The following is a 288,358-nucleotide window of genomic DNA, read 5'->3' on the forward strand; positions in this document are numbered from 1 at the left end:
AGGACTATACCAGTCTTGGTATAAACAGTCCGAGAAAATGCCTTAGTGAGTATAAGGAACGATGAAATTTAAAAATTCCCCTCTCAGGCTTCCCTGGTGGTGCAGTGGTTGAGAGTCTGCCTGCCAATGCAGGGGACACGGGTTTGTGCCCCGGTCTGGGAAGATCCCACGTGCCACAGAGCGGCTGGGCCCGTGAGCCATGGCCGCTGAGCCTGTGCGTCCGGAGCCTGTGCTCCGCAACGGGAGAGGCCACAACAGAGAGAGGCCCGAGTACTGCAAAAAAAAAAAAAAAAACAAAAAAATTCCCTCTCATCTTGGGGTCTCCGACTCCCCTCCCTCCCACATACCTCCTCACTGATGTTCTCAGAGTGTCATAGTATATGTATGTTTCCTTGTAAAATATATGATTTATTTTTAAAATTTAGGTTGCACTCATTTAAAAGTTTAACTGAGGTATGTAAATTAAAGATATTCGGCTGTCTTGACATCCCCAATGGCAAGCCTATATGGTGCCCCTAACATAAAGAATAGTGTGCAATAGAGCTGCTTTTTCCTTTGTTCACTCAGCCATGTGTTTTTTCACTCAGTGCCCGCTGCCACTGAGTGACAGAGATAGTGTCAGCCCAGGAGCCAGACGGCTGGGCTTAAATCTTGGCTCTGCCACTTACTAGCTGAGTGTTAGTGGACAAGCCATGTAACTTCTGCTCTGGCTTCTCCATCTAAAGAAACTGGGGGAAATAAAAGCAACCTTATATACTTTAATACATATATCATAGACTCCAAGCCATTCTGATGCTAGTGCTTTATTGTTTTTATCAAAAGGCATCCCTGGGGAGTTTTCACACAACTTTAACAGAATAGGACGCTATGGGGCCTTCTCTGGACAGCCACCTGCCCCTGCCCTGCCAGCCTCTCATGTCCTCTGCCTGCCTTGTTTGCAAAAAAACCCCAAAAAACAAAAAACAAAACTCTAGCCTCTTAGGCCTTCCCCAAGTTCCAAAGAATAAATTTAATCAGAGATATGAGAAAATGCAGAAACAAAGGAAAATAGTCAAGCAAGACAAAATAATAATAGTTTAGCCATTAAACAATGGCTCCTCTTCAAGGGCTATACATAACATTCTGAGCCATATCCTTTGAGCTGTTTTGAAGGTACTGAATCCCCTAGCAGGTAGAAGAAGTTAACTGTACGCCACCCACAAGCATGTAGACCTCAGACCGGTTGGAACCAGAAGGACTAGCTGAGCAGAGATTTATGGCTCAGATAATGTTCCAACCACAAGCGAGACATGGCGGCTACTTGAAATTGCACGATGGAGACAATCATCTCTGAAAATAGAAGACTGTCCCCTACCCAGCCCATAGTCCGTTCTTCTTTTCCCTATAAAATATCCAAGCAAACTTAGGGAGTGGGGAGTTGGTTCTTTGGGACATGTCTACCTTTTCCCCATGATTGTCAGCTTCCTCAATAAAGCTGTCGTTTCTTTCACCCACCACCTGTCTCTCAGTATTGTATTCTTGAGCGATGAGCAGCTGAACCTGAGTTCCCTGTTGCGGAGCACAGGCTCCGGACACGCAGGCTCAGCGGCCATGGCTCATGGGCCCAGCCGCTCCGCGGCATGTGGGATCTTCCCGGACCGGGGCACGAACCTGTGTCCCCTGCATTGGCAGGTGGAGTCTCAACCACTGCGCCACCAGGGAAGCTCTGAACCTGAGTTTGATAACAGAACTATAGTGCTGTACCACCAGGCTGGGATTCACTCAATAATTGTATGATGCTTTCTGATCTTAGAACTATTACATTGTGGGGGAAAAATGATAAGTCTATTAGAAGTGATGAAGTAGGTAATTACTGTAAGCATTAAATGAGCCAATATGCCGAGTGAATAAATCAGTATCTTTGCATATAAAAAGAACTCAGTATGGTTAAATTTTTTCCATGTAGTTGAGTGTGTATGTGTTTTGGGGGTATATGTGAGCAACAGGTTTAGTTCAATAGAGTCTATGAGGCCATATTTTCTCCAAACACAAGAGTCAACTTCAATTTATAAGTTCATAGGGGGACTGGGAAGATAGGGCATTGATTCAGTTTGACTTACTCTGAAGGCCGTAGAGATCCTAGTGCAGTAATATGAACTAAGTAAGTACAGAAGGTGAAAAAACCCTGGGACAAAGGAAGAAGTTTCTTTCAGCCTGTGGTTGTTGATGCCTTTATTTATACTAATGATCAAAAGGGATTTAAACAGGAAGGTAAAAAATAATCTCATGAAACAAGAATAACATTATTAAAATACAGTCTCAAGTAACCCTCCAAATACAGAAGCCATTTAAAATTAAAATAAACTAAATTAGAAAATATTTTCATACAAACCAGTCATATTTCTCTTCTGACTTGGATGTTACCACAGTAAATGTTTTTACCACACACAATCAAAAACCCTATTAGAAAAAAGCAGCAAACTCTAAAATTGTACTATGCAAACTGTATTTCCCACAAAGTAGAAACTGAAAAAATAAACTGTCACTGATATATGTGTATTAACATACAAGATAAAGGTACCATTGTAAAACTTGAAGCTTCTTACTCAAAGTACATTAGTTACAGAAAAAGATCAAAAAACAAATTACTGTAGCATCTGAATGGTATCCATGCAGTAATTAAGTTCATCATGCATTTCTGAACAAATAAATACTTTTAAGAATTATCCTTGAGGTCAACATGTTGAAACTTTAAAAATTGAATAAATGAATCCAATATATTAAATATATATATAGATTTAGAGTAATAGAATACCTCAAAAATAACAGCCCACCATCATGTTTCTGATTCATAAAAGCATTTCTAGTCAAGAGACCCACTCCACCCCAGCCCATTCTCCATCTATGAGTAGGCACTTAAAATAATCAGTATCACAATCCTTACATGGACATATATTTTGTTAAAACAAAAGAATAAATATATTCTCACACTTTCAAGTTGCACCTATATTCAGCACAACTATTTGTTATAAGAGAAATTAAGGGAATCTGAATTACTTTAAATCTATAGATAATCTCCCACAAACTTATTTTAGCTGCTAATTTCCACCCACTGAACTCTTAATTAGACTGGCTAACAAACAGAGAAAAATGGTGATATATGAACTTTCATTACCAACCTTATAGAAATGCTCACAATCAATCAAAAAGTAGTATCTATAGTAAGACTGAATTTGCTGCCTCAAGAAAAAGAGTTTTGTTGCTTTCCTCCTCCAAATGCCTTCTTTTAAAAAAAATATTTATTTATTTTTGGCTGCATCGGGTCTTAGCTGCGACAGGTGGGATCTTTCATTGTGGCGTGCAGGCTTCTCTCTAGTTGTGGCACTGGGCTCCAGAGTGCATGGGCTCTGTAGTTGTGGCGCGAGGGCTTAGTTGCCCCGAGGCATGTGGGCTCTTAGTTCCCCGACCAGGGATCGAACCCGTGTCCCCCGTATTGGAAGGCTGATTCTTAACCACTGGACCACCAGGGAAGTCCCCCAAATGCCTTCTTAAAGGGGGTTAATCAACTGATATTTTCCAAGAAGAAGGGTTTTTGTTTGTTGTTGAACACACGGTAGTAATACACCTGTCAGGTATTTTATATTTGTATCGTCTCACTAGCATCTCTTATGAGTTAAAAAAAGTGACAGTTCAGGGTAGTATGGCTTTCTTTAGGTCTTCCAGTTTTTCCTTTGAATACGAAAATGATACATTTTCCCCTCCCAATGAGGAAAAAATATGTAAACGAACAACTGTAAAGCTGCAAGGTAAAAATGAGAGTGGAAAGAGACCTATTTTTTTAATGCCTTTACTGTTTTCATACCATAAGGGTCAATCAGTTCACATGCCATTGGTCTGGAGATACCATGAAAAGCAGCGTGAACTCTTAGTGGGAGGGTCACCTCATATGCCCAGTTCACTGAGGTCACCTCTGAAAATACATGATTGGAGGTTACTGGTTGCAGAGATGGTGAATTATAAAAACCAAATCAAGACCAAATTGTAAAAACCATTATCAAGACTGATGTTTTGACCCATCCTCTTTTATAGTGCCTGTTTGGAAATGGCAGTAAAACAAATTTAAATTTGTATGTTGGTTGCAAGGATATAAAAGGCAAAATTATTCAAAAATCCTTAACAATAAAGAGATGGACCAAGCTATATCAGGCAAATGCTAAAACAAAACCAATAGAAAAAGAAAGACAGGTATGGCTACATGAAGGACAGACAAAATGGAATTTAGGGCCAAAAGCACCAGAAGTTGTCAAGCAAGATGTTTCCCACTGATAAAAGCTAAAAACCAAACTAGAGGATAGAACAGTTTTAAGCACACATCAATATAGCCTGACATACAGAAATCCAAAATGCTACAGAAACTGATAAGTCAAAAGTAAGTAAAATACTAAATACTTGAAGAATAAAAGAAACAGGTTTAGAAAAATGTGTACCCTGTAATCAAGTGAATAAATATTCTATATGAATAAATCAAAAAGCTAGCTATTTGAACAGAAAAATAGACACTTTAAACTACTCTGTTGAAGGAAAAAGGAAAAAAAAGTAAAAGACAGAAAAAAAGGATACATAACCTCAGATATGAAACAGATTTTTAAAATCCTATATGGAACTTTCTATCAATAAATTTTTAGAATGTTAGATAGACACTTTTTCAGGAAGATGTAAATTGTGAAAATTGGTCAGAAAGAAGCATATGTCTAATACACCAGTTTTTACTGGGAAAAGCCTATCCCCACAATGGTAAAACTGTAGAATTCTAACAAATTTTTATGAATAGATAATCCCAGTTTATATAAATCATCTCAGAGCACAGAAAAAATGGCAGTCTTCCTAATTCTTTATTGAGGCCAGAATAAATCTAGGATGAATATTGAGCAAGAATAGTGGAAAAACATAAAAGTACAAAAAATTACATGTAATTTAAAAGTCCTAAGTAAAATGGCAGCAAATCAAATACGTCAGTCTGTTAAAAGAATAACATTATGACCAAGTAGGGTTTATTTCAAAAAAGTTTGATTCAATATTAGAAAACCTAATGGCATATTTCACTATATTAATGGATTAATATTTTAGTATCTCTGTGGATGAAGGAAATGCATTTTATAAAATTCAACATGTACACATAAAATCTCCAAGTAAGCTAGCTATACCATGAAATATACCTATACCTATAGTAAATGTTATACATAATGATGAAATATACAAAACTGTCCTATAGATAGAAACAATAAAAGCTATGATTGACATTACTATTAACTCTACAGGAAATAAACTTAGTATTGATTTTGGAATAAGGAAAAAACCTCATTGTATGCAATAATGATTATCAGAAAAATCCAAGAGAATCACTGAAAAGCTATTAGAAATAACATAAGAGTAAAATGACAGAAACAAGAAAAATAAATAAAAGTGGATAAATTTCCAATACAGCAGTAAAAGAATCATTTGAAAAAAATGCTGCAAAAGTAGATTGCACTAATGAAGCAAAAATAATAAAACAGTGTAATAAAATGATATGTTTAATAAAACTCTATATATAATTGGAAAAGCGAGAGAGATTGTAGTATTGGATGGGAGAATAGATGAAGCTATTAACTCTTCACAGCTCTATAAAATTTCCAAGAAAATTTGTTATGGAACTTGACAAAAAGTTTCTAAAATTAATGTACAAAAGAAAGATTAAGAATATAGAAAATTTTGATTAGAAGAAAGAACTGTGTGGACTGGCTTGTCAAATGATATTCTAGTATAAAGATCTAGTAATGTGCAGGGATTAAGTAAATGATCAGAATAAATGGTCTAGAAATAATCATACATTTCTATGGGAATTGTGTATATGATAAAGGTGGGTTATAATTGGGTTAACAAATGGTGTTTGGAAAACAGACCATGTTATCTAGAAAGTTATTTATTTATTTATGGCTGCATTGGGTCTTCATTAATGCACTCAGGCTTTCTCTAGTTGCGATGAGCAGGGGCTACTCTTGGTTGTGGTGCGCGGGCTTCTCTTGTTGCGGAGTCCGGGCTCTAGAGCGCAGGCTCAGTAGTTGTGGCGCATGGGCTTAGTTGCTCTGCAGCGTGTGGGATCTTCCCGGACCAGGGCTCGAACCCATGTCCCCTGCATTGGCAGGTGGATTCTTAACCACTATGCCACCAGGGAAGCCCCTAGAGAGGATTTTAAAAGTTAGATTTCTACCTCATACAAAATAATTATCAGGTAAATTAAAGAGATAAATAAGTGCAAAACCATAAAAAACAGAAAACAACATAGGATAATAATTTTATAATTTGGAAGTGAGAAGACCCTCTCAAAAATCTACGGTTGAAAATACTGACAGAGTAAACCACATAAATCAAGTGTTTGTCAGTAAAACACCATAGACAAATTTACAAGACTAGCAAAAGACCGGGAAAAAAATGCAGGTAACAAGTTCTTACTAATCAATTGGAAAAAGCCAAGTAATTCAATAGGGAAATAAAAATAGGCAATTCAGAGAAACACAAATGGCTAATAAATGTAAGAAAAAAATCACCAACCCATCTCATTAGTAATCAGGAAAGTCATAATTAGCATGAGTTTATCTTATGTTGTGTATCATATTGGCAAAATTTTAAACACGTGTAATGTCCCAGATTGTTGAAGATGAGGATCTGTATTTTATATACAGTGTTGTCGGGAGTGTCAATTGGTATAGTGTTTATTAGGGCAATTTGGTCATGTCTCATTAAAATTTTAAATGCAGACATTTTTGTCATGGAAAATAACCCACTTCACAGAGCTTCTAGCACTTTGTATGCAAGTTTTTTATTGGCAATGTTGCAGAAGTGATCTAAATCACTAGAAATGACCTAGAAAAACATGTTTCTTGATGGGGTCCATAAACCACGTTCATAAATATAGTCTTCAAGGTTTTATTACATTACACGGTTACAGTCATTTTACAGAGTATTTTGAAACTAGTACTGTGGCCTGACTCAAAGGCTACCTTCCAAAGAAAAAAGAAAAAGGCCTTGGCTAGATTGTCTTACATTTTGTGGTTACTATTTTGAGCAGCATAAAATCCTTTTGCCAAAGAAGGAAGTTGCTGGCTTTTAGAAAGCCTCATCATCTTTTAGCTAAAAGGCACTTTGAAGTAACATTAAAACACTTATAATTTTAGCCATATTTAATTAACTACTGTTCACATTCTTTAATCTAGCAATTTCACCTCCAAGCATCTAACATGCAAAGAGACAGGCAGAAGGATGTTAACTGATTGCAGCATTGTTTGTAGTAGTGAAAAAGTTGGAAACACCCAATTACTTAGAACAGGGGTCCCCAACCCTTGGGCCGAGGAGTGGTACTGGTCCATGGCCTGTTAGGAACCGGGCCACACAGCAGGAGGTGAGCGGCGGGTGAGCAAGTGAATCTTCCTCTGTATTTACAGCTGATTCCCATCGCTCGCATTACCACGTGAGTTCCACCGGCATTAGATTCTCATAGGAGCGCGAACCCTAGTGTGAACTGCGCATGCGAGGAATCTAGGCTGTGCGCTCCTTATGAGAATCTAATGCCTGATGATCTGAGGTGGAGCTGACGCAGTGATGCTAGGGCTGGGGAGCGGCTGCAAATACAGATTATCATTAGCAGAGAGGTTTGACTGCACAGAGACCTTAATAAGTCAATTGCTTGCAGGCTCATCAAAAGCCTATCAGTGAGTGGCAAGTGAAAACCAGCTCAGGGCTCCCACTGATTCTGCATTATGGTGAGTTGTATAATGATTTCATTATATATTACAATGTAATAATAATAGAAATAAAGTGCACAATTAATGTAATGTGCTTGAATCATCCCCAAACCATCCTCCACCCCATTCGTGGAAAAACGGTCTCCCATGAAACTGGTCCCTGGTGCCAAAAAGGTTGGGGACCGCTGACTTGGGAAAATGTTTAACTCTATGTGCAATATTAAGGTATACTATATGTAGCAATTAAAAAGAATGAAGTAGATATGTACACTAATACGGAAAAATTTCCAAGATTCATTCCTAGTGAAAAAGACAAATTACAGAAAATACATAATGTACAATCCCACTTTCATGAAAACAAAACAAAATAAAATCTTTATGGAAATGTATGTGTAAAAATGCTTTTTTGGAAAAGAATAGAAATTACATATTAAATAGCTAAACAGATGTTCCTCCTGTATCAGGGCAGGGGGCTTCTACTTTGTTTCCTGTTTTTTTTTTTAATTTGAAAAAGTATTTTCACAAAGGAAATATAATCATGAATTACTCCTGCAAAAAAAGCGAACTTTTGAAAAATACTATTTACATTTACTGATTGTGTATATACAAAATGCTTATTAGTGCTTAAAATTTATATATATATATATATGTGTGTGTGTGTATACATATATATATATATACACAAGCATACCTCAGAGATATTCAGGGTTCAGTTATAGACCACTACAATAAAGTGAATATTGCTATAGAGTCACACAAATTTTTCTGGTTTCCTGGTGCATATAAAAGTTACGTTTATACCATACTGTAGTCTACTAAGTAGGCATCAGCATTATGTCTAAAAACATGCACTTACCTTAATTAAAAAATACTTCATTGGTAAAAAAAAATGCTAACCATCATCTGAGGCTTCAGTGAGCAATAATCTTTTTTGTTGGTGGAGGGTTTATAATATTGCAAGAATTACCAAAATGTGACACAGAAACAAGCAGTTACACAAATGCTGTTGTAAAAATGGCATGATAGATGTGCTCCACGCAGGGTTGCCACAAACCTTCATTTTGTAAAAAAATGCAGTTCTGTGAAGAGCAATAAAGCAAAGGGCAATAGAACAATGTATGCCTGTGTTAAGAGATAGTCTGTGACTGAACATCAACCATAAGAAAGTAATTGGGGGACTTCCCTTGTGGCACAGTGGTTAAGAATCCACCTGCCAATGAAGGCGACACGAGTTTGATCCCTGGTCTGGGAAGATGCCACGTGCCGTGGAGCAACTAAGCCTGTGCGCCACAACTACTGAAGCCCGCACGCCTAGAGCCCGTGCTCTGCAACAAGAGAAGCCTCTGCAATGACAAGCCCGCTTACTGCAACGAAGAGTAGTCCCCGCTCACTGCAACTAGAGAAAGTCCGAGAGCATTAAGGAAGATCCAACACAGCCAAAAATAAATAAAATTTAAAAAAAGAAAGTAATTATATTTGTTTACCTGAGTGCTGCGAAGTTTAAATGTTGCAACATTTGAATTTAAGAAGATAGTTCAGTTTTCATTTGGATGTACATCAGCACAGAGGCACAGTCTAAACTCCATTTAAAAAAAGAGACTATTCCAATTAGCAAATTTAGTAAGTTTCATTATGAAAATTCCCAGAGGTAAAGTCTGGCATTTAATGATTAGAAAAGTAACGAGAAAATATTGCTTACAGGGTGAACCAATAGAAAAGTAAATTTCACTAATATAAAGTTATCTTTAAGTTAAGCAAAAAACCACATGGAGTTAATTAGAGGAGGTATATTGTGTAAGTTTTTTTCAAAGTGTACAACATAAGCATATGTAGTGAGATAACGATCATGAGGGATACAGGAAAATAGAGTGAGAATTTTTTCAAGTCTCTTAAAATCCATTTATGAGTCACAGTATGACACTGAACAGCTTTACAAAACTGAGGAAGGTGGTTTCGCCTTTCTGTCCTCTGTGACTACATCAGGCTACTACTGTACTATATGTTTGAAATTTGTTAAGAGAGTAGATCTAAGTGTTCTCACCACACATACACAAAAAGGGTAACTATGTGAGGTGATATTCATTAAATAACATGATTGTGGAAATCATTTCACAATGTATATGCATATCAAGTCATCACATTGTACACTTCAAATATACAAAATTTTGTCAGTTATACCTCTTTAATAAAGCTGGGGGAAAAAAAAGGTCCAGTCAGTGAACAGAAGTCAAACCAAAGTGTATTTCACTAGATACATCAAACAATGGCTTCAACAGATTGCCTGGGAATTCCTGGCATCCACTGCAGTTTCCAGGGCCAGCTCTATCCCTTTTTAGTGAGCTTTTCTTTAAATCGGTGGTCTAGTGGGAAAGGCCCGTTGGAGTCAGTTGTAACCGCAAGCACGAGCAGAAGGGCATGAAGGATGTTAAGAATGACACAACGTTCACTGAACTTAAGGATGCGATTTGTATACCACCTTCAGTGTGGTCTATTCTTGTGTCACTCGATGTTTTTCTTCTACGATGAGAAGATCCACAGTGGTTCTCTGCTGCCCACTGGACACGGCTGCCACGCTAATAAGGGTTTCAGTGGTGAACAGTGCAAGAACTAATACACGCTTTTGTACTACGGTTCTCAACGCAACTCCAGGACCTGGAGCTTTGCAACATTCAAAGCAGCTCAAGTAGAAAAGAAAAAGTTCAAACCAGTCACCAGATCCAAAATTAGCATTTTATTCAGAACGCTGGGGTCAGAGGTGTATCATTTATATTCTGGTACACAATACAGAGGCAAAGCTGTTGTCAGAAGTCTCTCCAGTTTAAAAGCTTTTTTTTTCATTTTTTTTAAAAAAAACACACACTTTAGTAGTGCCACCAGTGTCAGGCCACCCCTTTCATTTCTTATGTTTCCTTTTTTTTTTTTTTTGGTACAAATTATGTAAAACATTTGTGCTAAGAACTTTTCTCCCTCCCCAAACAAAAATGGAAATAAAAAATAAAAAAAATTAAAAAATTAAAAATTGAGTATTCTAACTACAGCTCAACAACTGAATCAAATGTCACTGTTTTGTAAATACTTTATCCATAACGAAAGATATAAACATGCAAAAAACCTGAATCCAGTCCAAATAATACATACACGTGTTCTGAAGTTTCTGCACTTCTCCATAGACTATGCCAATAAAACATTATGTACACATACCATTTTTACAGTGAAGTGGAAAAAATACAGTAAATAAAAAAGTGTACATGGATTAAGACCAAAATGTGTCTAACATTCTAGTTTATGAAAAAATTCAATTTTGCTACAAATTGGTGATATGAAAACTCCCTTTATTTGCAACCAGCTGCATAAGTTTTAAGATTTTAGTGGAAAAAAAAAAACAAACTAAAGTCTAAATCTAGAAGTAATGTACATTTTCCAATCTCATGGTCTCATCCCCCAAGATAATAAAATTGCTCCATGAGTGGTTTTGTCTCTTTAATTCCGTATTTTTAATAAAAGCAAATGCATTGTAACAAAAGCGTGTCGAAGCGTATCATGGTTTAACTTACTGCTCCCACCACAAAATATTTTGTCTTTTACTTATCGTTTCAGAAATCAGTACCATTAAAGCCTTAAACATAAAACTAATTCCAATCTGAAAAAGGTACAAAAAGGCACATAAAATCCCAGTGCTTCTGTACTGTAAAATTCAAGTGTAACTGAGCTCAGTGTCTTTCCAAACAGTATTGGATCACTGATATTCCCTCTGAGCCCAAACTGGTTTACAGCCTCTGCCAAAGCCTCCAGCAAGCACTGTGCTAGTAGACTACAAAGTTCAAGCCTAGCTTCTGAATGCTTTTTGGGAATATCAGTTGAAATTGTTTGTACTTGTCCAAAAGCGAAGTTCACCCTGAAGTTCAGTCATCACCTCCACCGTACATGTCGGCGAGTTTCTTGAAGCGGGGCCCCCAGTCGTTCAGGTAGTCATAGTCCTGGTCGCCTCCACTACTGGAGGAGTTAAGGGAGCTCAAGGACCCGGCTGTGGAACCACTGCCTTCATAGTCAAACACTAAGAGGGAGTCATATGGCGGAGCTGTGGGATCGTTGTCAGCAGCTTTAAGGCCCTGCAGTTTGGAAGACAAGAAAAGGATGAAGAGAGGGTTACAATTAGCAAATCCACAAGCAGACGTTAGTGGTCCCGTGGCATCAAACACTTGTTTTTAAGTTTCCACCTGCAGACCACCGCATGTGCAACCCAGAGAGACTGGGGTTATCACCATGTTCGAAAGTTAGACAAAAACTGTTGTCTTTCCTCTGCAAAGAAAGAACCCTAAGGAGTCTAGCTCAGTGAGGCTGAAACATACCATGGGACAGGGTTCATTGGAGAATGCGTTTGACAGGTGACAGAAATGAATGGCCAACTTCCTGAAGCTGTGAGGGGAAGATCTTAAATGAAGTCTGGTAATGCATTCCTGTAACAGTCCATCGGTCAAGACCAGTTTTGAATAATTACTGGAAGAGTAAGTTACATGAAATAATACAGAAGGCTATGAAATCATGTGGTATGTGGACCCTAATCTATGTAGGGTCAGTCAGAGGATTCTGACAACAAACTGGCTTAAAAGGAATTATAGGCAAGGCAAAAAGAGAGGGACATAGAAATGAGTGCCATATGATCCTTGCCCTCTGTAAGCTTACAGTCTAGCGTAACAGACATTATTGTAGGGTGAAATAAATGATAAATAAGTACCAAAACTATGAAGTCTAGACAAAAATCATCAGAATGCTGAAAACAAACTTCGACCGGCAATGAGAGCTACGCGTCCAAGGAGGAAGTGGCATTCTATCTGACATAAATTTGGAAGGATGTCAAAGGAAGAAGAAGACAGGCCAGATGTGATTACAATACAAGGAAAGTTATTCACTAAATCATTTATGTTCTCAACAGAACATAAAATGTGAACTTAATTGATAAATTGTGATCAGGTATTATTTTTTAAGAATGGAGTGACTTCTAGCTCCCACAGGCTTTATAAACATCATGATCCAATATCAATACATAGTATAAACATTGGGGAAGAGGATCCTGCCAATGTAAAATAATAGTATATACATGGCTCTTAAAAAGAACTAGAAAAATAAGAATCGATGAAATGCTTATCAATACATTTAACTCCTGCAAAAAGATGCTTTCTTTATACATAACTCATGTATCTGAAGCTATTGTAATTCATAATTATGCTCTACAAAACTTTAAAGATTTAATGCCACATACTATTTTTTTATACTAAAAATACTAAGTATTTTTTTCTCTAATTTTTTCCCACTTCCATTCTAGTAAGTCCAAGATATACCAATGTTAGTCTCCAAACAATCATTCTCTTTTCCCACAACTCTTAGATGTAGACATAGAAAATGGACTTGAGGACACAGGGTGGGAGGGGGAAGCTGGGACGAAGTGAGAGTAGCATCAACATATATACACTACCGAATGTAAAATAGATAGCTAGTGGGAAGCAGCTGCATAGCACAGGGAGATCAGCTCGGTGCTTTGCGATGACCGAGAGGGGTGGGATAGGGAGGGTGGGAGGGAGGCTCATGAGGGAGGGAATATAGGGACATATGTATGCATATGGCTGATTCACTTTGGTGTACAACAGAAACTAACACAGTATTGTGAAGCAATTATACTCCAGTAAAGATCTATTAAAAAAAAAATGCTGGTGGGCTTATGGTGGCTTCACTCAACCAACACGTGATGAACTGTCCATCTTTAGATCAGTCCTTCCAATCCACATGTGTTTTATGAGTACATATATGTTTTTTTAATCAGTAGAAAGGAGGAGGAAGAGGGAAAAGAGCATGAAAATTAAGGTCGGAGTCAGCACACGTAGTGGTTAAGAGCTCAGACTCTGGGGCGACGTTTTGGCTCCGCACAGCACTAGCTGTGGGACCTGGGCTAAGTTCTACCAGCTTCATTTCCTCATCTGCAACTGTAATCACAGTAATACGATCATTACGGAGACCAAATAAAATAAAGGGACCCAAGGGCTCACCACAGTGTCTGGCACTTGTTAGAGCTCAAGGAATATTAGTGAATTTTTTTTTTTTAACTTTTAAGGTTAGAGAAAAAAATTCTTGCTTTGGAATTTGAAAAAAAAGAAAAATAGATGTGAAGACATAGCATTTTACAAACAAAATGGCAGCTGCTTGACTTCAATCAAAAACCAGAAAGAAAAGTACACCCTACTGCTTCCCCATCCCAAAGTCTGTCCCACCAGCAATCCTAACCTTTAATTAAACACCATTGTTCCTCTTCTCAGGTAGACTATTTACAACCCAGACATGCCTGTGTAAAGTAAAATAAAACAAGTTTTCCTTGAACTACTTCAGTATATAAAACACAAATAATTTTAGATAGGAGTTTCTTGATCATATTTACAGAATAAGCTACAGGGCAATTCTGTTAAGATGGAGAACTGCAAACTCCCAATTTCTCAAAATCCCTAATTCCTTTTTGTGGTGGATTGTGTTACTGTCCTCAGTGATTCACCATCCTCTCCCTGTGGGTGGATCACACGCCCGCAGCACCACAAGTGCCACTCCGGAGCCAGCTGACTTCCCTAACCCACTGTCAGGCTTGGCTACCCGACTGGTGTTGGCCAATGAATGGAAGCAGCTGCGTGGAGGAGACTCAAAGAGTCTAACATGCTTCCACCAGTCCCCTCGCCTTTCCCCCTCTGCCAGGAGAAGAGCCTGCCCCAGAGGAAAGTTTTCCTTCTGCTTGGATCCTGAAATACAGAAGATATGTGAATCATGGCATCAGCACCAAACTGGAAATACGGAAAGGTGAAGACTAAGATGAACTTGAAAGGGTCAATGGCAGGGCATCATGTGTGCCTGGATTCCCTGGAGATGAAAGCCATGGCCTGTGTTTCCTGTGACTTAAAATAAATGCTAGAAGCTCCCTCGTCTTCACCGGTGTGTTAAAGGGCCCAAGACTCTTCATCAAATGTCTACGCCACCTAATTAATTTCCTTAAAACCATTAAAACACTGGTGATAATCCAGTTCCATACTCACCACCGAGGTTCTCAAAAATATTTCTTAAAAAATTTTTTTATCTCCTGCCCTGACTTTCTGGTCATTCTGATAGTTGTTGAATCTATGTTTTACTTCTTTTTTAAAAAGGGGTTAAGGCTATAAAACCCCTGAGAGGTCACTGTGCTAGCCAGAACATCAAACACTGCCTCAGGTTTTCATGATTACAAAAGAGCAAAAACCCAGTGAATTTTTCAAGAATTCTTAGGCAAGAGACATCATTCTAGGCTGAAGGTTAAGAACTTTAAGTCCCCTCCACTTGGAGAGCACTGATTTTTATCCGAGAATAAAATATGACTGTTCCGGCTGAGGCATTATATAAATTCCGGGTACTATTTTGGTAATTCTAAAAAGATCATAGTCAAGTCCTGAGAAACTGATGGTGACAGGCCAGCAACCAGGGTGAACGTACCGATAAATTTGGGAGTGGGAGGCGGGACACAGGAGCTCTGGTCCTCCCTTATGGGATTCCTTTATTTGCACGTGTGGACACCACTTCACATGATGTGTGACACACTGTTGCCAAATTTACAGACTAACTGCATGTGTTTCTCTCTCCCTACCTGGGTTTGACTGAATCTAGAAGAGGATGTGCTTGTTTCACCTTTCCTGGAGAGGCAGAGCTTGAACTCCGGATAAATCTGAACTAGTTTCCATAGTGAACTGCCTCTGTCAAATCAAAGAGCTGTGGCTCTGGCTGAATTCTTGCTGAGCTTATATTTATAGACTTCTGATCCCATGCTTTAGGGATGGAGACATGCTTTTATAGGGACTATAAAAAACCCACATTCTTGGGTGAGAAACACATGAAGGATGTAAGAGGAAAGAGGTCCTATCGATCCCTTACATTCAGTCCTCTATTGTCTCAAATCCACTGCCTTAGTTCAGGCCATCATTATATACTGCCTGGACCACAGCAAAGGCCTGACTGGTCTCTCTGTCCCCAGGACTATTCCTGCTTTTTTTTTGGGGGGGGGGCAGTGTGCAGCTTGTGGGATCTTAGTTCCCAGACTAGGGATAGAACCCAGGCCCTTGGTAGTGAAAGCACAGAGCCTTAATCACTGGACTGCCAGGGAATTCCCTATTCCTGCTTCTTACTTACAAACTACTATTGGTTCCTTTCTCAGAAGTTATTTGATTATTTGATGTCACATCCTCCCCACCCCAAGTAAAACTTTCTGATTGCTACTCCCTACAGCAGTGTTTCCAAAATAAGGGAGGAGTCCCCCTAGGTGTATGCAAGGTGATTTTTAATTGGTGCACAGGCACTTTAAAACAATTATTTTTATTAAAAAAGAAGTTACAATTGATTAAAAGTTTAATAAGTACATCATAGACGAAGTTTGCAGACATGGAAAAAACTAGGTGTTACTCAAATGCCTGATGCCTGATGTTAGGGTAGGCTATAGGATGAAGTCAAAACCCTCTGAGGAGCATTCAGTGAACCTAATCTGTTCACCCACCTTTTCTGTTGCAACTCTTCTCAATTCCAGCAACCATAACCGAATTATTCAATAAATTATTCACCAAAATCTCCAAAAACCTAAAAAAGTCATGTTCTTAGTGTACCTCCATGTTATTTATGCATTCATTTCCTGCTAGCTGAAATGGGATTCCTTTTGTTTAAAATGTCTCATCTCATTTTTTCATTTAATTTCCATCCATCCATCCATCCATCCATCCACTGTTTAAAGCCCATTAAAAAGGTCACTTCTGGGCTTCCCTGGTGGCACAGTGGTTGAGAGTCCACCTGCCGATGCAGGGGACACGGGTTCGTGCCCCGGTCTGGGAAGATCCCACGTGCCGCGGAGTGGCTGGGCCCGTGAGCCATGGCCGCTGAGCCTGCGCATCCGGAGCCTGTGCTCCGCAACGCGAGAGGCCACAACAGTGAGAGGCCCGCGTACCAAAAAAAAAAAATCACTTCTGCTGCCTGGAATTTTTCCCCTAACCATGACCGAGAGTAATTCCTGTGGTCTCTCTGGTCCTCTTTACTTTTATTGCCATGTTTTGGTTACACTAGATTGTGACATCCCTTTCTGCTGAGGTGGTGTTGTATTCAGTTCATATCTGCTATCCAAAACACTGCTTGACATCCAGTAAGTATTCTAGATGGTAGCTTTGTACTGTTGTCCTGGGCTTAATTTTTTCTCCTCAGCACCTCGTTCATGTTTATATCTATACCTTTCAGAAGAAGCTAGGATTTAGGTTTAAAATATCTGTGGACATAAAAGTATACCATGATCACATGACAGTGGAATTCTGTGACTTATCAACGCCAACATTACTATGTCTCCTTCTGGGAAATTCATTTTACTGAAAGCATTCTTTTTTTTTTTGGAAAGGAGAGGTTTCTGTTTTATTTACAGTTACAGGGCAGTAGAAAGTTTTTACTCCTGAATAGTAACTTGTAATGATAATATAATACTAATAATAATTAAGACATTTCATTACGCAACAGTCACTATACCAAGCACTTTACGTCGATTTTATTATTCATTTCTCACTGCAATCTTAATAGAAGGGTCTATTATCATCCCCATTTTATGAATAAGAAAACTAGAAATCCAAGTGGTTACATCCAAGGACCTTGACCTTGTACAAGGTAACAGAGCTGTTAAATGAGGCACCTGGATTTGAACTAAAACACCTAACTCTTGTAGGAGGGGACAAAGATATTTTTTAAAGAATATGTTAAATTTAATTAATAGGAGAAAAAAGGCAAAAATTTTCAACTTCAGGAGTTTTAAACAAAGTATTCCAGGAGCACCTTCCATACGTTTTTTAATAATATTAATCAAAAGTCGGTCCTTTAATAGAAATATGTCCTTGGTTTTTAGATTCCTGAGATAAAGACATATACAGAGTTAGTATCATTATCGGAGGTATGCTAATATCTACTGTCAGGCTGAGATTAAATGACATTGTTTCAACTTTTCGCCATCTGATGGTCTTGTTTAAAAACCTCAAAACAGAATGAAATTCTGTGTTTAAAATTCAAAAATGTGTGATTTGTTTTACCCTACCTACCATCTGGAAATGTTATCATTTTTGAGATTTATTATTTAAATAAACAAACTAGAAAAATTTCTCATGCGTTTACCTATTCCTTACACCTATAAACACACTCCACTTATAATCACCATATATTCTTCTTCCTTTGGAACATTCGGTACTATGCTAAACCAAATAAAACCTGGAGATAAAGAAATCTGTTTGTATTTTAAATGTATTTATAACATGTGCTTGAGGTCTTTCTAGGTGACTTCAACCACTTTTAAAACTTTACCTGTATTTATTTTTATCTGTCCAAGTATAGAAAGATACTGTACAAGTCTTTTTTTTTTTTTTTTTTTTTTTTTTTTTGTGGTATGTGGGCCTCTCACTGTTGTGGCCTCTCCCATTGTGGAGCACAGGCTCCGGACGCGCAGGCTCAGTGGCCATGGCTCACGGGCCTAGCTGCTCCATGGCATGTGGGATCTTCCCGGACCAGGGCACGAACCCGTGTCCCCTGCATCAGCAGGCGGACTCTCAACCACTGCGCCACCAGGGAAGCCCTGTACAAGTCTTAATGCATGTCTTAGGTGGAAGAATCTACACAGTGAGTCTGAATGTAATCTCTGATTTAGGCCTTTGAACAGTTTGATCTCTTTGGACTTTTCCACAGACCTGACCATCACATCCCTCGACCCTCTTTTCAGTTGTTTTCTGACACCTTAAACACCTTAGACTTTCTTTTTCCTGTGTCCAAAAGTAGGGCATTTCTAGGTATAGATTTTGGGTTCCCCTTTCTACTCTATATTCCTCTGCCTTACAATCACATTCAATTTCAAGGATTCAGTAGCCATTTGGGGAATCATTTCCAAATGTGATCCTTTTGTCCATTTGTGTACTCACCAAACCAGTGTGCCCCACAATGATTCCCCAGGGATACACCTCTTCCCCTGGACCACAGGAGGGCCCTGAGGGGAGGTAGAAGGGATGCTTGGGATAGGAGTCATGGAGGGATGCGAGTTCTAGGTACATTGGGATGTTGCAGGATGGCGCCCACCCATACTCTGTGTCCCTGACCCTTCTTGGTCTGGTAAAGACTTAACTAATATCTAGAAAAAGGGCAAAGGACACTCCAGGCAGGAAAAACACTGTGGGAACTGGTGCTGGCATGGAATCACAAGCCGGGAAGAAATTACAAGTAGAGATCTCTGTTGCTGGCCTGTAGGATGCAGGTAGGGGAGGGGCCTGAGATGAAGCCGGACCACCTAATAAGAACCAGATCTAATGGGTGTCCTGTGCCTGGCAAAGTAAGAGTTCAGATACTGGAATGTTTGCCTGGTACAGCGATCATGCTAGCAGCAGCGCAGGGAACTCACACAGAGAATCTATGTCTAATGTCTTATCTACATATCACTGGCACAGGATGTACACACCATAGATATTCGGTAGTTATCTGGTAAATGAATAATCCTTAACCAAACTCAAGATGATTTCCAAATGAGCCATTTCTAACAAATGCAGACAATTTTCAAATTATGCATGGGTTGTATTCTGGAAGTTAATCTGCAAGTCAGTTGTTCAGAACAAACTTCATATATGTATTCACGCATGCTTGCTACGACCTCCAGCCACTTTATAGACTGTGTACCTGGGCGCTGTTTTAGGAAAAGGCGATTCCAAATGGAAATTCCTACTGTGTACCTTTTCCTACTGTGGCATTAGAAGGGTTGGGTAACTGAACCATACTAACTAGATACTCTCCTCTCTCTACTGAAGAAAATCCAGTCATGTTAAAAAAAAAAAAAAATGAGTGAACACACCGGACACAAACACAAGGTACACACAAAACACACAACTTGGAACAGCCAATATCCTCATTTCCTGAATGTAATCAGCACCAGTGAGAGTGAAAGCCTCCAGACATGGGCCCCAGTGAATCCCAGCCAAATGCAGATGGGTGGTGCTCATGGCTGCATGCCCTACACACCTGCCACAGTCCTTGGATTCCTTGAAACAACAGAATCTAAGAGTTACACAACATAGTAGATGCTTAGGTTACACAAAGAAGAACGGGAAATAGCCCCCATTTCAGAGAGAATGGACGCACTCATAAGGAAGAAATAAATACTAACAGTGACACCCCATGGTGAGGGCTACTACCCAGGGAGAGTCTTGTAACCTTCCCAGAGGTATCAAAGGTGCTTCACAGAGAAGGGGTGCTTGAGTTGAATCTGAAGGCTAAATGAGTGTCTCACTGAAGGTCAAGAAGGAAGGGCTTTGCAAAAGTTATAGTTAAATCTGTGATGCTTTTGAGGAACTACAAATAGTTCAGGGGGCTGCAGCACAGAAAGGGAATGTGGAGGGAAGAGAGGGCAGGAATCAGATTACAAACAGCCTTAGAAATGACCCTTAGTGCTCGAATTTTATCACGAGAAAAGCAGAGTGTCCTGGATGGGATGGAAGCCCACAGAACAGTGACACTTCAGGGACTGGCAGAAACATTCAGGTAAGTATTTGCTGAATTACACCAAAGCCAGAATGCTTACTTGAAAAAAGTCCAGTGCCTACACCTACAGTCAAAGGTTCACTATATCTTGAAACCTGACAACCACAGGAATAAAATAAACAATTTCTTGTAATGATGAAAGCTAAATTAGAAGTAAAATCATCAGGCACTCTTACATATTCAAAAATATCTAGTTATATATATATATAAACATATTTTATATAATATATATATTTATTTTATATAATATATATATTATATTTATATCATATATATTCCTGCTAATTCCCCTAACCAGGCCTATATGTATATAAGTAATCTGGAAAAGTCGGGGCATATTTTTGTACATAAAGGAGTTACCAGCATCCTGTTTTTGCCTTCTATCAGCTTTTAAATCGTGTCTACTACAAATTAACCTATTACCAATTTAACAGAAGTGAACAGATAAGTTCAAAAAGTAGCATGTACTTTAGGAATAGATAGTAATGAATATTGTAAAGACAGATAAGCTAATTTTGTTTCAAAACTTTTCCTACAAACTAGAAGAGCATCTAAAAATCTAAGGTAGATTGATTATGTAGATGTAATATACAACTATTTCAAGGAAGCCCAGGAAATGAGTCTTATCTGCACGGGACTGAAGGCAATATATACAACAGATGCTTTCCACTTTGTAAGGCACTGAGACCAATTCTAATCTTGGAGATTCTGAGTGGGAGGATCTGGCCAGAGAACACGGGCCCTGACATATATATGCGATCAATATCAATATGTACCATTCTCTTATACTAACAATAAAAATTCAAAAGAAGAATTGCAGTAAAACTGTAGACATGATCAAAAGAAGCTGTATAAATCATCTGACTTCAAAACTTAAGGATTAAGTGTAGCAGAACTCTTGGTCAGTAATGAAATAAGAGAATGCTGTAATAATTTTGACAGTGGAAATCATATCTGTTATATTCAACAGAGAATTAGCCGCCTCTTACAGAAGCTCTTAAAACTCCTCAACTAGACAAGTATTTAAATCACTTACATAATATTTAATTTAGCTGCTCTTCCTGCTAATCTCATTTGATGGATCTCTTGTTGTTGGGTAGGCACTGAATTCTCACCATTTGTGGCATTCAAAGGGTACAGTGTGAGGAAAATAAAAGTGAACTCTTATTACATGTATCAGTGCTAATAAGTGAAATTAGAATTCACTATAATTCGTTAGCCTATTTATTACTTGTAATCTAGGGAAAAAATCCTTTGGAGAGAGTGTGACTAATACTGATAATATATACGGATGTCATTTACAAATGCAGAATATTAGTTGATCCGTCTCTTTTGGGCTGACCAAAGCCATCTCATCTGTTCTGTTCCTGAAGCCACATTTCCTTTTGCATAAAGATAAAGTTAGGAAAAAGAATTGTGTTTTAATGAACTACATAGCTGTATTCCCAGCAAGCTGTGGTCTCCACAGTACTAACTGTTAGCATAAAATAAACACCCTTCTAAAAAAAGTGAGTCTCTCTTTGCACCTCATTAATAAAGTCACCGATGTCCCCAGGGTGCGGGGCTGCAGATCGAACTGGGTACTGGGGCTCAGCGTGGATGGGTCTCTCATCCAACCGTCGGATTCCGACCGGCTTGATGGCATCCGGCTCCACGGTATCAGGCTGCTGGAGCTGGCTCAAATCATAGTCCTGCAAGAGACAAAACCAACACCCCATGGGAGATGGGCATTAAGATGGAAAGTTACAACCTCTGTTTTTAAACTCATACCCAGAATGCATAGAAATGAATGAAATTTAACATAATGGAAAAGTTGCCACTAGGAGCTTTTCATGTTATGATTAAATATTTCTTTCACGCAGCTCTTTCTTCTGTGTTTTTCATTTCGACAGTCTGTGCGCCATCTGCTTTCCTATGTTCCTCATCAGTTTCCAATGGGAAACAGCAGTGAGATGAGGTCCCACTACAAAGTGACTAAAAAACCGACTAGAAAATATAGTCGTACCATAGAAGTAAAAGTACTAGCTTAATGTTGATGGGGTTCAGGACAGGCTACCCCAAACTATGGCATCGTGGCGTATTAAATATCTGAAGCTCAAGCACTCTTTTTAAAAATGGCAGAAACAGGAATGTCACTGACTCTTCCCACCTCACCCTTCTTCCCTGAAACAGGTCATAACGTTCCCATGTGAAAAGCCCCCTCCTGAACCAGGAGGAGGAAAGTCCTCTTCATCATCAGAGACTAGGATTTGGGACCTAGAACTCTGCACAAACAAACCTTTCTTTAATGATAAAAGAATTACATGTTTATGATATAAAACTCAGAAAATAAAAAAAATTATAAAGAAAGCAATCTCATCTGTAATTCTGCAATGCAGCAGTCATATTTGGGTGTATTTTATTACTATAATGAAATGTTATTTTTAAAAAAAATTTTTTATTGGAGTATAGTTGATTTATAATGTTGTGTTAGTTTCCAAGTGAATCAGTTATACATATACCTATATCCACTCTTTTCTAGATTCTTTTCCCATATAGGCCATTACAGAGTATTGAGTAGAGTTCCTTGTTCTATACAGTAGGTCCTTATTAGCTATCTATTTTATTATATACAGTAGTGTGTATATGTCAATCCCAATCTCCCAATTTATCCCTCCCCCCCTTACCCCTGATAGCCATAAGTTTGTTTTCTACATCTGTAACTCTATTTCTGTTTTGTAGATAAGTTCATTTGTACCCTTATTTTATTTTATTTTATTTTATTTTATTTTATTTTATTTTATTTATTTATTTTTTTTTTTGCTGTACGCGGGCCTCTCACTGCTGTGGCCTCTCCCGTTGCGGAGCACAGGCTCCGGACACACAGGCTCCGCGGCCATGGCTCGCGGGCCCAGCCGCTCCGCGGCATGTGGGATCTTCCGGGATCGGGGCACGAACCCGTGTCCCCTGCATCGGCAGGCGGACTCTCAACCACTGCGCCACCAGGGAAGCCCTGTACCCTTTTTTTAGATTCCACATATAAATGATATCATATGATATTTGTCTTTCTCTGTCTGACTTACTTCACTCAATATGGTAATCTCTAGGTCCATCCATATTGCTGCAAATGGCATTATTTCTTTTTTTCTTTCTTTTTTTTTTATGGCAAACCTTCTTAAACTAACCCTTAACTTCCTAGTTACTTCACCATTTACTACTCTTAGCCCAAACCCTTTGTCTTGTCAATTCTTTACAAATTTACTGTTTCTTTGTCTAAAGGGTATAAACTCTTCATGCTCTGGTCACTTCTTCAGGTCTTCATTCTGTCTCTCTTTTTTTTTTTTTTTTTTTGCAGTACGCGGGCCTCTCACTGTTGTGGCCTCTCCAGTTGCGGAGCACAGGCTCCGGACGCGCAGGCTCAGTGGCCATGGCTCACGGGCCCAGCTGCTCCGCGGCATGTGGGATCTTCCCGGACCGGGGCATGAACCTGCGTCCCCTGAATCGGCAGGCAGACTCTCAACCACTGCGCCACCAGGGAAGCCCAGGTCTTCGTTCTCTTGTGAAGGCCCCCATGTACAGGTAAAAGTTCCATCAAATGTGTGTGCTCTTCTCTTGTTAATCTGTCTTTGTTGGTTTAATTTTCAGACCCAGCCAGGGACCTGAGGGTCGAGAAAACTTTTTCCTCCCCTACAATGTTATATTGCTTTCATACTAAAAAAAATTGTTGCAAGCGTATTTTCCTTTACTTAGAGGAAGGTATTAGTTCATCAAGGTTTCAAAACCACTTCACTCCTCCCTCCCTTCAGTGGTCTAGAGCAGGGGTCCCCAACCCCCAGGGCACAGACCAGGCCGCACAATAGGAGGTGGGTGGCAGGTGAGAGAGTGAAGCTTCATCTGTATTTACAGCCACTCCCCATCGCTCGCATTACCACCTGAGCTCCGCCTCCTGTCAGCGTTATGGTGAGTTGTATAATCATTTCATTATATATTACAATGTAATAATAATAGAAATAAAGTGCACAATGAATATAATGCACTTGAATCATCCCCAAACCATCACCCCACCCCACCCCACCCCGGTCCGTGGAAAAATTGTCTTCCACAAAACCGGTCCCTGGTGCCAAAAAGGTTGGGGACCGCTGGTCTAGAGTCTGCAAACTATTGTTGGTGGGTCCAGTCTGATCTGTGGCCTGTTTTTCTTGAAGAATAGCTTTTACATTTTTAAAGGATTATTTAAAACAACGGTAACAATGAAGAAGGCAAAGAATATTCTACAGAGACTATATGTGGCCCCAAAGCCTTGCTATCTAGCCCTTTAAAGAAAAAGTTTTCCAACCTCTGGCCCAGAGGTAAGAAGCCAGGGAGTGTGGATTCTCTTCTGGTGCAGTCCTGTGGGAATGTCTTGGAAATACAGCCTGTCCACTTTGAGGGGCAGAGAAGAACTTGAGAAAAAGGATGCTCTGGGCATTGGTTGGACCTTCAGAACTATTTTCAGCTTTAGCATCAGCCAGCTGGACAGGAAAGTCCAAAGACACTAACTATAATGTGGAAATGCATCAACATTTTAGGTTTGGGCAAATACTTGATAGTTTTCAAACCTCTAAATTCTGGTGATATAAAACGTCACATCCCCAGCTTAACTGAAATTCTCTAATTCACTGTTGATATTTACAGAAAGTACAGATTTTCTGGTACCCTTTTTAGTTCAGGCTTCATCTCTGTCTGCAACCAGCTCAAAACTGTTTACAGTTATCTCTGTAGTGGTTTTGATTCATTCGACGCTTGAATATTTACCATGTTCTGAAAATGCTCGAGATCCTTTACATATGTTTCCTCACTTAATGGTCTGAACAACACTGTGTGACGTTAAGTTTTATTATCCTCATTTAAGAATTGAGGAAACTGAGTCTCAAATCACCCAAGTCATCTGTCGATGGCTCCAGATCTACTGAGACACAGAGACAGGCTCTGACTTCAAATGGATTAGACTCTAAAGCCTAGCTCCTGGCACAGGCCATCTGGGAGGGCGAGTCAAGTCCCAGCTACAAGGTTGGATGGATGAGGGAAAAGGGGCAGGAATGTGAAGAATGATTAAAACAACAAAGGAGTCACTGACATTCAACCCACTATGTACCAGGAGCTATACCAGCCTCCTGTAAGTGTCTTCTCACTGATATTTTCTCCTTTCTTCTTTCTGAAGAATGCTTTATTACCATAATTTTAGATGAAGAAACAGACTCGGAAAGGTTGAGTAACTTGTCCAAGGTCACACAGCTGGTATTCGATTGACATGAGAATCAAAACCAGGTGTGTCTGACTTCCAACTGTCAATCTAAAACTGAGCTCTGTTCATTGAGACGCCTTAGTTGTTCTGACAACCCTCCCCTAAACAACTCTTAACCAAGGGCTTCAACTAAGCTAACGAGCGAAGGCACTCAGGAAAAGCTCCTCCTCTGAGGGATGGACAAGGTGATACGGGAGGGGAGGCAGGCACACAGAGTAGGACAGGCCAGAGTGGGATGTACGGCTGGTACATCGCCAAGTATAAAACGCTCAGAGAGGGAAAGAGCGTGTTAGGTTCCAACCTTGAATGACACGTGGGTTTGGGAGAAAGGACCGTTCTGGGGAATCAACAGCGTGAGCAAGGGCATGGGGATGCTGTGTCCTTTCGTGAGGGCAGAGTATTTCAAAGCACCCATACAAAACTTGAGTGAAAACACCTTGATCTTGCACACATGGGCTCCATTTAAAATTTTATAGGACGTGTGAGTTATTTATAGACTATCTTAAAGCAGAGGCACATAATGGTATGACAGACGGGAAAGCCTTTGAAATGTTAAAATGTTATACAAAATAAAGAAGGGGGATTCATTTAGAGAATTCTGAATGCTTGCACACGAAGAAGCATCGTTTTCCAGGCGATGTTTAATTACGTAACTACCAAGCTTAATAGAGGGGCTTAACCATGAGTCAGCGTGTCTTCTGACAACGATGGAAGCTTTTTGTAGAAAGGGGAAAACAGACTAAGTACAGGGATGATGACAGTTAATAAATATTTTTACACTGAGGGTGAAAAATGGTCTATCAGAGGTCTCAATTACATGAAATTAAGTAATTGAATCTTATGCTTGAGGACTGTCTTTAACCTGGTGACACATTCCTTGACCGGCCTCAGTATATCACAACAACTCCATATAAGAATACAGAGTGATTTCTTTGGCGTAACTGGAGCCATGAGAGGCAGTGGGATGTTTCTTACGTGGAAAGGACTTGTCCACCCTGATTTCTTATACAGCTCCCACTCTATCCAAAGGTTACAAGCAGAAATGCATTACGTTTGGTTGACAGTGTTGAAAAAATTTTCTAATAAGTTGTCAACACACAGACCTTGGGATATTTTACCTGAAAATAGGAAGATGTGGTGTAAAACCAGGCTTAACTTCTGACACAGCAATCTGTTACAGCTGAGAGCATCTATCTCCTTTGGACAAGGACGGTCTGTCCACCTGGCCTGCTTCACTTATTAGTGTATACATGTATCAGCATATTCATTTACAGATTCTTACCTTTCTTTCGATAGCCCTTTCCTACTATCTTAAGAACCAGAGCAGGAAATCTAAAGATGTCTGTGGTCAATATGTCAGGCCCATAGAAAGTGCTCACTAAAAATGTGTTGAAGAAAATTCTCAGGGATGATATTATGCCAGATGTGCACAAGAGCAAGAAATGTGCTTTTGGATCACATGACACACCATGGCAGTAATTCACAATGGGGAGGAAGGGAAAAAGACCCCGGGTCCCATTGCTGAGACTCTTTGCCATGGTGAGTACCTTCCCCTCCATGATGCAAACGTGTCATGTTCCTCAGATACACTGACATCTAAAAAAGAGGCACAAAACCACTGATTTACAGGAAACTAGAATTTGGGTTAAAGCACGTGGCTTAACTTTTCTCTGTGATGGTTTCCCTTGTCTATTGCAAATACGGGATATGAAAATCTGATGGTGGTATGAAGTGGGCAGAAGTGTCTTCAGATCACAGAGACGGGTTTTCCTGTCCACATCCATCTGTGCTCTATGGCAGAGTCCTGACCCGAGGATCCAGTTTTAAGCCTTTTGATAAGGGGTCATTCTATGTGAAATTATACATCCTAAATTATATATCTTTATAATCCCATGATGCTTTACTTAAACACACAAATTACAGCATGTAGGATAAGAATTCTAAAGAGAATTACAGAGACTGAAAACATTCTCAGGGTCACTGGGTTCATGGCCTTACTTCTGAAGATTAGAAAGAACCCCAGAAGAAATCTTATTTGGTTCCTAAAACTCTCTAGAGAAAAAGTGGATCTAAAAATTCTCTTACGATTGTCAACCTTACTTTGTCAACATTAACTTCCCAGAGAAATCCAGTTTTCAAACGAAGGCCATGGAAAAATCTTATTTTAACTAACGTTTGGAATATGTGTTATTTGGCAATGATCATGAGAAGCAGGAACAGAATTAGGGTTTTTAAATATTAACATTGCAAGTAACTGAAAACACTTCTTTTTGGGTCTATGATTTAAAATGTCTTAAAGGTGACACAATTTTGGGAGAGTTAGTAAGAGTTAGTCAGCAGCTTTAACTCTGGTTCTGCCTTTTCTTATTAAATCCCCCGACTTGCAATGATTTATAATTGGTTCAGAAAATGATACCACGAATCGACCTGAAGGCATTTGGTTACGTTTAAATAAAATAAAATGCTGCTTCAGTATAAAGTGAAATTCTAGATTCCCAGGCAAAAATTTCCGAAAGCTCTGTGGCTGGCAGAATCTACAGAATTGTGCAATTATGCCTGTTTTTTATTTATTTTTATTTATTTATTTTTGCGGTACGAGGGCCTCTCACTGTTGAGGTCTCTCCCGTTGAGGAGCACAGGCTCCGGACGCGCAGGCTCAGCGGCCATGGCTCACGGGCCCAGCCGCTCCGCGGCATGTGGGATCTTCCCAGACCGGGGCACGAACCTGTGTCCCCTGCATCGGCAGGCAGACTCTCAACCACTGTGCCACCAGGGAAGCCCTAATTACGTCTGTTTTAGAGAGCGATGAAAATATTCATTTACCGTATCATGAGTATCTAAAGAGAGCTTACTGGGTGCCTGATGCCATTTTTAGCTCTGAGAGTGTGAAAGAAGGAAACCAACCTTTACCTGGTGCCCATAATCTGTCAGCAGTTACCTTAGGTGCCTCCTTATGTGATATCTCAGACGCTCCAAGCAAAATCCTGCCAAGAGAGTGTTGTTCTATCCCACTGATTCCCGTAACTCGGAGAGGTTAATGATTTGCCCAAGATCATGGACTCAGTTAAACAGTGTGGAAAGAGCAAACAGAGACCACCAGGCAAGCAAAATAACAACTAAAAAAAGCTGCATCTTCATATATAGAGATCAGACCTGTGGTTGTCAAGGGCGGGGCGGGGTGAGGGAGGGAAGGACTGGGAGTTTGGGATTAGCAGATGCAAACTATTACATATAAGACGGAAAAACAACAAGGTCCCACTATATAGCACAGGGAACTACATTCAATATCCTGTGATAAACCATCATGGAAAAGAATATGGAAAACAATATATATTTGTATACCTGAGTCACTTTGCTGTACAGGAGAAATTAAACACAACATTGTAAATCAACTATACTTAAAAAAAAAAAAAGGCTGTACCTTGTTGCCTGGGCCAGTGAAGAAAGGGACAGAATTTGCTGAAGGGGGGAAAATGAGGGGCTTTAGGAGCCAGAAGGGAAGTTCAAGGTGGTTATGCTAACTAGGCACTGGAATCCAGGACTCCGGTCTGTGCACAGCTGGTTAAAGCCTCACTGCCTTTTAGTCAGAAGGGAGTCTTAACTTGGGTCCAACAACAGTCTGTCACGTGAGGGAGGGGGAGGGCTCTCAAAGTTCCTGGTCCTTTCTCAGCCTCCACCAGTGAGAACCAGGGATGGAACACAAGAGCAAGTTTGGCTGGTTGGTGCAAGTGGAAAATGTTCCTTTTATAGTAGCAAAGGCAAGTAACTTTCAAATTCCCATATAGATAAGGTAAATATTTTTAATGTTTCAAGACTGAGTGAGAGAAATAAAAATACTAACATGAAAGTAAGTGGACAAAATTCTCAAGGGGAAAAAAAAAGCTACCCGATACTTTTTTCTTTTTCTTGCCTGTGGCACAGGTAAGAAACCCTTCAGTCAGACACAAAAAGGAATGGAAGATGGAAAAGGAGAACATTATTACCTCACCCTATATAGCTCCTGGCGTTAAAATAATTGAATAAAATAGCGACGAGGTGTCAACACATTACTACACAGCTGCTGACGGGTAAGTTGAATACACTTGCAAGCTTTATGTAAATTACATTACAACCGGATTTTCTTCCCCAGTGAGGTATAGTTATGATGGTAACTATTTACACAGGGGAACTGATGTGGAAAACGAGGTTGATTCTAGGGATTACAAAAGCCCCCAAAACAAAAGATTTGCTAACAGCTTTTCTGGTTTAAATCATAAGCCTAATAGAAATAAAATAACTTGGAGACTTAATATATAGATGAAGGTCCCCCATTCTCTGTTTTCATCCATGTTTTCATCTCACTGGAGAGCCGCTTTACCACTCCCCACAGTGGGAGGGAGGTGAGTCTCCATTAAACACATTCACTGCTTCTGCTTCCGTGGTTTACCGTTCATGCTGCCCTGTCACAGCTTCTTTTAAAATTCTGTTTTCGAGAATGAGCACATTCTTTGGTGCAAAATTGTGGTTCTGCTTCAGAAACTGGCACTGTTGAAATTTTATCACAACTTATTTCCCATTGTAAAATTATGGCACGTTCTTTTGGAAACAAATGCAGCAAATACAATGCAATTCAATTTGATTCAACAAAGACTTTCTGAAGAGTCTCTTGGGCCACAGACTCGGTTACTGACCTCATAGAGCTTTTAGTCTAGTGTCTTTTAAAAGGACACATTTAGGGCTTCCCTGGTGGCACAGTGGTTGAGAGTCTGCCTGCTGATGTAGGGGACATGGGTTCGTTCCCCGGTCCGGGAGGATCCCACATGCCGTGGAGCGGCTAGGCCCGTGAGTCATGGCTGCTGAGCCTGCATGTCCGGAGCCTGTGCTCCACAATGGGAGAGGCCACAACAGTGAGAGGCCCATGTACCGCAAAAAAAAAAAAAAAAAAAAAAAAAAAGGGCACATTTAAAGCTAATATAAATTTAACATAATAGATAAAACTATTAAAAAATATGGAAAATGAAGGTGTAAGGAGCTGTGAAAGAGGTGCTGCTGAAAGAAATAAGGATATGGATACACAAAGCATTTCTAGCAGAGTAACAGGGGCTTCAGAAAATGCTGCTCCTCTCAAAATGTGAGATTTATTTTTTATCCTAATGTTTGTAATTTCCCATTCTTTCTATGTAATTCAATTACAGCCCTATAAACATGGACATGTTTTCTTAACCCTTTCAAGCACCGTCTTGGGAGACAAAAAGTATAGCTTTCCGAATGCATCTTCAGTAATACATTCTCACCCCAAGCCCCAACTTCTCCTTATGTAAAACAAAAATGTCACCACTCTGAAAAGGTCAAAGTCATTCTATCTTAGCGTGACCTATTTATCTATCTTGGAGGAAATCTAAAGATAGGTAATATAAAGTAATGGCAGTATTTGGTTGGGAATATGGTGACGGCATCAAAATCCTTCACTCATTTATGTCACGTTGTTTTGGAATTTCCTAAAGAGATATAGTCTTTGTTTTAAGATAAATCTACAAATGAAATCAATACAGAAAAGGGAGTATAGTGTTGTGATTTTAAAAAATGGATTCTGAAATCAGAGCATCTGGATTCAAATCCTGGCTCTACCCTATCTATCTGGGTGACCTTGGGCAGATTACATAAATTTCCTGTGCTAACCTTCAGAGTATTCAACCTTGGGACAAAAGAGTGAATGAAGACTTCATTAATGGAAAAAAGTCTATAGCAGGGATCAACTTTTCCTGTAAGACCTAATAGTAAATATTTCAGGCTTTTTGGGCCATCGAGTCTCCGTCAAAATACCTCAACTCTGCTGCTGCTGTGTAATAGTAGCTATAGGCAGTACGTAAGCTGTGGACATGGCGCAAGGCCACACAAAATGGAATTTTTATAAAGTTCCAATACAACTGTATGAAAATAGGCAACTGGTAGATTTGGCCAACTGGCAGAAGTCTGGCATATACCACTTAGTATCTTAGCTTTTTTTTTACATCCTGGTAACACATACTTGGCATACAAATCTTTATCTCTGTATTGCTGGGTAACTTTCCATTCCTCTAAAACTAAATGTAATAAACTTAAAATCAGTCAGGAAGAATAAACATTAAGATGAATTACATAAAATATTGTGTTAATTTACGTGAAGTGATCAGGATAGTAAATTAAAAAGTCACGTGCAAATCAACTGCACATTAAAAATATTGAATGCCCAGTAGGTAATGGGTACCAACCAGTTCAGACCATATGTTGTCTGTAGCCTACCAGTGAGTCACCTGGCCATGAGGGTTTTTGAAAACAGCATGAAAAAAGGGATGACAGTGTGCTAACCCAAATTCCTGGTGAAATTTTCCTCTTGTGAAATCAGTGTCACTCTTTCAATAGCTAATATATACTGGAGTTTGCAGGTGGGTATAAATGCATGAATAACTTGGGAACATATTTAAAACAGTGTGCTTTGGCCAACAATGAAAATGTTGAAAGTGGTCTCCACAGCTATGTCCAGAGTCAGCCATCTGTTAGCTTGTTTATAAAGCAGAATGATTTTGTAAAGCAGTTATTTCGAAGAATCAAATATACCAGTTTCATTCTCTGCTTGAGTCAGAGGGTCAGGCTTGGTTGCCCACACTGGGGCTGGTTCCTGAGATTGGTGAGTAATCTTTAGAGACCGTCTTGGCTCAAGCAGAGATCCCTGGTCTCAGGGAAGTGGCTGGTTTGGTCTCCAGGTGCTTTCTTGTACCTGTGCCTCATCCTTCTGTCTAGGTATCCAGCGTGGACTTTAGATTTTAGTACCTGTTGCCCAGATTGTATCTCAGGTCTTTTAAATAACTTGGCTCCTCAAATTGCTTTTCCAGATTCTACATTTGTCACTGTCAAAATGTGCTCAATTTTGCAAGCCATGCTTAATGAATTAATTGGGTCTTACCCTTTGCCTGTTCTAAAGCCAGATTACCAGTGGTCATCTAATAAGCTGAGGGTAAGTGCCCAGCCTCACTGTTTCTACCAAGTAACACCTGCCTGCCATAGACAAGCAAGAGTAAATAAAACGTCTTTCATGGGACCTCCATCCCGGCGCATAAGAGCTGGGCCTCTCAAGTCACATGGACCTGGGTTTGAAAACTGGACTAATGGCAATATCTACTGCATAGGGTTGTTGGGATTATAAAAGATTATAAAAGACACGTGAACTGAGAGCAGAGCCCAGTGCCTGACATAGGATAAGTATGTAATGAAACACTGGCATTTATGAATCTGATCATCATTTCCTGAAGCCATCATAGATTTCAAAAAATGAAAGTGAAGTTATCAGGCGGTAATGGTTCAATTAACCCTGTAGAAAGACTTGCAAACTAAGAGATTCTGGAAGAGGGCCCAGTGCACAAACATTCTATGAGTGCCTGCGAGGTGTCAATTGTCCTAGATACTGTAATAAAAAAATGAATGTGACAAGTCCCTGCTCTCAGGGCCTCTAAGGTCAGGACCAGGGCTGCACACAAGATCTCAAAATAGAGGCAGACACGGGATATGCTGCGGGAGCACGCAGCAGAGACACTCGATTCAGCCTGCGACCCTGAGAGATGTATTGAGATGGAATCTTGGGGGCTGAATAGAGTTAGGTAGGGCAAGACTGTGGACTAAGCCATAAAAGTGTGAAATAGCGTGGGCTTCCCTGGTGGCGCAGTGGTTGAGAGTCTGCCTGCCAGTGCAGGGGACGCGGGTTCGAGCCCTGGTCTGGGAGGATCCCACATGCCGCGGAGCAACTGGGCCCGTGAGCCACAATTGCTGAGCCTGCACATCTGGAGCCTGTGCTCCGCAACAACAGAGGCCGCGATGGTGAGAGGCTTGCGCACCATGATGAGGAGTGGCCCCCGCTTGCCACAACTAGAGAAAGCCCTCGCACAGAAACGAAGACCCAACACAGTCATAAATAAATAAATACATTTTTAAAAAAAAGTGTGAAATAGCGTGAGACAGGTTAGATGTATAGGAAGTTCAATTCTACTGCAGTTTAAAATGCAAGGGGGAGGATCAATGAGAGGTAAAACTGAGTCATCAACCCACAGAGTCCCCCTTCCTCAAAGCCAAACCCTGAGTCACAGGAACTGTGGGTTCTTTCCCCATCTCAGGCACTTCAACTCTGTTAAATGTGCTTTCTGTGTCACGGAGATGCTGGGGATCTGATCTACTGAAATACTGAGACTAATTTCTAGAGATCACATGAGACATAATTTCATTGGAAAAAAAAAAAAAAGCCAGTTGACACTCGTACAGCAATCACGTCTGGATCTTTTGGGTTTTGGAATCCCTGCCCACTAAAAAGAGCTCCTGGCATGACTCCCTTTATCCTTAAATATGTGATTCCTTTCACGTGCAAGTGCTGGGCCTCCATCAAGACTTTAGTATCCCCGGGGCGCAGGGGCAGTGCTCCCCAGGTGGGGGACAGCTGTTCTCCCTGGATTTGGGTGAGCCTGACACACAGTGTCCCATTTTCCTGCTGGACCTCCTGTGTCTCCTCTGTGTCCAGGGACCCACTTCTTTCTGACACATCTGGATGGGTCAGATCGATGCTCTTTTTTTTTTTTTTTTTTTTTTTTTTTTGCGGTGCGCGGGCCTCTCACTGTTGTGGCCTCTCCCGTTGCGGAGCACAGGCTCCGGACGTGCAGGCCCAGCGGCCATGGCTCACGGGCCCAGCCGCTCCGTGGCATGTGGGATCATCCCGGACCGGGGCACGAACCTGCGTCCCCTGCATCGGCAGGCGGACTCTCAACCACTGCGCCACCAGGGAAGCCCCAGATCGATGCTCTTGATCTAGCTGTGGGTAGTTACTGTGAGAATGCATGTTCTCACAGAACCTCAGGAAGATTCTCTAAACTCAGGTACCTAACTAGGGTGGCTAGAGTCTTCCAGCTGGTCACCAAACCCATTTATTCTTCTCAAGGCAGGAGTGGAAGTGATGTGTCTCATTTCCAGGCCTGGCCCAGGAAAATCTCCCACAAATCATCCTTCCTGCCCTTCTGTCACCCAGTGACACATGTATGTATGGCTAGGATGACCTTGGAAGCCACATGTGGAAGATGGGGGAGTCACTGGCGCTCTTAGTGACTGCGTGGAATGGCACAAACTTTCTCTCCCCATTCCAAACTCCCATGACTCGAAACCCAATTACGGCCAAGTAAGCAAGAAATAAACTTCAATGAGGCTTAGGTCACTGAAATCTTAGAGCTTGTTATAGCAGCTAGCCTATTTTAACTAAGAGATCTGCCTAAATATATTTGTGGCTAATTCCCTTTCTTTCTTTCTCTTTTTAAAAAACCAGTACTACAGGAAACTATCCTATGGTTTCAGAGCACTGTAGTTCCTCCTTCCCATAGGAATTTGTTTTTGTTCATCCAAAGCATAATAATTATTATATAATTGAACCAGAGTCTGCAAAAAAGGGTATCTACAAAGGATAGGCTGAAAACATAAATCCATAAAGCTGGCCTGGTATGGAAAAAAGGAAACCAACAATTACTGGAACACACTTGCTGCTTCAAGAAGTCTCTGTTTAGTTTCCAACAATCACTGCCATGTCAGAATGCAGGCCATCTTTCCATTTCTTGAGAGGACAGGAGACTTTCAACTGATCCAGAATCCAGCTTTCTGACATGGCCCCAAACCATCAGGGCTGGTAGCAGGTACCTACTCAGAGAGCTCAGAACCATCTCTAGTGCAAAAGAAACTAGCCCAGAGAATGTCTCTTAAGACTTCAGAAACCAAATTTGGGCATTCCCAGAGTCCCCATCGGCCTGGAATGTGAAGCCTGCTGAGCCCAAGAGGTGCTGGGCCTTGGGGCAAGAGACTGAGAGCAAACAGCTTATTAGCCAATTGTGAGGCTATGCTCAACAGCAGCAGTAGGTATGGGAATTCAGAGTGGTACCCAGTGGATAACAAGGGCTGAGAATCCAAGAGTGACCCAGAGAAAACCAATGTGGCGTCTTCACGCAGCTCTTCACACTTTCGGTCAGGATCAGCTCTGACCAGCGTCAGCGTTAATCTCAAATGAGTTGACTCTGCTTGTGCAGGTGCCAAGCCTGCTCCCTTACTGCTACCCTTGTTCCCCTGAACCACCAGCTGTGGTCCTAAGGCTCCCAGCGTCCACTGACTGTCACTGGAGAAACTTCAGAACATGCATAGCAGCACCTTCTTTCATAGACCCAGAGCCCCCAAACAGCCCAAGGCCTCGGGAACAGAAAATCTTCCCAAGTTAAAATTTAAGAGCAGAGAAAACTACTCTAGATCGTGGAGCCTACTTCAAGGAGGGGACGGCCTTCTTCTGATAAATTCAGATGACATTCTGAAAGTTTTCACTGCCAGGCTGAGCTTGAGCTTTGCCAAGGAAGGTACCATCTTCTTTGGGCTCAGGCCTACTGGGATTTAATCCCCATCTTCACTACTTTCTAACAGTGGGGACCTTCTTTGCTGGACTGGGGGAGGGTCAAATGAAATTATGGATATAAAGCACTTAGTACAGGTATTCAGTACAGTGCCTAATACATAGGTTACCACACACACCCCACCCCCCAACAATAGCTTCTGCTGTTATTATGGAGAATGAAGCTGTATAACGTCAAGAGATTTAGGCAGAGGTTGTTTAAAGACAGCACTAGTGAGTATTATAAACATAATATACATTCAGTATATGTCTGTTTAATGTAAGAGTAATCGTAATTAAATCTAAGCTTTAAAGAGCAGGAAGCTAACAGTTTCTGTTTCCCATCCTGGGGCTAAAAGGGGACGGTTCCAGGAGAAGTGAACTACCAGGTGGTTACACTGTACATTCACCCGTATTTTATTAGTGATGCTAATATGGAAGGAACCAGATACAAAGATCCTGAAAAGGGATACAGTGTCTGCAACCAGCTCCACTGACCAAAAGGGCACTGAAGGACATCTACTAATGAGGATAATTAAACATGACTTGATAACCACCCCAAAGACCCCCTGATCACGGCAGCGAAGCAGATAAAGAAGGGACCTCACCCTCTGAAAAGAGACTGGGCATTATACTGAGTCTGTCCAACTGCCAACAGCACTGTGAGGAAATAATGGTTGTGTTCAGAACACATCTAATGCCAGTTTCAAAGACGGGCCCAACCTAGTCACGTGACAATGGAAACCAGAGCAGAATATCCACACGCACCGAGAAAAGTCTACTGTACACAAGACAAGAGAAAAGATATGGAGGTGTTTTTTTTGGTTTGTTTGTTTTGTTTTTCTTTTCTTAGGCTCTATATTTTTAGCTATTTTGTTAAAGAAACTAGCAACCTGTGTTTTGGCACAGAACTTAAACAGAGATGCTAATCAACAGCAGGGAAGATAAAGGCTCCCTTGTAAAGGACTGTTTTGCTTTGTTTTCTTTCTAATCAGTGAGCTCCTGAAGGATACTTCCTCTGGGCAGGAAGAATAAGAATTCTGGCTAAGCCAGCTTTAGGCTAGGCATCATAGCCTCCTGGCGACAGCTGCTGCAGACCTGCCTTTGCCTGTAGCCACAAGCCTCCACCGAGATCTACCCATCTTTGAAAGCTGATGATTCTGAAAGACTGTCTGGCGGAGACGTCCAGCAGACCACAGCCTGATCATGACAAGCTGTCTGCTTCCTATGGCACAGTCTCCAACCACATCTGGAGGTAACACCCATGCTCTGTAAAATACCAGCTACGTGTAATAAAAATCGACCAAAACTTGTCTAGAATGTAACATGGCACCAATTCCATTTCCGAGGCTCACTCTTGTAAAAACATAATGTCTTCTAAAAAAAAAAAACAATAAAAAATATGAGCAAAGTCTGTTGCCAAAAAGGCTTAATGCATGCTTCAAAGAAATAGAATTTCTAACAGGGAGCCACATGTGAATTATGGACAGTAGTATACAGTGTACTTCACAAAACTGAACTTCTCAGGAACCGGCTATGATTTTAAGATTAAAAAAGCAATGGTATCTTGTTTAGAACATGGAGAAGCATTTGGCATAAATTCACTTAGAAAGTAAGAGTATTAAAGTGTTCTTTTTCTTAAGGAAAAAAAAGTAAATGATAAAATCCATCCAAAACTTAAAAATAGAAATCTTGATGAATTCTATTGGAGAAAATATCCTAACAGATAGGGAGATATATTAGAAAGCTCTAGTAATGAAAACAGCATGGTATTGGCCTAAGAATAGACAAATAGGACAACTAGTACAGCACAGAGCACCTGGAAGCCATGCCACAGGTCCACGCGTATATAACCACCTGCTTTATGACAAACGAACCCCTTCAATGCAGTGGAGATGGGTTATCTTTTTAGTAAACAGTGCTGGATAGCCAGCTAGGAAGAAAACAAAAAAGACCCCTGATCTATATCTTTTTTTTTATTGGAGTATAATTGCTTTATAATGCTGTGTTAGTTTCTGCTGTACAATGAAGTGAATCAGCTATATGTATATCTATACCCCCTCCCTCTTGGACCTCCCTCCACCCCCATCCTACCCAACTAGGTCATCACAGAGCACCGAGCTGAGCTCCCTGTGCTATACAGCAGGTTCCCACTAGCTAGCTATTTCACACATGGTAGTGTATTTATGTCAAACCTAATCTCCCAGTTTGTCCCACCCCCCCTTCCCCCTCTGTGTCCATACGTCCGTTCTCTACGTCTGCTTCTCTATTCCTGCCCTGCAAATAGGTTCATCTGTACCATTTTTCTAGATTCCACAAATATGCGTTAATATACGATACTTGTTTTTCTCTTTCTGGCTTACTTATACTACATGAATAATCCATTACAGATGGATCACAGACTTAATATAATAGGTAAAACCATAAAGCTTCAAGAAGGCAAGATTTTTTTGGGGGGCATTCATTAACTCAGGGAGACAAAGTTTTCTTAAATAGGTATAAATGTACTAACCATAATGGAAAAAACTGATAAATTAGACTTCATTAAAATTAAAAACTTCTTTTCATCATAAGGTACCACTAAGAGAATAAAAAAGCAAGCTACAGAATAGAAGGTATTTATAATACATTTATCCGACAAAGAACTGATATCCATAGTATATAAGGCCCTCCTACAAATCAATAAGAAAAAGACAATCAACCCAATAGAAAAGTAAACAAATAATCTGAACAGACACTTCACAGAGAAGATATCAAAATGGCAAGTAAGTCAGTAGGAACATCCCAATTAAATCATAATGAGGCATATACTACCAGAGTGGCTAAAATTTTGAAAGACTGAAAAAACCCAAGGGCTAGTGAGAATGTAGGGCAATTTGAAGTCTCATATGCCGCTGTGGCCGGGGGAGTGTGAACTGGTACAATCACTTCGGAAAACTGGCAGGAGTGTACTGAGGGCTGCGCATATATGCATATTCTAGGACCTAAAAATTCAATCCCTGAGCATATACCAGCAGAAATGCGCCAAAACACAGGCATAAGAACATTCATAGCAGTTTTATTCATAATAACTCAGCTGGATCAACTCAAATGCCAAGTGTAGTAGGATGGATAAATAAAATGTGGTCAATTCTCACAACACAACAGTATTTGGCAATGACAAGAAATGAACTACTTCTAAATGTAGCATGGATGAATCTTCCAGATAAAATATTGAGTAAAGGAAGGCAGGCAGGAAAAGTACCTACTGTATGACATCCATTTTTATAATAAAATCCAAAACCAGGTAATGCCCATCTATGGTGATAGAAATAAAAAATACTAGTTACTTTTGACGCAGGGCATACTGCCTGACAGGGGAGTACACAGTAAGTTTCTGGGGGTAATGGAAACATGCTTTGTTGACATGAGCGATGATTATACTCTTAAACAGGGAGGAAGCCTTCTGCTTCTGGTTGGGATAGAGAAAAGCATGAGATTATCATTTACACTCTAATGCTAAGAACAAGCCAGCTATGTTACTAAATCACAGATTTCTGAGAACATAAGATAGCTAAAAACATAATGAGATCTAATGAATGAAAATAAAGAAACCAGCAAGCCCTTTCTAGGAGAAAGAAGACCCATAACTGTTCTTATCCCCGGAGGAAGAGTGAGAAGAGTCATTCAATGGTAAAAGGACAGATTACCCTGACTCTGAAGGAAACTTTAGAGGCCATGAGTGGATATAGGCTTGATGGAGTCACATCCTTGGGGAGCCTGTACCTACCACCAGCTCCTTCCCATAGGCCTTTACCTAGTGCACAAAGTGGGGGTCCACCAAAGGGTGGGTGCAGGGCCACAGATCTGTCATACTAAGGAGGGAGTTTGGATTTGATAATTTCCAAAGAGCAGATGGGGTGTGCATCCAGAGACCGGACACTCATGAGGAGGCTGCCGCAGGTCAGTGATGTTTCTGACCTAAGTGAAGGCAGTGTCCTGGATGATGGTGAAAGTGAATGGATTTCATGAACCACTTTAGAGGCAGAGGAGACAGAACCTTCGGTGTAGGCTTCCTATACTGCATATTTTATTCCGCTATTATGAGGTAAAAGAGTGAATAAAAAACCCATCATCTAATTTTGTCACAATTTTCTATAATGAGAACTGCAAATGGGAATTGTAACAGGATCAGAGAATGGGTGGAAGCTCTTGATCTAGACTAAACTGCCATCAAAGAACCAAGAGGCAACAGAAAGACGCCACAGGAAGACCAGCACTATTTCAATAAAGAAATGAGCCACTGAGGTCAATCCAGAGCAAGTTCCAGAAGAGTCTTTGGACTATCAAGAAAGTGGGTAGGAAGCGACACATTCGTGCCCAAGAGTTGATCTGGGAGCAGAGAAAATTTCCTGGGTCAGGTAAAGAAGAGGTTGAAGATTGATGATAACAATTTTAATAAATCTTGCAATAGGTAAGTTTTACCATTTGATCTCAAGCATCAATCTAAGTGGACACAGTCAGTAATGGAAGTAAGTCTTTCCTAAAATAACTACAACAATAAAATTTCATTAAATAATTTCTTAAAGGAATTGGAAGCGGGGAGAAAAAGCCAGATCAGTTGACATCAAGTACCCTGGTCCAGACCCTCGGATGCTGTGAAATATCTTGGTTCTTGATTCTACACAGCATCTGGTCATGACTGGTATCCTTCTAGTTGTTACTATTTTTACCGAAGCTTCACTGAGTTGGGTTTAGGTTTATGCCTAGAAAATTATGCATAATGACATGAAAAATAAAATGCTGAAAGAAGAAGATTTATGAGATAATGTGATCAGTATAACGTTTGCTCTTCTTGAACATAGCTCAGGAAAGTGAAAGGACAGATTAATGAGGGATTAAGCCAAACATAAATTTTAATATCCAAAGACATTATTTATAAGCAAGAAACCCTGGGGTATATTTATAGAGCCACTTTAATTAGTCAGTATTCAAAACAGCTTTACACATGAGTCAAGTTTTCAACAGATTTAAAATACACATCTCTTCTAAATGAGAGAATTGAGGTATTGTAAACCAAGCATGGAATCAGGAATCGGAAGATGCGGGCTTGAGTTCTGACTCTGCCAGTTACAGACTTGGAGAGCAAATCACAAAACCTGTTCAAATGGAAAATGGAAAACTCTGATGGACTGCCACAAAGATGAAACACAACAATGGGTGTGAATGTGCTTTGTAAAACAAAGAGCGATATATTATTTCCTCAAAGGAGTAAAGAAGAGAAAGAGAACATATGTTCAGAAATTTGCTTGAATTAATTTTTCAAGTTAACAGTCCTATCACTAATGTCTACGTATATACTCTGCAGACAGAGTATTTTGAATTTACTGATAATGATCCAAGACCCAAGGATTCTGGGTTCTTTACCTGACTACTACCCCCAACATTTGCATTAGTATATGGAAGGGAGAGCTATCCAATGTATCTAAGAAATACCTCTCACAGTGATTGCTCATGGATTATACTCATACCTTCCAGATAATTTCTAAAGGAACTATATATTGATAACTATATAGTTAGTTTAGGCTGTATCATCAGACAGAGCTGGATTCAAATCCTACCTCTATCACTTCCTAGTTGTGTGAATTTATAGACTCCAACAATCCCTAGGATCTGTTTGCTAACACAAAAGTGGAGGTAGTCACAATACAGTACACAACTTTCAAAGATTTAAGAGGTAACAGCATTTAATGTGCTTAGCAGAATGCCTGGTACGTAGTACAGACCTTGAAAGTGTTAGTTATAATGATATCTAAAATGTTGCTTCCCAGCAGATAAAATCCTTCATTTTCCACCTACTGGTCATTCCCATCCTTGAACAGGGATGCAGTTCCTTATGTACACACAGAAGCTCATGTTATTCTATAACCAGTCAGGAGCTCAACATTTATTAAGCAACTACTATAAGCCAGGCACCATGACAGACATCACGGGTACAGAGGTGAACTAGATATTGTCTCTATCTGCAAATATTTCTCAAGAATGTAAGACTCTTGGGAATTCCCTAGAGGTCCAGTGGTTAGGACTCTGCACTCTCCCTGCCAGGGCCCGGGTTCAGTCCTTGGTTGGGGAACTAAGATCCCACAAGCCGTATGCGGAGTGGCCAAAAAGAAACAAAAGTAAGACTCTTAAGGGCAAATCTTTGTTGGCTCTGCCCACCTCTGTTTTCCCAGTGATTAAAATAGTGCCTGGATTATTGAATGTGCTTGGTAAATGTTTATGAAATGAATAGCCTGTGCTTTTTCTGCCATACTGATAAAAATCCAAATTCCAACATAGAAACTACTTTTACTTTTATTTTGGATATGCAATGAAGAAAAACTGTAAAGAAAAACATTTTTATCAGTACGGATATAATTCGTATTGGGTGTAAATCCTGGGGTCCTTGAATCAATGTTAATGATCTTCTCACAAAATAAATACAATGACATTTGGCACTTTGGAAAAAAAAATCAATAAGCAGCACAGGTTGGAAAGAATTCACCAAGTGTTTGATAACGTGATAAAGGAAAAGAAACTTGATCCCATTCTTTTACTCTATGTATTAATATTTTCCCCATCACTTTAAGTTTAAGATGATAGAATTTCACTGAGAGATTTAAAGATTTAAAACATGGCTCACCTGGTCTTCTTCTCCTCCACCTTCTTCATCATATTTTAAAATATTATCTCTTACATCGTCTTCTGGATCAATTAAAAGTTGCTTGGCCTGGCGTTCCTTATCCCGACGTTTCATCCATACCACAAACATCAGAACGAGGACTAGGCGGAAAGAGAGTAAAGACATACAGTATTGTAATTTTAAAAACTTGACCTGTCTAATCACAGTCTTCAACATTAAAAATTTATACTTATATGGCTGGAAAACTTGTAATGCATCTTCTACTCTGTTACCTATTTCTGGCCTCACATGACCAGAGACAAGACAAAGCAGAGGCCCCGAGCGTTAGGTTTAGAGTGAGGACCTGGGTTCTGCAAACTGGTGCCCTGTGAACTCACTGAGTGGACGTCTGTCCTCAGTTTTACCATCTACAAATGGGGACAAAAACTATTTCTGTCTTTTACTTTGTCTTGCCAGAGGATAGGATACGCTTAATATAATGGCTTGTAAATTTTAGAACAGCAAACAACAGTAAGTGAAATAGTCACTCATTATTTAATTGCTGTTTCATTCCAGTTGATCCGTCATCATTCTACTCCCCAAATCAGAGAGAAGGGCACTTGTCAAGGACAGGATGTGCTTGCCAAGATGCCTTTGGTAGTACACTAGACCTGGATCAGCGACTTGATCTTGAGGATTTTTGACTCCCAAGGGCCTGGGTCTTACTACTGCACTATTGTGCTTTTCCCTTTCCTATTCAACTGCATGTTTCAGGTAAGAAGGCCAGGGGATTAGTTTGAGCACTGAAATAACATTAGGCGTTCATGCTTTACATTTCTGTGCCAGGATTAGAATCATAAATTTTCCAGTGCGTTGATGTTAAAATCAGCATTGATTCATTTTCCTTCAAAATGGCTTGAGTCACTTCTTCATGCCACAATCCATCCATCAGCTCTAAGTCTTTCTTGATAAGGTTGGTGTATATGCCCCATGTTAGTTGAAACTGAAACATATCCTTAAGTGTACATCTAGTGCACATTCCTTCTAAAATCTGGGGCTATCAGTTTACATCCTGAAGCAAAAGATTTAATGACTCTATTTGAGCACATTTTTATTATTGGCCATAAAAGTAAATATCCTCCTTTTAAAGCCAGATACATGATCTCATTTGCCATTGTTCCAGGGCTAAATCTAGCAAGTAGATTATTAGTATAGCATGTAGGTTTCAAATTATAGTCAAAGTAGTCTCCACATAGGAAGTAAAAAATGCTTAGCCTTCTACAGTAATTGCTTAGAAAAAAAAGGGACAGGATTCTAAATTACTAGAACACTTGCAAATGGAGAAAACATAAAAGAAATGGCCAACATTTTCAAGAAAGTGATTGGTGCATAGCATGATCGCATAGTAAACTAAGTCCTGCTGCTATTCAACAATACAACACAGGGTCCAGGCAATTTATTCTTTTAACCTGCATGCTTACAAGTGGTTCCTAAAGTAATTTCCAGTGGTTAATTCCTTGCATTCCACTGAACCAAAGACTGCAAAGTATTTTAAAAAGAAGCAATTCCTTAATCTAGACTTGCTGTAAAGACAGAGTTTACTGAGCTGTGCAATCATTTCTATTATCCAATGTGCTGTATGAAGTACTATCTCTCACTATTTTATGCAGCCCGTCGAAAACAAATACCTTGATCCTTGCATGACTGGAGCAGGTTGCTGACTGCACTTTATATGAAGGAAAGCAAAGGAAAGCAATATACTTATTTTCCTAAATCACCAACTACGTGCCATGAATTCAGACTCGAATCCTAAGAGAAGGGCTCCAACTGAGCACTGTCTAATATTTTTCTATGAAAAGAGTTTGCTACAGCTCCCCAGGCGATCAGCATCAGAAAACTGCAACAGGGCACGAAAGAGGTGGGCTGGCTGGGTTTGCTGCAAACATGTAAGTGCTTGCAAGGATGCTCAGGGCTTCTCTCATTCTGAAGTGGGCGTGGCTGCAAGAAAATGCTCAGAGGTGGAAGAGAGTTGTTAGATTACGATGAAAGGCGACAATAAAAAGTTACTTTGCTAAACATCCTAGAAGCAACAAGAATTACACCTAAGAGATGAGGAAAGTACTCACTGAGCAGGATGATGATGCAAAGCAGGATTGCAATGATGGCGCCCGTGCCCAGCCCTGCTCCCACAATTCTATCCACATCTGTGCAGTCCCCGTTGGAGTCACACTGGCAAACCTTCACGCGAAGGATGGAAATATTTGACTTGGGAGGATTACCCGAATCTGTGATTATGATTGGAACTTCATATATCCCGGCTTCAAGAAATTTTATCTTTAAATTGAGCTGAGCAAAATCACCTATACAAAAAAGGGAAAAATACAGTCTGATAGTTCATACATTATACGATTCAAAAACACATGGCATTTTCCAGAACATATTACTCCTGAATGGTACATATAAAGCAGTTTTCAACTATCCTGCACTGTAAAGTTTTTTGGTTTTGTTTTTTGTGGGTTTTTTTTTTGTCTTTAAGGGCTCCTAATATCTTATTTAATCTTTAAGTAGCTTTTAAAATACATTTAAGGGGAAGATAATAAAGAACTTAAAATTAACTTTTCATGCCAGGTCAAAGCCTCTCAACTGCACATATATTCAAATAATGAACCTGTTCTCACCATTAAGCCGAGTGATGGTCCAATTTCTCTTAATAGTCACTGGAGACAAAGGAAGATCAAAAGCAAATGGTCCAGCGTTTGGATCAATGTCATAGTCAAGTGCTGTGATGTTAATTGAATTGGGGTCCGGAGTTTCGCAAGTCTCTGCTTCTTGAGGTAGCACTTGAGGGGCATTGTCATTAATATCAAGTAAATAGATCTGCAGTGTTCCCGTTCCACTCATAGGAGGGATTCCTTAAAAGGGAGAAAAAAACCACAAACCGATGCTGAACAATTCTTTCCCTTGAGACTCACTTACGGTGAAACTAAGTTTCCAGCCTGCTTGCCCCTATCACTGCGTAACCTTGGAAGAATGTAGTTGCCACAGCATCTCTCGGCAGACTGTTTTTGGTACAAGGCCACTTCATGCCTCTTTTTCAGGATGACCCTGTGCTGCCCACGCTGGGGCTGCGGGCGCTGAGGGGGCGGTAACAAGGCGCATGCGCACGCCCCTGGCGGGGCCAAGGGTGATCCGGCGCCCTCGCCGTCCTTACTCTGGGCCCTGTGCACATCGCGCTCCTATAGGCACCGGGGGATGTAAGAGAAGCAGAACCCTGGGCTCATGGTCTCCTGGGCCCTACTCTTTGAGGGCGAACCAAGCCGTGTGCACAAAAGTACCCGAGAATGCTTTTCAAGCTCAGACACTGCTCTGAAATATCGAAACAGTCTACAGAGAAGTGATATGGACCCACAGACCTCATCCTGGGGAGGAGCCCATGGAGAAGAGACATGGTATTTACTGATCAACCAACTACCTCCTTGAGAAAGTATTAGGTTGCTCCCTATACGTTATTTCATTGTCAACCTACGAAGTAGGTTTAAACAGGCACCGAAGTTTCTGTAAACTGGTCACGGTCGTACCCTCTTAGAAGTGGTAGGGTTGCTAGTAAAGACTGGTCTGCCTGACCCCAAATCCATTCTCATTCCACTATAAAATGCGGTCTCTGTACTTATCACTTGTGAAAATTTAGACTGGTGATTTGGACTCCGCTGTGTTATAAATATTTAGAAATAAATTTATAACAAATATATAAAATGTAATGAAAACATTATTATATAAACATAATATTAAATATATAAGACAATTACATTTAATTATATAATTTATCTATATTATATAAATCTAATATAATAGAAATATAGGAATTTTCTAAATAAGGCTGAATATTGAAACCCAGAGGTTTAAGTGACCTGCCCAAGGTCATGAAACTAGGAAGGTGCACACATACACTCCTCAGGAGGGGACGACGAGAAATCTCCACGGACCTCTCTAAGGAGTACGGGTGGCTCTGAGAGCAGGGAGTTTAAGGTGGAGCGGTAGGATGGCTGTTCACCAGATTCTAATAGCACCAGAACCACTATGATTCTTTGTAGTTTGAGTTAGTTTCACATTTATTATCACATTTAATATTATTTGACTGCCGTAACAACTTCATAGAATAGCAAGCAGCAAAAACAACAATCAATAATGAAACAAAGGCACAGAGATTATAACAGCTTGTCCAATTATTAAGGAGCAGAACTGGGGCTCTAAATCCAGTCTTGTGATTTGAAGTCAAGTGCATTTGCAAAGCATCACAGCTACACAGATTTAACTGCTCTCTTCTCTCTTGTATCAAACACCCTTTCAAGTAGAAAACAATCCACCTTGGTGAATGAAAAAATCTGGTTGTAACTCACAACCAACATATATACATATAATTTTATAGCTCTTTAAATCTCAACATAATGGTGCAAGATATATTACTTTAAGTTTCACTGTGGAGAAAGCTACCACTTACATACGGCGAGACAATATACAACAGACACGAATGCTGTGCTTTGATGTGAAATGGCAGAAGGGGTTCCTGCCAAGTTTCAATTCTAAATATTTGAACAGTAGGTCTCATATTAGAAAGGATAAGAAATATTGCTTTCGCCCTGTCACCTTGTAGATTTCTGACAGATAATGATCTCATTGAATCTTATTATATAGGATTTGGAAAGGTTCTTTGAAACTGTTCTTATCAAAAATGTTGATATGCGACGTTTTTCAAACTGCGTATCTCGGCCACCAAATAGAAAAGCCTACTATTTTTATTAGATGCTAACATTCATAGTCCAACATTAAAATGATTTTAAAAGATGGTCATGATTCAGTTTTAAAACTATTAACACATATAGAAATGTTTTTTTGAGTGTTTAGTTTGTGCCAGGCACTGTTTTAAAACCTTTACATGGACAAGCCTTGTTATCTTCCCCTGTACACTATGAGCTATACACTGCTACCATGATCCCTATTTAACAGAAGAAGGAAATGGACAGATTTAAAACCTTGTTGCCAGTCCTGCAGTTAGAAAATGATAGAACTGGAGTCTGGACCCTGGGGGTCAGGTGGAACTTCAAAGCTTCCCTCTTAAAGCATGTCATATTGAGAGCTGAAACAAGTCTGACTCCAGTTTAACGTGAGTCATTTTCATCTTACATATCTAAAAAAAAGTGCTCTATTAATATCAGCCATTTAGAATCCAGCAGAGACCCAGAAATAAAAAAGATGCTAAACTATATGTTTATGTTTTTCAAAACCAACACACTAAAGCTCAAGTACTCAATTATTTCAATTTAGGCATGAAATTTAGAGTTTCCTAGCCTATGGCAGACTAGAGGTAGAGAATTAGCAAGAGGAAGAATGCTAGATACAGACAAACTGATGTCAACAAACACATTGACTAGAAGAAATATAAAAAGACCATCTCAAAAACCACTGTGTCTGGGCCACTGAGGCATCAAGGTGCAGCAGGGCAGAAAAACCACAAAGGCTTGTGATCACAATACTAGGCGACCACGGAGGGTATAAGGACATTGGGAACATTCATTACAGAAGACAGGGAATGTATCACAGAAAGCCCAGTGGAAATGGAAAATAGAAATTGGGGCCTTAGAAGAATGAAGGTCAGTTTTCTAGACAATTGGGTTTTGTAGAAAACTTCATTTCCTGATGATGCATTTGTGATAAGGCTCTATGCTCTTAACAACATCCAGGATAATACAGTGACTATATTTAATTACGTACCATTGTCAGAAGCAAGGAAAGTAGCGTTATATATATTATTTTTCACATTGGGAGATTCTCTGTCCAAAACAGCAATTGTAGTTATCTGCCCATTCACAGGATCAATTTTTAGCCAGTTGGCAGGATCAGATAATTTTGTGTATCTACAAAATGAAAGCACAATACATTTAATATTTTTGACATGACACTTAAAAAATAAAGCCTATTTTTCAGGTTTAGTCCCAGATGAAACCAGTGCGTTAACTTGCATTTTTGTAGATGATGGTTGGACATGCAGCCGTAACGCGGGAAAGAATTTCTGTGGCAGTGGTTTGGGGAGGTACATGAAGGTTGCGTGCTGCGTGGGCAGGCGCGCAGGAAACACTGCATAGGTGTTCCAGGGGAAAGACCAGGAGCCCAGTCTCCCTACTGCAGGTTGGGGTTAAGGGGGATTTGACAGATCTGATTTTAAGCTGTTATCTAGTTCATAGGATAGCAACGGTGCAGAAAAAAATAGCTCAAATATATCTTCTAAGTGAGCAGGAGCCCTAATGTATAGGGCTTAAGAGAAATTTTAATAGAAGTTGAATTTTCTATCACAGAACACTCCTAAAACGTTTACCATCTTATCATGGTGGAGATGTGGTCACAGTGGGGAGGACCCCTCCCCCCCACCAAATTCCCATTCCTCGTAGGATCTCCCCGCCTGGGCCAAGCCTCAGAATTACACCCTTCAAGGCAAGTCCCATGGTCTGAGCAGATTTATCTGTATCAGCTTAACCTCCTTTTTTATTTGGCGTGGGGATAAGCTTTTCAAGCTTGGGAAACCAATAGACAAATTGGAAAACATATCCTATTTTTTTTTTTTTTTTTTTTTTTTTGTGGTATGCGGGCCTCTCACTGCCGTGGCCTCTCCCGTTGCGGAGCACAGGCTCCGGACGCGCAGGCCCAGCGGCCATGGCTCACGGGCCCAGCCGCTCCGCGGCATATGGGATCCTCCCAGATCGGGGCACGAACCCGTATCCCCTGCATCGGCAGGCGGACTCTCAACCACTGCGCCACCAGGGAGGCCCTATCCTATGTTTTGAAAGGTAAAAATTTGCAGGAGTCCAGTATACCTATTCACTAGCTATTTCTCTATCTTGATTCCAATGATAGAATGATATCAAAGAAGATATGCAGTTATTTATCTGTTAGCAAGAGTTCTAAAAGAAGTTAAATAAAATATCAGGGGCCTCCCTGGTGGCGCAAGTGGTTGGGAGTCCGCCTGCCGATGCAGGGGATACGGGTTCGTGCCCCGGTCTGGGAGGATCCCATGTGCCGCGGAGCGGCTGGGCCCGTGGGCCGTGGCCGCTGAGCCTGCGCGTCCGGAGCCTGCGCGTCCGGAGCCTGTGCTCCGCAACGGGGGAGGCCACAACAGTGAGAGGCCCGCATACCGCAAAAAAAAAATTAAAAAAATAAAAAATAAAATATCAGCTAATTTTAAAAATTACCATCACCAGTGATGGATAATAGTCATGTGGAGTATGCTCTGCCAACCATCTACTCCCTCATTAGGAAGGATAAGTTAGACTTTGCGGAGGCTGAAAATCTTTACAGATATGTTTTGTAAGTCCTATAACCACTGTACAGGTGAGGGATGAAAATAATTAGCTCTTATATCTTGGTGTTGGCATGAGTTTTCTTTTCTTCCTGATGTGTGGGGAAGAGATAAATGTTATAAGCTTCTGAGACTCCCCTATTTACTCACAGGAGAAACTTTATGTGATGGTTGGCATAAAAGCACAGGCTAAATTATTACTAAAGATTAAAAAGAAAGGAAAGAAGACAGAAGAAAAGAGGCTGAAAACTTATTTCTTTAAATAATACATGAGTAGAACCATCTTATATTTCCGATATAATATACTCATGGATCCACTGAAGAAACTTCATCAAATAATTAAAAATAATCTTGTAGGCTTCCGTGGTGGCGCAGTGGTTGAGAGTCCGCCTGCCGATCAGGGGACACGGGTTAGTACCCCAATCCAGGAAGATCCCACATGCCTTGGAGCGGCTGGGCCCGTGAGCCATGGCCGCTGAGCCTGCACGTCCGGAGCCTGTGCTCCGCAACGGGAGAGGCCACAACAGTGAGAGGCCCGCATACCGCAAAAAAAAAAAAAAAAAAAAAAAAATCTTGTAATAAGGAGTTTGGGTACTAATGAAAATTTCTCACTCAAATGGTGAATAGATTTTGTGCACAGCATAGAACAGAATGTAAATTACAAAATTGCATTTGATACCTAATATTTTGCTGCATATATCGATCTGGGTCCTGAGCAGTGAACGTTGTTAACATGGTACCGGCGTGAAGACCTTCTTCTTGGCGAATGATCTTAGGATTTGGGGCAAAATAAGGGTTTTCATTCACATCAATAACTGTGACAGACACAGTTGCAGTTGACTGAGGTGGGTGCTGAATACCCTTGGCTAATGGCACTTGATTTTCTGCAGCGACAGTAAGGACATACATCCTATTTGTTTCAAAGTCGATTGGCTGGAAAAATAAACAAAATTTTTTTAAAGGAGAAACCATATTTTTGCAGGAAATAAGAATATTTGCATTCTGCAGTTTGTCCTTCTAGCAACTCCATTTCTAAAACATCAATTTTTCATTCACTACAACATAGGTTCCTCTCAAATTTCTGCAAAATATGCATTAGCATGGCCATTGACTGAAACATTTATCGCAATTTAACCTACTTATATAAGATATTTATATATCTTGGGCATTTCAAAGATTTATGTTCACGAAATAATGCTTATTACTATTGCATGCTGTATTTATTTAGCTACATCTAACAACTTAGTTATTCTTAAGAACAGCACTGTTGACCAAAAATAAAAAATACTAAATAATCTGGAATCAAGTGAGAACATGATGGTGTAGATTGTACTCTCAAACATTGGTACAAAGACCACTCCTCATCCAGGAAAGCTTTTACCAGGCTGTGATGAAGTGGACAAAACAAAAACTAGAAAATGTGATTTTTTTCCTCTTAAAGCTAAACTTACTCTATTTAAAAGTATCATTCATAATTTGAAGTATACATTTTAGAGTACACATACATATACACCTTAAATAAACAGTAGTGTTTGTAGGTAGAAGGACTTTTATTTTTTCCTTTGTTAGCAAACTAAAAACTTCATTTTTTCTGGCTGTTTTCCAGAATAATTTTGGGGATTTTACTGGTCTGTACAAATCCCAAATCTAAGAATGCCACTCTAGATAAAGGCAATGAGCAAATAACCTTAATGTAAATATTAACTTCCAGAGTTCCACTGAATCCCATTGTCAATAGAAAAGTTACCAGGAGTTAAGGGACCAGACTGGACTTTCCCTCTTAATTTCCCTGATCATCTTCTAGCTGAGGTGCAGATAAGCATTACTGTGCATAACAGTATGAAAAAAAGAGCTTGGAGAGCTCTCATGCCATCCTGGAGGGTCTAAGAAGGACCAAGGGCAGCAGCTATGAGAAAGCCACAATATTAGCACAGACCACACCGGTTTCTTCACCTAGACCACCTCCTCAACTCTTCAGAGTTTCTTCTTCTCACTCTACAATCCCCAGTTCAACTTCCCTTTCTGAATTATTTTCAACAAGACGGCAAAGAAGCCAGGAAAGAAGACAATTCTTTTGAGTAAGTGCATTAGCTCCATGAAACATACCTGACAACACTTACTTATGCCAAGACCTTTAATGGGTATTAAGCTTATTTATCCCACAGAACAACATTGAGACTTAGGTACCAGGTATCTCCTCACTGTCTGTGTAAGAACCTGAGGCTTAAAAAACCTGCCATGTTGTCTCCACTACAAAGGGCAGAGCTGGGGCTCGAACACAGAGGGGTGGTGCTGTCACTCACTATGCTGTGTTCAGAGAATTTCCCACTCCCACCTCAAGGGGGAGATTACCATTCTACTCATGCACATATAACATTCTTGGCAACGGAGCCCTTGGTACACCTTTCCCTATAAGACCAACATTCAGGTTCCCTTACGAATCAAGAATGTTGGGATGCGAGGCAAAGAAGCAACTCTCTTCCCTGGGTGGCTAAAAAGAGATGATTGCTTCAAAGAGCTCTTCCATCCGTTAGTACCATCTATTTGTTCCCCTTGAAGTTAACATCCCTTTTACTTCCGGTGCTCAGCTTTGTTTTATTTTTTTTTGACAATTAAGGATCAGAAGAACCAATTTCTTAAAGTCTTGAAAATAGCACTTAAAAACAACAATGTAGGGACTTCCCTGGTGGCACAGTGGTTGACCTCCGCCTGCCAGTGCAGGGGATGCAGGCTCGAGCCCTGGTCCGGGAAGATCCCACATGCCGCAGAGCAACTAAGCCCGTGCGCCACAACTACTGAGCCTGTGCTCTAGAGCCTGTGAGCCACAACTGCTGGGGCCAGTGCGCCTGGGGCCTGTACTCCACGATGGGGGAGGCCACCGTGATGAGAAGCCCGCGCTCCATGGCAACTGGAGAAAGCCTACGTGCAGCAACAAAGACCCAACGCAGCCAAAATTAAACTAAAAATTTAAAAACTTAAAAAAAACACCAAAACGAAATGCAAGCTAATACTTTAAAAAAACAAAAAAACAGCAATGTAAATTCAAAACCTTTTAAGAGCGTAGGCCCTCTCCTTGCCTACATTCACCCTGTATTACGTCTGTGATATTTTCTGGTTTGTTCCCTGAGCCAATACTCTAATAGCAACCTGCAGACATAAGAATAGTACGTGTGGGGCATCCTTCTTAACAGCTATCAATCGGCCATCAAAAATCCATGATGTGACATATCACGAACACATCCATGGCACTGACAGCACTGTTGAGGGCTGTCCTGTCTTCACTGTTAAAACTCCCCGATGACTGAAAAACAACCATATTCCAGGGATAAAGTGAGACTATCTATGTTGGCCTCGGTATAAGTGAAAAATAACAAACGTGACTCCTACAAATACATTAACCCAGATTCAGAGATGTCCAAAAGAAAAAAGTCCTGAGATTCAATAACAGACTAAGGGGTAGGTGGCATATATGGGTTGCTGCAGAGTGGCCATCAGAGAGACCATCGCACTTACTTTTACTACGGTGACTAAGCCATCGTTACTGTTGGGGTCGGTTTGAATGGCAAAGCGCCCGGCGGGGTCCCCGCCGCTGATTCTGTAGATAGCGTTCCAGGCTGGCGTGTGGGGCTGATCCTTGTCCGTCACAGTTAGATTAGCAACTGTGATATCTACCCTGTTTTCAGGGACTTCGCCATAGAACTATAAGAAAAGACAAAGCTCAGTCAGAGAAGCGACAGGCACTGCTGAAGGACAGTGTGTCTTGATGACCACACTGCCCTGATTTTACCACCCCATTAAATCTTTATTATCCACACTAAACGAGGAGATTGGTCATGCAGGTAATCACAGCATTTATGTTTGACTTTAAAAATACTATAACTTTTTTCAGCCCTCAAATGTTTCTTTTTAAATTATGTTACAGTTTCATTAATATTAAAATTAGTGTCCTTCTGTGAGTATCTGGGTGATTAATGGTGGGGGGCAGTGGGCAGGAGGAAAGGACTTGTCTGAAGGAAATCATTTTACTCAAGAGATCACAATGATATGCTGACAAAGTAGCATCTATCAGTCACGTGGTTCGTGCACCTGAAGATATTTATAAATATTTTGTTATAACAGCATAAAGTCTTTTTAGGGCATTTCTTCCAGGCAGCATGTTTTAACAATTTTATCAGTGGACTTGGAGAGAACGAAAAAACAAATTACTTCGGTGCCTTATTTAAAACCCTGGTGTAAGTGACAGGAAACTTAGGAGTCAGTAGCCATTCTACCACGAGAAGAATGAAGCAAGTTCTAGCTCTGTTTAACGCATTTATTATTCATGACAAAACTTCTCAGTAATGGACCACAGGCCTAGACTTCTGTGAGTGACAGTCTGTACTTACTGTCATGGCAGTAAACTCTGGAGGATTGTCATTGACATCTGTCACCGTGATGACAGCCGTGGCTGTGTTGGAAAGGCCATATGTGGGATTGCCTTCCATGTCTGTAGCTTGAATTATTAATGTATACTGTTGCACCTTCTAAAAAGACATAAAGATAACAACTTAAATGAAACGAATTCCTCAAGAAGACGTAACAGTTGTTCTGTAAATGGCTTTGATTACACACGGAAAGCACAGCATTTTTCACTCTGATTAACAGGACTCAAAATTTCCCAAGTGGAGTTTACTTTAACTTGTGAAGCACAGGTCTGGTCCTTGTCTAGAGAGATTTAACTATATGTTTTCGCCTCTACTGGTGGAAAGGAAAGCATGGCAGATGTGTGAAATTCACTGCGAAGCTGAAACTTCCATCTGGTCTCAACCTTTCTTTTTCTTCTGAACTTCACAGCATTGTCATCAAGCATTCAAGTCATGTGGTTTGTATTTACTTTCTCATACGTTAATTTCTACTCGGTTTAGGATACTGAAAACAATAAAGAAACTTGAGAGAGAAGAAAGCATATATAATTCATAAAGTATATATGCTTTCCTTTTATGTATCCTTACAGATGTTCTTTCTATTATAACAAGGTTGATACAGTAATTTTCTCCTAATTTCCATTAGTGTATATCATTTACAACTAAAGAGGAGAGAGACGTTGTTAAATGAAGTCAAAACCAGAATAAAGGGTTTATGTCTATATCCTTCATTTTGTAACACAGTAGATATTTAACAGTTGCATACTCAGTGGACTGCTATTTGGGCATAACACTCATTGGGTCCACAGACCTATAATGAATACGGATACATTTCATATAGATGGTTAATATCAAATAGGAATCAGTGCTTTCAAATTCCAGACTGAAGTTTTTAAAGGGGAGCCATATGCAGCTGTAATGTATCTAAGAGAAAAATCTTGAGATTGTCTGAAATGTCTACAGCACTAGTTGATGAAGTTCTGTATTAGGAAAACCTAAACAAAACAAATACCTGAAATCATTAGAAATCTCTGTGGAAATTGGCACAGATAAAAAATATAGATCATTGAAAAATGTTAAAACATCCTGAACAACAAAACTCACTTCTTCATACAAAGATAAACAATCACTGCAAAGAGTAGTTTTCTCTAATTCTAAATATAGCCAACATTATGAATGGCCACTCTTGAGGGATTTCTGGAGCTTAGAGAGAACAGACACAAATTGTAGCTTTTGCTTTAGTTGTTAGTGGGAAAGGCAAGGCAAAGAAAGGGGTAGGAGGGAAAGTCAAACCTCACACATTCAATTTTTAGTGTCTGTCCACCAAGATGCCAATCTCTAGCAGTTATTTCAGTTCCTTTTCCTTTGTCTTCAAAAAAAAAAAAACACCCAATTTTTTGATTGGAAAAAAAAAAGAAACAAAGGAATAGTGTTGGTTGAGCCATTTTAATTTTTCTTAACCTATAACCCCTCACCATAATGCTTACATAGGCTAAAATATTTCTCAATGATTTCCATTCCCAATCAAGAGTGTCATTTCAGCTTAATGCTCTCACAGTTAACAAGAGAATTTTGTAGGGCATTCAATTCAGCCTCCCAGCTGAAAATCATGAAAAATAAAAATTTGTTATGACTTTGAAATGCCATTTTTGTTGGCTGCTATTTGCAGAAACAGATGAACATTCTCGAAAAAGAAAAAAATGGAATTTTTTACAGAAGATAAAAAATGTACATAGGTATTATCTGGAGATATGGTTCTTTGTTAATGTCTACTTTACAGTGATCTTTAGAATTATATAAGCATAATATGTACAATTTTCCACTGAGCTGAAAGATTGGGATCAGTAGCTAATACTTGAAATTTCCTGTTGCTTCAAGCTAGTCTTCAGATATCTAAGTTACAAAAGAACATTGTTATTTCTAAAATGCAGTGTTTCCTCGAGTAAAGAAAAATACCAACTTGGTAAATAATATAATCTCCAATTTTAAGTGCCTGATTGGTACAATGCTTTTACATTTAGTAAGGAAGTCATCACGGTCTATGTTTTAGACAACCAAACTATTTAGAGCTTCCTGCCTAATTTAGTCACTTGGCATCTGGTTCTGAATGACATTTAGATTTCATAAGAATTTGACTCCCACCCTCATAGTTTCGCATCTGATCAAGGGGACTTTGCTTAAAAACATTTCCTTGCTTTCTGTTCTAGAAATGACAGAGTCTCAACCCCTCTGCTTGCTGTCAGTCCTTCCATGTCTGTGACTCACCTTTCCCACCAAAGCTCTCACCTTCCATTCACTGACCCCACACCTTGAGCTGTTTGTGTTTACCTTCAAATGCCTATCGCATCCCTGCGCCACTGCATTTGGCATTTTCCTCTGCCTGAATCAGTGGTTCTTAACTGGAGCGATTTGGCCCTACATCTCCCCCAGGGGATATTTGTCAATAACCTGAGACATTTCTGGTTGTCACAACTGGGTAGTGCTACTGACGTCTAATGGGTAGAGACCACAGATGCTACTAAACACCTACGATGCACAGGACAGGCTCCCACAACAGAGGCTTATCCTGTCCAAAATGTCAACAGAGCCGAGGTTGAGAAACCCTGGCCCAGAATACCCTTCCCCCTTTATCTGAGCCTAGCAAACGCGAAGCTTAAAGTCACCTCAGAGATGACTTCTGAAAGTCCTTGAGGAAGAGCTGTTTACCTACTCAGGACACACCTCTATCACTGTTTCTAGTTTCTGAGACTGTTATCAGTCCATCTTTCTGTCCTCCCTGGCTACATACACGCATACCCACACCCCTCCCCAGGGTCATTGCTTTGCAGATGTTTATGTCCCTGGCATACAGCGTAATGCCTGACACAGCATAAGCAAGGGACAAATGCTTTTGAATCTGTAGCTGGTGGATGAATGTACAGGAAACCTTGGGCCTTGCATTATAGTATAAAAATCATTTCAGGTTTGGGAAAAACCAGCTCCTTATTTACATGGCTAGCTATCATTTATTCATTAAAACATACATACTGGGAGCATAAACTAGCTCACTGTTTCCCAAACCGCTAAACTGATTCATATACCATCTTCCCAATTCTGCTATATCCTCATATTTCTACACCATGAGTCACTTACTATTTATCCTGACGTGAACTCCCTTTTAAAAAACAATTTATTGTAAAAGTACTGTAAATGGAAAACTAGCATCACTTGCCATAAACATAACTGTAAAACTAAACACAATACAATGCTTATGCTCTGGCAGTCTCTACTTGATGGAGTAGCATCTAAAAGACTTGTGGTCTCTGGTTTTCCCTAGAGGCTTCCCTACGTGTATCAGTTAAAATCATTATACTTGTGTGCCACACTTTTGAAACTAGAGCACTGAACTGGAGTGCTCTAAGTGAACGAAGAGGTGAGAACATTCAGTCATCCATTTGGCACACATTTAATGAATGTCTACTAGATGCCAGGCAGTGTAGTGTTTACCTGGACAAAATAATGAACAAAACCAGAGATGGTTGTGCTGCCATTAAGTGGAAGAGACAAATATGAATGGGTCACAGGGCCAAATGTGCAATGCAACCATAGTGAGAGGAGGAAGAAGTGATGGGAGGAAGCTTTCATAGGGTGCCTGCAACCAGTCCTCCAAGCCTGGAGGGAGGAGTGAATGCAAGACGCATTTTGGGGGTAGACGGAGAGGAACTTGACGGCCAAATCAATCAGTGGATGGAAGGCAGGGCACAGGAAAGGGAGGTATAGACCATGATCTTGGGAAACTGGGGAGGTGGCACACTGATCACATGAAATAGAAAATTCCTCAGGAAGCACAGATTTAGGGAGATGATAGGTTTGCTCTTGAAAAGATGCACTGAGCTCAAGGATGGACAAGTAAGTAATAATGTCTGAGAACTTGGGAGGGAGGTGCAGGTTTGTGACCCTGTTCAAATTCTTAAATGCAAAGCCCCAGTTCCCTCATCTGTGAAATGGGGCTGACAGTGCTCTCTACCTTATAAGTTTGTAGGCTAAAAAAAATTTTTTGAATGGTTACTGTATACCGGGGCATTGTTCTAAGGGCCTTGATAATAAAAAAATAACATTTATTGCGAAGGAGCACTAACCATGAGCCACACTATACACTGTGTCTCATTTAGTCCTCAAAATAAACCTATAAGGCAGGTGGACTGTTTTCATCCCCATTTTACAGAGGAGGAAACCAAGGCTTAGGGAGCCAGGGAAGCTTGCCCATTGACACTGAGTCATAAGCAGTTGAGAAAAGATTTGAACCCAGGTCTCTCTGAGTCCAGAGTCTGTACCATTAATTGTTGCGCCATATGAGTGCCCTCCAAGCAAGTGGGAATATATGCACGGCCTGAGTGAATCCTGAGTGGGGGAAGGAGGCGGAAAGCCAGATTCCAAGGACACCAGGAAACGGTAGGAGTGAGAGGTGAGTATGGGCTGTGCTTCTTAGGAGTCTGGTGTTGACAAGAAGAAAATTGAATAACTTGAACTTTTCTTCCACGTTCCCGTTCAAGGTGAAAAGAAGAGGAGCACGTGGACCTCAATGAATATCGGGAGCTAGCAGGCAGATATGATGTCCATGTAACACGGTCTCCGTGTATCTGGAGGAGCACATGCCACTGTGTGTGCCCTGGGGAGGGGCTGAGGACCGGCTCTTGGAGAGTGAGGATTAGCCTGCTCTATAGAGAGATGGGACAGAAATCTTCAGGCAGGGGAAACAAAAGACAGAGAAGAATAGAAAAGTTCAGATCTGTATAAGGACGGACATGTGGCTGTATGGGCGGAGGGCATCACTGGCTCCTTAGCAGGACGTAAGGAATTCTAGGAGCTTGGACTAAAGAAGGCTTTGGGACCAGTGTCCTAGAGGGTCTGGAGCACCATGTTAAAGAGCTCTGACTTCATGCTATGGGTTGTGGATTATGAAGGAACCAGTGGGGTCTGTAGGAGGGAACCTGCAGAGGAGGGAAGATCAAGACCACAGAAAACAGGAGAACATTCCTTCAGGAGAGAACACAGAATTCAGGGCACGAGTAAACGTATTATTTGGTGTGGAAAATAGGAAGCATAATTCTTTCTTCATCGTGAGAAAAACTATGATGAGGAGTCAAAGTGATGGTGATCATCCACTGGATGCTGGGAATGGATTTATGATGGCAGCAGGGAAAATGAGAGTTAATATGTATTGGATGCCTGGAGGGGTGGGATGGGGAGGGTGGGAGGGAGGGAGATGCATGAGGGAAGGGATGTGGGAACAGATGTATATGTATGACTGATTCACTTTGTTATAAAGCAGAAACTAATAAAAAAAATAAATAAATAAAAAAAAATAAAGTTCTAACTTCTCTTACGTTCAAAAAAAAAAATATGTATTGGACACTGTCCTGAACGCTTTCTGCCTTGTGTTACGTCATCCTTACAACCGTCCCATGGAGTAGATGTAATATTATCACCCCCATTTACAGATGGGGGAGCTGAGGTTTCAGGTTAACACACTGAAGGTCCAATAGCCCATCACAGGCAAAGCCATAATTATTCAAACCTAGTGAAGCAGAGGGTAACTCATCAGTAGTCCTGACCGAAAAGGGCAGGAGATGGACATATAAAAGCTGGAGAAAAGAAAATGCCAGGAATGGGTACCACCAAATCAGGCAACAAGAAGTCAGGTGGATAAACAACAAGGTCCTACTGTATAGTACAGGGAACTATATTCAATATCCTGTAATCAAGCATAACGGAAAAGAACATGAAAAAGAATATTTTATAAAACTGATAAAAAGGATATATGTAAAACTGAATCACTTTGCAGTACAGCAGAAATTAACATAACATTGTAAATCAACTATACTTCAATAAAATAAAATTTTTTTTAATGTATTTAGAAAACCAAAAAAAAAGAAATCAGGTGGAGGTTAAAAAATTGAAGGCTGGCAAGTATGGTGGGTACAGCTTTAGGCCTGGAAAACCCCAAGAATTGGAATTTTTTTAAACCTGGAGATGAAAGGTAAATAAAAAGCTGAATCTCAGTAAGCATTTCAGTGATTAGGAATCACTTAAAAGTATCATCCATCTTGGGAGGATGACAAGGGAAATGACTCAACATAAAGAAAATTGTGAATTCTAATAGAAATAAAAGCATCTCCAGCCTGCACGGAGGCCCGGAGAAGTCAGAATAAGGTACCCCTGGCCTTAGGCAGAATTACCATAAACCGTCCAAGATAGATACATTTTCCCCATGTTAAATGACTTTTAGGAAAGGAAGGTTTTCTATAATTTCCCTAGTAACTCGTTGTTGTGTTTAATAATTTCACTGTCAAGGAGCAATCTCTCATACTGTATCTAACCCGTGATTCACCAGTTTTGAATTCACGTCCACATTCATTTCATCGGGTCGTGGATAGCTGCTTCCATTCACTGCAAGACATACTTACCCAAAGTACAGCCTGACTTCTGACTTTCACCCTCTAAACTAAATACAGTCTCTTTGATTTTTAAATACAGTTGGTTTGCTTTGGCAAAACTATCTTTCATTCTCTATGCCTCTTGCTTTTCATAAAACAGTGAGGATAAATGTGATAGGAATATTACCGTATGAAAACAAGACGAAGTCCCATTTCTGTATCTCACAATGAGAGTGTGAAATGAAAGAGAAATATTAGCTTTGGGAGATGAGCTATACCTACTTAGTATGTGAGCAGCCTGGCACTCAAGAGACAATATTTAAAAATATACCATATTCTTGTATAAAATATAGCATTCATGCTGAATTTACTGACATTTAAGAATAGTATTTCATACAGTAATGGAAGAGATGTAAAGACATACATGTTCCAAATATCACTGAACTAAAGGTACTACTGCAAAAACTAAATTTCAACAATCTCTGGTGCAAAACATTCCTAGAGGAAGAATTGTTGACACGTGGGAATTAATAAGCACAATGTAATAGCCATACATCTAACTCCTAAGTAAGGTCTCAGCTCAGTTGTGAATTAAGTAATCTTGATTGGCTCATATTACTTTATTAAAGTGTTGCTAGCACTATCTTGCATATATAATGAATTGCAATAGTAATGTTTTATTCAACCCAATTCAAGTGGATGCTACTTACTAAGGCAAAGAAAGCGTCATAAAAACCAACTCCTAAAATCCTTGTCAATAATATTTATTATGGTAGGTCTAATGGTTGGTTCCTTTTGACACACATAATATGAGATCTTATCACTATAAAAGCTGGCTCAGCCAGAAATCTACAAGCATGGATCTCTATGAGTTGGCACCTGGATAATTCACTCACACAGTGATTACCGATGGTCGCTAATGACCTTGAGAATCTCTAAGGGAATGGTCAGAACAGAATAGAGAAAGGGTGTAAAAAATTTGTAAGGGCTAGAGTCTTCAGGAAAGGATATAAGCAGGGCTTGAATGGCAGCATGAAGAATTAGAAGGTTCAAGATCAAGAAAAATGGGCAAGACATTCCTGGCAGAAGGAATCACGTGACCAAAACACAGCAGGGTGCCGGAGCATGGTGGGCTCAGGTCTGTCACAGCGAGATGACCCATCTGGAATGACTGAAATACCTATTCCCTCTCAGCCTGTGATACTACATAATAGTTCAATACTGTCAAGATTTTATGCCTTTGCAACAAAATATTAGGCCAGAAATGTGTTTCTCTGCATTTATAACTTTAAAGGCTTGTCAGCAGGATGAATGCCATTCTTGGTGTTCAAACCTGTTAAATAAGTTAATCTTAGAGTTAAAGGGAAGGAGATCATCTCTTCCGCACGAAATCAGGAGGCCACAAAAAAAAACACATCATACATGTTATTTGTAGCCTCTTAGAAATACGAATGTTAAAAATTATCCTAAATTTATGTATACTTTATTTGGGCATGATTTTTCACTTAATTCCTCACCAAAACCTTTGAATATGAGGGAAAACAGAAAATGCCCCAAGAACTGTAAAAATTAGATGCCAAAGGGTTATTGGCATAACTTAGTCAATGATCACATTAAATATTACATGGACCAGCAATGATTTATCCAGTATACCTAGATCATGTGACCAACTTGAAGTTCTGTAGAAAGGAGTACAACAGATTTCTCCGTGACCGTGAGCATTGTGAAAAATCTTGTGGAGATGTTAGTACCTGGAGACAAACTGTATGTGACCCTGTGCACTTTTAAGATTACAAACAAATTCAAATACAGATGTCAATTGGCTTACCTCTCTGTCTAATCCAGCTGCCACTGTGATAATGTCCCCAGTCTCATTGTTGATTGTAAACATGTTGGGCGAAGGGCTGCTTGGTGCCTGGGACAGGATTCTGTACCTCAACATCCCATTGAGGGCATTTGGATCATCAGCATCAATCGCAGTGACCGTCATCACATATGTTCCTAGACATAGCAGACATGGAAAATGAATGGTCACACTTCATGTCAGGGTCTCCCAAACGGAAGGTATACTTACCTTCTCCATCAATCTTCATTCCACTTTTTCAAAGCAACATGTAATCATTTAGACTTGATTAAAAACACTACTGATAAGAACAGTACTCAATTCAAAAAATACTGAACATGGCTGAGATGCTTGAAAGGAAAATTATTTTTTTTTAATTTACATGTATAAAGACTCAATGTTTCCATATACTTAGAAGACAAATTCACTGTATGATTCAAAGAAAGAATCCCTTTAGACCTTCACTGATATAAAATGCAAATAATAAGTAACATAGATGTCATCTGAAACTTCTTTTATGGCCACCAATGCCTTCCCTCTGCCGTATTTTTTCCGTTATGCAGTAACATCTAAAATGACATGCTGGGCATGATTCTCCCCAATGCCTAAGTCACTTTCTGAAAGTAAGCCAGCTGCGTAAGGACACACACTCCATTTACTGAGGTCGTGAGGAATCATTCCATGCATGACTGTTTTGGAACATTGAATAGGGAGTTTTGCATTGTGGTTCATTATTTCCTAGGAGATTAAAAGAACATTGTAACAAACTCAGGGACTTCAATTTACTAGATATTGTGGAAAGGAAGTCTACAAAGCACCAGGATCAAATAAATTCCAACTAGCTAGACAAACTGCACAATTGAGAAGTAGAGAGAAAAGTAGTTACTATTAAAGATGGTTTGTTCTTTGTGATCTTTATAAGAACTGGATTATAAAATGTTTCATTTCCAGCCTACCATCTTTGTAAGTACCCTATGGTCAGTTCTTGTTTAGAGCCTTTACCATTGCTGTTCCCTCTACAGGGTACATTTTTTCACCCCAGAATTAGCTAAGGCTTGTTCACATAATTCAAATCTCTTTTCAGGGGCTTCCCTGGTGGCACAGTGGTTGAGAGTCTGCCTGCCGATGCAGGGGACACGGGCTCGAGCCCCGGTCCGGGAAGACCCCACATGCCGCAGAGTGGCTGGGCCCGTGAGCCATGGCCGCCGAGCCTGCGCGTCCGGAGCCTGTGCTCTGCAGTGGGAGAGGCCACAGCAGTGAGAGGCCCGCATACAGCAAAAAAAAAAAAAAAAAAAAAAATCTCTTTTCAGAGCTTGTCCCTCTAAACAAGACACCCTATTTGATTATGTGCCAACTTTGATTGTTTTTTCCCAAAATTTTACTGCACATTTACTTGCTTGTTTGCCTTTTACATTTCTCCTCTACTAGATTTTAAGCTCCAACAGGGCACGACTAACTTGTCACTGTTGTATCCACAGTGCCAGAACACTGCCTGGCACACAGCATGTGCTCTATAAACATTTGTTGAATGAATGAATTGTTAAAACTTCAAAAAATATGTTTTGGAATCTTGAACCAAATACTGCTTACAATATTGCATCTTAGTCTAACTCAAGATTCATGGCATTATCAAACCTTGCCTAGAAGGATGTTTTCAAACTTACGGAACACTGCAGGAAATCGACTCATGAAATGTTTTTATGTCTCCTGATCACTGAGAGTCATTTACTTATGGGAGGGATTTATGGCAATTCATGGTCAGATGCGTAATAAATATATCTGTAATGGTTTATTTTTGACAATTTTTATGAAACAACACTTTGATAAAATTAGAAATAATAAAGGAAAAAAAGAGAATGAATGATTTTAAAAGACCAAAACCCTTCCCCAGGCAAAAAAGCACAACGTTTATTTATCCTTAGAATATATGTAAAAGCCTTGTGTTTTAGTAAGGATATGTTTAACATGCTTTGATTTTTTTTTTCCTGTATTTTAAAATACTGACGAATGCGACTCTGAAATGTGACTCAGAGCCACAGATGGTTGAACTTCCGGCACAGCCCCTGTCTTCCCACCCAGCTGCCTGCACACCCCACTCTTCTGAGGATACAGACAAGTGTATTTGGACCAGGAAAAGTGCCAGTTTAAGGCATAGTTGGCTATATCTATAAATTGGCTTATGCAAATCCGGTATAGATGACGAAGGAAACGCATAGCGTAAGTTTAAATGTTGAGGCTTTCTTACATACAAAATATTAAACTATAATTAATTAAGTCTCTCTATATACCCAAACATCTCAGGAAAGCTGGCAAAATGTTTCCTTTTACCATCTCTATCCCAACTGATTTTCTTGTCCACAAGTTTTCCAAACTCAAGAGACCTTTCTGGCCTTGGTATTCCACTGTGACTGAAGTTTACAGGGTTTTCAGTACAAGGATCTAAAATCTTGGTCAAATATCACTTCACAATGGCGAGAGGCTTTCTGGCAACTGCTCTTTCTAGGCTAGGTCACTTTCCATGACACTAGTTTAAATGCAAGGGCTGCAGAAGACATTAGGGTCACCCTAAAAGTAAGTATCTTGTGTAGCTAGAGAACAGCAATCTCAGCTGTCACCAAGCCCCCCCTCTCTGCTTTTGGTTTTGCCCCACTGCCTGGTCCTAGGAACGCCACGTGTTTTAAGACACTCCAGTTGTTTTAGGTGCTGCTACGACTAATAAGATAAAATCTACACTTTACAAACAGAAAGCCCCTGGTCTTCCAGTGCTCACTTACTAGCTCCATGGCCTTTATCAACCATAGCAGAATCAAAGGACTGTATAGATTTTACAGTCTAGAGTCAGATACTGTAGCATATATTTTTTCAAAGGTGGAAAAAGTTATTGTGGGCAGTAGAGGTGTATTTTTCTGTTTTCTCTCTTCAATCTGTTTTTCCCTAAGTTACCTTCCTTTTTGCCTAAAAGCAGCATGAAAGAAAGAAAATGGCACAAAAGGCTCACGTGATTTCTCCTTATCCTGCTTATATATGTGTTGGATTACATTGCATTTCCTCAAGCAATCTCCAAATTATGATCTTTGAACTTACCAGGCTTTGATCCCTCAGGAACCGTCCCATTCCAAACCTGGTGTAAGAACTCAGGTCTGTTATCATTCATGTCAATAACATTGATGACAATGTCAATCGGGTTCTCCACTTGGTTTCCATTAATATCCACTGCATGCGCCCTCAACTGCAAGAGTAATTAGAAAACAAAACAATTTAACAGATTTAGGTCTCGAGTGAGAAGATAAAAGACAACATACCCATGCTACCAAAACAGCACAGATGGACCGAAAACCAAAAGCTATTCGTCCCATCAAAAAAAAAAAAAAATGGAATTCCCTGGTGGTCCAGTGGTTAGGGCTCCGAGCTTTCACTGCTGAGGGCACGGGTTCGATCCCTGGTTGGGGAACTAAGGTCCCACAGGCAGCGTGGTATGGCCAAAGGGGGGGAAAAAAAGCTACTTGTCCCATCAAAATTTAAGTTAGCCAAACTCTATATAATTAGGGGAGATGGAGCAGCAAAAGGTCACCACTTGCTATCTGCTAGGCACCCTGCTCAGAGCTCTATGGATTTTACTTCATTTAATATATATACAAAAGAGTGAGGTAGAAACAAATCCACATTTGAAGGTAAGGAAATGGAGCTTCAGGAAAGCTAAGGAACTTTACTCTGTTTATTGACAGAGCCCCTGTCCAAAGCCGGTTCTGTCCAGCTCCCAAATCCTTTTGCTAAGTCCGTACAAGAGTCAGGGTAACTAAAAATGTGGTACTGGCGTAGAATAGTCATAGAGAACAAGAGAAAAGGAGAGAATCTGGAAAGAATTAAGTGTGTACAAGGAATTTTGACTCTTTTTTTTTTTTTTTTTTTTTTTTTTTTGCTGTACGCGGGCCTCTCACTGCTGTGGCCTCTCCCGTTGCGGAGCACAGGCTCCGGACACACAGGCTCCGCGGCCATGGCTCGCGGGCCCAGCCGCTCCGCGGCATGTGGGATCTTCCGGGATCGGGGCACGAACCCGTGTCCCCTGCATCGGCAGGCGGACTCTCAACCACTGCGCCACCATGGAAGCCCTTGACTCTTTTTTAATTGTAAAAGTCACTCACTCATAAATATTAAAAGTACATAAGACAGTTGTTCCTCTCCCAAGGTTGAGTTCTCAGTATTATAGGTATTTTTCTAGAAATTTTATCTTTTTCTTCCTTTTTAAACAAATATAATCACTCAGCTACTCTTGGCAAAATATCTTCAAAATCTTTTCATCCAGAACATAGAAAACCATTTCAATCTTTTCAAAAGCTATGTAGTGTTCCACTGAATTGTTTCTTTTAAAGAGAATGCTTCTATGATCTTCCTGTTAAGTATGATGCTGGCTGCTGGTTTCTGTCGGATATGCTTTATCAATCTAAAGAATCATCAACATATCCTTTTTTTATTTAGAGGTTAACACATGAAACAATGTAAATTTTATTACACTGGCCTTTTCAACACCTACAGAAAGAATCCCTTTTTCCCTTGACTTATTTAATACATTACATTACATTAAGAGATTCTTAATAATGAACTATCCTGGCCATTCTATAATTAATTCTATTTTGTTATGGATATTGCTCATGTATGTACAAGTACTGAGAATCTGGAGATCAAGAATTTACCCTGAAATTGACCTGAAAATATTTATTTCCTGAGTTTTAACCACAAAAGTTCAGATAGTGAGAATTCGCACAGAAGAGATGTTTAGAATTTTTGATATTGATATTATTTGTATTCATAAATTAGAAACTAGTCTAATTAAGGACTGGTCTATTGTGTGCTGCCTTTATTAAGTCTTCCTATTAATGTGATATTGTTTTTGTGAAAGGCTTGCAAGTGTTACTTCTTTCTTTATGTTTTAGAACAATATAAAAAGCATTAGAATTACATGTTCCTTAAGGATTTTAGAAGAATTGGTTGATAGAACAATCAAGGCCTTTGGGAGGAGGGAGCTGAGTGATACTCCGGATTTAAAACATTTTTAGTTTTTTATATGCTTATTTGCCTGTTTATATCTAGGGGAGTCTTGCTCTACCACATATCAATATCTTAATAATTTTCAAAACTTCAATAATCTTAAAAGTGTACAAGTGCAAAAATTCAACAAATATATTAATGAGAAAAATAAGAGTCTAAAAACAAACACATGCATAGGTGGAGTAAAAAGTATGGAATGACATGCTAAATCAATGGGAATACTAATTCAATATATGGTGTTGGGATAACTGTGCTGGCCGTAAAGGAAAAACAAAGTGGATCTATATCCCTTTCTTCTTTTACTAAACTAAACTCCACAGAGGTTGAACATTTAGAGGCAAAAATAAATAAATAAACAAAACAGATAAAATGGAGGAGATTAGCATCTTGGAGCAGGAAAAACCTTTATAAATATCTCTGGAAAGACAGAATGCCTGGTAAAATTAAAACAACAACAACAAACATCACCATGTAAAAACTATAAGTTATAGTAAGGTAAAAACTATAAACAAAGTTTAAAAACAAACAACAAAAGGGGAAATATATGACCAAATCATGTATTAACAATGCTAGTAGATAAAAGGTTCTTAAAAGTACAGAAAAAGATAAACAACCCCCTGCCCAAATTCAACATAAGACAGGAGTAAGGATATCATAATATGCAACATATGCAACTTAAAACGTCAAGATAATTCTTTTACCAATAGTACTGGCAATAAATAAATAATGCCTGGAATTGATAATGGGGTGGAAAGTATCTACTATATAGCGGGAACGTAATGCAACACAATACAACTATTCTAGAGAACAATTTTACTATATTTATCAAAATAATTCCAATTTTAGGAAAATTTCCCAAGGATATAATGCGAAAATGTACAGAGAGATGTTCATTGTCACATTATTTATACAGTAATTGTAAAATAAAACTGAAAGAACTAAATTACCCAAATATCTACCAGTAGGTAATTACTTAAAATTATGTTAGAGCAATCAAAAATGATGATATAAATAGTGATTTACTGACATGGAAAGATGCTAAATCTTATGATTGCTAAGTGACAAAAGCTGGTTTCAGAGAATGATCCCAATTTCAAAACAATACATTTATGAATTTATGCACAGAGAAATATCTTACAAAATATCACCAAAGTTAGGAAAAAAAAAAAAAAAGAAAATGGTTAGTTTTATGTACTGGGATTTCAAATTCTTTTCACTTTCTTATTAATACTGTATTATTTGAAAAATTTCATTTCTGTATTATTTGAAAAGTTTTTACAACGTGCCAATATTCTTTTCTAAGAGAAAATGATACCTTCATTAAAAGTTTTAGTAATTCATATAGAAATTGGAGAAGTAATAAAGATCAATTTAGGTTTCTATATGAAATGCATGACAAAACTGTTGAAATCCTGTTCCAGAAAAATGTGCAAGCATGGCTAGAAAAAAATGAAAGAAAATGCTTTCTGGAATTTAGACTTTAATATTAGGTAATTCTTGAGTTTTAAAATACTCATTACAATATTATTTTTAAATCAGTTTCAAACAAATATGTATATTAAAAATATGAACATATAACTATATACAAAAGCTGTTATAACTTAATAGGAAAATGAATAAAATAGAAAAGTAACACAAAAATGAGCATAAGAAATATAACCAGATAATATATCTAAGAAAAGATTGCTCACATTGGCAGATTGATGAAACCAAGTATTGGCAGGGTTATGTGGAAAAGGGAAATCTTAATTCCCAGTAGGCAGATCAAAATGGCACATCTTTCTGGAGTTAATATGACCAACAAATAACAAAATAAAAATGTGCTATCCATTTTCTACGACTCTAATGGTAATAATAATACCACCAGGAACAGATAAAATGACAAACATAAATGTATATTAATAAGACACTGCTATTAAAATGATAGTTTATATATTCAATGAATACTATACAGCCATTAAAAATGTTGTGATTTTTATATAATTTATATGAAAACAGTTTTGACCCCTTTCATGTAAATTTGTTCTTATAAATTCTTAGCCACATATCTGAAGGCAAGTATCAGCATGTCAACAGTAATATGATTTTAAACAGTTTTAGTATTTTCTTTGGCATTGTTTGTTTTTTACCATGAGCATTCAGCAATTTTATGAAAACAGTAAACTTATTAAAAATAAATTGAAAAGGCTACAAGTACATTTCTGGTGTTAGAATGCTCAGGATCAAAGTTTTAAGACTGATGTGAGAGGCAAATGTTAAACCCTGCACATATTTGGAAGAGTATTAATACAGAGAATTATCAGCTGTTTGAAATCTTACATGAAACCGGGCTATGAGCTCGCGATCCAGAGGCTTGGTCACTGACAGCTGACCTGAGATGGGGTTGATAATGAAGATACCAGTTGGAGGCTGGTCGGCTCCCGGCCCAGTTACGCTGTACCGTAGAGAGAGGTTTTTATCTCTATCGGACCTGATCTGAGGGTCAAGAAGACAATCATATTAAACAAGGGACTAAATAAGCTTATTATCAGAGACAGGCATGCCACACCTCATGGTCTCTTCCAGTTACAAACGTATACCATCTCTTCCCAGAAAACCCTTGAAGCTCTGCCTGTCCTGCTCCTTTTCCTTGCTTCTGGGTGACGGGCTTCAAAACGAGATGTCACCTATCACCAGAAAGACTGGGGGCAATGTTAACATCTAAAAGAACACACACTAGGAGTAGTGCAAAAGTCAAAATTAAGGAGCATCAGTTTTTAAACAGAATCAAAGTCTCTCCTGGGAATCTGGAGGTTAGAATATTTAACCCAGTAACAGGTGTCCAATTTAATGAAGATAAAAATTGTTTACTTTTTGCATGAGTTAGGATAAGAAATAATTGTCTCACCATAGTGTGAAAGAGCCTCACATGGGAACTCTAAGATTATGGGTGAGCCTGGAAGTGAGATTCCTGTACTTGCATCATGCTGATGTTTTTCACTGCAACCAAAGCTTCCCATGTTATTTTAAGGTGGCACCTAATACCCCAAATTCTTTATTAATAACAAAGCATGCAAGAAATGATTTTATAATATATTTCTATTACTCTTGCAAATTATACCCATTATAGGCTCACTGCCTTCTCCTCCAAATACAACAATTCCCGGAAAAATAAGTTTACAGATGAGTGGTCAGAGGAACAAGCTAGAAAAAGGGAGGAAGGAAAACAGTACAGAGAAAGGGCCAGTTGAGCAATACTGTGTGGAGGTGATGATACGAGATATTTGTGTATTAGGTAAATACCTTTAATCCAGTAACAGAATCCAGTTTTTGTTTTGTTTTGTTTTTTTAGCTAAGGCAAAATTCTTTTCTTTTCTCATTCTCCATTAAAGTAGAAACACAGAACATACCTCGATTTGGGGGCTACGTCTTTCATTGTTAAACTGAATTATAATGCACATTACCATAGACTATACAACACAAATAAATGACTTATTAAAAAATACAGCTTTCTGTATGTATCTATTGGAATGTTAAATTAATCCTATACAGAAACATTTACTTTCTACTAGATTGGAATACAATGACTTTGTTTTATTTTCTTTTTGTAATAAATAAAAGGTTGCTCATTTTATTAAACATGTAGAGATATCTGTCATTTTGTTCTCTTGGTCTGATGGTATGCATTTAGAGTAACTGGAGAAAAATCTCACTCTTCAGCTCTGAAAGCCTATGTTTTTGCACAGCCCCAGGGAGTCTGTTAATGGTATCAGAGGTCATTTTTTATTTCTTTAGAAAACTCTCAAACGCACTTGGTACTGGCATTTTTAGCAATGATTGCCCCTTTATTTTTTCTTTGGCCCAAAAGCTATTTGTAGAGGGCAAAGATCATCACGGGGAGTGCAGATTTCAGACAGGGAAGCTAAGGTGTGTGGGAAAGGGTATGGTGTGGGTGTGAAGCATGTTGGAGCTAAGGCGTATGTATTCAGACACTGAACAAACTTTATCATCCATGAAATATACGACCGACCCACAGAGTGCTCTATCTATAAATAATCTGAGGTAATGAAAAAATGGAGAAGAGACTGTTTACAACACTACAGACATTTCGTCAATACAAAACAAAATATGTTTTAGTACATACATGTTGTAAACTCTACCGTGTGAAAAAAGAGACAAAAGCACTTCTAACATACACTTGACACATGCCATGGAGATCAATGAAATTGCGTCACCCTACCCTGACAAGTTCTTGAGGAAAAGGCCCTCTGGAGTTTTCTGGCAAGTTGATTGGAGGGATAACCCAGTCTCTCTTCTGCCTTTGTAGGTAGCCATTGTGCTTAGTCAATTGTCTTGGGAATACTATTTCTTCAATTTCTTGTGATTCCTTTGCATTAAAATACAAGAAGACATTCCTGAGTACTAGGAAAACATTTTCTGAAAGTACATCAATATCAATGGATACCTGTAAGCATAGGAATCACAGTTTATTATGAACAAGAAAATAGGTCTGGAGGCCCTCTCCTCATCCCCCTATTAAAATAATAGAAAACACTATAAAATTGTGGGTGACAGTGTTCACTGAAAAATTGAATTCCAAAAAATTTATTATGTGGCACAGCTGTGTAAACTATCTGCAGTTTCTATAAGCCATCTTAGATAGTAGTTAATATTGAGCAAAATTTAATAGTACCCTCTTACACATTTCTCATTAGTTTAAACCACAGTTCAGGTAAGGTGCTACTATGTACGTTAAATTTAGATCTTGATGTGCTAAAATATAATTTGGATTTCAAAAGAAGTTTAATACATACTGCTAAGGAATGTCTCAAATATTTATGACCCTATTAAATCCCACAGAATTAATGCTGTACTTATTCTAAACCTATGTCAGCCATGATGGATGCTGTAGATGACCCACTTTGCACATGGGGTATTAATCTCTGCTGGGTGTCAACATTTTCTTCTGTTTCTCCCTATGTCTGTAGACATTTTAGCCATTAGCCCTTGCTGCTTCAATGCAAAGATCCAAGCTAGTTTGCTGGAACACAGCGAATCATCAACAACAACCAAAGCATCTTTTCACTCAGTTACCAGTTCCTTACTTTATAGTACCCAAATGACAGGATTCCCCCTAACAGTTAATAGATTAACAAATTACATTTCACATAATGAAAGTCCAACATTGGTATAAGAGAAAAAATATCTTTTTCTCTAATATTTATTCATATTTGATTATGGCTGTGTATTTCACATTTATAATTAAATACCAGAAAAGAATGTATGTATTCTTATCTCTCACAGTACAACAAATATACAAAATGTAATAGTCATAGTTCATAAAATCATGGACTTGAGATTATATTAATCAACTCAAAGGACTAGAATATTCAGAACTAATAATGTTATCATAACTTTACTGAAGAAGTTAACGTTTCTATTTAAAATTCTTAAAATAGTGCCTTACACAAAATAAGTGCTCAATAAATATTGAACTGAATTGAACTTTACTCTGTTAGAAATGTATCTTATTTATTTTATCTTGGCTTATAGCAGCTTCCACCAGAGGGAGTATATTATTCCTAAAAGTCATGTCGGTAGTATAAATAATTCATACTCCCCAATTTAATTATAAAGAGACAAGACAAAAACCCAATACTCCTTGACAGAAATGCTTTCCTTCTACTACTATAAATCTGTATTTCCCATCTAATAAATTTGGCTGGTGACATCTTACAAACAATTGTTTATTTTGTGGTTAAATTTAATACCTTATAAAGCTTCTAAGAAATTTAAAACAAACAACTACTTCTAATTTAAATTAAGTTATAAATCTCAAAGTATAAACAAACCTTTCAAATACAGTTTAGGATTGCTGATAATACATTTTGTCTAAGCATCTTATAAGGTTAAAAACAGCAAAATACTATTGTAGCAAATGAAGTTGATACAAAGTCAAATATTGGCCACCCATAAATGTGATGCAAAGTATGTATTTAGTTCAAACTGCACATTTCTGATCTGCAAACATAACTCCATCCAAAGCCATACTTGGATACTCTACCTTCACTGAATCCTCAGGTAGGGTTGGTTTGAGGCTCAATTTTACTGCCACTTGCCACTTTTCCTGAGTCTCTTTGTCTTGAGCATATATCAGGAACTTTGAGTGCTCAGAGGAGAGGGGAAAGCTTCTCACGGCATACACCATGCCATCTTCATCCACCTTAAAATCTGCTGGTTCGCTGCTTTCATACTGTACTTTTCTTTTCCCGTTGCAGTTGCTAAACTTCACTGCAAAAGATAATAAATACATAAGACTAATTATACCACAAAGGCAAAAACAACTGTTCATCTAAAGCTATATCCTGATTAGGTTAAAAATAAAATGTAGCAACATGAAACACAAAAATTTTATTTTTACATTATTAAATTTTCATTAAAAATTTTGTTTAACAGTAACATAAGCAAAATGAGAAGACAGAAAAACACACAGCAGGAGAAGGAGCAAGATAAAAACCCACCAGACCTAACAAATGAAGAGGTAATAGGCAGTCTATCTGAAAAAGAATTCAGAATAATGATGGTAAAGATGATTCAAAATCTTGGAAATAGAATAGACAAAATGCAAGAAACAGTTAACAAGGACCTAGAAGAACTAAAGATGAATCAAGCATCGATTAAAAACACAATACATGAAATAAAAAATACTCTAGATGGGATCAATAGAAGAATAACTGAGGCAGAAGAACGGATAAGTGAGGTGGAAGATAAAATAGTGGAAATAACTGCTGCAGAGCAAAATAAAGAAAAAAGAATGAAAAGAACAGAGGACAGTCTCAGAGACCTCTGGGACAACATTAAACGCACCAACATTCGAATTATAGGGGTTCCAGAAGAAGAAGAGAAAAAGAAAGGGACTGAGAAAATATTTGAAGAGATTATAGTTGAAAACTTCCCTAATATGGGAAAGGAAATAGTTAATCATGTCCAGGAGGCACAGAGAGTCCCATACAGAATAAATCCAAGGAGAAATACACCAAGACACATATTAATCAAACTGTCAAAAATTAAACACAAAGAAATCATATTAAAAGCAGCAAGGCAAAAACAACAAATAACACACAAGGGAATCCCCATCAGGATAACAGCTGATCTCTCAGCAGAAACTCTACAAGCCAGAAGGGAGTGGCAGGACATACTTAAAGTGATGAAGGAGAAAAACCTGCAACCAAGATTACTCTACCCAGCAAGGATCTCATTCAGATTTGATGGAGAAATTAAAACGTTTACAGACAAGCAAAAGCTGAGAGAGTTCAGCACCACCAAACCAGCTTTACAACAAATGCTAAAGGAACTTCTCTAGGCAAGAAACACAACAGAAGGAAAAGAACTACAATAACGAACCCAAAACAATTAAGAAAATGGGAATAGGAACATACATATCAATAATTACCTTAAATGTAAATGGACTAAATGCTCCCACCAAAAGACACAGACTGGCTGAATGGATACAAAAACAAGACCCATATATATGCTGTCTACAAGAGACCCACTTCAGACCTAGAGACACATACAGACTGAAAGTAAGGGGATGGAAAAAGATATTCCATGCAAATGGAAACCAAAAGAAAGCTGGAGTAGCAATTCTCATATCAGACAAAATAGACTTTAAAATAAAGACTACTAGAAGAGACAAAGAAGGACACTACATAATGATCAAGGGATCAATCCAAGAAGAAGATATAACAATTGTAAATATTTATGCACCAAACATAGGAGCACCTCAATACATAAGGGAAATATTAACAGCCATAAAAGGAGAAATCGACAGTAACACAATCATAGTAGGGGACTTTAACACCCCACTTTCACCAATGGACAGGTCATCCAAAATGAAAATAAATAAGGAAACACAAGCTTTAAATGATACATTAAACAAGATGGACTTAATTGATATTTATAGGACATTCCATCCAAAAACAACAGAATACACATTTTTCTCAAGTGCTCATGGAACATTCTCCAGGATAGATCATATCTTGTGTCACAAATCAAGCCTTGGTAAATTTAAGAAAATTGAAATTGTATCAAGTATCTTTTCCGACCACAATGCTATGAGACTAGATATCAATTACAGGAAAAGAGCTGTAAAACATACAAACACATGGAGGCTAAACAATACACTACTTAATAATGAAGTGATCACTGAAGAAATCAAAGAGGAAATTAAAAAATACCTAGAAACAAATGACAATGGAGACACGACGACCCAAAACCTATGGGATGCAGCAAAAGCAGTTCTAAGAGGGAAGTTTATGGCAATACAATCCCACCTTAAGAAACAGGAAATATCTCGAATAAACAACCTAACCTTGCACCTAAAGCAATTAGAGAAAGAAGAACAAAAACATCCCAAAGTTAGCAGAAGGAAAGAAATCATAAAAATCAGATCAGAAATAAATGAAAAAGAAATGAAGGAAACAATAGCAAAGATCAATAAAACTAAAAGCTGGTTCTTTGAGAAGATAAACAAAATTGATAAACCATTAGCCAGACTCATCAAGAAAAAAAGGGAGAAGACTCAAATCAATAGAATTAGAAATGAAAAAGGAGAAGTAACAACTGACACTGCAGAAATACAAAAGATCATGAGAGATTACTATAAGCAACTCTATGCCAATAAAATGGACAACCTGGAAGAAATGGACAAATTCTTAGAAATGCACAACCTGCCGAGACTGAATCAAGAAGAAATAGAAAATATGAACAGACCAATCACAAGCACTGAAATTGAAACTGTGATTAAAAATCTTCCAACAAACAAAAGCCCAGGACCAGATGGCTTCACAGGCGAATTCTATCAAGCATTTAGAGAAGAGCTAACACCTATCCTTCTCAAACTCTTCCAAAATATAGCAGAGGGAGGAACACTCCCAAACTCATTCTACGAGGCCACCATCACCTTGATACCAAAACCAGACAAGGATGTCACAAAGAAAGAAAACTACAGGCCAATATCACTGATGAACATAGATGCAAAAATCCTCAACAAAATACTAGCAAACAGAATCCAACAGCACATTAAAAGGATCATACACCATGATCAAGTGGGGTTTATTCCAGGAATGCAAGGATTCTTCAATATACGCAAATCAATCAATGTGATACACCATATTAACAAACTGAAGGAGAAAAACCATATGATCATCTCAATAGATGCAGAGAAAGCTTTTGACAAAATTCAACACCCATTTATGATAAAAACCCTGCAGAAAGTAGGCATAGAGGGAACTTTCCTCAACATAATAAAGGCCATATATGACAAACCCACAGCCAGCATCGTCCTCAATGGTGAAAAACTGAAACCATTTCCACTAAGATCAGGAACAAGACAAGGTTGCCCACTCTCACCACTCTTATTCAACATAGTTTTGGAAGTTTTAGCCACAGCAATCAGAGAAGAAAAGGAAATAAAAGGAATCCAAATGGGAAAAGAAGAAGTAAAGCTGTCACTGTTTGCAGATGACATGATACTATACATAGAGAATCCTAAAGATGCTACCAGAAAACTGCTAGAGCTAATCAATGAATTTGGTAAAGTTGCAGGATACAAAATTAATGCACAGAAATCTCTGGCATTCCTATATACTAATGATGAAAAATCTGAAAGTGAAATCAAGGAAACACTCCCATTTACCATTGCAACAAAAAGAATAAAATATCTAGGAATAAACCTACCTAAGGAGACAAAAGACCTGTATGCAGAAAATTATAAGACACTGCTGAAAGAAATTAAAGATGATACAAATAGATGGAGAGATGTACCATGTTCTTGGATTGGAAGAATCAACATTGTGAAAATGACTCTACTACCCAAAGCAATCTACAGATTCAATGCAATACCTATCAAACTACCAATGGCATTTTTCACAGAACTAGAACAAAAAATTTCACAATTTGTATGGAAACACAAAAGACCCCGAATAGCCAAAGCAATCTTGAGAACGAAAAACGGAGCTGGAGGAATCAGGCTCCCTGACTTCAGACTATACTACAAAGCTACAGTAATCAAGACAGTATGGTACTGGCACAAAAACAGAAAGATAGATCAATGGAACAGGATAGAAAGCCCAGAGATAAACCCACGGACATATGGTTACCTTATCTTTGATAAAGGAGGCAGGAATGTACAGTGGAGAAAGGACAGTCTCTTCAATAAGTGGTGCTGGGAAAACTGGACAGGGACATGTAAAAGTATGAGATTAGATCACTCCCTAACACCATACACAAAAATTAGCTCAAAATGGATTAAAGACCTAAATGTAAGGCCAGACACTATCAAACTCCTAGAGGAATACATAGGCAGAACACTCTATGACATAAATCACAGCAAGATCCTTTTTGACCCACCTCCTAGAGAAATGGAAATAAAGACAAAAATAAACACATGGGACCTAATGAAACTTCAAAGCTTTTGCACAGCAAAGGAAACCATAAACAAGACGAAAAGACAACCCTCAGAATGGGAGAAAATATTTGCAAATGAAGCAACTGACAAAGGATTAATCTCCAAAATTTATAAGCAGCTCATGCAGCTCAATAGCAAAAAAACAAACAACCCAATCCAAAAATGGGCAGAAGACCTAAATAGACATTTCTCCACAAAAGATATACAGACAGCCAACAAACACATGAAAGGATGCTCAACATCTTTACTTATTAGAGAAATGCAAATCAAAACTACAATGAGATATCATCTCACACCAGTCAGAATGGCCATCATCAAAAAATCTAGAAACAATAAATGCTGGAGAGGGTGTGGAAAAAAGGGAACACTCTTGCACTGCTGGTGGGAATGTGAATTGGTACAGCCACTATGGAGAACGGTATGGAGGTTCCTTAAAAAACTACAAATAGAACTACCATATGACCCAGCAATCCCACTACTGGGCATATACCCTGAGAAAACCATAATTCAAAAAGGGACATGTACCAAAATGTTCATAGCAGCCCTATTTACAATAGCCCGGAGATGGAAACAACCTAAGTGTCCATCATCGGATGAATGGATAAAGAAGATGTGGCACATATATACAATGGAATATTACTCAGCCATAAAAAGAAATGAAATTGAGCTATTTGTAATGAGGTGGATGGACGTAGAGTCTGTCATACAGAGTGAAGTAAGTCAGAAAGAGAAAGACAAATACTGTATGCTGACACATATATATGGAATTTAAGAAAAAAATGTCATCAAGAACATAGGGGTAAGACAGGAATAAAGACACAGACCTACTAGAGCATGGACTTGAGGATATGGGGAGGGGGAAGGGTAAGCTGTGACAAAGTGAAAGAGCGGCATGGACATATATACACTACCAAACGTAAGGTAGATAGCTAGTGGGAAGCAGCCGCATAGCACAGGGAGATCAGCTCGGTTCTTTGTGACCGCCTGGAGGGGTGGGATAGGGAGGGTGGGAGGGAGACGCAAAAGGGAGGGGATATGGGAACATATGTATATGTATAACTGATTAAATTTGTAAAATAAAAAAAATAAAAAAATCAAAATATAATTACCTTGAAAAATGAAAAATAAATAAATAAATAAATAAATAAATAAATGTTAAAAAAAAAAAAAAAAAAAAAAAATTTTGTTTAAAGTTACACCACTCCATTTACAGTTATTCCAAATATTAGCTATATTCCCCGTGTTGTACAGGACACCTCTATAGTCTATGTTACACCCAATCATTTGTAACTCCCACCCTCACCCCTGTATTGCCCCTCCCCCCACTGGTAACCACTAGTTTGTTCTCTATATCTGTGCGTCTGCTTCTTTTTTGTTTCACTCACTAGTTTGTGGTATTTTTTAGATTCCACATATAAGTGATATCATACAGTATTTGTCTTTCTCTGTCTGACTTATTTCACTTAGCATAGTCCTCTCCAAGTCCATCCATGTTGCTGCAAGTGGTAAAACTTCATTCTTTTTTATGGCTGAGTAGTATTCCATTGTGTGTGTGTGTGTGTGTGTGTGTGTGTGTGTGTATACCACATCTTTAGCCATTCATATGATGATGAACACTTAGGTTGTTGGGTTGTGAAAGAAAATGAATTAACATTTGTTGAATGCTAGGCACTGAACAAGACACTTAAGGTTATTTGCTTTAACCTTAAGAATAACCACCCAAAGTAGGAATCATTTTATCCATTCTACAGATGGGGAAGAAAATGCAGAAAGCCACCAGTGCTCCATGCTGTTTGACTCGTAGTGGTTGTCTGCCCTACAAGAGCACAAAGGGATCTAACTCAACTTATGACTCAAGTCTTAAACCTTTAATAGACAATGAAAGTAAAGTAAAAGAGGCTTGATAGATGCTTGGGAAGAGAGTAATGCCACATTTAGATCTCTGAAATTACCAAAGTAACTAGCATATTAAAAAGGAGTTCTTCATTTGGAGCATAGCTTGAATGTCCCACAGAGGGGAGGAGCTGAGCCCCTCACGGGCTAATGAGAGTGTGTGGCAAATGAGAAAAATTCACACTCACTGTTACTGCCACTGACTTTGGCTAATTTGGTACTCAGCTTACCTATTTGGATTCAGGTGTCAGAAAGATGCAGGCTAGGAAAGATAGAGGCCTTTGAAAAAATGTATTAGCAAAGAAGGAAAAAATGTGCCTTTTTCTACAAAGGGTCACTGCACATCCTATGAATGAGAAGTGGGTGATCCCAGAGAGTCTGACATCAGAGAAAACACGTGGGAGGAAATTGCATAATGGTCAGTTACTTAAAATTGTTTCACTTTTCTAATACCCCTTCCCCCATTGGTTTAATATTTCTGTTATTAAATTGTTCTGTTTTTTTTAAACAATTGGTAATTTTCATTTGCTTTAATATTAAAATAAGCAGCATTTGTGGCATTACTCAGTTTTAAAGAAAGGTCTTGTATTATTACATAATTCCCTTTGTACATTCAACCAGTGGAATCAATACCTCAACTCAAGGTCCATTGCCAAATGAAAAAGTTCTCCTTAGTGAAGTATCAATCCTGACTTCATCCTGTGGTTATGATTTAATGCACAAAATATGCCTGGTTCACATGCTTAATCAATAATTACCAGGTTTTACTGTTTTCAAGTCATGCAAATTAAAAAGCTTATTAATTTCAATGAGTGTTATGGACTGAATTCTGTTCCCCAAAATTTACGGGCTGAAGCCCTAATTCCCAGTACCTTAGAATATAAGTATATTTGGAGATACGGTTTTTAAAAAGAGGTATAATTGAACTCATACGGCTGGGCCCTGAACCAATATGACTGGTGTCTTATAAGAAGAGGAAATTTGGACATAGATGCACATATACATAAAGACCATTGTATGAACAGAGGAAAAGATGGCCATCTGCAAACCAAAGAGAAAGGTCTCAAGAAAACCCAAACTGGCTGGCCCCTTGATCTCAGACTTCCAGCCTCCAGAACTGTGAGAAAATAAATTTCTGTCATTTAAACCACCCACTCTGTAGTCTAGTAAATGGATAATACACGAATTCCATTTGTTAACCATTGGTCAGTGTTTATTGTGTGTTGTTTTGTTCATTTATGACTTAGATGCACCATGAATATTTTCTCAAAATTGACCAGATTCACTTCTGCCCTAGCACCAAGCGCTGAAACTTACTTAGGAGAAAGTTCTTACAGAAACATAGAAATTAATAGAAAAAAGTGGAAAACCGCTATATTATAGAATCTTAGTTACAGCACTAATACATATTTATAATTTATATAATATATTTATTTACCATTTATGGACTTTCAAAACGGTTTTCAGGAGGACTATGGCAAAATATGTTTACCAAAAAACCTGGTTAAAAATAAAAAGGAGAGTGGACAGAAGCCCCTTGAAAGGGAGAAAGAGATATTCAAGGGACATGGTAAAATTAAAATTAGATTTAAATTTTAACTTTGAAGATGAGGAAGGCAAACATCATAGTTATATGACTTGTGAGAAATATATAGTTCACTGGAACCAAGCTGTTTCTGTTATTAACATATTTCCTAATGGATAGTAGGTAAAGAATTCTGAGTAATATAATAAGATTTTCAACCTTTATTTTCCAAAATATGAAGCAGTTTGATTTTTTTTTTTTTTTTTTTTTTTTTGCGGTACGTGGGCCTCTCACTGTTGTGGCCTCTCCCGTTGCAGAGCACAGGCTCCGGACACGCAGGCTCAGCGGCCATGGCTCACGGGCCCAGCCGCTCCATGGCATGTGGGATCTTCCCAGACCGGGGCACGAACCCGTGTCCCCTGCATCGGCAGGTGGACTTTCAACGACTGCGCCACCAGGGAAGCCCTTGATCATTTTTTAATGCATAGGTTTTTAAGAAAAGGTGATGATACATTTATTTTAAATTAAAATGCATCCTTAGCAGTGAAACTATTCTGTATGATACTGTGACGGCAGATACATGACAGTACGCGTTTGTCAAAACTCATGGACTGAGCAACACAAAGGGCGAATCCTAAAGTAAAATTAAGGACTTTACAGTAATGTATCATTATTGGTTGTAACAAATGTGCCACATTAATGCAAGACGTTTATTAATAGGGAAAACTATGGGGTGGGGTGGATATGGAACTCTTCACTTGGTGCTCAATTTTTCTGTAAACTTAGAATTGTTCTAAAAAATAAAGTCTATTAATAATTTAAAAAATACTTCCTTTAGGGGAACTAGCTATATTATTAGATATTTAAAAGGAGTAGACAGTTGTCAATATCCTGTCTCTCCCAAACATGAGTTCCAGTGAATTGCCCCAACGTGGTATTAGCTGGAGCTGGAGAATATAACTGAATCAATAACTTTACATAAACACCCTATGTACAGAGATACTGAATGTAGTTTCATGAAAGTCATAATATTTTACCAGACATGTAATAAAGTTGAAATTCTGTTATTTTAAAAACAATCGAACTCAACTTGAAATATTTTTTTCTGACAATCTTCTTTACATTAAAACATTAATTTTGCTTAAGTGCTCAAATAACTTAGAGTAGAAGCTGCAGAATTTCAAAACATAGGAGAAAAGGAAATAAATTGCCTTAGACAACTGAAAAGACAAACTTGATCCACTGGATCATTCAAATTTAAAACAACTCTAACACAATTAAATGTTTGTGCCTAAAAACATCATCATATTAAACAAGAAATTTATTATTAGAGCCACTGCATAGTTTACATATAATACGTAGTTACTGTGTTCTAGCCTACATAAAACTTTGTTAACATGATTAATATGAAATTAAACACCAGTGAAATAATTATTTTAAAGTACTTTTGACTCTTAAAGCAATACCTAAAATTAATGTTGACCATAAAACCATAATATCCTTATAAAATATTAACGGCAAACCACAGATCTTATATATTAAATGTATTAGCAGTTACATAAACCACAGAAATGAAAATGTGCAAATACACAAATACAGTTTATAATTTTTGCCTAAGTAAAACATCACCCATATTTAGAAACAATTATAAGAGAACACTGTAAAATAGTTTTGTGCCTAAATATCCCTTTGACTTTTTTATTGTATTTTTTTCCCACATTAATTGCTATTTCTGAAGGCATATTGGGAAAACAAATAGTTTCACAGTGTTAACAGACGTTCTCCTTCTATGGAGACAGGGCAATATTTATTAAGGAGCTAGCTATCTATTAGTGAAGAAGTGATAGGGAGGAAGGTAGAGAACTGTCTCAATATTAAGGACTTCATGGTGTTTTTACTTACAGATTCCAATGGAGAAAGGTTACCAAGTGCAGGTTTGTTCATAAATCTGCTTAGATATTCTTCGCTTACTCTAGGCCCTTTCTGAGTTTCAATTTGAGGAACAATTTTTCCTAGAACCATTTAGGGTCTACCAATCCTTTTCACATATGCACAGTAGGATACACTAGAGACAGTTTGGAAATTTCCATATGGATCTTGGTGGAAAAAGTCATTACATTTTCTTTATAGCATATAATTATGATAAGAAAAATGAAATACAGAGTTTTAGGAAACATACTATTAAATACACATAAAACTTCCATACAAAATTTTTTTTTAATCTTTAATAAGAAATTTAAGCTTATTTGCATGAAATGCCTTTTTAATAACAAGTTTATGATGGAGACATCAAATGCTTGATAATTACCACCAAGGCAAACTTTATTCATAAAAGTTGGTGGTAGCAAATGGGTAGCACAGAGTTCATCACTTTTTCTCCAATTGACAGAAAGTTCTTTCTTGTCATGAACCATGAGGGATATACTGATTATATTTCCTGGTCCTTCTTTTTCTTAATTGAAAAATACAATGTTGAAATTCCTTGTGGAAATGCAAAACTTTTCATATTTTTTTCATCTTAAGTATTTTAAAATAATGATAAAACTTGACTTCAAGTATATATAGGTATTGCTCTAACAGTCAATAATTTTTCCTTAGGATTTAAAATGTAAGACCAACTAAATATCACAAATGAATCATTTTTATCCTTTTTCCAAAGTTGAACTTTGCTTCAAATCCATAAGCTTGGTGAGTATGTGTAATATTATTTACATGGCCTTTGCGATTTTCAATTAAGTTCATTCAGGTGCTCCAAAATGTCAGTTAAATAGGTTATTTTTTTCAAGCGAATAACTCTCCTTCAACAAATCTGCAGTTAACAACATTCAAACACACTCACCATCCATTTTTCTATTAGCTAATAAACTCTTGCAAAAAAAGTGTCCTTTGGACAGCTTGGGCACTTTGGTATATATCAGCAAATATGGTTTTCTAATCCCTGATCTTTGCATAAAACTGTTGACATTTATTTTCATAATATCAGTTTATGTGGTTTTAAGATTTATCAGCAAACCTTTATATACAAGACTTTCTAGGTGAGTAAAACTAACAGAATCATGGGGCTCTCAGATTAAATTCCTGATGTTTATATCTTCATACCATTTATAGCCATTATACCTTCATGCCATTATGGCCAGAGCATCAGCTTCATGTAATATTTGCTTAAAATCTTGCTTTCAAGTGTTCATTTGGGTCTTTGAATATATGATTTACAAAAGTTTGTCATCCTTTTTTTTTTCAAAATGAATAATGCTTGTCAAAGGTTCTCACGACTGCTATTAACCAACATATTTATTAATTCCTTAAAGTCATCAACATGCAATGATCACTCTTTTGATCGAATAATCTTTTTGATTAGTGCTGTCACCATGATGTGTGACATGCCAACAGTACCTCTCCTGAGTGTATTACTCAAAAGTGGCTCCTTTTCTATTTCTTCTACTTCCTTGGTTTCCAGTATAGCACTGATGATACATATATAGGCTGGTAAACTAAGAAATTCTGCCTTTGTGTGAGGCATTTTGGCCTAAGGCATTAAGTGTAAAATCCCATAAATGGCTTTTAGAGCTTGATCATGTAGTGCTATACTCAATCTCATAAAGGAATTTCTTTACTTTCTGCTTAAGAGAATCCAAAATTTCTTCTGCCTAAATTGGTGGTTTTGGGGTACAATGATCACAAAATTAGTCCTGCATGGAGCTTCACTGGCTCACTTTTGCATCAAATAAAACCTTTAGACCAAGTGTGAGAATAATTATAAGCACTCATGAATTCCAATTTGAGGGAAAACATTTGAAGGGGTTTTTGTAACTGAAGTCTTTTCATTTTTCACTGGGTTGGGAAAGTAAACATACTTTAAAATGAAATCTAAAGATAAAAGAGACTGCAGGCATGTATAGCTTCAGAAAATCTATGTGTAAATAATATATAATATACATAATATATAAATAGTAAACTATAAGTAATATTGTCCTATAATATACTAATGAATATTGTAAATATTACAACTATAAAATAAATATATTTTAGGTCTTCTGCATTGTTAAAACATTTAAATATAAGGCATATGAAAAGCTTGGAAAATTAAACATACTGTAATCTAAATTGGAATAGTGAATATTAATTTTCACTTAATTTAATAATTGAAAGTCTTAAAAATGTACAAAATATAATCATTATTTACAGTTCTGGATAATCAAAAAATATTTTGAAAGCAATTCATTTCTGCAACTTACAGTCCTGTTTAGTAATTTAGTAAATTTTATATCCAGAAAAACCAATCAGTTTAATTCTAAGGAATATGTTTCCAAAAACCTGTATAAATTTAACATAATAGAGACATTTTAATTTTAAAAAACACACAAAAAATAACTATTGGTTTCCATCGAGAAAAGATTTTGACTGTTAACTTTAAAATCCAACAGGAATAAAAGAAAAAAAGCAAAAGAAGAAAGTGGAAAAAAGAAAAAGGAGGGAAGAAATAAACAACTGAGAAATCTAACAAAGTTAATAATTCTCTGGTACCTGACAAAAACATAAAAAGATAAAATTTATATATACCTTCTCTTTTAGAATTAAATGGAGAAAAGTATGAGCAAAAGATGCAAGCAAATTAAATTGAAAGAATAATAAAAGTAACATTTGCATAAAATTTTCACTTAGGATAAACACACTGATATAAAAACAATGATCAGGTGACTGGGGGGCTTCAGTGGGAAAGGGGACATTTTGGTGCTCACTCCATGTGCCGCCGCACATGTACTTGGTCAATGAAAAGATCTGGGGAGATGCTATGTGGAGACTTGGGTCTATGCAAGTCTTAGTAAAAGAGAAAAATAATAAAAATAATAAAAACTTTCAGGAAATTTTTACAGAAAGCCATGAAAGAGCATTCAAATGTAATTTTCACTATTGTGAGTTAATTTACTGACCTGTTTTATAATAAAAATGCCTTCACATTTTTTTTTTTTTTTTTTTCTTCTTTTTTTGGTATGCGGGCCTCTCACTGTTGTGGCCTCTCCTATTGCGGAGCACAGGCTCCGGATGCGCAGGCCCAGCGGCCATGGCTCACGGGCCCAGCCGCTCCGCGGCATATGGGATCCTCCCAGACCGGGGCACGAACCCGTATCCCCTGCATCGGCAGGCAGACTCTCAACCACTGCGCCACCAGGGAGGCCCGCCTTCACATTTTTAACACTATAAAAAAGTTCAACCATGAGTATCTACAGTATACTTATATCCCATTCTTGGCAATCTGGTTGGGAAACACTGATCTATTTTGCCATACTGCTGAAATATTAATGCTTCAGTTGGCATTGCAAATAATGACCAATAATTTCAGTTTTTCTCCTCTTTCTAAACATTCAGAAAGATGACACTTCTCATCTCCTTGGCCTTCAGCATGACCATGTGGCTTACTTTGGCCAATAAAATCTGGGGATTGAAGTCACACATATCGCTTCCCAGCAGTAGCATTTAAAACTTGATACCCTCTACAGCCAGACAAAACTATAATTCAAAAACATACACGTACCCCTATGTCCACAGCAGCACAATTCACAATAACCAGGACACGGAAACAACCTAAATGTCCATTGAGAGGTAATGGATAAAGAAGATGTGGTACATATATGCAATGGAATACTACTCGGCCATAAAAAAGAATGAAATAATGCCATTTGCAGCAGCATGCATGCAACTAGAGATTATCATACTAAGTGAAGTAAGTCAAAAAGAGAAAGACAAATACCTTACGATATCACTTACTTGTGGAATCTAAAATATGACACAAATGAACTTCTTTACAAAACTCGCAGACATAGAGAACAGACTTGTGATTGCCAGGGGCAGCAGGGTGGGGGGTGTTGGGAAGGGATGGACTGGGAGTCTGGGGTTAGTAGATGCATAGAGAATGGATGGACAACAAGGTCCTACTGTATAGCACAGGGAACTATACTGAATGTTCTGGGATAAACCATAATGGAAAAGAATATATAAAAGAATATATATATATATATATATATATATATATATATATATATATATATATATATAGAGAGAGAGAGAGAGAGAGAGAGAGAGAGAGAGAGAGAGAGCCACCTGAGTCACTTTGCTGAACAGGAGAAATTAAAAAAAAAAAAAGTTGATGCCCTCTTTCCCTGCAGTGGCAATTAAGAAAGGACATGTTAAACACAGATAATAACAGGATCAAACCCCCAAGGGTGAATGAGCCCAGCCATGGAGAACTGCCCTGGAGAGTCCCCTGCTTCCACCAAGGACTTCTTCGCAGGAAGGGGAAATTGACATTTTTTATGTTAAGCACAGAAGAATGGGGGTAATTGTTACTGCAGCACATCCTAGCCTATCATGATAAGGTCTCAACTTGAGTGACCTAAATCCCTCTCACTACAGCAGAATTAGGATGAAGTGTCTATGAAATGAAATAAATCAGAATCAAACTTATTGTAGATCAAATTAATACAACTAAAATATTTCTTACTACTAAAAGCGTTGGTATTTCCCCACCAAAAGCAAGAGGTTTTATTATAATGTTCTCTAAAATGTTATAAAATCTAGAGAAGCTGTTATTTCATTTTCTTTCCAGGGCAAGTCATGTAGTATTTAACCAACATCTATATACAAGTTGCCACACATAAAAGAAAGGAATAAAGAGCTATGATATTCTTTGTGAAACTGAAAAAAAATCAAAACAAGCAGTAGGGATGATAATGATATGACATTCAAAATATGAAATTTAGATTTTCAATTGTCCAATAATGCTATGCATACAATTTCATATGTTAAACCTTTGGAAAAGCAGCAAGATTATTACATTCTCCCTTATATGCAATTCTAGTAACTCAAAAAATTTAAACTGTTCTTCTGTTCTTCACTTCATTGATATTCTTCCTCCAGGCATCTCTGTTTCATGAAATTCAGTGAAAACCCTTTCTTTTGACAGAATCCAGCTAAAAATATATAAAATGATCAGTGTTCAGGCAGAATTACCCTTTTTTTTTTCAGAATGTGCCCATTAACAAATTACATTGAAATATCACTACCTCTAATTAAATTACTCTGACAAAACACAGGTTGTGTGGAAGCTCTTTTTCCCAAATGTATGATTATTAGTCTCTGAAATCTGATGCAATTTAGTTAGCTTTATGTTTCAGGCTACTTATGTCAACAAAGAAGGATCCTAATTCCTAAGTTTTGTGACAGGTTTTTGTTAATTTTTAAAGAAAATAGAGTTCTCCTAATAAACTTTGCTGAAAAAAGAAATTCTTGCTAATTGGAGTTTTCAAGTACACCGCTAGAAAGGAAAAAACAAAACTAAACTAATCTTGTGTTTAAATCAATTTCAACAATGTGGCTTAAAAATGTGCCACAGAGACCAGAAAGAGGGAATGTCTCCCCAGAATGCCCAACTTACTAAGACATGGGTATACCAAGGAACAAAAGGATGTTGTACATTTTATAAAATTTGAATAAAAGAAAGAGGTACATAGAACATAATGCTCATTAAGCAACTCAGTCCTACAGTATGACATGATACCACATGAATGGAAATTAAAGTCCATTGAACTATTAAACTATTAAATCCCAAATTATTTGCTGATAGTAAAGTTACAAAACAGAAAGGATAAGATTTTCATCCTAAACACTTAAAACAATTTAAGAAATATTTATTCCTTTACTCGATTTTAGAGAAAAATATCCTTGTCATATATGACAAAATGACAATGTACTGATATATAAAACAGCTCTTGAAAATCTGCCATAATACATAACTCATAATTTAAAAGCTGAATTCCCAATTATTACTGTGAAATTCCCCCAAAAGAAATACTGGCTCACTAGCTACTGGAAAGAACTTTGCAAAGAGCAAAGTTGCACTTTCTACAGAAAACAAACTAAAAATTTAACAAAAGCAACACCAAAACCCACAATATTACATGCATTATTTCTAAAGGCTGTCTACATTTTTCTGAACGTGAGCAACATGATGTGTATTAAGTATTTAATGTATGTCGGATTCCATAAAAATGTCATCAATGTTACTATGTCTTTCACAGAGCCAATGAAGTTGCTCAAAGTTATATGAAGTCCCTAAGTTGCCAATGAAATTTAAGTAGTAAAAGCAATGAACAAATTCTAATGTAAATTCAATTAATGGGTTGTTAGTTGGTAAACATCACCGTATAACCTGGGGAAAAACATGGCCTCCATCTTTTTATTGTCTCAGTAGACCAGTTTACAACTTTTTGAAGAATTATTGTATAAACCCTAGAAAGCTGCTCTAGTAGCATGAAAGTATTCTTCTAACAACCTAACCAGACAGTATTTCTTAGTACTTACTCTGATCTACTGCAGATAGTCACAAGAAAAACAAGGGTAAGTAATCTATGACATATAATAAAAAAAAAATGGGCTATGATTTTAGTGCATCAATATAATAGTAGTAAAGGGCTATTTCAAGATTTATTTGGTTTTACGCAAATGCATAAATACTTGAGTAATACTTTTAAATGTCTTTACTTATTTATATTTAGAAATTATATTTTATGCTTATTAAATTTTTATTATAATGCCCAGAATTGCAGTCATTCCAAAATGCTGTCATTGGTTTTAAAGAACCAACCAAACAAAAAAAATAAAACAAAAAATCCTCTTCAAAAGTGTTCCCCTCCCTTCTATCACAGCCTGAAATGAACATCTACCTCTGTGAACACACCAACTCAGCAATCCAAATTGCTGGGCAAAAATCTGCTGCTTCAACTGACAATAATAAGCCTTCTACTCATTAATGGGTTGACATTCCCTCTTGGAGAAATGATTACACTTCTATTTCACCATTCTCCTTAATTATAACAAAGTGCATGGAATGAATGGTCACACACTGTAATATTATGGCCAGCTCATGTATGCTCCACACTGTGATTTATCTGAAAACATCTTAGGTGCATGAGTGTTCTGCCCAGGGACATTATTCTTACCCCCGCTTTTCCAAATGACACTATGGCACTTAGTTCAGCTCTTAGGTAAACTTATGAAGGGTCAGGGTATCTCTAAGTTTTACAGAGATAAAGATTTTGCATGTCTGATTTACCCCATGAATACACAGGCATGTATTAAAGGATTTTCACTACATTAACCAAGAGGATGTCAAGGCAAGTATCCTATGTACACACTATTTACTCCCAACTTAACCAATTCTCAGTCGGCATGTGTTAGCCACAATAAATTGAGTTAGGCTAAAACAATATCCTTATCCCATCCTGATAAGTAGATGCATTAAGCAGACCAGTTGGAATTACATCTTTTTGCCTAAAAGCCCCAACAATACTAATGTTTTAGGATAATATACTAAAAGCCCTATTTTTAAAAAAGTAACTTAGACATTTGACTTCCAGAGTCATTAAAATGAATTAAAACAACAGACGTAAATAATTGAGACAAAGACAGAAAAACATACACCTAAACAGGAATGATGAAAGATCTATTAAATGTGAGTTTTTCATCTTAAAAAATCCCATTTTAATAAAAAGAGGGATATAAAAACCAAGAACAAATAGAAATGCAAGGTATGAAGGAGACTTCTGGATAGCATGGCATGGCACAGTCGGGTCACGTTTTCGATGGACCACCTTGCTCCAAACAGGCAGCCATGATGAAGTATAAAGTTTTTAAAAAGAGAGAGACAAAACCTAGCCACACTCAGAAGCAAAATAAACATCTCTGTGGACCAGAAATGAACTTAATGTAAACTGCCACCTGGAGAGGAAGCAGGCAGGGACAACTGGAAGTTCAGCTTCTGTTGGGTTAAGGGGCTTGAAGGTCAGAAGACGTAAGGCACAGCATCTAGGTTGCCATTTGACACCAGGGAACGGGGCTGGGACTGGGCTCAGGGTGGTTTTGTGCAAGGGCAGAATGAGAGATGAAAACAAAAATTCCACAATCCCAAGTCATCATACATCAAACAATCTAATACTAAGGACAGTCAATGAAATCAACCATCAGAACCTAACACACTCCAAATGAATTTAATTTCAGGGAACATTCCTCTGGTTCACTCTATCCCACTGGCCACTCCTTCTCCAATTCTGTAAGATGCCTCAAGCTTCAGCCCGGGATCTTCACTTCTTTCCATTCTCACCCTAGGTGATTTCAACCAGCCCCAAGGTTTTAAAAACCACCTACACAAAGAAGATTGTTGAGAAAGTCTATATAAACCTTGACTGTTCCCTCGAGCTCTAGACTCCTATATCCAATTGCCTACTTGCCACCTCCATTTGGACATCGAATAGGCAACTCAAACTGAACAGGTTCCAAAGCCAACTCTTGATTGACTTCTGCCCCCAATCCCTCAACAAACGCCAGGGTGAACAGTTTCACCCTTCACCCAAATGCTCTGACTACGAGACTAGGAGTTGAGCTTGACTCCTGTCTTATTCCAAAAGGAATCTATTTGAAAGTTCTGTCAGCTCTGCTTTCAAAATATATCCCCCCCCCGGGCCTCCCTGGTGGCGCAGTGGTTGAGAGTCCGCCTGCCGATGCAGGGGATACGGGTTCGTGCCCCGGTCTGGGAGGATCCCATATGCCGCGGAGCGGCTGGGCCCGTGAGCCATGGCCGCTGGGCCTGCGCATCCGGAGCCTGTGCTCCGCAACGGGAGAGGCCACAACAGTGAGAGGCCCGCATACCGCAAAAAAAAAAAAATATATATATATATATATCCCCAATATGGCCATTTCTCATCACCCCCACGGCACCAGCCATTATCTGGGTTGAATTACAGCTGGGGCCTCCGACTTGCCTATCACTCCCACTCTCTGTGACACCTAGAGTGGCCTTTTAAAAACATAAATTAAATCATGCTCCAAGGCTTCCTATCACACCACGTAGAACAAAATCCTTAACAGAAGCCCTTGGCCCTGCAACCTCTTCCTCCTTTCCTCTTGGAGCTCATTGGGCAGCCACGGTCACGTAGGCGGTCTGGTGATTCCTCCAACAAGCCACACTGATTCCTGCCCCAGGCCCTTTTCCGTATATTTGAAATATTACACAATGCAGGAGAGAGGAGACGAAAGAATAAGAGAGGAAGCAAGAAAACTTGGACAACAGGCAGGCAGGAGATTGATTAATAAATTGATAATTAATCAATTAATTGATTAATCAATTGCCCAGACCACTAGGTTAATTTTAGTCTTTTTAGCCTTTATAGATAAAGTTGCCTTTCCTAAATTTTTCCAACTTGCTTCCTTTCTTTTTTTTTTCCATGTCACTGATAGCAATACATGATTAGAGTTGACTTTTTCCAATCAAACCAGATAATGAATAAAAGGAATGCAAGACCCTCTTTTTATTTATTACCTGGGTTGACCAGGGATGAGTAATAGGAATCATAGAACACATAGGGGAGGAGCACAGCATATCATGCATCTTAATAAGAGCTAAGCAAACACAGAGGCAGCAAACAAAAGTGTTTTGATGTTTGCAGCCTAGTCATTGGCCTAATGAGCAAAACGTGTAGCCATGGCTGGGATGCCACAGACCACCCAGAGTCTGTGCTCTACTGTACTACATGACCTCTCAAACAATGGTGGTTTGAAAACTTGCAGGAGGAATGAACAAATTCCAACCAGTTCCTCAACAGTGAAGAATAAGGCAAACAACAACAGTCTAGTGCTGAGCTAGTGTTCATTCATCTATGCATGAAGTCTCCTCAAAGTTGGGGACCACTAAGAATGAGCATAAAGCAACTTGTGGGTTTCAGCATCTTAACCACCAACTATAACCTGCTTCAATGAGAAGGTGGATAGGATGACTCTATTTTTTTTAAACTTTTTTAAAAAATTGAACTATAGTTGATTTACAATGTTCTGTTAATTTCTGCTGTACAGCAAAATGACTCAGTTATACATATATATACACATTCTTTTTTATATTCCTTGGATGACTCGATATAAAGAAACAAAAGACAAAGGTGGGGATTTCACCCTCTTCCTCAGATCCCACAGTACTAGTTAATAACATCACATGAACTTATTTTGTATGTATGTGTGAATCCATCTATCTGTCTACTTAGTGCTGTACTCTGAATAAGTAGTAACTACAGAGTAGGTGGTCAACTTACAGAGTAACTCAGCGTGTACAGAGCAAGCAGTCAACTAATACTCTCACTACTACTGTTTCCAAGTCCAGAGTTTAGAATGTTTGTGATATGTCTCATTTAAATATCACCTACAATGATATAAATACTTTCATGTACTTATTTTTTCCTATTCTTTCTTTAGTTGCCCATCTTTATACATAGGGAAACAGAGGGCCACAGAGTGTAAGTTCCCTCATCACATTGAGAGTGTGGCCACTGCTGCCCGAAATTCTTTGGGGGGCATCCTAAGAAGCACCCATTACATCTCAGGACGAAGGTTGATTTCCATTTCTCCCCGAATAGCCCACTCTCAATGAAAATTAACCAAATGATTCCTTGTCTGCCATTTAAGATGAATACTGAAATGAAGATAACAAGATCCCTAATCTCTAGGAGTTTAAAATTAGGAGGAAAGGGCTTCAATAACAGTAAAAAAAAACAAAACAAAAACCTAACAGTAAAGTGGAACAATATATAATAAGATGGGCTAAACCAAAGCTTTTGACAATTAAAACCGAAGGGAGAAAGGGGATCACTAAAGATGTAGTGAAATGGCAGCCGACTTTTGATCTGAGCAGAGGAGGATGAATAGGACTCCGATAGGCTGCGTGGCGACAGGCGAGAGGTGGTGGCTTCCACACGATCGAGGCATGGCAGTCTGGCAGTGATGGTGCCTTCACAGAGGCATCAGTGTTTATGGAAAGAGCGGTGTCTGGATCAGCTCAACTGCTCCTCGCTCAATGCCTTTGTTAAGGATGAGTATCTGTAAAGGATCTCTTTCTAGGACAAATTTGTTTGGCAAGGAGTTTTGGGGACATATTATCTTTGTGGGGGAGGGAGTTTTATGGGCTAAAGGCTTTACCGAGAGAAGCAGTCTCCAGGTAGACTGAAATCCATTCAGCTAAAAGAAGAAATGTCAACAGAGGTACAAGCAAACAATCTAATCACTGATGCACATGAAATTGGTTCATAGAATTCAGGGGCAGTGCGAGTGTATACCATGTCTATGTGACAGTAGGATTCAGTGTTAAAATTTAAATGCCATTCTAGTTTTTAAAATAGGCTTAGCATTTCCCCTTTTCCGGAGCCCATGGGTGACCTCTTAACATGAGGAAGACCATGAGTGGCATTTTTTCAACGTGGGAATTATTAAAAAATACACAATATCATATTCAAGATGTGATTATAAAGAAATAGGATTGATTCCGCAAGTCACACAGAAAAATCAGACTCATTATATAACAAGCATGCCTTGAATAAATTATAGTCCAAACAACAGGGGCACTAAATATGCACTTTAATTTGAAGTATAGTACAGAGGTAACTTCAGTTTCTAATCAGATGAATTATTCATAAAGCTAAAAGATACTAAAAAAAAAAACACTGCTTGTATAAAGGCCAACTCTAATCTCATGTATTTTATAAGTAATCTCCACTAAAACACTATTGTTTTATACTCAATTGAACCACACCCTCAACTAGTCTGATGTAGTGTACTTTTCTCTGAATAAGAAGGAACTACATTGATGATGACATTTTTTTTCTTATCATTCTGTTCTTGTTTGCAAAAAATAAAGAGAAGAAAGGACCACAAGTCAGTAAATTCAGTTCTGGTTGCGGTCTCACTGATGCCCAAATAATCCTCTAAACAGCTTTGGATCTTCATTTCTTATGGGAAAGTCTCACTGGAAGACTGCTAATATCTTTTACAGCACTAAAAATATGCATACACATATTCTAAAATTCAATATCATAACAAATCCCTGAGTGAATATTACCACCGAACGTGACACTCGTTTTTGTTTTTTGGTTTTTTTGGTTGTTTTGTTTTAATTGTTGTTGAGTAAGTTTTAAGTAAAAGACAATGGCTTCTCCGAGACAAAAAGCAAAGGACTACTCCTACAGGAATAAAATCATTTTAAATGTATCGTTCTCTAGTTATGAAAAGCTATCCAATCCCAGAGCAAAGTTAAAATCTAAGTATCACATTCCATGTAACGATGGATGAAAGGGCAGCAACAGCTAGAGTGATCGAAATCATGACAATGATTCAATGGTCACTCCTCCTTTCAAGAGGTTAACAAATTACATGGGCATTAATGAATTGTACTTTATAATCTGGTTGCTTTCCTTTTACTAGAATTTGTATGTCATCAAGAAAAGTAAAAGAAGCTTAAGATATTCTGTTTGAAACACAACTCTTCCTCTGATAGACCAATCACCTTCTTTGCATGAACAGATTTCAGTCATTTCTGTACTAGGGTGTCACAATGAGTACAAATCTTTGAAGGCAAAAGATAGGACCAGTTTCAAGTTCCAAATTCTATTCCTCACTCCCTTTAAAAATAACGTCAGGCTTCCCTGGTGGCGCAGTGGTTGAGAGTCCACCTGCCGAGGCAGGGGACACGCGTTTGTGCCCCGGTCTGGGAAGATCCCACATGCCGCGGAGCGGCTGGGCCCGTGAGCCATGGCCGCTGAGCCTGCGTGTCCGGAGCCTGTGCTCCACAGCACGAGAGGCCACAACAGTGAGAGGCCTGCGTACCGCAAAAAAAAAAAAAAAAAAAAAAAAAAGAATGTCAATGAGATGAGAAGAGGTAAAGGCTGAACTTCTTTAGAAGACATTTCTTTAGAACAGTTCTTTAGAAATATTTCTCTGGAAATAAAAACTCTGGAAGATAAAAATATGCATTCGAGACAACTAAAGATGCGATCCATGATTTCTCCTAAGTTTGCAATTTTGATAGCATAAATGCTCCTCAGGAGAGGTAAATTGAAGACCTACAAAGTTCCTTGGGAGATTATATGGCAAGAAAACCAATATGACTATTTCAAGATGAAGTAAAATAGGTGCTTCTTTAACTTTTACATGACGTATGTTCTTTTAAAAGTTTCCAATAAAATAAACTCAGTATTTGTTATAAAGGAGACATTCTTTATTCAGTTCTTATCATAATGGCCATACAAAAACATTCTGCTGCAAGTTTTGGTTTCTAATGAGTAGCATTCTTTTTTTTTCAGGTTCAAAGTCAATTTCTTTAAACCGCCTGTTTTATATGCACACACCACCTTTTGATAATTCTTTCATGGATTACACTTTAGCCTTTAAAACAAGCAACTTTGTTGAATATCTTATTATTTTTCTAGGCAGTTTCAAATCCCTTGATGTCTGGCAAATTTTTACAAAATTAATGAGGTCAACCTTCATTTCTCAGACTTGCAGAATTACTTTAGGTTAACAGAGATCTCTTATTTAAAGATGACTCATAGGGCTTCCCTGGTGGCGCAGTGGTTGAGAGTCCGCCTGCCGATGCAGGGGACACGGGTTCATGCCCCGGTCTGGGAAGATCCCATATGCCGCGGAGCGGCTAGGCCCATGAGCCATGGCCGCTGAGCCTGCGTGTCCGGAGCCTGTGCCCCGCAACGGGAGAGGCCGCAACAGTGAGAGGCCCGCGTACAGCAAAAAAAAAAAAAAAAAAAAAAAAAAAAAATGACTCATAGCCAAGGACTTTTAAATTTGACTTTATTTTCAGGAAGATCTACTAAACTCAAAGTAGATCTTAAGTAAGAGAAGTATGCGACACATTCTTAATCTTAAACACATTTAGGCAACTAAATACAAGTTAATCACGCTTCAAATAAATTAGATTTGTAAAAATATAGACATATGAACTAAAATGTAAAGGGACATTAATAATGTTTTCTATTTATAAGATTCCTTTTCATAGCTGCCTGATATTCTATTTTCTTACTCCTTTTCCCATGTCTGAACGTGTCTGTCCTCCTGTAAGGAAGGAGCTGAAATCTAAACGTAAACACGGCAAGTGTTCTACCATCAAGGAAGTCACAGTCTCATCTAAATATTTCTCTAGCAAATTATGTGATTTAAGATGAAGATCTACATAGTGGGGATTAGGGAAATTAGGCCACGAAATCAAAAAGCTGAAGGTGACATTTAAAAACATGTTTAAACAGAGTATCGCAAAAGGGATAAAGTTTGCCACAAAAACATGTGGCTTGTAAACTTTTCATTTATTTGCAGTTTGCAGGAAAATGTCTACTACATACAGAAAGGGACCAACAGAATCTGTTGCCAAGTATCAGCAGCTGGATTTGAAGATGTGCAATTCTCTATACTTACAGCGCTAAGGAAGGCAAAGGAGAAATACGGCTTTTAAGCATTCCCTCCTTAAATCACCACCCCTGCCCCACAGAATACATGTGCACAGGTTTTTTTGTGATTATGTTGTTTTTTTTTTTTGGCTGCGTTGGGTCTTTGTTGTTGCTCTCAGGCTTTCTCTAGTTGTGGCGAGCGGGGGCTACTCTTCGTTGTTGCGCAGGGGCTTCTTATTGCAGTGGCTTCTCTTGTTGCAGAGCACGGGCTCTAGGTGCACGGGCTTCAGTAGTTGTGGCTCACGGGCTCAGCAGTTGTGGCTCATGGGCTTAGCTGCTCCCCGGCATGTGGGATCTTCCTGGACCAGGGCTTGAACCCGTGTCCTGTGCATTGGCAAGTGGATTCTTACCCACTGCACCACCAAGGAAGTCCCTGTGATTATGTTTTAATTTGATTTTTAGAATCACAGAAATTCATAGCATCACTGACTTCTTTCTTTTTTAAATATAAAATATGCTTTGTATATAAGCCTTCTCATTTTATGCTACTTTGTTTTCTGGTTCAACCAAATCACTGTTAGTGAGAATGAATAAGGCAATTTCTGTTACCTGAAAGGAAAACGTAGGATTCTGCTCAGTTCTTTAATTTCTCCATGAAGATACACACATAGCTCTTTAATAAAAACATGCCATTGAATTTCCATTTCCCATAATTCCTTCTGCTTACTGAACAAAGTCATAATAGGTATGTCAGAATAAAAACAGGGATAAAGTTCTTTCGAGCGGGCGGAAATGCCTCGGCAGCTTTTTATAACTGGAATACTGACCGTCAGCAAAAAAGAGAGATTGCGTGGCTCAACAGGGTCCACATTACATCTGATTCACTGATCCCTTTCAAATTCTTGCCCCCAACCTCGGTGCAACACAAAACCCTCCTGAGCTCTGCCGGTCCTTTTGTCTGTTTGCAAAACAAAATACAACAGAATAAATTCTTGGGGGTGGGGGTAGGGGTCGGGGGAAACAGCTTTTCTCTTTGGACAAATCTCCCCCTTTGGGTTCTCTTAAGATGAGTGTTCTACCTAGTTTTGTCAGCTAGTCACTCTCCGTCACCTGTTACTTAGCAATTCGTTAAGTAAAAAATATCTGTAGTTCTCGTAGCTTTCTCCAAAGAAGCAACTTGAATGAGAGGTCAATAATGAACATGCTTTGTGTACCCAGCAGCACTCAAAGTGCTTCTGAGATCATTAAGGCTGGTAAGGACTCGTTGGTTTTGTACCCAGAATTGGGTATGAATCCAAGATTAAATGTCAAAGTGAGTGTGTCGGAGAATACTTGTTAAAATACAAAATTTCGTAATTAGAGAAATGCACTCTATGCTCTAAGTGCACCTAAAAGGAAAGAGGCTCAAAGTGTAAAACATGCCTACAAATAATTTCACTAATGGGTAGACACAAGATTCTTGAGTGCTTTTTCTCTCAGATTGCTAGAGACGTTAAACGTTCCAAAAAACTTTATAAGGTTTTCAGATAGGGTTCTCGTGTGAAGGCAGAATTACTTTTAACAATGGCTAGTCAGATGTTGTCTTGTTCTGAAACATCCCCCTTTCAACAATTAACTTTCCAGTTGATACCATATGCTAAATAGTTGAGTATAGCATGAGAGTACTGTGGGAACCAGTGAGGAAGTCTACAGAAGTATTTTGGGACAATTGTGAACCTTGGAGGACTTGGGAAGATGAGACTAGGAAGAAAGGGAATTCTGGTAGGTAACTGGAATAACCCAGAGCAGAGGAAAGAAGACTTACAACATACCCAAGGAAAGGCAAAAGCTAACCACTGCTTGAAATATCAAGTTAATATAGGGATAGAGTGGAAGATACACCTACAGATTTAGTATAGACAAACTGTAGAGCTCTTGTAAAAATTTGGGAGACAGATGCTGAAGATTTTTGGGCAGGGAATGCGCAAGTAGCGTTTTGGGACAAATGACCTAACTTAAACACACAGGCTGGGATTAGAGTGAAAAGCCAAAGACATTTTACTGAAGAGATCAGTGGTTGAGCATGAACTAGGGACCCGAGCCAGTGGTGGCAACAGGAATCCCAAAGAAGAAATACAGATTCAAAGAAGCGGTGAAAAAAGAATCCATAGGAACAGAAGACTAATTAGATGTGAGGAGGAGAAACGGCTAGGAAGGAAACGTAAGGAGTCCAAAAGGATTCCAATGTTTTGAGTCTAGCTGACTGTTTAAAAAGAGGAGTGGACCCTGGTGGCACAAGTGGTTGAGAGTCCGCCTGCCGATGCAGGGGATACGGGTTCGTGCCCCGGTCTGGGAGGATCCCATATGCCGCGGAGCGGCTGGGCCCGTGAGCCATGGCCGCTGAGCCTGCGCGTCCGGAGCCTGCGCGTCCAGAGCCTGTGCTCCGCAACAGGGGAGGCCACAACAGTGAGAGGCCCGCATACCGCAAAAAAAAAAAAAAAAAAGAGGAGTGGAAATGGGCTACATTTGAGGGAGGAAATAGTTTTAGGAAAGACTCCTTTCCAGAACTGCTGATTTAATTTAGCATTAAAAACAATATACGAATCGTGCATCTTCTGAATGCCTGACATGGGGCTAGGTGGAAGGAATTCATAAATTACTCTACAGACCTTATCTGAAGGGGCTCTTAGTTTGATTAGAGAGACAGACACACAAATCGTGCGCTCAGCCGAAGTCACAGGGATGGGGTGAAATCTTGCAGGGAGAGTCATGTCTAATCTAAAATTTTCCTGCTGAGGTGATCTTGTTTAGTTGTCTAATTGACAGAAAACACCTGATAGCCATCTCATCCGCAGACATCTCTTCAAAAAGATAAAAACGTATTGAGTCAAGCTTTTGTCTTTTATTCCTCCTTATAAAATCTATTCCCTTCTTTACTCCTGGACCTTCGGTAATTTGTGTTTTTTTCCTCTGCACCACATTCTAACTTGCTACTACCTTTTTCAAACATAAAACTCACCAAATTAAATTCTTAAGAGCTCCAATGCTGGTGCGAATTATTGCCAACAACACTTGAGTACCTACTGAATGTAAAATAGTTTTCAGCTTTTGTAACTCTTAGGCAGGCTTGGCAACTTCTTCCGAGCCTGAAAACCTTTGGAAGGATTAATGATCATGGAGCCATGCATGCTCCATCTCTGGTGTTGTATACAGGGCGGCAGCAGCCTCTAAGAGTCATTCTTTAAGTTCTTGGTCCCTTGCTTAATGCTCTACCAGATTTATGGCTTGGGTCTCATGTCACAAAGAATCCCTTCATTTCTCTCCTTTCCACAGTCACTGAAAGTTATCTCTGGTGAGGCCACAACCTATACTGCATGAATCCAGTTCTGACATCTGAGGATTCTGAGGCTCAGGGGAGGGCAGGGACATATGATGCATGGGATGGCAGGTGTCTGAGGTCAGGGCACATGGGCACAGTGGTCCCCTTCACTTGGCTGCATTCTTCTAGCGTTCCTTCCAATCTGCTCTGGGATGGGGGAGAGTGGTGGAGACTGGAGCTGACATTTCAGTGATTCCCAGACATGACCCTAATGGTACCTGACGACTCACTCCAGCCTGAGTAGGCAGCAACTCATATTTCCATTTTACAAATGAATTCATTAAAGCTCAGGGAGATGAAGCAACCTGCCGGAGGTCCCACGACTGTCAAAGAGAACAAACTGCCATTATTCGGGACCAAATGAACTACAAATAATGGTAGGTTTCTAGCTCACATTTAGCTGATGGCTTGTTAAATGACCTATTTTCTGCTCTATCAGTGCCAAGTCAGGATTCACAGTATGCACCATGTGTTTTTTTGGTCAAATCGAGGTTTTTCTCACGACTAATTTGTAAGGATAATTTCCCTCCAATTCTACTAGTTGTAGGGATAAGCAATCCCCCAAATTTAGTCTTGTGTGACTATAAAACAGATCTTGGTATTTCACAGTGACACCACAAACACAAAGGAAGCAAAGTTAAAGTAAGTCAACATTCATGGTGCAAGAAAAGGAGCGTATTAGGCAACCAACAGTGAGTCAATGTCTTTTAAACTATATTCTGATGATGACGCAGGCTTTACTATTGTCATGACTGACCAGCAATGCCAAAAATAGAAGCAAAGGCTTTTTTGATAATTGAGCACAAATAAAAGTTGCAAATAGTTTTTATTATGATAATACCTTACGATGGTGTCACCAAAGAACAAATATCTATTTTCTTACTTGGAGCCGGTGATGCTTATTGAACGTTGACTAAGCATTTGTGCCCAGGGCCTTGGAGTTAAGTGTCCAAGCAAGTGTGTGCCATGCTGTGGTCCTTTCCGCTTGCTCTGCTTTACAGCTAAGACACTGCTCTTTAGCAAAGGGAATTATATCAGCTGTACTGTCTGATTAAGATAATAATAGGCCCACTATCCTACCGCTATATAGCGCTTGAAGAGCTACAAAACTGCCTTCATATAAGCAGAGGGTAAATTATGATTTCTGCTAAGGCAGTCCTCCAAAAATGGGACGCCAATGGCAAAATAATTAACTCATTTCCCAGTAGCTAAAATTCCGGGAGGAACAGAGCATGGTAATTTTCCTAGGTCAGTGCCCTGATAAACACTGCATTCCTAAGATCTGCACTCAACACAAAAATTCTTAGTCTTACCTCCTGTTAACAGAAGTGTCAGAAACAAGGTCATCCATAGGTTGCAAAATTGATAACTGCTTGAAAAACATCAGATGCAGAAAGCAGAGGAAACAGTATAAAGGAGAAGTTGAACTGACATAGTCCAGCTGAGCTTTGAAGTGGAATTCTGCAAACCCTCACTATAGTGAATACCCTACTAAGTGCAGCACTATTAAACACAGAACACCAAGATGGGGAACTCCAGTCCTGGCCTCCAGAGACTCACAGGATAGTGAAAGAAAAACAAAGACCAAGGATTCTAGCTCATCATTCTCATATTGAAAGATCTTTGGTCCATTGATTCAGTGATTATGCCAGACACACTACATACACTATCTCATTTAATCCTAAAAACAACTCTAAAAGGTAGATGCTATTTTAGAGATGAAAAGAAAAAGAAGAAAGAAAACAAGTTACAGGGAGATAAAGTACCAGGTCCAAGGTCACACGGTGGTGGAACTAGTACTTGAACATGGCTGTGTGATTCCAAAGCCTGGTATGTATGCTTTTTCAAAAATACCTCACTGCCTTTCAGTTTTGGGAGAGGAGTCCATAGCAAGCACAAGGGGAGAGTAAAAACATAAGCCTTGCCATGAATCAATATATTTATGAATAAAACTATCTTTCCCTTAGAAACCACACTAGATTACACATTTATAAAATAATGAAATCCTATCGTTTGATACATTCGTGAAACAATCTCTCTTAATTGGCATGTTTGTAAAAGTGGTTTCCTGCTGTGAAAATCTGTTAAAGTAAGGAATCCACAGGCACCTGGGCTTCATAAATCTTTTTGACTTTTCTTAAAAAAAAATCACAATTCATTTAATTTCTCACTGGAATCACACATCGAGTTTTACATGAAATAAGAAGAATGGATTTCTATTGAGTACTTCTTGCTTTAATCAAAGCCTGAATCAGACCCAAGACTCACTAGGCAAAGTGAAAAAAATGGACAGTCAGCAGGCATCTGTGTGTTTTCAATGGATAAGTGTCCATGACAACAGGAAAAAAATGCCACAGCAGTGCAAGCAACACTGTTAGCAGGCTCAAAGAGATTAGGAATAGAATTAGCCTAGAGATCAATCCACCTCTTTCCTTTCCTTCTTAGAGATGAATCATTCTCAGCAGAGTTAAGAAGCACTGCAGAAACAAGAACCTGCCTCCTCATCACTTTTATACCTGTTCCTGAACTAATAGAGAGCTTGTGTGCTAAGTGCTGTCCATCTGGCACTTTTTAACAATCCTACACTTTACATATTTCCTTGTAATTCATAAGCAAATTATAAAGTTCCCAATAACCGTAAGAATGGATGAAATGAAAATGTGTTTATTTTCTAAAAATGAATACACAAAGGTATACCATTTTATCAAAATGTTTCCAATTACCTTAAGAAACGATTTTCTCTTTAAATAGTTGTTCTTAGGTTTTGTTACACCCTTTGTAGTTACAACTGAGAAACAGCTGTATACTAGGAGGGCAATCATCATCTTAAAAACAGGAAATATGAAAGCCGTAGCTGGTATATTTGAAACACCAAATTGTTAATAAGCACTTTTTATTAACAATATATGTGCTTTTATATTTTACTAATACATTTTGTTAAATTTTTTTGACTGTATGTATAAAGGAAACAAAATTCTGAACATTGTATTTAGACCAATTGATTTTTTTTTCTGTTGATTCACAGACAAGATTTTCTGTTTTTATAATAGCCAATAATATAGCATTGGAATTACTGAAATAGTGCTTTATTATTTTACTTTAAGTGTACTCTAAGTTAGAGTTTCTTTGGTAATTCCATGATTAACCTGCCTCAGATGACATCTAAGGTGATCTGTTTGATACTAAAATCCACTCTTTATAAAATGGTATTATAGTTGGTGTATCTCCAATGATGGCCTGACATAACACACCCAAAGCATATACACATCTTAAACTTTGATAAATTCTGTTGTATTCTTCATGTTGAAAATAAGTAGACAAATCACCTCACTTTAACATGCCATAAAATCATTCATTCATTTAACAATTACTTATTTTTCATTGAGGTATAGTTGACTTACAATGTTGTGTTAGTTTCAGGTATACGGCAAAGTGATTCAGATATATATATATATATATATATATATATATATATATATATATATATGCCTTTTCAGATTCTTTTCCCTTATGGGTTATTACAAAATATTGAGTGGAGTTCCCTGTGCTATACAGTAGGTCCTTGTTGGTTATCTATATTATATAGAGTAGTGTGTATATGTCAATCCCAAACTCCTAGTTTATCCCTCTCCCCTTTGGTAACCCTAAGTTTGTTTCCTGTGTCTGTGGGTCTACTTCTGTTTTGTATATAAGTTCATTTGGATCATTGTTTTTCAGATTCCACATATAAGTGGTATCATATGATATGTGTCTTTCTCTGTCCGGCTTACTTTACCTAGCATGATAATCGCTAGGTCCATCTATGTTGCTGCAAATGGCATTATTTCATCCTTTTTTACTGCTGAGTAACAATTACTTATTGAACACCTACTATGTGCAAGGCACTGTTATGAGCCTTAGGAATACAGCAGTGAACAAAACATCCCCCACTCCCACCACACAAGTTTTTAAATGAATGAAGGCCATGTTTACACAGATAAGTTATTAAAGGAAAATAAGGTTTTAAAAATACACTTTTAGCCTTATTTCTGCTTGAAGTCTACAAAATGAAGGAATTTCATCATTTTCCACTAAAGAAGAAGAAGAAAACACAGAGTAACTAGAACTAGTGACTTCTAGCAGGAATCATGACCTGGCACAGGAGTGAAAGGAGGGACCTCCTTCCTACTGTGGAGATAAAATGTGGATATCTGAAAAACAGGTTTGATTTGGAGAAGTTGCTGGAGATTTGTGATTTTTAAGGGCACTTGAATCAGTTCTTTAGTGGCAGTGAGTTTTCATTACATTTCATTTCGCTTACTAACTTTATGACTTTTCCTTATGAAATAAATATCCCACTAGCACTGTTCTTATGGCCCACACCTTCGAAAAATGTCATTTTCATTTCAAGTTAAGAAATAAAGTAAAGATAGAATAAATGATTTCCCTAAGATCAAAAGTTGGACAAGAGATGGAAAGGAGCTTAAGAGGCCAGGTTTCCAAGTGAATGATCTCAAGTGACAGGATCAGCACTGAGGAACCACCCCCGGCTAGACTGTGCAGCTCTTTTTCAGCTTCTTGAAATTTTGAACAGAGATGCAGAAACCCAGGTCCCTGCAGATAGCATGTTAATTTTCGGCTGAACCCTGGAGGGGAAATTCCACAAACTGCTCCACTTCTTGGCTGTTAACCTCTTACTTTGTTTCTGGGAGACTTTCTTGGGATTCTTCCAATAAACAATCCTTTTGCTTAAGTTGGTTTCTGTTACTTGTAACCAAAAGAACATTAATATTATCAGGTTGGACACAAAGTTTGTTCGGGTTTTCCCATAACGTCTTACAGAAAAAACCCAGATGAACTTTTTGGCCAACCCAATATATCCCTTCTCGCTGGTTCATTTTGTATCCTTATTTGAATTCATTTCCTTTTTTTCTAATTACCCTGCTAAAGACTTTCACTGTTCCCTACTGCCAATAAGATAAAATCAAATCTGCCAACATTCTGATATTCTCTGTATGGCTCTCCAATAAGCTTTCAAATCCAGGTCCAAGTGCACACATAGCCTGTCACCACTTCCATCCCTTGCTTCCCATTCTTCCTAAAACAAAATAATGGAAAAGACAGTGAACATAATTTTTTTTAAAATAAATTTATTTATTTATTTTTATTTTTGGCTGCCTTGGGTCTTTGTTGCTGCGCGAGGGCTTTTCTCTAGTTGCGGTGAGCGGGGGTTACTCTTCATTGCGGTGCGCAGGCTTCTCATTGGGTGGCTTCTCTTGTTGCAGAGCACGGGCTCTAGGTGCACGGGCTTCAGTAGTTGCAGCACGCGGGCTTCAGTAGTTGCAGCATGCGGGCTTCAGTAGTTGTGGCACTTGGGCAGTGAACATAGTTTTAACGATACATGTTTGGCTTCAATGCTGGACCTGCTAATTATTAGATGTGGAAGTTCGCACAAGTTTTCTCACCTCTCTAAAACACAGTTACCCTTTAATAAAGTGAGGATAATCATATCTTGTTCCTAGAGTTATACTAAAGATGAAAAAGAATATATATATATATAAATAAGTAGCACAGTGTCTAGCATATAGAATGTTTTCCATAAATGACAGCCATTTAATTTCATTATGACTTAAATCTATATCTTTAACCCCAAGCCCTTTCTTGAGATTCAGAGCCACAGATTTAAGGGTCTCTATGACCTTTCCATGTAGACAGACCTCAAATTTCAAATTCAATCTATCCAAAAGAAAAATTAACATCTGCATTCCTTTCAATCTGGGTTCTCGTACATCCCTTACTTTGAACAATGAAGGATACCATCATCCATCAGTCACCTAGCCACAAGTCTAATCATCTTAAAACTCTTTCCTCATCCCACTCGAACCCCACCCTGTAAAATTTACCCCCTTAACATCTCTCAAATCCATCCTCTCCCCTTCTCCGGGCACAAAGATCTTCTATGCCTCTCACCAGGCTTCCAACAATAGCTTCCTATCTGATATGCTTGGCCTTTGCAGAGCTCACCAAATTTACCCACCCAACGGCTAATGAAGATATCTTTCTAAAACTCAAAGCAGATCAAGTTTAAATCTATTAATAGCTCCCCATTGATTAGAGAATAAAGATGTGCTCTTTGGACTGTTACACACGTCCTTGACAATGTGGCCATGGCCTAGAGTTAATTCTCTCATTCTCTCATCATGCCTTGTTAGTGAACTCTGCTCCAATCACATCTACTTGCTTACAGTTTCTGGACCACAGCAGCCTGTTCCTGCTGGTCCATCTGAGTGGAACGTCCTTCCTTCAGCACCCTGGCAAGTGGCTATGCATCTTTCGAGGGTCATTTCCTTTATGAAGCCTCGGCAGATATAGCTCTCCCACACATTTGTGCTCCAACTGTAACCAGTTGCAAATGTAACCTTAAATACCTCCATCACACTTGTATTTAATGTGCTTGTGTACCTATTTTTCCAAACTGAAAGGGCAGAGCTGTGCCTTTTTCCTTTAGGGTCACTGCTGATCAGCTCAGATCTGGCCCGTAACAGGCCCTTAATATATGCTCCCTGAATGAAGGTAACAAACAGAAAGAGACAGCTAAGGGAATTTAAAATTTGAATTTCAAGAACGAAAAGCAAAGTTCAGAGTATGTTTTGGAGTTTGAAGACATTCAGAATCTCACAGGACCCACAATAATACAGAATATCATAACTGTTCATAATTATGATTTCTACTAATTAAGAAGACATTCCATCATAGCTATTCAGAATACCCTATTTAAGGTAACCACGTGTGTGATGAAGCTGACATGTTATTCCAAAAGGGGCTGAGTCAAGCGTGCATTTTTGTAAGATGGCTCCTGCCCCTTAGATGACAATTTGAGAGACTTATAAATGTCTTCTGGTCTAAAGAATTTCAATGTGGTGCATTACTGAGCAACACCAGAAAACAGCTTACTTGTGTCTAGTAATCTGAGATCATCTCCTATATTATTAGGAAATTTGGGCATCTTTAGTGTAAAGTTGCATAACTTCCTTAATGGGTACTGAAAGTTTTAGAAGGAAACAAGAAGATAAAAATGCACTGGGGGAAACTGTTTGACAGCTGATTAAAATAGAGAATTACTTCTTTAAAAAATGTTGATAAATATGCAATAATAAAACATTAAGAAAATATGGAAAGATGTGGTCAGAAACCAAAAAAAAAAAAAATCAGTAGTTTTTGACATAAGGTGATTCAAGGAAGGAAAAGTAAAGAGAACTAACAATTTAGAAGAAAATCTTACATTCCTGAATCAAATTATGTTGTAATATAAGACTCAGTGCTGAGAAAAACACTCTGCAAGTTTACAGAATGCATCCTAGATAACAGATCTTCTACATATTGTCACAGACCAGAATAAAATTGACATAATTTATCCATCAGTTTCAACATACTCAATCAAAAAATCTAAAGGAAATGAATGGACATTTTAATAGACTTTAAGAACACTATCAATTCTAAGTTTAATAAACAGTTGAAAAAAAATTGTTTAGACTTTTCCAATGAACTTCTCTGGAAGCAAAACAACATAATTTTTTTTTTTTTTTTTTTTTTTGTGGTACGCGGGCCTCTCACTGCTGTGGCCTCTCCCGTTGCGGAGCACAGGCTCCGGACGCGCAGGCTCAGCGGCCATGGCTCACGGGCCCAGCCACTCCGCGGCATGTGGGATCTTCCCGGACCGGGGCACGAACCCGCGTCCCCTGCACCGGCAGGCAGACTCTCAACCACTGTGCCACCAGGGAAGCCCAAAACATCATAATTTTGCATTTAAGATTTCACTTCTGTTGAACTGGAATAATGGATGAAAGTGACAGGAGCCATGACTGATTAAGCAGAAGTAAATTTCTCCTTTTAAAGCTGCCTTAAAGGCAGGTACACGATATTACCTTTGTGAAATCTAGTGGAGAGTTGGGAAAGGAAGACGACGAATTTCAAGAAGCAGGCATTACTGGGATGTGTGAGAAACCAAATGATTGTATTTGATGGGATTCCTAGAGGGATTCCTTTACCCTTCAGATCTTCTATGGCTTGTGATCTGCCATGCTCCAGGGAGTTCACAAACGAATTACCATCACTTCCAGAAGAAGTGGATTCTGAGCTGTAGGAAAGGCAGCTGAGTAAAAAAGCACTAAGAGATTTAAATACCTAGAAGCTTGCTAGAAGCCAAGAAGAAATGAGATACTGATAAAGGTTAAACATCTGTCCATAGAAAGCCTTGACTCTCTATAGTCATTGCTGAGCAAGAAAACATGTCAAAATACTCTTCATTTTACATCCCAAGATGTTTTAAGACCAGAGGGTAAGATTGGCCTCCCAAGCACTCAGCCAATAAACTGTAATACTTATGATCATCCTTTTAAAATAAAAAAATAAAACATTAAAACTTGCCTTCTAAAGCCAGGCTAGCCATAACTATCAGTTAAGGTAAAATCAGTTACGGTAAAATCGAGTTTTCATCTGATTATTTAAGTTCTCATTACAAAACATTTTATTTATTTATTTATTTATTTATTTTTATTATTTTTGGCTGCATTGGGTCTTCGTTGTTGCATGTGGGCTTTCTCTAGTTGCAGTGAATGAGGGCTACTCTTCCTTGTGGTGCACGGATTTCTCATTGTGGTGGCTTCTCTTGTTGCAGAGCACGGGCTCTAGCTGCACGGGCTTCAGTAGTTGCAGCACACGGGCTCAGTAGTTGTGGTGTATGGGCTTAGTTGCTCCGCAGCATGTGGGATCTTCCTGGACCAGGGACTGAACCCATGTCCCCTGCACTGGCAGGCAGATTCTTAACGACAGTGCCACAATGAAGTCCCACAAAAGATTTCAGATTGACTAACCAGTCATTTCCATATGCAGAATAATGCTTTGGTGAGTTTGAAATGTGGTATTTTTTTTTTTTTACCTTTACTTAGTGTCAAATGCCAAAAAATAAAAGGGGAGGGGAGCTGAAATAAAATTTCCTGTTACACTTTTGCTCCACCTCTCTGCTTCTCACTTGACATGATGGTCAAAGATTTTATCATGTTAAACGTATACACAGAAACAACCCTGCCAAAATATGCGTCACGTGGTGATAAGTAATTCCAGTTGTTATTAAGAGTAACTGAATTTGATATGTAATGTGGGTCCAGTGTCCCCAAAGCATACAAAGTGGGAAACAGGAGATTGACGTTAAAGTTTTTCTGGCATTTCTTCGAAACTACAGTGTTATTCATGATGCTATTTCCCAGCCTACGTGGGGGTGTTTCTATTTAATATATCGGAAGCACGATACTCAGGGACACGAATTTGAATGGAAGGAAAGAACGCTGAACCCCTAACTAAATGCAGCAGCCTCTCTACTTCAGAAGAGGCAAACACTGCCAGCAAAAGCAACAAACTCAATTTCTGTTGAAACAGAAACGGCAGAGCGTGAAAGAGCAGCCTGCCATCAGACATCGGGAGTTTGATTTTCATCAATGGCAGGTGGAACAGCCCTCTCCTCCCACTTGTGTATGGGGAGAAAGAGAAGACAGACAATACTATCTGCATGCAAGCAGAAAGACAAACCTTGCAGTCCACTTGCTCACTCCAGCATGAAATCCCCAGCAGCCTCTGACGCCCCTTTAGGCACTATTTTTTTCCCTGAACCCATCTGATGCTCCTAGTTATTGTACATTTAGAGGGAAACACAGTTCTCTTTAAAAAGATTCTGCTGGAGTCACATCATATATGGGAAAAGTTTTCAACCGGAGGGCTTATGATTGATTTGTTCGGGGTCATGTGGAGGTACAAGGAAAAGTCTGAAAGAAGCAGCATGCATTTTACAAGTCCCCTCTGTGATGTCTACACAAAAACGTGCCGTGGGCACGTGGTACTTGTGCCAAAACAACAGTCACTAGTCGCTTTACAGCTATTTCCAATTCACCTGTTACAATGCTAAACAAGCTCTTGAAACTCTACCTTCAGTGAGAGATGAAACTCTTCACACAGAGATGAAATGAACAGTACAAATACACACTGCGGTAGGACTGAAGGGCAAGTTAGATGGAATAATGCAGACTGATAAAACAGAAAACATCCTCAGCTAGATGCGATCATTAATGATACCACAGAAGCACCCATGTGCTTTACAATTTTTATATGCATTTGTTCATTGGGCATAGTGTACTGACCAGAAGGATGCTGAGGGACTAGATTAACTCATCCCTGAATAACGTCCATGACAAGGCCACATGCACATTCAGTGTCAAAAAGTAAACAACCAACAACAAAAAACCTTTTCAGCCATATCCTGCAGACCTGTTCACTGCTTTTAGAAACTTTCAATACAATGTAACCAGATGCAATGAATAATAATGACAGATGATGATAATCATTTTAATCGTTTGCATTACTAGACAGGAAATATTCACTCGCTTCTTCCCCCGCTATGGGCAGAATATTACTTTCCCGTTCCATTGATGTTGGGCTTGAATCTCTCTTGCTTTGGCCATGGGGATGTTAATAGACGTGACGCAAGCCAATGCTTGAAACGCGCTTCCACTGAGGGGCCTGCCTTCTTGGTGGATGCCATCACGGTGCAAAGGAACATGATCTGGCTCTACCACTCTACCACTGAGTTCAGGAGGATGAAGGGAATGTGGAGCAGATAGACACTCAGTCTGCAGCTTGTATCCAAGCCCAGCCTGGAGCAGCTGAGCCTTACCCAGTCCACAAATGCATGAGCAGGAATAATGATTGCTGTGCCTGCCACTGACTTTTGCAGTGGTCTGTTATGCAGCATTATTTTGGCAAGAGCTCACTAAGGTAATAGTACTAATAATGATAGGATTAACGTATCATCATAAATAGTGTCTATACGTTGAATAATGGTATAGGGTGAAATAAAAACATAGAGATTTCGTTATTGCTGACAGAATATAGTTAAAAGCCTCAATCAAATTGGACCTTCTTAGTTTTAACCCCCTCCAAGTTCATGTAAGTAGCTGCTGCCGTTTCTTAAATATGATGTTTCAGCCTCAGCGTCTCAGGCACTAAAGCAGTCACTTTCTATTCATTTGACTCTTAAAACAATTCCTGTAATGTAACTTTATTCCCCTTCTGATAAGGGAATCAAAACTCAGAGGTTAAGTAACTTAGACCACAAAGCTAATAGGCTGCAGTTCTCGATTTCAAGTAGGTGCATCCTTAATACTTACCATATTTCAGTAAAGGTTTTTTCTATTTAAGAATGTTTAAAGGAGGAACAAGCTGACTCCACAGAGGAGATATAATGTTTTTCATTTTTGTTGCTCTGTAGGGACTCATCTGGCACTGAAATAGCTCTCCCATTCCCACCCCCAGATGGTCCACTTGACAAGGAGAGGCCTCTGGGGAGGTCTGAAAGCTCTCTTCTTGTAAAGGAGAAGTACAACCTAGAAAATTCCTAAGATAGCCATAAGTTTTAGCTCAAGAGGATACTTAAGTTTACTTCTTTTCATCTATGATCATTAAGTTAGCTCAGTCTTGATAAGGGCTATTTATACATACATACTAAGAACTGAAAAGCAAACAATTCTTTCAAACAATTTTCCTTCCCCATTTCTAAATCTTATGCATATTATCAAAAAACAGATAACTATGAATATTATCCTATGAATGGTAGCTTTTAAAAGATTCTGAGGTAGCTTTTAAAAGATTCTGATGCAGAGACTCAGTCCTTCTAAGCAATATACTAAATTATCATTAAATTCCTGTTGCTCATAAAATTCCTGTTTTATCAGATATATTTCCTAATATTTCAGGGTGGTCAGGCTATTTCATAGTAGTGGAAACTAAAGGATAGCTAACATGACACTGGGTAAAGATCTTTCAAAACTTTAAGATGTAGGAAAACTAGATATTATGTTAGGAGTAAAAATGACCTTGCGAAGATACCAAATGCACTAAAAATAACACTTGCATAATTGATAGGATGACATTATCTCTACAGTCAGTAATATCAGGCTTGCAACCAAAAATGTCTGCTCATCCTAAGAAATGAAGTCTATAAAGTAAACGGAGGTAATTGCATGTAAGATGACAGATTCTATGTCAGAATCATTCTAATACCTATCAGGAATGCTTGACTTTTAAAAATTAAGATTTTAGTGCTCAAGATTTTTAATAAAAAAAATAATTTAATCCTTTGCTGCAAATGAACCATACTCAAAAATGCTTCCTACTAACTGTAGAATTGCCCTTCCCCTGGTACAAGATCCTTTATGACTACGTTTCCTAGCACACTGTCTGTATCAGGCCTGCTAGGAATGCCTGTGTCTCTAGGAAAACAAACTGTATGAAATACTTACTGGTATATATTTTTCTATGGACTCACTATGTAATGATGATAATTATGTCATGACATTAATTTTAATTGGGAATAACCGTAAAATACACAAAAAGAGAGAATGCACAATGAACTCATACCAATCATCCAGAGTGGACAATTATCAGAATTTTGCCGTATGTGTCTCTTCTGTCTCTTTTGTTGTCACTGCTTAAGTATTTTAAAGCAAATCCTTGATCCCACTGGTATCTGTCTCAAAAAATGTGAACACTTTCTTACAGGATCACAATGCCATGACAGCCCTAATACAATCAATGACAACTGTTTGGCATCATGGAATAACCAGTCTACGAAGTTTAAAGCAAGTTTGTTTTCCCATCATAGTCTATTTCACAAGGAAAATTACTTGTATTTCCCAGCACTACAATACTTTTCCAAAAGGAACGATGAAGAAATGAAAGTAATTAGACAAGTCATAATTTCCATTTTCAATTTATAACACATGGAAAGTAATTTGTGTAAGAGATGTATGACTAAGAGAAGACATGGTATCAATATGTATATCAAACTTGTAATTAAACAGACAAAGGGGGAGAAATCATTACTTGAATGTTAGTTTATATTTAGGCTGTAACAACAGCGAATGAAAAATTGTATTTAAACTTCTCAGAGTTCATTGTCATTAAAAGTGAACGCTGAAGAACATCCTTTCTTAAGTTAATTTAAATAAAAAACTAACATCATATTTAAGGGTTTGCTTCTCTATAGAGTCTTACTCGTATTTGTTTGGAAAGGGAGGGAAATTCCAAAAACTGTAGAGAGGTGGTTTCAAGTGATTAGACAGTGCCCTAACTTCAGTGTTGCACATGCATCAAAAGAAAAGAAAAGGAAACCAGCATGGGAACAAAGCAGAAACTGATGAAGGACAGAAAGTGAAAATATCTGCCATGACCAGGTGGCCAGGTGCTCTCCAAGGGCTTCTGCTTGTTGGACACCAAGAAATAGATCATTGAAACAATAAATGCTGAAGAGAGTGTGGAGAAAAAGGAACCCTCCTACACTGTTGGTGGGAATGTAAATTGGTACAGCCACTATGGAGAACAGTATGGAGGTTCCTTAAAACACTAAAAATAGAGCTGCCATATGATCCAGCAATCCCACTCCTGGGCATATATCTGGAGAAAACTCTAATTCGAAAAGATACATGCACCCCAATGTTCACAGCAGTATTATTTACAACAGCCAAGACATGGAAGCAACTGAAGTGTTCATCGACAGATACCTGGATAAAGAAGATGTGGTACATATATACAACAGAATACTACTCAGTCATAAAAAAGAATGAAATAATGTCATTTGCAGCAACATGGATGGACCTAGAGAGTATCATACTAAGTGAAATAAGCCAGACAGAGAAAGACAAACATCATATGATATCACTTATACGTGGAATCTAAAATATGATACAAATGAACTTATTTACAAAACAGAAATAGACTCACAGACATAGAAAACAAATTTATGGTCACCAAAGGGGAAAGGCGGTGGGGGAGGGATAAATTAGGAGTTTGGGATTAGCAGATACAAACTTCTAATATATATAACATAGATAAACAACAAGGTCCTACTGTATAGCACAGGGAACTATAGTCAATATCCTGTAATAAACCATAATAGAAAAGACAATGAAAAATAATATATATACAGGCTAGATCACTGAAACTAGCTAACTTGTTTTTTGAACAAGAAAAGAAATCAATCTCTCTCCTCAGATCACTAAAACATTATATTCTGTGTGTTATGGGCTGAATTTTGTCCCTACCCCCCAAATTGATAAGTTGAAGCTCTAACCCTCAGTACCTTAGAATATAAGGAATTTAAAGAAGTAATGAAGGTAAAATGAAGTCACATGGGTAGGTTCTAACCCAGTATGACTGGAGTCCTTATAAGTAGAGGAAATTTGGACACAGATAGGCACATACACTGAGAAAAGATCACACGAGGACATGGTAGGAAGGTGGCCACCTGTAAGCCAAGGAGAGAGGCCTCAGCAGAAACTAAACCTGCCAACAACTTGATCTTGGACTTTTTAGCCTCCAGAACTGTGAGAAAGTAAGTTTCTGTTGTTTAAGCCCCCCAGCCTGTGGTATTTTGTTATGACAACTCAAGCAAACGAATATACTATGTAATGCCGAAAACTCTAAAACTTAAGTCACTGACTTCATTCATAATCAGGCAAGTCAGTATTACTTTAATTTTTTAATAAGTATTAAACATTTTGTAAAGATATTAATACGTATCATATCTCAAAGTGAACTATAATTCATTACAGTTACCAAATATTCAGTCAGGAATCGAATTTCCCTGACTGTCATGTATATACATACATATGCATATATACATACACATTTGCATGTAGATGTGTTTCTTTCACGTATAGACTTTATGTGTATCTGTATGTCTATTATAAACCTGCACACACACATACACATTTGTTTGAATCAGATTCCGGTGAGACTGGTTCCCTTAATTTATAAGTTTTCCATCCCCTTTTTCCTTTTAAGTTTTTTGCTGTTGCTGAAGAAACCAGATCATTTGGGCTACAGCATTTCCCCACAATCTAGATCTTGGCTGATTGTAATTCTATAATGTCATGTAACATGATCCTCTGCCCTCTGTGTTTCTTACAAGCTGACAGATCTAGAAGCTCGATCAAATCCAGGCTTATTAATTATTTTTTTTTGTCAGGGGAGGCTAGTCCACAGATGATGTTGTGTATTCTTATAAGAAGGAAACAACAGAGTTTCTTTCTTTTAGTCATTGGTGATCATTGCCTAGAAACACTATTTCAATAAGAGATGCAAAATGGTGATGACTGATTTCTGTAGCTCCTTCTTCGTGTATTAGCTGCAATACTTCTATAAAAAGGAACTTAGGGCCTCCCTGGTGGCGCAGTGGTTAAGAGTCCGCCTGCCGATGCAGGGGATACGGGTTCGTGCCCCGGTCTGGGAGGATCCCATATGCCGCGGAGCGGCTGGGCCCGTGAGCCATGGCCGCTGGGCCTGCGCATCTGGAGCCTGTGCTCCGCAACGGGAGAGGCCACAACAGTGAGAGGCCCACATACCGCAAAAAAAGAAAAAAAAAAAAAAAAAAAAAAAAAAAAGGAACTTACTCTCACCATCTATTCATATATAGGGCTACCATGAAATCAAGCATTATAGAAAAAAACAAGATAAATACTTTATTATTTCCCATTATTTAACAATTTTCAAATCAGTGACCAAAATGGGTTAGTTTTTTTTCCACGGCAGTCATTAACCTTGTTCATGCCAAAGCTGACCCAACTTGGGGAAACTTTTTGATAAGACTAGTAATCGTTGATAGTTGTGTTGCTGTGTGGTAGGGCAACAAGATATTCCAGGTCATCCCATATACTTGTGGACAAAGAATGTCACCTGCCATATCAGTAAACAAAGGATGTTGCGGCCATGGAGCCATCAGCCCCTGCAGCCTCAGCTGTGCAACCTGAGGGGATTCAGGATGGAGAAAAAGAGGATACTGGCCTTAGGTAATCAAGGTGCAAATCTAAGAAATGATTTCATTGAGCCTAGATCCTTGCATCTTCCCATACATAGAAAAGCACTAAATTCATTAACTTGAGATGTCTGGTTTTCTTTAATTAACAGTAATCTTTTGATGTTCCGACTACTGGTTTTTGGTGCGAAACATCCTATATCCTGGCTTCTCCCTTACCTCTTTGGAACAGTCCCTTAGAGCTATCTGAGAGCCTGACTCTCGGGCTTAAGTCCTCAGTATGTCCACTGAATAACACATAATTCTCAACTAAGGTTGTGCATTTTTTCAGTCGACACACTTCTTGCCATTCACTTGGAATCAGCCATTGCTTCAAAGAGGTTCCTTCTGGTGAATCTCGGTGTGGACCCCAGGGGAACTCATGGCTACTAGAAGGATGATCATTGCTTTCAGGTATTTTAAAGGACACATTTAAGAAATAAACATTTTAAAGATGAATTCATTTTGATACCTCTGACTTAATACAGGGTATCAGGATTTTTACTCAGTCACACTAATCTTACATCTTCCTTCTCCTAATCAAAAACATGGTCACTTACTTGCTTTACCCCACAATTACACACACAACAGTTTCCAAAATGAACACTGCTACCAAATATGATTGTGAGAACATTTAAAATTTCTTTGCCTCTTTTTTTAGATCTTAGAGTATAAACCACTGAGGATATACAGTCAAACTTCTGTGTCTTAGTATCATTTGAAATGATTTGTCTCTGACTGGTTAGACCAGAAACTAGATATACAGTGAGGTTTCTTTATTTCATCTTTTTTTTTTTTTTTTTTTTTTTGCGGTACGCGGGCCTCTCACTGTTGTGGCTTCTCCCGTTGCGGAGCACAGGCTCTGGACGCGCAGGCCCAGCGGCCATGGCTCACGGGCCCAGCCGCTCCGTGGCATGTGGGATCTTCCCGGACCGGGGCACGAACCCCTGTCCCCTGCATCGGCAGGCGGACTCTCAACCACTGTGCCACCAGGGAAGCCCTATTTCATCTTTAATGGTTGTCTTCATTTTATTGATTTTGTTTTATACTTATGTAAAATATGGACACATTTCCAGAGTCAAAACACCCCCCTTAAATAAGCAGTAGCACTGTTTATTTAAGTACACTTTCCTGGGCAGTGCTGTTTTCACTTAACATTTTATCTAAGAGATCTCTCCACAGCAGTTTATAGATAGCCCGCATTCCTTTTATAGCCGCATAGTACTTGCTCAGATGGATGTACTATAATCTATTCAACCAGTACCCAACTCAGAGTCATTCGGTTTGTTCCTGTCTTTAAATTTTACAAACAGCTGCAATGAACAGACTTATTTTTTTGCAATAAACTTGTGAGATATTTAATCTTTTTTCTAGCCACTTATGTCTCTTTTAACTTTAAAAAGTAGCTAACATTGTTTCAAAAGGAAGGGAATATAATGGAATAGGATAGACTCCTGGCAACTTTTCATGCACCTGTCCACTAAATGAAAGGATCTAGCGATGTTTCCAACAGAAACTATAGAACATTCAACTAACTGACAGCGACTTATAATCTAATATACTCAACTTGAGTCAATAATAGAGTCTCAGTTTTGGGTGTTTTCATTATTTTTACAGCATACTATAGATGAAAACTTTTATAATTCCTAGGCTTTTTTTTTTTTTGCGGTACGCGGGCCTCTCACTGTTGTGGCCTCTCCCGTTGCGGAGCACAGGCTCCGGACGCGCAGGCTCAGCGGCCATGGCTCACGGGCCCAGCCTCTCCGCGGCATGTGGGATCTTCCCGAACCGGGGCACAAACCCGTGTCCCCTGCAACGGCAGGCGAACTCTCAACCACTGCGCCACCAGGGAAGCCCCCTAGGCTTTTTTAAAAACATCTCCTGATACTGCCAATCAGGTAATCCACACTATGCAGTTGAGAAATGCAAATAGGAACCACATTAACATGAAATCAGGCGGCTGCCTATATGAAAACTTTCCAAATTTTAATGGTACAACATTAAGGAAAAAAAATGGAATGAAACATCACAAATTGTGAAATGCATGTTTTATAAAAGCCTAACAGGCTCCCAAATTGTTCAGACTATATTATAATATAGAAAAACAAGCAGGGCTTTAAAAAGCAGCTACTCCCTCTTAAGCCAGTCATTTTAAGGGTGATTTTCTAAAAAAATAAAAGTAGATAGCTTTGTAGAATTCTATTTATTTCATGAAAAAGGACTTGGACAAAAATCACACCCCCCCCCAAATTATTATAGGGCGACAGCAACGTTGATACCGTTTCCTTGCATTTCAAATCTCAACCATTTTACTGGACATCTCGTTACTACTATAACACAGCCACTAACTGGTGTCAAAGAAAAAAAGAAAAGAAAGGTGGGCAGGGAGTCAAGAACCAGCAACAGAGGAAGAGTACACAGACCAAAGGCAGAAGAACACCCCATTTTTGGGGGGGATGGGAGGAGAAGCAGTCTTTCTCATCTGGAGGAAAGAGAAATGGGGACCCCTGGTAAGTTATTTATGGGGGCACACACCCAGCACAACAGCAGATCCCTCTCACCCACCGTATGGAGCAGGAAAGCATCATTAACGCACCCTAATAAAAACTTTGCACAAGGGTTCCTTTCTCATCTGCATGAAAAACTAAATGTCAGCAGGAGGCCTATAGCTTCAGGAAGCCGTAAAGGGAAGCTTGAACCCAGTAATGATCTGTAGCGGGGTGTCTATGGAGACAAATTCCCCTGGCTGGGGCAGATCTGACAGCGGACTGTGTATATGTAAAACTTCACATCATTTAAGCTACACGTCCCTGGGATTTGTAGACAAAGTATCCTCTTTCATGCTTCAAAAAGCATTAATAGGCTTTTCTACATTTTTTTCCCTAAAGGAGCTTCCTATTATTACTGGTAACCATCTATATTCTCCAATCTTCAAAAATCGCTAGCAGCACATTATACTGCATACATCCAGCCCCAATTTATTCTATCGTTAAGGTCGACTTAAGCAAAGGAAAAAGTAATACAATATTTATTGCCTGCCTGAGAGGTGTTAACAGCCAAAACAAGTTAAAATATATGCTGTCCTTCATTTATTTCTCCAGACGTGTCTGGATGAGAAACATCTGGAAATCTCTTAAAACTATGAATTCCTCAAAGCGGGAGGGGAGGGGGGGAGAGGGAGAGTTTCCTTCTCCTGTCTCGAAAGGAGCCTCACCTCTGAATCTAGTATTTGTACGGAAGTGATCCCTGGGAATTAGAACAGTTTTCCCTATTCTTTTTCTCTTACTGGCTTCCTAAAGTAGAAATTTTTCCATGAAGTACCAGCCAGAGTTTATGGGGATACACCAGAGTGTACTGAGGTAGAGAATGGGAGGAGAGGGAGGAAAGGGGAGGGAGAGAGAGACACAGAGGGAGGGGGTGAGGAAGGCGGGAAGAAAAAAAGAGAAAGGAAGAAAGAAGGACTGAAATAGAGACGAAAATAGAAAAACAGGGATGAATGTAACTAGCCACCTCTCCCAGTGTTCTGAACTTCCCAAAGAGATCTCAGAAGAAAGAGACCTGAATCTCTCAAGGCTCCAGTACTTTTGGTGATTCATTTCTCTCATTTTAAGCAAATGTTCACTCCATTTTATATTTTGTACTTTTGTTAAACAGGGCTTCAGGTTTCTGAATGCGTCTGGCTTGGTTTCCACATTCATTTATTCTTTTTCTTTTCTTCAAACCATTTACTAGAAATGTTTTCAGATTACAACCTGGCTTCTCGTCCCCTTGGAGGAGACTCTGGAATAAACCCCAACAAATCCCATCACTCGGGGCCTGCAAGTGAGGGGCCTTGAACTTCCAGTTTCCTTAGTTTCCTGATAAACCTGCCTCTGCTCTTTCCTACTCCTCCCTTGGCTTGTCCTGTGCAAGAACCATCCATTTTCAGGTCCCTTCCTTCCCAGCAGCTGCCTCCCAGCATCAGATTTCTCAGACCCAAGCACGTCACAAATGGTGTTTTGCTACAACTCAAGTGCTGTGCTCGGTGGCCACTAAAAAACTATAAATTACTGTGACCAGCCCCATTTGTAGCTCATTTCAACATGCCTCAGTCCCTCTTGTAAAGGGAGCTCTTGGGAGGAGAGTCAGAAACTCAGTCATCAAGGGGTTTATCTCATGTTAATACTTCACTGTTCAGAGAGGTAATAAGATATAAGCCAAGATCCAAACCAGGGCCCCAATTCTATTAGGCATCACAATTGATCATCTATGCAATGTAACACCCAGATACCAGGATGCAGGTAATAGGCTGATTAAGGAGAATCCAAAACAATGCTTTAATTACAGAAGATGTATTACTCAAAAAGGCACTCAAATTGTATGTTAAGAAGAATCCCTCCCAGAGCAAATGTCATAGAGAAATCTTCTGAAAGGACTGCTATTTTCAACTATAAATGCTTCCATCTCCTAATATGGAAGAGGGATTACTGTTCTACATTCTCAGACGCTGGCTCAAGTGCTAAGAATGCTGGCTACACTGATAATCCCGTTATTGTCAACTTCCAAGGAAATCCATGGTCACTTGCTATAGAATTGGTTCCTTGTTTTCCCAGAGTGCTGACGTGATAAGAGATATTACATCAACATCTTCTCCATGGTAGTCATTGTCATTGTCATCGTCATCAGCAGCAGCATCATCATCCTATCCAATTCTACAATATTAAATTCTGCAGGAGACCATAAGCAAGGGTATCTTAGAGGAAGACCTAGTCAGTCCCCTGGGTAATGAGGTGATTGATGACTCAGAAAAGCAGGACAACCACCAGCATTCATTTCTTGTAGGCAACGCCAGACTTGAATGCTGGGGGTTTGAAAAAGATCGCAAAGTTCAATTTCACTCTCCCTAGGCTCTGATGATTATTCCTTAAGATACACAGTAAATCTGAGGAAGAAGGCATCTTGGGGCTTTCTGTGTAAAGTGGGGGTGGAAGGTGATAGGGTTGGGAGCTACATCCCCCCACCTTCCCTATTTGTTCATCAAATATCTGAGAGCCTGCTAGTTTCAAGATTTGCACGTCAGTTTCTGCCACAACTCTCTATGATAACTGTTTGAAGAGTACTTAATCACTGTCTTTAAAAGAATTATTCTTAAATTCAAAATGTTTACCTGAAAAGCTAGAACTCAACTGGATTGAACTGGACGGCCTATTTCAACTGCACACAGGAAAAAGAAAAGACTTAGCCAAAGCAGATAATTACGAAATATAAAATAATTTTATTTTCAAAACTAGTTACAGATGAACTTCAAAATTGCAGATATTTCATGAAGAGAAACACTGCTTTTACATGATTGAAAGTAAAACTTGGATTCCTAATCAGAGTATTTTTAGATTTTAAGGTTGCCACCTTTAGAGCGAGAGTTCGAACAAAGGCTCTTATGTTTAATGCATCAACAGTTTTCAGAATAATTCTTGATAGCAGTGCATGGGATTGTATTGACAACCCCCTTTTCCAAATAGACCCCTTTCACTTTTCAAAGGCTAAACTCTCCTTTTCTTACTGCCTATCAAACAGACAAGCATGTAATTAAAACCGTTTTACTAATTCTCTTTTCAGTTTAGGTGCCACTGAAAGGCTGGTACTACTCTACTCTTTGAATAATGATTTCTGTTATAGTCAAGTTGAATCTGAATGGTGCAAAGGATAAGTTTTACCACTGGATCAGATGGAAAAAAAATTTAACCTGTAAGTTACAAAAATGTGTATTGTCAGAATCTGAAATCCACAATATGAGCACATTGAGCATTCCAAAGACTCAACTCTTGCCGCATTTGTATACATGCTCCTCCAAAATGAAAGAACTGACAAAGCCCAAAAATGTAAAAGGCCAAAGTAAATTTCAAGTAACACTTGAAATAAAAGCCCTAAAATAAAAGTATTATAGAAATTTAGTTTTCTACTCAAATCTTTCTTCTCATAAACAAACAAACCTACAAAAACAAAACCTCATAAACTGGAAGGGAAAACAAACTCTATAAATGTACTAACAAATAGATTGCATGGATTTATATACTTCATGGTAAAGGCAATAACTAGAAATTTATTTTAAAAATTCACAGAATCTGAAAGCAAATATTGGTAAACTCATACTGAATATGCAGTATATATATTCCTGTGTTTGTGTTTTTGGTTTTGTTTGTTCTTTGTTTATTTCCAGCGACACTGACTAATTTTTTCATACCTTTATTGAGATATAATTCACATATTATACAATTTACCCATTTAAAGTATACAATTCAATGGCCTTTTGTATATTCACAGAGTTGTACTTCCATTACCACAATTTTTTTTAATCCAAAAAGAAACTCTGCCCCTCTTAGCTATCACCTCCCTTACCACCCCCCATCTCAACTCCCTACTACCGAACCCTGGGCAACCAATGATCTACTCTCTGCCTCTATAGATCTACCTATTTTTTAGATATACATGGAACATATGGCCCTTCCTGACTGGCTCCTTTCACTTAGTATAATGTTCTCAAGATTCATCCAGGTTGTAGAATGTAACAGAACCTCATTTCTTTTTATGGCTGAAAAATATTATTTTAGACAGCTATGCCATATTTTATGTACCCATTCATCAGCTGATGGACATTTGGGTTACTTCCAATTGACTACTTTTAAAAATAGTAACTCTTATCTAGTTTTACTTTCTTGACTAAATATACTCATCCTATCAAGCTCTACAAAGCATCCTCTCCGCAAAGTAAAATAATTTACTTTCCGTTCAAGATTATGGTCAAAAGTACTAAATGTCCCTGAGAGTCCAGTTGTAATAGTTAAAAGCAAGGCTCACCACCTCACATGGGCCTCAATTTTCTCATTTATGAAATGATGGATTGTCTAGTTATGGTGAAATAAAAATTATTTCTGAATTTCAAGTATAAGGAATCTAGAAATTGATTCTATGCCAAGGATTTCATTGGCTAAATCCATCCAGAAACAGAGGGCAAAGGAGCCCAATGGTGTAGCCCATACAGGCCAGCCTCCTGGGGCAGAGAACCGACCTGGAGGAACAAAGAAAAGATCCCTGGTCCCCAAGCACTTCACACAGTGTTTCAAATTTTGAAAGCTAAGAGCAAAAGAGGAAAAAAAAATATCAGAGTTAGTTGCTCTAAATTGTCAACATTATGAGCAAGTATGGTGGTTATTTATAAACACAAAGAATGTTCCAGAGAGTCCAAATGATAAGTCGTCAGTGTGCATTTCTGCAGTGCCAAGTAAGCGAAATTAACAAACGCACACACACAAACACTCATAATGTCACTATCAAGACCACTTTGAACAATCTGAGAAGGAACACTCAGATAAAGCACAAAACTTATCAACAAATTAAAAATAAACCGAATTTACTCATACAGCCGATAATGCAGACACTTGGTATTAAAAGCAGAAGAAGTGTCAACAGCATGACCAAAATAGCTTCAGTAAGCCTTGTGGCAAGGTTATGACACCTAATGTTCATACATGAAGATAATGACATTAGCCACTATCACTCAGTAGCAGCAGCTTTAAGACTAAACTTGGCCTTAAAAAGGCTGACAAGAAATGCCCTCCAGCTAAAGAAGAGCTGTAGAGCCAACTCATCATGGTGAACTAGATCCTGGGCTGTTCCATTAACTAGTGACTAATTTGACACAACCTGATAGGCACCATGCTATCAACAGTGAAAAGCTATTCAATCCGAAATCTGTTTAATAACCTGAGAAACTGAGGTTAAATAAGAAGAGGACAAGTCATTCCCTACCATATAATAAACCATCTTTATTCTTTCTCTCTCTCTCCCTCTCTCTCTCTTGCTATTTTTGGAGAACAGTCATATATTACTCAAGGAGCATAGTCCTGGATTCTCCCTTAACCAAGACTATGCCTGGTAAATGACTGAGCTATTTCTGTTTACCATATGAAATAGAACCACCATGAAAACTCATTCAGCTCAACCATTTTGAAATTGTAGTAATCTTGACACATTTTTTACTTGGGGAGATGCACATTATTTCAGAATTTATGCAAAGAATTTTCTACATATCTTTATATTACAGTAAGTATTTTCAATTTTGGAAATTCGATAACACTGGCACTGTAATGCTACCCTTTGCTTGTCTTGTTAATCTAGAATCTGACATGCTTCTTCAAAATTTTTCGAGGTAACAATCTGAAAATATCTATATGATTATTCTCTAAGTGGTAAAAAGAGTCATTTTTTTCTGAACCTCCAATATTGCTCTCAGGCAATGGAAACTGAATTTCATTCTTCCCGAAGGAACTGCCCTCCTCATTTTGGCCTCTGTGCCATGTTTCTTCACTCCAAGTTTCAAGTGTCCAGAACCAAGAGACCCAGTGACAACCAACTCATCTTAACGCTACTTTCCAGGACACCTTCCAGGTGGACTGCCTTGAGCACTCCTCTCTGAAATCTTAAGAATAAAAGACAACATTTGATATCTCACCTGAAGATGAGCAGTACCCAGTCCCTGGGCTTCCACAAGCTTATTTGATGCTTGTTAGTACAGCACACACACACAAGGAATAAGATGCCCCACCAGAATGTGAGATACATGAAGGCATGGACCCTGTTTCATGTGATGGTGGAGTCGCCCCCATAATGAGCCTGAGCTGTGTTCAGTGCTGACCATCCAACTTATCTGGATGCATCTGGGGGAATGACTTACCTTGCCCTCCACCTCACTTTGAAAAACCCTGAAGGTTCCACTTCCCTGGAGAGTCTGTTAAAAAAATGTGATACACAAGCAGCCTCCCAATCGAGAATAATGCAAAAAGTGAAGGTCTACTTTCAGGCCTCCAGTGCATCCACAGCCACGAGAAGCCCAGGAGGCAAGATGGGCTCAGGAGGATAAGAAACACGGTGACTAGCCAGACAGCTAACCCGATCTGCACAGGACCAGAGATGGGAAAATTGGGGTGTGGTTGGGGGATACAGCTTTGAATTAGGCAAGAACTCTGAAAGGTCAAGAAAATTTACACACACACTCTCTCTATTACCTATCTATTTGTCTGTCTATCTATCTATCTATCTATCACCTTCTCTGTATAGGGCACCTTGCCAAGAGTAAACGTTGCTTAGGAAGTATAGTATCTGCAGCTACTGCTCTGCCCTCTTAACAACCCTAACTACAACTACTGCCTTCATAATTTACAAAGTGCTCTCATAGTAATTATCTTTTTTGAGTCCTATTACCAGCCAAGGAGGTAGGTATAATTACCCTCCTTATTGCTAAGGCTGGGAAAAGTGCGTAAAAGTTGCTAAGGTTCTTGCGGGGTGGAGTAGAGGTGGACTGCAGTGGAGGGTCATTCCATCCTGCAGCAGGAGACGAACTCCACAAGCCCAGGGAGCAGCCAGGGCCGAAATGCAGAGGGCAAAGTGCGGAGCCAGTGCATCCGGGAAGAGAACACCACTAGTCCAGCCTCTCTTCTGAAGCTGGACACCTCACTAGATCAATCTCTACAAAATGAAAACCGCTTGACTTTCTCTGATGCGCGCAAGAGCCTTCTGGAACATCTATTGTGGGTGGATCACTGAGAAGGCAGTATGCCTGGTCCCAGCTCCCACGGAGGCCCCTGGCCTAACTGGAGACAACCAAGAGTAAACAAGTAAGTAAACATCCTAAGATAAATGTTTCAGCATTTATCAGACAGCATAGGTAGAGAGGCGAAATTTCAGGAAATGGTAAAAAAGCATGCCACACCGTTAATTACAAGCAATACATTAGTGGTAAGATTCGGATTAAATTACAACTAGATTTAACGTATTTATTATTCATGAGACATTCTGTTTTTCAATTATTTTTTTTTCCTCCTCCACATTAGCCCACCCATTTTTAAGCCTCCAGCATTAATTTGATTTCCCACCAATAATTCAAAGATAATGACTTGTGTCTTGGTTCTGTCTGCATGGATCTTCCTCTGATAATCTGGAGAGAAAATGATGTGTATCTCCCCTCTTTTCAGACAGTGGCCTTAGGGATTTTATTCATCGTGGGGGCAGGGCCTTACCTTTTCTGACAGATTTAAGGAACTGGAAGACAGAAATCCAGAACTGAACAAATATGTTAAACTCATTTCCTTGCAGGGTATTCTGCCAATTTTTGCTCCCTCCCTCCCCCGCCTTTTTTTCCCTTTCTTTAAGTAGGAGGAAGAAGCTGGGAAAATATGTATTTCCCAGCTCCTAAAGGGACAGAAAAAAAAGTGCTAGTGAGCAAAAAAGCAGGTGTGTACAAGCTGGAAGGACGTCTCTGCTCTGAGCAAAAATTCAGGTGTGTACAAGTTGGAGGGTCATCTCTGCTCCCTGGAGAATGAAGCAGGAAGTTCACAAGGGCAAGTGAGTGAGTGAAAGAAACAGAGATGGGGAGGACAGAGGGACATCTGTCCATAACTGTGACTCCATCATCAATGCCTTCACAGCAGAACACTGGGGACAGGAGGCCACCTCAGCCTTCCTGGGACTGCAGGACCCTGACCCACCCTACCCTTCTCACCCCTTATCTTCCCATTAGTTCAAAAGCAGGCAAATAATTAAAACTCTTTTATTGCTAAATAAGAAACCGCCGGCATTCTGAAAAGCTGACATGCATTTTCTTAATCAGCAACCAACCCAAGTAATTTTGTTTATAAGCTACTTAAGATAAATCCCGCCACTTAAAAATTAGAGATGAGCCTATGTACACTGTCCATTTCCTTGAAGTAGCTTGAGGAAGCCTTTCTCCCCTCACTCCTCCTTCTCACCTTGGGGACTTCACTAATAACCCTAAGGGTGGCAACAATGCTGCCTATGGTAGTTCCACCATCATTAGAAAAAGGGATGGGACTTCCATGGTGGTACAGTGGTTAGGAATCCGCCTGCCAATGCAGGGGACATGGGTTCGAGCCCTGGTCCGGGAAGATCCCACATGCCGCGGAGCAACTAAGCCCATGCACCACAACTACTGAGCCTGCACTCTAGAGCCTGCAAGCCGCAACTACTGAGCCGGAGTGCTGCAACTACTGAAGCCCGCGCGCCTAGAGCCCGTGCTCCGCAACAAGAGAAGCCACCGCGATGAGAAGCCCGTGCAACGCAATAAAGAGTAGCCCCCACTGGCTGCAACTAGAGAAAGCCCGCACACAGCAATGAAGACCCAACGCAGCCAAAAAAAGTAATTAAAAAAAAAAAAGAAAAAGGGACTAGTTTTATGAGACTTTCTCTTTTTTTTTTTTAACTTTTTATTTTGTATTGGAGTATAGCTGATTAACAATGTTTGTGATAGTTGCAGGTGCACAGCAAAGTGACTCAGCCATACATATACATGTATCTATTCTCCACAAGACTCCCCTCCCATCCAGGCTGCCACATAACATTAAGCGGAGTTCCCTGTGCTATACAGTAGGTCCTTGTTGGTTATCCTTTTTAAATATAGCAGTGTGTACATGTATGGGACTTTCTTATACAATTCCTCTTCTAAGATCCTAGAAATTCAACAGACAATAGGGATAATGATATTGCTTTTGATAAGGCCACCAATGACTGCTTAGTTGCCCAAGTCAACGACTCTGTAGAGAGCTCGTCTTGAAAGATACAGTCAGATTTGACACCGTCAATCCCTTATACCCTCTACCCTGAACCTTCACCCTCCCACCCCTAACCTAGCTCTTGGTTATCATTTTCTCCTGTTCCTCTCCTACTTTTGTGCCTTTTTCTTATCTCTTTCTTTGTCCTCTCTCTTGAGTGTGACAGTGCCCCATGGCCCCCTGGTTGAATCTTCTTTAAATGGTATAAAGAGCACTTTGGCCTGTCCAAGCTAATGACCCACCTATCCCCAGGCTAGCCTTATATGACTGCCATACTGCATGCTTTCCAGCTTCTGAGCAGCGTCCGCATCCACGGGGCTCTCTCTTTCCTTTGCTCAACCTTGGAGACTCAACCTGGCATGGATCTTCTCCATCCTCAACACAATTTGGGATCATGACTTGTTAGCTGTCTGTCTGACTCACTAGTTCCACCAGGTCAGGGACGCCATCCCTCTAGTTACCCATACTACTGCTCCAGAACTTAGCAAGTAACCAATCAAGAGTTCTGAGTAACAGAACAGATGAGAAGGTCATATCTAAATGACAGAGACCAAAACCAAAACAAAACAATAATTTTCTATGAAACTTTTACATGTAACATGGGGAGACTTTCTGAACTTTAGGATATATTCATCATTACAATGTTTTATCCTTCAAACAGAAGTAATCTATTAAAAGACCTTAAATACCACATCTTCTCTATCCATTCCTCTGTCGATGGACATTTAGGTTGCTTCCACGGCTTGGCTATTGTAAATAGTGCTGCAATGAACACTGGGATGCATGTATGTTTTTGAATTAGAGTTTACAATGGAATACTACTCAGCCATTAAAAAAGAATGAAATAATGCCATTTGTAGCCACATGGATGGACCTAGAGAGTATCATACTAAGTGAAGTAAGTCAGACAGAGAAAGACATATTATATGATATCACTTATATGTGGAATCTAAAATATGATACAAATGAACTTATTTACAGACAGACTCACAGACAAGGTTACCAAAGGGGAAAGGGGGTGGAGGGAGGGATAAATTAGGAGTTTGGGATTAGCAGGTACAAACGGTTATATACAAAATAGATAAACAACAAAGTCCTACCGTATAGCACTAACTATATTCAATATCTTGTAATCACCTATAATGGAAAAAATATGAAAAAGAATACATACATATGTGTAACTGAATCACTTTGCTGTACACCAGAAACTAACACAACATTGTAAATTAACTATACTTCATTTTTTTAAAAAGTCCTTAATTGTTTGCACCCAAGGCAATAATTTCTGCTCTATGCAAAGTAATATTTGAACATGAGTGGTATCGTAAATTCAAAATAAAAAATCCATCAATGTTCAAAAGCATATGAACTCTAGTTAGATTCATGGGTTACACAGTTACGTGTGTGTGTGTGCCTATACACACCTACATGCATACTCACACATACACACACCTAGAGTTCCTATTACTGAGCTACCAGTATACTAATTGTCAATAATCTCACATAAATTATATAGATGGTGACAGAGAGTGGTTTTTTTTTTTAATGATCACTTTACAGATGCATATAAGCCAGAGGGTACTGCAAGAATATCAATTGGAATCATTATGCCCTGTAATTTGGATTACATTTCCTTCAGTTCTCTAGTGTTAACAAGCCTTCTTCCAAATAGCCCTAGAAGTAAATGAAATATTTACCACACTGATAAATTTGCCACAAAATTTGCTGACCAAAAATGTTTCTAATGTTGAGAGTTTCATTTCACAAGGCATTTATTTCATATCCTTTGTCAAGGTTTACATACAACAGAGGCTTTTAAAAAGCTTACTAGGCCTGTTTTCTAATGACGTTTTTTAAGTTTTTATTTTTTAAAAAATCAATATAAATATAAGATCTCTTAGTTGATTGTTTTTCTTTGAAAAATATAAATCAAGCTCCTGAAGCACTAGAAAATGAAGACATTACTTTAAAACTCTGCTTTTAAAGCTGACTCAGACAATGAGTCTTTAAATCTTTACATTTTTTTAAGGTGGGGGGTTGACTGTTACTAAATGGGTGACCTTGAGCCTTCTCAGCTTACCAAAGGCAGATGACAGTGCCACTCTGCTGAGATTCTTGTAAAGATTATAATGCATGGGAAGCATCTGACTTGGTACCTGGTACATTAGAAAGTACACCATATATATTTATAGAATTAGTAAAGAAATGAAGCTACTGTGGGAGTATTACAGGCTCTAGAATGAAAGTCCCTGGGTACAAAATCATTTGCTACTTGTCATGTGACCTTGGGAGGCCTTTACTCAATATGTCCAAGATTCAGTGTCCTTATCTACAGAAAAGGGTTAACAAGATGACCTGGCTCCCAGGGTTGCTGCACGATTCAGTAAGATGGTGCCTATAAAGAGCTTAGCACAGCACCTAGCCATTCATCCTCTTATTATTTCCACCATATTAATTTCATTTAGCAGGGGCAGCAGATGTGCCCAAAGAATTCTGGGAAGCTAAAAATTCTCAATCTACAAGGATTTTTTAAATTAGATTTTGGTTTTTATTCACCAAGTTAGCAAGAGTATTTGATGCCCACTTGTGTCCACATGTACAAAGAGGTACAAAGCAGTCATGGGAAGGTGGACTTGATATGTATATGATACTGTCTTGTCAAGCAAAGGTCAAATGATGCCATGTAATGCTGTACGAAGCTTTGAAATCATCTGAACGAGGAAAGCAGTGAGGGAAGTTGGTTGCCATATGATACATGCATATATGAGAACACTGAACCCATCAGCGTAACACAGACACATTTTGTGTAATGCTTGTTTCAACAAAACATCATCATCCATGACACTGAATTAACACTCTATCTCCAATTTTAATGACTTTTTAGTTTGCTAGTGTGGTTTAAAACTACCTTGCCTTTATGAGAGATGTATTATAAGAAAGGCTTAACTAGTTTCATAGTTTGCATGTTATAACTAACATGATAGAATTTAAATCGTCTGTGAAAGAGGCCCTTTTTTAAATTCCAAGCTTGAGAAACACTGTTTTTAGGGAATGCACTGATTAGTTCATCAGATCTCTCACAAAATTATACCCAAACATCTTTGCCAATCTCTGATAGGTGAAAAAGCAAAGAGCTGTGAAAATTAAACGAGATGATGCATGAGAAGTACTCTATACGGTACCTATCCCCTGTTCTTAATAAAGTTTTGTCATTATCATTACCATCATTATTGTAATCATCAGTCATCATTATCTATAGACGCATCTATTCATCTTTCACTTTAAGAAGGAAACCTGGGTGCTATTTGTATTAAGTAGCCAAATTGGCAATAAATGTTCATTTTATCTTTCCTATTTTAGATAGTTACTGTTTTCTGGTACATTGGCCACACTGTTGTTCTAAGTATGTTCAAACTGGGAAAAACCAACAACTGAGTAACAACATTTTATTCTGCTTGTGAAAAGCAGAAGTCATAATCTTGGAATAAATATTAAATGAATAAATTACATCAGAGATTTCAGAATCTTCAAACTGACTAAAATGTAAATTTATAAAGGAAGATGTTATCAAACTAGAAATTAAAACAAGATTGATATGTCCTCTAGTAAAGGAAATCATCAGTACAAGGACATCCAAAAATTCCTGCTTCTGTTACACTAAAGCCTTCTAACAGAGTGCTGTCTGAAAACCCAGAAAGGTCATCATCTTTTAACTTCCTCTAAAAATCAACAGAAAAAAATTAAAAGAAATTGCAAACATCTATCGTGTTTTAAAAGAAAAGGAACAGTGGTTATCACTAACATTCTCCTATAAAGTGGAAGCTTTGTAAAATTCTAGATGCTAAATCAAATCTGTGGTCATTGCAAGGGAGGCACTACTTGGTTATCAAGTTCAAAACTGATTAGGCTCTGTTCAGAGAACACAAAGTTGGATGTAAGCTTTGTACCAGGAGACATCCACGCCATGGCATATATACTTAACTACTTGCAAAATGTCCTTGCATACAGAATACATTACATTCCTTTTGCATTTCCACTTGACATGAAAACATAGTTTTCAAAAGATCTTGGAATGTGCTTTCCAAGACCTACTCTGTGCCCCAGAACCCTCCAGATTAACTCAAAGGATTCTCCAGAGCTGAAAGAACTTTCCAGGCCATCTTAAGCTCCCTGTCTTGGGCAAACACTACACTTATTCAATTCGTACAAGGAAAGTAGTGATGTTCACATATAAATCAGATGGAGAATTATTAATGAATTTCTTGATTCACTAATATCTTGGAAAAAAAAAGGAGTGGGCTTCCCTGGTGGCACAGTGGTTAAGAATCCACCTGCCAATGCAGGGGACAAGGGTTCAAGCCCTGGTCAGGGAAGTTCACACATGCCGCGGAGCAACTAAGCCTGTGTGCCACAACTACAGAGCCTGCGCTCTAGAGCCCACAAGCCACAACTACTAAAGCCCACGTGCCTAGAGCTCATGCTCTGCAACAAGAAAAGCCACCACAATGAGAAGCCCGCGCAACGCAACGAAGAGTAGCCCCCACTCGCCGCAACTAGAGAAAGCCTGCACACAGCAAGGAAGACCCAATGCAGCCAAAAATAAATAAATAAACTAAATACATAAATTAAAAAAAAAAGAGGAGTATCTATATTTCAGCAACAGGAAAGGTAGAGTGTTGAGGAAGAACTTAAGTAAAGGTAGGTTGAGGTGGTAGGGGCAATCGCTGGTGACTAACTGGGAAACTGGGGTAAGGGAGTGGAATGATATCTCCAACATCAGAACCAAGTGCTTCCTGATCTTACCAGCCTGCCTCACCTCCTGAGCCTCCCCTTCCTCACATCTAATACCCAAGCTACACTAAATTCTCCCTTCCAGTACAGTAAGTCCCCTACATATGAATGAGTTCCATTCCGAGAGCGTGTTCGTTAAGTCCAATTTGTTCGTATGTCCAACAAAGTTAGCCTAGGTACCCAACTAACACAATCGGCTATATAGCACTGTACTGTAATAGGTTTATAATACTCTTTACACAAATAATACATAAAAAACAAACACAAAAAATAAAGAAAATATTTTTAATCTTACAGTACAGTACCTTGAAAAGTACAGTAGTACAGTACAACAGCTAGTGCTTCTTAGCAGTACTGGCTACGTCACTGCTGCTTTTACACTTGCTTCCAGACATCCTGGGCTTGAAATAAAGACACTGTACTATTGTACTCTATACAGTACTGTACAGTAAAGTACACAAAAGCACAGCCACTTGTAGAGGATGCACACACGTGACAATGTACGTCAGACACGTGAATTAACTCACGTGATTGGACTTGTGAATGCACGTTCACATCTTTGAAAGTTCACAACTTGAAGGTTTGCATGTAGGGTACTTACTGTACTGTGTTCTTTCAAGCACTCATGCATTTGCACATGGAGTCTTTCTGCCTGAAATACCTTTCTCCAGCAGAAAAACTCCTACTTATCTTTCCAGGCTCTAGGAAAACATTTCCACACATCCACAGCTTTCTGTGCCCTTTCCCCAGCAGTTTTTCATCCCTGTCTTTTATGCCTCCAAAGCCCACTGCTCACTCTTCCATTGTGAGCGTGCTTATTTCACACAGGGCTGAGCAACCAAATCTGGGATAACTTAGAATGGGAATTTCCTCTGGACACTCATAACATCAGTCTGCCACATACGAATCAAGAGTAGAGCCTACCTTGAACTGTAATTGTTTACCTGGTTTTACTAGTGGACTTTCAGCTCCTCAAGCCTATAAGAATGTTTCTTATTTATCTTTGCATCTAGCAACATGGTAAGTGCTCAACAAATACCTGATAAATAAATAATGAAAATAATCTAACATTTAGCTATTTAAATTAAGATTCCTTCTTACACATAATTTTCAACTTTTAGGTTTTTTTTTCAGTAGACACTTGGCTTAATTTCTCAAACTAAAGCTCTGTAGCTAAAAAGTAATTCACCTCCTCTCCTCCTCCATAGGTGGGGATGGGCCACATTTCTCATCCACTGAATATATTATAAAAACCCTTGTTCTCTAATCATTCTTTCTATTCCTTTCTTTAATTTCTCCATTAATTCTTAAAATATGGCAACCTGGCAAGAAAATAAATATTATTTACAAGAGAGCCATAGTGAAAGGTTTACATTGTTTCCAATCTTGTGTGGGTCTTGTCTGTATACAATCAAATACATATTCAGCTGTATTTGGGTCTCTCCAATTATTTGCTGTTCTATAGCTCTGTGCTTTCCCTTGATGCAAATTATCCTACTTTTTAAGAGATCATGGCTTTAAATTCCATAATCCCAATGAATATTTTTCCTTTGTAGGATCCATTTACTTAAAAAAAAGAATGCTCTGGTCAATGGTTTAAAGTGGTAAAGATTCCCAATTCCAGTTCTGTTATCAGGTCAGAGGCAAGATGACACATACTTGAGAAAGGGAGAGCTCTGTCAACAGGACACTGTCCTCAAAACCAGCCCTGCATTGTTAGAGCAAGGCCCTATGACCGAGACTTTAATTCTAGCAGATACAGTGGGTAACATTTATAAAATGTGAATTATTTTTTCCAGAGAAAATGTGTCATATGATCATACAGACTTAACTGATTTTTAAAAACTGGCCCGTTATTTTCTACATTAAGGGAAACATGAGGTCAGAAAAACATCTTCCTACATCTAACGTGTAAACTGAAATTCTCTAGAATGAATTTACCTAGAGTCTGATTCAGGGACCCTGAGGAGTTTTCAGTGACTAATGACAGATTCCTCAGGGCTGATAATCAAAAGACAAAGAATATTCTGGTAATTAATTTACCAGAAGGTGGAGAAAAGACAAGGCCCTGAAGGCAAAGAAAAAAAACTAAAAAGACTGCTGCTGTAAGGCCAAAGAGAAATTAGCCATGAATATTGAAGGTCACTACCTGAAATCTAACACAAGCCCAGAGGCCTCTCAGGGATATTCTAAAAACCATGAATAACACCAGAATACAGAAATCTCTGTTTTCATTTCCTATTTAATAAGGCAACTTGAAATAGCCCATTCCTATTCAAAAAGAAATTAAAATTCCACAGAAGTTACACTAAGACACAAGTTTACAATGCAAACTGGTTGATTTTTGCTGTAAAGATGCCTCACTTTCTAAATTTTGAAGTTGTCAGACAATACCGCATAAATTTAATAACCAGGTCTTTCAAAAATTAACAGCACAAGACAACAAAGGAAAAGGAAGTACTTTAAAAAAAATCTGACACCTTTGATTATCAAAGAATGGGGAAACAAATTACCACAAGTTTTAATACAGTTTAAAAAGTTATTTTGTTCGTATAATACTTATGGCTCATTTGTGAAATCATGGTCATGCTAACTTTTAACCCAATGACCAACCTAATTTAAGTATTATACAGTAAATTGAGAAAGATGCATTTCTCCTGCACACTGTCAACTAAGATACCTGAGCACCTAAGATATTCCACACCTTGTAATAAATACCAAGAAAGATATTTAACGATAATCCAAAGGGTCGTGGCTCGTATGTGAATCATTTTTCCAGTAATGCAGATTTCCTATAAGCTCAGCAGCCACTAACTCCTGGAAAGCACAGCTGAGCCTACCTCAGTGCCTTTTTTAAGCATTCCTTCCACTTTGAATGTCTTCTTATCCCAAAGTAGCTTTGTGATCAAGGGTAAGTGACGAAGCTCTGAGACTTGGGCTCCTGGTTGAGAAAAGCCTGTTAATGAGGCTTACCATCCACAAAGGGCCTAGCAGGAGCTCTTATAGACCACTGGAGTCACTCACACTTCCCCTCGTCATTCTAGATCTAGCCCTAGATGCTATTCGTCCATCTAGGTCAGGATAATCTCTCCTTTAACTCTAACAATTTACATTTAATTGCTTTTAAATTATTTACTCAAATTAGTAATTCTCCCCAGGTATATTTTATGCCATTAGGACAGGTCCCTTTTATATCCTGAAGTACTTCATAAAGTACTAGTCAAGATAAATATTCACTGAAGCCCAGAGTGGAGCCATTTAAAATATTTTTTAGGCAAACAGCTTATACCTAGATATTAAAATTAACTTCTAGGGAGCGTTTTAAAATTACAAAGAATTCCTCACAAACAGGCTATTTTTAAAGTTTTTTATAAACCAGCTGTAATATTTTATCTGCTAAGGTGTTCTTTGCAAGTTGTAGTATTATAAATCTTACTTCTTAGACCATCCTACAGAAGTAATTTACTCTCTATTATATGAGTAAAGCACAACATTAATTGTATTATTTCACCTATCATGTGTAACAATGCTTCCTGGATGGTTCATAAGGCTTCAATCGGATGGTTCATAAGACTTTGCTGAATAATGATTACGTCGCATCTGTAAAATTAATTATTTTCTACGCTACAAGCATCAGCCCATGTCAGCATGGTTAAATGGTTAGCTTAGTGGCTGTGGAACCTTACCTATAATTTAACATTAAGGTAATGAAATATATGTGAATGTCTGCCAAAGGTGAAACATTTTAGAACCGGGTATTTCATCTGATCGAAATGCACAGCATATGCAGGTCAGAAAGCGAGAGGTTCATATTTTCTTCATTGCCATCTCTTAAACAGTACCTTTTTCTGTAACAGCGCCTCACATAACATATTCAAGTTCAAAATTAAGTTTATAGTTTGGTAAGAAAAATCTTGCTGTGAACTATTTGCAAGCTTATTGTTACCAAATGGCTGATCCAAATATTTTCTACGTATTACTATAAGGAACACAGCTACCTCAGGGTTTTTTTTGTTTGTTTGTTTGTTTGTTTGTTTTTTAAGTTTTAAAAATGGCAACCAATCCTTTTAGGCTTGGTTACATTTCTTCTCTGGAGACTTCTTCATAACCTAAGTCGATTCGAACTAGCCACAGTGGATCAAATTCCTATGAAGTATCTTTGTCACATTAAAGATTTTAAGAGGCACCCCCATCTAGAAATTAATTTCCTTTTTTTCCTACAAACTGTTCAAAGACTCACAAAGCAATTCCTATCATTTCATTAATCCTATTTTATATTAGATTATGAAATGGGTGCATCACATGTTGTTTTATGACCACACAGCTGTTCCTTAAATGATTGTTTTCTTAATCGTACTTCAGCTTTAGTTTCTTGAATCTAATGCAAACACACTTTAAATTTTTTTCATTATTTAGGACTCAAGGAAGAAGAACAGGAAAAACACTGTTAATACCCACAGGCGAGAGTGAGGGTCTTCTCTGAAGGGGAGGATTTCAGCACTGGCGGAGGACTGGTCTGAATCACCTCGAAGGTCTTTCCCACAGGTTCTTTCCCACCCTGGTCTATGACCACAGGAGTAGGGTTTGTTCTTCTTCACACTGGACTAAACTAAAAGGCGCTAAAAATACTTTGGAGCAGCCTAAAAGCAAGTAACAATTTATGCCAACTCAAGCAGAAAAGAATGCTGATATGAAATTTCCTGCCCATGAACTTCCTAGGGGAGAAGGCCTAGAAAAGATGTGTACTGTTGTTGATCTGTTTGTAAAGCCATTCCTTCTATTAGCTCCTGGAGACATAGAGAGTATAATTAAGTAACTAAAGATAACATCCCCCAAGAAACTCATTTTCAACATCAGGACAAAGCCTACAGCAGTATCTTGCCTAAATCTTATATTTTATCATCCCTGTCCACCTCTGCCTGAGGTGGTAATGAATAGACAAATAGTCAAAAGTCATGAGACACATAGAAGACTAAGAATTTGAAAAGAAATGGCTTTGATCCAACAGAAACCTGGGTAATCTATAGTTTAAGCACAAGCGCTGTTGTATCAGGAAAAAAAAAATGTGGATCACATTTACCCGAGTAGAAAACAGCAAGAAAAAAAACAACTGTTGTAAAACTCTTTCAAACACAACTGAAAGAATCATGAATTATTAAGAGCTGGAAAAGACCTTAAAGATCATTTTATGGCAGAGGAAATTAAGACCCCAGAGATAAGTGACTCACTCAAGGTTACGAAGCTGGTTAGTTGCTGAACAAGAACCAAACCCAGATTTCCTTATTTTCAGGCCTAGGTTTACTCACCAAGTCCCCAGCCCCCTGAAGCTTGATTTCAATATGTTCTCTCATACCTCAAAGGTATGACAAATTTAAGGCCGACTGAAAATATACATACACACACTATAGTCAAATGAATTAAAACCATGATTTTCCTTAAGGCAAATGGAAACAGGCACAGATATTACAACGTCAGGGTGGGCAATAATCACTGTCCTAAATTCAGTGTTTGGAGAACACATTAGGTTGGTTCTATGACCAACTCCTCAAATTCACATTTTTACACGGGGATGAGAAGGTACATATTTTGGTTTAGTTAGCTCCCCAGCTGCCTTGCAGAGAGCAATTCTGCAGAATTTAGAGAGCTGTCTCCAGCTGGGTTCACATACAATCTGCAGCCTGTCCTGGGTAGCCAGTAAACAAATCAGCCATGAAGACTTTTGTCTGACAAATTCAAATTACCAAATACCAACGGTACATGACTCAGGGCTGGCAGCTAGCATAAATGAATCCTATTTATTTAATTCTCTGTATACCTCTTAGTCTCTGAGCTTTTACAAATATCAAAGGCAGTACCCATAGTTTCTTTGTTGCCTGAAAACTAGCAAGCAATATTGAAGACAGAATTCAACCCCTTACTCAGAATTCTAAGGACATCAATGGGGTGGATTCAGCAAAAGAGTCACTGAGCTCAAACACACCAGGGAAAGGACTTTTATGTTCCCTCCTTTGTTGTTTCTTCATTATTTTGCTTTCCCGGAAGACTCAAGAGTACCAAATGATGACAGGAAGAATCACCAGCACTTCAGGGCTTGCTTTTTGTGTCTTCATCTGTGGTCAAGCATCTGAGAAATGGCCAGAGAATCTCCCTGCTTACCTGGTTTCTCCAAGCCACTATCAACACATTTCACGGAGAAGGAAGGGTACTGAGAAGCCATGGCGTGTGCACGCAGGCATGCGCACACAAACACACACACACACGCATACACACAGACATCATGGTCCACATATCTAAGCCCCAGGCCACCCTTACTAGGTTACTGATCAGCTAACTGACTGTTTGTTCCATTTTGGCCTGATCTTTCAACCTCATCCACCCAGCAAAACTTGAAAACTGGGATCGATATAGCAAAGCACCATCTCACCCAGATGCAGGAAGCTGAGAGTTTCTGGAAAAAAATCTTGCAGCTCTGCATCTCCTCCAATGCACGCCTTGAGTGCTAATTGGGTAACCAGTAGGCATGAAGTTTTGTTTTGTTTTGTTTTTTTAAGAAGATGTTGGGGGTAGAAGCTTATTAATTAATTAATTTATTTTTGCTGTGTTGGGTCTTCGTTTCTGTGTGAGGGCTTCCTCTAGTTGTGGCAAGCGGGGGCCACTCTTCATCGCGGTGCACGGGCCTCTCACTATCGCGGCCTCTCTTGTTGCGGAGCACAGGCTTCAGACGCGCAGGCTCAGTACGTGTGGCTCACGGGCCTAGTTGCTCTGCGGCATGTGGGATCCTCCCAGACCAGGGCTCGAACCCGTGTCCCCCTCATTAGCAGGCAGATTCTCAACCACTGCGCCACCAGGGAAGCCCGGCATGAAGTTTTTGATAACACTTTTTTCTCCCCCTCCTTCAGGGACCATACTGAACCTTCACTAGACTCCCGCCCAACCAACGGGTGACTTTACCTCCTACTCTCCTGGGAAGATGGAGGCCACCAGCCATGGTCAAAGTTCAATTCCTCACTCTTCTACCTATAAAGCTATCAGCATTCACACCCATTCCCAACTCCAGGATTACAGTTGGAAGTTCTCTTCCTATTGGTGACTAGCCTTCCAACTTTGTCCTTGACCCTGATTTCACTTAGAGACATAGGTCACCCCCCTTTCCTTTTTTCAACCACTCTTTTTACACTTTCCTGTATGCAGGCCATAAGCTTGTTCCAAAATGACCATTTTTCTCTCCAGGCTAATCACTACACTTTTCAGGCTCTACTTGGCAGTCCCTTTCTTCCGTGCCGCCCATCTCCCACCACAACTCACGCAAACGGACAGACACACACGCACCCCACAACTCAAGCATACTGAGAAAAGGAACTGTGCTGCCCGGCAATCACAGCATGGCCTCTACTTGTTTCACCCTGCTTCTCTGAACAAGCTTGATTTTCCATCTCAGGTGCCTCAATTTCCCACCCGCCCCTTGAATCTTAGTACCCCGGGGGCATCATTCCCAAGTCACTGCTCTTCTCACTCATCCTGAATGATTCCATCCACTACAGTATGGTATCAACAACCAGCTCCCTCCTGGGGACTCCTAGATCTGGATCTATTTGCCCGGACTTAACTGCCGTCTTCAGAAAACCATGTTCAGTGAGGTACTTGGCACTGACTGACATTACCATGTTCATGGGCAACTTGATCTGAGAGAACTTTCTTCCAAGTCTGGTCCTGTGCTCACTATCCTTGGGTCACAGTAATCCTTGAATCCCTCCTTCATAACACTGTGTTTGGGACTTAATATGTACTTAATGTGCTGAATGAATGAACTAATTCCTTCTAACATTATAACTTCCTATAAAATTAGCATTAGAGTCATGTGAACTCAGAGCATGATAGTCAACAGCGTAGGACACAGGATATAAACTCCTACTGTGCCCATCTTCTCAAAGGGGAATGAAAATATTATCCACCAGGAAGCATGCTTACCACTTGTTTCAGAAACTAATGACATTTAGTGACCAGACCATAGGACCTTTGAGACCCTGTTAATTTCTGCCCAACACAAGGGAGAAGTTCAACTTTCTAGCAGGCAGAAACAGTGAAGCTAAGTTTGCTCTGGAACAACCTGGGTCGCCATTGAGAAGTTGATGCAATTAAGAACGGTGTTTATACATTTCTAAAGAAAGGATTAATGGGGTTACTATTTTCTTAGCCTAATGAAGTAGCTTTTCAGTTCCAGAATTACCCTACAGTCCTTTCCAACAGCAGAATTTTGTACTTCTCCAGTTATTGTTAAGCTTAAACAATTTCTCTCCTTCTGTTTAACTCCTTAAGTCTCCTGGTCAAAGTTTGCTAATTTCCTTGATTTATTAAGCCTTCATTGTTTTTAAGTTAAAAGGTCCATTTACTTATCATTCAATCACGGTTGAGGCCTTTCATTTCCCACTGAGAACAGACTGTGTACACAACAAAAATCTTCAGAGTGGAATCAGGAATGGATAAGAAGAGCAAATTTCCTGGGTCAGCCTCACATCCTGTCAAAATCAGGACCCTATGAGCTCTGTGGGAGCATTGACCACGGCTCTAAATAGTATATGAATCTGGACAATTACAAATGTATGTTTTTGCTTTTTGCTCATACACAAGCCCTACTAGGGGCTCGCCTCAAGTTGAATGGCTCCTGTGTTCAGTCCGGGTTTCCCAGACCATGCCCTCATCTCATTAGAATTTCTGTATCCTCTGGTCTTGCAGAGTTCCCTTTACCTTCTTTTGTATCAGACAAAAGATGGTAATTTACGTCTAATTAACGGAACTGAGTCATAATGAGTTCTCTTCTCTTAGACAGCATTTGAATGTCCAAAATAAACAGCGAGATTGGGCTTTTTAGACTCCCTCCAGCTTAAGGTTTTCTAACACAATACTCTTATTCAGGCCTTCTACTTTGCATACAGTCAGAGGGCTGGAGGTTATCCACATTGTGAAATTCTTTGGCTAGTGATGCCCTGAGTGATTTCATGGCATGAAGGCCGATTTCATATTTTCTGCTGAGCAGCTCTGTTGAAACAGTCAAGCTTACGATTGCATTCTTTTTATGCCTCTTCCTTATACTCTGAAATGCTAGCTTTTGCCTGTGATGAATTTGATAGCATTCTTTATGAGATCAATTTCCTTGCATAAGATACAAAAGACAGGATGAAAGAGAAGTTTGATGCAAAGCACACAAAGGGCCGTGCATCTGTGTGAAGAGAAGCGCAGGGAAGCATAAAGTGTTTCTCCCCATGCCATGAGGAGAGACAAAGATGGAATGGTGTAAACACAACAAGCCTGCCTGAAGAAAGCAGAGCACATGTTCTAACAGAAACAGTACTCGGGTTAAAGGACTAAAAGCATCTTCTTGCTCTCTCACATGCCAGGGTATTTTATACCACCCTCTATACATGCCTGCATGCCAACACAAACAAACCACAAACTCATGCCCTCCTGAAAAGACACCATTTGGACACAGTGAGTTTTTACTCCTGGGACTGTCTTCATCCAATCTTTTTACTACATTGGGTTAAAAAGTAAAAAAAAAATAAAATAACAATCTTTCTTTCTTTCTACACCTCAAATACCTCAATACCCAAATATACACTCCTTGGATATAATATTGTTATATTTTGAAAAGTGTGGCAAGGCCACTTAGCTGTCATCATCTCCTGCTGAAATACATATTTTTCCACTGTTCCAGTTGTAAAAACAGCAAGAAAACAGAACAAAAAATAATGCTGACCAGACTTTTACCATGGGAGCCCTGGGACAGGGAAATTATAGCTGTGTTACAATACAAGGACAGGGAAATCCAGGCTAGTGATTTGTATTGTTTGTCTCCTCATCTTTTTTTCCCCCTCAGAGGACGTAGAATATAAAATTTACAAACACAGGCTCCTCAATGGACATGATTAGTTTGTCAAAATGAAAAGATGACTCTTTGGTAACTAGGCTCCTTAGTGAAAATGTTAAACCAGACAGTAAGTCAGAGAAAATGAAATACTACTTTGATCAATTAGGCTTAATGGATGAGAAGCAACTAAGTTATATGGCTAAATTGACAAAAATAGGTTAAAGAAAAAAGAGACTGTTTCACATCAAATTAAAGTATAATTTTTTTTCTTTTTTATGGGGTGGGGGGTGTAGACTGGTACTCAAAAAGTGAATTGCATTTTTGAGTAGATAAGCAAAAATCGCTCTGGGCACTTTTAAGCAACTGCCCTTACCCAGTGAGACTGACAATCTAGTATCAGAAATAAGACATGTGAGTCCTGAACATACACATGGGTTTGAAAGTTAATTTACAAATCTGACTCTTGAACCACAGTTTTTATTTCAAACTAAATTGGGAATCATAGGGATGTCTCCAAGATAGCTCAGAGAAGACTTTCTAACCTAGAATCCTTTCTAAAATAGTGCATTACCAGCACAAGGAACCTCACGTACTTGAATGCACGCAGACCCTGACAGTGATGGGGCAGGAAATGTCCTTTCTGGGTGTAGGTCTGTCCTAGAGGGGTCTAGTCAGCTGGGTACCTCCTAAAGTAGTAGATAGAGAGAGTAAAGCTCCCAGATCTAGCAGCGCCCCCAGTGGTGGGGAAGGGTTCCTAGGGGGTTGAGGGAGGTTTCCATGGCAGCCACCTTCCCAGCAGGTCAAGTGTTTCTAAACTGGGGGCTCTCTGTACATACCAAAAGATAACAAGGATACAAAACAGTGTAAGTGCGAACCGAGTGGAAGCAGAGCCTGAGTAGTGTGAGAGAAAGCAAGAGGTTTATGCTGGGTGTCAGGTAAAGACTACAGTGCAGATTCAAAGGGAAACCAAAGCTGACTTAAAGAAAATTATTATACAGACTATTATACTTAAGAATAATTTATAATAGCGATTCTAAAAGAGCTTTATAAACAAATAAAAAACTACTTAGTTTTATTCATTATTATTTATGTGGCTTAGTTTTATTCATTTCTTCTTTCTCATAACTGAATATACATTGAATAGAAAAGAGAAAGAAGCAGAGTTTGACAACAGATTAGAAGGATGTTCCCTTTACTTGCAGTAGAAACAAACCTCCTAAAAACCTAAATGCCAAACAAACTTCTCTGACTCTAAGCCAGATAAGGACACGATGAACTGTTAACTTTCTGTAAGAAAGATTTTAGGACTTCAAATAAAGGAGTCAGAAACCACATAATAATTACCACGGAAAAATCAAACAATAATATTCAGTCACCACTTAGAAAGAATAACCAATTGTACACATTTCTTCACATTATAATTATATAATCTTCACATCACAATTATTCTCATTGTCAACAGCATTTCCTAAAATGTGAGAAAAAGTTTAAATGGTTGTACCTCTCTGTATAGAAGAATATCTGTTTTTTCACAATCTTCTTCCTAAAAAGCCTATAAATTGATGGTCTGTAAAGAGAGTCATGCTTCAATTATTTAATTATTATTATTTATAAAGTTAATTATTTAAAAATTTTAAATGATGTAAAACAAGTTCCACTGCAATTTCGTTCAGGCCCAATAATCTTTCTAAAGCAAATGGTTAGATCTAATTTATCAGTTTCCTATTTGGTTATATCTATAACTGTTTTTTAAAAGAAAAACTGGGGGAAGTAAGGTTAGCTGAAACCAGGTCTTTTTCCGAGAGATACAGTCAGCAACAAATATTTTTGTCACATACCACCTAACAGTGTATGACAGGTGCCAGGAACACAGGCAGGAAACAAGACAGAGCCCCATGCCTGTCCCACTGGAGCTGTCCACACTTCGGATCCGTGTTTGGCAGACAGAGACCCTTCAAACCCACTGTAAATTGTGTTTTTATAAACTTTTTGATTTTATCCTTTTAGTAAACCTTTGAGGTTTCAGTGATGAGAAACTAAAGTGTAGATAGCAACTTTCAAAAAATTATTGGCTGCCACAGCTATAAGGGTCTTAAGAGATCAATGAGGCTGTTCCTTTCCTTTTGGAATATAAGTTCTAATGTTTAATTTATAAACAAAAGTACACAAAACACAGAACTGACTTCCTCCCACATATTAGTAATGTCCTTTTTAGCATCTGTGGACTAAGATAATGGTAATGAAAGAACTATTTTGAATTCAATATGCTTTTAAATGGATACATATTGCAATTATCTCAATCACATCTAAATTCATTTGAAGAATAGTGGCAAATGTGTGGTATTAATATGGATTTGTGTATTGGGCAATGATTCTGAGGTCCCTAAAAGGAAAGAGCCAAAATCTCATCCACCTCCCTCATGTCACCACTGAAGGACAACTGAGGGCCAGAAATGATGGAACCATCTTGCCAAGGTCACACTCCCATGAGCAGGATAGTTAACTTGACAACACTGAGGTCTACTAGCTTCCACCCAGGTAAAGATCTATAAACCCTGCTCCGGTGCTACCCACAATCTTCCTTCCAAAGAGGACATTTCTCCCTTACCTTTACAGAATTCAGAAGTCAACACTGTGTATATATTCTACTGCATTCCAGTACACTCTTGGAAATGCTCTACAAGATCTTCTCCTTCCAATCTTATGGTAGATAAGAACTTAACGAAACCTATATAACTATATAAGTTATATAACTTCAGGGCAAAAGACAAATTTTCTTTTACTGTACTGTAGAATGTTGCACCTATCATGGCCTAAAATCACCCAGAAGCCAGTATAATATTTCTAGTACAACTTTCTGGATTGGGGAAGAAAAGAAAAGTCTTTTTATTCCTTTTCACTCTGCCTACAACTAGAACATTGAGATAATAGAGATTAAGCCTTAAATTTCTACATCCAATAGTGGTAGAACCACAAGAGGACTGAAAAAGCATTTGTCTCTACAAGCTAATACGCAATGTTAGTCCTTTGGGCAGTTTACATTGATTTTGCATTTAATTGCATACGTCGACTTTCCCATATTTTCCAGGATAAAGCTGTAAAAATGATAGAATCTAGATATACTCTGATATGAAGCCACAAGAAGAAAGTAAACTTAAGAGTACTGATTTCTGGGGCCTCCCTGGTGGCGCAGTGGTTAAGAGTCCGCCTGCCGATGCAGGGGATACGGGTTCGTGCCCTGGTCTGGGAGGATCCCATATGCCGCGGAGCGGCTGGGCCCGTGAGCCATGGCCTCTGGGCCTGCGCATCCGGAGCCTAACGGGAGAGGCCACAACAGTGAGAGGCCCGCATACCGCAAAAAGGAAAAAAAAAAAAAAAAAAAAAGAGTACTGATTTCTGTTAATACCTACATGATTGCAAAAAGGTTGTTTTCGTTTTTGTTTTTCCTACTAGAAACCAACAATTAGGGATCATAAACCAAATTGAGAGCAGAGGTAATAACATTGTACTTTCTTCCCTTTCCTTCTTTTTTCTCCCATTATTCTTAAATTACTTTGAGAAAATGGCAAATGAAAAATGCCCCCTGACACTTAGCTGCCTTTTACCTACTCTGTAACTAAGTAGGTTTAATTCCCTCTAGTTCAGTTAGCCAGAGACTTTGTCTTTCAGTCTGTCTGGCAGATATTTCACAATTCTTTCAATGTGTTTTTGTAAATTGGGGAAGAAAAAAGCAACTTATTAATTTAAACCATCAAAGAAGATAAAATAATATTGTGATGGGAATGCAGCAATTAATCCTAATGATTAACACAAATTATTTTTCAAAGTATATGTTTTCTGAAGCTTCACAGAAAAAGATACTTTAAAGACAACCTATTGATCAGCTCCCTGAAGGAGCTGCCATTGGTAAATTAACAAAATACTGATGGTTTTAGGACACTCTCAAAGGGACTGTGAGGAAGGGACATTAAATAAAAACTTTGTTTCCAAAGGAAAATGATAGATTTATTTTTGTCAGTTGATTAACTGAGCTTGAAACAAGGCCCCATGTATTAGTTTGCTAGGGCTGTCTAGCAAAGTACCACAGACTTGGTGGCTAACAACAGATACTTATTTTCTCACAATTCTGGAGGCTGGAAGTCTGAGATCAAGGTGCAGGCAGGGTTTGATTTCTAATGAGGCCTCTCTGCTTGGCTTATGGATGCCCATCTTCTCCCTGTGTCTTTACATGGTCTTCCCTCTGGGTACGTCTGTGTCCTGATCTCCTCTTGTAAGGACTCAGGTCACATCGGATTAGGGCTCACCCTGATGACCTCATTTTGACTTGATGACCTTATTTTGCCTTAATTACCTCTGGAAAGACCTTCTCTCCAAATACAGTCATTTTTAGAGGTACCGTAGGTTCAATATATGAATTTGGAGGGGGACAAATTCAGCCTGTAACATCCCCACTAACCAAAACTTAACCCTCTTCATTTCTGTCTAATTTTCTCAGCCCAGCATTGTTTATCTCCAAGGCCAAGGAAAGAAGACTGTGGGAAAGTCAGGAAAATCACTGACCATGACGCCAAACCAACAACGGTCAGTGCTAGTCGTGGTCTAACCTTAGCCTTTTTATAACTGAAGAAATGATTATTTTTTGTGTATAAATTTGGAATGGTTATGACCAAACCAACATAAATAAGTTAGAGGAAGAGTTGGACACACAAATTTTATTTGTTAGCGCTCAGAAGTCCAAGGTGAGGCATTCAATCCAATTGTCAAAATTCTTTCAACAGCCCTATCTCAAGAAATAGGAATAAAATATTGATCAGAGGAGAACAAAACAAAACAAAACAAAATACCAAAAGCATGAAAATTGTAAAAGCCTTACAAAAACTAAGCAGTTGAAAATACTAATACAGAAATATTATTTTTGTCAGAGACCATATCTTTAAGGAAACCACAGCAAGGCAAAATCTATAACCCAGGTGGCACCAAATCACACTTCTAGTATTTATTTCTAATTTTATTTACATTCCATAGAATGCATGAAATTATAGGAGAAAGACAGAATCACAGAAATCTTCACATCTTTCCCCTCATTTTAACAGTAAAGGATGAGGTCCATCAAAAAGAAGTTTTCTCAACAACCAAGTAGACTCATTCAATACTCAAGCCGAGGCCACCGCCCTACATCTAAGTTACATCTCTTTCCAAAGACAACCAATGAATCTGAATACTTTTCATACTGTTGAACAAATCACAAATGTAGGTAACACTGAACTGTCACCTCTGTCATTCTGAAGGACTTGTTCAAAAAGATAGTGACTACAGAGTTGTTTGCCTTTTCTTAAGTCACCACTTTCACCTTTGAAAATACTGTTGATGATGTTATAAATCCCATTTTCCAGAAAAAAAAAATATATAAACATATAAAATTTGGCATTTCAGAAAAATCAAATACTCCCCTAAAAAGTACTCAAGAAGTAAAACTTCTGACATGGATCAGAAACAGAGCCCAAGTTAGAAGATTTTAACTGGAGTTTTTTGCCCCTGAGCCCTTATCTTTTTTTTTTTTTTTTTAAATAAATTTATTTATTTATTTTTGGCTGTGTTGGGTCTTCGTTGCTGTGCGCAGGCTTCCTCTAGTTGCGGTGAGTGGGGGCTACTCTTCGTTGCGGTGCATGGACTTTTCATTGTCGTGGCTTCTTGTTGTGGAGCACGGGCTCTAGGCGTGCAGGCTTCAGTAGTTGTTGCACGTGGGCTCAGTAGTTGTGGCTTGTGGGCTCTAGAGCACAGGCTCAGTAGTTGTGGTGCATGGGTTTAGTTGCTCGGTGGCACGTGGGATCTTCCCGGGCCAGGGCACAAACCTGTGTCCCTTGCATTGGCAGGCGGCTTTTTAACCATTGCGCCACCAGGGAAGCCCCTGAGCCCTTATCTTAACTGAAAGAGTTTCCATGTAATAAAGTAATAAGGTGGGAGTTCTAAGTTTTTGGAACTCAGTAAAGAGATACTATAGAGTTTTAAAGGTTTCTTTCTGCCCTTTACTCCATTCTAATCCCATATGGAGGCCACTGTTAGCTGTGTCTGGTGTGATTAAGAAAAATGTCTTTATCTTTTAAAGTCTAAGCAAAGTTAAAAAAAAACAAAAAAGACAAAACAAAACATTTGATTGTTCTCGAAAACAAAAAAGCACTTGACAATGTTCAGACAAAACACTGTGAAAAACACTAATACTGCCAGCTGGTTGCATGACTAATACAATTTCCTTGACATAGTCTGTTTCATTCTTTTACATATTATAGAGAATATTGAAAAACTAAAACTCAAACCCCAGTAGTAATTTGTTCATGTCCTTGTCACAAAGAGAACTATAACTAAAGTCCCAAAACTTCAATCCCACTTTTTAAAAAGCAGACAGCATACACAGGAAGCATTTTTGGAGGAACACATAGGATGATGAGAGATGGGGTAGCATATGAGCACAGACTGCCCTAAAGGCCAATTGGACACACTGTCACAGCCCACGAATGAGCAAACCTAAGTTATTCTTGCATCTGATTAAAAACTCTTAGGCTCATATATGCAAAGAGGTGCCTAAAGTTCTTCATTATATTTCCTTTTTTTTAAATTTTTATTTATTTATTTATTTATTTATGGCTGCTTTGGGTCTTTGTTTCTGTGCGAGGGCTTTCTCCAGTTGTGGTAAGTGGGGGCCACTCTTCATCGTGGTGCGCGGGCCTCTCACTATCGTGGCCTCTCTTGTTGCAGAGCACAGGCTCCAGACGTGTAGGCTCAGTAATTGTGGCTCACGAGCCTAGTTGCTCCGCGGCATGTGGGATCTCCCCAGACCAGGGCTCGAACCCGTGTCCCCTGCATTGGCAGGCAGATTCACGACCACTGCGCCACCAGGGAAGCCCATCTTCATTATATTTCTTAAGAAATATATCCTTCTACATTTTTGAAATATTTTCTTTTTGAAATAAAAACCTCAGCTAGCCTGAGGAAAGTCACAAACGCTTTGCAGTTCGGCTTCCCCAACTGTAAAAAGGAGTTTTAAACAGATGATTTCTAAGATCTCTCCCAGCTCTAAATGCTACATTTCTAGGACTTGAAGTTTTTAATGAATGAGTGTGGGGATTTATAGCTGGCCAGGCCAACTTAATTAAAAGTTGATCAAGTTTGGGAAAATAACCTTTGACGGATTTATAGCATGTTATTACATAATTTTTCCAATAATTCCTGATCATTGCTGCTTTAAAAAAGTGTCTCAACTCATATTTTCTAGTGCTTAAGACCCTTTTAAGCTCTAAAATCAGACTTGTAAATTACCTAGGGACCCAGGTTTTCCCTCCATAAATAGTCTGGCCAGACTTCAGGCACCAGGGCTTTCTCATCTTTATATACTCTGTGCCCAATAAATCTTAGGACAGCACTCAGACATCCAATAAATACTTGCTGAATTAATGAACAAACTTAGGAGGAACTGCATCGTTATGTGTTAGGCGTGAGGAATTAAAAAAAAAAAAGAAAAAAAGAAGAATCTGACTATGGGTTTCCACCTCCCAGGAAGCATCCGGAAGAGGGAACACAGACACATAAAAAAGAATTACGATGTACTGAGATTAAGTCCCACAAATGGAGCGTGTACATGAGGTATAATAACAACAGAAAAGGGATGAACGAATTGGTATGAGGCCTAAGAGGTGATTACTGTGAATAACTGGGTGCATTCCAATGTCAGAAAATAAACTATATGGGAAATATGCCCTTTGTACTAGCGCTGCTTCTTTTAGGGGTTATTATGAGGGTGGTTCAGACATGTATTTATTCCTTAGTCTAGATCCAAATGAAAACCCAATAACATGAGGTACACTTTCCTCTGTACCACTAGGTCTGTGAACGTACACATTAGAGACTTTAAATTGTACGTACATAAAAAGTATATGGAATAACTCCATAAAAAATGGAATGACCTTAATTGTGGCAAAGAAAAGGCTCCACTGGGCAAGTATTTGGGTAAAAATTATGAATAATGATTTCACACAAGACAAAATTCCAACAGTAAATTCTATTAGAAAAAGGTCTATCCTTGCTAGAAATCAAAGATACATAAATTAAAGCAAACTTGAGATGACAGTTTATGGCCGCTAAGGAAGCAAGACTCTTTTTTTTTTTTAAATAGCACACATAACACACGATGATGGGGTAACTATTGTAAAGAATACTATTAATTAACAACACGTTTTGGGAAAGCAGTATGAAAATACACGACAAAAGCAATGAAACAACTCCAAGTAATTCCACTCCTAGGAATATATGCTCTAAAAATATCCCACAAGAAATAAAAAAGATGTGAGCATTAAGTTGTTCATTTGGCATTATCTGTAATAATCAAAAAGTGGAACAAAATCCAAAATGATCAAATTAGGGGAAAATGTTAACAAATTAAAATATAGCGACACAATCTAATATTACTTATTCAATAATTTATGATCTCAAAGGCACTGCAGAAACAAACCGAAAAATCTGATATGAGGAAATGTGCAAACTATGAAATGCCACATGTACTTTGTAAATAAGAAGTAAATGGCATAAATCAACATTTGTTCTCTTGTAGCAGCAACACTTAAAATAAATGATAAGCTAGACACGCTCACTACTCAAGAAAAATCATATGCAAAATTAAACATCTGCCAATGTAGTAGAGGCATGCAAATTTATAGCATTAGATAATTTTTCCCATTAACATAAGTCATCTTTCAATGTCTAGTGCACATGTCACCTCTTTCAGCTGCCAATTCTCACAGCAGAAAGTAACACTTACTCCAACCTCTGTATTTCCAGTGTATTCAGTTCAGATTCCTCCTAAGGCGTTAATCAGGATCTCCCTTGCAGCAGAGGGTCTATGTGTACTTGTTCTGACTTGTGGGGCTGGGGAGGGAGTGATACCCCTTCTGCGCTTACACACCTGCATCTACAAAGAACAGATGTGTGATTCTTGCTTCCTGAATTTAGAGATCTCTAACAGAGCTAGAAAAAAGAAATCAAAGAGGGGTTGTAAATGGAGGTAAAGAGTCTGAGTTCTCCTCCATACCTATGGGTTGTAACATTCAGAAGAAAATAAAGCTATATAGTTTGGTTCTTTTTTGGAAAGGAACTTATTTATTATTTATTTATTTATTTATATTGATGTATTGTAGATTTACAATGTTGTGTTCGTTTCTGGTGTACAGCAAAGTGACTCGGTTATACATATACATTCTTTTCCATTATGGTTTATTACAGGATATTGACTATAATTCCCTGTGCTATACAGTAGGACCTTGTTGTTTATCCATCCTATGTATAATAGTTTTTATCTGCTAATCCCAAACTCCCAATCCATCCCTCCCCCATTCCCCAGTTTGGTTCTTTTTAAAATCTTGAATTCACATTAAAATATTCAAACCAGTCTCCAACTGTATCAATACAAAGAGAAGGTTGGACTAAAAAACCCTAAGGGCTCCTGCAAGTGCATTCTTATCTAATCTGCAATTCTCTCCCTGTCTAAATACACTTCACTGCAACTTAAATATATTAGAAAACAGTTGCTATAAATGGCCACTGAAATGAAAGATAAAAATAACTTTTATAATTTTTTCAAAATCCCATAAAAGTTTTCAAAATTTGATAAAAATGGATAGGTTTTTTTGTTAATTTCTTTTTTTTTTAGAAAAGAATACATTAGAAAGATCACAAAGGAATTTTACAAACAGCAAAATTCTCAATGTGCATACCCCGTGTTCCAAAATTTCATTTGCAGAAAATTTATCCTGAGGAAATAATCATGTACATGATAAAGATTAAGCTACAAGGATGTTTATTCCAGAATTGCATACAACAGCAAAAAGTTGGGGGGGAGGGTTAGTTACTGCTCTATAAAAAGACTTTTATTAAATAAACTGACAGAGCATCTGCATACTGTATTGCTACAGAGACACTAAAAAGACACCGAAGAATATTTAATAACACAGGAAAATATTCAAAATACACCATTAAGGAAAAACACACAAATGTATAGTGGAAGTCAATTTTTGAAAAGTGAAAAAAAAAAAAGTTGATTCTTGTTATTCTCTGTAGTTATGTTCTATAAAATCGCTTCAAACACTGATTTAGTGAATATTTAATTATTGCTCCTAAGAGAAATTCGGAGTTAGGGTCCTGCACACCTCTGGTCACAACGTTCATGTCAACTAATCAATACATAACTTTGTGGTATGTGTATTTCTGCTTCAAGACACTTATTAAACATATTTTGATAATTCATTAACATTGAGCACACGACTAATGGCACTACAGCACATGCCTGAGTGAAGCTTATCTGACACACCTATTTTCTCCAAAAGGCACATCACAGCCTTCTTGCACTTAGGAACACTAGATAGCACTTCAGTACTACACCTGTGAGTACAAGAAAATCACCAACAAAAAGTGCAACTAAACAGACTGTAAGAAGGACACCTGTTTACAGGATGAACACTGAAACAAAGCAGAGTGTTGCTTTGCTCAGTATCAGCAGGGAAAATGTGTGTTAGGTGACAAATTTTTGCCACGCTGCACTTGGCTGTGAATGACCTTGAGAGGGCTGCGAGTACTGATTAGGGGGTTACAAATAAATTTTAGGGAGGAGGTGAGTTCACAAGTACAGAATCCATGAATAACAAGGATTTACTATCCACATACAGTGTCATAGGGGAGAACTGGATGGATAAACTAGGAACAGAAGTCTCTCCATGTCACAGCCAACGAGGTCTGTCACGAGGGATATTTATTTTCTTCTCTTTGCTCATCTGCTGTTTCAAAGTAAACTTACCATACTTCAATTGTTTTTAGAAAGTACATGATTATCAATTCAAACTTTCTAGAGCAAATGTTAACTTTTTGATTAGGGGAAGAAAACGATTACTAACAAAATCCTCTAAATTATGGTGTTTCCATAATATTTTCAGAACTCCCTTTACACCATAAACATTTTATAATATTGAGTTACTTAACATTAATGATGTTCCCTAAACATTGACAGTGTCTGTTCTGTAGGAATTAAAAGGAATGCAGGTCAAGAAAATGTTATGATCCTATGGTGAAAATACCAGATTAAGAGAAAATGAACTCAAGTTATTTATATATAATAAATAAGTTTTAAAATATTGATGTTGTATCTCATTTTTGTGTTTGTAGTCATACTAATAAGTTTATTATCAGTTGGAAGATTTCATTGAACAAATTTTCATCAATTAAAATCTGAAAAGTTATTATCAACACAGTGAAAATAAAGGCAATTGGCAAGAATCCATTAGAAAGAAGCTCATTAAGGGCAGAACTCACCAAACCAAAATGACTTAGAGTGATGAGAAGATAAATATTAAGTATAAATAAAGATAAATAAAAACATATTAAATACCATGAGGATAGGGGAAAAAGGAGGCCATGGAAATTTAAGAAAAACTGAGAGGCAATGAGATATTAAGGGAAGCAAATAGCAAGTAAAATGAATGGTGTACAATTTCAGAGAAGAGACAAGTTTAGATCCTTTTGAGTATCTTTGAGTACACTCAAAGGTAGAAACCTTCGGCTTCGCCCATATGTTAAACGCAAGGTTCAAAGAATATTATATTTCAACAAACATCTGTGAAATTATGGCTTTTCAACCAGCAAAAACAGAAGTATTTCCAGATTTACAAAATGGAAACTTATGATTCTTTAACTTCCATAATGAACAGTCATTCATTTATCCATCCATCATCCAACCATCCATCAATATTTATTGAGCACTGGTGTTTGTATTGTTCTGGGCACTGTACAGACACCATGTGTGATGTGGAAATTTTGTGTCAACTTGACTGGGCCACAGGTTGCCCAGGTATTTGGTAAAACATTACTCTGGGTGCTTCTGTGAGGGTGTTTTTGGATGAAATTGAATTAATCTGAGTAAAGCAGATTGCCCTCCCTAATGTGGGTAGACCTCATCTAATCAGTTAAAGCCTGAATAGAACAAAAAACGCTAATCCTCCCCTCCAAGTAAAAGAGAATCCCTCCTGCCTGACTGCCTTCGAACTTGGACATCAGTTTTTTCCTGCTTTGGGACTTGGAACTGAAACATCGACTTTTCTTGGGCCTTGAGACTATGGCCTTCAGGCCAGAACTACACCACCAGCTCTCCTGGGTCTCCAGCTTGTAGACCTCGGGACTTAGCCTCCATAACCACTTGAGCCAATTCCTTATAATAAATCAGATATAAGGGTTTATACAGTAAAACATATATAAGGGTTTCTCTGGAAGACCCTTAGTAATACAGTAGCATACTGTGCTAGACTACCATGGTATATACGAGCAAGACAGAGGGCCTGAGCTTCTCCAAATCTGGTATATGCCACAATGTCTCTGGTCTTCAGTCTAGCTTGGCAGACTCTTCAACCATGAGACAATCCGACGTTATGCATATTTAAGACTATGCATCATGTAAGCATATTTTAAAAATTTCTAAAAAACCTAAAAACTTTTTGTTGGAACTTAAAGGACTACAATTATTAGACTCTCTACAGTTATTACAGTAAATTTGAGACGCTAGCTCAGGACAGGCCACCGCATGGCAATGACATGTGCTTCACCTAGCTGACACTTTACCCTTGTCTGTCCCACTGAGCAAGGTCTGAATGCAAGTGAGTAAGACAAACTCCACTAAGAGGGGTAAACTGGAATTCACTCAGACACATGTTTTAAAAAAGGGAAATTCTGTAAAATTTGTTAACAAGTATTACTATCATATTACTTATGGCACTTCATATCTGATTCTAGGACCTCCGAGTGGAGGACTCACCATGGTGATTTGGATGATAAAACATAATATTTCACCTCTAACACAGCTGTTGCTAATGACTAGAATTCATGTGAATGATTTAAATAACTCTCTAGTTACACTATACCTAGAAAACCTCAGTAGGTTGCTTCCCACTTAACATTTTTTATGTCCAAACTTCTGTTCGAGAATATTCGAGAGCTTCCCATGTTCCCATTTTCAGCTACACACATAGCTGCTACCTCCCTGGCAGTGTCATCTGAGCCCTGGAGCTATTTATACGACCCTCCTGACTACACACAACTTATTTTCATCTCCCATAATGAAGTTAGTCGTGAATTTTCCCGCCTCTCAAAGCCATCTGCAGCTGTATGCATTTCTTGAACAGCACCCTCTTAACTTAAATTTCTCCAAAAGCCACCTGGAGACTTGACTGTACCCACACCTGTGATGTATAAACAAATACACCACAACACATTTCAGAATTTAATCTCACCCAGCTTATTTAATACCTACGTGCAATTTTGAGTAAAACATTATGTTTGCCAGAAATAGCAGTTCTTGGGGACTCAGTTTTAAAAAAGAGAAAGAATTGATTAAAGGACAGGAATAAACTTCTCTGGAATCCAGGAAACCAAACACAATAGATCACAAAATCTGCCCTAAGTATCAAAGGGTTTCTAATTTCCTTGATTGCTTAAGAAGGCTTCCAAATACGCAAAAGTAAAAAATAAAATTACTTCACCCTACCAAGACTCCCTACTTTGGTCTTAATGAATATCCTATCAAAGCCAAACTTAGCCACTTGCGCACCTGTTTCAGGTTTTCTCTGCCCTCTCCATTTCCACCTACTTCTCTTCCTGTTTCTCAAACTGCTCAAGAGGGAGCCAGCGATGGACATGCAGTGTGAGAAGCTGACGCATGTTCCCCCTTCCCTCGGCCATCTGTAGAGAAAGGCCCCCCAGTCTTAGCAACTCCATGGGAGGGGCTGAAACCACTTCTACTATGAAATTGGCCTGTGTCTTCATTCCCCAGTTAGAAGAGAAAGTAAAAGTGAGTGGTTCCTCCCTCTCTTTGGGGGAAACTGTGATGTTTTCCATAAACCAAGAAATCATGAGTTAATTTTCGTAGAAAAAAAATTATTTTTTTTAACTTTATTAAATGGAGAAATGAAACCCCAAGCGTTTGTAATTGATGGACTGCACAATGCCTAAAGAATTAAGAAATGAAAAATTTCAAGTATAGCCTAGGTATTCTGATACATCTCTGCAGAATCATTTCTTGAAACGTTTTCTTTGGTTTTGTTCTGTTTGAACTAGAAATACTGGGTACATTACCATAGACGCAAATCTCTGCTTTCTGGTTCTATATATCCAGCCCGGCAGTCAAGGCTGTGGAACTTTATGCAGGACAAGAGGCCCATTCCCACACTGAGTATCCATTAGTGAGTGACAGTAGCTGGTACCTTGGGGAAGGGCGGTGGGAGAGCAGATTATTATTTATTTTTAATGAATATGCAAATTACTCTCTTGCCTGTTTAAATCAAGAGTTTGGGCACTTAATGTAAAGTAAACACAGAAAATCCTAAAACATCTTGTGGTTTGAAGCCAAGTTTTGTCATTAGAGGCCTTATTTATTTGGCTTATTTGTGGGAGAGGTGGCAGGGGCTTAGGGTTGTGGCCCAAAACTACTTACCTGAGAAATGGAAATTAGAAGGAACTGTAAAGTATACAAAGAGGCTATTAATAACTACTGAGCTATGCTAATTACCTAAGAATGCCTAACACTGCAATTTGAAACTGGCTTTCAGATTATAAAAAAATTTAGAGTGTAAATGTGAAGTCAGGAAAAATACATAAATACGTACAACGGAGCTGATTACAATGATCAAAACATGATTTGCCTAGAAAGAGCACCCTGTTTTCACTAGTTACTTAACAGGTACTTGTAGGTAGGTAATCAATGAACAGCCAGTTAAGAAATAAATGAAGTAACATAAGTAAGCATCTTAAGCCCAACTGATAAACTCTTACATATTTATAAATGCCAAAAAAAATTAACAGGATTTTAAAATGCAATTAAAAGAAAAGTTTTGGGCTCTATAATATGAAAAAAGGCTGCACATGTGAATATCAATGGCCCGATAGAAGTTGGAGTAGCACTTCTTTGGCAAACTCCACCAGCTGTGGCCAGTGGCACTAAACTCTTTCTATACTTTGATGCCAACTGGCTGTGCCTTTTTTCTGTCTGCCCCTCTAAGAAAACAATCACTGTTAACTCCAGTTGGTTATATTATTGATTTTGGTTATTTAAACAGATTTATAATGAAAGAATACTATAAATAATATTATCAACAGTTTCTGTTAGTTCTGTACCAAATATTATGACCGTGAAAATATTGGATGGATTGGCCAAAAAGTTCATTCGGATTTTTCTGTACGATCTTACGGAAAAACCCAAACGACCTTTTCAGCCAACCCAATATTTACCACAAATCTATGCACTAAAAGACTCCTCACTCATTTGCATCTGAAGAAATTAACTAAAACAAAAGTAATTAAAAGTGCACAGGTAGCTGTTCTATAGAATAAAATTCAGTTACCTCGAAGTTGAAATTATAACTCTTGGTATATTGAAACTAAGGGTCATAAACAGATGATAATTAATTCTCATCTTTCTTCAAACATTTTTGTAAAAACCAGGAAGTAATCCAAGAATTTAAACTAGTTGTTTTACACAGTATCCCTATTCCTCCCCACTATCTTATGGACGTTTTATTAAGGACCAAAAGTCCTAAAACTGGGTCATGAAAATAAATAAAATTATCCTCACCCAAATAAACTTATTCTTATTCTTGCAATTAATTCACAAATTGAATTAAACATACTTTAATACAAATAAAGGCATTTAACTACCTAAACATATATGTGGATACAAAAACTAATTCACCATAATGAAGTAAACTGAAAATAAAATTCAACACCCTCCAGCTTCACACCATAATTTTTTGAAGTTATAGTACATTTATTGAAAAGAATTTTTCATGGTAAAAATACCTGACCTGCAGCCAAGAGTTCAGGGTTACAGTCCTTTTTATACAGCTCTTCAGCTGTGTGTCCTTGGGCAAGTCATTTAATCTCTCTGGACCTCATTTCCTTCCACTGTAAATTGAGAAGGTTGTGGTTGAAAAGCTCTAAAGTTCCATCCTGTTCTAATAACCTATGAATCTGTGAGAGAGACAGTTCATAAATATTCCATAATCTTCCTTTTACCAAAATGTTACTTCCAAATATAGGTAACCTTTCATGACACAAAGCAAATGTTATGACAAGGTACTGTTCAATTAATGCAAATTTTTCAGTTACTATTTAAAACAATTCAAAAATAGAGAAGACTCTATCAAGATGTTGTGATTTCAGATATTTCAGAACACAACATAGGGATCACATGCCAATCAAAATAAATCTGAATGAAGCAAACTATTCAGTATGAATTTTATTCATACTATTAAGTATGAATACTTCCAGATTCCTTCTATCCTTTTCAAAGTAAGACTTTCAGAAGAAGAAATACAGTAAGCCTCAATTAAACGGGAACCATCAATTTTATACATTTAAAGTAAAAAAAAAAACTCTTTTTACTCTAATCTTAGAGGAAAAGTTCAATTTGACATCAGAACAAATTCGTATCTGTCATTCAATAAACCTTTTACTCTTTCCTCTAACTTCTGGGACATGGCCGTGTCACAGAACTCTAAAATGAAAATTCAAATTCACAAAAATATTCACCCAGGTCAATGCACAGTCCTTAATTAAAAATATAATCACATTCATTATTGGTGTTATAATAAATAGCCAAAGTCTTCTAATGCGTTTCATAAAAATGTTTAAAAGTAAAGCTTGAATAGAACTAGGTGTCTGGTTAACCCCTACATGACTATAATGAACCAGGAAAAAAAACCAAAACAAAACTGTGTGGATTAGTTAATTGAGGACCTACCATAAAAGCAGTAACTGGATGTTGTAATAAATGGGAAATGAGTAGAATGCATTCTCTTGAGTAATATCCTCATGCTATTACCTCCCTCAAAGGGCTTATTCACAAGTTCTCTGCTCTGAGATTATGAATGTGAGATTCTTGAAAATGTTTATTTCCTGCCAGCACTCAGTCACCATGAGCAAACATGGGGTTGGAAAGTGTTATCTGTATCTTATGAGCATCAACCTACTGGGTTTTTTCTTCTTCCCTGATAGGTGGCTTGAATTTAATTTTTCATCTGAGAAAGAAAAAACTATCTATAGAAATTGTCCACTACAGTTATACATTTATAGATATGATTTTTAAAAAATCATGCAACTTATAAGTACTCAACAGTGAGGAAGTCCACAAGATGAGCTAGTCATCTGTTTCTGAGATTCAGAGCATCTGTCTCATTTCATAGACTCTTGTTTCTGGCTTAACTAAACTATTCTTTATAAACTATTTTCCTATAGAATAAGTATCTTATATATCAGCTTTTTAAAAAATCAAATTCAAGTCCTTAAAATAATTTATAATTTAGATTTAGCACATCTAACTGTATTAATTATATTCTAGGTCGCATGAGGCAATTATTTTTTTTACAGTTCATTTAGCTACACAAATGTTTAGTGAAAATTATTTTGCATGTAAATAGAAAAATCAAAATTACATACAAAGAGGGACTAATTAGAAATGTGCACACACACACAAAACTAAGCATTCATTACCAATTCCTTGCCAAATATTTTCTGAGATGGTGAAAAACTTGGACAGTAAAATTGGAAAACCCCACAAGTTTGACAATTAAAAGTAGACAAAACTAGAATATTCTACTACAGTACATTTGCAGGAGTTAATGTCTCATAAAAATCTAGCACCATTTTAGACCCTAAAATCAAAGCTCATCAGGAATAATATATTATCTGAAGCAAGACACCTAAAACTTAAAAATGAACCTAGACACATATCTACAACACTCCAATACCTACATATGTTATGTTTAAAATGTTGAAAAACTAGTTGGTTCTTGGTGTGACAGTAAAGTCTAGAATGAGAGCTGGAATGCCTATTAACGCAGAAACCGTGGAATCCATGATATATTATAATATCTAAGAGTGTAGGAACACTATTTTCTGAAGCCTTAAGATGACACAAGACTAAGAAAAAGCCCCATATAAAGAACTAGGAGAAGAACTGAATAAATGACTTCATAGGAGTATAATATTGTTACAAGCCTTGCATTTACAAGTGGAACTCATTCCCCTAACATTTAAGAGTTACAAATAAGCATATTAGAGTTCTTCTCTACTGTATATAAGAATCAGTCAATAAAACAAAGAGGGTTGCAGAGAAGAGGGCAGAAGTTCAGAAAGGCAGTTGTCAAAAGAAGTACGTTTCCCTTTGGGAAACAAAGGAAGTAAAAGTTTTTATGCATTTTAATTAGCTTGCAAAAAACCCCCAAACCCAAAAAACAAACAAACAAAAAAAACAGGTGAAGACTACTAATTATCACCTTCCAGCCCCATAACACTTTGGAGTCTAGCAAAAAGGAAGGAAAGGGGGTGGAAAAAAAAAAAAAGAAAGAAAAGCAGCCTCTCACTCAAGGCCATTAAAAAAAAAAAAAAAAAAAATATATATATATATATATATATATATATATATATATATATCTCAAGGCTTCCTCCAGCTACTAAGGAGATTTATCTTCAAAGAACTTTCTTGTTTACAATACAAATCTTCCCCTCTGTTTCAAATTAAACCCAATTATCTGGTGAACAGTTTCCATAATAAAACCTGGTAGACAGAGGAAGCATTTCCATTTTTTCCCCCTCCATTTGATAGCCTGCAGGTTCCAAGAAGTGAAAACCATTCTTCCTTATCCCATTAGTACATAGGTGTTGAGAGGGCATGGAAACCCTGGAAAGATAAAAAGTGAAATCATTTTCCTTGGATCAGGCTTTTGAGACAACTTCCAAAGACCTGAAAAAGTACTGAAAACTCCCAGTTGCTTATTTGATCCGTAAATTTAAAAACTACTATGGGAAACATAACATTCTACTGAAAAGCATCATTAACTCTTCGTGGTCCATGGCATCTACAGTCAGTGGTGTATCTAGTCATTGCTGAAGGACGAACTACAAATTCTCAAAGAAACAGATCCATCCGTTGAGATAGCAAACTGATGAAATGCAATCATAGACCCTTGAATCCTGACCAATTCTCACTCATCCCAATAAACTGGGGCTCAACTTTTAACCAAGCGGCTGCTCAAAGACACATTTGTGTCCCTTTACCAGTCAAACACAACATCCATCCAACGAGGAATTTCAGAGAAATGAAGTTTATTCTACGTCCTCAAAATCCATTTGTGCATGCCTGATACACACAAACCTCAATTATAAAATTACAAACTCTGGTTTATTCTATGGTAATATTTTGCATTAGGCAGATGACATATCAGAAGATTTTAGCTAGCCATTTTCTATTGATGTGAACTCTGCTTTGCAAAAACATAAAGGGGTACTTTAAAAAAAACAGGTCATGGTTAGAACAGAACAGCTTTTCCCAAATTTTCTTGACCTTAACTACAAGCAAGAGAAATGTCTAAACAAATTTGAAACGCTTCCCTCTCTTTGTAGTCTATAGAATTCCATTTACCTGATCTGTGAAGAAATGCAGAAAAATGAAACCCAAGTCCAGTCATCCCTCAACAGGCTCTGTCCGTGTTGAACATTAAATAATACTTTGACAACAGGGCAGCGCCTTCTCCAGTACTAAAAGCAGTCTGACTAATCTTATTCAACCAGCATCTGAACCATGGCCACCATGCAGTGGGAAAATAATTAGACTGCTAATGACATAAATACTGTATCTACAAACTCCTATGATTGGAGCTAATAAGGGTCAAAAGAGAAAGTCTGTTCTTGAAATGCCCAGTTAAGAAAACTTCCCATAGAAACAAGATTCCTAGGCCGCAAAATAAATAAATTTTGGTAGATAGGCTTGTGACCTTAAGTAACCTTTAGTGTAAGTTTTAACACTTATGACAGAAGGAAGTTTTGCCAGTTTACAAAGAACTGATAAATATATAATGGAGTGCCATCTAAGTTTAACTGGGGGGAATTCCTTTTTCTGTACATATTTAGAAATAAAGAGTCATGCTTTCTTCCCCCTTACAGTTCATGAAAGATTTAAGGAGAAAGGTTTACTGAGCATAATGAAAACTTAAAGTGGAACTCTTTGGCCGTGTCTCCTGCTATTTTATTTATTTATTTTTTAATTGAAGTAGAGTTGATTTACAATGCTGTGTTAGTTTCCATGTCTCCTTCTAAGTATTATCATAAAAATAATATGAGACGCACTTCCGGGTAAGATGGCGGAAGAGTAAGACGCGGAGATCACCTTCCTCCCCACAGATACACCAGAAATACAGCTACACGTGCAACAACTCCTACAGAACACCTACTGAACGCTGGCAGAGGACCCCGGACCTCCCAAAAGGCAAGAAACTCCCCACATACCTGGGTGGGGCAAAGCAGAGAGATTCCCGCACAGAGGAGCGGTGCCGAGCGGCACTCACCAGCCCGAGAGGCTTGTCTGGGCGGGCGGCGCTGGAGCTGAGGCTCGGGCTTCGGTCAGAGCGCAGGGAGAGGACTGGGACTGGCGGCGAGAACTCAGCCTGAAGGGGGCTAATGTGCCACAGCTAGCCGGGAGGGAGTCCGGGAAAACTCTGGAGCTGCCGAAGAGGCAGGAGACTTTTTCTTCCCTCTTGGTTTCCTGGTGCGCGAGGAGAGGGGATTAAGAGCGCCGCGTGGAGGAGCTCCAGAGACGGGCGCGAGTCGCGGCTGAAGGCGCAGAGCCCAGAGACGGGCGTGGGACGCTGGGGCTGCTGCTGCCGCCGCCAGGAAGCCTGTGTGCGAGCGCGGGACGCTGTCCACGCCGCCCTTCCGGGAGCCTGTGCAGCCTGCCACTGCCGGGGTCCCGGGATCCAGGGGCGGCTTCCCTGGGAGAACGCACGGCGCGCCTCGGGCTGGTGCAACGTCACGCCGACCTCTGCTGCTGCGGGCTCGCCCCGCACTCCGTGCCCCTCCCTCCCGCCCGGCCTGAGTGAGCCAGAGTCCCTGAAGAGGCTGCTCCTTTAACCCTGTCCTGTCTGGGCGAAGAACGGACGCCCTCCGGCGACCTACACGCAGAGGCGGGGCCAAATCCAAAGCTGAGACCCAGGAGCTGTGAGAACAAAGAAGAGAAAGGGAAACCTCTCCCAGCAGCCTCAGAAGCAGCGGATTAAAGCTCCACAATCAACTTGATGTACCCTGCATCTGTGGAATACATGAATAGACAACAAATCATCCCAAATTGAGGAGCCAGGAGTCAGTGCTGTGCCTCTGAGGTGGGAGAGCGAACTTCAGGACACTGGTCCACAAGAGACCTCCCAGCTCCACATAATATCAAACGGCGAAAATCTTCCAGAGATCTCCATCTCAACACCAGCACCCAGCTTCACTCAACGACCAGCAAGCTACAGTGCTGGACACCCTATGCCAAACAACTAGCAAGACAGGAACACAATGCCACCCATTAGCAGAGAGGTGGCCTAAAATCATAAAAAGTCCACAGACACCCCAAAACACACCACCAGACGTGGACCTGCCCACCAGAAAGACAAGATCCAGCCTCATCCACCAGAACACAGGCACTAGTCCCCTCCACCAGGAAGCCTACACAACCCACTAAACCAACCTTAGCCACTGGGGACAGACACCAAAAACAACAGGAACTACGAACCTTCAGCCTGCAAAAAGGAGACCCCAAACACAGTAACATAAGCAAAATGAGAAGACAGAAAAACACACAGCAGGAGAAGGAGCAAGATAAAAACCCACCAGACCTAACAAATGAAGAGGTAATAGGCAGTCTACCTGAAAAAGAATTCAGAATAATGATGGTAAAGATGATCCAAAATCTTGGAAATAGAATAGACAAAATGCAAGAAACAGTTAACAAGGACCTAGGAGAACTAAAGATGAATCAAGCATCGATTAAAAACACAATAAATGAAATGAAAAATACTCTAGATGGGATCAATAGCAGAATAACTGAGGCAGAAGAACGGATAAGTGAAGTGGAATATAAAATAGTGGAAATAACTGCTGCAGAGCAAAATAAAGAAAAAAGAATGAAAAGAACAGAGGACAGTCTCAGAGACCTCTGGGACAACATTAAACGCACCAACATTCGAATTATAGGGGTTCCAGAAGAAGAGAAAAAGAAAGAGACTGAGAAAATATTTGAAGAGATTATAGTTGAAAACTTCCCTAATATGGGAAAGGAAATAGTTAATCAAGTCCAGGAGGCACAGAGAGTCCCATACAGAATAAATCCAAGGAGAAATATGCCAAGACACATATTAATCAAACTGTCAAAAATTAAACACAAAGAAATCATATTAAAAGCAGCAAGGGAAAAACAACAAATAACACACAAGGGAATCCCCATCAGGATAACAGCTGATCTCTTAGCAGAAACTCTACAAGCCAGAAGGGAGTGGCAGGACATAATTAAAGTGATGAAGGAGAAAAACCTGCAACCAAGATTACTCTACCCAGCAAGGATCTCATTCAGATTTGATGGAGAAATTAAAACGTTTACAGACAAGCAAAAGCTGAGAGAGTTCAGCACCACCAAACCAGCTTTACAACAAATGCTAAAGGACCTTCTCTAGGCAAGAAACACAACAGAAGGAAAAGAACTACAATAACGAACCCAAAACAATTAAGAAAATGGGAATAGGAACATACATATCAATAATTACCTTAAATGTAAATGGACTAAATGCTCCCACCAAAAGACACAGACTGGCTGAATGGATACAAAAACAAGACCCATATATATGCTGTCTACAAGAGACCCACTTCAGACCTAGAGATACATACAGACTGAAAGTAAGGGGATGGAAAAAGATATTCCATGCAAATGGAAACCAAAAGAAAGCTGGAGTAGCAATTCTCATATCAGACAAAATAGACTTTAAAATAAAGACTACTAGAAGAGACAAAGAAGGACACTACATAATGATCAAGGGATCAATCCAAGAAGAAGATATAACAATTGTAAATATATATGCACCAAACATAGGAGCACCTCAATACATAAGGGAAATATTAACAGCCATAAAAGGAGAAATCGACAGTAACACAATCATAGTAGGGGACTTTAACACCCCACTTTCACCAATGGACAGGTCATCCAAAATGAAAATAAATAAGGAAACACAAGCTTTAAATGATACATTAAACAAGATGGACTTAATTGATATTTATAGGACATTCCATCCAAAAACAACAGAATACACATTTTTCTCAAGTGCTCATGGAACATTCTCCAGGATAGATCATATCTTGGGTCACAAATCAAGCCTTGGTAAATTTAAGAAAATTGAAATTGTATCAAGTATCTTTTCCGACCACAATGCTATGAGACTAGATATCAATTACAGGAAAAGAGCTGTAAAACATACAAACACATGGAGGCTAAACAATACACTACTTAATAACGAAGTGATCACTGAAGAAATCAAAGAGGAAATTAAAAAATACCTAGAAACAAATGACAATGGAGACACGACGACCCAAAACCTATGGGATGCAGCAAAAGCAGTTCTAAGAGGGAAGTTTATGGCAATACAATCCCACCTTAAGAAACAGGAAATATCTCGAATAAACAACCTAACCTTGCACCTAAAGCAATTAGAGAAAGAAGAACAAAAACATCCCAAAGTTAGCAGAAGGAAAGAAATCATAAAAATCAGATCAGAAATAAATGAAAAAGAAATGAAGGAAACGATAGCAAAGATCAATAAAACTAAAAGCTGGTTCTTTGAGAAGATAAACAAAATTGATAAACCATTAGCCAGACTCATCAAGAAAAAAAGGGAGAAGACTCAAATCAATAGAATTAGAAATGAAAAAGGAGAAGTAACAACTGACACTGCAGAAATACAAAAGATCATGAGAGATTACTATAAGCAACTCTATGCCAATAAAATGGACAACCTGGAAGAAATGGACAAATTCTTAGAAATGCACAACCTGCCAAGACTGAATCAGGAAGAAATAGAAAATATGAACAGACCAATCACAAGCACTGAAATTGAAACTGTGATTAAAAATCTTCCAACAAACAAAAGCCCAGGACCAGATGGCTTCACAGGCGAATTCTATCAAGCATTTAGAGAAGAGCTAACACCTATCCTTCTCAAACTCTTCCAAAATATAGCAGAGGGAGGAACACTCCCAAACTCATTCTACGAGGCCACCATCACCTTGATACCAAAACCAGACAAGGATGTCACAAAGAAAGAAAACTACAGGCCAATATCACTGATGAACATAGATGCAAAAATCCTCAACAAAATACTAGCAAACAGAATCCAACAGCACATTAAAAGGATCATACACCATGATCAAGTGGGGTTTATTCCAGGAATGCAAGGATTCTTCAATATACGCAAATCAATCAATGTGATACACCATATTAACAAACTGAAGGAGAAAAACCATATGATCATCTCAATAGATGCAGAGAAAGCTTTTGACAAAATTCAACACCCATTTATGATAAAAACCCTGCAGAAAGTAGGCATAGAGGGATCTTTCCTCAACATAATAAAGGCCATATATGACAAACCCACAGCCAGCATCGTCCTCAATGGTGAAAAACTGAAACCATTTCCACTAAGATCAGGAACAAGACAAGGTTGCCCACTCTCACCACTCTTATTCAACATAGTTTTGGAAGTTTTAGCCACAGCAATCAGAGAAGAAAAGGAAATAAAAGGAATCCAAATTGGAAAAGAAGAAGTAAAGCTGTCACTGTTTGCAGATGACATGATACTATACATAGAGAATCCTAAAGATGCTACCAGAAAACTACTAGAGCTAATCAATGAATTTGGTAAAGTTGCAGGATACAAAATTAATGCACAGAAATCTCTGGCATTCCTATATACTAATGATGAAAAATCTGAAAGTGAAATCAAGGAAACACTCCCATTTACCACTGCAACAAAAAGAATAAAATATCTAGGAATAAACCTACCTAAGGAGACAAAAGACCTGTATGCAGAAAATTATAAGACACTGATGAAAGAAATTAAAGATGATACAAATAGATGGAGAGATGTACCATGTTCTTGGATTGGAAGAATCAACATTGTGAAAATGACTCTACTACCCAAAGCAATCTACAGATTCAATGCAATCCCTATCAAACTACCAATGGCATTTTTCACAGAACTAGAACAAAAAATTTCACAATTTGTATGGAAACACAAAAGACCCCGAATAGCCAAAGCAATCTTGAGAACGAAAAACGGAGCTGGAGGAATCAGGCTCCCTGACTTCAGACTATACTACAAAGCTACAGTAATCAAGACAGTATGGTACTGGCACAAAAACAGAAAGATAGATCAATGGAACAGGATAGAAAGCCCAGAGATAAACCCACACACATATGGTCACCTTATCTTTGATAAAGGAGGCAGGAATGTACAGTGGAGAAAGGACAGTCTCTTCAATAAGTGGTGCTGGGAAAACTGGACAGGGACATGTAAAAGTATGAGATTAGATCACTCCCTAACACCATACACAAAAATTAGCTCAAAATGGATTAAAGACCTAAATGTAAGGCCAGACACTATCAAACTCCTAGAGGAAAACATAGGCAGAACACTCTATGACATAAATCACAGCAAGATCCTTTTTGACCCACCTCCTAGAGAAATGGAAATAAAGACAAAAATAAACACATGGGACCTAATGAAACTTCAAAGCTTTTGCACAGCAAAGGAAACCATAAACAAGACCAAAAGACAACCCTCAGAATGGGAGAAAATATTTGCAAATGAAGCAACTGACAAAGGATTAATCTCCAAAATTTATAAGCAGCTCATGCAGCTCAATAGCAAAAAAACAAACAACCCAATCCAAAAATGGGCAGAAGACCTAAATAGACATTTCTCCACAGAAGATATACAGACAGCCAACAAACACATGAAAGGATGCTCAACATCTTTACTCATTAGAGAAATGCAAATCAAAACTACAATGAGATATCATCTCACACCAGTCAGAATGGCCATCATCAAAAAATCTACAAACAATAAATGCTGGAGAGGGTGTGGAAAAAAGGGAACACTCTTGCACTGCTGGTGGGAATGTGAATTGGTACAGCCACTATGGAGAACAGTATGGAGGTTCCTTAAAAAACTACAAATAGAACTACCATATGACCCAGCAATCCCACTACTGGGCATATACCCTGAGAAAACCATAATTCAAAAAGAGACATGTACCAAGATGTTCATAGCAGCCCTATTTACAATAGCCCGGAGATGGAAACAACCTAAGTGTCCATCATCGGATGAATGGATAAAGAAGATGTGGCACATATATACAATGGAATATTACTCAGCCATAAAAAGAAATGAAATTGAGCTATTTGTAATGAGGTGGATGGACCTAGAGTCTGTCATACAGAGTGAAGTAAGTCAGAAAGAGAAAGACAAATACTGTATGCTGACACATATATATGGAATTTAGAAAAAAATGTCATCAAGAACATAGGGGTAAGACAGGAATAAAGACACAGACCTACTAGAGCATGGACTTGAGGATATGGGGAGGGGGAAGGGTAAGCTGTGACAAAGTGAAAGAGCGGCATGGACATATATACACTACCAAATGTAAGGTAGATAGCTAGTGGGAAGCAGCCGCATAGCACAGGGAGATCAGCTCGGTTCTTTGTGACCGCCTGGAGGGGTGGGATAGGGCGGGTGGGAGGGAGATGCAAAAGGGAGGGGATATGGGAACATATGTATATGTATAACTGATTAAATTTGTAAAATAAAAAAAAAAACTCACTGAACTATAAAACAAAAATAAAATAAAAAATAAAAAATAAAAAAATAATAATAATAATAATATGAGACGCTTACTATGGAACGATCATACAAATAAGACATTTTGCAATGTTAGTCCCCCAAACTGGGGAATGATTTATTATTGCAGATTTCAATATCATGCAAGACAGAACTAAGTCTTCCTTCAAGGTGATTTCACAAATAGCTGGTGTCAAAATCTCTTTGACACTTTCCCCTACTACTTTGCAATATGAAACTCTAAAAACCAAAACCAAAAAAAAAAAAAAAAAACCCAAACTTTCATGTCTAGAGAAGCAGATCAGAAAGAAAACTTTCTTTACTGTTTATAAAATTATGTATTCTTATTATCATTAAAAGTACATAAATAGTGTCAACACTTACAGGGGGTTGTTAATTCCTCTTTCATACATCAAAGCCGTATTTTCAAAAATGCTAGTTAACACACACTATTCCCTTCCTTTTTTGAATGATCAGCCAAGAATTTACATACTATCCTTCTGGAGAAAATCCTTTTTGACAGAAGGAATTGTCACGGCAGGAGTATACAAAAACAGGGCCATGTGCTGTCCTTTCTTGAGATAAGAGGTGAAAGGCAATCAACCTTTTGGAGTTGACTGTCTTTCTGAATTATGAACTTGGTGTTGCCCATGCGAGCATATGAAATGAGAACACTCTCAAGCTGGACTAGTTACACGCGGGACCTCTGCTGTTATCACCACTGCGATGCACTGTCCTCTGGTAAATCCTGCTTTGTTTTCCTTTCTGTTTTTTAATTTTTAAAGAAAAATAACCTTTTTTGATGTGGACCATTTTTAAAGTCTTTATTGAATTTGTTACAATATCGCTTCCGCTTTATGTTTTGTTTTTTTGGCCCCAAAGCATGTGGGATCTTAGCTCCCCGACCAGGGATCAAACCCGCACCCCTTGCATTGGAAGGTGAAGTCTTAACCACTGGACCGCCAGGGAAGTCCCCCCTGCTTTGTTTTAGTTCCAGCCAAAGACTAACAGAAAACAGCGTCTCCCTACATGGGACCCTCTATCAGCCACATTCCTTCACCGCATCAATTGCTTCTTGAAAATAAATCTTTGCCTCTGTTCCCCAATATTTAAATTAAAAGTCTGCACTGCCAGCTAGTGGGCTGATCCCCTAAGCAATAGCAGGGGTTATCTGGAGATGGTGAGCTTACATGCTATTCAGGAGCCAAAGGTATACAGAGGATGACTTTCTGCTACCAAATACGGCAGTAATGACCACAAAGTAAGTGTGGGACATAAATGCTAAAGTGAACCTGTTACTACTGCATCAGGAGTCCAGAAGAGAAAGATGCCCAGGCCTCTGTAGGCTGCAGCTGAAACTGAAGCCAGAGAGAGGTGGCCAGGCTTGGCCAAGGGCACCCAGCTGGCTGCAGAACGCAAATCTCTATTCTCCAAATCGTGGGTTCTCTTCACCCAGCCACACTGCCTCCACGGTCCAATTCAGAGACGCAGCAGGACTGAAGGTAAATCAAGCTGAACTGGGTTGGTAGGAAATTAAAGAGGATGAAGAAAGAACGCGCCCATCTGACAGTCGGCACCGAATCAGGTGCCTTCTTGCTCAGCGTTGTAACAGAGTTCTTATCAGTTCTTCTATCAACTCCCAAGGCTGACCTTCAGTGGCTCGCCTGACCTACTTACAGGCCTTGGAAACAGGCAGGACAGATAGGGCCAGGGAAGAAAATAACAGAGCGGGACTTCTATTACCAGATCTCAAAGCCCAGCAGCCTGGCCTCGGCTTCAGTGCCCCCTCCCCACCCTGACCGAGATGAAGATGCTCAGAGAGCATGAGGCGCGAACACAGCGTGTACACAAGTCTCTCCTCCCCACCCAGGTGAGGGAATCTCACGTTCCTTCTTTTCTCTTCGGTTTCAGCTGTAATTTGAATGTTACTTAACATAACCTTGAAATAGAAGTGGCTTTTTTAAAGATTGGAAACATATGCAGTTGAGGTAATGACACTGTCCACATTAAAAAAAGAAATAACTCGTGTGCTGTAATTTGTGGGAGCACAAAAACATCTTAGGAATCATCTAACCAAGACCTATCATTTTATAAGTGAAGTAACTGAGGATCAGAGAGGCAGGTGTTGCTTCTTTGAAATTAAAAACACAGATGTCTGGATCTGCCTGAAACTTTCTGAGTGAGAAGAGTCAAATGCTGGCAGAAAGAACACTAAACGGAAGTGTCAGAAATTCGAAGTTTGGTTTAACCTATGCTAATCATTAGCATGGAGACTTGAAAGAAGACGTTTACCTTCTTCAAACCGGGTTTACTAATATGCAACTTGGAAAGATTAACAGCTTGAAACAGACAATCTCTGAAGTTTTCCCCCCAGCCCAGATCTAAAGTTCTATGATTCAGTTCCAAACTCAACAAGAGTAGATAACAAGAATAAAGTAAACAACAAGAATAACAATAGTAAATAGCTTAAGGGCATTCCAGTGATTGCTTTCAAAATTTTAAGCTAACCAGGTTATCCAAGGGTACACTTATTTTTGTATATATGTTCTTTCCTAGCTTCTGTCACAGAGAAAGAGTTTTATATCTACAAAACTAGAAAGACAGTTTGACCTTAGCATTTAGGGCAGCAGACAATGACCCTGACAAACAGTTAGTGGATAAGAGTTAGATATATTTAGCATTTAAGAAATGCACTATCAGTACACTGAACGTATTTGGAGTCTTTCGTCATCAGGAGATAGAGCATGAATCATGTCTGTGTTACTACCCGGCCACTCATTAAATCTCTTCCACTACAAATGCAAGACCCTATGTCTCCAGGGCTGGTTTGTTTCATGTTTCAGCTCTACAGCCACAGACAAATTCACTGATCCAAAATAAAACCTTCTGACTTGCTGCGCCCCTGTCCTCAGATGGGTTAGTGATGTCTCTGCCCGCAGAATTCCACACCAGGCTCTTAATGAGCAGAAGAGCATTCCAGGCTGCTCTCAGTAGAGAGGACACCAAATGGCCAGTGAGAAGGCCAGACACAAATTCCTCTGAAGGAGGCACCGAGGTGACAGATTCAACAAAAGGCTATGAAGTTCATGTAGAATTTCACGAAAGCTTCAAAGGCTCTTAAAAGAAATTACCAGGCTGGTTTGAAAAAAAAAGGAAGTTTCTTAAGACTACATTGTATTGCTTACTTGGTCATTTTTATAAGAAATAATGTATGTGACTTCTTATAAATGTCCTCTAATTGGTCACTCAAAATTTATTTAATTTAATTTATCTATTTTATAAATTTATTTATTTATTTATTTATTTTTGGCTGCCTTGGGTCTTCGTTGCTGCGCGTGGGCTTTCTCTAGTTCCGGCGAGCAGGGGCTGCTCTATGTTGCGGTGCGAGTGCTTCTCACTGCAGTGGCTTCTCTTGTTGCAGAGCATGGGCTCTAGGCACACGGGCTTCAGTAGTTGAGGCACACAGTCTCAGCAGTTGTGGCTCGTGGGCTCTAGAGCGCAGTCTCAGTAGTTGTGGCGCACAGGCTTAGTTGCTCCATGGCATGTGGGATCTTCCCAGACCAGGGCTCGAACCCATGTCCCCTGCACGGGCAGACAGATTCCTAACCACTGCGCAACCAGGGAAATCCCTCAAAATTTATTTTAAAAGAAGAACCAAAAAACTTCCTAAGGATCTCAGCCCACATTCAAGTAGCAGATTTACAAACACAAACAAGCAGATCAAAGCGCAGTCTATGACCCCTTATCTCTGCAGGCTGGCAAGCAAACAAGGCGCAGCCATTGAAAGGGTGTCCACTAATTCTTTTAAGGAAGAAAGTCAAAGGCATAGAGACAACACAGGGAAGGAAATCAAGGGGGCCAAATCTGTGGAACAACAAAAAATTTTTTTTAAATATATTTGTCTGTTTTGCTAAAATTTAAGAATACTAGAGGAGTGGTTAAAAGTACAGGGAAGCATTCATAGAATATGAAGACAGTAAATATTCTTTCCACACCATCTACATTTATCAGGCCCTAAGTAAAATATTGAATCTGGGTTCTAAGATGCAAATAAACTAAATAGATTCTGGAGCAGCGCTGCCCAGTGGGAATATTATATGAGTTGCATGTGTAATTTTACAGCTTCCAATAGTCAGTTTAAAAAAAAAGAAGGTATATGGGGCTTCCCTGGTGTCGCAGTGGTTGAGAGTGTGCCTGCCAATGCAGGGGACATGGGTTCGTGCCCCGGTCCGGGAGGATCCCACATGCCGCGGAGCAGCTAGGCCCGTGAGCCATGGCTGCTGGGCCTGCGCGTCAGGAGCCTGTGCTCTGCAACGGGAGAGGCCACAACAGTGAGAGGCCCGTGTACCGCAAAAAAAAAAAAAAAAAAAAAAAAAAAGGTAAAAAAGAAGCAAGTGAAATTAATTTTAATAGTAGATTTTATTTAACCCAACATATCCAAAATACTATCATTTTAATATGTAATCAAAAAGGAGACGTTTTATATTCCTTTTTTTGTACTCAGTCTTCAAAAAAGTAGCCACATTACAATGTCCAGTAGCCACATATGGGTTGCTGGCCACCATATTAAACAGAACGTTTAAATACACACATAGTTGATTGTCTGAAATTCAGAAGTGTCAAAATACTGTTGTAAGCCAGGAGGAGAAAAAAAAACAAGATGAAAAAGAGGCATATGTTCACCAAAGATGTGGCACAAAATTGTCTGCTGCCTGAGAAGGGAAGGCAAGATAGAGATAGATTAGGCATACATGAAATATGAACGATTTAAACTTAGACATCAGAGAGAACTTCATAGCAATTGGGACTGAAACATCCCTACTGTAGGCATTTATACAGATCTTCTTTCTCAGAATACTGTATAAAATGAGCATGATTTTTAAAAATAACTTAGGATTAGCTCGGAAAAAAAGGACAGGGAATATGGAATACTACTGCTATACATTCCATCAAGCTTTTCATGATGATTCCTAGTGTATATAAAGTTACCTTCCATAAAAGACTGAGTAATTTATACAAACTCTAAGGAAGCATAATGAAGATATGCATTTACCTTTTAAAAAAACTAAGGAAAAATGACAGTATCTTGAAAAGGACAAAGGAAAAAGGCAATGTAAAACATGAGCAGTCACTTGGAAAGAAATCAGGTTCCATGGTATTTGGTAGTGTCATCCTCCACTCCAACAATTAAGATGCTAAGTGGGACAAGAGAACCGGTCCTGGGCTTCCCTGGTGGTGCAGTGGTTGAGAGTCCGCCTGCCGACGCAGGGGACACGGGTTCGTGCCCCGGTCTGGGAAGATCCCACATGCTGCGGTGCGGCTGGGCCCGTGAGCCATGGCCGCTGAGCCTGCGCTCCGCCACGGGAGAGGCCACAACAGTGAGAGGCCCGTGTACCGCAAAAAAAAAAAAAAAAGAGAACCGGTCCTAAAATATTTCCAATTTAACCCAGGCCTATATGCACACACTACTGATTATTTTTCTCACTGATCCTCCAACATACAATTAGTACAGAAACATGTGATGAATAAGAAAAAAAAGAGCAATTAAGTTCTTCATATCTGGATTACTTAAGTTTTTATTTGAATTTATTTCTAAATTTAACTGACAACTGATGAGCAATAAAATCAGCTTTAGTTTCATTTAAATTGTATTCTTTTCCTCTTCTTTCTATGCCATGTAGCTGTCAAAGATGGTTTTGAAAAATGACTCATATTAAAGCTGTAGATCAATGTTATCATCATCTAAATCTGATGTCAGTAAAATACTTAGGTTACTATGTCATGAGAGGTTTTAGTTATGGGGCATCTAAAATTGTGAGGCCTTGAATCAGTTATTAATATGCCATAACCTCAGACACATTGTAAACTTTGGCTCAACCTGTCCATCTTCTAAAAAAAAAAAATTGTAATACCCTCTATCTAAATTGTAGGCTGCCTTCATAATGGAAACAAATATTGGAAAAATATTTTACAAGAAACAGTATTAATGTTTAGGTTCCATCTGTCAAAAATATTTTAGGCTCCCCCAGTTCTCAATCATTTTCCTGCCCAACCCACCAGAGGGGTGTGACAAATCCCTAATAATACCAGGAGGTCCTAAGCGATGACTCGGTGATGTCAAAGGAGTAGGTCCGTTCTCATTCCTGGAAGATGTATCTTGCCTATTGAAACTCAATGAGTTAAGAACCCTGGAGTGCCAGGTGTCTTCAGCCTGTACTTGAAGACTGGGAACCAAAGCGATACCCTGGAAAGAACTGGGTTTACCTAGAGTGCTGGCTCCTGGCTGTAGCAGTGGCTGAAGGATTTTATGGGAGATATTCCTGACAAAGAGCCCCCTACCCACAGGTGCCACAGTGATGACCTCCACAAGACCTGCCATGTGGGAAGGGGGCATGAGTCATATCACTTTCATTCCTGCCTCATTCTTCAAACCTTCCAAACTGGAAGATGCAGGAATGTCCCCAGCATGAATCACCATGCTCTTCTGGGTCTGACCACTTCAGCACCCATTTGTGACTGGAAGAGGAAATCAAATGAGTCAACCCCTAAGGATTCTCAAACACAGGCCAGTGTTTCCTACTGGCTGGTGACAAAACTTCCCACTGGTCCTCATATCTTTCTCAGGGAATTTCCTGATGTCAGGGCCCCTGGCTACCCAATCATGAAGATAAACAGGGCCCTCATCAGAACCACACCAGAACTACCACAACAACTGTACTGGCCATTTCCAGTTTGCCTAGAATACTCCAAAATCACATAACAGATGTTAAAATTATTACCTCCATTTATACAAACACGCCTATGTGAGTTAGAATTTTTACAATGATTTTTTTCAGTGACGGAATAAGTGGTGCATCTGAACTCCACTTCACCTTCTATGATCTGGTCCAGATCTGTCAAACGTGTATCCGGAAAACAAGTAAACTCCATAAATCTCATAAAATTTTAATACTGCATTTTTATTAGGTCAGCTTAAGTTTCCCACACTATCCTTCCTTGAGAAGCCTTATCCTTCATTCCGACATTTCAGGTGTTAGATGATGGTAATACTTGTTTAATGCAGTGACTCTCAACTCTGGGTGATTCTGCCCTCCAGGTAACATTGGCCGGTTTTAGAGGTATTTTTGATTGTCACCAAAATACTGAGGCATCTAATGGGTAGAGGTCACGGATGCTGCAAAACACGGTACAATGCCCAGGACAGTTGCACACATAAAAGAATTATTTGGTCCAAAATGTAAACAGTGCCGAGGTTGAGAAACTGGGGTGAAAGCCTTCACTAGGCAATTTTGTTTTTGGAAATTTTACTTATTTTTTAATCCAAATGACCTGGAATTGCTATGCTAAAATGGACAACTTGTTAGGGAGAGACCACTGGTTGACAGAGTTTAATAATCAAAGAATTTTCAGACTAGATAACTTTGAAGCCTGAGAATCTATAAGGATGAAGGTGATAACAGATGATACATTTGCATAATGTTTTTTTAATATGGTGGTTTTACTTTTTATTTTATTTATTTATTTATTTATGTGTTTATGTGTTTATTTATGGCTGCAGTGGGTCTTCACTGCTGTGCGTGGGCTTCTCATTGCAGTGGCTTCTCTTGTTGTGGAGCACGGGCTCTAGGCTCGTGACCTTCAGTAGTTGTGGCACATGGGCTCAGTAGCTGTGGCTCGCAGGCTCTAGAGCACAGGCTTAGCTGCTCCGCGGCATGTGGGATCTTCCTGGACCAGGGATTGAACCTGTGTCCCCTGCAATGGCAGGAGGATTTGTAACCACTACGCACCAGGGAAATCCTGCATAATGTTTTAAATTTTACTAATTGCTTTAACTTGTTTTCTGATCAAACTCTATGTACATTTCGAACACCCTTTTATGAACCATTTCGGATCACACCACACGGATTTTAGCTTAATACAAAGCAAAGTTTCTCAGAAAAATAACTATTTCAGTAGGAAGTGGGTTCCTTATCACTGTAAGATTTTACATGGAGAGTGAATGACCATGCATGTGCCTATTTTAGAAAGAACTCCCAAAAGGCCAGAGGATTAAATAAGATGATACCAAAGGTCATTGACATTCCAGGTTTCTCTCTAAGACCAGTCAAGAGCAAAGACTATGTGTTTCACACTTTTCCAAACAACTCTTTCATTTGTTAACAGTTTTCAAGCGATTTCCCTATTGGCCTTTGATCCTGAGCTCAGAATCAGTGTGACACAATAGACACTCAATGTTTGAAGCACTAGAAGTCTGAACTCCTGACTTCCTGAAACCGAACCAGTCCTTACTAAAGGGTACTGAAGAAGTTCATACAGGCATACTCCAAAGGAATAGCTCCTTGTTTTATGTAATAAGTACTGTCTTAGGCATGAAGTGGGAAGAATCAGTATTTCATCTTTTTAAAAGCTAGATTACTGGGCCTCCCTGGTGGCGCAGTGGTTAAGAGTCCGCCTGCCGATGCAGGGGATATGGGTTCGTGCCCCGGTCTGGGAGGATCCCATATGCCGCGGAGTGGCTGGGCCCATGAGCCATGGCCGCTGGGCCTGCGCATCCGGAGCCTGTGCTCCGCAACGGGAGAGGCCACAACAGTGAGAGGCCCGCATACCGCAAAAAGAAAAAAAAAAAAAAAAAAAAAAGCTAGATTACTTAAATATGGTAGGTGGGGTAGGGTTCATCTCCCACAACTGTGTCCGCAATCTGGTTTTCGTACTCTCCCTCCCTCACAAATGACAATGTGTTTGAAACAAATCTTCTAACTTTTGAAGTTTGAAGAGTAGCTTGCTTATCTTACTCATTTTTTCTTCATACTGATATTGAATATTCCCTTCAAATTAAAATTGACTCTTACTACACAAAGGGGAAGCAATGACACATGAAGAGAAAGCCACACCTACCTGTGAAAACCAAACTCTTCTAAATAAGATTGAGACTGGAGATACCAACCTCCAATTAAGTGAACTAAATCCATATGGCCAGACATGTGATCCAAGGGGAATACGGATAAAGGAAAAAATATACAACAGGGACAAATGTTCACAACCAGTAGATCAGACAACCAGCAGGCTGGGTTGCACAACTGGCACGGCTGCCCACACCAGATGCACACCCACAGCTTCACTTGTGAACTAGTTCAAAGAGATTTTATGTAAGTGCTCCTCGATCACAGTAGGAAGAGGCTGCATGCTATCACCGAGGGACCAGAGCTTAACATCACTAGGTCACAAATTTTATTAAGGAAGAATTTAAGCTGTCAAGAAAAGTGTGTATCTTTAAGGTAAGATGAATTGCACAGATCTATGCACAAATCCTGCTTTGCAGAAAGTGGCTTTAAAAACTGCTGACTTTTTGTTTTATTTTATGTTAATTTTAAGATAAAAGTAACCAGTAAAATGAAAATCACGGACCTGAGAGAAATCTTAGTGATCACATAGTGCAAGCCCTGCAGTTTACAAATAAGAAAACAGGCTGACCCTGAAGCCCAAATTTCCTGACTCCTAGACTGTTGCTCTAGCTAATAGCTTAGGCTGCCTGTCATCTAAATACTATGTACAGTCCTGGGGAAAAATTAAGAGTTTTCACGTACCCCAACCTAAGTGCTTGACCTGACTTAATTTATTAAAAATCAAAACAAAGATTAGTGATGTGATATCTCCATCTTTATTTAAATCTTCTCTGCCCTCCGCCAAGTGTAGGGCAATAGAGACATTTTCCTTTTCTGTTTGCCCCCGTTGAGTTTTGTTTTTTCCCCATCATATGATTCTATCTATACCGTAAAACAGAAACTTTCAAGATTTGTCTATATGATAATTAATATCCATTTATATCTACATAAAAGGACAGAGAATAGACTGAGTTTGAAAGAAGAGTGAGAAATGAAAGGACAGAAGTGCAAATAGGAAAAAAAGAATTAGGAACAAATGCTGATTTTGCCACAAATGTACTGATGCATTTTTACAGCCAAGCAAAGTGTTCCATGTTCTACTATATACGACTTTTAGTAACATCACTATTGGTCCTCACTGTTCTAATATAATCAAAGAAAATAATCAAACAATTTCAAAAGAATACTGCTAAAAACAACAAGGTCCAAAGTTCTCATAAAAGAGAATAACAAAAACAAAGATAAAACTAGGTGACCAGTTCTTTGTTACTTTTTTTAAACATAAATTATCCCTTCCCTCCTCCCCCTATGGTAACCATAAGTTTGTTTTCTATGTCTGTGAGTCTATTTCTGTTTTGTAAGTAAGTTCACTTGTATCATTTTTTAGATTCCACATATAACTAACATCATATGATACTTGTCTTTCTTTGACTTCCTTCACTTACCTCTAGGTCCATCCGTATTGCTGCAAATGGCATTATTTAGTTCTTTTTATGGCTGAGTATGTTATTGTTTCATAATACATTTAGGGTCTGATGAGTGTGTGTGTGCTAATTTCAGGATGCAAGCAATATGAAGGTCATTCCAGGTTTTGCTGTGTATGGGATTTTAAGAATCAAACCCAGTGCACCTAAGAGAGGCTTAGCCAGTATACCTTAATGGTTATTGATGCATTCCATCAATTTGTATTAAAATTAGCCTCTAATTGCTTAAGATAGTTCATTCTAAAAAATCCAGAAGTTATAGTGTGATTAAATGGGAAATTTTAATATCTGAATTGCTTAAGAAAGGAGAAGAATATGCATAACTACTAGCTAAAAGTATATTTGTTATGCTAAAAAAAAAGAACTTTTCGAATCCTGAAAATTCACTAATTAAACAGACATAAATTAAGTGATTTTCCTTGCTCCCTGACATGACCAATTGACTACAGTGGGGGCAACTTTGTAATATATTAGAAAATTCAAAACCAAAAACAAATCCAAGGAACAGAAAGAACCTGAACCTTCAAAAAATATTTCCCATGATAGCAACCAGGTCTAAAGTGGATTGTGTTCAGGGAATATGGTACAGAGCAGACTCTGAGTGAATGGAATGAGGAAGAAGAGACTTTTGGGGCAATTATGCCTGTGACTTTCACCAGATACAGCCATGATCGTCAAGGCCAGTTTTTCACAGGGATGTGGAGACAACTGTAAACACCTTAATGCTAAAGCCTATGTCCCATTCATTTTCTATCTCATGCAGTACCTGGTAGAGGACCTCCACTTAGGAGAGCTTAACAAAGAACCGAAATAAATGAATGAACAGAACAGCATTCAAGAAGTCATCAGACACAGGCCAACCCTAACCTGCTGGGAAACAAATGGGCCTCCAGCAGCAATTCAGTGCCACCCACCACACAACCAAATTCCGCAGGTCAAAGTTCTGGAATTTGAGATCATCACGTCTTCCAGTTGAAGGAGATGTCTTATGCATAATTCATAAAGCCTTCAATAATGCCTTAATATTGACCAATATTGGGCAGACATTCAATAAATGATCTATAATAATGCAAATATAGAGAATGACATTATTGCAATTTAGATACACAAACTCTATTGTGCCCTAGGACAGAAACTGTAAGCCGATATTTATTCTTACCTTCTTCCAAAGTAAAAGAACTTTTAGCTGGGCACACAGCAGCTCAGAATAAAGTTATTTCCCTGCCTTCCTTCAGGTGGTTGTGCTTCCTATGAAACCTCTGGCCAATAGGATGTGAGGGTCAGTGATGTGTACAACTCCCAGACCATGCCTTGAAACAAACGGGGTATTCTCTCCCTTTCTGCTGCTTGGCCTGTAAACTTGACTATGAGCCATCTTGGACTGTGCAAATGAGGGCGACACTTCGGAAGGCAAAACAGTGACAAAGGAGCCAGGACCTCTGGGTGACTTTATGAAGCAAAGTCACCCTACCTCCCCTGAATGTCCAGTGGCAACTTCCAAATGGCTACATGTGAGGGAAATAAACTTCCTTCCTTTTAAGTTATTGTTATTTCTAGCTCCTGTTTCACACAGCCAAATTTGTATCTTACATCATTCATAAACCAAGTGAACAAAACCCACACTTTTTAATTATCCCTAAGTATTCTGTCTAAATTATATTACACACACACACACACACATGATTGAAACGATACACACAGACACACATATATGTATGTATCATACATCTGTGTCTTACATATATATGTGTGTATGGGCCCCAGTCATTTTCGGATGGAATATTTTGCTGACAGCCCTAACTTATTTCTTAAACTTCCTCTCCCTAATGCTTTTGTCTGGATTAGATGCTTTCAAATATGACTAGTCAAGAACTTGAGCAAAGAAATGCCAGGATATTCCATCACAGAAAAGATACAGATTTTGATACATAAGTTGTATACATTACTTAGTTTTCTCCAGAAAGTTTTTGCTGTTACCTAGTCATAGGTATAAAACAAATACATGCTTGTCTATGACCAAAATTGATATTGCATCCAACAGGACATAGCTAGACAGCCTGTGTGTACTGAAAAGACATGACCGTAAGAAAGAAGACGGATGAGCAGTACTATAAAAGTGATAGATATAAAAGGAAGGCATGATTTATGCCCGAGTCAGACAGAAAACCTATGGTACTCCATCGACCCCATCTATCCTGTCCTAAATTGTAAACCTAAGAGTGAAACAACAGTGCTGAAGAAATACAGACACAACATAGAGCGGTCATCCGTAGACACAGACATCACCCATCCTATCAAACGTTGTCTTCTTGTTTTTATTTCCTTTGATAACAATTTCCTGATTAGAAAATCAAATTGTTTGGCAAGGGTTTCAGCCCTTCTCAAGAGAAAGTCCCTTTGGCCACAGGTGTAAGCTGTTACTCATGGAATTTGACTCTATCCACAGGCACTGGGACAGCTTACTGTTAACAGGCTCATTACAAGTCAAGGACAAACAGAGAAATCCATGGAAACCACGGTGAAACACTAATGTTATTCTTCTGTGCAGTTTCACAAAAGTATCCAGTACTTAGAATATGTTTTACTCAGTAACCAGCTCTCAGTCAACTAAAATGACCACAAGAAATCCTCAGCCTGCTGGTTGCCCAGGGGTGAAGGGTCAATAGAAAACACTTAAGTAAACTAAATTGTCCAGCACATTACAAATAACATGTGAAAGCATGGGAATGTTTTCTTAAAGAAACACATATTTTCATCTTAACCGCTCAATTTAAACTACTCTCAAGGGCCTCAAAGGCTGCCCATTCACCGAATGCAACCTTTTCATTATGTCTCATTTTTCTTGGCCTCCCTGCAGTACTTTAACTCCTTGGTCATTCCTTCATTCTTGAGAGTTTCTTTGTCCTTCGTTTACACTGTACTGGTTTCTCTCCTAACCTGCTTCTGCTCCACGTTTGGATCCCACGATGCAGTCCAAGGCATACTCTTCTCTAGATTCTAGGCTTTAAAGCACCAACTGTAACTAACCAGATAGATTAGGTTCTCGAACCTCTCCCCCAGCTCCAAGTAAACCCAAGCCACACTATTGGATGTCCTCCCCTCAGTTATCTTTCCAATGATCAGAATTCTTTATCCTCTCTCATGAATCCAACAGAAATCTACTGAGTATTGACTGTGTGCCCAGGATTAGGGTTACCAAGAAAAACAAGGTCACTGTCGTGCCATAAAATAAAACCACACTCACACTGCTGTGATGAACCATGAAAGGTTCAATGGAACCACACATCCTCTGCTCAGCAGAACCACAGGTGTTAGAAGAGGAGGGTGGTCTTCCCTACTCACCCTTGAAATTTGGTCTTGGTGCTTCCTTATTTTCGTCAGAGGTACCGGCAGTCTTCTAGTTACTCATACTTATTCACACATCTTGAAAAGTCTTAGGCTAGCTCCCTTCTCCTCCCGAAACCCCCTACCCAACAAATGCCAAGCAGAAAATCCCAGTCGGTTTCATCAGATTCATGCTTCTGTTTTAAGGCCAAGCTCCAAGGCCATGCCTGCAGGAAGCCTTTCCCAACCACCACAGACACAAGGAACCACTCCTTCATGGATCCCCTAACATTTCAACTGTCTGCCATTGTGCTCAGCTCCACTATTTGATGAAAAGCTCGGACAAAGCAAAACTGTTTCTGTCCACATATGCGCGACAGCAGCGGTCCCCAACCTTCTGGCACCAGGGACCAGTTTCGTGGAAGACAATTTTTCCACAGACGGGTTGTGTGGGGGGGGGTTGGTTCAGGCGGTAGTGAGAGCGATGGGGAGCGATGGGGAGCGGCAGGTGAAGCTTTGCCCGCCACTCACCTCCTGCTGTGCGGCCCGGTTCCTAATAGGCCACGGACCGGTAGTGGTCCGCGGCCCGGGGGTTGGGCCCCTGCGCTACAGTATTCGTGCACAGCAGGTGCTCAAAGGTGCTGCCTTTTCTCCAAGTAGGTTTTTTATTTCCTATTCATCCTCACCCTGGCTCTTATTCTTGAGTATGTTCACAGTCTCATTTTACTCTGTGAGCAAAGTCAGCATAAATTAAGTTAGCTAAATTGTGGTTTACTGTTTTAATTCACGGACCCCATGGAAGGGGGGCAGGGCTCGCCTAGGCCATGTGCAAAATTCCTTGCGAGTCTAAAATTCTAGTCTTTTCTTCGATCGTATAAAATATGGTTAAGGAGAAATTGTCAATATGAAGATTTCTAATTATAAAACACTGAAGGGACTTCCCTGGCGGTCCAGTGGTAAGGACTCCGTGCTTTCACTCCTGAGGGCCCAGGGGACTAAGATCCCAGAGAAGAGGCTGATTGGCAGGGCCAAAAAAAATAAAAAAAAAACACTGAGAAATAAACAGTTTTAATTCAACACCCTATAAGGTGATTCCTCCAACCGTCCTTACACAACACTCTTTTAGCACGCTCGAAGTCATGTACTTCATTCCTGCCTAAGAATATAAACATTAGCTTACAACATTTCGTAGAATAGAAACTAGAAAATAAAAAAATCTCCAGTGGGTCTCATATTAATGACTTAGCTGCCATATGAAAAACAAGTAATTTCTAATAAATAGGACCACCTTTATTGAGATAGACTATGCCAAGCAAGAACAATCTCAGAACATTTTTAGGTCATGCTGAAAGTTTGTAAAAAAATATATGAAGATATAAGCAGCCAACAAGATGACAAATTGTGTTTTAGCGCTTTATATAAGGGATCAATGTCCAGGCTTCAGTTCTGCCTGCATATCTTGATGCAAAAGTTAAAAAATGGATATCCCAAATGCCCTAAAACACTGTTCCAAATATAAAAATATTTTTAAAGTTAAGATGAAAACTGCTTAAAAGTCTCACTAAGAGCAAATACTGAACAAACCATAGAAACTCAAAAGAAAGTATGATAGATTCCAAGTTGTTGTATTCCTGCTGCAAGTGAATCTATACAAAAATTACAGTTGACAGATCACCTCTCTGATAATCCACAGACTTTTCACAAGCACGCAGCTAATCTGTGGGCATACTTTCATAAAAAGAAGTATTTTATTCCAAGCCATTTAGCAGCAGTCATCTTACATGATTAAGTCATAGATATTACTGAAGCAGTATTTTGCTGACACTAATTTTTCTCTCTGGAATCACATGATTTCTCTTGACGCCTTCATTATTATAGGAGACACGTCTTTGGATGGACTGGGGAGTGCGCTTGGTGGAGCTTGTCTGGAGGGCGCTCAAAAGCGCTGCCCAGTCCAGAATAATAAGAAAAAACCTCTACCCATAATTTTGATTGTGCTTTAGAACAGAAAAACAGACACCTCCCTGGCCCGGCCGGAATGCTTGGAAAGAAGCTGGAACGCAGACTTCATTACACTGTATTGATCTCACTAAATAAAGGGTTCGGAATGTATTGATCAGCTCGGATTAAAGCCCTGACTGTTCTGCACCATGTGAAGGCCGGTTCACTGAATAAGGAGAAACAGAAAGCACTTTTGTTCTCCGCAGCCACAGAGCAGCGTTTTCCACTAAGTAGTAGATTAACGTGATTAAAATAATAGACAGCATTCAGTTAGAGAAGAGGCAGGGAGATACAACTTGTATTCAATTCAAAGATTTCTCAGTTTTAAAAAGGATGTTATAATAAGTTAAAGGTAAAACGACTTTAAAAAGAGGAATGTCTTCTTTGCAGACTTCAAGCAGAAAGGCAACTGTCTCCTCAAGACACTTGTTCAATACAGTGGAAACCCCCCAATTATGCCTGTAGTGATTTTTTTAAACTTTAAATCTGCAGCAGCTTTCCCTTCGCCCTTGTCATTTTCAACATGACTGTGAACTGACGCATTCACAAGATCACGTACATCACAAGGAAGAGTAAATCCGAGATTAAATTTAAGGTTCGTTTTGTACATCTGCTCATTTTCATTTGGAAGGACATGATTTTCTTTAGTCAAACTCAATTTTCATTCAAAATGCCTGAATATGCTGCAAACTGATCTTATTACAATAAAAAATCGCTGTCAAGGGGTAAATATACACCCCTTTATGCTGGTTTTCAGAACCCAGGCCAAGCATGTGTTTCTGAATTTCGTTAGTGTCTGTCTTTACATTTTCAAATTCTCGATTTTAAAACAAATAAGCGAAAAGCCTGTTTTTCTAAACTTCAGCTAAAGGAATATTTCTGAAAAGTTCTTCCACCTTCTCTTCCAAATTCAACGGGTTAAGTACTTTGATTCACTACCATATTTACTCATTATTATCATCTATATTTACTACTCCGATATTACCATATTTAAAAGACAGGAAGACAGTGATTTAGGATTAAATCACTGCATTCATATCCTTATCTCTTAGGTCTTTTCAACCTCACTGACCAATAATGATTAAAGGATGACTCATTGAAAAAATAAAGTAATTGATTGTAGTTCAGAGGAGGGCAGTAACGGTGGGGAAATCTAGCCCCGGAACTGGATTCAAACTTGAATGCAATCCAAATCCCGGTTCAGCCACTAAAGGGCTGTGCAGTGCAGTACCTTAGGCGAGCTGCTATGCTTTTCAGTTTCAGTATTATGGAGTATACACTGCCTACTCACTGGGTTGGTTCTGAAATTTTTAAGACAGTTATTTGAAAACAGTATTAGATACAAATATGAGTTATTTTAAAAATTGCCTGGGGTTTAGATTCTAATATCTTTATGTCCACTTTATCAGGAGAACACCATAGGTGTGACGCAGAAAATAAGGACTTTTCTATTTGGGGAAGCAGGAGGGAGAGACTTCTACTTTCATATTTATGTTTCAGACTACAAAGTATGAGAAAACTGACCTCTGAAGGTCGAGAAGCCAGAAACCCAGCACACTACTGCCCAGCCATTGATTCATTTAACCAATATTTACAAAGTACCTAGAATGAATAAAGTAGCTGCCCCCGCTCAATTAATACACTGAATACAAAAACTAATATCAGCCAGCAGAGACTCCAAGAAGACAAGAGGTGGAAGAGAGTAAGACTCAAAATTAAAATTAATTTTCTTCTTCAAAAGGGGGTCAAGATTAAGTGGAAATACACTGAGGAGAGAGAGGAATGAGGAACTCAACCCAAATACTTGTTTTATAAGAATGGACTTATCTACCCTAACATATTAAATGAAAATTAACTTGATTTCTGAAAATCAAGGATGAAAAGGAAGGTGTAGACGATAAAGAACCCTCAATCGTCATAATGAACATTTACGTAGCATTTACTATGGGCGGGCATTGTTCTAAGCAGTTTATAAATATTAACTCGTTTAGTCATCCTAACAGCTTTGCAAAATAAGGACCGTTATTATCTTCTGTATTTGAAGGAAGCTGAAGGGGCTACATCTCAGATACAGTTTATGACCTACAACTCACAGCTCCTGATTACAAAATACACATGTTTACCACTTCAGAAATATTTGGGAGTGTAGAAAATACGCAAGATGGTGTCATCATTCTCCTTAAGTTGAACTGAAAATAGTATGGAAAATGAAAAACATGAAAATTTACCTTAAGTAGAGTATTTTTACAGGAAAAGAGATGAAGTCTACAGTTAACTGCGTTGTTTAAACACTTAGAACTGCTCGGACTGACAGCACAAGGGTTCACATTTAAAGAAAAACAGGGAAACGTTTAATAAGATGAGATTGTTAAAAGGTCATACATTGTTATTCTAGAGGAAATATCCAGATGCTACGCTTTTAAAACTGTACAATTGTTTTTTTTTATTTATTTTGAAGACTGCTATCATTCAGAGAAAAATGGACCATGATATCCACGACTGTTTGCTTAATTATACACTGTCCTCAAGTGGATATATGAGATAAAACTTAAACAGAATAATAGGGGGAGATAATATGACTACATAATAAACTTTTAAAAACCAAAATGAATCATTTCTTTAAAATACAGAACAGTGTATACATACGCTAGCCTTAGAGAGATGGCACGTAGCCTCTTGATAAAATATGGAATCTTTCAAATACTAGCTAGGTGCTTGTGCAAACTCTTTAGCTTTTTCCGAATCTGTTTACTCAATCCCTTTCAAATATATATAAAATTTACCCCACTGGTTGATAAGATAATTAAGCTAAACAACACATCTAAGCCCCTAACACGTACATAAATATAAAACACAGAGGGCTTCTTATCTCTCGTCTACAAATAATTACCTTTGAAAAAAATTTTAATATTGGGTAAATCGCTCCAATTTTCTAATCTCCTGAATAAAGAGAATGAGTGAGTGAAATCCATCATTGATTTCAAATATTACTGAGTGTGCTGTGCTTGGCACAGGAGATAAAGATGTGAATAAGACACAGGCCAGCCTGGCAGAACTGCAAAGCTAGCCTGGAAAAGTGACTTCCAACTTCCTAGAATTGCAAGGTGGACGGAGGGGGCTAGTAGGTTCTGGAGAGACAGATCAGCACCTGCAAAGATATGGCAACGTGACCCAATCTGCAACCAGGATGCATCAATAATAGTTCCCTATGACGGGGCCCAGAATGTCCACAAGGGCCGTGGGGCGAAGTAACTGCAGAGGCGAGTTTGAGGGCCAGATCCTGCAGGTGAAGGCCTTGCATGGTACACCAGGCAGCTACACTTTGCCCTCACAGCACTGCTGGCCCATGTAGACCCGTGGTGAGTTCTTAGGCAGGCGACAGACACAATACCCATTCTGTATACAGAATTCCAGCAGCAGTATGGAATATAACTTGGAGAGGAATTTTTATTATAAAAAAAGATAAACATTGTGTTACTTATTAAATCATCTTCTTTTGTATAGAAAAAGAATGACTGTCAAGTCATCCAATCCGCCAAGCTGATACAGAAGAAATAAGATGAAAATCTGTAGGGCTTTCCCCCCAGTTCCCATGGCAGCAGTTTTGGATTTGGCTGATGGATTCAAATTTTGAATGGCTTGGAACTTTATAAGCTTCCCCCTAATAATAGCCAATTCAAGTTCTGGTAGCCAGAGGGACAGGTTCTTCGAGCCCTATCTGAAATCTGGGAAGCAGCCATCAGTACAAGGTCCTGAGGTGAAGGAAAGATACTTTTTAGTGAGCAATGGTCAAACCAATTTACCTATTCACACACACATATAAGATTTTATTTAATGTTATTAAAATAATGCTGATTCCACTTTTTAATAAGGAAACTAATCTTTTAAAAAAGCAGAGCACTAAGGCTGACTACAATACAGTAATTTAAGCCAAAAAAAAAAAAAAAAAAAAAAAAAACCTCTACAAACATATATAATTAGGTCTGAAAAAAGTGGGGTTTATTATGGTTGGAAGCAGAGTTGCCCTAATGTATACAAGACCTTCAAGGCATGTATTTTAGTACGAACTTAATTAGAAAATTCTTTCATAAAGGAACAAAAACGTGTGTCATTTCCTCTTTCATTTCATATAAACACATGAACTCAGCGAACTGTATGGTTAACTATTGTGAAGCTCTATGTGTTTAGGCATCAAAGGGCATGGGTAGCGCTGGCCAAAGGTGATGGTGGTCAAATATTTTGCAAAGCCTAACTATTACCTATTAACTTGTAACCTTAAAAATATGCGCAGTGATGGGCTTCCCTGGTGGCGCAGTGGTTGAGAGTCCGCCTGCCAATGCAGGGGACACGGGTTCGTGACCCGGTCTGGGAAGATCCCACATGTCGCAGAGCGGCTGGGCCCGTGAGCCATGGCCACTGAGCCTGTGCGTCCGGAGCCTGTGCTCCGCAACGGGAGAGGCCACAGCAGTGAGAGGCCCGCGTACCGCAAAAAAAAAAAAAAAAGCACAGTGACAAATATTTGAGTTAACGATTGAAAAGATGAAGAAGTGACCAGCGACGAGTTGGCTGCCATCCTGGGACACTGCTGATGTTCCCAGGACATGTGACTAAAGGAAACAGTGAAACAGTGTGGTCAGTAGGCCATGAACAAGTACGAGGAGTTCATGGTAACTCGTTATCACACTTCTGATGTACTTTAATAATGTTATCATGAAATTCCTTGTCAGTTTTTCATTTGGTTTTTCTGTAATCAAATGTAAAATTAAAACTAATTAATAGGTGCTGAAAAACTTTTAAAATTATAAGTTTTATAATTTTATCACTTATGTAATTTCCTAAATTAAGCATCAAGAACTCTGTGAGTATGAAATAAGTGTGTACCCAAAATATCAGATGTATGTATATTTATTTCTCATATATTTAGCTACCCTCCAAAGAACCTTGATAGTTAACCTATAGTATTCAAAGTTTTATTCTAATATGCTTTCAACAGCATGAGTTAAGGAACTCACTGAACACTGGGTTTAGCATTAACCCCGTTATTAATGAGGCTACCTCCCAAAGAAGGACACAAAAACACAATAAATAGAAGGAGCTTTACCACATGTTCAATACACTCCCTATTTATTTGGTTCTTGCAGATACACCAGTGTAAGCCAAAGCCTATCTGAATTGCTGTTTTGCTTATATTTGAAAGTAAATTTGTAAACTAATTTCAGATGCAGCCAACAATGGACAGGTCACACTCATTACCTCTAATAACATCAGACCTTCATATACAGGTTTCAGGACCCTAGGGTTCAGTTGGTATCCTAGCCAACTCAAAACAATTAGGAATCACATATTATGTGATTTTTGCCCCTTCTATACACAAACAGAACTTAGAACTGCCTTTGTGTGATCTGTTTATTAGCTACTCCACTGAAAATTGTAATTTGCCTTTCAAAACATCAAGTCCAAAGTTGACACATTCCTAAGGCTAAGTTATTTTCCTCTGAAAACGAATTTGCTTCCATCACTTTAACATTTTAAAATTATAGCTGTAAACATTTTAAACTCACAAACAAAACATAACTACCTGTGTATAAAAATCTATCCATGATTTAAGTAAATATGCTTTAATTATCAAAAAATATGTGAAAGAAGATGGCCTTGACTCCTTTGGTAAACATAAACCAAAGATAAACTATCAAAACTTTCTTGTTCTTAATGAAAGTTCAGCTTATGATTTGCAAATCAGATGAATACCAGTGAGACTCTAGTCCTAGCCACAACTTGGAAAATAAAATTTATTAACTTATGGAAAATGAATGAGGGGACTTCCCTGGTGGCGCAGTGGTTAAGAATCCGCCTGCCAACGCAGGGGACACGGGTTCGAGCCCTGGTCCGGGAAGATACCACATGCCACGGAGCAACTAAGCCCGTGTGCCACAACTACTGAGCCTGCGCTCTAGAGCCCGCGAGCCACAACTACTGAAGCCCGTGCTCCTCAACAAGAGAAACCACCACGATGAGAAGCCCACGCACCACAATAAAGAGCAGCCTCTGCTCACTGCAACTAGAGAAAGCCCGCGCGCAGCAACGAAGACCCAACACAGCCAAAAATAAACAATATAAATAAATAAATTAAAAAAAAAAAAAGAAAAGAAAATGAATGAGGAAGGACTTCCCTGGTGCTCCAGTGGTAAAGAATCCACCTTCCAATGCAGGGGACGTTGGTTCGATCCCTGGTCAGGGAACTAAGATCCCACGTGCCGCAGGGTGACTAAGCCCACGCGCCACAACTATTGAGTTCGTCCGCCTCAACTAGAGCCGGTGTGCCACAAACTACAGAGTCCACGCGTCTGGACCCCACATGCCGCAACTAGAGAGCAGCCTGCACGCCACAAGGAGGAGCCCGTGCCACAATGAAAGATCCCACATGCCTCAATGAAGGTCCCGCGTGCCACAACTAAGACCTGATGCAGCCCCCCAATTTTTTTTTTAAATAAAATAAATACAAGAAAAAAGAATGACGACTCTATATGTCAGCAGTCATAATTTATATAACTTTATTACCTATTTTTAGGAAATCTAGAACTACATAAGAGAGGTGTTATTAGGTTAAAAAGTCTTACTTTTGGAATAATTCAGCTTTTTTTTTTTTTTGGAATAATTCAGCTTTAAGCATAGTGTCCCTTCTCTGCTACATCCTTCGCAGAATAAGGAACCTCTCTTTTCATTTTTAAAATAAATATACAGTCACAGCGCTCACACCTAACAGGTGATTGTAAAGCAAATGGGTGGTAATTCAAACACACAAAAATACCTTTCATATCTAGCACACAGTGTTCAATAAATAAATACTAGTTAGAAGCATTATGACCACTTTGGAATGGCATTAGCACTAACAGAGTGACCGTGGGCATGGGTAAGTCATGGCAGGTCATCGGAGGACCACTTCTGCTGGAGAACAGACAGAAACCCTCTGGAGACTCTGGGGCTGAGTACTCCCTCCACGCTAGAAAGCAGGGCGAATACACTGCTTTTCAAAGTACAGATAACAACAGATTATTAGTATAATTTGGAGTGGAATGGAAAATGGAGTACATCACAGTCAAGGCTAAGTGTACTGTCTTGTGAAATACATATATACAGGATCATAAAATGTATTTCTGACATCTCCCAGTCATAGCAATTTGAAAACTAGTGCCCTAAAAGACACAGGTATACACCCACCCCACACAGGGCATCTGTGAAGTAATGACACCAAGCTGGTGTCTGTATGGCAGAATTAATCGGCAAAAGTCCTGAGAAAACAGAGAGCATCACAGCAGCTGAGCAGGCCTCTTCCAGCGAGCCCTGCAGGAGAAGATTTGGGCTCCGTCTCCAGGGACTAAAGTCTAAAATTATGTTACCTCCATTGGGGCCCTGAGAGCTGTAATTCTGCCAAGACTTTCCAAAGTGGAGTTCCACTGTGAGGGCAATAAGCCCTCTTTAAAGCAGTTGAGAAGAGTGAAAGGATTAAATTTCTATGGGAGGCTGAGACTTCAGTAATCCCCAATTTTGATGAACCCCCTTTAAGAGTTAATTAAAAATTTAGAATCAGGCACATAACTGAGCACACATACTCATTTATTCAGTGGAATCTTTATTTTTAAAAACATCTCTTTACACCATGTCCTCAGCTAACCAGACATATAACCAAAAAAATAGTTCCAAAAATCTGAGAAAGCAAATGTCCTTTTGGACCCACAGATACCACACAACTACCCAAAAAAGCTCAAATAAGATATTCTAAGTTCTACAGTGTTTGAAAGTGATGATTTCCTTTCAAGTTTCTTCTGTCCTTTTCACAAATCTAGAATTATGTATCTTTTCTTTTTCAAAGATACTAAAACTTATGTTTAGTAAATACTAAATTTTATGCTAGGAACTTGCTATAGACTGAATATTTGTGGCTCCCCCAAAATTCATGTTGAAATCTATTCCCTGATATGATGGCATTTGGAGGTGGGACTTTTGGAGGTGATCAGGTTATGAGGAGGGAGCCCCCATGATGGGATTAGTGTCCTTATGGGAAAAAAAAAACAAATAACAGTGAGCTCCCCTGCCCTTTCCACCATGTGAGGACCCCATGAGAAGACAGCTGTCTGTGAACCAGGAAGCAGGCCCTCAATGTATCAGCCAGAGTCTAGATCTTGGACTTCCCAGCCTCCAGAGCAGTGAGAAATAAATTTCTGTTGTGTGTAAGTCTACAGTACTCTGTTACAGCAGCCCAAAAGGACTCAGACAGAAACCAAAGGAAAAAAATTCTTGGATAGTGAATTTCCTTCAATTTTTAAAAATCCAACCCTCTGAATGACATTTGCATCCTTACTTTGTAAGAAAAGAGGCCACAGGGTGAAGACGACCATAGCAAGGTCCCTACGACCATAGCAAGGTTCCTATGCAAGCACCCTGAGGATTTTTAATGACAATCCCTTACTTCACTTCTAGGCAAGTTACAGGAATACTTTGATAGAATCTTCACATAGCACATCAATCACTGCCATGGTGATTTTCTATTAAGATCTGACCTAGAAAAAGCCCTTAATTTTTCTTCCTGCACTTTTCTATCTTACAATATATTCTTGTAAGAAAATCAAAATATTTTGGAAGAGATTTAGAAAAAAAAAATGGTCCATTTAGAGAGAGAGAGAAAAAAAAATAAGGATACAGTAGAGAAGAAATTGTTTCCAAAACAGTTTTTTGTGTCCTAAAACAGTGAGACCCTACAGCTTAGGCAAAATTTCCTTTTACCCAAATACTTTTCATCAATTCACAAGCTAGCATCCTATTTACATCTTTCAAAATTACTAAAGACTTCATTTTTCTTTTAATTTCCATACTATTCCCTGCAACAGATGATACTCTCCTTGACCTCATTTCCTATTTCTCGTAAATCTCCAAACTTTTGTTCACACTCATTTAATCTATCAGCTAGAGCTACAGCCAGGATTTGGGAGGTATTGTGTGAGGCCCTGAGGATAATGGGTAAATAAGTGACCCGTCCCACCACATAGAGCTGACCACCATCTCAAGTCCTTAGCAGAAAAGCACAGACCCCGGATCAAAGCAGCACCTTTCTTACCTCTGTCTTGATAATTCCCCTTTCTGGCCATAACCCCGTAAACCAGTTTCTCCTGCCCCTGTAGGTGGAGAAGGAGCAAAATTTCCCTAAACTTGACATCACTGGTCCAAAGGTTTCCACTGTGGTCCTCGGAATAAGGCTATGCTGCCTCTTCCCTAAAACTGGAGGCGGGTTAATCTTCTCCTAAAGCTAAGAACTGCACAGTAATTGAGGAATGAATTTCAGGGAAGGCTGCCATGATGTCCACCATGCCGCTTGATTCACCACAAATCATTATTCACGTACTGTTTATAGCTTTTAAAGTCAGCTTCATCCATATAGTCCTCTCCAGAATCCGTAATTACCTAATTCTCCTTCCCATCTCTGGATGACTCCCACCTCAACAGCCAACTCAGTCCCTCACTCTGGAACTCAAGGATCTTTAAGGCTTCGTCCCATCAGTCCACATTTTGGGGGCGTGTTCTCCAATAAAAATCTTCCTCCCATGTCCATCTGATCTCAGACACACACCCCTTATTCTATGTCACCTCCTTATCTATCCAAACTGCCCCTCTCCAAAGTGTTGCTCAATCACCTCCTCCAATACCTCTTCCCTGCTGGATCTGGTCCCTCACTGACCTGACTGACACCCTTTGGAGGCAGCACAGTCCATCAGGAAGAGCACAGGAGTAGACATCCCAGAGACCCAGACTCAACCCCGAGTTCCACCACTTGCTAATGGTATTCCTCAGGGAAGTCACTTTAAAACTGTTTACATCTGTATTTCCTTACATGGAAATACAGGTAAAGATGAAACTTAACTTCGATAAGGACCTGGAACATACAGTCACTTGATAAATAAAAAATCTATTATCATTATTGGACCATGAAATCTCTTGTTCTTACACAGTCTTCTGTTGCTGCCTAGAGCTCTCATATGCTAGATCTTCAATTAACAACAAGTATTCTGGGCAAACAAGAGGATTCATCTCTCTATCTGTGCCCAACGAGCTGTATCTGGCAAAACCAAGATGCTGCTTCATGAGGGCTACCTGTGTCTTCTATCATCTTCCATAGAAATGAATTTCTATTTCTTAAGTAGAAAACATTCAGGGCGTAGAGTAGACAGTGATGCCACACCACAAAAACAAACAAATAAGCAAACAACAACAACAACAACGAAACCCTAAAACACACCTAAGCTGCTGAGAACCTATTAGAGTTCAGAAAGGTGGGGCAATTGGACCAAATGACTGAGAAGAACTCAGATGATCTCACTAGGGAACTGAGCTAGGTTTTGTGGTCATTCTTTTTTTTTTTTTTTTCTCTTTTGCGGTACGCGGGCCTCTCACTGTCGTGGCCTCTCCCGTTGCAGAGCACAGGCTCCGGACGCACAGGCTCAGCGGCCATGGCTCACGGGCCCAGCCGCTCCACGGAATGTGGGATCTTCCCAGACCGGGGCACGAACCCATGTCCCCTGCATCGGCAGGCGGACTCTCAACCACTGCGCCACCAGGGAAGCCCTGTGGTCATTCTTATAAAAGAACGGATGAGAAAATGAACTTGCACCTTGTCTGGCAACACAGATTTTAAAACCCCAGACAAGCAAGTGAGTACTGGCACGTGGGGGGTGAGAGCGTCGAAGGGGCACAAAATGTTCCACCCGAAGCAGCCTTTCTGAGCAGCACTGCCCTCATGAGCTGGAGGGGAAGGACTGTACAAGGGACAGAAATCAGACAACAACATCCAGACCACATCCAGCCACTCATTACTCATGATTCCAAGTGAATCACCTCACTTCCATGAACTCACTTTCATCACGTAAGCATAGAAATGTTCCCTTCTCCGCACCCCCAGGCCCCATCCTAGCTGTCCCTCAGAGTTTGGGGCAGCCAAAATAACATTTATGAAATTTCTCAAGAAGTATAAGATGCTATGCAAATATAATACACTTATAAATAACTAATCTGAACGTGGAAGGTAAGGCGATTCTTACAAATTTCAATGTAGCATTGCCCAAATGTGCATGCTGCAGCCACCAGACATTATATATCAATAATCAGCAAAACAAAGGATGCATCCTGTTCTTAATTGCTTAGTTTATTTAAATGGTTGCTTGGAAAATAATAAATTATGATTATTATTTGAGATAGGTTAAGCAATTAGGGCATTTAAATATAAAACTACTAAACTTCTGAGAATGTGGTACTAATAGGGATTGAGAATTCACGCTATCTACTAATTTGCTAATCATTAATTAGTAAAGTGACAATACCATACTGGGGCTTTATCAATTTGAGTAGTTAGTGTGAGATTACCTCATAAGGGAACATTTTCCTACAGTATAAATGCAACAAGATGCTTTAATAAACGTCTTCTACATCGACAGAACAGATGACAAGTCAACAAAAGATGCTACAGCGAATCAAAGTGACTGAACTGAAGGAATAATTACATATATGCATAATGTGAAAACCTGCAGGGTTTAATTTCACAAAGGAATTAGGAGAACAAATATTCAGCTCTGTCGAATTTTTTCGCCGATCATTTCATTAAGGTGGCCCATTATTTTTGCCCTTTAAAACCGCACAGAAATGCTCCTAAGAAACATTTATAATTTAAATAATTACCACAAATTGGGACTATTTTCCCCGCTACCACAACTAATAAGTGTGAGCTGGGCACTGGCATTTTCCAAAGCAATGCAGAGTGACTTCCTTACCCAGAAGAAAAAACAAATATTTGTTGAATAAATGTTGGGAACACAAATACTCCCCAGGCTCTGAGACTTTCCAAATCAACATTTTGTTAAATTCATAATACCTTAATCTGAGGACACTTAATTTAAAGTGAAATTCTGAAATAAGAGACAAAAGTAATAATGAACTAGCCCTTGTTTGTAGGGTATGAAAATGCCATTCAACAAACTGCTCAATAAAGTCAAGGGCTAACAGGAAAGGAGAACTTCCGGAAAGCCAGTTGATGTCAGAGGAAAATCAAATGTAGTCTATTGGGTGCTTCCCCCTCAATAGAAATGCCCCGGGTTAGACCACGACATCAGCAAGTGAATGAAGGGGCCAGGAAAGAGGAGATTTCAACCCTAGGAATTAGAATTTATGAGCCATTTCCTTTGATGTAACTCTTTTTCTACCAGGTAAGTGAAGAATCTTAGTCTCGATTTATTAGCACTTTTTTAGAACTTAATAGTCTCCTCATCTGGTAAAATAAATATTCAGATGTTTAAAAAACACAGAAATATAATAATAGTGGACACAGATATGTTTGGATTGTAAACATGAACAAAGGTTTCATCAATATCTATTTTAGATGCTGATCCAAAGCTGTCCAAACAAAGACAAGTAAGTAGGCTTCTTCATAAAAAAGCACTCGAGAAGAGGTAATGTACAACCAACCTTCAAAGTATAACACCTCTAAAGATCCATCTAATCTGTGTTTCTGTCATGTAAATACACACTAAGGGCCAACCGTGTAAGTCAGGCGGAAGACCACCTTTATTAGAATCACTTGGATTTCATCGGTAAAAACTGGAATGTCTAAAAACCAATCGTATTGGTTAAAAAAAAAAGTTAAGAGAACTCTGGAAGAGTAATTTCCTGTACTTTTTAATACAGACACTACAAACAAAAGTTACACTCGAAAGAATAAAAGCATATAAAGAGTGCAGAGCCATGTAACAGTCATTACAAGGCAGTGCAATTAAAATTTGATGGATTTGTATGTTACAGGGATACCTCCTCATAGACTGGAAACCTTACACAGAGGAGAGACGATGCACCATCACAAAGACTGACTGGCTGCTACAGTGAGGCTCAGAGAAGGCACGTGCCAGTGCAAAGACACACGTCTTCAACAGTGGTTGGCATTCTCAATTTCACTCTTGAAACAACAGCGTATGATGATGATTCCCTTTGGGGGAAAAAAACAAACCTAAAAGACATTTTTTCCCTCCAAATAACAGCAAGCTAATATATCCACAAAAGGAAACTAGTCCACGTTGAAGAAAGAAAAATAATAGAATGAGGTATCAGTGACTTTCCCCTTAAAAGTGAGCAAACCCCTACTAGGGTGCTCTATAAAAGATTCAATGAGGAACAATTAAAAAAGCAAACTTTAGAATCCTGCAGAGACAGGGTTCAAAACACAAAGTTACTGAAGGCCAAAAAAAAGCCCCCAAAACACCAAAAAAAACCAGTGCTCACATCTCCAAATGCAATAAAAGGTTCATCTCTGTTCTATGTTCTGTCAACTTAGGGGATAACCATCTATTGAGGTAAAAGTCCTCAAGATGAAATGGAGACTTTGTAACACCTACAGATGTGCTTTAATAAGATATGTGCATTCTTGAAAATAGATGATTTTTATTTTCTGTTAAAATGAAGGAAATTCATTTTTCAGCAGTAGTAACTGGGGTGATCTAAATCCCCTCTTATTTATACCTACACATATCTGCAATGGGCCTTTTCTCCACTGCCTGACATGGAGAAATCCTATTTTAAGAAAATCATAAACCATGAATTCAAATAAAATCTTAACATGTGTCTCGAAGTTGCTATAGGCTGAAACTCATCCACCACTTTTTGGTCATTTAACAATTTAAAGAGTGTGTGAGTGTGTGTCTGTTGTATGTGTGTGTGTATGCTTTACTCCACCAATTCGGCATCTTATGTCATCTAAAACGTATAGATGTTATCATATGGCCCTTCGTTCAAATGAGGATTTAAAAGAAATACTGGCATTGATTCCTGGGGCTTCTATGTGTCTATGTTGCCAGTTGGGGTCTCCAGATGGTGTTGAAGCTAGGGCCTTTTTGAAAAAAAAAAATCTACGTATAGGTTTAACATTTGAGTTCAAAAATCACTTTTTTAAAGTGCAAGACAGTAAGCAGATCGAGTTCAAAAATCATTTTTTTAAAGTGCAAGATGGTAAGCAGTTCATCTGAAAAACACCCATGAGTGTTCGTTAACCACAGTCTTAACAGGAGCCAACAGAAGGATGCAGCAGTGCACAATGCTAAGTCCACCCTGGGCTGCACCAGTGCGGCATCCGCATCAAAGGCGAGAAGGACACCTTGGCAGCACAGGCAGGACCCAGAAGGTACGCGTTCAGTCCTGGAGGGAAGCTCAGTTTCCTCTGTTTGAAAGGAAAGAGTAAACCAGAATGTTCAAACACCACGGCAGAAACTGTTTGATGTTCAGCCTGCTGCAGAGATTGAAGGAGCCAAGGTGATTATGCTCAGGTATTTGAAGGATCTCTCAGTGTAAGTTTCCACTGCAAGGATTCTGCCCATCTTGTTGACCAGAATTGCCCTGTTCCTTGAAAAGGACCTGATATGTGATGAATGATCAAAAATACTCATTGAACAAAAAATGATGAAGTGCATTACCTCAGAGCATAAGAGAACACACTCGCTGCTCCGTGTGGTGCTAAATGACGAAACAGGCACCAGTGGGTAAAATCTTTAGGAACATATGCTTCAGTTAAACTTTTTCAGAAATCACTTTTTAACAGTAAGAGCTCTCCAACGATGGAGCAGATTCTGGAAAGGAGTGATCTCCTCCTCCTGTGGGGGGAGGGGGGAGCAGTGGTATTCTTGCAGAAACTGGATAACCATCTGTCAAGGATGCTACAACGATGAAAACACTGTTTACATCATTGAACACCACAAGGGTTTCATTTTTATCCTAGCTGCCATTTCTGTACAGCAAACCTTCTGCTGACATAAAATCATCAAGCTGAAAGGGAGGATTTTAAAACCCTTTTAGGAGTAACTCAACAAAATGGGCTAGAGTGGTGCCCAAATGCAGGTACATAAGAACATCTGCGGAGTGCATCACAAGTACAGATTTCTAAGTCCCACATGATCTCATTTTTTTAGTCCACTCCATGATATTGCCCTGGTAATTGTCTCCTCTCTTCTGCACCATCACTTTCCCTCCCTACTGGAGTCTTTGCCATCAACATGCAAACATGTTACTCCCATCCTTAAAAACTATCCTCGGGACTTCCCTGGGGGTGCAGTGGTTAAGAATCTGCCTGCCAATGCAGGGGATATGGGTATGAGCCCTGGTCCGGGAAGATCCCACATGCCGCAGAGCAACTAAGCTCGTGCGCCACAACTACTGAGCCTGCGCTCTAGAACCCACGAGCCACAACTACTGAGCCCATGTGCCACAACTACTGAAGCCTGAGTGCCTAGAGCCCGTGCTCCGCAACAAGAGAAGCCACCGCAATGAGAAGCCTGCGCACCACAACAGAGTAGCCCCTGCTCGCCACAACTAGAGAACGCCCACGTGCAGCAACAAAGACCCAAAAAACAGCCAAAAATAAAGAATAAATAAATTTTAAAATAAATAAATAAAGTATACAATTCAATTTCAAAAACAAACAAAAAACATCCTTGGGTGGGAGAGGGTAGGAGTGGAAGTTTGGTATTAGCAGATGCAAACTATTAACATATAGGATGGGTAAACAACAAGGTCCTACTGTAAAGCTCAGGGAACTATATTCAATATCCTGTGATAAACCATAATGGAAAAGAATATGAAAAAGAATGTATATATGTATAACTGAGTCACTTTGCTGTACAGCAGTAATTAACACAACATTGTAATTCAACTTTACTTCAATAAAAAAAAAATTTTAAAAAACCCAACATCCTTGGTTGACCCTCCTTCCCTCTCCAACCTCCACCCAATTTCTCTCCTTCCTTCTAAAGGAAAACTCAACCTGTAGCCAGCTTCCTTCCTCCACCTGACTGTGGAATACACCTGAGTCAAAGACGTCCAGCTACCACCATGCTGCGAAATCCATGGTGAATTCTCAGTCCTCATCTGAGCTGACCCGTCAGTAGCATTTGGCACAGGTGGTCACTCCCTCCCTGTGAAACACTCCTTCATTTGCCTTTGAAGACACCACATCCTACTGATTTTTCCCCTAACTCTCTGGTCACTCTTTCTCGGTCTCCATTCCTCCTCTTTTTTTCCTTTTGAGTCATATCTTTAAAATAAGAAATCATAACTGTAAAGGGATGAAAAAGCTCCTGCATAAAATTTTAACAGCCATATACCCCAAATATTTGAGACCCTAGTCAAAAAATATCTAAATTTTAGAGGAAATGCCCATTATCACGTTGATAAAGGCATAAAACCAATCTTTTGGGGTTTTTTAAAATTTTATTTTATTCAAGTAGAGTTGATTTACAATGTAAACTTATTTTTTAATTTTTTAAGTTTTTTTTATTGTAGTATAATTGCTTTACAATGTTGTGTTAGTTTCTGCTGTACAATGAAGTGAATCAGCTATATGTATACTTATGTCCCCTCCCTCTTGGACCTCCCTCCCCACCCCATCCCACCCATCTAGGTCATCAAAGAGCAAGATGAACCTATCTTCAGGGCAGGAATAGAAACGCAGACATAGAGAACGGACGGGTGGACACAGGGGGCAAGGGGAGGGTGGGATGAATTGGAAGATTAGGTTTGACATAAATACGCTACCATGTGTAAAACAGATAGTTAGTGGGAACCTGCTGTTGTGTTCATTTCTACTGTACAGCAAAGTGATTCAGTTATACATATATGTACCTCTCTATATACATTCTTTTTCAAATTCTTTTCCATTATGGTTTATCGTAAGATATTGCATATAGTTCCCTGTGCTATAAAGTAGGACCTTGTTGTTTATCTCCATACCACCTCTTAATCCTGACTTCCTAACCCTGGAGTGCTCAAAGGCGCCATATGAAACCATTTCTTTCTCTCTTCGGTTTTCTCCTCCTCACACTTAGTGAAAATCCTCTTATGATTTCACCCTGGGTCATGGCTTTCCTTCATACACTTAGGACTCCCCATTCTAGAACCCAGCCCACTCCACTAAACCCCAAACCCACAACTCAATGTCTTCTTACCTATCTTTGATATTCATCTCCACACACTCAAACCAAGTTCCCGATTGTTCCCACCTCAGTGACTAATGTCCTACCCAGGGTTCAGACCAAATATCACAGAGTCATCCTTGACCCCTCTTTTCTCACAACCAATCCATCAAATCCTGTCAGCTCTACTGCCAAAACATATTCCGAGAACAAAGTTGGACATCTATCTCACACTACATTCAAAAATTAACTCAAAATGAGTCAGTGATCTAAATAGAAGAGCTAAAATCATAAAAACCTTAGAAGAAAACACAGGAATAAATCTTTATGACCTTGGATTTTACAATGGATTCTTAGATGTGACACCAAAAGCAAGAGCAATAAGAGGAAAAACAAGCAAGTCGTACCTCGTCAAAGTTAGAAACTTTTTGCATAAAAGAACGTTATCAAGAAAATGAAAAGACAGCCTAGAGAATGGGAGAAATACTTACAAATCATCTATCTGATAAGGGTCTAGTATCCAGAATACATAAAAACTTTTACAACTCAGAAATGAAAAGCAAACAATTAAAAAATGGGCAAAGGACCTTTCTTTAAAGAAGATATACTAATGATACACATGAGAAGATTCTCAACATTATTAGTCGTTCGGGAAATGCGAATCACAACCACAAAGCGGTACCACTTCACACTCACTAGGATGGTTACTATCAAAATAAACAGAAAACAACAAGTTTTGGTGAGAATGCTGAACAATTGGGACGCTTGCATAGTGCTGGTGGGAATGCAAAATGATTCAGCTGCTGTGGAGAACGGTTTGTCAGTTCCTCAAAAAGTTAAACACAGAATTACCATACGACCTCTTAATTCCATTCCCAGGTATATACCCAAAAGAATTGAAAAAAGGTACTCAAAAAAGTCTATGTATACCCATGTTCAAACCAGCGCTGTTCACAATAGCCAAAAGGTGATAAGATCCCAGATGTCCATCCATTAACGATGGGTAAACAAATTGTAAACTATATACACATATACATACGTACAATGGAATACTATCAGTTGTAAGACGGAATGATGTACTGATACATGCTACAATCTGGATGAACCTCCAAAACATGCTAAAGTGAAAGAAGCCAGACACAAAAGATCTGTGGAACTGAAGAGAATTTTGGAGAAAATGCTTAATGGATAAGGAGTTTTACTTAGAAGTGGTAAAAATTATTTGGAACTAGATAGAGGCGGTGCTTACAAAACACCGAAAGGCACTAAATTCCGTTGAATGGTTCACTTTTAAATGGTTAATTTTATGTTATGTAAATTTCACTTCAATAAATTATTTTTTTACTATTCAGAGTCCACCCCCTTTTCTTACCTCTACAACTACTACCTTGGTTCAAGTCACTGTCTTCTCTCACCTAGATTATCACTAGCCTCCTACTTTGTCTCCTCTTCCCCTCATATCCCCTTTGGGGTTTTTCTCAACACAACAGCGAGAATAATACTATTTTGTCAGTCAGATCATGTCTTTCCTCTGCTGAAAGCCTTGTGATAGCTTTTTACCTCCTAGTAGTTAAAGCCTACGTCCTCACGGTGGTCTACAGGACCCCACACAACGTGGCCCGCCACTGCTCCAGCCTCATCTGACTTCACCCCCTACTACTCTGCCCCTTCCGCTCTCCATGTCTTGTCACATGGAGGCTCTTTGCTGCCCCTTCAACATTTCAGACACAATCCTGCCTCAGGGCCTTTGCACTTGCTGTTTGCTGTTATTTCAAATGTTCCTCTCCCAGTTATCTATAGCTCTTGGACCATGTGCAACATCAATACTTATTCAAATGTCTCCTATGCAATGACACCTCCCCGACCAACCTATTTAAACAATAAAACCACACATTCTCCCTATTTCCCTTCTCTGCATTAGTTTTCACCATAGCATCTAGCATAAAGTAAATTTTACTTACTTATTGTGTTTATTTTCTGCCCTCCACCAGATGCTTACTAGACAGGCTAAAAGGACAGACCGAGAGGGGCTCCCTGATCTTAGGAGGACAGATTTTTAAACCGTTCAGTGCCTGCTTGCTGATACGTTTGCACAGGTGAGGTGTGACTTACTTTCTTTATCACAGATCTGGCTGCTAGTTTGTGAGATGGCAGACCTCAGCTACTCCAGATTACTGAAGGCTATGTATAACTGCAAAAGGACTTCGAAAAAAAAAAGAGAGAGACCAACCAAACTGGCTTATCTTGGTTTGCAGCAGTGCATTAAGAAACCTGGACCTAAAATACATCACATTGAAAGGGATATAAAAAATTCCAAGTCTTAAATAAAGTCTCAATGATTACGATGAAAACAAGGATGAAATTTCTTAGTTCTTATGTTGATCTTATTACATCCTTAATAGTTCTTTAAAAAATAAATGTCACAAGATATTTAAAAAAAAGTTCTCCACCCCTGAGAATCTCTATTTCATTTGTAACTCCTAAGAGCCTATCATCAATGTCCAAGAGAACAATTTCAGTCCTTAACACCTTTTCCCACAATCAACTGGGAATCAGTAAAGTGTAAAGGGCTGCCCAACAGTATAAACAAGATGCTTAGAAACCTACCTTTTAAATATCTTAAAACATTTACACATTCAATAACAACAAAAAAAGATTTATCAAAATGTAAAAAAAAACACACTAATTTAAACAAAAGCCAAGGTTTCCTAACATATTCATACAAGCCTGGAACACAGCAGAACTGCTTAAAATATAGATGGCTTCCCAATTCAGTAATGTGTAACATACACAAGCACTTATATTACTAAAAAGGTAGTGCAGTTGTATAGTCCTACTAGATAATAAAAAAATTTCAGTACTGGTATCTAAAGATACCATATGACAGCTTCCTCTCAGCATGTTAATGCAGACGAGCCTCAATCAGTAAGTAAACTAATCTAAATCAAATTCCATCTAGTTGAAAATAATCATCATGGGCTGCCCAGAGTTGGTGAGTCTGAATGCATTACTGAAGAGCTTCTTGGTAATTGCAGGTTGCTATTTATGTTGACCGGAGTTGGAGGAGTTTACTTAGCGAGATGTCTAAGCATGCGGACCACCAATGCAAAACACACAGGAAAATCACTCTTCACATCCAGCCTAAAAACAGCTTAGATGTTCTCTGCTGATATTGCAGCATGGTTGTTATTTCCTAGTGTCAGATACACTGCTGGTGACAGAATGAAAATTTATGATTGCAGTTATTTTATTTCAAGTAATGTGCTCCCATAAGAGACTTTTTCTAGTTCAGTGGAGTGTAAGTTAAATATTCAAGACTAAATATTATTTTCTAAAGCCCTAAATGTTTCTGCTTGTAAACAGGTATGCACAAAATACTCATAGTGACAATCACTGAGAGATATTTTTTAATCATAGGGGGGTTTGTTTGCCTTAGCGTCACCAATTCCCAAATACGTCTAGTAACACAGAAACCATGGTGTTAAGTGGGAAATAAAGAAGACCAACTCTAAGATAAACTTGTCACGAGACACATGGACAGGTAGGCTAGCTCTCACTCTTCCCTGTGTTATTGCATAATGGCTTTTTATCATCATCATCATCATCACTAAATTAGGTATCAGAAACCTGGGTTCTAACTCCGGATCTATAGTTAACAACCTAAGGAACTGTACAGTCATGGGAAAAGCCTATTATGTCTCTGAGATACAATTTGCTTACCTGTAAAATGAGGGGGTTGGCAAGAAATGCTTTTAAAACAGAATAGAAAAATGCAAGGTAAAAATGACTACCTAAACATATTAAAATTGATCCTAATTTACAAAAGGCAAACAGAGAATACCACAGGATAAAAAAGGAATGTTTTTCACCTGAGGGGAAGTAGGAAAATGAAAAACACTGTAAAATTCAATGGTAATGAGGTTGGAGAAAAGAACTAACATACTTGCAGCTCTGAAGAGTTCTACAAAAATGCAAAAAAAAAAAAAAATACACTCTCCATTCCCTTTGGCCTAGTAATTTTACTTTTGAACACAAATCCCCGAAGAAAATATCCCTAAAGAAAAATCAGGGTTTGCTAAAAACGAATCTCCACAGCAGCACAATATGTAAGAGAAAAACTGGAAACCACCTGTAAGTGCAAAAATAGAGGCACAGTTAAGTAAGATCTGGTTTTGCTAACAAAATGGAACAGAGAGAGGCCTAGATAACCATTTTTTTGAAGTACTGACCTCTTTTCAAAAGAGTGGAAATATTCAACATGATATAATGTGAAACGTGAAGGTTTATCACAAAATACATTTGCCCTCTTTATGATTTTACCAAAAACTCACTGATGAAAACCGTAAGAGAAAGTGGAGGGATAGCACTAGCTCATTGGGTCCAGTCTTTCTATGAAATTCATTACAACAGCAGAAAATAGAAGGGGAGGATGGGGAGAAGAGGACGCTCTTCAGACTAGAGCCCGCTGTTCTAACATGACTATAACACTGTCTCTCTCTATCCAATGCTTGATGTTTCTCAAGCACCTTCACAAAGATTGTGACTTCACTGTTTGAAAAAGAATCAGCTTTCATGGCACTTATACACCCAAATGTTAAACTTTTGTACAAGTCTAGTGCACCAGGAACGTACACTATGAAACCATCCTATACATACGGTTGGACTACTGTCCTCCTTTCCCCAAATGTCATCAGTGGGAAATTAAAGGAAGCATCAAGAGTTAGGAGTCATGACTTCAACAGGTTTTTAGACTCTAATGTCAACCTTAATATGGTAGAAGCTGCCATGAGGCAAATGCCTTGGAAAACTGTTGCATATTCATTATGCACAATTACTTCTTTCCTTGAACACTGTAAATCATAAAACCATGGCAAGAGTGATCACTCTGGTTGGCCTTGCAATAGATTCCTCTCAGCTTTACAATATACATGGTGAATGGACTTAGCACAGAACGTAGAATTCGTGAATATAATTATGGTATGGTATTTATTTGGGTTCAGTGGACACACCCAACTTTGGATTATCATCTCACTAAAAACTCCAAAAAGACAGAAAAGGTAATAAATAAATAAATAAATAGAATTCTTCTAAGTAACAATTCCCCCAAATAAATATAACTGGTGACAACACTCTTGTAAAAAGGAATGTTGATGTTTCACAAAAGCCTTCCTCCTTCCAAAGAAAAAAGTTTTTTCTACGAATCAATACTATGAACTTTATGTTTCACACATTGAGATGCTGGTGTTCTTTAACATATTCTATGAATGATAAAGAAAAAAAATAATGGTGTGTCAGGAGAGAAACAGTTTTATCAAAAAGGCTAAAAGATAAAAATGGTAATAACTGGGCATACGGAAAGCGCAGAAATTTTACCAGACACTGTCATACACACTCCCCTCAGAGATGGCTAGAGCACAAAGTCAGAAGTATTTTCAATCTTTTATATTTACAAGTCTAGCGAAGTCCCAAGTTTCTAGGTTATACTAAAATGACACTGGCAATCAGCTGTGTCCGGTTTCTACTGTTACCAGCATTATCTAATAACTAAAAAACAGGCTTTCATTTTCAAAACTATTCGGCATGCCAATGTATTTCATCTTAAGTCAATGGCTTCTAGAGACAGACCATGTGTTTATTTGTAACCAGCAAATTTCAACAAGCTTTTAGAAGGAGAAAGTAGGAGAAGGAATTATCCATTTAAAAATGTATCTCAAAAATAAAATGCAAAAATGCAACAAATTCCACTGACATTTTTGCTCTGCCTGGATTATTCTTTAGAATCATATCAATAATTTTTTTCAGCATTCAAATAATATTTAAGGTCACATAGGTCCTAGGATGCCGCATAATAATTTACAGATTTAAAGAAAATGTCAAATGTGCAGAACTCTGAGACTTGCATTAAGTAAAAAAAAATCTACACACTTTGATTTGAATTAAACCTCTGTCGCATCAACCATTAACCACTAGATGAGATAGCAATTCAGCATTGAGACAGACTGATTTAACATTTACTCATTAAAATACCATGTGATGAGGCAGGGACGGGAGGATGTCTTTAAATAAAAAATCAACTTCAGAAAGATCACATAGGTGTTAAGCAAATCACAATCAGAACAGAAATGAAAATAAAAGATAACCTGCACCACAGATGCTTAGTAGGGTCCATTTACATTTCAAAGTCCTCTGTCTATGGTATTCTTAAGTATGGTACCACTAAGGTTTGTCAGAGCTACAGAGACACTTCAATTAAGGCTGTGTGGTAGAGCCCTGTGTAAATTAATTAGTTGAGGTCGCTCAGATTTTCTAAAAGCGACTGTCTAAAACAGGCTCAGAGAGATGCACGATTTGTGGGAAATTAGAACCTAAATACAACTTCTTAATCAATTCTTCTTGCTTTCCTATTTCAGTGACATTTTGTGTAATGATAAGTAAGTCCATGAAAATATTACTACCCAAAATTTTACTTGCTTTCAATTAGAGGTAACAGAAGGGACTTTGAATTTTGCTTTTGATTTCAAGTTTTATTTCAGATTTAATCTAGACTTATTGGCAAGAGTTTTCATATGATAACTATGATGACCTTGATCCATATTGACAGGAGATGAGTCTATATTGGAAATTCACATATATTACGACTAAAGCAGCTATCTAGTAATTTCTATATACAATGGCATAATAAAAATATGGATTTCATGCTCCTGTCTTGAGACTTTACCTGCTAAATCTGTTCATTATAATTTTGCTAAATATTAAAGTTTGACATGTCTCAGCAGAGATAATATTATAGCCATTTCTTTGATTCAAAATACTAAGTAGATGATAGCTGTAAATAATTTTTAAAAGCAGTAGAATCAGATATTTGGTAAATATGATTTTTCAACATAAGTAAAATGTAGGCAGAAAATTGTAAAAATTAATTGTGTGATGGTTTCCACTGTAAGTGAAAAATGAAAGCTCTCTGATGTTTTCAAGAGATCGGGAGCCTTCCAATTATGTACATAAGAGATTCGTGAGCTCTTCTGTAATCCTAAAATAAAGTCCCTACAGTTTCATTATAGGGACAGTGAAAAATTCATACTTATTGTACAGTAGAGATCATTTAGAGACTTTTTCAACTGCAGCGTGGAACAGTGTTTCAAGAGCACAGACGCTGTGTGTACAAATGTATCTTTTGAGATCCTACCATTGAGAAGAGGCTGTCCTTCGAGCACATCCTGGGACAAGACTGCACTGTAAACATCTTCAGGAAATCCAGTCTTGCATAATGCGATCTCACCAGAAGCCTCCACAGACGCCTGCAACACAAGGACAAAAATGTGTGCGGTGATTGCCACCTCCTTCAACAGAGAAACATCCCACTTGGCATAAAGCCTTGCTTTTCCCACCATTTTGTACAAATAACCCCTTTGTTTTCAGAGTGGTTGCGATTAGAGTGTAGAGGTCAAAGGGTTAATCTTTTTGATAACTAGGGTAGAAGAAACAAATCCCACTTGTCCAGTAAAATCTAAATAATACACATTCCAGGTTCTTCTAAGGATTGAACATTTCCATTAAAATGGTCATTGTGAATGAAAAACTCAAGTGAAGCAGGAGGTGGGGGGACAGCCCAAGAGTTTTGAGGCTCCACAAATCACCGTCACTAACTTAACTTCGCAAGAAACATGTATACGTTTGAGTATATTGATTTTTATATTCTCGTCTAATTCTCTAAGAAGTTTGTTTCAATATACCCTTGAATTAAAAAACAAAATTTCAATATACTTACTGCAGGATATAGAGTGTCTTATACCAAGTAAAACCAGTCAATCGAAAGTATATATTTCTCTAGACTCACAGACACAGATAAAAAACAAACTTATGGTCACCAAAGGGGAAAGGCAGGGGAAGGATAAATTAGGAGTTTGGGATTAACAGATACACACCACTATATACAAATTAGATAAAAAACAAGGACCTACTGTATGGCACAGGGAACTATATTCAATATCTTCTAATAACCTATAAGGGAAAAGAATCTGAAAAAAAATATATATATATATAAAACTGATCACTTTGCTGTACACCTGAAACTAACACAACATTGTAAGTCAACTATACTTCAATTTTTAAAAAAAGGTGTATCTTTCTCTAATTTGATCAAGGGCAAGAACACATTAAAAATGTAAATAAAAATTAATATAATTATGTTTCCTTTTTATACTTAAAAATGAGAAAGTCACTCTCTCTTGCCGTGTTCTTCTGTCTCATCACATACACAGCTAACTACCCAGTGGGCTGAAATCTCCATCATACCAAGTGCTATCCACCTGCCGCCACCGTCCCCACCCCAAGTTAATTTCCCTACTTCCTACTGACATCATCACAGGATGATTAAGCCTCAGTAGAACTCATGCAGCATTTACGTTAATTATAAAAATCTTTACCCGGCCCTGATGGGGATCCAAATACAGGAGCAAGAGAGTGGACAGAAGCTGCCTGAAGGAGGGATTTCAAAAGCTCCAGGGCCAGCCTTAGGAGCAGTCTGCACTGGGGAGGAGAACCAGAAATTGGGACGAAGGAGAAACGGAGGTCCCAGAAATAGGGAGACCTCAAAACAGTTGTCTGAATGAAGCCATACAGCACAGCTTCACAACTGAAGGACTTCCTGGATGATGCACGGGAAGTATTGCAAATACTGAAGTTGCAAGAATCCAGACTAATCTAGTATTAAAAGGATTCTTTTCAGATCCGAGAAAATCAAGAGAAAAGGACATTTGGACTTTGTTAAATCTCACACAGTATCTAATCTCAAAAATGTGTTTGGAGCAACAGTGAGATATTAGGTCACACCCATCAAATTAGCAAACAATATTGAGTCTGTTAAGGGCAAGAGAAGATTGTCTCAAGTCAAGGATACAGAGCAATCAACCCCCTTACACAGGTATCACCTTGGAGTGCAATTCGGAAAATCCTAGTAAAGGTAAAAGTAGACATATCCTACATGGCAGGTATATTCCCTGGGAAACTCTCCCATGGGCGCCCCTGTCAACATGTGCAGCAATGTTCACTGCAGCATGGTTGTAACTGCAGGACCTAGAAACTGCCTAAATGCCCATCAATAGGAGAAATGGACCAATAAATTTTCACTTAGTCAAAAAAAAAACATTAAAGTGGAAGAATTGGAGCTACATCTATCCACAAGGTTCCATCTCAAAACAAATACTCAGTTTCTTTAACTTTCATGTAAGGTTGAAAGAAAAATTTAATTATAAATCAACCCAGAAACGACTATTATCTTTAGTAAGTTCAGAAATCTATTCATACGACATCCCACATTCAGATTGGCAACAAGGTGCACTGCAGTCTAAATCATGCAAACAAAAACCAAAAATCCAAATCATGATTGATGACTGTTTTTATATATAAGGTATGAATTCAAAGGCTAATGTACAACATACATATGTAGTAAGAATATAAAAATATACAAAGTAGCGATAAGCACCAAATTTAGGAGAGTCGCTACCCCGGGGGGAAGGTGAGTCAGGAAAAGCATCAGGAAGAATCCTACAGGCAGCTTTGATTTTATTTGTCATAATTCATTTCTTTCTATAAGAACCTAAAGCAAAACAGGGTAAAATGTGAAGGTGTGCACAGACATGTGGGTGCAAAGTATATCATTCCCTGTATACCCTGCCTGCTCTACATATTTCAAAGTGAGAAAGAGAAAATCGCTAGGACTCTCTGAGAAGTAAGAACTTGGGCTTCCAACAGCCATCAAGTTTGGGACACAGGGTGATATTTTGCTACTTGCCAGCTGCAAACATCCAGGCATTTATACTGGCCCTGGCAAAGAGCAAGCTCTTCTAGTTAACTTTTAGCTAACTTTTAAAACAAACAAAGGGAAGTCCCAAGTTCGCCATATAAGTTGGACCAATGTGTTCTACATCTGTGTCCCAGTGACAGGTTAGGGGTTAAGGGGCCTTTTTACCTCCAGCCTTCCCGCTACAGAGGGGAGCCGTGGTGGGGATCCAACCCCAAGAGGTAGATGAGAACAGAGCTCGGAGGGGGCAGCTGGCCAGAGACAAACAAGGGTCACATTCCATCCTGTGGGCGGTAGGGTTAGGGCAGCGTGTGGTTTTCTAGGTGAACTCTCAGAGGGCAATGAAGTCTACAGACTAGAGGGAAACTGTCATCTGTTCTTTAACTCCACTCCTAGTGTCTTGTTTTCTCGTGGATCTGCCCTAAGGGAGAGGAATAAGCAGCAACGTGCTCCCCATCCGAACCCACAGGAATGGGATTTCAAGGCCACATCAAGTCCATCCGTAACACCATGAATGTTCATCTCTGAGCTTCCGTCTCCGCCTTATCCCAGAAAAGGGAACTCCTGTCCCCCTTCTCCTTATCAAGGAAAAGAGCATCTACTACCCGCATAGGGTGGCTATGAGAATTCCTGAAACCGTGTTTGTAAAGCACATCTCTAACAAATGCTGGCTACCAATATTAAACAGCCATGGGCGTCCTGTATTACTTTATGAGATTTTCATATTTTTAAACAACTGAAACTTTTCTGAAGTCTTCTTCCCCAAGACAAAATGGACCCACAAAATAACATGCTATTATTATTCTATAATGTGTTTTCTTTTTCTTTTTTTTTTTTTTTTTTTGCGGTACGCTGGCCTCTCACTGCTGTGGCCTCTCCCGATGCGGAGCACAGGCTCCGGACGCGCAGGCTCAGTGGCTATGGCTCACGGGCCCAGCCACTCCGCGGCACGCGGGATCCTCCCGGACCGGGGCACGAACCCGTGTCCCCTGCGTCGGCAGGCAGACTCTCAACCACTGCGCCACTAGGGAAGCCCCTATAATGTGTTTTCTTAAAAACAGGCTCCATAAAATTATTCAAGTATATATTTCTCCCTATTAATTTATTATTAATTTCCCCTCTTAATATTCAGTCCAGGAATAACAAAATTAACATGTTCCTAAAGCAGACAGGAAGCACTGAAATAAATACAATCTCCAAACAGGTCTTTTGTAGATGCGTGGATATCTCATCTAATGCTCACAGCCACCTTACAAAACAGGGGCTGGGACTAAGTCTGGGATCATGCGAGACCCCGGAGCTGGTGACACAACCCATCCAGGGAAGCCAACTCCAACTCATGAAGCCTCTAGTGCCAACAGCTTTTTGGACATTGAAAGTTTTGTAGTCTCACCCATAATGCTTCAACGTTCTCCAACATTCATTCTCAACCCGGGGTAGCACTGCCCCCTCAGGGGACTTCTGGCAACATCTGGACACATGTGTCATTGAAACTGGAAGAGGGGAGGCCACTGGCTTTTAGTGGCCAGAGGCCAGGGATGCTGCCAACCATTACACAATGCCCAGGACAGCCCCTACCACAGAGAATTAACCAACCCCAGATGTCAATAGGGCCAATGGTGTGACACCCTGCTCCACAGCGACCCAGAAAACCAGTGACCACTACCCTTAACACCCCCAGCAGTGCGGAGCTCTCTATCTATCCCAACAGCCCAAGAAACTCTTACTGGAACGTTCTCCTTTTCCGAAAGCCCAAAGCCAGCTCCTGTGGCTTCCCCCCGACACTAACTCATCACTGCGGGGACCAGGAGGAGGGCTCCAGAAGTTCAAAGAGAGGAAGCCTCCTCTCAGAAAGTTCCGTGGGGCTTCCCTGGTGGCGCAGTGGTTGAGAGTCCGCCTGCCGATGCAGGGGACACGGGTTCATGCCCGGGTCCGGGAGGATCCCACATGCCGCGGAGCGGCTGGTCCCGTGAGCCATGGCCGCTGAGCCTGCACGTCCGGAGCCTGTGCTCCGCAACGGGAGAGGCCACAGCAGTGAGAGGCCCGCGTGCCGCAATAAAAAAAAAAAAAAAATTCCGTGTACAAGGAGGGGGCAGTGAATCGCATGCATTTTCCTAACTTGAATAACGTAGGTCTCAGCACCCGGGTTCTGTAAAGGGCCAGAGAGTGAATATTTGAGGCTTTTCAGGTCACAGGGTCTCCACTGAACCTACTCAGCTCTGCTGCCGAAGTGCAAAAGTGGACAATCAGTAGATGAATAAACATGGTTCTGGTCATTCACATAAAACTTCATTCATGGACATCAAAATTGAAATTTCATATAATTTTCAAGGGTCAAATGTTATTATTATTCTTACGATTTTTTAAAAAAAGCATTTAAAAATGTGAAAAAGATTCTTGGCCATACAAACTCAGGCACCAGGACTGAAGTTTGTGGATCCCTGGAATAGGACGCTAAGTTTTATAAAACACCACCATCTCGCTTAATTCTCACAATAGCCCCCGAGGGGACTGTAATTATCCGAATTTTACAAATAAGCAAACAGATTCTCCCTCAGAGGTGAATACCCAGGACCTCACCTCCAGGAAGAGGAAAAGGCAAGATTCTAATCCTCTAGTCTTGCCAAGTAGGACAAATAGTTACCATTCTTTGCAGAAACATGTACTGAGTGTCTACTTGCCACGGGAAACAGGAGGAAACACAGCCCTGCACTTAGGAAGTTCAAGGCTTCAAGTGGGAGCAAAATAGAGATAATTGCAATAGAAAGTGGCAGTGAGAGGTAGAGGGATGCAGAGGGCACGGGGAGAGCCCGGGGCAGGGATCTGGGGGCCTCCCAAGCCGAGCCCAGGAGGAGTCAGGCAGTGGGGGGCAGGGAAGCCATCCCAGGCAGTCACTGCTTGAGCCAGAACAAGGCAGCAAGAAACAGCACACTGCCTGGGGAATTACAATGAGTTCAGTGTCACGGGAGTCCAAGAAGCAAGGCAGGGAGTCAAAAGTTGAGGCTGGAGAGTTAGACAGTGTTAGATCATAGACGGCTGGGGGCTTGGGGTTATCCTGTTGGCTGTGGGGAGCCAGGCACACATTTTCAGCACAGGCAGATCGTGTTTGATAGAGAATTCTCTGATGCTTCGTGGGAAGTGTGTGTGTCTTGTTGGGGGGCAACAAGTGACAGGTTGGCGACAGTTAGGGCACAGACTTGAATCAGGCAGGGGCTGCGGGAATGAGAAAGGGGCGATTGTATCAATATGCAGACAGTTAAAATTGATTCCTCGGCAGGGACTCGAGTGGAAGGGAGGGAGGGGAGGGAGGGAGGAAGGAGGTTTTGCCCTCCTCCTCCGTGTTTCCAGCTGAGTGACCGTGGACATGAGTGGCACAAACTAAGAAAGATAATCGCAAAATTATAACGTCAGGAACAAAGTGCTAAAGCAGCAGAATGGGATGATAAGTCTGCCTGTAGAAATCAAAGAAGACTCCATAGCTACAGTGACATTTAGGCTCTGCCTTTAAAGATGATTAAAATTTTGCCAGGAGAAAGAGGAGGAAGTGGAAAAGGGCATCCCAGGCAAAAGGTACAGCACAGACAAAGGCCTTGTTGATTTATATTGAGCGCGCAGTCAACCCAAACAACCCAGGTCTTTTTTTACCAGGCAACTGTTAAGTACTGGCTTCCAGTATCTTTGCTCTGACTTGGGGCCCTGAGGGGTAGCAATTACATTTAACCCTCCAAGACTTGATCTCGATAAATTAATAATCCCATCCAGATTTAGTCATTCCTCCCGGCTGTCTGGATCACCCCAATGTCTTCATAATGATGCTACTCAGATGCTAAAGACAGGGCATGACACATGCCCAGACATGACCCTTCCCACTGACCCAGAGCCATAAACCAGGCTCTGAAGAGGGACAGCCCAGACTTTCAACACGCCAGACTGCCTGAGTTTGAATCCTGCCCATCACTTACTATCTGGGAGACCTCAGAAGTCCCAGTTCCCCCATGTGTACAATATGGATACTGAGACAGCCCCCACGCACAGGGCAGGTGTGAAGATCACACGAGATCACGTGTAAAGCACTTAGAATAGTGTCTGGCACATGGGTATTCAGGGTATTAGCCCTGAGTAATATCAGGATTGATACTATGATGACAACATGGTCCTACCTCGTACATCTGTCCTAAAGCCCAGTCATTCCCAACTTACTCAGCATAGCAAGTAATCTGGGACATTCACCAAAAATTCTGATTCCTGGGTCCCAACCCAAGACTCACTAACACAGAATCTTAAGAGCTGTGGTGGATAAATCAGTATGTTTAACAAGTGCCCGTGCAGCACTGGGCAGCCACACATCCAACCCAATACCTCCATCTCCCCAAACCTTTCTGAACTCCAGATATGGGCATGCCTACCTTTCCACCCTAGTCTCCAAGTTGAATAACTTTGCAACAAAAGGGAATAAAGAAACAATTATTTTTTTCTGTTCTGAACAAGTCCATGCTGTCTTCTAGTTACTGCGTACATCTGAAAATGAAAATGGCAAGCCAACTTTTCCTCATTACTGGCTGGAGAATTCTGCCCCAGGTCAGCATGGGGCCCTCTATTCTTTTGTTTGAACACCACATTTTCTGGATTTGGCTTTTCTTTTTTTTTTCTTTCTTTTTTTTTTTTTTTTGCGGTACGTGGGCCTCTCACTGCTGTGGCCTCTCCCGTTGCGGAGCACAGGCTCCAGACGCGCAGGCTCAGCGGCCATGGCTCACGGGCCCAGCCACTCCGCGGCATGTGGGATCTTCCCGGTCCGGGGCACGAACCCACGTTCCCTGCATCGGCAGGCGGACTCTCAACCACTGCGCCATCAGGGAAGCCCTGGCTTTTCTTTTAATTGGGACATTAACCCATCCCCAGTCCCTTAGTAATTCCCCTGTTCTCCACAATTTTTCCAAGATGAAAGCAGTGGGCAAGTCCTCCTGGCCCACCAGGATGAAATTCACGCTGGCCAGAGGATCCCCACTCATTTAGTGCTGCTCTGCGTGTTCATACAACCAGCTCACCTGTCCTGAGTTTCAATTTCCTCTTACAAGTATTTGCTCTACTCTTCCCAGGCTGAAGATCGACCTCCTTGTCTAAAAAGGACAAGCATAAGTGGAGCGGAGAAGTTCTGCGGGCCTGTTAGGATTGGTCTGTCTGTTCCGGTTCTGAACCCACAGTGACATCGCTTTTTATTCTCATTATGATTTTTCCCATAGTCTCAGTACCACGAGCTTTCAAGCTGAGTCCACTACTCTTTGAGGTTCCTATTACCGTGTTTCTTTTTTAGTCTTCCTTGGTCACTGGCTCTGCTTTCCAATTTCCTCCAAGTCACTCCTGAATCCAAGCTCTTAAAACAGTCCACCAAAGCCAGAGTGGACCTTTCCATCCCCCTCTTCTTCCTGATCAAGATCAGTCATGGTGACTGGCTCAACGTTTCACAGCTGAAAGCAGCCCAAACCTAATGGAACCTTTCTCTACCCTTTCTGGCTCTGAAGACAGCCTACCTAAAACCTAGGCTCTGCTGATTATCATAAACTCTTTAAGTTTAATCAATTGAATGTTTGGGCTCCCCCCACCCCCCTGCCAAACATCGATTTCTTCCTTTTTTCCCTTTCAGATGGTCAGAATCTACTAACAAGTAAAGTACTGAGAAGGTAGATGATCAAATGCAGGCCACAAAGCTGGAAAACTCTTTTTGCTTTATATGTCTGGTTCCCCTTATTCTTTACGGAAACAAAGGCAGGAATGTGTGTAGTAGTTAAGACGGGGCCTCCAAGCAAACCTGATTAGGTTTAAATCCTGGCTCCCCTCTGGCTACCTATGTGACCTTGACAAGCATTATAAATTTATCTGTGCCTCCACCTCTTCCATAATAATAATAATATGGAGAAGAAGAAGGGGGGAGGGGAAGGGGGGAGGAGAAGAAGAATAGTAGTACTGGTCTCATAGGATTGCTATGAAGCATAGCAACAATACCCGATTCATCATAAGACAAGGGTTAGCTATTGTCATGATATTGTTGGGGTTTTTTTGTGAAGACTTTTATCTCTTTGCTACATAAATACCCGAGAAATATTTTTAAAGAATTTTGTTAAGTAGGAATACTGAAAAGAAACCAAGGTGATGCACTGTTGGTGGGTATGTAAATAGATACAGCCACTATGGAGAACAGTATGGAGGTTCCTTAAAAAACTAAAAATAGAATTACCATATGACCCAGCAAGCCCACTACTGGGCATATACCCAGAGAAAACCATAATTCAAAAAGACATGCACCCCCAATATTCACTGCAGCACTATTTACAATAGTCAGGTCATGGAAGCAACCTAAATGCCCATCGACAGACAAATGGATAAAGATGTGGTATACATATACAATGGAATATTACTCAGCCATAAAAAGGAACGAAATTGGGTCAGTTGTAGAGACATGGATGGATCTACAGACTGTCATATGGAGTGAAATAAGTCAGAAAGAGAAAAACAAATATCATATATTAACACATATACGTGGAATCTAGAAAAATGGTACAGATGAACTGGTTTGCAGGGCAGAAATAGAGACACAGAAGTACAGAACAAACGTATGGACACCAAGGGTGGGAAGTGGTGGGGGGGGGGGTGTGCTGGTGTGATGAATTGGGAGATTGGGATTGACATGTATACAGTGATACGTATAAAACAGATAACTAATAAGAACCTGCTGTATAAAAAATTTTAGAAAAAAGAAACCAAGGTGACAAAGAATAAAACTTCATTCACAAACATGTACAAAAGAAAACAAGTGAAATTCCTTTCATAACAGGTGATGTGTGGGTGTGGGTGGGTAGCGGTGGGGGGGGCAGCTCTGATGATGCTTGTATTATGCCTGTATGTCTTCCAAACAATATAAGCAAATATAAGCAATTAGTGAAGACACTTTTAAAGCAGTTAGTGGGGTACATGGTAATAGAATAATGGAACCCTTCAAGACCAATTCTGCATGACTAATTTTTTTTCAATGCTTAAGTCCAATTTATCACCATACATTTGCCAGATTCTCTACATTTCACAGGATTCCATCCATGACGTGGGAGGCTATGTTAAGATTATTCAAGAGCTAGTGCCACTCTTTAAAGATCTTTCTCTGCATAAGTCATGCCACTGACGACACTTTGAATTTCATACCCCTGGAAATATGCAGAAGTTTAACCCTGGACCTTGATATTTTTGTTTTGTCACATACTGTCCTGGAGAGAGAGCACAGCGTTTTGAACAGGTTAACTCTTTCTTGCCTTCATAATACAACCTAGACCACCTTAGGTGCAGGGGTCACACTGCCCCCTGTGACCCACCTCGTGTCCATCTTTATTTCAATTCTGTTATTAGTACAGGTCCTTGAATATCTCTGGTATCAGTACTTTTATTTTTTTCTGATTTTCATTTCTTTTAATCAAGTAAGGACAAAGAGAGTCAAACAGCGGTGTTGATGCTGGTCCAGGAACCTGACAACCGTGCTGACCTTGAACTCTGAGCTGGAAGACAGCACTGCAATACAAACGCTTGACAGACAAAAATCAGAGTGCCTCATCGGAGATGCAGTTTAGAGTGTGGACTTCTCAGGAGTTGAACCTATCAGACCTTAGGACCACATACAAACATGCAGCAAGTCAAGTCCACAGAGGTCTGTGCGGTCGCTGATCTCTTCAGCCCCTGTGAGGGGAGGCTTCCTAGGCATCAAGACTTTGTGGAATGGAGTCTCAAAAGATAGACAGGAGTTTACAATAAGCATCTGGATGTTTAATGTCAGGGGTAGCAACACTACACCTACAGATTAACTTGGCTTATAAAAGTATAACATAATCATGAGACAGTGGCTCCGGCAGTTGTGCAATTAAACTGCCACTGAAAGTTCCAGAAGTGCCTACAGCAATTCCAGTAGACGTGGCCAATCCTGCCTTTGATTGATTTTGCCCCATCAACTCATTACACTCAGCAGAGACTGCAACATGCTTTTACACAAGGTTCAAAATATCATCAAGTAGTAGAGTACGTAGCATCAGACTGTGGTTATAATCAACTTGGAAATTAACTAAATACACTGAATATTGGTGATTGCTAATATTTACTGAGTGCCTAGGAACGGTGCTACAATGCTTTCCATGAATATATCTCAACAATCTTTACAACAACCCTACAAGGTAGGTACTATTACTACTGCTGTTTCGCAGGCAAGGAAGCAAACTGAAGGGAAATCGCCATGGGTCATTTAGCTAGTCAATTTAGGGATGATATTCAAACCTACACCAAAAGGCTTTGGGGACCACTGTTAGCCACTGCCCCATCTCACACACACACACATGCACACACACACACAAACAAACCATCAGGAAGCATCCTAAGACATTGGCTAAAGGCTGGAAATTGTCCTATAATAATTAAGACCAAGTGACAAATCTACCTGCTGCCACTGTGAATTTTTTCCTAAAATATGATTCTCAAATATGATTGTGATATACGTTAACAGAATAATTAGTGTTTCTGTTCACCATGTGAAAAAAACGGAGAGAAGACATCAGGTCAAACTTTTATAAACATCTTGTTTTTTAAGTCACCCCACTCCCCGCCCTACTCGGCCTCCACCATAATCAACCCCAAACTCTTCTAAAAGCACACATGGAAAATTATCAGTAAATATGCACCATGGTGAGTATAGTCATTTTCAGTAGGCGATATATCGATGAGGGCATAATTACAGCCTGTGATAGACTCTTTGTACACTTTCTGTACCCCACACTCCTTGGTCTTCATGTACAATTATGTCCGTTTCATAAAACCTGGAACATGATTTCACTTTTTAAAAATGGTTACCAGTGCTTCTAGTCCCTGTAACTCTGATTTAATTTGAATAGCTGGCCATGGTGATGATTTATCTAATTCTGAGTCCTTGATGAGATAATTATCAAGACAATTATACCATTATTCTTGTGAGAAAATCACATTCACAGCACAGCCTCCAGAAATGTGCTGCAATGAAGAGGGCTCTGTCAATAACGTCAGAGTTCCAAGCCATTCCTGAACCTGCTCCCAAAGCAGCACCCTGCCCGGCGGTGTTCTTGGTTAAGCCATGAAGAAGCCAGCGCACCAGCCCTGCATGCTAACCCACAGGTTACAGGGCTAATATCACCAGTTCCAGGTTCAACTCGGGGGGACTGAAGACTAGCATTTCTTCCACCTATGGTTATCTTGAGTAGTTTAAGTCTGGCATTTGGACAATTGCACTGTATAACCTGTAGAGGGGGAGTGCATCTTCCCTTCTCGAAGCTTCTTTCCGTGTGGAAGGAACTCTGCTTTTCTAATACTCTCATCTGTTTCCACTCCACCTGTCAGTCAGGCTCTGAACAGCAGTTCTCTAAGTGTGGTCTCGGGATCCCTATGGGTCCCCAGGATCCTTCCAGGGAAACTGAAAAGGCAAAACTACTTCCATAATATAACAATATTCTTACCCTTTCCACTCGCATTCTCTCACGAGTGTCAAGTGGAGTTTTCCAAAGGGTGAGTGATGTGTCGTACCTTCACAGAGTAAACGCAGAAGCAGATACAGGAAACCCACTGTCTTCTATTAAGTCAGACATGGAGATGTGCAAAAATACAAAAGCACAATGCTACTCTTCCTACTAATTTCGTTGTTCTGCTTTGGAAAATATAGTTATTTTTCATAAAAATTGGTATTTGTGTTACATAATGGGTTTAATACTTTTAAATGAATTAAATCAATACCATACAATTTCCTCAGTTTAATTTCTAATATGCTAAACAACGGTAGATATTACCCACATTATAGAAGCTCATTGGGGCACTTAATGACTTTTAAGAGTGTAAAAGGGCCCTGAGACCAAGAAATGTGTGAACTGCTACCCTAGAGAGAAGAGGGACGAACTGAACTTATCTAAAGGCTGAATTCGAAATCACAATCTCGGCACCTGGTGCCCGGCTCTGCCCCCTACTCCTCCCACCTGGGAGTCGCAGGTCCACAGAGAACAAGCGTGGTGATCTCATTTTCCACGCTGGAAGCTCACAGATCCCCTGCAGCACTTGTAGATGGGGGGCAGCACCACCTGCAACTGAGTGAGCTTCTCTATGGAATTCTGGGGTTCCATATTGGCAATAGACAAGCCCACGGATAAAGGCCATGCCTTCCAGCCCAGATCTCACCAGAACCATGGTGAGATTTTCCTTTCCTAACTGTTGATTCTTATGGCTTCTATTTCACTCTGTTCAGAACCTGGTTCAGGGAGGAAAGGTCCCATTTATTGGGCCCCTTCAAAGACTTAGGCATTTGGTGTACTCTCTGGAGACTTTGAGAAATAATAAAAAAAGGAATCCAGTCCTGGGGAAGAAAACAGTCCCGGAGGCACTGGGGTTCTGGGCAGGGGAGAAAGGGTGCTTTCCTAGGGCCCTGCCTGTTTTTCAACTTGGTGGTTTGTAGTCTTGATTGTGCAGTGTGGTGGGTTTTTATAGTTGGGCAGGTAGCTTTTAACATCAAGAGGCTTTAGTTCCTAAACCACAGGGTATTTTGATCGTGATGTGTGACCACAACTTACGGTGGTTATTCTCTAGGAAAGTGCTTGTTTACAGAGGTAGGGCCCAGAGCAAAGACAATGGGCTTCAGGGAAGGCCATGGACCAAGGAGACAGGCCACGCGGTGACCTTAGCCAAATGGCAAAGGCCTTTGGGTGAGGGCTGTAGCAGCATGGCCTTGGTAAAGGTCTGAGGCAGCTCAGGACTGCTGGGGGTGCCCGTGAATGAGCAGAGACAGCTGAGGCACAGAAAAAGGGGATTATTTCAACATCTCCTGCCTAAAGACTAGTGAGCAGAACAATATTTGCTATTTTTAAATGGCAGTGAACTCAAGAGCCTTGTGGAGGTTCTCACTTCAAATTATGAATGACAGGTCTAGGAGGGCAGCACTGGATTGTCTGCCTCTAATTCTGCTCTGCATTCGGAGGCCAAAGAAGGCACATCTTGGCTTCTTGTAACCTGACCACAGGCTCAAGGGCCAGCCTCCACCAAGCAGTCTGGACTGATCTTTATAAACTGAGAAATCTTCCCCTGCAGATGGCCTTTTTTGGCCAAAGCAACCCCACAGCAAGTGGTGAGAGACAGAAAACACCTGCTCCCAAGACAGTGCATCCCCCAGTCATCTACCCAACAGAGCCCACACTGGGGACAGTGGCGGGCTGACAGCCTCAAGGGGCTCACAGGGGAAGGCCAGGTAGAAGGTTTGAATGTGCTGGTTGCAAATCAAAATTCATCTGGGAGAGGCTCCCTGTGGGAGGTTAAATTTAGCATTCTCTATTTATCTGGGGGGAGGGGACCCACCTGTGCCTTCTGGGTTTTCTTTCAGGAAGCTGGCATTTGAGATACTGCCACCTATGTGCAAGGTTCAGAAATACCCCCGGTGGCGATCCCCATCTTTTCGGAGGTGCCCTTCCTTCTCGTCCAGCATATTCTGTCTCTGTAAGTCTCCACTTCCCCTTTGACCTCTGTGTTTAGTTCAAAGGTCACGACTTACAGACAAGAGGCTTAGCCCCATTAGCATTGGGGAAAGACTCAACCAGGGAAGGTTCTTGCCACCCATGGTGAGTCCTTCCCTCAGATGTCACCCGCTTCCTATCATGGTCTTTGGGACATTTAAGAACAGGCTCTGGGGTCATAATGTCGCCTAGAAAAACTTTCCTAGGATCAGGATTGATTTGCTTTCCAACTTTGTAGGCTGCACAACTACAGGCATACGCAGCTTTATTGCACTCTGCAGTTACTGATTTTCTTTTTTACAAATGGAAGGTTTGTGGCAACCGTGCATTGTCATATGACGGTTAGCATTTTTTAGCAATAAAGTTTTTTTGTTTTTGTTTTTGTTTTTTTGCTGTACGCGGGCCTCTCACTGCTGTGGCCTCTCCCGTTGCAGAGCACAGGCTCCGGACACGCAGGCTCAGCAGCCATGGCTCACGGGGCTCAGCCGCTCCGCGGCACGTGGGATCTTCCCAGACCAGGGCACGAACCCGCATCCCTTGCTTCGGCCGGCGGACTCTCAACCACTGCGCCACCAGGGAAGCCCTAAAGTCTTTTATGATGAAGGCATGTACATTGCGTTTGTAGACATAATGCTATTGCACGCTTAAAAGACCACAGTATAGTGTACACATAACTTTTATATGCACTAGGAAACCAAAAAATTTGTGACTCCATTTACTACGGTATTTGCTTTATCACACTGCTCTGGAATCTAACACACAGTATCTCCGAGATGTGCCCACGCTGCTGTGACCATCTTGCGTGCCGCATTAGGTTTGAGGACTCTTTATAAAGTAAAGCTATTGATCGTCCAAGACTTCATGAAGTTGGGAGCAAGACTGTCCTGAGAGAGTCCATCTCTCCCTCTGAGGGTGACTGCCACTCTTTGGGATGAGCACACACTTGATGGGTAAGAACATAATAAACTCAATGGTTAATTCAAACTCTGCAGAAGGTTTAGTGGAACCCTTACTCCCTCCTTCCATATAGAGCTACACGAGCAACGTCCCACCTCCACCCACCCCCCAACCTCTGTCAATCTTTCTGATCAGTTTGGATGAAACGACTGGGCACACAGAGCCTGGTCCCTTCCTCACCTCTTTTCTGTTGGGAGCCCAGCCTCCTTCCACACCGCAAATGTTGCTATGCTGTAGATGACCTTAAAACAGCAGGATCCCTAGGTGGGAAGCTGGCTCTCATCCAGCACCACTAAAGATGGGAGGTGGGTATAGGGGGAGGGGAATTAATTCAGCGACCCTATGTATGTTCTACCCTCGTCTTTCTCAGTAATAAAGGTTGTATTGTGGTTCTCTATCTGCTGACTCTTTTGTCTTATTTATCCAGAACTTAGATGGATAAGAAGCACTATTTATTAGGTCTCTTCAAAGACACCAAAATTACCAACAAGGTCTCAACATTACTGAATAGTCAAAGGCCAAGGCTGAAGATCAAAAAGAAGCCAGGCCAAATAACATCCTTAGACCGCCAGCAGGGCCACAAGACCACTAGGATGGCTGGACACGGAGGGCCTGAGAGTAGACAACCAAGTCTCTTCAAGTGCTCGGGGAAGCCCAAGTCCTGGGAACAGAGAATCAAATGTGCCTCTGCATTGCTGGGTGTCTACAGTTCAGGGCCAAGCCGGCTTAAGGTCGGGGGGGGGGGGGAGGGGGGGGGGAAGGGCATTCACAGCACTGTCAACCAATCATCAGTTACCTGCATCTCTTAAAATCACCACTAGGGGTTGTTTGGCCAGAGACAGAAATCACCTACTTCCACAGCAGCCTAGCCTAATACTGGCTCAGTGTTAGATTTTCCCATTCATAAGGCCAAAGGTTGCTCCCTGGAATTGAGATCCTTGAAGTCTTCATTCTAGAGTCCAAATTCTCCTCCTGGCTGCAATCCTACAAAATCTTGAATAGAAAGACTTATCTTGCTCCCCCTGGGTCAGCTCTTGGAGACTTCCAAGGACCTGATTGTTACCAAGGAGGAAGAAATACTCAAACCCTGGGAGGTTCCTAGAGGTGTGCCTTTGGGTTAAGCCAGGCTGCATTCAGACTTTTGTAAAATGGATGATGATAATGATGCTGACTCATCTCAGGAGCCTGAGGTGAGGATTACATAAGACAATGCAGGCAGCCTGCTTGGCCTGGCACATAGTAAGCACTCCACAAATAATAGATTTAATCATGAGTCAGCTTTCCAGAAGGCTCACACTCCTTGGAAAGATACTATACAAACCATGACTGAAAACGTTAGGCAAAGAGAATGGGCAACAAATAGCAAGGACAAGCTACAGACGAGTTACAAACTTCATTCCATGGACTAGGGCTCTGCAGACACCGCAAGGAAGACAAAAGGCCAGAACATATATAAAAACACAATCTCCATCGTGTTAGTAACCAAAAGAATACAAATTGAAACCAAAAAGAGATATCATTATGCAGTCCACCAGGTCGTTAAAAATGTTAAAGCTTAACTAGAGTATGTATACTAAGATTATGGAAAAAGAAAAGTATGTACATGGTGCTGGTGGACCAGTTTGAGAACAACTCTTGCAGTAGCTGGTAAAGAAGAACAGGCACGGGCTTCCCTCGTGGCGCAGTGGTTGAGAGTCCGCCTGCTGATGCAGGGGACATGGGTTCGTGCCCCGGTCTGGGAAGATCCCACATGCCGCGGAGCCGGTAGGCCCGTGAGCCATGGCCGCTGAGCCTGCGCGTCCGGAGCCTGTGCTCCGCAACGGGAGAGGCCACAACAGTGAGAGGCCCGCGTACCGCAAAAAAAAAAAAAAAAAAAAAAGAAGAAGAACAGGCACATAACTTGTAACCCAGCAATCCTACTCCTTGGGACATACCCCAGAGCAGCCCAGAATTCCATCACTGGGAGCTTGCTGGAGATGTACTGAATCAGGAACTCAGGGGATCGGGCCAGGAATTTATGTTTAACAAGCTTTAGGTGATTTTTATATAAGCTAAAATTTGGGAAATGCAGCCCTAGAGTAGCCCTGGCACTTATGACCAGGTGGCATGTACAGGAATGTCTGCAGCAGCAAAATTCTGAAACCAGACACACAGTCCATCAGCAATAAACTAAGTAAATTGTACCATATTTATAGCATGCAGTGCTCTAGAGCAGTGAAAATGCATACATTATAGCTACACGACTCAGTTGAATGAATCTTACGGACATAATACTGAGAAGAAGGAATCACAAAAAATATATTATATATATACACATCTGTTTATATACACACACATATACATACATACACACATATACATGGTACATTTACACATATATGCATGATATATACACGTTTATATAAACATCTCTCTATATATACATTTACACATATATAAAAGGAATGTATACATAGATGATAAAACTATAAAGAAAATCGATGAATAATTATCACAAAAATGAAGATAACAGTTACGTCTGGGAGGAAGGAGGGAAATGGGAACAGTACTCTGGAGACTTTCAAGGCACTGGTAATATTCTATTTCTCAAGCTGTCTGGTAGTTGTATGGACATATTTTGTAAACTTTAATTATTGTTTAAACTGCATATATGCTTTATATACTCCTCTACATGTACCACATTTTACAATGGAAAAAGCTGTTTTAAAAAGTCTATCCTGCCTTAATTTTTTTACCTGCATTCAAATAAATATCAAACCTAGGAACACAGGCTCCGACATCAGGCTACTGGCCTTTGAATTCTAGCTCCATCACTTAACAAAATAACTTTGGGTACATCAGTTTAACCTATCTGTACTTTGGTATCCTCATACATAATGGAGTACAATTTTTTTGCGAATTAAATGAGTTAATACATGTAAAGTACTTTGAACAGTGCCTGCACATAGTAATTACTCAAAAATAATGCAATATTATTAAGATAGAATGAAACTAAGTTAAATGTAACATTTCCTGCATCTAATCATCAATAAATCATCAACATCTACAAGAACAATGAATCTACCTTCACTCTGTTTTTGCAGATTCTGTACTGGCATCAACCAGTATGATAAGACTACCCTTAACCCTCTCCTCTCTGCTGGGTCCTCATGATCATGTTAAAAACATTCAGAGACTAAGTAACCTACTCTGGTTCCAGGCTAGTCTCAAACACACATGGACACACACACACACACACACACACACACACGCATGCTTGTGTCCATAAAAGAACATTAAAGAATTAAATCACAGAAGCAAAGAGACAGACCTAGGAAGACACCAGAATAGCTCCTGTTTGATTACCTGTAATTCCCAAATCAAATTGCTGACAGAATGACACTCCATATATATTCATCCCTTTCCCTAATTGTATCAGCCTAGACAACATCTGTTAGAATTGAAGGAGGAATGTTAAAATAAGCGCCCTTCAATTGTGGCTTCCGCATGCCGTCTAAGGGGCACTGGCAGCATTCCATGCAGAGGGACAAGTTATCCCCCGGAACACTGAACACAGAACAGAGCTTCGAACGTATCAAGTACTCAAACTTATTCAAATAATTAAATTACCCCTTGATTATGATTGTGTAAAACGAGGGTAATGATTATACCCCCCAAATCTTCAGTTAAAGATCTTATGTCTTGTTTACCATATGAAAGCACTTTTCTAAATGATGTATATAAATTAACCCACCTACTCTTCCTAACAACCTTATGACAGATACTACTTATTACCCCCATTTTACAAACGGACATCCTGCAGCATAGAAATGCCACACATGCTGTCCAAGTTCACACAACAGCCAAGTGTCAAAACCAGGGCCCCAAACAGGTCGTCCTGCTCCAGAGCCAACATTCTTAACCATTGTGCACACTGCCTCGCTAGGCAATCAGCACAACTGGAGAGAGAAAAAAGGACATCCAAAAGCCTATGGCAATCTGTACTTAATAGAGGAAGCATTTGTTTAGAAAAACCAGTTTTCTTTGACAAATGACAGCTACCCACATGTTAAGACCTCCTACTTCATACCAAATACAAAAGTAAATTTCAGATAAGCAAAATATCTCAATGTGGAAATATAAAGAGGTAAGTACAATTTGATACAGCATGATGTTTGAGAAGACTGTGTTTCGAGGTGGAAAGTCTCAATTTATATCTTGGCATACCCACCAAATTAGTATTCCAGAAACACACCATATGTATATATATTTAATTTATTATATATAATTTACTCCAATATATACAATTTATATATAATATATAATACATATTACATGTTGTTATATTATTATATATTATTTAATTATGAAGAACCAAGACTTCAGAAAATAAGATATCAGAGTCTTGACGATTCTTAACAAATCCATTACATACACAAACACTAGAAAAAGTAACCTCACTGTTTTCCAAAATGCTTTTATTCTAGGCCATAAAATGTTATAAGCTATCTACACATAATCCGTTGTTATCTACACTCAAATATACCACTCTCCCCCTTTTAAACAAAGCTCCATTGAGACAGCCTCAAGTAAAGGGAAAGACCATAAACCAAATCATGGATTTAATTCAGTTTCATTTACAAGGCACTTAGCTATAAATCAGTTGGTAAATTAAATCAATGGTTATGCGATTCTCCCCAAATGTTCTTAGCTATCTGTCAAACAAAAAAGACAGAACTGTAAATAAAATTTAATGCTGAAAACACAAACACTGTATGTAAACAATTGCTTTTATGGTAGAAAACTATGTGTAAGGGCGAAACACAAGTGAAATACCAATTAGATATCAATAAGCTAAAGCCACACAAGAGTACAATCTTTCTAAATATTGTAAAGTCTACTCATGTACAAACATAAATAAATTAGAGCTGCCTTGAAAAAAAACAGACCCTGGTGGGCCATTACCTCTGGATATGGATTCCTTAGTCCTCATCCTTATGCACGGCATCCTCCACCTGGATTCTAGCTCTACTCAACACGTATTATAAATGGAGAGAAAAGGCCCTCAGAAAGAAAGCTTGGGACAAGGATGGCGCTCTGCATCCTTCAAGGCAACCTCTCAGATATTTAAAAAAGCTACACAAACATAAAAGAGGATCAACTCTACCCAAAGATGCACTGACCAGCCAGAAAACTAGCAGTTTGTGGTATTGTAACCCCCAACTTAACCTTTTTTAAATTAAAAACAAATCTTGATACTATGTATAAAACAGATAATTAATGAGAACATACTGTATAGCACAGGGAACTCTACTTAATGCACTGTGGTGACCTAGATGGGAAAGAAATCCAAAAAGGAGATAAATATATATCTATGGCTGATTCATTTTGCTGTACAGCAGAAACTAACACAACATTGCAAAGCAACTATACTCCAATAAAAATTAATTAAAAACAAATCTGGGTAGGGCCTCATTGAGAAGTGGGTCGCTAGGAAGCTCAGAGAAGGTATTAAGAAGCATCACTGAGAAGATTAGTCTTAACATCCAAACCTTCTGCTTTAAGACTTCAAGTCAAAAAGATATTTAGTGCTTTGTCTCCATCCTCCTTCTGATATAGGGAAGGGCAAGAAAAGCTATACCTTACTAAATTCCAAATGTCTTTGGTTTTTGGTGAAACAATATTGCCAATTTACCAGAACTAAAGAAGATATCTAGGTAGGAAAATCCACAAAAGGTGTTTCGTGGTTTGACACCATAAACACTGAAGTGACCTTTAGCTGCAATGAAACAGCCTATTTTTATTTTTGTTTTTAACTCCGTTTTCACCTTCCTTAATCCCCCAGATCCTTCTACAGAGTCCATGAGCCTTTCCAAATTTTGTGACTATTAAAAAATGTATAAGATACAAATATACAGATGATTCTACAAATTGAGTGAAAGATGCCAGCTACAAAACGGCATACAGTGTATGACTTCATAAAGTACGGGAATAAGCTAAACTGATATATGCTATTAGAAGTCAAGTAAATAGTTACCATTGAAGAGATGGCTAAAATTGGAGAGGGTACCCCTGGGATGCTGGAAATGCTGTGTCTTGACTGGGTGCTGATTAAATACTATGATCAATTAATGAACACTCAGCAGGCTATCCACTTATACGTGCACTGTCCCGTATACATTTGATACTTTCATAAAGAGTGAGTGTGTGTGTGTGAAATTTAAATTTTGAATTTCCTGAAATATAATATGAGAAGCAAGACATGAGAACCCAATCTTGGAGTTGCTCTTGTGGGGGTGTATACCAAAGGAGCTGTGAAAGACTAATATTTTGGTTGCACAAAACACACTTTTCTTTACTAACTGGACCAGAAAGCCATAAAGAACGAACTGCAGACTGTGAACTGTTGTGTTAACCAATTAAGACAACAAAAGAAAAAAAATTAAAGTAGTCACAGCCTCTGATTTATTAAAGATTTGTGTTAAGCATAGGGATTAAATCATAGCCTTTAACTTAATAAGTTTAATGTTTTTTAAGTGATTTATTTCAGAGTTCACTTAACGCTCCCCAACCAACTAAGAGACATTTTGTTTGCTATTATAGTCAAGCCAAGTGTATCCACCCACCAACGATAGGTCAAGTTACAAACAAAATAGTTCTAGGCTTTCTGGGCAGCAAACAAATCAGCGTGTACTCAGTCACGCCACAAAACAGTCACACAAAAACCTGTTGTAGATGTAGACGTATATATTTTTTAAAGATGTCAACTGATTCCATTTGTGGGAGAAGTAATTCAAATTATTCAAACATGGAAAATGTGCCATTAAACATTAAAATACTTTAACACAATGATAGAATCTCTTGAATTTACTTTTACAGAAAAGAACACTGAAAAAACACAGTTTCAAAAAAAAAAAAAACCCAAAAAACAAAAACAACCATGCGTAGCCTGAGGCTTTCTTGGCTCTTAGAAAGTATTATAAATTCCAGGATTCACACACAAAAAAATATTTTTTGAGTACTTAACAACACATTATTTGTTGATATAGACAATTTGAAGAACATCATAAAACTGATTATGAATCATTTACCTAAGATTTTTTTCTTCTTTCTCTAAGGGAACATATTTTAAAAAAAAAAATGAAAATCTTAACCAAGCATTAAATTTTGGTTTCAGATGCCAAAATAAATCAAACTATTTAAGGTCAAAATTAAATAGAGAATGTAACTCAAAAGTTAACTACTTTACAAAAACCTTATAAACTCAGTAGTGAGGAATTGAAATTTCCCTCTAATTCGATATACATTCCCTGAATATCATATTAAAAGGGTCTCAGCCTGGTGGAGGGAAAACACCTTGGGCCTTGCAGTCAGGCTTAACTCTGCTATAATCAGATATGGTTCTACTATGGATTCTCACAATAAATACTCAGACTGTCTGACTCCCTCTTTGATAGTCTCTAAAATGGAAATAAAACCACCTATGTTACAAGGATATAGAAATAATTAACTGAGGTAACATGTTAGTTTCCTTCCCTGCAATTAAACTTATTTCATTTTTAAGGTTTAGTACTACCAGACGTTGGTTTTTAAAAAAATATTTGAAGAGATGACAGCAAATATCTAAAGTTTCAAATAGTTTTATCTGGCATGTGTGCTCTTCTGACTTATATGAATGACCTACTGATTATTACTAAAAATAAAATAAATTGTGAAATGTCTTAGAACTGCATATGGGAAAAAAAAACACTGAAAGGGCATTCCTTAGAATCCTTACTGGAAGCAGTAATACGAAATTCGATACTTTTTTTTTAAATGTGTGAACTGTCATTTATATTTTAACCAATTTTATTGTGGTATAATTTACATACAATAAAATGCATCCATTTTAAGAGTATAGTTCAATGAGTTCCAAAAATTATACATTCACCTAACCACCACCATCAAGATCTAGAGCATTCCTGTCACCCCCAAAATTCCCTCATGCCCCTTTGTAACCAATCTCTTGTCTCCATCCATATCTAGCCCCAGAAACCACTAAACTATTTCCTGTCCCTACAATTTAGATTTCCCTTTGCCAAAATTTTACAAATTTTGATATTTAATGCAACAGAAGAAAGTTGAATAAACTCAAAATTTATTTTAATAATGAGGATAAAGAGAGTCATTTCACATTTCTAGTTCCAATAATTTCTGGAATAATAAAGATTCCAAATTATGATCCTTTAATTTTTTTTTTTTTTTTACTAATTCCTTAATCCACCAAAACACTAAATTATATACAGAATGGGGGTGGGGAAACTCCACATGAATGTTTTAAATTATGATGGTCAAGTACAATTTTTTAAAAAACACAAAAACCAACATTAAAACTAAGACCATAAAAATATAAAACTATATGGTCGTACATAAGTATGCTATGGTCAAGTTAATTTTTTAAATTAATATAAAAAACAATATTAAAATAACAATATATAGTACTACAGAAGTACACTATTACTCAGGATTTACTTACTTATTTTTAGTATAGGTAGGTATATTTTGCAAAAGAAAATCTAAGAACAGATCATGGATCAAATACTTCTCCAAGTTACTCGATTATGAATGCCATATTATATTTATAATAACACCTCCTTTTAAATGACTCAAGCTGTTTTAAAAGCATTACACCAATAATTCTCCCAATGCTACCTGAGAAAGTTAAATATCTTACTTAATTGAGGCTGTAGACCAAAACATCCGATTCTAATACTAAACATTCTTCTGCATCTCAAGTTCTAGGTACTAGTAAGGTCCACTTTAGACTACATTTTCACTATCAGAACAGGTGAAAAATTAAATATTCAATCAGTCAAGAGAATGTAAGAAATATCTTAATAGTTTAACCAACTAGTATAATCTCTTGGGCACAGGTAACTCAGCACAGTGTGGTCATTCCACGATACAACATGGAAACTATCTATTACATAACTACCCATTAAATTTAGCCAATCTTCCTTGGACTTACTTATAAGCTCAGCCTGCTACAGGTTGTTCTCAACCCAACTTTAGGATGTTCTAGTGTTAGTGTAGGGCATCTTCATCTTATTTCTACTCTCCTTGATTTTCTGTTCTTCAGTTATAGCCTCTCTCTGTGGTCTATGTCCAATTCCTCTTCATTCAGAGGCCTTGCAATCCCACTGATGATTTTGGCTGTCCTTCTCTGAAGCTTTTCTAGGTAGATACCTAGTGATTATGCTAAAACATTAGGTAGTTTAACAATAATTTTCTTGAACTGTAAGTAGAACTAAAATGTTTTGTTCCACACAGTAGGGGTTCTCAAATCTGACTGCCCATTACTCCATAATTTATTAAATCAGTCCCTACTGGACTTTCAGAGACCATCTAATCTGATCTTTTGTAATTATAAACAATGCTTCAATGCATGTCCCTGTATGTGTAAATATATATATCATGCATACATCATGAATACAGACATATCTGTAAAAATGACTAGAGAAGAACTTGCTAGGTCAAGAGGCCATATTCTTTTTTTTGTTGTTGTTGTACGCGGGCCTCTCACTGCTGTGGCCTCTCCCGTTGCGGAGCACAGGCTCCGAACACACAGGCTCCGCGGCCATGGCTCGCGGGCCCAGCCGCTCCGCGGCATGTGGGATCTTCCGGGATCGGGGCACGAACCCGTGTCCCCTGCATCGGCAGGCGGACTCTCAACCACTGCGCCACCAGGGAAGCCCCATATTCTTTTTTTAAAAAGAACTATATTTTATTGTTAATTTTCAATGTTGTGTTAGTTTCAGGTATACAGCAAGGTGATTCAGTTAAACATACATACATATATATATATGTATATAAGTTCTTCTTCAGATTCCTTTCCTTAATAGGTTACTACAAGCTACTGAATATAGTTCCCTGTGCTATATATTAGGTCCTTGTTGTTCATCTATTTTATACATAGTAGTGTGTATATGTTAATCCCAAACTCCTAATTTATCTCTCCCCCCTTTTGCCTTTGGTAACCATAAGTTTGTTTTCTATGTCTGTGAGTCTATTTCTGTTTTGCAAATAAGTTCATTTGCATTTTTTTTTAGATTCCACATATAAGTGATATCATATGATATTTGTCTTTCTCTGTCTGACTTATTTCACTTAATATGATAATCTCTAGGTCCATCCAAAAGAGCTATATTCTTAATTCTGAATGATATGCTATCATATATGATAAACTATTGTCAATAGCCCTCAAAAATCATACTCTATCACCCTGAATACCTGAAAATCTCTGCATTTCAGGTTAGTTATTAAAGTCATTCCAAAGTCTTTGAAAAGGAATCATTTTGGGATATTTTAAGCAGCCCCAAGAGTCACAGACTAGAAAGTCCCTTAGAGATCAACTAATCCAACCAGGCCCGAGGTTTTATTATTGAGGAAAATGAGGTCAGCAGAGTTTAAGAGACTAAACTACATCTGGACAGGATTAGAACCCCAGGCTTTCTGCCCTTGACACTAGCTCTTGACCTTGACACTATGTCAGGGCAGCTCACTTGCACAGAACAAAGTTATTATACTCTTTGTGCCCAAACTACCTTGGATGACACACACAAAGTTATCAATTAACTATCAATTGACAGTTCATGCCAAATTGTGGTAAATGTTGCAGGTGACACATGTAGATAGCAGTCCTCAACATATGTACTGCGTATATATATGCAACCCAAGAGCCTGGGTGCTGTAAGTACAGTTGGAAGCTCAGACAAGGAAGTACACTGGGTCCTAAAGAGAGTAAGATGGAAAAACTGAGCAGTATTTACGCATAATCTAAAATACAGCTTAAAAACTCGATTGTAACACAAATCATAATCTTTAAGTTCAAATTTTTCAAAAGGTCCCATTTAGATCCTGAATTCACCTTCTGCCTACTTTAAACTCATCACTTGGTATATGCAGAAGATGTAGCTCTTACTACAATATTTATCTGTATATACTTCCTCCCTGGCATGAATAGGTTTGCTTAATTTAAAACTTATCTACATTTAGTTAAATACACAAAGACTAGCATCCGCTCAAATTAACTGGCATAATTTACTGAAAAATTCAAACAAAAATAAATTTGTAGAAGGAAAAAACAGAAATGTGAGGCGTAGTGATTTGTTGGTACAAATTATGTTTCAGCTTAAAGTTCTTAACCCAACTTGAAAATAGATTCTAGAAGGTGTACTCATGGCAGATGTGAAATAATTACTCAATTAACAAAACCCAAATTCCAAATCTATCATATTTTTTAAATGGCTGATGAAATTCACCACAAGTCTGTGCAGTGCTTAAACTTGATTAATTTTTGTATTTGAGCCAAAAGAGCAAATATGAATAATGTTAACTTGGGCAAAACCATAGAAAGTACATACAAACACTACACTTCTTAAATAACAGCTGATTTTTTTTTAATCACTCTTCTAATTTGAGACTATCCCTTTGAAAACACGATGGGGATGAAGATTTTTTTGAAGGCGTTTTAAAGCAAGATTAACTGTTGCTTTAAGTCTTGACATTTCGCAATTAATAACCCTAAAGCTTAATGAGGCACAACAGATTTAAGAATTGAAGATTTTTAATGAAAACGGAAATTAAGGACAGTTTGGTGCAATACATTGTCACCAAAATAATCTGTTCCAAGAAGAATTGAGTCTCTACATGTAAAAAATACAAACTATCTAAAAGAATTTCCCCTTAAAATCTCAGTTCAAACTTTTAGAAGAAGGTCAGGGTAGACTCTGATGAAGGTATGAAAGTCCACTTTTTAAGTAAATTTTGAACTTGCAATTAAGGCCTAAAAATATATATATAATTTTAATTTATGTATATGTGTATATATATATACTTTTAAAATATGCTTATGATATTTTAGGATACACAAATTATTTTTCAAATCACACCTAGAACATGTGCAATGCACCACCTGTTAGTAATGGCCACATGCCACAAGTTTAAAAAAGGGCAGAGACGCATAAGTGGAATAAACTGTGAACACCAACTATGTTAATTCTCCTTACTTTCATAGGAACTTGTTACAAAGTTGTTGAAAATCAAATAAACATGGTGAATACATATATGGTCTATACTTAAAATGATTATTGTATCCTAGATTTTCCACATTCTAAAACAAAGCTTTTTACATTTCACGTGTTGAATATTAATGCCTTGAAAGTCTATATTTAATAGGTGAAAATCACATATGGTTTGTGCATCTTTTTTCATACATCCTCATCCAGGGTTGAAAGCAGAGCCAAGGCAATAAGACTAAGAATCTAGAATATCTGTGAACCTTAAGGAGGTGTCCTTGATGCTTCATAACCCATACAAACATATTTAAATTAGAACAATGCAGCTATGCAATTAAAATGTGAAGTAGAAAAACAAAGCAGGCTTCTAATCTATTCATTACTGGATGGGTAGTAAAAGTAAAATTGGTTTTTATTCCTGATAATAAATCTATTTAAGGATTTGAAAGTCACTTGTATAATTTAAAAGGAAAGCTTGTCATAACTTTGTGATATCCCTTGATATCACATTGAAGTTTAATGCTCAAATTCTGCTTTTTTAAAAAATAGGACGATGCTAATGCTTCAAGCTAAAATGAGGAATAGAGAAAATCTTAAAGCTGAATATCATAATATGCAAAATTGACTATAATTATGTAAATCTAGGTAACAGAATAACGCAACTAGTAAAGATTCTCTCAAAGTGAAAAAAGTGTTCCAAGTAAAAGAACACTTCAGTTAATTAAAGGCATAAAGTCCTTTTGAATATTCAATTATTCTTCTTTAACTGTTCTGAAAAAATAAGGCGGCTCCGTATCTACACTAATAACCTACTCATTCTCTTTTCTAAAACTCGTGACTCCTTAGTCTGGCCTGAAAACAAATGAACAAACAAACAAACAAAAACCTAGACTTTTAATAGCAGATGACTGCAGAGGGGCCATTTTCACCTTGCAGATAGATCTGTGTTATTCTGGTGTGTAAAGCAGACCATTAGCACAAAGTCATTTCCAGTCTCAGTGTGTACAATCCACAAGGTGCACTTAACCCTAAAACTCATGTTGCATAAACTGCTCTGCTTCCACTTCTAATGACCTTGCAAATCACTCAGTGTTATTGTTTGACTCGAACCCGTGAATAAGCCAAACAACTTGATGACAAAGTTTTAATCTCCCCTTTCCTCGAGGTTTATAAAAGTCAACATGACATTGGCTTGGAAGAAACTGAGAAAGAACATTCAATGGAAAAGGGAAGGGCGTGATTTGACGTTTATAAATGATATATTTTAAAAATGCTTAAGGAAATAAAAGAAAATGACTTACAAAATCTACACCTGGTTTCAAGGCAGATGACTCAAAGAGGAAATGAGATTGCTCCAGTGGTACACACTTTAGTCCCATGTTATTAGCGACCAACAAACGTTTCCTCCTGTCCTAACTTCACTGCACAGTATTCAATTAAAACTTACTTTCAGATCAAAAAGTTGGTGAGCATACCATCCACTGCTGGACTCACACTCTTAGAACTTATTATAAGTTGCCTGTAAGTAAGTCAGACCATGCCATGATATCCAAAACATAATGTTTTTCAAAGTGACATTTGTTTAATCTATGACATATTTGTGTTTTTTTTAAATCTGATGTCCACAGGGTTAAGTTTATCTTGCTTTCCCCTGAACTTCAAACACGTGAAGTAGCACTTTTCTCCTTCTTCCCCATTCAGTCTAACCTCTTCAATAAACCCCATTTTAAAAGAAGAAACAATAAATGAAGTGACAGGAGGTGAAAGAATGAGTGTGCGCTCCAAGAATAAAGGGCGGTTTTATAACAGGAGGTACTTTTGTTAGCAAGTGACTGGCAGGTCTCCTCCCCCAAGTCAGGAGAAATTCCATCCACTCCCCAAAAGTGCAGAGGCCAAAATGTCTAACAGTTTTGAAACCCCCGAGTCAGGAGAGAGAATGGGGGCGGGGGAGGGGGGGCGGACTGGCGAATGGGGGAAGGGGAAAGAAAAAGACCAGCTGGAGATGATAAGAACAAAAGGAGAAACCCAAGAAAGGAGAAAGGAACGGCGGGACCCGGGCGGCCCGGGAGCCAGTGGGAGGGAGAAAGCCGGAAAGTAGGAGAGCTGGACCCGGGGGAGGAGAGCGCGGAGCCGGCGCACCATGGACAGGGCTCGGCGCAGCCGCGGCCCACACCCCTCTAGGGGGTGGCGGGAGGGAGTGTGAGAGACCGCGGGCGCCAGCCCGATCCAGCCCCCGGCGCCCGCGGCCGGAGCGCGCCAGGCCCTGACTCACGCAAACCACAGAGAGGGGGCGATCCGCACCATCTGTCCCTGCCCCGGTCGCCCCGGTCGCAGCGGCACTTGCAAGCCGCGCCCGCACTTTTTGGAGCGGCCACCGGCCGGCCACCCCTAGCCGTCGGCGGTGCGCTGGGGGCCCTTCGGGCGGATTCCCCTTAAGATCCTGCCCTAAAGTGAAGGCAGACACGCCCCTCTCCCGCAGCTGCTTGGGGCCCGCGGGGGCAGACTCGCGACCCCCGCCCGGACCCCGCCCAGCGCGGGTGTCGCAGCCGCGGCCCGTGGCGTCGCTCCACAAGACCCGACTGGCCAGCCGGGAGGGGCCTCGGTACATCCTCCGGGCGGACGCCGCGGGAAAGTTGGGCGCTCGGCCGGGCTGGGGATCCGCGGCGCGGAGTGGGGAGGGAGGCTGCGAGCAGCCTGGAGCAGGTGCTTCCTGCCGCGGAGGAGCCTCCCGGCACCGACTGCAGGGAAAGGCTGTCTGGCGCTCTCCCGAAGGCGTGAAAAGTGCGGAAGCTCCCGGTAAAGGCGCCCCCAGGACGCACGCAGGGCAGAGGCAGCCGGACAGGAGAAGAATAATAGCCGAGTAACGGAACTTCTCCCCGCCCGGCGGGATAAGGGGCGTGCGGGGCCAGGGGCTGGGTGCGGAGGCGCCGACCCGCGTAGACTCTTCGGGGCTAGGGGGCGAGGTTTTCTTTTCAGGTAGGACCGACACAAAAAAAAATTGTGAGGGCAGGAAAACAAAAATAAGAAGCAACTCTACGCTGCGGTAAAGACAATAGGACGCTGGAGCCCTCGGGCACCGGGAGGCGCGCGGGTGCCAGGGTGAGGTGGGGTGGAAGCAAGTCCCGTAACTAAGATACCAGAGTGAGAATTCCTACTGCAAACTCGCGACCCATCCCTGCAGAAATAAACAAACAAACAAAAAATGGAGCAAAGTTCAATGCTAAGGGCGAGAAGCGCAGAAAACTGCAAAACCGGAGTGTTATCCTACCTCACCTTTCTTCTGCCAAGGGACACCCCCCGCCCCGCGAGCTCGCCTGACCCCGCAGGAGCAGAGGGGGCCCACGACCGGCCCCTTCGGGACCCGCCAAGAGAGGCGCGGGAGACCGGCTGGCTCCGGCAGCCCTGCCCTTGCACCCTGCCCTTGCACCCTGCCCAAGCCTAGTGTCTGCGCAGCTCTCGGACGCGCGGTGCGGCAACTCCCTTCCCGGGTGCGCAGCCGGGCCCCGCAGCGGCGCGGGGAACAAAGGGACCCGGCGCCGCCCGCCCCACCCCGCCCGCGGCCCGGCCCGCGGGGACCGCCGCGTACCTGAAGCAGGGCCGCCAGCAGCGGCAGCAGGGTCCGCGGCGCTCCCACTATCCGGCACATGGAGGCGGAGAGGGGCCGAGCGAGGAGCCGGAGGCGGCGGCGGCGGCGGCGGCAGCAGCGGCGGCAGCACCAACAGCGGCGCGGAGAGACGGCTCCAGGCAGTTTCCACCCCCTTCCCTTCCCTCCCCACCCCACCCCACCCCCTTCGCCGCTGCTCCCCGCTCCCCGCCAATGGAGAGAGAGCTGATGACAAATAGCGGGCCGCGGAGTCCGCGGGACTCGCAACGCGAGTAATAAAACAGACCGAGAGATCAAGGAGCTGGGGAGGGGGCGGGGTAAAAGGCGGGCGTGCGCGTGAGGGTGTCAGTGTGAGTGTGAGTGTGTGTGGGGGGGAGAGGGCCGCGGTGGCAGCGCCGGCTGCTTTGCTCTGCCCAAAGCGCAGCGGAAGCCAAGAGGGATGCAGGCGGCGGGGACCTTGGCCGGTGGAGGATGCGGAGGTGGAAGAAGAGCGGCTGGCACTCCCCAGGAGCTCCGCAACGCGAGGTTTCGGTCTCGGGGTTTTGCTTCGTCCGGGTCCCCTCTCCAGGGCCGCTCGGCACGACGAAGACGGCGGCGAGAGCGCCGCGGGGAGGGCGCTTCGGGCTGTGAGCGCAGCGCCCACAAAGGGCAGCTGTCCCGCCGCCCCCGCTGCGTGTGGGCTGAGGACCCCTTCTGGGCTCCCCTTTCCGGCCCCTGGGAGAGTTGGAGACTGTTCTCTGGCCTCGACCCGCGAGGGTGAGGCCAGGGGCCCGCGCGGTCGCTCCCGCCGCGGCTCCGTCCCGCGTAGCTGCCGCCGCGGCTGCCCCTGATGGTTCCCGCCCGCCGGGAACCCGCCCGCCGGTTCTCGCCTCGCGCCGCTCACTCGCGCGCGCCGCCCCAGCCCCCGCCGCCGCCGCCGCCGCCGCCTGCGCGCCCCGCTCGTCCTCCGCGAGCGCGACTAGGGCGAGCTGCCGCCGCCGCTCTCCCCGCGCTCGCCCGCCCGCGCGAGCTGCCTGGCTGCGCAGCCCGCTCCCCGCTCGGATCTCCTCCCGCCGCCGCCGCCCTCGCCCCCGCCTCCCTCCTCCGCCGAGCTTCCCCGCCCGCGTCGTGACCAATCGGAGGCCACCAAGCTGCAGCGGTAGCCGGCCGGATCCGCTGCAGCCGCCCGCCCCCGCCCAGCCGAAGCGCCCCATTTTTGCTGCAGCCAGTGGGGGGTCGCCGGAGGGAGGCCTGGGGTGCGTAGAGCACAGCCCCGGCAGGTGGAGGGGCTGCGGGAAAGAAAAGAACTTGCGCAGGAACTTGATTGGTGGCAGGTTCATTTGTGGACCGCGAAGGGGAATCAGAGATTAGGCTTTGGAGAGGGAATGCGTTCTCCGTCACCTCACGCACGTTTCTCTTTCTGTTCTGGCTGTTTTTCTGGGCAGGGGCCCACACAGCAAACTGGCGACGCAGGCAAAGCCCATCCTGGCCATTGTTGTCTGCCGCGAGCCACCTGCGGGCCTGGAGGGGGGAGGCCCCGTGGCTTCTCTCGGGCGCACGCACCTCTCCCTCCTTTGCGGATGTGCTGGAACAGCCCAAGTTTGTGTGTGCTTGTTTTGTTGTTTTTCCATCTGGGGGGTTGAGAGTGCGTGTTATTTTATTTGAAATCTCCCGTTGTCTGTTTCTACTCGTTAGTGATACTGTTCACAATTTTTAGCAAACGGTCTAAGGGACTTTGCCTCCCTCCGTACACCACCCCCAATAGCAACAAAAGAAAGAAAAAGGGGAAAACGACCTAAAACCAGAACTTGCCGTGAACATAGGATTATCTGAGACATGAATGACTGATTCAGAGTTCGCACCAAGTAAAGGGTATTTGCTTCCTCCTTTTAAGGCATGAACTTGGAGTGGTTCACAAAAAGTGAGAGACTTTACAAGTTTGGGTCACAAGCATTTGTGGAATGGAGGGAAGGGTGAGGAGCAATTGATTTTGGCGAGGTATTAAGTTTTTGTCAGAACTTTTTTTTTTAAGGTTTTTCAGGTAAATAAAAATACGGGTTTTTTTTTTTTTTTTTTTTTTTTTTTCCTAAGCGTTTCAGCACTTCGGAGGTCATCGAACTTCGTTGCGGTTAATGTACATTACTCTTCTTTTGGGTAACTGAAGTATTAAGATTATTTGAATTTGAGTTTCAGGATACTGATCATTTAAGGACTTGATAATGAATCTCTAAAAATCAAGTACTAATTTCTTTGACATAAGTGATGCAGCTTTTAATAATGTACCGTCGCTGGCTAGGCTTTTCAAAATTCAATATTCATAGGGAAGTTTATCTAATTTTAATTAAAACATAATATTGTAGGCCTTTTTAAAATGAAACTCAAAATTTTTTCCTGGATTTTCTTTTCAAAAGAATAAGGAAGGTCATGTTAATTAAATTTAAAGACAAAAGGCCCCACTTGTTCTTTCTCTTCCTTCTTTGCTAGATATTATTGTCATACTATGGCTGATTGGCCTAAAATTACTCCTCGCAATAGGGTATTTATAAATGCCACTTTCAAGGAGTCATGCATAATAGTAAAACCCTTAGTAGTAATATGGGGATATCCTTTGTTGTATTCCAAAGTGGAATTTATAGATCCCATCTCTATGCCTAAGAATTAAGCTGTGATCCTGGACTTGAGGCTTTAGTTACATCCTCACCACTCCCAGCAATAGCCACTGATGTTTATTGCCATTCTGATTAACGGAAAGATAGAAGAGATTTCAGCATGAATAACTATTGCTTGTTAGTATTATTTGCTTGAAGCTTTAAATACCATGCCCCTTATAAATTAAACTCTTGTTATGACTTCAAAATCTGCTTTGGAATGCCTGTCAGTCAACTAATTCTCTGATTCCAGTAGTTTTCAATCAGACAGGTAAGCATTGGCAGCATTTTATTTTTTTACTTTTTTATTTTATGTCCAACTTCCATGCCTCTCACTCTTCAGTGGTTATGGACTGCTTTGGAATCTTGCCTGAGTTTAACCTGATCACGTGGTCAGCCAAACCTTGCTAATCAGCCTTTGATCACAAGAAGGGATAGCCTAGTCTCAAATCAACTTATTGGAGACTTGTGCATCCATTTGATGCTAATGAAAGTAGGTCTAGTCTTGACTTTGACACCCAACACAAATGGTACTTTCATTGCACCATTCTAAAGGTAATCTAATGGGGCCTTTCATTTCTCTGGGCAAGTGGTGACCCAGCTGTCAGGATTTCAGCTTCTCCTCAAGGCATTGCCAGTCTGAAGACTTCCTATCAGCTTGCGCAGCTCCAGGGCTGCAGGGGCTTAGGCAGTGACCCAGAGAAACAGCTTGATTTTGAGGGAAGGGGGGAAAGAGGGGGGAAACAAGAAAAATAATAATTAAAACTAAGGCTGGACTCATAACACTGAAAATCAGCTTAATCCCTTGATTTCTGACCTAGGCGCTGCTGCCGATTTACTACAAGAGGTCTGCAAATGAATACCTGCATCAAACATTACAGACAGACTGAATAAATGACGCCTCTTGCATGCATGGCAAGTTTTCATATGCATGTAAATGCCATGATGATTCCTTTTTAAACGTTCATTTCAAAGAAAAGTCATAATAACTTTTTGTTCTGGTGTGTATTCTCAAACAGGAGATGCTAAACATACATTACGTGAATGTTTTTCTAAAAGGATCCTGACATTGGAAAGAAATGCAAACAGTAGTTGTCAAGTCTGCGCACACACCTCTCCCAGATACACACACCCCTCCCAGACACGCACACCTCTGGGGCAGGACACACACTAGTCTTGGCCTCTGACACCCAGCTGAGTGTCCTTCCCAAATGTTAACTCAAGGCCCTCCACGCTTCCCCCTTTCTCTCCCCGTCTCCAGGGCAAGCTGGGATTATCCCTTGTCCCTTAGGAAGTAGCCGTCACATTTGCAGGTTTCTCCCCAGCCAGCTTTAGTCTGTTAAAACTGACCTTCCCTGGGTTCATAGGCCTTTTAGAGTCATGGACTCTAAATGAAACGTAAAGGTGGTCTGTGCAACTCCCTCATTTTACAGGAACACCGAAGCTTAAAGACGTACAGAAGGCTACTAGCTGGAAAGTAGAGAACCCTGGCTGGGACTCAGTCTTACTCCCAGTCTCCCCTACGGAGTCTCTTTTAACTTTAGAAAAGTTCACCTATGTGGAATGAGGATGGTTGAAAAACAAGAAAAGGAAAATTTAATAATGCTGGGGATTTGTCTAGTATTTCTCTCAGGTATTTTGTTCTTCAAAGTATGTGTGATTGGAGATGTAAGTCTGAGTTTCCTTTCACTGGTCTCTGTTCTCAGGTGCCTTTCTCAGTGTGATAATCTCATGGGATGATCTTAGTGTGATTCTGGCATTTCAAGAGTCATATCTCTGATATAACCTGTAGCCAAGTGCAAGCCAGCCATTCCTCTGATCCTCACCGAGAGAAGTCATGACCTGTTCCAATACTAGAAGAAAACCCTGGCTTAAAAAAAAAATCCACTCTAGTTTGGAAATATTATTTACCTTTCTTTTTTTTAGTATTTGAAAACGAAACTCAAAGTTTTTATGGAAAATATCACCAAATTTATCACTTGAAGTATATACAGTCAAGGAAGTGAGAAAATGAGTTAGTTATACATTTGCATGACGAGGGAAGTTATTCACAAGCGGCCCCTGTATTAAGAGGAGCACCACCAAATCCCTTTCTGGAAGGTAGAAGGGTGTAATAAACAGATTATGGATTTGAATTCAGGTAGACTTAGCTCCATGAACTTGGGTGAGTTTCTGAGGCTCTTTTTCCCTCTCTCCCAAATGTGGATAATATACCAGAATTTCTTAAGAAAGCTTGATATGAACACAGAGCAACACAGTAGGAGCTTAGCTTTCTTTTTTGCGGCACGCGGGCCTCTCACTGCTGTGGCCTCTCCCGTTGCGGAGCACAGGCTCCGGACGCGCAGGCTCAGCGGCCATGGCTCACGGGCCCAGCCGCTCCGCGGCATGTGGGATCTTCCCGGACCGGGGCACGAACCCGTGTCCGCTGCATCGGCAGGCGGACTCGCAACCACTGCGCCACCAGGCAAGCCCAGGAGCTTAGCTTTTTATCTGTACGTGTATGAAGTATGATTATTTCCACTGAGGATTTGGAGCGGAGTTACTCAGGAATCTCAGTGAATGTTCCTCTCACCTCCTCCAGTTCTGTCTGCAATTGAAAAAAAAAAAAAAAAAGCCGAGACTTTTAATCAGAGTTTTATTCGGGAGGCTCAAATTTTACAGAATAGCCCGAAATCCCTAATGTAGATCGTAATGGCTCTGTAAGTAACACACAGGCTGATAAAGGTAATAAAAAATTTGGTGGCTTTATAAAATGCATAAAAACAAATCTGAGAATATGGAAGTATTCATAGGAACAGTATAGTCAATGTTAATATATTGATTTCATACAGGAAAACTAATTCATTTTTGAATTATCTCAGAAGTTGATAATAGCAAGACCAGGACTATAATGCATTTTGCTCAGAGCCTTTCTCCTGTGAACCTGGCTCTTGAAAGTTCTCGAACCACTTTCTGTCTACTCATTTCCAGAGTCCAGGTTTCCTAGTTGATTTCATGAGTCCTGCTTGAAGATCACCTGTATTTGAGAAAATATGATTTGTATGCTATTCAAGAAATCTACCTTCTACAGCAGAAGTGTGAGTATTTATGGGGCACCACTTTGGATTATTTAAAAGTCAGACGGCCTGTTTCTCAAGCTAAACGTCTCTTCAGAAAATAAAACAAATCATACTGAAGACTTTGGTAACGTTTAGTGGTGCCAAGCTTTTGCCCTCATGTCCTTTTAAAAGCAAAGTTCTGCTTTCTGGAAAATTCTGAAATACAACTGTCAGTGTTTGGACGATAGTAAGACATCTTTAGTATCTAAACTTATATTGACTGTACCCTTTCCTCCAGTGAAAATAGAGGCAGTTGATGAAGTATTTATTAAGCTATGGATACCTGTGTTCTCTTCCCAGGTCAATGGCTGGCTGAATAATCTTAAACATGCCACTTCATTTCTTTACATGTTTTTTCATCTATAGAAGAGAAATAATTCCACTTTCCTCAAAAAATGCTGAGAGGACTAAGAAAAGGATGTCAGTAAAGCCTATTTAGTTCTTTAGAGAGAAGTTCTAGAGAAATACATGGAATTCTTTAAGGCTGTGGATTCAGCTATCACAAGAGGAATGATTAATTGGTTCCAAAAGTTAAGTCACATTTTAATGATATGGCATAACCAACAAGCCACCAAGTGCTTATTAAATCTTTCTCCTTTTTAATTTTCATTTATCCAGAAAATTTAAAAATAACATACTTAGCTTTCTATTACAAAAGCAACACATGTTCATGCATAGATACTTGAGAAAATTATATTGTTATGTGCACCATGATCATTCACAGATGATTCAGAGTTGATTATATTACAGCACTCTCTGGAAAGATACAATCTGAGTTTTCCTTTTAAACAGTGAACGCAAAAAATCAACCATAGTCCCATTTATCACAGAATTTATAATGTATGTCACTGTGCTTCATTCTTTACATAGCTCAAAAGAGCTGAGTGATATCACAGATAAGCATTATCCTTCTGAGAGGTCTATTATTTTGAGTCATCCCTGAGAAAGGTTTTTCAAAAACGAGTTTGCAGGAGATGGGAATGTTCTCACTTCTGAAGTTGTTAGGATGGCCAATAAAAAACACGTATTTGCATTTCAAAATGAATTTATCCAAGCCATATGAAATTTCAGACGCTTTGAGGATCCCTAGGACACCTGATGTCTCCAGTTGAGGGAAGAGTTCTTTAAGGAGTCTGATCATCAGGGCTCTGAGGGAAGGGGTGAGAAGAGGCAGGGACAAATGGACACAAGTGAACATCAGAAGAAGGCAGGGGCTAAAGAAAGCACCTGAGGTTTGTGCTCTCTGATGAGGTAAGGGGCTTGTATGTGGATAGAATGTGGACTATGGCCAAACTACAGCATAGGGACAAGGTCATAATCCTAGTAATTGTTCAGTAAACATTTGCTCAGTTTTTGCAACAAAACAAAACACAGGACATGGAATTTGGACAAGAGCGTGCGGACAGCCCTTTGGCATCTAGAATAGATAGGAAGGGCCACACAACAGGGCAATTGATAAGTAACAGTCCATCCATGGCAGTGCAGTCTGTCCACTCCCAGAATTTGCACATCTCTTGATAAGGGCAAATCGTCACCGCTGCCAGTTAGAAAGTTTCACTCAAGAAAGTTTCACTCAGATGCTTGCTAGTGGGGTTGTGAGCTGCTAACTCTCAACTCTTAAATTGTTTACTTCAACAAATATTAAAACCCTGTTTATACTTCAAAAATTATCCTCTTGAGTTATTTTTGTAAAGGTGGAAATGATGTACAATGACTTTTTGGGTTTTTTGTTTGTTTTTAAGTCAAAAATAAGCCCTATTCATTTGTTACTGAGGTAGTATAAGCTTTAACTAAGGAAGACATGTTGGCTTCTTTTATTTTTTTTTCCTTCGTTTTCTGGAACTCCTGTTTTTTAGAACTTCACAGATTAATCCTTAATTTTCTTATCTCTCTCACCTCCCCCACCCCGCAATTTCTTTCTCTCTTTTAAATAAATTTCCCGGAAGATTTCTTTAGCTCTCTCTTCCAGCCTTTCTGTTGAAAAGTTGATCGTGTTTTTAATTTCCAAGAGCTTTTGGTTCTCTGATAGTTTCTTTCCTAGAAACTTGCTCTTGTTTCATGGATGTGAGAGTTTTTCTTATCTCTTCACATAGTGTTTAAAAGTTGTTTTCTGCTCACTGGATTACCTTGGTTTCCTCTCTGTTGCTTTTCTTGCAGGGTGTATTGTTGTCTCTGTCTTTGATGTTAGAGAGACTTTCTTGGGGATAATTGTTCAGTATGCAGAATTTCACTTAATCCTCCCAGATTTTGATAAGCCACCTTACACTGCCTCAGTTTTCCCTGGGTCATGAGTTCAGAGTTTTCTAATGTCTGCCCCGCACAAGTGTATAAAGAGTCTCCCCAGCTGGGACAGGCTCATGCCACACTGCACTCTGCTGCTGGCTTGACCTTACTTATCTCTGTCCAGATTTAATCTGTGACTTATTGCTTGACAGAGGAAAGAAGAAGCCCTCGGTGATTTTCTGGAGGTTGGATGATTGCTCATATTTTCCCCTGTCTAAGTTGGTCATCTATCCCATCCCAAGGATGAGATACACATCAGTCTCAAGGGAGGCCCATGTCCATGGCAGCAGCTTAGAACTCCCACTGGGACCCAGCCCCTCCTCCAATTAATTAAGGATGCCCCCATTCTCCATGTCTTAAGAGAAATAGTGTCACCTCCACAGATTACCTAGTCCCAAATCATAGTTTTAGCCCCTATAGTTTTCAACTTAAAAAATGTAAGTGCTCTATCCTCCACGTACATAATAGTTATGAAAACTATTTTTAAGGTTTCACCACATGCTGTTGAAGCAATTCATGGGTGTGTATTCACCTAATGTGTTCACTTGCTTCTCACTAGCTAAAACAAAGCAGGATGAAGTATTTATCTATATAATACGGCTAGATTCATGATTCCAATAGACAATAATAAGATATAAATGTACAGCATTGGTAATCCAAACCTGAAATTTAGAGTAGATGAGAAAGAAGTATCTCATTAACTAATGCATATATATATATATATATATATATATATATATATATATATATATTTATATATTTATATATATTTATATATATATATATATATTAGTACAATTGTCTTCAACTATTTTTTTTCTGGTGTTGTCATACTATATGTGAGTGCTAAAATGTCCTAGAAAAAAAATCTTTCATTGGGGGAGGTGAACCCAAATACATGTATGTGAATCAATAGGTGCTTTTACCTTAACTTGCCCCCCAAAATATTGTGACATGTTCCTGGTGGGGACAGTCATTACTGCTTTCCCCACTAACACGCCTGGTGCTGAGAATCACGGACTGAATATTTAATTGCTCTCCACTCTCACTTAGTATAAACCTTCTATTGGGTTGGCCAACAAGTTCATTTGGGTTTTTCTGTAACATCTTTCGGAAAACCTGAATGAAACTTTTGGTCAACCCAATATTTGTTCGAAGCCTTATGAGGTTGAATTTCGTCATCTTGCTATTCAACAGGGTACCATCACTTCACCTTATAGGGATTTATAAAGGTTTTAGCCACATGATGATTGCAAGCTTGGAATTCAGAGGGGTATTAGCATCCATTTAACAGATGCATAGAAATCATTCGCCATTTCACCAGAAGATTTTTAGTTCCAGATAATCAGTTCTAAGAAATGTATCTCTCCTGCTGAGAGTATCCAGTTTACCTTTCATTAGAATTGGGTAGGAAACCACTTATTAGTAATAACAAATTTATTAACATATGGGAGGAAAAAGCCGGTTTTTAATAATAAGGGAAATAATTACTCTTTAAAAAAGCTGACTTTTTAAAAGACTGTGTGCAGATTGGAGAACTTCTCTGAGTGAGAACAAACTACAAGACCAAAACTGCCAAGCAATTTCTTTTACCCTTAGCTCTAAGGAGGACAGGTCAACTTAGAGAAGCTCTGTACAGACTATAGAGTTTATGGGGAAAGAAACAGTGGGGCGGGGCTTCCCTGGTGGTGCAGTGGTTGAGAGTCTGCCTGTCGATGCAGGGGACGCGGGTTCGTGCCCCGGTCCGGGAGGATCCCACATGCCACAGAGCGGCTGGGCCTGTGAGCCATGGCCGCTGGGCCTGCATGTCCGGAGCCTGTGCTCCGCAACGGGAGAGGCCACAGCAGTGAGAGGACCACGTACCGCAAAAAAAAAAAAGAAAAGGAAAGAAACAGTGGGGTAAGGAACATGCTAGCGGGAAGAGAGAATCATGGTGAGCAGGAACATGGACAATGAAAACTAGAGAGATTTTTCTATTCCATGTGCCTGGCAAAAGCTAGTGATGAATAGATGATGAGTTCATATAGCTCCTGCCTGAGGAAATCAGGATCAGAATAAGGAGGAAATTCTTTAGTTTGGTCAGTGGAGCCTAGAAAAACTAACCCAAGACCCTGACTAAAACCTTAAAGGCGTTCCCCTATGGTACATATTTTTTTCCTGTTTTTTTTGTTTGTCTATTTTTAAAACTCACAAAATCAATCCAGTTGCTTGCACATGATATACACCTTTAAGGAATCCTTTTGCATTCCTCTATGTCCTGCAGTTCAGACTACTGACAGCATCTCCTATAATCAATATAGCAAAATCAGATTATTATGAAAGTTAAATTAAAAATATATTTGCTATTTTAAGTTTCCCAAAGTTAATGTTAAAAATCTTCACTAACAGTAAAACAGACGTGATCCTCCACAACATTGCATTTATTGTAAACACCAGTATCATAATTAATATTCTTCCAGAACGAAAATTCTTAACTCTTTGTGCAAAATTTTGAACATAAAAATAAACAAGATGAAAAGACAGCCCTCAGAATGTAAGAAAATATTTGCAAGTGAAGCAACTGACAAAGGATTAATCTCCAAAATATACAAGAGCTCATGCAGCTCAATATCCAAACAAGCAACTGAATCCAAAAATGGGCAGAAGATCTAAACAGACATTTCTCCAAAGAAGATATACAGATTACCAGCAAACCCATGAAAGGATGCTCAACATCACTAACCATTAGAGAAATGCAAATCAAAACTACAATGAGATATCACCTCACACCGGTCAGAATGGACATCATCAAAAAATCTACAAACAATAAATGCTGGAGAGGGTGTGGAGAAAAGGGAACACTCTTGCACTGTTGGTGGGAATGTAAATTGATTCAGCCACTATGGAGAACAGTATGGAGGTTCCTAAAAAAAACTAAAAATAGAACTACCATATGACCCAGCAATCCCACTTCTGGGCATATACCCTGAGAAAACCATAATTCAAAAGAGTCATGTACCACAATGTTCACTGCAGCACTATTTACAATATCCAGGACATGGAAGCAACCTAAGTGTCCATCGACAGATGACTGGATAAAGAGGATGTGGCACATGTATACAATGGAATATTACTCAACCATACGAAGAAACGAAACTGAGCTATTTGTAGTGAGGTGGATGGACCTAGAGTCTGTCATACAGAGCGAAGTAAGTCAGAAAGAGAAAAATACCATATGCTAACACATATATATGGAATCTAAAAAAAAAAAAAAGGTTCTGATGAACCTAGGGGCAGGACAGGAATAAAGACATAGACATAGAGAATGGAATTGAGGACATGGGGAGGGGGAAGGGTAAGCTGGGACGAAGTGAGAGAGTGGCACAGACATATATACACTACCAAATGTAAAAGAGATAGCTAGTGGGAAGCAGCCTCATAGCACAGGGAGATCAGCTCGGTGCTTTGTGACCACCTAGAGGGGTGGGATAGGGAGGGTGGGAAGGAGATGCAACAGGGAGGGGATATGGAGATATATGTATACATATAGCTGATTCACTTTATTATACAGCAGAAACTAACACAACATTGTAAAGCAATTATACTCCAATAAAGATGTTAATAAATAAATAAATATTTTGTACTCTTAGTTACCATTTTCCCAACTTCTGTTTTAAAAATATTTGCTTTTGACCACATTTGTCTTCACTAAACATTGCTCCACCTTTGTTCTCCTTTGAATCAAAGCCTATAGCTAATATAATTTCTTAGCTCTCTGTGATCGATGCTATGTTTAAAAATCTGTATTTCTTCTGAGTCAGCTTACAATATCTTAAAAACAAGCAAGCAAGATAAAACAAATAAGGAGGGGGTAAGTGGGGAGGAAAGAACAAAAGGATGGTCAGCTATCACACTGTTGACTTTTTGTTTCTTTTTTTTTTTTTTTGCGGTACGTGGGCCTTTCACTGTTGTGGCCTCTGCCGTTGCAGAGTACAGGCTCCAGACGCGCAGGCTCAGCGGCCATGGCTCACAGGCCTAGCCGCTCCACGGCATGTGGGATTTTCCCAGACTGGGGCACGAACCCGTGTCCCCTGAATTGGCAGGCGGACTCTCAACCACTGCACCACCAGGGAAGCTCCTACACTGTTGATTTTTTTAATGCTTTGTTTAAATGTCTAACTCTAAAAATGGAAGTGGAGTGGCCTTGCTCTTTGAACCAGCCATACTTTAGAGCAGACTCTTCCAAACCTTTAAGGCTAGTATAGTTTTTATGTTTTGTAGAACGGATCTTTAACTTTAGAAATTTTCTTTCCCTTGAACTTACCACTTGTAAAAATTGTCAAGCGGACAGCTCTGGAAACTGAAGTCATCCAACTAGTCCAAAAAGCAAATGTTTTTGTGGCATCTCTCACCACAGAATACCAGATAAATCCATCAGGTTCAAAGAAAAACATGTATTTGAGAAAGAACAACTTCTCAGCTACTTTACCTTCAGAGGGATGTAGTTGATGTTGACTGGTGTAGACCAGGGGTCTTCAGGAAGTCTTCCCTCGGGCTGTATCTACTTTTGTAAAATAGAAGGGTATATTTGTATCCTGAATATGCCTCCAGAGTAGATTCTACTTTCCTAATGCAGTTTCACAGCTGTTTATTATGGACACCATTCAGACTGTTAACTACCCATTTTGTTTCCATCATTGCTGCTTTTTTTTTTTTTTTTTTTGCTGTACGCGGGCCTCTCACTGCTGTGGCCTCTCCCGTTGCGGAGCACAGGCTCCGGACACACAGGCTCCGCGGCCATGGCTCGCGGGCCCAGCCGCTCCGCGGCATGTGGGATCCTCCGGGATCGGGGCACGAACCCGTGTCCCCTGCATCGGCAGGCGGACTCCCAACCACTGCGCCACCAGGGAGGCCCCATTGCTGCTTTTTATTTGCTGTTACAGACCCAAACTGGCTACTTGACAAGCGTTAGGTGCAAACATGAACATGCATGGAACAAAGAAGGCTAAAGAACAAGTAAAGCCACCAGAAAACCGGCAAGGTTTCCATTACCGCTGAGGCAGTGTTTGGAGGAGAATAAAGGATTTTAGGCTGGGTATTTGTAATAGAGATTCTTGTTAAGGGGTTACAGGTGTCGGTACAAGTACTAAAATTTTACAGTGCTGTGAATTACTTAACTGGTTGAACAATGGCTTCAGTAATTTTGTATCAATTATGAAGTTCCATGTGACAATCAAACATTGATACTAAACATTATTATTTTTTACATGTCCACATTGAAGAAAACCAGTGCACAAAATTTTAAAATTGTACAACTGATAAGATAGAGAGCTAATTTTTTTTTTCTTGCCCATGCCGAGCGGCCTGTGGGATCTTAGTTCCCGGATCAGGGCTTGAACCTGTGCCCTCAGCAGTGAAAACACAGTGTCCTAAACACTGGACTGCCAGGAAATTCCCATAGAAAGCTAATTTTTAAAAATTATTATTATTATTACTAGGAGTTATCGCCTGGCAAATAGGACTATGTATCTTACTTTCATACCTTTGGCACTCAACTCATAAATGAGTCTAATGAGTCTGAAGCTCAGGCTTTTTTTTTTTTTTTTTTTTAAGCCAGCATCGCATAATGTAGATCATGACACCTACTGGCAGTTTAGGGTTCTGCACCCTAGTTCCATAAGACACTCAAGCCCTTGTTACTTAAGATAAAGATATTTTAAATGTGTGCTTATGTTATGAGTCAACATTAAACTTTACTGGGAAAAATTATATCTTGGAGCATGACTATCAGTTTGGATAGGCTAAATTATGCTGTTCTAACAAACTTCCTAAAACTCAATGGCTTAAATTAACAAAGATTTAATTCTTGCACACACTATGTCTCTTGCAGATTATTAATGATGCAAAGTGCGAAGTGAAGATTGAAAGTAAATGCCACCTCCAACCCCACAGTTAATTACTAGCCTGCTGTCCCAAGGACAGTCACTAAAGACTTGAGACATATATATTTTTTATATTCATTGATCAGGGTCTTTCTGATTTGCATCAGTTCCACACCACTTTAATTGATGTAGCTTTATAATAAATTAACTATTTGAGAAGACTTATCTTTCCCTCTTATTATTCTTTTTTTAAAAAATTACTGGTTATTCTCACCTGATTGTTTTCCATAAAGTTTAGTATTATTTTAAATTACTCCAAGTCATATTTGATTTTTATTTGAACAGCATTAGCTACCAATTAATTTGACAATAATTTTATCTGCGGAATAGTCTTGCCATAAGTTATTTATATCTCTCAAAAATATTTGTAATGTTCTTCATATGTTAAATGTGTGTTTATTGAAGTAGATTCTTGGGATTTTATATTTTTGTTGCAACAATGAGTGAAATTTCTTTATATGCTTTTTTTTTTTAAAGAAGATGTTGGGAGTAGGAGTTTATTAATTAATTTATTTATTTTTGCTGTGTTGGGTCTTCATTTCTGTGCGAGGGCTTTCTCTAGTTGTGGCAAGCGGAGTCCACTCTTTATCGTGGTGCACAGGCCTCTCACTATCATGGCCTCCCCTGTTGCGGAGCATAGGCTCCAGACGCACAGGCTCAGTAGTTGTGGCTCACGGGCCTAGTTGCTCCACGGCATGTGGGATCCTCCCAGACCAGGGCTCAAACCCGTGTGCCCTGCATTAGCAGGCAGATTCTCAACCACTGCGCCACCAGGGAAGCCCCTCTTTATATACTTTTATTTCCACATTTTCTATTACCTGCATATGGACATGCTATTGTTTTTTTTTGTATTTTTCCCTTGTAATAAATGAAATAATTGTATAGATTTTCCATAGGATATCATTTTGGATTTTCTTTAAATGAATCATTGTTCTTTGTGTCTTTTATTTATCTCTTAGCTCTGGGTCATGTCTTCTAGCATTGACCAAAACCTTCTGATAAGGATGTTAGACATCATTATTGTTTTTTTCCACATTTAATGCAAATCTTCCTTGGGTTTAACTGTTAGAAATGTATGAAAGCAACTATTTTTAATCATGTTGATGGCATACTGTATGCTATGCGTGTTCTCAATAATTGTGATCATTGAATTTTTTCAATGCCTTGCTCAAAAATTATGATGTTTATGTTTTTCTTAATTGACCTAATACTTTAATGATTTATAATGATAAAGTAAGTAATACTGATTCTTTTTGCATTCCTGAGATAAATTCTACTTGATGACTTTTTATGTAGTGTCAAGTTCTAAGATTTTATTTGTGATTTTTAAAATTCATATGCATTTGGAGATATGTTGACTTTTTTCTTATATTGATATCCTCAGCAAAATTTGGTATTTATTTCTAAAAGTATTGTTATGTTGTGTTTATTACATAATTTTATTTAACATTTGCTAATAATGTTATTAGACATTTGCTTTTATTCTATTTTTAAAAAAAATTTTGGATCTATTTATTTTTTATTTCCTATTAATTAATTTTGTCACCCGATTCTTCCTTTTTAAAAGTTGATCTTATTTTCTTTTTCTAAAATTTTGTTTGTTTGGGTTCTTCACAACACACAGAAAAATATTTATATTTATGAATTCACTTTTGCACACCACCTTTGCTTTAACAGATTTGTATATTACTCTTTATCTCTTCCTTGGTTCAGTAGTTTTTAGAAAGGTGTGTGTTCATTTCTAAGTGGTTGAACCTTGTTTTCAGTAACAGAAAAGTTTATATTTTATTCCATTGTTGTCAGTTAATGTGGTGCATTGTTTTGCTTTCTTTGGATTACTGACTTTGCTTTTGGTGTGGTATCAATTGCCATAGATGCTTTGTGCATCTTTTACATGAAGAAAGTTACCAGCAATGTCAAGAACTGTGAAAGGTGGGGATGTTGCCCTACTTGATAGCTAACAAGTTAGCTTCCAGTCCTGTATGAATGTTTGGAGAAGACATGCCATTCCTGTGTCAGAGAGAAAGGATTTTATTACTCGCAGCAATAGCAGTAGCTAGAATGTTATCATTTTTGTGTCAGTTCCCCACACTGTGATTTCCATAGGAGCAGGTGAAGAGGGTCAGGTGACACCTCCACACACAGTGGATATTTACAGGAGAGGAACCCTGAGCTTAGAGAACCTGATTTTTTAATAAAAGGCAGTAAGCATGCCTCTCCTTTGTTCTGTAAGGACACTGTCTCTATCTTACAAGACTTGAAGCAAGCCAACACTTTGATTCAGTGGGAGATATTCTCTCTCTCTTCCAAGGTTATTTCCTATAAGAGCAGCCTTGGAAAGTCTGGAACAAAGGCATCCAGTGCCTCTGCTCACAGGATGTGCAGAAATGCAAGACTACCATGGAGAATTATCTCCCAACAGAAAAGCAGAGGATAAATGTTATTCTATAAATCAATTCTACCTTGTTCAGGTGTCTTAAATTTTCATAATATAGACACTGATATAAAAATAGAGATATTTCATATGTCTATCTAGCTATCTATAGTCCTTTGATGTATAACAGGATAGATAGATAAGGTTGTGTGTTTAAAACATCGTTTCCTATATTTTTAATACTTTTATGTGTTTTAAGCTATTAAGCTTTAGGTACTCAGTATTTTTATTTTTTACTGTTTGTGGTTTTGTCAATATATAACAACCCTTTTAAGTCCCATTTGTGTAAGTTGCCACCACAGCTGTAATTTGAATTATTATTTAAATCTCTCTTAAAAGTAATAAATCACTGGATTATTCAATCAGATACCTTTTGCCTTTTAAGAGGGAAGTTTATACTATACTCATTAATTTTGTTGGTCTGACTTAGATAATTTTGTTATCTGGATTCTGTTTGCTTACCATTTGGCCTCTGTTCTACAGGCTATTTTGTTTATTTTTATATTCTTGGTGTTTTAGAAAGCAGACTTCCTGTGCTTAATTCTGTTAGTGGCTATCTCATAATAATTAACATATATTCATAACTATTTGTTTATTCAAAATAGCAACAAAGAGGCTCTTGTTTATTAATTGTTTCCTTTATCCATATCTTCTCCCTTCCCAGTCTTCAATAATTAAGCCAGTTATGTAAACTTTGTCATCAATATAGCTACATAGAGCTTCCCTGGTGACACAGTGGTTGAGAGTCCGCCTGCCGATGCAGGGGACATGGGTTCGTGCCCCGGTCCGGGAAGATCCCACATGCCGCGGAACGGCTGGGCCCATGGCCGCTGAGCCTGCGCGTCCGGAGCCTGTGCTCCGCAATGGGAGAGGCCACAGCAGTGAGAGGCCCACATACCGGAAAAAAAAAAAAAAAATATATATATATATATATATATATATATATATACAGCTACATAGTCCTCTTTTGGAGAAATTGGAATTTCTAAGCTGTTGCATTTTATTACCCTAATAATGCGAATGATTTTGTGTTTTCAGCATTAGCTTTATTCTCTATAGTCATATTTTGCAACAGCTGCTGGAACACTACCGTCACAGGTCAAAGGCCAAAAGAAATGTCCCTAAACTCTCCAGTTTCTCTGTGCTGTGGAGCCAAGGCGGAAGTGAACCAGAATTCCAGTGGGTCTAGGCAGCCAGCTCAAGGGAATGAAGTTGACCCCTTTGCAAACAGGGGCAGAATGATGAGGAAGAAAGGGAAGCTAAGAGTTCCCCTCTGCAGATGCCAGAATTCATGACATGCTTCCCGGAGCCCTAGGAATGATCTTCTCCTTTTCCCTTATCCAAAGTTTCTCTGGGGAGTTATGTCCTTATCTGTTCCCCATTCCTTTCTTTTCACCTCTCTGCTTCTTTATATTTCCAGTATCATTTCACTCACTACCCATCTCAAACTTCATTGTCTAATAAGTGTACATTTTAAAGTAACCCAAATGTATGGGAGTACTTGTCTTATTCTGCTCTAGCTGCCATAACAAAATACTATAGACTGGGTGGCTTAAACAACAGAAATCTATTTCCTCACAGTTCTAGCGGGTGGGAGAGAGCAAGGTGCAAGCCTGGCTGGGTTCTGGGGAGAGCTCTTTTCCTGGTTTGCAGTGGTCTTCTTGCTGTGTGCTCTCATGGCCTTTCCTTGGTGTGTGCACTTGGAGAAAAAGCGACAGCTCTCTCTTCTTGTAAGGCCACTAATCTTATTGGGTAAGGATCCCCCCCCCCTTATGACTTTATTTAACCATAATTATTTAAAAGTCCTATCATTTTAGGCGTTAGAGTTTCAACATATGAATTTAAGGGGAGACACGTAACAGCATTATAAACCCTCAGGACCTTCATTTATGCTATAATCTGGGCTTAAAAGTCCTTCCCATTTTTTCTTAAAGGACCAAGTTGCCTTCTTCTTTCAAGACTAGTTCAGGATCATCCCCTCAGGGAAGCCCTGATAGAATCCCTAGGTGGAGCTACAAGCTCTGATGCTATATGTTCCTTCCCTGTGAATAGCTCTGCCTTGTTTGTTAGTGTTGGACTAGCCCCTTTTACCATAAGCTCTTCAAGGCCAGGAATGATTTCTTATTTGCCTTGGTGCATTGGGCAGTGTCTAGCTCAGTGTAAGCCTGTAATCAATGCTGGATAAACTTAAAGCACAGATACTAGACCATCTGTGTTGAATGAGGCATGTGGAAATCTTAGGAGAGACAAAGAGGAGGGATGGTTGGTGAGGAGGGAGGGTGTGGTACCCTGTTGGGGCAGGACCCCAGCCCTGAATGACTGAGCACTGCATCTTACTGCTTGACCACTGGGACATCTTGGGTGCTGGTAAGGGACCCACAAGTTTTCCACCTGGTGATGACATTCCAAGCCCCTTTCAGAAATGAACATTTTGTGAATTAGTAAAAATTTGCCACAAAGGGTACTAGTCTGCAGTCTAGCATCTGGGAAAATCAGCTGCATAGCTAAGTTGCCCAGAGGACATATACTTCATAAAGTGGTAGAAATCAGTATAGCAAAACCATCAGAGATCTTTAGGGAATAATATTAATCTCCCCATGCAGTCTTTTTTTCATAAAATCGCTTTGCAGTAAAGAAGGTCTTGTGATAAGCATGTCCTTTATAGGTTAAATGGGGATCAGTGACCCTTAAATTTAGCTAGAAAATAATAATACATTTTTAACTCTAGTCTGATCAAAAAGATTTAATGTGCCTTTTAAGAATATAAAGATGGAAAAATTATCACCAGCCAAATTATTTCCAGCATCATTTTGCATGCTATACATATGCATCACAGGAAAAGGGAAAGTTTGGGGGTCAAATGTTTTAGCCAGAGTATTTTCTGTCTCTCAGAAACATACTGTACCCAAACTACATTCTCTTTTCCAATTTAAAAATAATATGAGACCTCTGTTCAACAGATTTTTCACAAGATGCTAAACATTTGGGGTGAAAGGAAATGTTCTTACATTCACTTAACAGAACTGCTCTCTTAGTTGTTGGCATAGATTTATTTTTGAAGCTTAATCTGCTTGCTAAGTTCCCAATTAGAAGCTTGTGTAATTGCCATATTAGCACTGTCTTCTCTTCCTTCTCTGGATGCTCTCCTGTTACCTGGCTTCTGGGGCATCCTCCCTGAGAAACCTGCGCCATGCTCCTGGGATGTGACCCAAGCCACCTTCACCAGAAAGGGTCAGTACCGGCAACAGGAACCCTCGCGAACCCCCCAGCACTCTCCTCCTCTGTCTCTCTTTCCTAATCGATTCCAGCTCCATTCATGAGCAATGGGAGCTAACAACTGTGAAGCTCTTTTTCACCAGTCTTTATACTGGCAAGGCCTAGTATCTTTTTGATTTCACTGAGGACTTAAATTGTTTTAATATAAAATACTATAATTTCTTTAAAGTATACTTTAGTGCTTTTATATTTCATTTTACTGTCATAAATATCTCATCTTGATTCATTTTTTAAAGCCGATTACCTAAAGAAAATAACTATCTTTAAGAAAGGGCGGGAGAAACAGACTCACAGACTTAGAGAACGAACTTATGGTTACTAGGAGGGCAGGGCTGCGGAGGAGGGATAGATAGGGAGTTTGGGATTGACATGTACACATTGCTATATTGAAAAGAGATAACCAACAAGGACCTACTGTATAGCACAGGGAAGTCTGCTCAATATTCTGTACTAACCTAAGTGAGAAAAGAATTTGAAAAAGAATAGATATATGTATATGTATAACTGAATCACTTTGCTGTACACCTGAAACTAACACAACATTGTTAATCAACTATACTCCAATATAAAATAAAAATTAAAAAAATAAATAAATAAATAGTGGTGATGATTGCACAACTCTCTGGAGAGACTAAAAACTACTGAATTACACACTTTAAAAGGTGAACTCTATAGTGGTGATGATTGCACAACTCTCCGGAGAGACTAAAAACTACTGAATTACACACTTTAAAAGGTGAACTCTAGGGCCTCCCTGGTGGCGCAGTGGTTGAGAGTCCGCCTGCCGATGCAGGGGATACGGGTTCGTGCCCCGATCTGGGAGGATCCCATATGCCGCGGAGCGGCTGGGCCCGTGAGCCATGGCCTCTGAGCCTGCGCATCCGGAGCCTGTGCTCCGCAACGGGAGAGGCCACAACAGTGAGAGGCCCGCATACCGCAAAAAGAAAAAAAAAAAAAAAAAAAAAAGGTGAACTCTATAGTGTGTGAATTAAATCTCAATAAAGCTGTTACTTTAAAAAAAAATTTTAAAAACAAAAAAAGAAAGGGGGGATACATTTGTTTACATTATAGAGAAATTTTTAAAAATCAACTATTAGTCTATGCTTTGTTAAATAAACCTGTATATAGTTTATGATTAACATCATTAAGGGTTTTTCTACAGCTGGTGAGTCTTCTGACTGTTGATTGCTACTTGTTTTTTTTTCCTTTTTTTTTTTTTGTGGTACGCGGACCTCTCACTGTTGTGACCTCTCCCATTGCGGAGCACAGGCTCCGGACGCGCAGGCTCAGCGGCCATGGCTCACAGGCCCAGCCGCTCCACTGGCATGTGGGATCTTCCCAGACTGGGGCACGAACCCGTGTTCCCTGCTTTGTCAGGCGGACTCTCAACCACTGCACCACCAGGGAAGCCCGACTGCTACTTCTGAATTTAAGTAACTTCTTTTGCTTTAGTTCTTTTTTCTTGAAATTGAAATACTAAATAAATGTAAAGGCCTGTGGGTCAGAAGACTGCTCTCAGCTCAGGCAACAATTTAAGCCAGAGAGTGAATTGGATTTTGTTGACATAAGAAGAGTTGCAATTGTGGTTTTCGTTTTGCAAATGAAAAGCACCAACTTCTCCAAAAGTTCTTGTCATAATATTAGTTACATTGATGCTACATTCTTGTAATGCATCTGAGAGATGATTTTAATCATTTACTAAATAGAGGATTAAGAAAAAAAGATTCAGGTGCAGCTAGGCATTCTTTTCTGAAGTGCTATAGTAATGACAAAAGGCTAGGGTATTTAGAAATATTTCAGACTATGAATGGATGCCCTGGAAAAATTGCCTTCATTGACAACTGAGTTAATTATAATAATTCTGTTATTCAAAGCCCTATTATTTGGCTGTAAAAAAAATCATTGTAGGTTAAAAATGGACTCACATTAGCTTCTCTATAGGTGTAGTATTTTATATAGTTTTTTACAAAAAGGCTTGATTCTTTTCAAAATCCACTAAATACAAACACTCTAAAAATATGTACACTCAAAATAGTATTCTGTGACAAAATCATAGAATTATTTTAGATACCGTAATACATTTATTTCAGATTTTTAAAGCAACTTTTGTAAGAATGAGCATGACCATAGTAGAAATGCATGACTTAATCACATTTGAATTTGCATTTTGTAAGTTACGTTTATGAGAGTATTAGCGGATCTATGTCTTTAGTTTTCCACACAGCTCTCCGGGAGACCAGAATGTGGCTATCATGGAGTCCTTCGATTTTAACAGAGATCCTTTCTCTATAACTAATTCGACGCATGGCTATATGGGTAATTTTGAACAAGTGGATCTTTCTCCAACCTGAAAGGCTGCCAGGAGGGAGAGTGAGTGAGAAAAAGAGGGTTTCAAAGGAGTCACACAGAACCACAAAGTAATCACGAAGCACCACTGTATTGCCACAATCTCCTTACAGAAGTGCATTGAGATGTGGTGATATAGAAAAGGAGAGGACGCATCATTATAATAAAATACTCTATAATACCTGGGACAACAGTTGGAGATGATTTTGTCATCAGAGTGCCTGAAATTGTAGAAACTTTGCCTATGTTTCCCGTGAGGAATTTTTAAAAAACTATTAGAGTACCACCCCCATTATTTTACAGAATTTCACAGAGCAGTGAAATATGAAATACAGAGGACTAGAAATGTGAAATAGGAACTGCAACTGTAACCTTTATATATCACATTTAATGGGGAAAAAAAAAACCTTTTAGCCAAAGATTACATTATACAAGTGTATAAATTATGATTAGTTACTCTAAATTTAGATATGACTTTTATTGAATCCAAAGTGTGGGATAAATCATTAAAGAGGATTTAGTCCTCCAGCCCTGTGATGTCCTGACAAATGGAATATATTTTGGGTCATATCATAGCTCTAGTACCGTAGTAAATGGAGGAAAACTTGATTTTGCAAATGTCAGTGGAAACATTTTAATAGTACTGATAAAATGAACAATTCCAATGAATTAAAACAATATCATTGAATACTTAATGGTGCTATTGTTGTTGAATGCAGAAAGAAAGAGAGTGGAGTAGAAAGAGCGCCATGCAAATAATGATGGGGAATAGGGTAAGAATTGATTGTTGAGAGTAAAGCAAAAGTTCTATTATAAAAGGGCTTTTAGGCCATAAGAGTGACTTGTTTCTAGGGCCTCCCTGGTGGCGCAGTGGTTGAGAGTCCGCCTGCCGATGCAGGGGATACGGGTTCGTGCCCCGGTCTGGGAGGATCCCATATGCCGCGGAGCGGCTGGGCCCGTGAGCCATGGCCGCTGGGCCTGCGCATCCGGAGCCTGTGCTCCGCAACGGGAGAGGCCACAACAGTGAGAGGCCCACATAACGCAAAAAGGAAAAAAAAAAAAAAAAAAAGAGTGACTTGTTTCTAAGTCTAGAGCTTTATGCTGCTTAAATATTTCTTGCCAAAGATAAGGAATGATGCCAGATCTCAGACCAGGCTGAGCCCACAAATGGGGACTGCATTTTTAATATGAATCTCGTTATGATGTAAATTAGGTTGAGTGTAAGTGATAGGCTAGAAACAAAGTCTAATACAAGAGTCAAAACCAGGTCAGGGATGGCTTGGAATTCACTCATTCATTATCAAGCATTGTATATGTACATGGAAATATGAATTTTAGAGTAAAGACTTGTCTAAAATTATGTTAAAAAGGGATCTGTTGAAAGAACCCAAGGAAGGAAATGATGTGTTAAAAGGAGTATTTTATGTAGTTTAGTAGCAGGAGGATTTTAGTGTGAAATGATTAGAATCGGGTAGTACACTTAGGAAGTTATTACAGTGTTTCAAATTAAGGTGTGCTGTGCTAATATCTTAAAATTTTAATTAGTGAGTTTGCTTTTCTACACATCCGTATACTTCCTCTATTCAGTCAGAGGTATTGATTGTCTAAAGGAAAAGGAGGAGTATTAAGGCAGAGATGCAAAGAACCAATCAGTGCTAAGGCTTTGAGACAGAAAACAGATTTTGAAACTTTTTAAGGGCCAATAGAATTGCAAGTTAAGTTTTTCAATGATAAGAGTGGACATTATTAGAGAAAACAGTGATTTATATAAAGAGGATGGATCCTATCAAAGATGGTCAGTTTGGAAGTCTCTGTGTCTGACCAGGATTTTTTTTTTCTTTCCATAAGAAGCACAGATAAAAAACAAAAAACTTCCTGACTGTAGAGGAGAAAGAGCAATGAGATAAAGAAAAAGCAGAATAAACTATGACTTAGGGGCCTGAGAATTGGGTCTTCCCCCATCCCCTCTCCTAAGATCAATCCCTAATGAGTAAGGATGATGGAAACCCCACTGATGTTTGGGGGATTCCAGGGAAGAGATGCATGGCCCAGTTTTCAGATAGAGTAGGAAGGTCTCAAGTTTTAGAGAAGCTCTGTGTTGAGCATGGAACCCAAGCTATAAAGTAGAAATGGCTGGAGAAGAGCACGTAAGAATATTGTGAGGTCTGAGTAGGCACAGAAGTAGAGAGGAGCAGACCAGGCGAGTCTAAGGGGGAAGCAGAATGAACACAGAGGTGGCCCATAAGCAGAGAAAGGCATTTCAGTTATGCATGCAGTGAGCTGGGTGCCACAAAACCAAAGACCAGTAATGATCATACATCTCATCAGAGGCCAAGGTGGATGGCTGCTGATGAATTTGGACCAGTGCTTCTCAAAGGTGAGTGCACATCAGAATCACCTGGAGGCCTGTTAGAATGCAGATTCCTGGGTCCCTCATCTAGAGTTTCTGATTCAGTAGGTCCGTGTGGGATGGACCCCAGCTATTGGCATTTCTAACAAGTCCCTGGGTGGCACTGATGTTGCTGGTTGAGAACCTCACTTTGAAAAGCACTATTCTAGATCAAATGTCTTCCCCCCAAGCTTAAGATGGTATATACACCCCTGAACACACACATGCACACTCAGAATTTAGATGGCCCCTGGAGAGATATGTAAGAGAAAGAGAAGGGGACACATTCTGATAGCCTGAGAAATTACCCAAAATAGCATGAGTTTACACCCAAAAGACAAAGTAATCACAAATTTGAGTGTGCCTTGATTTCCACATAAAATTCACAGTCATTAGCAGAAATCAGAGCTTGGGTGCTAAATTCATTGCAGATGTAGAGAAGTAAAGAAATTTACCATTTGCACACCTAAATTTTGCTACTGTGAAAATTAGTGCCCAGTCTCCTAGCATTTAGTACAAACTTTGGACTGACATTTAAATACAAATTCAAGACTCCTGGAGAGGAAACATTCAGAAAGGATGTTTGAGTCCTTGGTTAGAGTGAAGCTTTTTTAGACAACATTTTGCTTTTTAACCCACCTAGAAGTCAAATGTTTCCGTAGCCCCGGTACCACCTACCACTGTTCTGCTACTCATCCTCTGGGCCTCGTCAGAGAACAGAGAAAATAGGAGCTATGTCTGAGAGGACAGCCCCTCTGAGAGCTACAAGAAGGCAGAACATCTGTGTGCTCAGGAACACTGCTCCCACAGTCACCGTCCTCCATCTGGGCCCCTGCACACGCAGACTTAGTGCTCCATTAGTGATTTGTTCTGTTCAGCCTCCAGTGGAGGGAGATCCTCTCCTTTCAAGGGTCCAGGGGAACATGTAAGAGCTGGTCAGATGGCAATTACACGGAGTTCAGCCAGCTGGTAGGACTTGTCTCTTCAATTGCACACTGGTTTAGTTTACAGTCTGACTGTACACCTTTGCTTTTTTGCATTTTCCCTTTTCAGACAAGAGCTGGGTCAGTGATTTAGGACTCAGCAAGCTGAGTGCACATTTATGAGATTTAGCTGAAATGAATCTATTCTGTGTTACCTAATATCTCCAAGTCCCTCAGCCTAAGGAAGTCAACCTTCTCTTTGATACTTTCATACAATCACATGAGCCTCCATTTCAAGTCATTGATGGAAAACCAGTGCCTTCCCCAGTATCTCTAAGGATTCTTCAATAGGTGCAGGGTGTATGTGCCTGAATACATGGTGTTGTCTACACCACCTACTCTGATCTCTGTATTGCTGTTTTGTTTTCACCTATAGTTGTTTTGTTTTATCTGTATACTGAGCAGTCTTCACTTCTCATGTTTTATCCCAAACACAGACAAAACATCATGTAGACATTTCCAAAAGCACCACTAATCCAGTCATTTATACTTTTTTTTTTTTAACTGAACAACTACTGCATGCCAGGTGATGTTCTTGTCCTTGGATACAGCACTGAAAAAAAAAAACAGAGGAGTGTCCCACGGTGATTTCTACAGTGTATTTAGATTTTCCTGAATGTAGGAGGTTAATGGATGACAGTAGCAGCAGGGAACAGTAACAGCTAAGCCCTGCATATCAGTATCAGGTGTCATGATTTCTAAGCCACAGCGATTCCCTTTATGAAGACCCTCGCCTGTGCCTTATGCCATGTGGTTGACTCATGCCCTCACTCTCTGTAGAAGTCTTTCTTCATCATCTCTTTCCCTCATGTCCAAGGGCTCCTGTAAAACTTTTCTCTCTTGAGCTACCAAAAGAAAATGGAAAATCAATGTTAAAAAATAGAACAAAGTCATTTAGCTTCCTCTGGTCATTTTGGTAAATTTTCATAACCAAAAGTCCCAGGACAGTGTTTGCTCAAACAAAAGAGCGAAGTATCTTGGATTGGATTCATCAGAGGTTAAGAGAAGCCTTCTATCCATCTTGGAAAATGCAACCCATCACATCAATGTAGTGGATCCATGAAACATCCTATACAACAGCAGACTGATTAAGCTCTGTGGGTTAGATTATGACAGAGGGCAGATGGTTGGCCTAGTCCTGAGTCCAAGTAGACTGAAGATATACTGCTGCCCTATTAGGGGAAATCAAATCTCTTTGCTGTGTTTTTTTTTTCCCCCTGATAACATGTTGAAAAAGCATTTGCCTGATCAATAGCCACCTACCAGAGCTCAGTGATGTGTTGATTTACTCCAAAAAAGACACTATATATGGAAAAGCAGCTGCAATTGGAGTTACTTCCTGATTATGTTTGCGATAATCCACTGACTTTCCCTAAGGCCATCTATTTCCAGCCCTGGTCAAATAGATCAATTAAATATAAGTATGATAGGAATCCTACATCCGCATTGTTCTAGTCTTGTTTTGATGGCATGGATCTGTGTCATCCTTCAATTTAGTTTACCATTTGGAAGGGATAAGCAGTTCCAGGGGCTAATAATCATTGCTTCCTAATATCCCATGCCTCACAGAACCAGTGTGGATGTTGTGGCATTGGCAGAGTATATCTTTGTCATACATTCAAAAAGTGAGGCAATTACCTCATTTTATATAATTCACAGTCACTCTGGTTGATGACTATTGGTTCCTCTGAGGAATCTCTAGGAAAGTTTACAGTTTATTATTTTGGCAAAAACACAGGGTACTACTTCAAAAGAACCTGGCGTACTTTTCATTTCAGGGACTCTGAGTTTAGAAATTGAGGGAGAGGCCATGACTCTCTGTTGTGCCAAAAACCTGAAAATGAGATCTAGAATGTTTTAAATCAGAAAAATCAAGTAGTTCTATTTCAGTCCAGGGGACACTAAGATCTATTGACTTGGCCAAAAAGTTCATTCGGGTTTTTCCGTAAGATGTTACGGAAAACGTACATACTTTTTGGCCAACCCAATATTTGCCTCCACCTGTGATTCCTGTGGCTTAAGGCATTCTGATCACTGTTTAGCCTGCTGCCCACTTGGGAATCATGTCCACTTGTCTCTGGCTTTCAAGCCTCAGCACAGCCTCTTGGACTCTGCCTCTCTCTGGAGTCCCATTATCCTGCACTGAACTTAGGAAGCCCATTTGAATGGAGCTCCTTCCTATAGTCATGCATGGCCTCATTTGATGTTTCTTCGTGCTCTGATGGAGGAATGTCCTTAGAATTCATCTAAGTAGCACAGTGACGGGGTGAGTAGCAGGTCATACTTGATGAATCAGCACTAGCATTTCTATCTTTCTTTGTATAACTTCATCTGTGTTATACCCTGGGAATCCTTGTACTTCAATTTCATTTAGCCTTGGCCACTACGGAGCCAGGTTTCAGTCTACTGACCAAGTAACCTGATGAGCCACAATTGTGCATCCAAACATCAAACACCTTTCATCTATTATATCTACGAAAATGTAATTATGTTAATAAATGTGGCTTAATCCAATTGTTTCTGTCTCCCTGTACTAGGACTCTCAGAATCCATTTGTAGCATTTCTCCCCAGCTTTCCACCAATATAAATTAGCAAAATGGATAAGCTACCCCCTCCCAAGTCAGACTTTGTTCCAATTCTCCTGTGATCTCATTGTAGCGATGGGTCTGGAAGCAATGCAAGGTAATGAGACACATCTTGTGGAGAATCAGCAACTCCAAGCAAAATATTGGGTGGGCCAAAAAGTTCCTTCGGTTTTTAAGTAAAAATAAAAGACACATTTTTCATTTTCACCAAGAACTTTATTGAACAATGTATTCACCACTTTGTTCCACTACCTTCTGACATTTTTCAGGCAACTTCATAATTTCATCTTCCCAAAACTTTTTATCTTTTTGAGTAAAGAACTGTTCCAGGTGCATTTTACAGTCTTCCAGGGAATTGAAATTAGTTCCATTAAGAGAATTTTGTAAAGACCGAAATAAATGGAAATCTGAAGGTGAAATGTCTGGCGAATACGGCAGATGAATCACAACTTCCCAGCCAAGCTGTAACAGTTTTTGCCTGGTCGTCAAAGAAACATGCGATCTTGTATTATCCTGATGGAAGATTATGTGTTTTCTGTTGACTAATTCCGGATGCTTTTCTTCGAGTGCTGCTTTCAGTTGGTTTAATTGGGAGCAGTACTTGTTGAAATTAATCGTTTGGTTTTCCGGAAGGAGCTCATCATAGAGGACTCCCTTCCAATCCCACCATATGCACAACATCACCTTCTTTGGATGAAGACTGGCCTGTGGTGTGGTTGGTGGTGGTTCATTTCACTTGCCCCACGATCTCTTCTGTTCCACATTATTGTACAGTGTCCACTTTTCATCGCTTGTCACAATTTGTTTTAAAAACGGAACTTTGTTACGTTTCAGTAGAGAATCGCATGTGGAAATATGGTCAAGAAGGTTTTTTTCGCTTAACTTTTGTGGAATCCAAACATCAAAGCGATTAACATGACCAAGCTGGTGCAGATGATTTTCAACACTTGATTTGGATATTTTGAGTATGTTGGCTATCTCCCACATGGTATAACGTTGATTGTTCTTGATTAATGTCTCAATTTGATCGCTGTCAACTTCAACTAGTCTACCTGACCCCATGGAGCATTCGTTCAGCAAGGAACCTCCGGCATGAAACTTCGCAAACCACATTTGATATGTTCAATCAGTCACAGAACCTTCTCCATACACTGCACAAATGTTTTTCTACGTTTCAGTTGCATTTTTACCTTTCTTGAAATAATAAAGCATAATATGCTGAAAATGTTGCTTTTTTTCTTCCATCTTCAATATTAAAATGGCTACACAAAAATTCACCAATTTTGATAAGTTTTTTTTAAATGCATGCTGATATGACAGCTGTCACAATACAATCTAACAAAATCATTTTGAATGAAGTTAAAGACAACTAAGCGCTACTAGAGCCAGCTTATGCAAAAAAACAACTTTTTAACCAAGCCAGTAACTGCCTCAAATGCAGCCCTGTAGGTTTTTCAGATGGGGATGAGGGCTCCTTCTACTTTCAAGGTGGTTCAGTGGAATTTGGAGGCTCAAATCCATCAGAATCCACCCAAAATCTCCACTTTTCCCCAATATGTACCCTAACTTTCACATAAGATACCAAGCAAGACGTGAGTTCAATGTGCTTTGTAATTCTGCCATATTCATCATAGGACTATGAACCTAGTTTTCCAAATACATTAGTCCTGCATTTGGCTACAAGGACAAGACAAACTTTAGGAAGCTCTTTTGTTTTCTGATGATGCTTTGAGCTAAAAATGTAAAACCCTGAGCTTATCAGTTTCTCTTTGTAGAAAGAAGTATTGCAATGTCCATCGACAGATGAATGGATAAAGAAATGTGGTATATATATATATATATATATATATATATATATATATATATATACACACACACACACACACACACACTGGAATATTACTCAGCCATAAAAAGAATGAAATAATGTCATTTGCAGCAACATGGATGGACCTAGAGATTATCATACTAAATGAAGTAAGTCAGAAAGAGAAAGGCAAATATCATATGATATTGTTTATATGTTGAATCTAAAATATGACACAAATGAACTTATCTATGAAACAGAAACAGACTCACAGACATAGAGAATAGACTTGTGATTGCCAAGGGAGTGGGTAGTGGAGGGAAGGATTGAGAGTTTGGGATTAGCAGAGGCAAACTATTATATATAGAATGGATAAACAGTAAGGTCCTACTACTGGGAACTATATTCAGTATGCTGTGATAAACCATAATGGAAAGGAATATGAAAAAAAAGTATATATATATATATATATAACAGAATCACTTTGCTGTACAGCAGAAATCAACACATTGTAAATCAACTATACTTCACTAAAATAAATTTTAAAAAATAAAGAAATATTGCAGTCAGAAGTAGATAGGTTGCCCCATAGTCCTGGTCATCACCTGCAACAGAATGCTTTATTATAGTGACCACTTTGCATCCCAAATCCTTGTCTTCAGTAGGCACTTCATTTCAGGCAACTACAGTGATATGTTTATGATTATTTAAAAATCTTTGAATATAACAGATCATGGCAATGAGGTTATTTTATCTCCTAACTTAACCAGGCACTTCTCATTTTCAAAGTCTATTTTTGAGACCACCTTCAGAACCAAATATTTTCTCAGAAAGTCCAACCTGGATAAGGGCAGCTCCTTGAATTATTTCAAGCAGGAGAGAATTTAGTGGAGGGCATTAGAAGCTTTCCTAATTGCTAGAATGCCTGGGGAACCCAAGGTCGTGGAAGATCTCCCTTAACTCTCAGTTTACTACTGCCTTACAGAGGGGCAGGGGATTTCAAAAGCCGTGGAAAACTATTAGTAATGAACACAGTTTCCTATAATACCAAAGTACGCGATTCACTAGGAAATACCTGGAGGTCACTGCAAAACCTTCAAATCTGCTGAAGACCAAGTTCTGCTCACAACTGACATAGAGTAATTATATGAATACTGCTTTCTCTTTTGCACCTTTCAGATCTCTCACAAATGCTGCTTATTGGTAAAATGCAACCTGGAATCCAACTGGCAAGGGATTCTGAGAAATTCCTTAATGGCCAGGCTTCTAGCCACTGAAAATAGGGGGTGGTCTAGATGGGAGGGGCAGTGCTGGGTTGCACACACACCACAGACAACATAATGAGCCTTTCTGACACAGTCTATGAATTTGATTTTTTTATGACTTAGTACACAAAGAGATAAAGGTATTTATGTATTTATGTCTTTACTTACATGCTACACTATGAATGTTGATTAAAATGTTCATGGTTCAACTAACACAGAGCAAGAACCATTGGCGCCTACACGCATTAATTCTAAGGTTGATTTTAGCGAACATTATTTTGTGGTTGGGGGAAGAAAAACACAGAAAGAATCACATCTTGTCTGATTACAGTGATGTAAAAAAAAAAAACAGTTTCATGTATGGCAAACAATAACAAAAAGCAAGAACAATGTAATACGACTACAATTTTTTTCAAAGTTTAATTATATCCTTTAAAAATGAAAACCATATAACAGAATAAAGAAATAAATATTTGAATAAAAACAGAATAAGTCCTCAGCATCCCCAAATAAAATCTTTTTTGTTGTTGTTGTTTATATCAGTGAGATAGGGTATATGTTGGCTGAATATAACCTGAAAGTGAATTAGTCAAGATGGGTCATGGCTCCCTATTCCATTCTTCCCTCCCTAGGAAACGTAAGATTGAAATATTTATATTAGTAACAAAATTAAATCATTTAATGATATTGTCACAATCCCTAGTATACTTAATATGTATGGCTGTTTTTATAGTTTATAATCTTTAAATCTGTATGATATCATCTAACACAGTGCCTGGACAGAGTAGGTACCAAATAAATATTTGTTGAATTAATGAAAAAGAATGCACACTGTACATTTTAAAGATTATACAAACAATGGTAAACAGGCATCCTAACGCTCTTAAACACTGAGGTAGAAATCAAGAAAGAGGCAGTTAATTTTAGCTGCCACGAGTCAATTCATTGTGTGAACTTGGGAAAATCATTTCAAAACTGTGTTTCTTATTTATTTTCATTATAAGGTGCTCTCCTGCCTACTCTACAGAAACACCTGAGATAATTACTTTGCTTTGAGCTCTTTGGAGGAAACGCGAACTACAGAGTTACAATGTATATGGATGACAATGCTAGACTTTTGTAGTAGTAAACAAACATGCATTTATTTATATATTAATGAGGTTGCATTGTTAACTAAATCTGATTAACTTAATATAAGAAAACATTTAGATTATAACAAAATTTCAGAGGTATTAAGTCTAGATTTAGGAGATTGTTCATGTATTCAACAAAGTCTCCCTAAGTAGACATGAAGTCTGTTTATTTTGGCTTTTGCTTTCACAGTTCTATGTGTCTTGCCCAGACCCAAATTCTGCTGTGGGCTGTAAGAATAATGTTGCTGTTCCAAAATAGGCAGCCTTTTAACCCATCAGATAAAGAACAACTCTTGCCCTAAAGGGCCTTTACTTCTGCAACCTCTCAACCTCTTGGTAGTGCTGAGATGTTCTAACAGAGATCTTTCCTCCTCCCCAAGGATCTTATCATATAAATATTATTTAAAAATACTCAATAATGTTTAAAAATTATTAAATAACTTTTTATATTGACTTCCATCATCATCCCCTTTAAACTTGTGTTCAGTGAGAAAAATTCTTACCTCCTTAATAGTCCAGTTGAAAACTTGGTCACTTCCATGACTTTTACAATCAATCTTAGGCTCAAAAAAAAAAAAAGATCCACAAGTTCCTCTTAATTACTAAAGTCTGAAATTAGAATTCATAAAATTCAAAACTCTCAAACTCAAAATGTCCCCAGGACCTTTTACAACTGGTACCCTGTTGATGAAGGAAGACATGGTCAGCATTTTCTTTCTTTCCAACATCCTCCTCTTCCACTTTGCTGACTTGGTTTCTGATCAGTCAGGGCGTTGATCAAAGAGTGGCTGGGAAATTCTGACTTTATTCTCTCTTCTCTGGCTCTTTCTGCAGTTGGTAGGAATCTGGCTCAGCTTCTCTGTCCTAAGGACTGTTCATCCTTTAGGGGACCCTTCTTTGCTGGGCTGAGTAGGACCTACCCCCTGCTCTCGTCTGTGTATATGGTCTGCTTTTTGCCCAAGGAAAATATATCTCATTTGCTCAACGTAGCAGGAAACTATCCTTCTCTCCCACTGGGGAAGAAACTTTTGTGTGGGCACAAGAATCAGACACAGCTTACCGTGCCCCTCAATTGCAGGGTACACATATCAGGATTTCCCAGTGATTTGTTTGAAGCCCCTTTTACTAAGATTGAGATGAGCAGTCAATTCCCCCACCCCAACCCCTGCCAACCTCTCTCTGGGGAGAAATGGGACTCATGACACTTCAACAACTCTCTCCTTTTATTCCCTCTCTGTTATTGAGTTTGAGTTATACTACAAGTTTCAAGTATTTATTTAAATGTTTACTGAAAATATGTATCTTTGTCTGACGCCTCATTGTAGAGACGTCATCCATATCTGCTAATTTTGGTGTCACAGTAAAATTCTGGTTTAACGTTCTGTTGTATTTCTGTGCACTAGCACAGAGGGATCCCTTTCTCTTAATGTTTTACAGATACATGGAGGACTAAGGAAAGTTCTGGATGCTTAAAGGAGAGGCTGTTTATGTATCCATGTGTATCTTTGTCCCTGAAGATAAAGTCACACATTTTTGGTTGTTGACTGTCTTTTTGGAATTAGTGACTCTATCTGGGACCATTAGAAGATTCTTACAGCTTTCCTGTCTGCCAAGATTGAGGGGATGGAAGAAAGCCTCTGTCCGCTGGTTTGGAATTCCAGGGTTGGGGATGACATCAGCCACTGTCAAGGTCCTGAAGGAGGGAGAATTCCATGTGCTTCTTCCCTTTGCTCTTCCTGGCTTCATCCTTTACTGTTTGAAAATCTGGTTAAGCCTAGACTTTCTTTGAAACCTGGTGAGTAGCTGAATGCACAAAATCTCAGGTGCTTTATTTATTCTCTGTAGTGGGATCAAAAAGGAATGAAGCTATTTATTCTTAGTTATTTTCTGGAATGCTCACCTTTTGGCACAAGGGTGTTCATTGGTGGGGGAGAGCAGTGTAAGGAGTAGGTGAGGAGGCCACCTCCAAATTGACAGTCATGGCTGTTTTTTTGTTTGTTTGTTTTTTGCAGTACGCAGGCCTCTCACTGTTGTGGCCTCTCCCGTTGCGGAGCACAGGCTCCGGACGCGCAGGCTCAGCAGCCATGGCTCACGGGCCCAGCCGCTCCGCGGCATGTGGGATCTTCGCGGACCGGGGCACGAACCCGCGTCCCCTGCATCGGTAGGCGGACTCTCAACCACTGCGCCACCAGGGAAGCCCGGTCGTGGCTTTTTGAAGGGACTCTATCTAGATCTGCTCAGATATGAAGGAACTTAGCTTCACTGTAACAATTTTGTGGGATGACCTAAAGCAGGCTGTCGGCTTAGGTGACAGAAGCTGGAGGACACACAAATAGTTAGCTCAATATGTCCCCATTTCCCAGTGGGATGATAAATCAGAGGATGAACTGCTCTCAGGACACACCATGTGCTGGGTCAGTAATTCTTCTCTCTTGTCTTGGGAACTAGAAAACACACCTACTGATTTCAGCCAGGTTCTGGATGAATGGGTCAGCCCACCCCCCTGCTTCAGTTAAGATGCTTTCGGTTGCAACTAACTGGCTTAAATACGAAAGGGGATTTATTGTGCCATGTAACTAAAATGTTTGGGTGTGGAGGAGAATTCAGGAAAGGTCTTGCTTCTCTCTGACCCTTTTGGATCTCCCCTCTGCCATGAGTTGGCATGATTGAAAAGACTACTAGCACCAACTAGGGCTTCACGTTTCCTTATTCATGTCCACAGAAGAAAATCACCGATTGGATCACCTTAGACCACATGTCCACCCATCCTGTATGACTGTTGCAAGAGATAGGTATTATCCTAATTAGTGAAGACTAGTTTCAGGTCTGTTCCAAGTTGGACTCTCAGCCAAAATTCATGGCTACTTCTCAGTGGAGGAGAGAGACAACTGCCTTGCTTGATAATTCCCAATCAATGGGAGATATTTTTTTAATAGAGTAAGGAACTATACCCTAGATTTCCTCAAAGTCTCTGAGACTCCTCTCTCAGACACTCAGGTTCTCTCCTGTTTAAGATGTCCCAATGACTGATCTTTATTTCCTCATGTACCTGGGGGCATGGAGCTCAGATACACTGCAATTTGGCCCAGCAAGGCTTGGACTGGAATAATTTTCCCTGTGGTTTTATAATAATTCTTTATTCCTTTCAAGAACATTGATTTGATCCAAGATTCAGAGTTAATAGAGATTTTTTATCAGTTTTATGTCTACATGTCAATTATTTAATGATTATGACAAAAATCCTAAGCAATAGAATCTTTAGCTGTTTTTTTTGCCTGATTGTAGTTACTTTATTTTAACTCAGCACACTTCTTACGAAGCCTGTGGATGTGGCTACATGAAATTATTTCTTAGACCATATTGCCTATAAGTACAAGTAACCTATTTTGTTTGGCTTAGATTAATTTGGTTTTAATTAATTGTTTGCTTTAAACAGGTACCTGAGGTAGCTATTAGGCCTGGTATTGACCTGGCTTTATATAAATGAAATTATTATTATGATTTCTAACCACGGCAATGTGTGCTTTATTCTAAGAATACTAGAAACTGAAATATGTATTCAGGTTTCCAGCTAGCTATTAATTTTAATGCTAGCTATTAATTTTAATGATATAAAATATAATAATTGAACCTTGTTCCAATGATATAATTGAAAATAAAGCATTTCTTTAAAATTGTCAGGGTTCTTGTTTTTTAAGGCTGGGTTCTCCAAAAAATGACCCTCCTTATTTTCATAAAGACATTTTCTTGAGAAAATCAGGGAAATTCGCTTGTTTAATTTTTTGACATCCCAGAATTTTGTTGATCTGATTTTCCTAAACTTTTCTTATTTTTCATATTGGCTACAAGTCAACATGACAGCACATATTACTGAAGGAAAAAGAAAACAAAGATTAAGTCCACCAGAGCATTTCTAAGCTACAATGGAGTACAACAGAGACCGAGTGAATTTAATGTAGGCAAATGTAATCAGCCACAGTATAAGAAAGCTTAATTTATTATATCCTTAGTGAGAAACAAAATCTAAGTCTAAAGATCATTATAACTGTGACATGAAGAACACATTAAAACAAGCAAACAAACAAAACCCATTTTACAACAGATTATTCCTCAGAAAAACCCAATAGATTAAAATTTGTGGCCATCAATAGTCCTTTTCCCCTTGAATGTGACACCACGTATTACTCATGAATCTTGAACTCAAGTTAAATCCTGTACACTCCACTTTTGCATTCATTTGTGGTGTCATCAATGCATTTTTACCAGTTCATCTAGAAGTTAGATTTATTCATTATTTTGTTCAATATTTATTTCCATTGGTTCCATACTGTGGCACATTGTCACTAGAGAAATATATGGTGATATCTGTGAGGAAGGAAGGGACAATTAATTAATCTGGGATTGGAGAGAACCTTGTGCCTTTAATATTAATATTGAAAACTCACCTGATGTCATAATTTAATAGCCTGTCAATCTTTATATATTCTACTGTGGTTCTGTTAGTGAACAGTTCCTTGGGCCAGAAATTGTGGTAGGTCCTGCACATAAATGACTTTGTTCAACCCTCACAAGAACCCTGATGGCTCAGTAGGTATTTATTTTATAGATTAGACAATGGAAGATTAAAAGATTAAACAATTTTTTTCATCGTTTATATGCAGGGTGGGACTGGAGTTAAAAGCCAAGTACCTTTAATTACAAAATCTATACTTTTTCTGTGACACTTTGCTATTTCTTTCTAGTTATATTATTCTGTTAAAGTAGATTATCAGTTAGACTCTTCCATCCTTAGTTTATGCGTGGTCATACAATCAGATTTTCCATAACCCAGAATAGATTTGCAGACTAGCTGAGGTTAAGACCTAGCTGAGAATTGGATTGTGTAATATTTTGTTGATTGGAATATGCTCATTTGTTCACATTTTAGCATCTTTGAAATCAGGATGGCCTTATAATTGATGATAAGGGAGTATTTGTCTTGGTTTGATCATGATAGTTTAATTTTTCTTTCTTAGTGGCATTTAAATTAATGGTGTGCTTTCAATTGACAGTTCCTTAGATTAGAAGAAATATGGTACTTAGCTCTTCAATGAAGAGAAATTAGGCAAAACAGGGTAATCCTGATTCATGCCCAGGTCCACTCCATGCCGTTCCCTCAACAAGGCTGGGGAAAAAAGGTGCTCTGTTGAGAGGAGGGGTAAATTTTGTAGTCTTACCTCTCACTGCCATTGTTATCCATTTACTTCCCACATGGGCTGGTTCTACCAATGGAATTTCTTTTTTTTAATTTTTTAATTTTATTGAAGTATAGTTGATTTACAATGTTGTGTTAATTTCAGCAGTACAACAAAGTGACTAAGTTATACATATATATATTCTTTTCCATTGTGGTTTATCACAGGATATTGAATATAGTGCCCTGTGCTATACAGTAGGACCTTGTTGCTTATCCATCCTATATATAACAGTTTGCATCCCAAACTGATCCCAAACTCCCAATCCTTCTCTTCCCCACCCCCTCTCCACCTTGGCAACCAAAATCTGTTCTCCATATCTGTGAGCCTGTTTCTGTTTCGTAGATATGTTCATTTGTGTCATATTTTAGATTCCACACATAAGTGATATCATATGGCATTTGTCTTTCTCTTTCTGAGTTACTTCACTTAGTATGGTAATCTCTAGGTCCATCCATGTTGCTGCAAATGGAATTATTTCATTCTTTTTAATGGCCGGGTAATATTCCATTGACAATGGAATTTCTGCTCCTTCTTCAAAATTTCCCCGGATAATTGGAAAAATGTTGTTAATTCTATAATTATTTCAAGTTATCTATATTCTTTTCCTTGTTCTTTTTTAGTCATGTTAACTAAGAATCCTTTTTATTAAGAGTTCTTTCCATAATTTCTTTAAAATATAAATAAAAATAGAATTTTTTGGCTATGCACTATATTTGTAGGATTTTATATGCATAGGTAGGATTTTAAGTGATTACTATATAAACTGTTTATTCTTGTTGCTTCCTGGTTACTGTCCATTTGTATATAAAGATATCAGAATTTTTCCATTATGTAAATTTTCACTCTTACTAAAGGGCTTAGCGAGCTGTTGAAACGGAAACAATTTTTGTTGTTGTGTGAAGCATGATCCATTTTGAAGCCTCTCCAAAGCCCTGTCCCCTTCCATTACCACTTCCAAAAACCTTTCACTAATGCCCCTAGGAGAAATTGATCTTTTCATCCTCAGAACATCTTCATAGCTTATGTTTTAGAGAAGTCTCTCTTATGTAAAATGGGGAATAATGACATTACCTACCTGTCTTCCTTATAGGATAAGTTAGTTAATACATACAAAGCTTAAAACAAATGTCTGGTACCAAAGAAGCTTAATAACTATTTGCTATTATTAGAAGTCATTTGATCTATATCATAAACTGCCACTCTTGTCTTTTTTTCTGGGTATTTTACAGATCATAAATTCCTAGAAGGCAAAGTCTATGTTGTATGCCTCTTGGTATCCCTTTTAATGCCTAAAATTGTGCCTTGTGTATTCTGAAAAACCCATTTTTTAAAATTGTTGGACAAAACTCTCCATTCAGCACCCTCCCTGATTGGATCTGTAAGGCTTACCCAATACTTGTGGGAGCCAGGTTGTGTAGATCTCCCCATTTAAAGTTGGTATAGTGGAAATAAAGTAAGCTTTGGACTCAGACTAACTTGAATTAAATCCCAGTTACCTTTTACTTTGACACTGGCAGTCACTTAGAACTCTGAGCCCCAGTCTGCTTTTGTAAAAAATGAGTAATATTTACCCTATGTGATGGAATTTAAGTTATATAATGTATGTAAAGTACCTAGCCCAATGCCTGAAATATAGCAGGTGTTCCATAAATAGTAACTATTGCTAATTATTATTGTTGCTATTAAAATTATTACCTTTAACAGATTACTTAATACCATTAAATCTCAATTTCTTCATTTATAAATGGAACTAACATTGCATTATTTATAGAACTAAAAAGAGAATTAAGTTATATACATAAAGTTCTTATTAAAATGTCTTCACAGAGTAGGTGCTCCATGAATGATTTTTATCCCACATTCTCCCACTGGCTTTCTCACATCTTATTCCTTGATACAAGGAAGGAGCGATTTCCTCGTTCTTTTAAAAGACATATTTCCAAAAGTTCCCTACTCTTGAGCCTGTGGTGCTCTTGTGGAAACTAGCAAAATGAAAGCCTAAGGACTTTGGATTCTTTAGGTTAGAAAAGTTATGGAAACATTTGGAATAACCTTGACCGATCTGCCATCACTATTACCATGGAGCACTCTGTAATTTCCCATGGGAGTCTGTAGTCTTAGATTTACAATGGTGTAGAGAGAATTGACCCTTCAGCTCTTATATATAGTATTCCTAAGGAGTCCATTATGTAGTTTCTATATTTGTTCCTCAAGTGTTTTATTGTTTTTTTAGAGTTGTGTTTCCTTTGTCTGAACAAAATGAAAAGATCTGAAAACAAAAACAGAAACAGAGTGATGGACCAATTTCTTAACCTTCTGAAGGAGAAGCTCTAGGAAAAATCCTAGATGCTGTGTTTCTATAAAGTTCCCCAAATAAGATGAGAAAGCTTGTATCAGTCTGCAGTCTGCAGACTTGCACTGGGGCACCACTGTTACAGAGGACGGGATTTTATATTGATGGCATAATTTGTCAGTAAATCATTATTATTATCTCCTTAGTAAAAGCTCAGAATTCAGAGCACAGTTGTCATGGCTGTCAACTTGGCCATGAAGTCGTTAGCGATACTACAGTCCAGTTACAGTTGTGTTTATTTCTTCACTGATTGGAACATGGCCATTTCAGAGGATGTGAAAGCACTAAGGTACCTGTAAACTGAGTTGGGCTGGTAGGAGTCTCCCACATTCAGGAACACGATCGTCAGTGTGTCCATTTTAGACCACGTGGCAGGATCATTGTAAACTTTTAATATTTTATGTGCCACCCCTGTCCTAAGAAGCACAGTGTGTGATATACCTATACAGTAAAAAGCTCTAACTAGAACCATAACACCAGTGAATTTCTTTTCTGTATTCTGCTTTAGGAAGAAAGAAGCAAAACACAATGAAATAAACCAATTTCTGGTCAGTTCAGATTCAGCGCTCAATATACTACAGCATATTACCTCAATAACAATTCATACTGACCCCCAGGCACTGCAAAGTCATCAATCATAAAAGAAATATTAAATTAGCCTAAGTATACTGTACTTAGCAAGGCTGTAAAGTGAACTAATGCATTTTTCAAAGATTTTTTCAGCTACTTAGGTTGAAGCAAAACAGGTTTTTCTTTTTAACCCCTTGGTTACCCAGGAAAATTCTGTTCATGAGAAGTTGAGAACTCTATCCATGAGAAGTTAATGGTTCCCTAATCATACACATGATTGCTAAAATGGGTCTTGCTGGGATTTTTAATTTTACCAGCAGGTATAATATACATTATGAAATGTAAAAAATCATGTCCAAGATGGGCTCATCTTGAAGCATTCATTATGATGCCCCTAAGTCACATTTGGATACTGAGGAGAACGTCAAATGTCCAACTCCAGCATCAGTGCTGCTGTCATCAGGAGAGGGGGCCATCATTAGAGAGAAAGGTAACCCCGGTGCCCTATGAACCCTTGCAGAGAGAATATAATTAATGACTCCCAACCGTCCCAACCTTGCATTTGTAGTTCCTGACTTAAGTGGGATGTACTTATCATTTATCTTCGTTGCTGCCCAGCAACATTAATAAAAATCATCTTAAGGTCTGAGCATAGAATCACTTCCTATAGATTCCAGTTTAATTTGGGAATGTCTAAATGGAGGGAAACATCCTTTCTCTGTCTTTGAGAAATGAGTTGGTTTTCTGTGATGCCCAGCTATGGCAATAAACAAAGATGATGCAGATGTGAAAGCTCACAGCCATTGATTACCTCCAGACATTAATTTTCCATCTAATTGCTTTGGTTGGCACTTTCACCTGCAGTGGCACTTACATATGCCTACAAATCTGTTTGATCACAACTCTTGGGTTCTGAATTATTTAATACCCAGTTTTAGAAATGTTGTCCTTCATACTCTATCCAGAATTTCTGCACAGGAATAAATATGATGTGATATTTAATAAAGTGAACATCTTAAACCACAGATCTCCTTAACAGGTTACGAACTTTGTAATCCTGAATTATTTTCTTTGTTCATAAAACAAGCGCTTAGGTAAAATCGAAATCACAAAACACTTTGACATTCCATCTGGCTTTAAAGAGCATCAGAACACATTATACATAAAATATCATAAAATTGTATTTGTCTCATGAAATTATGGCTTTGCAAAAATTTTATTCTTTCTATTTAGCTGCAATCTTATGATTTTTTAATTCTTATCTGTTACTTTATACATTTTTAAAACAGTCCATACCAGCCTTTTTTTTCTCCTTCAAATAAATGCTGAATTTTATCTCAGACTGAATACATAACACTGGTTAGTTCTTTCAGCATGTGTGGGCATGAGCCTCAGGCGGCTCAAACTTTGCACTTTAGATGTACCAAAACAACATCTTAGCTGGGCAGATGCCATCTCCTTAGCTGCCTTGCTCTCCCTCCAAAGCTACTTAATGTCATTTTAATGGCACAATTAACCGTTAGTTTCATGATTTCCTCTACTTGGTTGTGACATGACATTATATTCATTCAGTATTTTCCAAAAGGGAAAGCTCTGAGGAAAGCAATATGGTATTAGTCTCTAGGCCAGTTCTTATGAATCAATTTGCAAAAGGCTTTCCCCTCTTTTCTAATAATGTTTCTTTTAATGGGGGTATCAACTATCTTATCAAATATTAACTTATTTTTTCTAGTTAATTTTTTTCTAGCTTTCAAAACAATAATCACAACCTTCATAGTCATAAATGCACATCTAATACACACACATTGAATTCTAATATTTGTAAATACATATATGCATATATACACATTAAGCCAGAGCTATCAAAAGTTTAGATATGTTGAGAAAGCCAAGTGGCTTTAAATCTCTAAGTGACTATAATTTGCACAAATATGACCAGTTCTCACATTGATCTAGGCCAGTTCTCACATTGAACTAGCCACTAAAGTAACTGCTTCACAGAGAAATTTAATGGAGATGTATCTAAAGAATTTGTTGAATATTTTCAGATAAACAATTGTCTTATTTGCCTGTTGAAGCTACTTCAGTCTGAGGTCTCAAAATAGTGTTTAAACTCTTTATTCTACTATTCCTTGTAGACAGCCTCATATATTAATCAGTCTGCTTTGATGGTCCTTAGAGAATGGTATCTTAATGTGTATTTAAGTACAATAAATAAACCTGACATTTATAGGAATAAAGGAAATGGATATAAGTTGAGCTGGAAAATGTAGTCTGTAACTTAGCAGCCATGTGTCTAGCTAAAACACAAGGGAAGTTTCTACTGTTAAAAAGAAGAAAGGGAGACCAGTACTTAGAGAGAAAGGCTGTGTGCCGTGATCCATGGCTGTACCCCTACCCCCATCTGCCTTGGGCACCCTTCTTCCCACAGATACCACATCATCCTTGTCCCAAGTTAGAATGACCTAAGTCCCATCCAGTAAACTGCATCCAACTCAAAGTCCAGGATCTCTGAGTGATGTGCCAACAGGCTTGGAAGTGGCTCCTAGATGCCCAATGACCTATAAAAAAATCATTTTTCTACCTCCCATGTCACACCCAGTAAAAAATAATGGAATACGATCAGAATAGCCCCAATAAAATTTTTCATTCGGAAAATGGAAGATGGGGAAAAACACAGAACTCACTGGTCCATAGCAGTAGTGAAATTCTGTAGGTCAGAAGGCCATGGAGAAAGTTCCTTGTTGAAACCCTGGATCCAGGCTCCATCAGGAACTGCTTTGTTCATTGTCTTCTATGGCTCCCAGATTTACTTTTTTAGGATGTTTTTTCTGACTTAGATTTTGAAGGAATCACATTGACAAAGGAGAGAAACTATAAGCCAGAGTGGCAAAAGCTTTAGAGGGTAATTTATGGACCCCCACACCCCGCCCAGGCCTCTTAACCTGCTGTGTAAGAAAGCAGGCTGTGAAAGCTGTGTGGCCCCAGAAAGGCATAATTTTGTTTTTGGTCATAGCGCGTGGCATGCAGGATCTTAGTTCCCCAACCAGGGATCAAACCTGTGCCCCCTGCAGTGGAAACGTGGATTTTTAACCACTGGACCACCAGGGAAGTCCCAGAAAGGCATAATTTTTAATGCCAACTTATCTACAACATGCAGACTTTTAGTCAAATGTTTCTAGTCAGAATCACTAAGGTCAAAGATCTCTCCTCTTGTTTCTTGATGTATGCTCATTGATTGATTGATTTCTGTTCATGACCATCCAGTGGTTTCTCTCAAGCTACCACTTGCCACCTGGAGGCCATTTGAAACAACTGGCAACCTTCATCTGCTTTTGCCACCACCTGGCTCACCTTTGAGAACACTTAACCCAAGCCTCTGGAGAAAGGCTCTGTGCATCAACCTTATCTCCTGATATTTGGGGAACAGAGACATTGGCTTTTCCAACCCAGCCCTGCCCCCAAATTCCTGGACATTGAGCAAATTGGCAGAGAACTTCCTTTAGCAGAACTTTCATTTGGTTCTCTGCTTGTGACATGGGAAGTGGTTAATCCCTGCTGGAATGCTCTCTTTTTCAGTATGTTACCGCCTGGCATTGGCGGTAAGCACACCAGCACCCTGTTGGTTTCTAAGTATGTTCGCATAGAGCCGCAGTCTTAGTTGACAAAGGGTCTGCTCTCAAGTTCTCATGGGAAACAGTTTTACTACATTTTTACTACGGCATGACAAGGGTCACCAGCTTTCTGATCTGACCATTACACCATTTCCACATATTTGAAGTTGCAGTTAGGGCACCACCAATTGTCCTTATCAAGTTTTGTATTAGAGCATAGACTATGACATTCTAACAGAAACCAAAGTTCTCAGATAAGATGGAATGTTCTCTTTCTCATCTGAACAGTTCAGAGGCAGGAAGATGTAAAGGCAAGCAGGGAGTTTTGTTCCAGAAGATCACCCACAGCCCACCCCTGCGTGTGGTTACATGGTTTCCATTTCTCTGTCATCCAGCAGAGAGGGGAAAGGAAAGAACAGCTTTGTGATAGAAATGTGATCTGGGAGTTGCCCACGTTGTTTTGCACTTGCTTTGTTGTCTAAGCCCCATGAAAATGCCATGCACTGGTACAAGGGAATTGTTGCCTTTAGCTGATTGGCTATGACTGTGCACTTCTATGGGAGAGGGAGTCCATTATGGAAAGGATGAAGGGGAGAATAGATATGGGGGAAGAATGAACACATAACTAATCATTTTATAGAGGGTATTTAAAAAGTTGACTCGATTCTTAATTTTTCTAATTTCTACATTCTGCATTTAAGACACTTCTGTTAATAATTAAATTAGACCCTAACGTAATAAGCTCTGTACTTATTTGAGTGTTTGGGGGATGTATTTACACAAAAAAAATATTAACCTAACTCCATTAATGCCTAGTTTCAAATCTGTATTTCCAGGGAAGGACAGATGGAATGATAAGGAAAGAACCATAAGGTAAAATGTTATTCTTTAAGCATATATGTAAAAATCTACTAAAAGTTTTCATTATTAACCTATACCCCTCATAATGATTTAAGATATTAAAAACATTAAGAATATCAACAAATGATGCTGGAACAATTGGAGAGAGATATATATATATCTTGGAGATATATATATATATATATATATATATATATATCTAAAGGAATTGGAGATATATATATATATATCTCAAAAGGAACTTTGATCCCATTTTGCATTGTACACACAGTTAACTAAGGATTAACTAAATATAAAAACTAAAAATATAAGAAAGTAAACAGGAAAAATCTTCATGATCTTGAGTTAGATATACATTTCTTAGATATAAAACCAAAAGCACAAGTTATAAAAGAAAAAAAAGATAAATTAGACTTCGTTAAGATGTGATCTTTGAAAGACACTGTTAGAAGAAAAAGACAAGCTACAGATTGGAAGACAATATTTGCAAAACACATTTGATAAAGAATTTCTATCTAGAATATATAAAAAACTCTTTAAACTCAATAATAAGAAAACAATGACCCAATAAAATATGGGTAAAAGATTAATACAGACACTTCATTTCATGAAAGGAGATACACAGATGGCAGATAAGCACATAAAGTGATGGTCAGCATCATTAGCCATTAGGGAATTATAAATAAAAACTACAACGAGATACCATTACACACCTATTAGATAAAATTGCTAAGGTTAAGACTGACCATACCAAATGTTAGTGAGGACGTTGGAACAACTGAAACGGTCATGCACTGCTGGTGGGAACATAAAATGGTACAATCATTTTGAAAACCAGTTTGGCAGTTTCTTAAGGTGTTAATAATATATCCATCATATAATTAAGACATCCTACTCCTATATATTTGCCTAAGATAAATAAAAATATATGTCTACACAATGATTTGTCCACGAATGGTCATAGCAGCTTTATTTTTTATAGCCCCAAATTGGAAAAAAAATGCAAATGCCCATCAATAGATGAATGGATAAATAAACTGTGGTATATTAATATAACAGAATACTATCAGCAATTTAAAAATGAACTATTGATAAGCCACAGCATGGATAACACTCAAATTGATTATGATGAGTAAAAGAAGCTAGAACAAAGAGTGCATTATTTCATTTATATTCATTATATTCATTTATATTGTTTCATTTATATATAATTCTAGAAGATGCAGGTCAACCTATGGTGACAGAAAGAAGGTAATTGATGGGACTTCCCTGGCGGCCCAGTGGTTAAGATTTTGCCTTCCAGTGCAGGGGGTGCAAGTTCGATCCCTTGTCGGAGAACTAAGATCCCACATGCCTCGTGGCCAAGGAACCAAGACATAAAACAGAAGCAGTATTGTAACAAATTCAATAAAAGACTTTAAAAAATGGTCCACATCAAAAAAAACTTTAAAAAGCAATCAAAAAAGAAGGTAATTGATGATAAGAGAATGAGCAGGAGAGATTGGAAGGGTGGGACTGAAGGATTTCAAGGAGTCTGAGGAAACTTCTGGGTGTAAGAGATATAGTAATTATTTTGAGTGTGGTGATGTTTTCGTAGGTATATACAGAAGGTAAAATTTGTCAAAATGTACGTTTTAAGAAATTGTAGTTTATTGTATGCTTTTATTTCTCAGTATAACTGGTAAAATTAAAATAAACATTTAAATAGTGTCTTTATTAAGTTCTTATGGTTCATAATCTAAGTAGAAGTCCTATGTATGATAATCTAAATATTAGATTTTAATGAAACTATTAAGAATAGTTTTCTGTTTGTAACTCCTTGTTATAAAGGTTGACCACTGCATTTCTTTTAACATGTTTTACATGTTATCAAGCTAAAAAAGGGCACACAAGCACTCATTTTCAAAAAGTATTTTATGTCTACAAAACGATCCATGTATCATTTAAGATAATTGTTAACTCAAGTGAAAGTATATTTATTCAAAGCTGCCAAGGTCACACAAACAAGTTTAAAATAACAACAAAAATTTCTTTTTGGTTTTACAGGTATTATCACCTCTCCCGTTAGATTTGGTGCCATTATACATTCTACCTTAAATTTCTATGTTTCTTTACATTTTAGATTAAATCTTTAAATACTTAAGTCTATATCACACAGAATGAATTATTTTGATATTACCTCTTCACTTTAAATCTGAGTCTCTTTCACTGATTCTTGCTCTTTAGAAACATTCATTAAAAAATTATACTTAAAACAACTGGTTTAACAATTTAAGATAAATTTTTAATAATATAAATTGTAGCCCGTCCTCCCTCCCTCCCTTCCTTCCTTCCTTCCTTCTTGCATTTCCTTCTTCCTTCTCCCTTCCCTTCCTCTTCATCTCACTTCTTTCTCTTTGCTTTACTTTTTCTTTCTTTCCTTTTTTTTTTTTTTTTTTTGTTATTTAAAAACTTCTTTATTAGGCACTTGTGATTATGAGTTCTGGGAATATAAGCTGTGAGCCCTAGCCTTACTTTTAGATATTTGTCTTCCTGTTAGCAAGAAAAGGCAATGACACACACCTGAAGGTGGAAGTTAGTGGAGGGGAATGGAGGGTGGATGGCCTGTTGCTGTGGATACTGCAGATGCTGGAAGGTGCAGTGGAGTCAGACACTACAGTGGTCGTTTATCAAGAATGTAGTTCATTTTCATCATCCCGAGTCAAACAGTGTTATATTTACAGTGATCATATCCAATGACTTTATTGATTTTAAAAAGTAACCACTTTACTAGTTTCCTGTCTTCCTAAAACTTATTGTTTGTAAAAAGTCAAAGGGCCTATAATTTGATTTCTCAAAATAGCCATTAGAATAA

The 288,358-nt window shown here is 39.2% G+C and overlaps 1 protein-coding gene across 1 annotated transcript; it reads right to left on the minus strand.

The window, feature by feature from the left end:
- Positions 1-10,476: 10,476 nt before the first annotated feature.
- On the minus strand, positions 10,477-240,874 carry CDH2 (cadherin 2). Its single transcript, XM_060118611.1, has 16 exons — positions 240,704-240,874; positions 209,970-210,081; positions 73,756-73,982; positions 71,932-72,078; positions 70,032-70,187; positions 65,751-65,895; positions 62,652-62,824; positions 54,390-54,527; positions 53,518-53,703; positions 50,684-50,937; positions 48,426-48,568; positions 45,335-45,568; positions 44,783-45,016; positions 42,678-42,817; positions 21,869-22,033; positions 10,477-11,869 (listed from the first exon to the last, which is right to left on the minus strand). The coding sequence occupies exons 1-16, from the start codon at positions 240,761-240,763 to the stop codon at positions 11,663-11,665; spliced, it is 2,721 nt and encodes a 906-aa protein (XP_059974594.1). The 5' UTR covers positions 240,764-240,874; the 3' UTR covers positions 10,477-11,662.
- Between the last annotated feature and the right edge of the window lie 47,484 nt (positions 240,875-288,358).

This window comes from Mesoplodon densirostris, chromosome 15, assembly GCF_025265405.1.
Source record: "Mesoplodon densirostris isolate mMesDen1 chromosome 15, mMesDen1 primary haplotype, whole genome shotgun sequence".
NCBI lineage: Eukaryota > Metazoa > Chordata > Mammalia > Artiodactyla > Ziphiidae > Mesoplodon > Mesoplodon densirostris.

Coding starts and splice junctions, on each gene's coding strand:
- CDH2 (XM_060118611.1), bottom strand. CDS start 240,763: ATGTGCCGGATAGTGGGAGCGCCGCGGACCCTGCTGCCGCTGCTGGCG. Junction 73,983..209,969: donor AGGACAGCCTCTTCTCAATG/GTAGGATCTCAA, acceptor TATCTTTTGCAG/TGAAGTTTAGCAACTGCAAC. Junction 22,034..42,677: donor GTGGAGGAGAAGAAGACCAG/GTGAGCCATGTT, acceptor TGTCTCTTGCAG/GACTATGATTTGAGCCAGCT.